General features: G+C 38.1%; 2 protein-coding genes and 1 long non-coding RNA gene across 16 annotated transcripts in view; 1 reads left to right on the top strand and 2 right to left on the bottom strand.

The window, feature by feature from the left end:
• Window positions 1–20,642, bottom strand: part of LOC113527436 (urotensin-2 receptor) — a 24,392-nt gene extending 3,750 nt beyond the window's left edge. The window contains exons 1-3 of one of the 2 annotated variants that reach the window (XM_026915250.3): window positions 18,343–20,642; window positions 16,891–17,993; window positions 1–16,374 (exon numbers count right to left, since the gene is read on the bottom strand). The exon at window positions 1–16,374 is cut by the window's left edge and continues 3,750 nt beyond it. In XM_026915250.3, the coding sequence (XP_026771051.1) occupies window positions 16,892–17,980 (1,089 nt within the window). In that variant the 5' untranslated portion in view covers window positions 17,981–17,993; window positions 18,343–20,642 and the 3' untranslated portion in view covers window positions 1–16,374; window position 16,891. The remainder of the gene's footprint in view (window positions 16,375–16,890; window positions 17,994–18,342) is intronic. The other variant, XM_026915249.3, reaches the window with a different exon arrangement.
• Window positions 20,643–48,249: 27,607 nt separating this feature from the next.
• Window positions 48,250–225,790, bottom strand: cacna1g (calcium channel, voltage-dependent, T type, alpha 1G subunit). Of its 13 annotated transcripts, XM_053238670.1 has the most exons (40): window positions 225,651–225,790; window positions 223,998–224,314; window positions 154,279–154,391; window positions 149,262–149,395; window positions 136,935–137,032; window positions 130,576–130,735; window positions 129,184–129,469; window positions 128,070–128,162; window positions 126,065–126,890; window positions 125,508–125,887; window positions 111,754–111,905; window positions 111,222–111,407; window positions 110,741–110,855; window positions 110,467–110,622; window positions 108,514–108,579; window positions 105,719–105,812; window positions 105,203–105,384; window positions 103,369–103,839; window positions 103,108–103,208; window positions 101,064–101,187; window positions 93,503–93,571; window positions 90,805–90,989; window positions 85,479–85,605; window positions 84,557–84,682; window positions 84,342–84,431; window positions 83,770–83,962; window positions 82,463–82,513; window positions 71,778–71,929; window positions 69,763–69,872; window positions 67,615–67,748; window positions 66,658–66,728; window positions 65,586–65,664; window positions 64,938–65,059; window positions 63,507–63,908; window positions 59,929–60,072; window positions 58,958–59,080; window positions 55,861–56,053; window positions 51,888–52,057; window positions 51,472–51,550; window positions 49,648–49,775 (listed from the first exon to the last, which is right to left on the bottom strand). In XM_053238670.1, exons 2-39 carry the CDS (start codon window positions 224,305–224,307, stop codon window positions 51,485–51,487), a joined length of 6,654 nt encoding a protein of 2,217 aa, XP_053094645.1. In that variant the 5' UTR covers window positions 224,308–224,314; window positions 225,651–225,790; the 3' UTR covers window positions 49,648–49,775; window positions 51,472–51,484. The 13 variants fall into 13 exon arrangements, with proteins under 13 accessions (XP_053094633.1, XP_053094634.1, XP_053094635.1 ...); XM_053238658.1 differs by lacking the exon at window positions 51,472–51,550 and having other exon boundaries at window positions 48,250–49,775; XM_053238659.1 differs by lacking the exon at window positions 51,472–51,550 and having other exon boundaries at window positions 48,250–49,775; window positions 105,203–105,381.
• On the top strand, window positions 53,171–79,770 carry LOC128319502 (uncharacterized). Its single transcript, XR_008302958.1, has 3 exons — window positions 53,171–54,124; window positions 78,829–78,908; window positions 79,587–79,770. It is a non-coding gene; the product is annotated as an uncharacterized LOC128319502 (long non-coding RNA).
• Window positions 225,791–227,589: the final 1,799 nt, after the last annotated feature.

Genomic DNA, 227,589 nt, shown 5'->3' with positions numbered 1-227,589 from the left:
TTTGTCTGTTTTTAAAATGAAGTTTAAATTGAGTTTTGAGGGTTTAATTATCTAAATGCACATGATGTCCACAGAATTATTTGAGGTTTGTCAGCATTTGCCAGAATTCCAGCTGTCTTCAGAAACTGCCAAGTGTTCGTTAAAATGTTGAACAACTGTTTTGTTCTTTGTGGTTTTCTTTTCTCTAAATTTTCTTCTGCTCATCCAATTTTGTCCCATCCGCTTCTATCCACACAGATTGAAAACTAGCAGTGTCCAAAATAGCAATTTGTGCATTAAGATATTCATAAAATGGTAATTTAGGGACCTTAATGTTGCCTGTAGTCATTTGAAATGAAGTCCAAGCAAATCAGATGGCAGGGGTGTGTTATCAGCAGGGTGTTGATGCAGCTACCAACATAGTGAAAGGGCAAAAGGACCAGGAGCAGTGAGCCAGAGCTACAATCTTCTTACTATGATTAACCAGAAATAGAGCACAAATGTCATCACTTGGAGGTAAAAAGGAGAAAATCCACAAAATTAGATTTATAGCAAAGCACTAAAGCCAGTTGCCCGGCCCATTAACATCCTCTGCTTCACTATACATAGGAGCATCACTGAATCTTAAATAGGCTCCAGTCAGAATAGGTTCCAGTGCTCATTTACTTTGATGAGAAACTTTATAAGCATTTTTACAATCCATGTAGTATGTATAATAATAATGATTTCCAATTTCACACCTGATTCCCAGAACACACTGTATTATTTATTTGATTATTATAATTGGATTAAGGCTTTGGCACCTATGACTGAACTTTTGAGAGCATGCCCCAGACAAACTATTTTTTTTTACACTTTTGATGAAGCTGTTGTAATTGCAGACTGAGAGTGAGGTTGAATCAGAGTGCACTTTGTGTTCATTATGCATTGCAGGGTTACTCTCTATTCTCCTGTAGCTTGTTATACTACCCTCTTGATATCCTGGTGGTTTCTTTTTTTCTATTTGTTGACATGGCTTTGGGGGAATTATTGTAGAGTGCAAAGTACTATGAGTAGTACATGGCTTTGTGCTTAGAGCTAAATGGAAGGAGACAAAGAAAGAAAGAGGTCCTGCTGACTTTCAGCTGTTCAGAGTAAGTACTTTATGACTGGTTGCCCTCTGCTCAGTTTCACTTTCTGCCCCTGTTTACCCCCGGCCCGCTCCAGTCATTTCATGGCATGCTGCTCCTACTGACACTTCACCATTAGTGTGCTTTGAAATGTGTGCTCTTGCAGGTTAATTAAGATTTACTGAGGGGAATATTGACATTATTAAGATGATTATGATAAAGGATAGTCTAACACATTGGTCTAAACATAGCTATCTTTGGAAACAGCTGCCATTCATACTTCAGTGCTCACTTCAGTGCATCCTACTCACTTTCTCGTTGTGTGTTTCCTGGGTTTTCTTATCTGCATCGTACAGAATGCATCAGTTTATAACCATCCAGTGGTTTATTGCTATGAGACTGTACAGCACGTGAGCCCTAATAGGTAACATTGTGAATTCCTGAAATTCTTCCGGGGTTACCAACAATGATTATTTTGGATAATACCTATTATTATCCTCACATTATGCTCTGCAATACAGAATGTATGTGATTAACTGCTTAGATAATGTGTACTAATTTTGTAGTACAGAAAAACCCCTAAACATACACCTATCTCTTTCCATTCACACCAAACAACACCATGCCACAGTTAGAAAGTATACAGCAAAACTTTACTTTAAGGTTTTGTTCATAGGGTTACACGACACCTACATAAGCCATCCATGACAATTGACATACATCTACATAAACATGTGTAAATACTTATTCCAAAAGGTGTCAGGTCTCATATATGAGACAAGTTATGATCTTTGTTGTGTTATGATACTCTCCAGGCTGACTTACATTAGACAGTCATGACAACTGACTAAGTAGCTAAGTCAGTACTGACTAACTAACAACTGACTAAGTAGCTAAGTAGCTAGTTCATATAATGGTGATGGTGTAACTTAGCCAAGTGATGTCAGTTGGAAAATGTGAGAAGGTGAGAACTTCCAAAAGATGCTCTACAGTGTCTTCTGAACTTGGTGATAACACTGACATGAAAAGCTGCTTTATATCACTACGAAAAACTTCATTATATGTTACATACTGAAGTTTTAACAGTGACACATCATTACACTGTAAAAATATAGTTATGCATGGTATGTTTCCTCCGGCCCGGCAACAAGGCGTGTTTTTATTGCTGCTTAAAGAGTGTTATGAATATACTTATGACCATATCATGATCCTGTGGTGACTGTTTTGTACAATTTCTCTGACCCTTAATTTTACTATTCATAAGATTTTTTCTGAAAATCTTCACTCTTTAGATATTTACCCTAATTTGAGTGGGTTTTGACATTTGACATTATTAATATTTATGTAGGTTTATTAGCTCTATGAACCCTAAAGTGTTCCCATATAGAATGATTTACCTAGAGTAACTAGCAGTCTGCCTGCTCAGTAGTCTCCTATGGGATGAACACTGAAGGATAAGGATTGAAATAATGTCAGTAAGCAGCCTTCCGCTTCACCTGTGGACTGTAGAAAATGGACCTCTGCTGAGAAATGTGACAGATAATAAAAAGCATGTATTTAGTTCATGATTGGCTGTTCCTCAGCCCAGCCATGGCCAGATCAGCATTTGAAATGATGAAGATGGTGCTGATGAAAAGGCAAGATGAGAGAACAGGAAAAATGTGTGTTACCACTGCTTGACTAAAATACAAGTTTCTGTTCCTGAGATCAGAAGAAGCCTTTCTTTTTTCCTATTCTATGTTTAATGATAACAGCAAGGACAGAACTTTATTCTTAAAGTAAAATATTATTAAAATAAAATATTCTTTAAAGGAGATGGCAAAATATCCCATAAAATTATTCATTGTAAAAAAAAAAAAAAAAACAAAATTGACATTTTGACATTGTAAATGGACATTGTCAAATGCAGAAGGGTCTTCTGATGCATGGTTAAGGCTGGAGGCTTCAATGTCTGATCCCAGTTCCTTTTCATCAATAGTTCATTCTTTCAGTTAGCTCCAGCGGCACAGTTGTACTATTAAACAAGTCATATACACATATTGTTGTGGAGCACCATTCATTTCATAAACTGGATGTGCATTTTGTGTCTGGCAGCTTCAATTAAAATGTTTTCCATGCTTTCAATACCATCATTATGCAGCTAATGATGGAAAACAATCTTAATGCACATTTTAAAATAATCATCCCTTTGAATATTCAGAAGCATAGTTAAATCCTTGATACATGTTTGCTGTTTGTAAACAACATCTGCTATGCGGGGATGGAGTACAGTCACTTGGAGCATGATGGATGTAGATGATCTATTTGTAAAGACTATGATCATAAGCAGTGGACACGGGTGCTTGAGTCTATAGGTTACAGACATGGGGATGGGTTTGAGGGTCAGACGCTGCTGGTTTCTATGCTGCTATGCATTTAACGAGAGCCAGTGAAGCAGACTGTTACATGCATATTGATCTGTGCCTGTTAGCACAGGATTTAGCAGGTAATTGACCATGGCTCTGCAGATGGCACTCTGGAAGATTCCCAGCTATAGACATGCAGATAGCCAAGATTTCATTTGATGTAGGCTTAAAGGGGATTAAATCAGCTCTAGAGTCTTCTCTGGCTGTCTGATCAGCCTCCACTCACCTCACACCTCAACACACTTTCAACATAATCATGACTTTGCAAATCTAATCCTCGCTTTCTCACAGGAAAAAAGTACTATATTTACATCAAATGTCAGCTCAGTAATATGACATAGCAGTGGGTGTAGTTATTATATACATAATAGTGTGCTATTCTATCAATACCATTGTGTATTCATCTTGGTAGAGGTAACAAAATGACGTGTATATTTATAAAAGTCTTCTTGCCCAAGGGGCATGTTTGTCAAGAAATATTTCTCAGGCTATTTGTATCCAAACGATTCTTCTGGCTAATTTCCCTGGTATTATTTTTGCTTACAGCCACTTGAGCATCTAATTAGGCTGAGATTAGACTCTCCTATGTCCCTTCTGATGAGAACACTCATGGGCATTTGAGTATACAGCAACAGAGAAACTGATTTTGAATTGGAACTAAAAATACTAACCCACATTTAGTTCCTGGTTAATGTAATGTTAAAGCTGTTTTCCAAAACTCAAAAAAGTGGAAAATAGTCCACAATAATAAACCAGGAGGGATTCTCATATTACTCTAAAATGTCTGTCTGGCATTGGCTTTTTTCCCTGGTTCAGTCAGTTCTCTGTTTCATTCATCTCTGTTTCATCACGTTGCTTCAAGACAGGCATGTAAGAGAGGAAAATATGTGTAGTCTGGCATGCTTCCGTGACAAAACAGAGATGTACTTTTGAATTCCATCCAGACAATAATAACATTAAGGATGATAAGTAGCTTTTTAATTTTAATGGAGTTGCAAGTCACAAGAGCTTAACACTGGATAAATACTTAAAAAGTTTTATCCTTTTTTTAAACTCTGAGACAGGGCAAGTATGTAATGCCCTGGTACTCCACTAGCACAACTCAATCATGAAGGCATCTGAGTTCAAGGCAGCTAGCGTGCCATGCATGCATTTGCTTTTATATGTACTACAGGCAACACAGGAAGCAGTAGCCCTGGAAAGAATGTGGTGTTCATTAATTACCTACGAGATGTCATCTTATAAAAAAGACCGCTACACATTAAAAGACCTGACAAAACAAAGATAGGATCCAGAAATGCAAGAGAAAAGAAAAAAAAAATGACTGAATGAAAGAGCCAGGGTTAATACTTGGGGGTAAGTAGTAAAGTCTTTATTAGGAGAAGAAAAAAAAGAGTGAATCGTGTAATTAAGTACTATTTGTCTTTTGTCCAGGCCCTTAGTGGTTATGTTGGAACTAGAGGGCAAATAGTTATAATCTTGCATCAACCTTACGAGTGTCCTTCTAATTAATCCCAGTTGTTTTATTCCACAGTTGTCCATATAATATGATGAAGGGCAATTAATGTTACCCTTGCTCATTCAAAATAAATAGCAGTGCTGTTACCTGCTTGGAATGTGCATGGCATGCACTGCACTAATACTATCCATGAATTGAAAAGCCTCTCAACAGAATTCATCCACAATCTTTTGCATATTCCTAAAGCTCAGAGTTATAGAACAGATGATATTATTAAGACCTGCTCATGTATATCTCTGAATTTGTGATATCCTCGTCTTATAAAGATAATAAATAGACTTCACTGTTGCACAGCTGCACAGCTCAGATGGAGAACTGATCATGAACTTCTTTCTGTTATTTCAGTTATTATTTCAGTTATTTTTGTCATTAAACGAGCAGAGATTTTCCACTGCATTGAATTAGAAATGTTCTCCGTTACATTTTTTTGCATCTCCATTTGCCTTTATGTACTTTTTTGTAGTTTTGTACTTACATTTTTACTATGCATTCACTGGATGTGGATGAATTTCAAAGCCTCATTTATGAGCTGTTTTAGGTGACAAGTTGTGCTAGAAATAATAATAATAATAATAATAATAATAATAATAATAATATTAGTAGTAGTAGTAGTGGTAGTAGTAGTAAATAGTTTGTGTATGTGTCTGTGTGTGTCTGTGTGTGTGAGAGAGACAAAAGGGTATTTCTGTACTGGGTGCCCAGACTGTTTACACAAAGAAGTGCCTCACTGTTGATAGAACATTATCTAATAACGACATGGTGGGAAGAAAAGACACTCTATGTGCTTTATGTGGCTGGTAATGAACCTCTTTTGATAATGACATATTTACACTCCAAAATAAATGAATTGATTGATTCAAGGACACAGTATAAGGCTCAAGATTAGCTGCTGAGATGATGGAAACACATCTTCTACTCATTTGAGAGATTTTGAAGTAGTAAAATACTTTAAAGCACTATTGCATGGTTTAACTACTATAGAGATTGAAAATAACTGATGAACTGATGAGCACATGGTAAAGTCTATTATATTATATTATGCAAAGACATACCTTTGTACCTCTGTATTTTATTTTGCGTTTTTGTATTTTAAATTCATAGCTTATGTTTCCCTTACCTCTGTTTATTCTTGTTTAACTGTCTTGCTGTTGGAGCTCTGTAGTCTAATTATTTCACTGTCTATCTATCTATCTATCTATCTATCTATCTGTCTATCTAGATGTTTTTCAGTTTTTTCTTCTACTGGAGGTACATTGGCTGATTGCTCTCTCGGCAGGAATTCTTCAGAAGATCTAATTAGACATTTTTGGCTCTAGTTGAACTTTCATCTCCAGAGAACACCAATGAGTTATTTCAATAAACACTTCAGCTGTCAGTCAGACAGTGATAACATCACACTGGGATGTTACATTGTTTTTCTCACAAAAGCTCTCTTGTGGTTTTATGTCAGTGTTTATTTGTAAAAAAAATATATATATATTTTCAGTGCTTAAAATTCTGGTGTTAAAATGTACATTTCTTACATTCTGGCTTCTTGGATGGATCTTGTATTAATAATGTCTGAGACAGTCAACTTGCCCTAGATCAATGGAAAAAGATTGGACCCTTGATAATTTCTTGGTGACTTTAGTGTTTTACCCAAATCCAGATGTTTTTAAAAGCTCCATGCTGCTCCCAAATAAAAGCTGGTTACACACAAATATATTCGTATTTCAATATTATTTGTATATCAATAGGTTTTTAATAAATTACTTTTATCAGTATTGTAAGGATTTAGTGAGGTTAATGGGTTTCAAGATTGTGAAATTATATACATTACAAGGTGGAGCAAGAAATGAGGTCCAGGTGTTTTCCTTTGCAATAAAACCACAAGCCAAGAATAGTGAGTGCAAGCCCAAAGACAGATATAATTTAGCACCCAACTAAAAGTTTTGCATGGTGAACCTAGCAGAAAAAAGCTATAAACAGGGAACTTTAATAAAATGTAATTACTTTCCACTCACAATAGTAAACGTAATAAATAAGTTACCGATAGTTGTCCAATTCACTGCTTCCATAACAACAAATATGATATTAAGTGTATTCATGAGATTTTGCATGAAAATAATCAGCACAGATGTGACCAAGTCTGCAGGTGTTCAGCCAGGCTGTGGGGCTTTTGTGATACCCTTTATTCAGGAGAAGTAATTATTGCAGTACTCTGGTTACGTGCCAGAGGAAGGAAACAGCCCTTTGTGAAGTGTTCACATATGTGCCTGGAACAAGGCACAGACTTACAACATGTTGAGCTAGAAGACTGGAAAAGTGTACTGTGTTATAGAGCTATTTAATACCTCTCATTAAGTCACTTTGAAACTGATTGAAGGTTATGAGTATAGAAGGTCTTCTGTACAGTATGTCTAATATTATTTGCAGTGCAAAAAACATGCACTGGTAGTAAAGTGTCACAACTCATTAAAAGCTTGACAGATCAAGTTACTAACCCTGGCACTTACACAGCCTCCTGGGAAAATGTCATGTACCCAACACTAAATCACATTATCAACATTTCCTGTACTAATGCACAGGACATAAACACTCCTACAAGGATAACACAGTATAGAGAACATTTATAGAAACACAGAGACGAAGTTCATGAAATATTATATTCTAAAATTGCAACAATTATCTCATACAACCTGTGAAAATGGGCTCCATTTCTGACACAGTATACATTTCAGACTTTTCAATGTCATCGTAAATTACAGTCTCTTTATCTAAAAGTGCACTGTAGAAGCGGTGTAACTGACATTTCATTTTTTAAGTATAAAAATGGGTTACATTTCCTGTTTCACTTCCAGGGATGATGTTGATAAATGTACACTCATTCACCCATAATGTATTCTCATTCACCCACTCACCCTTTCATCACTGACACGGAACCAACAGGGGAATAATGATGAATAATTGATTGTAGCTTCACTCCTCACATTAGTTTGAAATAAATACCTGAATGTTGAACAAGACATTGAACCATCAGTATGAGACAAGTCATTTGCACCCAACTGAGATTAATAATGATGAATGTCCTAATGGACCTAAGTGAGATGTCTAGAACGATTAAATGAGTGATTTGTTCTGAACTGTAATTTTATAAGGGGAGAATCGGTACATTAGCTAACAGGAACACAATTACAACTATCTGATTTTACCCACCATTGAACTGGTTGAACTCTGACCCAGTCATAGTCTCTGGTAATGTCAAGAAAGGCTGAAGGCAACTACTGCCACCATAGACATTATTTAGGTTACATGCTCCATTGATTTAAACATCTATCACTCTTCATTTGCCGTAATGGCTATAACACCTGAAACTGAGTGATCTCCCACCTTTCCCCTCAGTTACATAAACACGGCAGTAAACGTGGTGTCTGGAGCACAGCACCTGGAACTGGCATGGAATTCTGTCTCTCCTTAGAGAGCCTTGTCTCACGCGGAGCTATCTGCACTACACTCAGTGCTGCCATATTGTCTCTGTTCAGAATTTCCTTCCTTCCACTTCCTGCACACTCCACAGAGCTCTAATTACACTGTTGATCTGCTGAACTGAGCTCCAACACCTTCAAGGGCTTGCCCTTCAGCCAAAACAGGCTAAGACTAGCTAGTTGATGATGGCAGAAATGAAAAAAAAAACAAAACGTGTATGTAGATAGAATTAGATCACTATTATAAATCTGATTTTAGTAACTTTCAGACAAACATTACCAAGGGGAAATACTTTTTGATGCAGTCTGCGCTGACTTTAGCCTCCAGTCAGGTGAAATTTTGTGTGAAAATGATATTTTGAATATGTGTCTTTATTTGTCAGATTAGTTACCTATTTCTGCGCACCTCTACTGGGAAAAGGAAATGTCACAACAGAACAATCTCAAAGTTTGCATACACCTCAGATAAAGTTTTAAGGAAACAGATTTATCTGTCTGGGCAGAAGGGTAGCAAAATTAAAACCATGCATTGACGTTATGAAGTGTCAGTGTCACTGTGTGTTATTATACAGGATAGCTGGAATTAAGTGATGCCTGAGATTAAAACAAGAAATGTGCACTGAGAGTTCAGAAAAAATGCAGACATAAATATAAAGACGACTATACCACAGTCGGTTCTGGTCCACTAATTTGAGTGGAAGAGTGTTATTCTAAGAGTGCTTATATTTAGTACAACCACACTGCGACATTTCACTGTGTGTATCACGCATCTCGTCTTGTGTTTGCCACGTAAAATTCCACTTCTTAGTTTGAAATGGTTACTACAGTAGTGTTAGGAACATCATCAGCGGATATGACAAATGGTAATTTTCAGGAATGTAATTTTTACATAAAATATGAAAGCTCATCAGATGAAGATGAAGAGGAAGCAACTCTAACGGGAATATATAAATCACTGTGAACTAGCTAGCCAGCTAGCCGGCATCCTGTAAATGCTGCTTCTTCCGGATCTATTTCCACCAGCCGGGCAAAATAAATAAAGAAATAAAAATGAGAGAATATTTGGCCAGGTTGTGTCCGAAATGTCAGTTACTTGATATTAATTTCTTCTTTATAGAACTGTAGTATAAAAGCAATTTCACACATGCAGTCAGGCAGTTATACAGAATATTGGCACGGCTGTGATTCACAACTGATATTTAGTATAACCCCACTCTTGCTCATGCAATATTGCTTAAATATAAAGGAGGAAAAGGGGGGGGTCACCAAAATTTATCCCTCTGATATATGTACACTTGCACCACTCTAAAATGTGTGCTATGTGCAGCGCCAGTCCATCCATTAGGCCATATATATATATATATATATATATATACTGCCTAGGACTGTATTATGTTACATATTAAATCACATTGTGTTTTAATCCTCACATATTGTAGGAAGCCGAAATGATTATAAAACCAGTGCTATAAATTTATTCTAGGTATCTTAATTTTAATAATGTATTGAGTGACTGAATATGTCACATAGCTGAGTTCAAGCTAGCTAAAGACAGACATTCATACTGGCAGAGTGGCTGTTTGTGAACATGAGCATCATTGACATGTTGAATAACTGCTACCATTTTTGGTCCAAGCTATCTCTATGAAAGCTTGCTAGCTAGGGAAAGGTTAAAGCAGTCACTGGGGTAGAAATAGTGAGCCTGCTAACTCTTGAGAAGGCAAGACGTCCCATGCGTTATCAAGTTTCTGAAACAGATTTATTACCAGTGTTATGGTAATGTTTGTCATATTTACTTGTTGGTTAGAGAGTTAACATTCTAACTAACTCATTTGTTTACATGGTGTCTGTTGCAGTAAAAAAAAAGATGTCAAAATATAGGTGCAATACATATGTGTAGTTTAAAAAATGTGTTTTCTGTGAAACACTTGCTCTAACAAAAGAAAGAATTCAGTTGTTTAGTATGCACTGGTTCAGTGTATGTTTGTGTGTTGGGGGCCTATGTTCCTGATCTCACAAACACATGGGCCAGCACTGGCTACTTGTAGTAATGCAAAATTGAGTGATTAGATTTGCATTCATTGGAATAAAATCGAAGCTTGTTATTACAGTGTTTCATTGAGGGGTCAATGTAAATACTGTCACACAAACAAACTTGTCAGCTAGCAAATATACCAAGACACAGACACTAAACCATTCTAAAGTCTAGGTTGAGCTAGAAGCTTTAAAAAAGATATTGTGTAATCTGAGGCATTTGGCAACTCAAATAAAATCTTGAGTACCTGTTGTAGTCTGTGCTCTTCATATTCAGAGTTTATTGATAATCTCACCACATCAGTATGCAGCCATATGCTAGTGATTAATTACGGATAGTGTTTACCTGTCTTACTCAATAAACACACATCTGTACAGGCAAAACTGTTGGGAACATTGTGTAGCCAAAGGTCTGAATTGTTTTCCTGTGAGTCTTGTTCACTTTTCTGAATTCATACTTTTTACCAAATTCAGAGGTCCAAAACCTGATAGTCTCCATTTAATGGTTTTCCTGACTCAGTTCTAATTTTAAAAAAATGTGCTATTTAAAAAAAATATATAAAATAAATAAGAAAATACACTCACAAATTCCACTACTCAACAACTCATCACCCTCAACTCTCTAATTAAACATAATGATGGTGTGTAGTTCTTTGCGTGCCAAAGGTGCATATTTGTCTTTCTGCAAAATGTTTTGCTATTTTGTAATGTGATGTCTTATGTGTCCTTGTTTTCAGTATTTTACATTCATTTAAATCAGTACAAATGCTCTAATGTGTATTGAAGCGTGTGGTTCTGTGATGTGTTCTTTTACATCGCGTGTGAAATCAGGAGGCAAACATCTTGCGTTGATTTGTAGACACTGATCGATATCCTGATGCTCCTCAAGCACCATCAGTGTCCCTTTCAGTTACTCTTTCTTTCTCACTTTTAAAATTTAGTTATGGTCTGAAACACATTTTTGAGGTAAGAAGTATGCAAAGCTCCGTTAGCACAATCAATTGAAAGCATGTCAACACTTCTCCTTATGGAACATTATTTTCATTCAGTAGTTAATTTTGATGCATCGTTTTCCTTGATTTATCCTCTAATTTGAGATGTTGTGATCTATAGTGTCTCCTCTGTGGGTGTGTCAAGCCGTCGTTTTGTGACAAAATACTTTGAAAAACAAATGGTGGATCCTATTTGTCATTGTGACTGAGTACAGCTTATAATGATATATTGTTCTTGCTTAGGATTTGAATCTAGAGAATGTTTTAAGAAAAGAAACAAATGTTTGAAAGTTAGAGTTCTCCAGATTCATTCATTCCTCTTCTGCTGAACCGTGATTGTGGTGGATCCAGGGCCGATCCCAGGAACAGCGGGAGTAAGATAGGGATTTGTCCAGGGATACAAGTCCATTGCAGAATTCTCCAGATGCATAATTAAACTATTCCAGCAACTGAACCATGTCTAACTTCATGCTTGATGAGATAATGCTTGTTATTTTGACCAAGGAGCATTTATTGAATACACTGAGGAGTAGCTGTGCTTTAACGATTAGTTTATAGTGCCATTAGGTCATGTGAGATGTGCATTAAACTGGGTGTTATATGAGTGATGAGTGTGTCAGCTCCCTGTAATAGCCTGACCTTGAGTGGCTGCAGTGTTTCTCTGCACGGAGGAATGCAATAAGAGCATGCTGAGTGTGCGTAAGGGTCACGTTCTCACTTACTGCCGTGAAAAGAAAGTACATTTACCAGTTCTTCTTGAAGGACAAAAAATACTTAAGAATAACTTAGGCATAACATATTTGGATACAAATAGGCAAGATAAGGGGACTGGACACATCTGTCCAAGTTCACTGGAAAACTATTTACAAGTGTTCACAGGTGAGAACAGGGACCCATAAACACAGACAGCTGTCCTGGGTCAGTCAGGGGGCTTCTCCTGTTAACAAAGCCTTAACCCACTAGCAGACAGCACACAGTACTTTATGTACTTTATGTAACAACTACAAAGCCCCAAAATAATTTTCAATCATTTTCCCTGTAAAAAATATTATTTAGCTTTAATCAACATTCTTCATGCAGATATATACACTGTGTTGTATGCGTAATGCATAATGCCTTTGGGAATCAGTAATGAACCAGCAGGCGTATTTACAATATCAGCTTTTGAATCTCACATGTTTCCACATCCTCTATACGGTGTTGTCTGACTGCTGACTCTCATTATTCACTCTGTGTTGATCCCTGCTCTCAATTTCCATTTCACAATACAACCTGCTTTTCCAGATACACGATAATTGTGTTATTTCATTAATATTTCATAATGTTTTAGATAAATTTGTCTCGGTTATCCATTATCATTCTAAATTAGAAATATAGTGCAACCTTCCAGCAAGTATTAATTACCAAGGTTGTTATATTGCACCCATTCATCTGGAAATGTGATGGAAATATGCACCAAATGACCTTATCATACTTTAGGATAGCAAAAAAAAAATCGCAACAGTAAGTCATCTGGTGTTCGCACTCGCAAAGGTTTCACAAATTGGGCTAAAGGCCAACTGGGATAGAACATGGAGGCTATATGTCTTATTGATCTAGATCGTAAAAGAATCCACGGCACTGTATGAAAGACACTGATCTGGGTGATCAGTGACAAATACTCTGAGAAATGACTGACTATTATTTGATAAAAGTAGTCTGTGATCAATAAGGATTTTATGGCAGGTAAAGGGAAGAGCTTTCCTAACTAATAAAAAAGAAATTAGTATTTCCATTTAATTTACATGTTCAGTGATATCTCCTGGTGAGTGAATTGCCCTTAGAGCATTAGAGCCTAACTTGGCTTATTAAGGGCCATCGTGCTGCACAGTGTGATGCTCTAACAGATGCCTAAAGCTGGGAATTAACTAAGGAGGGGAATCAGGTGTGCTAAAGCACCATCAGTGTTGGACTCCGACCAGCAAATGGGCTGCCCTAAGACTCACCTTAAAATATTATTTATGCAAAACGTCTGAAAGTAAAATAACTAACAGGAACTGTTGCAGGTTCAGATGTAAATGAAATGGAAAGTTCAGAGAACAATATATTAAGCCTTTTTCTGGCACAGAGCAATTTGCAGGCAAATACTGTAACAAGGAAACAAGGATGTTTTACCAAAGATAAGGGATAATATCTGTGCAATTTATGTTATCAGTAATGAGCATGAGATTTTGCAACCATTACAAATCATATGTTAATCTTGACCTTTTATCAGTTATGTTGTTTATCTGAAGGAATAATTTAAACATTAAGATCGGCAGCAGCTTGTGACCATAGGTTTTGGTGAGGCAGGTCGACATTAATAACAAACCAAATAAAGTCGAAAAGTTATCACACTTGGTCTATGCAATAGGCAACCACCTAGTGAATTTTAGAATAACTCCTTAATAAGCAGGTGAGAGTCGACTAAATGCAGTCATCCAGCATACAGTCTAGCAGCTTGCTGTGAGCAGTTTTAGATGTGCCTTAGTTCAGCTGTGTTTAATATAGCAGGTGAGTTCTGTCGCATTAACCACAGTTGTCATGTTTCAGCAAAATTTACAGCCCCACCACATCTCAAACACCATGCAAAAAACCTGAAACTACCCCAAAAAAATTGGAATTAGAAAAGGGACATATATGTTTTTTCTTTTTCTTAGCTTTTGCTTGGGAGAAAGGTCACTGTCATGCACAAACCTTTCTGATGTACAGATATTATCCATGCCATTATCTCCCTTTCCCTCTCCAATCTTTGCAATATATCTCACAGTAGAAATGGTTCTCTACATTATACACACACTGTCTGCACTTACACTTTGCCTTTGTTTGTGAAAACATTTCAGCCCAATTGGGCAACCCCGTCAATAACTGTCCTGTCCTCGCCTCCTCCGCAGAGCATGGGGCAGCCGGATTCCTGCCCCAATGGGACTCTATTAGCGCTTGTTGCAGTTACCATCATTGACTACTGAGTGCAACTCTATGGTGCTAAAAGGGACAGGGAGCACACTGCCTCATGATTGCACAACATCTAGAAGGAGGAGCAAATCAGTGGAACATCAGCTTTTATCTGGCAAATGGTCACTCAAAAGACGTAATTAATATTTCAATGGAATTTAAAATGTATGGAGTTGTGAACGAGGACTTTATGGAGATTAACATTTGTAAGTGGCTGGCCAAGCCACCACTGATTAAGTAAGTAATAATATAGTGGAAGAAGTTTTTCATAGTGGAAGAAGTGAATACACACTAATCACACTTATGAGTACAGATAACATAATAATCCTCATCATGATATCTGTGCTCACAAGTGTGATTAGGCTCCAATCCAGAAATGATAAATCACATGCTTTTTAAGGGCTTAATGATTTTTTTGATGTACTTCCCATAAAACGGATTTAAATAGTCCAAAGTACATGTAGGAATGCCTGTTATATTTAGATTAGCAGAGACAGAGGTCTCTTGGTATCCTCACTTTCCCTAAATGATGGTTATGTGGCTTGGCCTGTGCAGCTATGTGAGTATACAGTACTGCACAATTTTATCAGTTAAACTGCTGACTGATTTCCTTTCCTAGCTCTACAGGAAGGAACAGAATTTATTTAGTGCGTTTAATTTTACAGTGCTTTGTAGGCTAAAGTACTTTCAGGTTGAATTGTTTGAGCGTGATATGAAATTTTTATATTAACTTTGATTTGGGGGAATGTTTGAAAGCTGAAATTTAAATGTAATATAAAAAGAAAAAATATGATATTTTAAATAAGACAAAAACATTAAAAATGGATTGACAAAATTGTGAAATAAATTTTTGTTCAAGTTCTAAATTATATGTTTATCTAAACTACAGTATATGAGGAAAATATTAAAGGTAAATGATGCCTGCAGTGAGCCTTGCTCTATCAAGAATGTTCTTGTTGGAAATAAGTCTGTTTATTAATCAATTCACTGTTACAATTAATTATTTGCTAGCAAATGGAATAATGACGTAAACCAAAAAAATGGAAAATTATATATTTGTAAGGTATGGTAATAGTCTTGCTGTTATTTAACTCTAATAAAAGAATATTAATATTAATATTATTAATAAAAAGAATTCATAATACGAAATTCTTAATATTTATTTTTTATTAAAATTAGTGAACTCCAATTTTCTGATCACATGACAGCTTGGTAGGTGAGGACTAAATTATGAAGCCAGCTGAACACACATGTGCTCATGAGCTAAAAGACATCCATGATCGGTTAGTGGCACTCTGTCTGACAAGGGAGAATAATGCCTTCCATCCAGTTATGTTTCCTTCTATCAGATCAGCTTTTTGTTGATTTATCTACAGGCCAAATAGTTAAAATAGAATGTATTTTTACAAAGTTAGTGAACTTTAGTGGCATTTTCTCTTCATGCACACACATTAATAACACTGTATTCTCTTCTTAGCACAGTCCTTCAATTTGCAACCATATTAGAGGAAATTTTATTTCTATGACAGAAACATGTTCCAACATCTGGCGTATCCAGAAAACGTAAATGGACAAATGCAAACTATAATTAAAAAAAAGGTGATATTTTGATAATTTCTTCTTTCTCAAAAATGCACTACTAAATAGCCTGTGTTTCCCATATTTACATATTGTTATAAATTATCAAATATCTCACATCGTGTATAGATTTGGTGAGGTTTATTTGAGGCATTGAAGCAATAGTAATTTAGTCCCTCTGAGACTGAAGCTGAAATTAGTTTTTTTTTTTTCAGGAAAGAAAAAAGGTGCTTCAGCCAGGAGATTCAGCCAGCTCTAACAAGATTGTTAGATCTCAGCTGCAACTCATTCTTGCAGTAAGTAAACATTGGACAGAAAATCCTAACAGGAAAAGAGAAAAATGGAATTTTACCACAAAAATTCTAGCTTCTGTCAGTGGAATAGCATAAATGAAAAACCATGTATAAAAAACACTGATATTTAACAGCATCAATTCTGCAGAAATATATTATTATTATTATTATTAATATTATTATTATTAATAATAATAATAATAATAATAATATAACGATAATAATAATATTAATAATAATAATCAATATTATTATTATTATTAATAATAATAATAATAATAGTAACAAAGACTTCACAGTCACCTGCTGTATTCTGTTGGTTGATAAGACAGAGGTAAATTAATTCACAGGTCATACATTGCCTAGATAAATTGAAGTGAAAGTAACAGCTAACCAAATCCTGTCCTCTTTAGTGAATGGGATTTTCTGCTTTTTATTTGCATTTTGTCTAAAAAGCAGAAAAGCATTTAGAGACAGAACAAACTGTTTTGCAGAAATTACTTCAGTGATAGTAATGTTCACACAGAATAAGAAAGGGACCTACCTCACAGACTGCTGTTGTTGGTACGTGATATGTGTGTGAGCACAAAACTCTCTGTACACTGCTGGCTGCTGGATGACAGGGAGCGGCGAGGGGACCGCTGGAAGCGGCTTCTCCTGTTGAAATAGCTCCCAGACGTCCAGGTTCTTTGCCTCTTACGAAGATACTCCTTGTAGTTCTTGGTCAGAAGAGTGTAGAGGAAAGGATTGATGCAGCTGTTGCTGTAGGTCAGGCAGGTGGTAAGATAGTTGATGTTTCGCCTGGCCTTGGTCGAAAGAACCATTTCTGGCTTGAACTGGCCCAGTAGCTGCCAGATCCAGAAAGGAAGGAAGCAGGCCCAAAAGAGAAGCACAATTGTAAAAATAAGATATAGCACTTTGTGGTTTGGCAGCTTTTGAGTCTGCTTAAAGTTCTCTGTCTGTGAGATCCAGTAAGTACGGGCCAGGCAGATGTAGAGGTAGCCGATTATGACACCCGGTGCCACAATGCTGGTGCAGAAAAGGGAGGTGATATAGATCTTGTAAGAAAGAGGACTTAGTGTGGTCTGACACATTGATTTGGAATTTTCTGTCTTTAGCTCTACATCAATGATCATGGGAAGGGTTAGAATCAGTGAAGCTGTCCACACCAGAATAGCAATAGCCTTACGGTAGCTCTTAGAGCGTTTGACTGTATCCAGAGGCTTAAGAACAGCAAAATAGCGCTCTGTACTCATGACAGTCAGTGTGAAAATGCTTGCATGCATGGTGAGGAAGTCCATACTGATGAGAGTCCGGCATCCTACATCACCAAAGTACCAACCCTTTAAAAAGTGGGTGCACACCACAAAGGGAATAGTGAGCAGATAGAGGAGATCAGCCATTGCCAAGTTGACAATGTATATATACATAGAGGCAGCAGAGCGCATTGAGTGGCACATGACCACCAGGGTGTAGATGTTTCCTGACACGCCAACAAGGCACATGAGGGAGAGGATGGTGCCAATGGTGAAGGTTGCAGCCACATCTTCAGCAGACGATGCCACTGGAGTCTCAGTTCCATTAGGCACTTTATCGACCATCACCACCAGTGACTCCACTGATACAGTGGTCATGTCTACATAACAACTAGATAAACAGACACAGACAGTGAAGAAGCTGTGAAAATAGAAAATTAACTGAAAACATTTAATTTGTTAAGCAGGACTGAAATCTGCAGGTTTCCCTATTTGGAAGGATTATTTAAAGTACCTGTGAAAGAGCAGGACACCTTTCTATCTAGTCATAATAATAATAATCCTGCTCTAAAAGCACTGAACTATTTTACTCAGAATTATATCATTAGCATGACAGAATGCATGTGCCACACTCTTAGCCCTTTAATTAAAAAAATGTCTTATCAGCCAGCACAGCACCGAGAGTTGTAACCCAAAACGTAAGAAAGAGATGTCTTTTTAATAAGATGATAATAGCTTACCTTGTTTAAATCCCACAGACTGTTTGCCTCCCAGCAGAGAGTAGTTTAGCATTTGTAATGAGCATAGCACACAATTGTCTAACTCATGATATCTCCAACGAGTTTACTCAGAGACCATGTATGCTGCAAATCCTGTCACTCCATTTGACATATCTCCAGAATATTGGATTCGAATTTATGCTCACGCATAAAAACTACAGTGATGTTGTCATCATGGTATAATGCATAGTCTGAATGCCTACATTCAAATGAGTCATAGGCAGGTGCTTCATCTCTGTGGAAGAACTTCTGCTCTTCTTCATCACTTCACATACTTTCTCAGACGTCTTGATGGCAGAGCTCACGAAGCATTATGAGGTTCAAAAGAAATAATAAAGATGAAGGAAATGAAAAATAGGGTATTAATCTTGAGCATTCCAAGGGAAGCGAACACTTTGAGCTACAGCTGGATTTTCCGCTGTCAGAATGCGTGTCTGTGTGGAGTAGAGAGAGAGAAGGCGGGAGAGAAAGAGAGAGAGAGAGAGAGAGAGAGCCATTCACACACTAACGCAGAGTGGGAGGGGTTGGGGAATCAAAGGTTGGAGGAGCAGAGGGAGGGAAAAAACATGACAGGATCAGGGGGAAGAGGGCAAGAGCTGTGAGCAGGTATTCGGGAAGTGAAGCTGCTTCTTAATGCTTGCTTTAATTGATTGACAGATTGACAGATATGTCCACCCAAAATGTTCAAATTGCATATTCTCTTTCATTCTGTCAAATTAACTTATCAAGCACCCATACACAGTGCAGACCAAGCCAGAAATAAGACGACATGTTGGGATTCATTCTGTGTCATACTTGTTGTAGTATCTGCAAAATTCATACATCATGTTAGGATGATGCTCCAGAAATGTTTTTCTATTCTCTACAGTATGCATCATACATCAGTCATTCATAAATTAATTTATTCATCTTTGGTAACCACTTTATCCAAGTCAGGGTTGTGGTGGATCTGGAGGCTATTCCAAAAACATTGAGCGGAAGTTCAGGAACACTACTTAGACAGGACACCAGTTCATTGCAGGGTAATATACACAAAGGAGAATTTAGGATTGAACCGTGGACTCTGGAGCTGGGAGGAACCAATGCTGCACCACAGTGCCACCTTACTGACCATCCGTTAACATGCTTCTAGAAATTGCACTAGATCTCCACTGATTTTTAGGAAACACGGGTATAACGCGCAACCTGACAGTAGTCAAGCAACAAGTATATGCTTGAGGATTTATTCACAAAACAGGTGTACTCTTCTGTTTGTCAGAATATTGTGTTTAACTCCATCATTTCCTCCTTCCAGGGAGCAAATGTTTACACCAAAACCAACAGAAATTTAGATAAGGAAGCCATTTGGTCCATTTATATGCCTATGCTTGGGCCCCAGATTTTCAGAGACTAATGGAGTCTCTCCTCAGATAGTCCATGAGATAGATATTACATACTGTTCAGTCCAAAAATAACAAGATGGTAGAGAAAGTTTCAGTAGAGGGAAGCAGAAAGAGAAAATCAGACAGAATAAGGTATTCTATCATTGTTTTTGTTAAAAAAAAATCTGCTGGTGAGACATATGAATACCAGCTGAAAAAGTGCTGCCAAGAAATTCTAGTAACACATACTGAACAATCTGATCAAAAGAGAAATGTGAGTGTTAGATTAGGTTCTGATAAGCGCATTTATCAAAGTCTTAAAAGCAGTAAAGACATAGAAAGCCCAAGTTGGCACACATGCAGGTTGTGTTGCACCAAAATGTGAGCTCATTGCTCAATAAGCTGACGCTCATTCAAGCACTTATGCCTATAATGTGATGATGTCAATGCCGCTGTGAGACCAAGTGAATTTTGATATCCTTATTAAAGATCAATTACATTCATTTTTTTCCCTCTATCTCTCTCTCTCTCTCTCTCTCTCTCTATCTATCTTTATCTTTCTCTCTCTCTCACACACACACACACACAGGCTGGAACACATACACACTCTATTAATTAAAGCTGACAAGCCAACTAAAACCAGTTATATTTGCAGAAAGGAAAAACAGATTTTGTAGCTAGAAACCTGAACCACATATGTAAACAAAACCAGCCTTTTCCATTTGGATCAAAGACAAAACATTCTTTTCAAAGATCACTTCTGAGTAGGCCCTACACCACCATCCAACATTCATCCTTGTGGAGAATCATCTGATAGCGTCTAGACTCCAGTCAGGATGAATGAAAGCCAGGATGTTGACTGACAACAGGGATATGCCTCCTGAACACAATGTTCTGATGTGCATGGAATGTCAAGGAGAGTCACATGCAGTTTTGACTTTGAGTCCAGCTTTCCACCTATAATCCTCTCCAGGTCAGCTACACTGATATTTAATTACTGTGGACTAGTACCAATTAGCTAACAGAGTTTGGTTATGGCACGACATTCCACAAGGTTCTTCCCCTTGTGCTGTATTTATGCTAATTGCTTTGAGCCATGGTGTCGTATTCCTGCACCCTCTGCTGATGTGCTATTTATGACTGGCACTTCAGTGTCAAAATTTCCCAGAATGGTCTCCCAGATGGTCTATATACCTGTTGATACTGACTGCTGTTTGGTTACTTTTTTTGTAATGCACCTCAATATTTCTGTTTTTTTTTTTTTTTTAATTCCATGACATGCTAAACATTTTTTATAATGAAGAAGGATACTATGGCTTTGTCTGTGGTAGGATGATAAAAGGGGAAAAATAGATACCCTCATTTTGGTGTTAATGGAGTATGTGGTATGCACGATATAACACCATGCTGCCCTCTAGCATTTGGCACAAGAGCGGTGCAGGTGAGCAGTGCAGGTGACTCATCTCTCTCCTTAAAATAGCTTTAAAAATATACACAGTCTCACCCCAGTGCATGAATCAGTGGTCAACAGTGTGCAACGTCTGCCTAAAAGCATAATACAGTCCCTAGAAATCAAATCAGCAACACATACACCACCAAAAAACAAAAAAGAGTAATGATCACCGTGTCCTATTTTCCAAAAGCAAAATACATTACTGAACCAAGTGAAGTGTTCTGAGAGAGGAGAGGATAGCACTGGGTATTCTAGGTCTGTACAAAGTCCAAACAAATGTCCAGAACAAAATAGTCCCTTTTCTCAAAACCATTAACAAAATAACTCACTCAGCATGACACTACAGATCCCAGAGAGAAGCTACTCTATGTGCACTGTCTCTCAGTGTACAAGGTATCTATTTCAGGGTTTTTATAAAGGGGTCATACAGATATACAACAGCAGCCTTGGCAACAGCTTCTCTAAATGCTGGTCAAAGCTACCCAGCACTCCATGTGCCAGGCCCTGGGCCAGCTCGCAGATACTAGTACAACAGTCAAAACCCACATGCAAACACTCCTGTGAGGTGACCCAGAGTACAACTGAGTGTTTGATTTGGCACACAGTGAGCATTCACAAGAGGATTTCACCAAGCTGAGAGAGTCCTGCAGAACAATAATAAATATTAGTTTTGGAGGGGAACACATGGTCATGACCCTAAAGGCCAGAAGAGACCCATTACAGCCCAGGACATGAGACAGCTGATTATTTGCTACACTGAATATTTTTAAATGAACAGGTCCAGAGAGATAACAAGACAGAACACATCATCTCTGCCTAATTAGTGATGAACACAAGCTGAGACAGCAAAACCTCATCTTATTATAAGCAGTATACTATGCAGGATATTGCCCTTAGAATTAAAGTAAAATGGCATTTCAATCTACTCTTGTGCAATATAATGATTACATCATCTACAAACAAATTTACATTATCACAATATACAGTGAAGTTTATTACCAGACCTGCCAACTTTTACACATTTTGTGTAGGAGCATTTAACATGTTAACAATTTAACATTGCAGTACTAGTACAAGCCATCACTCAAAATGTGCCAAAAAGGCTGTCTTCTTCTCCTCAATAAAACTGTAGCTGGCCAATCGACGCATTAATCTGGAATGATTTGAGTAGACCATTACCATTACCACCTGGAAGTCATGCCCACTTGCCCCCCATTTTACATGCTCTTCATTTTTGTCACAGCAAATTGAGAATATTCTGAGTTCATGAATGTGAAATAAAATCTATCAGGGTATGCTTCATTTGCTAACATTAGGCAAGTGTATAGCTATCATAAGAAAGAATGACAATTTTTGACCTAAAAAGTCAAAATATAGTCCTACAACAAAGTGTCTAAATCTAACACTTTACAAATAATGATAATGGTGATGATAACTAGAAAGTTATAAACTATGCTGATTCTTCATGTGTTAGTCAGCGCTTAGACACGTTCAAACACTTGCAGCAGAATAACAGAGAAAATGTCAGTCATTTGTTAAAGCACAATTTGCACATTACTTTGTAATCACCTAAAAACCCACCATCCAGCGGAGCTTTCAAAATCGCCACTGCCAGCAAGCAGTTCCAGACTGCACAGCTGATAATATTATTATGCACTCACATACTCTCCTTAAACCTAAAATGTTGGAAATAGTCAATTTATTTAGACTATTGTCCTAAAACTACCTGGACCATTAAATCATAATTCATGACAAGAAGTAGATCAAAGCTTTGGACAAATACTCAGTAAGTGTTATACCTAGTGAGTGAGGTTTAATCTGACCCTTCTTTGTTTTAAAGAACTGTAGAGTCTTGTTCAAATAATTGCCTGAGAATGACACTGAAATTGTTTAACTGAAATTTATTCTGGCATGATGAAGCAAGACAGATCTATGTGTCATTTTTTGCATTAAATGTAGATTTTATTCTCCCTTCTTTGGACCCTTCCCAAGTGACTAAAAGCTCAGATTTTAGTGACTGACAGCTGATGATAATTAGATGAAAATCTATTCAAAATACAGATGTGGAAGATAAAGTGTTTATTTACCAGCCAGAGGCTAATGTTAGAAATAACATACCTTCTCACCTTGTAATACTGACATGGCTTGATAAATTAGAGAAATCAAAATAAAAAGCAATCAACTTCTTGTCAATTTTGAAAAATTTGCACATTTAGAAATAATGACCAGCAAAATATCAGATTTGGCCCAAAAATGTATGAGTGTCTCCAAAACAGCTCCAAGATATTTCTTCCCCTGCAAATTCAAGAAGGATTATGATTTTTTTTTTTTCTGCAGGGGGATAATTCAAACAGAAAGAAAGGGGACTGTTTTAAGGATAACTAAAACTTTACACTTGGATTGTAACACTGTTACACTAAAACACACATCATTCAGCTCACTGACTCGAGCACTTAGTGAGACCTTGTTGCTGTAAGTCTTGTGGGCTTTCTGTGAAGTCTGAACACAGTAATTTGCTATTGAGCTTTAAAACACCGAGGATTAACTGATCAATAAAAAGTGAGAGCAATGGTACTAGTGGACACAAAGTTTTTGAGGATCTGCCAAGATAATGATGTAGCATTAATTCTATTATTCACTAAATACTATTAAAAATATTTTCATTCAATTGCATTCAACATTAATATCTTGACTGCTATAACTATAAGAACTCAGCTATTAATATAATAACTTTATAATAATGGTGTGTTGAGATTTCCACCACTGTATTAAAAAAAAAAAAAATCACAGACCCCCTGGCTACACTTCAAGGCCTCTTGGGCTTCCTGAACCCCACTTTAAGTCCAAAAATATTGTCTGGTTTGTAAGCCTACTGTTAAAGTAGGAGTTTTATAACTAGTAAGCTGTAGTGCATACATTTGGGGATAATAGTGTACTGTATGTAAATTACAATCAGCAGCCAAGTCTCAAACTAAGAATTTCCATTCATTACTGTGACTGTAGGTCACACTGAAATTTGTTAGGCAAAACATTTTCAAAATATCTGATAAAACATTCGTGACTATTTTCTACTCAAGCAATGTCTGAGGTCCTCTCTCGGCATTGCTGAATCAAAAAATATCAAATCACTGATGACCTGATTTCTTCAGCAAAGTGCTAGGTAGGATCAGGTCTGGTGGAAATTTTGAAATTGCTTTCTCCATCAGCTATTAATTATTCCTGGTGTCGTTTGGTCTGAAGAATTGTGTGTGTATTTTCAGTACCTGCCAAAATGTGGATCGTTTCAGTAGGGACAAACTGTGACTTTTATGTGCTGTCTGTATGCCAGGAGACAGCTGTTAAAGTTCAGTATAAATGAAGCTTTTCATACAGTTTCATTCAACATTAATATCTTGATTGTTTGTGTTTATTGTTAAGTGATGTTTTGCAGCCAGTATCCCTTTTAGCTGTAAAAAAAAAAAAAAAAAAATTATTCACGGACCCCTTCAGCACAGATTGAGTTTAAGAAATATTCACATATTAGGCTCATCTATTCAAATGTCTACAATAATATTCAGGCTATTTAATGGAGCTTTTTTCCCCTGAACTTTCTACCGACAGAAGAGGTCAGAGTTATTATTTATAACCCTAGTTGTTTTCCAGTAACTAAGGTTTGGATTAAATCCATTTAATTCAGGTGAACAACCAAATAGGCTAATAACTATATAAACTCAACTATAAATATAATAACTTTAATAATGGTGTGTTGCGATTTTCACTACTGTATAAAAAAGTGGAAGTCAGTGTGTAACTGTCCAGAGTATTTGCTGGATATGTGTTAACTGAGTTAATGAGAGGGTGTATATTAGTAAGCTGTAGGGGATAGTTGTGCAGACCATGTGGAATAAGCATTCGAATGAAACAATCCCTGAAAGCAGGGGCGGCTAAATGGGCCAGCAGGGCTAAGTCTTTCAAAGATTAAAAAAAAAAAAAAAAAATCAGTATAAGGTTTCGTTTCTGACATCCACATCAGATTATGTGCTGTTAATAAATGTCTTAAGAAGGATCATTTTGTAATTATGTGAAAGCAAAGACAACAGCACCACCAAAGGTTATAAGAAATTCTTTTTTTTCACTGAACGCCTTAGGAGGAAAAGTAGTACTTTTGTGTCGTCTGTCAGTCAGAGTGACACTAGCCAGTCACAGTCATCTGTGAGCTCATGCATACACAATTGGACAGATAGCACTTTCCTCCATGTCTCAGAAGAAGCACATGCTTGCCCACCATCCCTGGTCTGTAGATGTGCTGTGATAGGAGAACAAATTGTGGAGAAAAACAAAACAAAACAAAATAAATGTAGATTGACTAAGCACACAATGTCCAAGTACAAATTACACAAAAGCACAGGGTTATGGGTAATGGATTATGCAATCGATGAGACCTTGTGGTACATTGTGTTGTAAATCTTTCTGGATGACCATGAAAATACTGCAGTTTCACTAGAAGTAAGATAACTGAAATATCAGGAGACTAAGAGCCAGATTATAATAAAAGAGACAGTTTATTGCATGTACAAAGACAGCCTGGGTGCTCTATAGTCCATCTCTTTTATTATAACCTGGTTCTTAGTCTATGGATTCTTCAGTCTTCTTACTTCGGGTGAAACTGCAGTATTTTCATGGTCATCCAGAAAGATTTACAGAAATTGTGGCGACTCTGGTGGGATGCTGGTGTTCTCTGTCTGTGTGCTGTGACGATCCAGATAACAGACATCATCACCTCCTGTCTGATCTGATCCGGCGAGCCTGTTCCTGTGGTCCTGTGACAAACATATACTAGCATGGGCGAGTGAGTCGTCCTGTCAAAGAACTTGCTAGATTACAGAATCAGTTTGATGCTAGATAAAATAAGAGTTTGATTGATAGGTGTTCAGCTGATGTTTCTCGGTACTGAATGAGTTGTGTTGTTTTATACAGTATGGCAATGAGTAATCAGGATCTTAAGGGTGTTGGGGAGTCTTTCTCACCAGTTAGTGAGTTATCCTTGCCTTTTGCTGATTGCATTGCTTTCACTGTCAAGCTGGTGATAGGTATTTTATTTTAGCCTTCCTTTATTTGATATTATTACCAACTGACTGTCAGTGCTCAAATGTATTCCTCAATAATGGACTGATACAAAGCTCCACTTTCACAAAGCTCCACTCAGTGGAGGAAATTTAAGTCCTCCCAAATTATTTCATGTTTTTTGTTGTTCTCCTTACTCAAAGCTGCAAATCAATAGTGAGCATCTATAAAATGCCACTCAGTTGCTGCATTGGACACCTCAAAGAAGCAGGACTTGGTAAGCTCTTCACGATTAGGCTAAAACAACAGGAAATGTTTAATTCATGAAATCAAAGGGTGGCAGGTAGTGCCATGTGAATTATTGAAGTAAGTCAGTGACATGGTGCTACAGTGCTACCTAGAGAGAAGTCTTACAGTATCTTTTTGAGTGCAGAACACACACTGACTGAAAAGTCTGAAACTGGGATTTCTTTGGCTCCAAGCCTGAATAAAGGATTATTGACTCCATTATTTTCTGATCCCACCTTGAACAGAACAAACTCTGCTAGGATCAGGACTGCTGACTGAACATTGATTGGCCCCTGGGAACATACCAGTTGCATGAAATCAAATAGTCCTTCCAGCATCCATGAACAATGGTTGGAAATACCCCTAGTGAAAGGAGCAGGTGCAAGATAAGAAAGGCGTGTTTACCCAAAATATAATTCAGTCCACAATTTTCACTTTGAAATGAATGTGCTTGGGAAGCTACCACGTGCTTGTCCCATTGTTTAGATGCACAAACTATTTTAGTCATCTCATTGTCTGTTTGTTGAAACGAATATTTAATTATGTAAATCACAATCAGCAGCCAAGTCTCAAACTAAGAATTTCCATTCATTACTGTGACTGTAGGTCACACTGAAATTATTGTCAGTCAAAACATTTTCAAAATATCTGATAAGACATTCATGACTATTTTCTACTCAAGCAATGTCTGAGGTCCTCTCTCGGCATTGCTGAATCAAAAAATATCAAATCACTGATGACATGATTTCCTCAGCAAAGTGCTAGGTAGGATCAGGTCTGGTGGAAATTTTGCAATTGCTTTCTCCATCAGCTATTAATTATTCCTGGTGTCGTTTGGTCTGAAGAATTGTGTGTGTATTTTCAGTACCTGCCAAAATGTGGATCGTTTCAGTAGGGAAAACTGCGACTTTTACTGAATGCCAAGAGCCAGCTCAGTATAAATGAAGCTTTTCATCTTCTGTTATACGAGACTGGAGAATAGGATGGGAAGCTTTAATATATGCAAGTATATATTATTTATATATCCAAGTTACTATACAGTAACCAGGGTGACTAAGAGCATGTGTAAATTATCTGATAACAGGATTAAAGACATATTTTTTAGAAGTCTTCCTCCTAAAATGTAGAATGCAAAACATAAGTTTGCTGAGTAATTTGTACTATTTCACAGATATTGCTAGTTTAAAGCTAAAAGTGACAGTAAGATTTTTGATTTCATGCTCTCACCCTCTTTGCAACCTACTCGTGGAAGAAAATGTTGTGCTCTTCTGCCACTGTGCACATGAATGTCACATTTAGACTCAAAGTCATGTCCCAAACCACAAAATGCATACTAAGTGCATTGACAAGACCTTGTTTATTTTTACTTAAGGTCAGACAGTTAGCTCTTACTGTGACAGCCTGATCAAGCAGCAGTGCCCATGCAACCTGCTGCGGTGTAACACAACCTGATGCTGAGCTCAAAATATTTGACCATTTCTGATAAATGAGTCCAAAGAAAGGGACGTGGAGAATAACATAGAATGGACTGTAATAACAGGATGTGTTGTAGAGATATCATCAGCAGCTGTTCAATCACTGGCTTCCCCACAGCTCATGAAACTATGCCACACACAGTGTCACTGTGTAGATGGATATACTAAAGCAGGAAATGGCTAGGCAAGCACAATAACAGAAATGAGTAAATAATGGCAGTGGACTGATTTGTTATGTTAATCTTGGTAAGCCCATTGAAATAGTCACGTTTTTTTGCAGAAAGACATTTGGCATGCAATAATATGCCACGTTATTGTGCCAACCATTTTGTGGCAGTACTTGTAATATTGGTCATGTGTAAATAATTGCATAAATGGTATTTTCTGACACACATAATTACGCATATCTGACATCATCCATGGGCAGTATGAAGGATTTCCTTACAGCTGTAGGTTATTATTGTTGGCAGATAAACCATGTGTTTGGACTAGGTGGTACAGCAAGCACTCTTTTAAAAAAAAAGGTTCCTTAAGTGTTCCTTGGATGGTTAATAGTTCTAGCTTTCTTAAAGTTTTCTTTGTGGATCCTTGTTTGGTAACCTCTTTTGTAGGGTTCTAAATAAATTCTTTCAAGGGTTACCCCAGAGTAACAAATTCCTTAAGATTTTATTGATTTTTTTTCAAGGTCATGTGTAAAGATTTTGGAGAAAGAAGATAGACTTACTTGTAATTGACTGTCATCTGCATTATTCTCATAGCTCTAGTGCAATACCTGCAAAGAAGCCAGTGTTGGACCCCAACCAGGTGTTGCCTGATCAACTGCATTTCTTTACATGTTTGGCAGTTGTAGATTTCAAAAGGACTTCTACTTGTTTCTTCAAACTATAGCAGAACATCTTGCATACTGCATGGCTATCACTGGAAAATATTCAGTTGTATTTCACCCCTGCTGGTTCCCTGGTGGACTAGTGGCTAGCAAGTGGCGCTCTCATCGCTGTGGCCTGGGTTCAACCCCTGGTCAAGGAACCAACCCCAGTCACTGGGGGGTTGCACGAGGCAGTGCGCTCTCAGTGCTGGTCCCAAGCCTGGAAAATGGGGAGGGTTGCGTGAGGAAGGGCATCCGGCATAAAACTTGTGCCAGAATCAATATGCGGACGGGAGAACCACTGGGGCGACCCTGAAATGGGAGCAACTGAAAGTCTCACCCCTCCTGACCTCTAGAGGCACTGAGAATCACCTGAATACCTTTTTATGTATATCTGCATGCACGCCTTCCAACAAAGTCATGGAGTGACATAATATTTGCAATAATTACCACTGTCATGCAGCCATTTACCAGTTTTTTCTTTTCGTCTTATACATGTGTTGGACCATATGCACACCATTTGGAGCTATCCATGTAGCAGCTTGTGATTACTTCAATGCATTCAATAGCCTCCTCTAATCTCGCCTGCCTCCTAAGTTAGCTGGATTTCTGTAAATATGCAGGTCTGGGGCAGCATTGAGGATCCCTCTTTCACAAAACACTTTCTTTACTGATTCTTGCTATAAGGATTTTGCTCATGCAGTCAGGATCTGAAACCTCTGGAACCCAAAGTCAGGCACCAGCTATGCACTCACTGCCTCGCCATTGACCATCTTAAGGAAGCAGTGCAGGTTTGGATATCCCCTGCACTGACTGCACAACGATGTCAGTGCCCATAGTGTATACTTGCCTGGCGGATTTAGACCCTGATTCAGAGTTAAATCTTACCCAAACACTGCAGCCTAAACAGCTTGCTAACTGTAAACAGGGTTCTAGTTTACTGTTAGGTGCAAATGAAAAATAAAAAAGTAGTGAAAATAAGTTCAACAAATTTGAAGAGAGAAGTTGAAGTAGTTATGTACCTTAGCAGTACCCTACGACTTCATAATTTAAGAAGAAGAAGAAGAAGGCTTTATAAAGTGTCTAGTTTTAATGGTTGTTCAGTTTCCTTCTTACTTTAATCAGTAGATCATAGAACATGCTTACGACATATAGTCATAAATTTGTATTCCTAGAATCTTGTGCATATATGTCAAAACATTTTGCACAAGCAGCCCAAAATCAGATTACAGGGTTTGTGCTCAAATACAGTAAATCATCATCCAGCATCCAGCAGTGGATGTGGCACACATTTGAATCAGAATCAGAATCAGAATGAGCTTTTATTGCCAAGTGTGCTCACACACACACACAAAGAACCTGACTTGGTATGAAGCTTCCAGAACACACATACCAATAAGATGGCAAGACATATAATAATAAAATTTACAAATAATAATAATATGAGAGAATATCTAACACTGTACAGTAGACACAATTTAAATTCATAATTCTTAATTCATAATTTGTCTGGTGTAGGTGAAAATAGACTGGGATCATCTTAGCATTTACCTCAAAGAACTGAGAGATGTGTTCAAGAGCAATACTCTTCCCTTAATATACACCAGATTTTATCACTCATGGAAGATTTGAACTGAACTCCATCAGCTTTTCTTAGGTCTTGAGTGACATCCAGACATAGACTCTCAGACACTCTGGGTGTTTCAAGGATCATAAGAAAGCAATTGTTCCTTTGCTTCTAACACCGTGCATCAGTCTTCAAATAACAACAGTGATAACTTTTGAGTTTGAAGTGAAACAGTGATTATGGTGTTAAACTGCAATGATTATGGTATTCATTCATATTGAATGAACCTGTACAAAATGTATATAAAATTGGCTGGTGAGTTCTGGGAATTTTATACACATATGAGATTAGGTTTACTGATGGGAAAAGGAAATTGTTTGTCCAAAACATACAAGCTCATCTGTGAAAGACAATATTGTAAATGGATTGGCAATGGATCTATGAGATGTGCAGAATAATGTCACCTATAGGTTATTTATCTAGTAAGTCATTCATTTATTCTTTCATCTACAGTAACTGCTTTATCTTGGACAGGATCACAGTGGATCCAGAGTCAATCTCAGTAACACTGGGCGCAAGGTTGGGGAATTCACCCAAGATGGAATTGCAGGGCACCATGCACACACACACACACACACACACATTGGGAATTAAGCATAGCAAATTCACCTATGTGTATGCTTTTGAACAGTTAGATGAAACTGGAAACCTCCATGACGGTCAGATTTCTACATCAATTGCTACTGTGGTCTCCTATATCACATTATAATTATGGATCATGAATGGGGGCTAACTTCCTTCTTCTGTCTTCTATAGAGGAAATCACTGCATCTTTTCAAATGTGTATGCATTAATAAATATTACCATGATTGGACACCATGGCTCAGGGAGAGAAGAAATAACATCCTTTCCACTCAATGCACAGGCAAATTGTGTTCCTGTAGACACCCCTCCCAGACAGCTGTGGCATCACTGTGAATCAAAATTCAAAACTCTAGAAATAGGAAGCAACCTTCATAAGATGAGACAAGAAATGCATGTTATTGAGACAGCGCAGACAGCAGAAGCAGATAATGCCATTCAGAAAGATAGGATTAAGAAATTGAAAAATTCTAAAGCTATTATATTTATAGAAATAGTCCCACCCACAGAATTATTACAGAACCTAAAAAAGAAACCCATGGGAAAAAAAAGACTTGAAAACCATTTAGTTCTGAGTGAGGTCACATATGTGCTCTTAAAAACATGGACAACCCAGACCTTCCAAACAAAACAGTGTGGGTGAAGATGAATATCGGGTTTTTTAGTTCCACCCATGCCCTACATGTAAATCTGTGATCTCTGTCTTTGATAGTGTGTGCTGCCTGAAAGAGAACACAACACACAAAAAAAAAAATCTGAGAAGAGAGTACGTCACCAGCCCACTTCTTTTCAGTAACAGTAAATAAGTTACTTCTCGGACTAATTCATCAGTTAAGGATATTTTTATAACCAAAACATGTTCAATCTTTTCCCAGAACTTTGTCCCAGAATTGTTTTCATAGCTCCTTTGTTTTCCTGATCCTGTTTTTTAGGTATGTTCTCTAACAAACTCTGACGCCTTACAGGAACTGGTATTTATATTGAGATCATGTGACACTTTAATTGCATGCAGGTGAATGCTATACAACTAATTGTGTGAACTTTGATAGCAAACGATTGCACCAGTACTAATTTAATGGTAGCTTTTATGATCTTGTTTTATGAATGATTTTGCATTACATATAATCAAAATGAAGTCACAGGTTGTAACACTACAAAATGTGGAAAAGTTTACTGGTAGTGAATACTTACGTGAGGCGCTGTAGTGAATATGTGGGAAATTAGCAAACAAGCAAAACAGAGACCCGGTACTTTAGGAGGCGAGTCACACTGGCACTTGATTCGGCTGAAGAGGAACAAGACTGCAATTTTCTGCAGTTTCCTGAGCTGATTTTTTTGTATATAACATTTCCCTGTTATTTATTCATAGGTATATGAATGCTAAAATGCAAGTTAGATTGAAACAACAACAACATCAACAATAACAAAAGTTAATCTGATCAAGCTCATGACCACAAACAGATTACTTCCATTTCAATGTTGATATAATATAAGCTTGATCTGTTGATAATTGTCCCAATTTTGAGCATTTACATCTATTATATTTTATTAGATATATAGTAGATATAATACGTATAATAGATTATATTTATTATCTGCCAATAGAATAAGACAGTTTAAAGCTTGAAATAAAAAAAAAGTGAAGAAATAGGTTTAATAATATTATATTTGGTTTTATAAAAACTTATCATAGGAAATACTTTTGACTAAATTCAAAATGCTGATGTTCCAGTTTTTAAATGTGAAAGAGAGTAATATGATCATGCTCTCCATCTCTGTGTCCCAAGTGTCTTTTCAGTCTGTCCTCTAACTCCCTACTGGAATACTGTTTACTCTGTGTAATAATGAAGTTCCGGTCTCCTCCCAGTCCCGGTCCTGTTACCACAAGTGTGAAAGTGATGCCAGAAGTATTGACTTTTCTTTGTAGCTATGTGATCACTGAACCATTTAGTGTCATACCTTATCCAGCCTACCGGAGTGGACATGACACCAGAGGTGTACACCTTTCAAGTACCACATTACACCAGCTTGAACCCACTTTTCAGGCAGACACTATAATTTGCTACAGACTCGTCTTTTTTGCCACAAAGCATCTCATCTGAGGCCAGTGGTGGCGTGTTCTCCTGTTCAGGTTGCTCCCTATTTGTCATTACATGTAATTGGATTGAACACCTCATCACACACTGGTTCAGGAGAGTGCTATCTCATCTGACAGAGCTGTGTGAACATAATAGTGGAGGTATCTGCTGCTTCCTGCTGGGTGTGTGGTCTCTGTGAAGGGGAATTGTTGTGCTATGTCTTCCAGGGTGGCTGGATATCTTGCAGAGATCTCACTGAAATATGTTCGGGGTTTCTGTTTGTGGTTCCGTAGTTTCAGGTTCACATTGTAGATCTCTTTGTCATCAGGTATCTTCCTTATTTGGAAATTTGCACCAATTTAACACACCTTTTAGTCCTCTCCACAGCTGACTAGTCTTATCCCAAGAAGTGGGATAAGAAAAGAAAAGCATTATGATGCTTGTGTCTGATAGGAAACATAAAAAAGAAACTTTTGCCTCTTTTTTCCCCTCAATGAAAATTCACACATATAGTGTCAAACACAACCTTTTGACAGTTCATAAAACATTTTCTGTACATCATAAACATTCTGGCTAATATAACAAACAATGCCTCCAATGCAGTTAGGTGCTTGTGATTGATTTGCCATTGTGTTTCTCAAGCAGTGTTGTGTCCCGTAAGGCGTGAGTGGACTGCTATCATTTCAAAGAATTTGGATCACTTTCTTAAGCAAGTCTCGACATTTCATCACTTCTGTGTGATGAGTACCAGTCTAGCTTTGAATTCAAAAAAAAAAACCTCTCAGATATGGTCTTCTATTGGCTGAACATTGTTTTGCAATGTGTGACCTCTTTTTGCCACTGAATTGCCTGCTGTGATTTCCTGTGATGAAAATTACAGGATGATTTATTATGCCTTGTCTGCTTCCAGAATCAGTAACTGGATTTTTTTTTTTTTTTTTTTTTTTTTTTTTAGATTTCATAACTTTCTTTTGAGAAATCAAATTGCAGTGCTATTATTTCTTTGTATGGCATGTATTCCTTCTAAAAAACAGCAAACTACAGGTCAGAGGTCATTCAATTTCAGTGAAAAGTCATTTTTCAATGAACAAAGTCTCTTTGTTCAGAGATAATTTTTTGTTTGTTTGTTTCTGTTAAGTGGCATTTATATTTCATTAAGAGCTTTTTTTTTCACATATAGGTTTTGTTTTGCAAGTTTGTTGCGAGTTCTTGTCCTAACCAATGGCATATTGTGTTTCAGGTTGCCAGTTCCATCTCAATCACCATGATAAGGGAATACAGTAGTGTAGTGACAGGTTAGAGGTCCTTGTTAAAGACTTTACTTTTTAATTCCATGAATATATTTTGGCCTAATGAACAAACAAACAATACCTTCCCTTCAAATATATATAGCTTTTAGCAACTGACGTTTTTTTTCTGTTCAGCTTAAAATTTCAGGGTTTTCCTGATATTTTCCCAGGGAATGTGAATGCTTACATTTTGTGAATATTACTTTGTTTTTTGAACATTGCCAACCTATATGTTTACGTATTATAGTAGTCAACCTTATTACTCAGTTTAAATGTACTTAAAGTTTATGTTAATGAGTTGCATACACAAAGTTCTACTAAACGTTGTAACAACTACTTAACTTGTTAAGACAATCAGTTAACTGAAGTCAATATCAAGTCAATGTATTACCTATCCTACCTAACCCTAATCTAAATGATTTCAATGATTTATCATGGGATATTTCACTTACAGCACAATAAGCGTGCTGGAGCCTCCTTCACATCCTGTCTGCACCCTTGCTGCAAAGGTTTTAGCTTTGATCTGTTCTAAATGGCAGAAACATCTCTACTTAGATCCACAATTCAAAGTGTAACATGATTTACTGTGAAATCTATTGAATGCCAGTCTAGCACTTCCCAGAAGTGAAATCTGAATGCCAAAATTTTCAAACTGGAATCTCCAACTTCCTAAAAAGGTAATGATCCCTACTCCAGGGGCTGTGAATTTATAACCTCATGTAGGTACAATGAGTCACAGCACATAACTTATATCTTCCTTCTTCTTGGGTTGCTCCGCTGCTTTGGGTTATCAGATCATCAGAAAATCCTGTGCTTCCCTTGGTACCACAATGAAGCCATGTCAGCTTTGTTTCTGTTTATTACTGTAGAAAATAGTTAAAGCCTTCACAAGTTTATCATTTGCATGATTCCTTCCATCATTTATACTTTACAGCGTTTTGCTATCTGCCTTTTTGCTATTTGCTAGCTGAAAGGAGATCTATTGAGGTTATATTTGCATTTACATTTACATCTTGTCATTTAACAGAAGCCCTTATTCAATGATTTTGAATTGGGAAAAAAAACAACAAAGTGTTTAAGATGATACAAAGTACTTTGAGAATATTTGTGAACCAATATCAATTTGAGTCAAAGCACCAGGTGGCCTAGTCTGTAACTAAAAATGACAACTTCAAAGCCTCAGAAAGTGTCAGTGTATGGAAACACAAAGGTGTTTTATCCTAGATATTGTCTGCAGATTCAGCTCTTCAGCCCTTTGTAAAAGCAATGGAAAAACTGAGCCATTTGGACTGTAGGGGGGAATTTATTCCACCACCAAGAAATCAGGACATAGGAGCAGCAAGAACTCATCTTACAAGTATGCTTAGATCTCAAGCTCCCTAGCTTTAGTCCTGAGTTTGTGTGAGGGTGTGTACCTCTGAACAAAGTACATAGTATAAAGTGTGGTGCAAAGACCTTGAAGGCAGAGGCATGAAATGAAAGGACAAGAGTTTTGAATGATTCTTACTACAACGGTGAAAAGGAGTGGAGTCATCTGCCATTAAGGGCAGTACAGATTAACAATAATGGTTTAAATGTCTAGCAAAGTATAGCAGGATCTCTATCAGGATATATTTAAATGTAAATTACGAAATCATTCTAGTTAAAGAGTATGTCCACCTTTAAATTCTGCTAGCCCCGTCCTTTGTACGTAATTTTTAAAATGCATTTTAGGGAACGTGTGTAATCGTGACAGAGTAAATCTCCCACTAAATGAATCCTGACACAGGTGGTGATTATCTGAAAAGCGGCTTTATTGCCTGTACATTTCACTGGGGAAAGTCAGACACAGGTGCACCTGTAATAGCGATGTGTCAGTGGTTTTCTGACAGTCAAATTGTTTATGAGGTGACATGACAAAGCATGACATCCATGCAACCAAAGGCTAAATCCCAAACAGCTTCCTTTAGTATACTATATGCTATGGAAGTCATTAGACTAAAAGAAGAGATTTGTGGAAGCCATAAAAACCAAAAGTAGAGATCCAGTTTTGATTTAGTTAATTTAATTTGCTCCCATATTAATCGTGCATACGGCAAAAGTAACATTGCATCTTGCAAAATTTATAGAAGCAACTCACTGTTAAAATTGAGAAATGTTTGACATGATGTCTAATAAAGTTTAAGCCCTCTGCATAAATGCTCAGGCTGACAGTGTTAGTGTGTCCTCCTGCTTTCCTGCGAGTCTGTATTGGATCAGTGTAGAGAGACGGCAGGGTTATTCAACCGTTACATCCCTGAACAGCACAGGGCTTAACCACTGTAATGTAGTTATAAACTAAACAAATCTAATACAACTAAAGGGTATTACAAACACTCACATTTTGAATATAGCTTGAAGTAGAGAGAAAAATAATTATTATACAACCCCTGGCAATAAATATGGAATCACCACACTTAGAGGATGTTCACCCAGCTTTTTTACTTTATAGCAAACAAACAAATCACAGATATGACACAAAAAATATTTTGTTCAATAGCTTAACATTCTGGTTTGTGAAATATACATAAAAAAATTCAAGGACATTTTTTTTATTAATGGCATGTCTTTTTCCAAATCAAGTAGAGGAAAAAATTATGGAATCACTCAATGTTGAGGAAAAAATTATGGAATCAATTTTTCCATTTCCATTCCATTTCCATTTCTAAAACAAATACTGGGACAAGTCTAAAAATGCTAATAAGTCAGCAGTTAAAAGGGAGTGCTTACACACTTTAATGGGCTGTTGGACTTGGCTAATTGAAAGGAAACATGGCTCCAATGAGAGAGTTGTCAGTTGAAACAATGGAAAGGATTATAAAACTCCTTCAACAAGGAATTTCAACATGGAGTGTGGCCAAAGAGGTTGGTTGCTCCCAGTCAGCTGTGTCTAAAATTTGTTGCAAGTATAAACTTAATGGGAAGGTTATGAAAGGTAGATATACAGGCAGACTAAGGAAGATGTCAAAGCATCAGGATAGAAAACTCAAAGCACTATGCCTTGAAAATAGAAAATGCACAACAAAACAAATGAAAAACAAATGGGCGGAAACAAGAGTCAATGTTTGTGACAGAACTGTAAGAAACCGGCTGAATGAAATGAGATTTATATATAGAAAAGCCAAAAGAAAACCAGCACTAACACCAAAACAGAGGAAAACAAGGTTACAGTGGGCTGAGGAGAAGCAATCATGGAGTGTGGATGATTGGATGAAAGTGAAATTCAGTGATGAATCATGAATCTGCATTGGCCAAGGAGATGATGCTGGAACTTTTGTCTGGTGCCGTTCTAACAAAACATATAAAGATGACTGCCTGAATCAATCAAATTTCCCAACTCATTTATGATATTGGGTTGCATGTCAGGTAAAGGACCAGGGGAGATGGCAGTCATTACCTCAGCAGTCAATGCACAGTTGTACAGTGAAATTTTGGACATTTTCTCATTCCATCCATAGAAAATAGGTTTGGTGATGATGAAATAATTTTTCAGGATGACAATGCATCTTGCCACAGAGCAAACAGTTTAAAAGCTTTTTTTCAGGAAAGGCATATCAACTCAATGACATGGCCAGCAAACAGTCCGGATCTCAATCCAATTGAAAATTTATGGTGCAAAGTAAAAAAAACTGGTCCATGTTAAGGCTCCACCCTGCAAAGCTGATCTGTCAACTGCTATTCGAGAAAGTTGGAACCAGATTGATGGGGAATATTGTTTTTCATTAGTGAGGTCTATGCCTCAAAGAATAAAAGCCAGAGGAGGAGCAACAAAGTATTAATTGTGTTTTTTTTGTTGATGATTCCATAATTTTTTTCCTCAACATTGAGAGATTCCATAATTTTTTCCTCTACTTGATTTGGAAAAAGACATGCCATTAATTAAAAAATAATGTCCTTGAATTTTTTTTATGTATATTTCACAAACCAGAATGTTAAGCTATTGAACAAAACCTTTTTTGTGTCATATCTGTGATTTGTTTGTTTGCTATAAAGTAAAAAAGCTGGGTGAACATCCTCTAAGTGTGGTGATTCCATATTTATTGCCAGGGGTTGTATTAACTAACTACCTAACACTATGATAACATTAAATCAAATTTTCAAAAAGGCCAATATAGTGAACACTATCATAAACTATTTTTATGTAATTGAGGAGATACAATGTGGGTAGAAACAGTGTTAGTGTACCAGTGTTATAAATAGTAAATAGCAGCTAAACAAAATGTTTGTGCAATGCACTGAGCCATTGCTGAATTATATTTTTGAATTAACCACTTGGCAGAATGCAGCAGTAATCCTTTGTATTGATGTGTTTATATTTAAAAAAAAAAAAAAAAAAAAAAGAATAATCCTTGGTTTATACAGTGGATATAAAAAGTCTACACACCCCTGTTAAAAGCACAAAATAGTTTTTTGTGAAGTAAAAAAAAAAAAAGAAACCAGGATAAATCATACCAGACCTTTTTCCACCTTTAATTTGATATAGCAACCAACAAAGTTCAAGTGAAACCAAATAGAACTGTTGTAGGGAAAAAAGAAAACAATAACTGGGCTGCACAAGCATGCATACTTCTCAACGAATACTTTGTTAAATCACCTTTTGCTTGTGATACAGCACTCAGTCTTTGGGGAAGAGTCTACTAACTTAGAACATCTTGATTTGGCAATGTTATTCCATTGGGGTCGGGTTGAAGGGATGAAGCCCTCTTCAAGTCATTTCACAGTTTTTTCAATAGGATTTAGATCTGGGCTCTGACTGGCTCATTCCAAAACATTGATCTTCTTCTTCTTCTGAAGCCATTCCTTTGTTGACCTGGATTTGTGCTTTGGATCATTATTTTGCTGGAAGGTGAAATTTTTCTTCATCTTCAGCTGTCTAGTAGAGAACTGCAGGTTTCATGACAAAATAGATTGGTATTTGGAGCTATCCAGCTGAAAAGAAGCAGCGCTATAGCATGATGCTGCCATCATCATGCTTCACCGTGGGTATGGTGTTCTTTGGGTGATAAGCTGTCTTATTTATTTGCACCAAAGCTATATTTTAGAATTATGCCCAAAAAGCTCTACCTTGCAGGGGGTGACCAGTACTGGCCTTGTAGCAGTACTGTTGCAAATCTGTCACAACATATAGAAAACTTGGTATTAAGATCTAAACAGTCAAACCTTGGTTGTGCTCCTTTCAGAATATCTATGCGAGAAAACATAATCTACATATCTCCTGTTTATGACAGGGTCAATTGTCATGGAAGAGACTGGCAGTTACCATACCACTGAGAAGATGAGCAGACCTACAAACTCAACCTGCTGTCCTTCACTAGGTCCTATTGATTATACCAACAACAGGTTAAAGGTTTCTAATTGCCATGGATTTTTTGTCTGAGCTGTAAAGCATGCAATTATTCTACACCATCAGGCTCATTTGCCTTTGAAGCCTCAGATCCTTTCCCATGTCTTAAAACTATCGGTTTATTGCAAGAGACAGCTGGAGGCAATCAAAATTGTTCATTTAATCCACAACATGACATACAACTTTAGACAAATATATCTTGCGTGCAGTATTTTTATTGGCTTCAGTGTCACTTTTCCTCCCAACGCTAAAGAAACCAGTCTGACAGTGAATGATATACTGACCAGACAAGAGACTGGTCTAATATTGAAAAACTGACCATGCTGATATCTGTGTTCCTGTAACTATGTTGTAATGGACAAATTACACTGTTATTTATATATGACTAGGTTGGGGAATATAACTAAAATGCAAAGTATGAAACTACAAACAGCACTGATTTATTGGTACAAAGTATTCATAACCCAAAGGACTAGATATTAATGCTAGTTTGTGGTAGTGCTAGAATCGCATTGTCTGGAACTAAAAAAGTTCCAATTTAAAACCTTTTAAAGTGAGGACATACAGCACAGGAAATACACAGATGCACTGTCAAAGATACTGTCTGACACTTTAGATCTATGCTTATATTAATTCATTGAGTGCGAATCTACAGTAAATTAAAACGTATGAAAGCATGAGACACTTGGCATTTTGGCATTTTTAATTATTGTTAACTAGTCATAAATGATCGATTCCAACATATGCATACGTAGACTAGAATTTAATTGCATACTTAACAGAGAAGGCAATGGCAAGTCATGACACTTGACTTAATTAATATTAATTAATTAATAAGCATTCATGTGTAATTAATAATACACATGAATACACCCTTCTATCAGGCTATAGACTTAAACATGTGAGATATGTCAATTATAGATACTAAAAAATAGGTTAAAAAGCTAAAAACACTACGAATACTGTGCATCAAATCTGTATATTACATCTGTATATTCAATTTTTAGGTCAGTCGAAAAGCAAAGTGAAAAAAAAATCATTGATAGGTTTTGAAGAATGATAGAATGAAGAATGAAGAAAGGGAGGAACAAACATGGAGAAGGTGACTAAAAAAATGGTCATGGGCTAAATTTAATATAAAAAACAAAACAAGTATTTTATACTGTACCCAGAAATCAACCCGCTTTGTGTCACAGTACCCATGGCAACACGCACCATATACTCATATTTGTTTTTGTTTGTGTTTTGGTCCTGTCTCCACCCCTTTTCCATCATATGCTTGTTACCTGATTGTATCCAGATGTTTTGTATTAGTTGTTTATCAGTTTGCCCATTAGATACTGGCATGTCTAAGGCTTTTGGCAGGGTCTCACTGATGTTATCGTGTGTTCCTTAGCCTTGTTTTCCTGCTTTTCCCAGTTCCTCAGGTTCGTAATTCTAGTTAGACCTTCTGGTTTTGAGCCATGCTTCTTTTCTTGTTTATGACTATGTATTACCCTCGGATTGTTATCTGCTTGTTCTCTGGCTAATTAACAGCATGGTGGTTTCACACACTTGTGTCCTGGCTCTACACGCACGCTAGAGCCAGTGTAGGTGTTTGTGTGAGGTTGATGTGTGTCAGTTTTGTGTGTGTAGAAGAAATCTAGCAGCGAGGTCTTGCATTTACTGCAGGAGCCCACAATGAAGAATATGATAGTCTGTAGGTAACAAATAACTAAGTGTCTCAGCTACAAAGTGGTAAAGTGGGAGATAATGTTCTTACGATAAAAATGACAGTGAGGAGTCTAAAAAGATGCCAGGATTTCTAATCTGGAGGAGAATGTACTAAAAGTCAGGAATATTAAGTGAGAGATATTTGGTTTTCTTTAGCGGGGCTAAGGATGCAATCATTGGCCCCTCATTTGCCATTTTGAACTTCTCAGCCAGCAGTAAGGCAATCAACCAGAGGTTGAGAGGAGATACTTTGTGAGACATGTCAGTATGTATGTATGCCTTTCTGTATTAAGAGCATAGTAGTGGATATTATATCCATGCTTTGCCAAGGGAAAGCAAGGATATAATAAATAGCAACAGGCTGACAGCTGAACCTCAGGGAACACTATTGTAAGAGTTACTAAACCGACCAGTACTGTCTGTGAGATAAGATCTAAACCAGAAAACTGGTTTGTGGCATAAAGCCAATCTTTTTTTTTATTTGGTGTCATGGGATCCTGTGTAAAAAGCACAGTTAGGTCCAGCAGGACATATGCGTTTATTGTCCCACAATCAACCAACAAAGTAATTGATAACACTAACCGGTGCGGCATAAAAACTCTACTGAGACCTAAAGCCAGACCAAACTTTCTGATAGATCACTGGGAAATATATTCTCTGATCTAAGCTGCTACCACATACTCAAGTACTTTGCCCAGGAAAGCGAGGCTAAGTTTAGGTCTTTAGTTACTGACTGTGGTCAAAAGTGATTGATTTCAGTTTCATGTTGAGAGGAAAGCCAGAATAAAGAAAGACACTCGTAATTGTGGTTTTAAGTGGGCATAGAAACAGAAGCCATGTTTTAAGCAGAGGAGTAGGCAGAGAGTCCAAGTGGCAAGTTCTAGCTCTGGATGCATTAATTATCCTTGCAGAACTTTCTTCTGTTGACCATGGAAGAAGGCGTAACAGGCAGGGGTGAAAGATTGCTGAAATTATAGTTTTTTGTAAAAAAATAAATCATGGAACGATATAACAGAAACTTTGACATCTAGTCCTATTCGAAATCTCCTTTCAGGATTATTTCCTAGGAAACATTGCACATTTGTGAGTTAAATTACAAGTATGCAAATTACATTTTATATAAGCACCATTCTTTTTTTTTTTAACTTACACCTATTAGACAAGAGATACTGTGATTTTCAGGCACAGAAATAGTAAATTAAGAATGAAAATAAAAATTTAAAGAAGAAACATTTTTCTTTGTTCTGCAACAAATAGCATTTTTCAATTTAGCAAATGCTTGCGTTAATACACTAGCACAATATCACCTTTGCTGTTTTCTTTATTTGAGTTTCCTTAGGACTGCACTTTGGACTGCTCCGTTTCAGTTCTGGATCCATCCCTTCATCACCGCATGTGCATCAATAACATGTCTTGGTTATAGTGTTTTCTTTTTCTTACTTTTTTACTTTTTTTGTTTTTGTTTGTGTTTTAACTGCAGTAAACACAAGTTCATATAGACCTACTAACACTTCTACCAAAACTTACCACCTCTGGCTTTGGATGTAGATTTGGATTTAATTTTATGTTTAGCCTTTTGATGAAAGTACAGTTTTAGTCATATTTTAGTCATTTGGTTATTGTTAGTTTAAAAAAAATAAAAAATTACAGCAGTTTCAGTCTAAACAGTGTTGCTCCTCAATGAAGACTAAATTAATTTTTTTTTTACTGTCAATTTTCCCAATGTTATTTTAAAACAAAAATGCAAATGCAATAATTTCCTAAGTTTTAATTCCTGTGTTAGATGCATCATTTTAGAAATGCACATTACCATTACAAGCTTACAAAGCCTTTCTCCATCTCTGCTGTGCTTTGACTAAATGGAAATTCTTGACACAGCAGCTCCTTCATTGGAAATTTACTCTAGTGTAATGCATAGTGGTTTGTCATCAGTTATGCTAGCTCTAGCTAGCATAGCTGATATATTAGCCTAATAAAACTATATATTAACATCATAAAACATACCACAACAAAGCATTTGTTACCTAGAGGATAAACACCTTTTTTCCCCACAAAATAACATAACTATAGTCAGAAAGTTTGCTAATGTCACCAGTATGGAGTTAGCATACACACTCAGCTCAGAAAAGACAGGTCTCAGGTTTACCTAACACTGTATACCATGTCTTAATTAATCCTCTTATGAGATAAGGGGAGAAGAGGGGAGGTTTCTTATTTGTCCAGTCTCCCAGTTATGAAGAGATTGTTAATTTTTATTTGTTCAGTTATTATTATTATTATTATTATTATTATTATTATTATTATTTAGTTTTTGTCAGTGGAACATGTTTGTTGACAAGTATTTTTCATCGTTATTTTTGTCAACAAAATAAATACTGCTTGAAGGAAGATTATTTCTTATTTATGGCATTGATGCCTGCCAAACAGTTTATTATTCAGCCTGCAGAATCCTGAGAGTTTGTAACGTTTTTATCCTCTGTGTCTTTGCTTTTCAGTACTTTAATTATATGATGCTTTGGGGCGTGCAGTTCCACTTATCAGTCTACTATGGAGAGAGATAATCTGTCACAGTGTCTTGTGGTGTACTACTACTACATCTCTGATGAAAACACTGTGTCTTCTGTGAGCTGGCCAAAAAGCGTAGACCTCCTAAAGAGTCCGGATCCAGGTAAATAACTCCCTGGAAAGAAAGTAAACAATGGCTTTTGGTTTCCTCCTTTGGAAGCTTTCTCTTTTGTTGTTGTCCCTCTTCACAAACCTCAAAGACAACAATGCCATATCTAAATGCTGCTTCCATCCTTTGTTTTTGTTTAGATTCAAAAGGTTATTGTGAGCCAACTGCTAAAACTTATTGATATTCTGCAACCTAGAGTAGAAAGCTGTGAAAAGTGAAAAGACTGTGCACTTAAAGTTACCTGCTGTCACAAAAACAAAGCTAGTCCTAGGAGGCCAAAGGCCATTTACTTTTGAGGATGTTTACCAATAAAATAGACTTTTAGGTAGAAATATACCTTTTTATCAAGCCGATTTCCCGGATTGGAGGAGGGTACCTTTAGTGTCATCTTTACTGTTTCCAACTGTTTCCAAGCACATTTATCAAAGGTGTCAAACATTCTTCATATTTATAAAAGAAAGCAAAGTGAACACTGCACACAAAAATGTTTTAATAGACGTCTTATTGACTCTCTCAGGCTGAATGGGTTTTAAATGGTCCACAAAAATCCATGCTGAAGAAATCAATTAATAGTTTGTGAATGAATACTACAGTACATGAGGATAATTTCAGATTCACTGAAATGTCATTGCAGTTTATGGCACATAATAGTCATGTATTCAGAAGACAATTATGCAACTCTATTCTTCTAAACCAATTTTTATGCTAAGTCAATAAACTCACTGCTCACTCATGTAATGTGCTTTAAAACAGTGTCTTACTGAAGTCCTGCTGAAGTTCTAGCATTTTCTATTTGAAAACAGTCTTGAATAAGCCTGTCTTAATATCGACTATTGCACACTTGTGTAATGACTTAATGATATAAATCAGACCTTAGAAATAACTGAGAGTTGATACAATTCAGAGAATAGAATGGTGATTATGATAACAATATTTGTAGTTTTTCCGTAGCATTTTTATGAAACCCAGGTTCTCTTTGGAAAACAGAGAAAGACATTTTTTTTATATTTGAAGCTAAAAACTTCTGTAATCATAGAAGTTAAATATTTGAAGCCAAAACTTCTTCTGTAGTCATTAAAAATTGTCATCCAACACACTGAGTACTCTTTGACTTTGTAGTGCGCAGCTGTGGAGGAGTAATGATTCATAATCACACTGTAATAATCTGGTGTCACTCAGAAGAGGATGGGATCCCTTTTGAGTTTCAAGGATTCTTTTTCATGTCATCTCAGAGAGTTGTTCCTCGCCACCATCATCCCTGGTTGCTCATTACAGACCTAAATCCACATGCAGATTTCTGTACAGCTGCTTTGTGACAATGTCCATTATTGAAAGCGCTATTATGGCGACGGGGGCGTGGTCGAGCGCAGGTTTGTGAGTGGGGCGGAGTCATGGGAATGACTGGTAGGGATGAGCATGCACCTGTGGGTAGTTTACTAACAGGTGTCTTGCATTTCAGTGAAAAGTGGCAAGATAAATGGAAGGAGTCGCAAGGAAGTGAGCCGGCGAGAGCTGAGCTGTGTGTGTTTGTGTTTGTGTGTGTCTCTGTATGAGACCGCAAGTCAGAAATCACTGAAAAGCACTCATGGAAAAAAGGGAAAATAAAGAGCCCTTTTGAGTTGTCCCAAGCCTGCCTCCCATTTCCTCACTGTCCTCCCAACCCAAGAGTGTGTGACAGCTATATAAATAAAATTGAACTGAATTGATCTGAATTTAATATCCTCTATGATGTATTTATTTTATACAGGAATCTAGTTGATAGCTAATTCCAAGAGGCTTTGAATGAGTAGCATGTTGTAGAAATTTAGTGTTGCACCATTTATTGAATGAGTAGAGCATCATTGAAGAGTGACTATGCCTCTGCCTTTATCAGAACACAGTGGTCTGCTGTCTGCTGGGATAATAAACCAGAAAATCTGTATGAAATTTAGGTTCCATTCACACAAGAAATGACATGTAATGTCAAATTTTCCAAGCCTTTAAAGAAAATGTTTTGAAATAGTCAATTCCCCTAATCTGAATGCAAGATTGCATGACCAAAATCTAATAAATTCCACAAGAGATTCTCATCTAAATTTTATAAAGATTTCCTCATGCATGGTTATAAAGATCTCATAGCAGAAGAACATTTCTCTAAACACAGAAAATATTTCCTTTCCTTCCTTTCTAATGTTTTAAGCAATCATTGCAACTATGCAGTAAATATGGCATGTCTCTGATTAAACAAATTAAAGCAAATCATGTGAAATCCACTTGGTGTGTCTAACTGTTAAGAATGTGGATGTAATGCAAGAAATACTCAACTATGTTTATGTAAATTATCTTATTATTAGCAGGGAAATTATCTTGAAATGACTCCAATTACAAAGTCATATCTTACACTAGACTATGGAGTACTACAAAAATAGGGTTTTGGAAAAGCTTACTGTAGTGTTCATAGAAATGATCTGCAACAACAGTGCCTGGCCTCACTAATGCTCTTGTGCAAATAAATGAGCAAATTCACATAGCCACACTCCAAAATCTAATGGAAAGTCTTCCGAGAAGACTGGAGACTGTTAGATTAGCAAATAGGGACGAAATCTGTACTGGGATGTTCAACAAGCACACATGGGTGTGATTGGTCAGGTGTCCACAAACTTTTTGCTGTATAGTGTACATTTATGGCTTCCCATTAAAACAAAAAACAAAACAAAAAAAAAACAATTCCGGTCAAAATCTGTTTTCTGGCTGTTTGCCAGAATTCAGGCACAAAGACGTCTGGGTTTTCCCGGACCACCACATACATACAATATACAGTATTCTGTGCTACAATTAAGCAGTTGAGATTCCAGCTTGATCCAGCTTGATAAAACAAACTCAATGTAAATTTAAGATGTTGACACAAAAAGCTGTTCAGAAACAACTTCATATTTCACTATACTAAATCAGAATCACATTTTTTCAAAGGCCAAAGATGCAGGAGATAAATTACTATTTATGTTTTTTTTTGGCAAAGTAAAAATATCATGAATGGAGCTGGGATGTCCTGTCAAAGCTACTGAATCATAATGTTTTAGTGTCTCTGATGTCAGCCACTTGGCCAAGACACTTAGAAGCACAAAGAAAAATGTTTATCATGTGAAAAAAAAAAAAAAATCTGGTTAAATTAGCTTATTGCAAATGCCTCACACACACACACACACATATCAAGACAAATTTTGATTACAGGGTTATTGGTAGGTTAGCCTAAGTTTAGGAAAAACACAGTCCAGCATTGTCTCCACTGATACTATATACTAAAATACTGATAGAGTACTTACCACTAATCATCAGTACTCACTCAACAGACCATGAAATGCAGTTGTTAGTAGGTAACAAACTGCCTGCCTTTGAAATTGAAATCGCAGCTATTTTTGAAATTGCAGCTATTTTTTTAAGGGTGTGCAACTTCCCCAGGGCTTAAAGGAGATGAACATAAGAAGAAAACATTATTAAAAGAAAGGGTGAAGATCCTGAGAAGAAACTGAGAAAAAAGAAATAGGAAGATTAATTTCAACCTGTAAGGTGGAAGGATATGCTGTAAACAGGTTTAACACACAATGTATTTTGATCATGTTACACTGAAAATCAGCTGAACTTTCTGAAGACTGGTGGAAAAACAAAACAGTGGGTTTGGATATTATTTTGATACTGAAATGTATTTTGCCTAATAAAGGCATTCATTTCTTTTAAAAAGTGACTACAGAACTAAATGCATGTATGTCAATATCACAGGTCAGTGTCACAGGATTCATACATGTAAAGAAACAAATGGCCACACGTAGTGTTTGCTTTTTTATGAATAGGCCAGTAATGAGGCTGTGCCGTGTTGTTGACAGTATGCATTTCAGGGCATCAAACACAAATAAGGCTGATTATTCAACTGATCAAGATCATTTGCTTGTGTTTAAAAATCAAAGAACAGTTTAATGAGTTACTTTATATATATATATATATATATATATATATATATATATATATATATATATATATATATTATAAAATTATTATTAACATTATTACTACAAATACATGGATCTTGGAATTTGAATGAAAAAATGTTTCCTTTTCTTTTTTTTTAATACTCCCTAAAGCTAAAAATATCCTATGGTGAAAAAATAAAGCAAAACAACAAACAATTTAAACATTGAAAAGTCACAAAGGGACACAAATAAAAATATATTGAAATTAAAAAAATCTACATCCTGTACAAATACTATGGCCCAATAATTTAAGAAAATAGTGTCTCTAAAACGTTCATATTGCTTTGTACCTTCACCACTGCCCTTCGGGAAGAAGGGCTGTGCTAAAAAGTCTCCAAAACACCCAACAGAAGGAGCCCTGTGTGGACCCCAAGAGCAACGTTCAATAGGAGGTCATAGGATTGCCAGCAAATGCCTGCTGGCATGATGGAAGAGAGACAGTTCTGTTATTAGCTTGGTTTGTCCTCATTACAGTGTCGTTTTGTTTTCTTTTTTGGCAGTACAGGACAAAGACAAGAAATGGTCACTATTCATCATGATCATTGGTTATTCACCATTGTTGTGTTTAACACTATTACTCTCTATGCTATTATTACTATTATCACTGTCATGGACACACAGAGTGCATCGTCTTTTTTATACATGTGCATATATGCATTTGTATGCACTTTAGTGCATTTGTGTGTACATGTTCAGTGCTCAGAGCTTGTCTTCTCAAAGGAGAAGTTGGGCAGAGTTAATAGCTTGGGGTTAGAAACCCCCTCTTGGGGCAACCCATCTCCTCCTCCACCCAAATCGAATGAGTCCTTGGATTCACTGGAGGGGGCTCTCCTTCTCAGGCAGGTGTCCCTGCTGGGCAGAGAGGGTGGCACTGTACCCATCCCAGTGTCCAACACTAGCTGGAAGTCCCTTGGAAGCACCAGCCCCTCTGGAGGGTCCACAGAGATGCAAGGAGGGCTCATCTTCTTCTTCTTGCGGGTCCGGGGCGAGGGCTGTTGTAAGCTGTCTGCGCGTGACACAAAACCAGAGGACACTGAGCTCCGCTGGGGGCTGCTCTCCACCGACGGACACACCTCGATGGAGTGGCGCCGTGGGTCATCAAGCCAGGAAGAGGGCCGAGGCAGTAGTAGTGGTGCCCGCCTACACTGCACGTCTGCACTGTGGTACTTCTTCAACTGCCTCAGAGATGGACCACGGCCTTCACACAGCCCTCCCCCAATTCCACCTCCTCTAATGCAGTCCTGACCTCTATGATCTTCAAATCCTGATCGGATTATTTGAGACACCTCCTGATCCACCGAGTCATCCTCAGCAGGTTTATCCTGGGCAGGGGGAGAGCACCGATGCCTGGAGCAGATGTTGTATTGATCATGGGGGTTGTGCTGCGTGTGCACACTGCTGCGCATTGGTTTGGGAGAGGCGCCTGGTGTTGCAGGAACGAGGAAGAGTGATGGTTGGGGAAACTGCTGCAGTGCTGGGAATGTAGTGGGAGGAGTGGAGAGTTCACCAAGCCCCTTGGGGCCCTCATTCTCCCCTCCTTTTGTGTACAAGGCCTCCTGAGAGTCAGTGCTCACTGCCACCTGAGGAAAGCAGGGGTGGGAGAGGTGGAAGTGAGAAGGAAGGGAACGGGGGAGTGTTTAAGGCATGATAAAATGAGAAAGAGAGATTGTTAAAATGAGACTGTGAGGGATTACGAGAACTGGGAAAGATGAGCAGTGGGTTTAGAGTAGAGTTCACCATTTGTAAGTCAAGCATAAATTCTGTGCTCCAGCAAGTATAGGAGAAGTTAGAAAATATTTAACATATTTGTAATTTTTGAGTCTTCTTTCTGTGTTTCTGTTTTTGTAATTTTTGAGTCTTCTTTCTGTGTTTCTGTGTTTCAATGCTTTGAATTGGTATGTGCACTTTCAACTACATCAAAATGTTGTTCAGTGCAAGGCAGAGATTGCAACATCAATTTCTGCCCTTTCCTCTTATTTCTCCTTTCTCTGTCTCAATTCATTACACTTATGGTGATTTGTTTCTTTAGAGGAAATTGAAATGCATAGGCTTTAGCTGTCATTAAAGGCAAAAAGTGAATAATATGAATAGCACTTCTGGACTAGGGCAGAGGACCTCATACCCTAAGCAAATCCTATTTGTCCTGTTTGGCAGACTGCACTCTGAGCCACTGGGCTATACTGTAAGAGACAACAAAACAACCTCCTTTCTCCAGAAAGGGCTGTGTGCCAGAGGTCACACTCTGAATCAATTGACTATAAGGTTACCTCCTGCTCACAAGCCCAGTAGAAGAAATGTGGTGGTAGTATACTACAAAGAAGTGCTAAAGATCAGGTAGATTCATGTAATAATTTGGAGAGTTGAAGGACAGAAATGATAGAAATGAACTAAATGGTGTGTGTACTGCCACCATCATGTGTACCAAAGCAAGTCAGCATAATATAGACATCACTGCCATCTAGTGGTCACTAGATATTTCTGCTATTCATTTCTGTAGGCACTTGCTGAAGGTTAAGTGCACTTACTTAAGTACACTTCCTGAGTGAAATGGCAAGTGCACAAAAATGTTAAATGACAATACAAATCAAATGAGTAATTTGAACTGCAATCCATAATAAAAATGTGAACTTGTCAAAGTTCACTCATTCATTTAACTTCAGGAATTGCTTTGTCCTGGCCTCTGTTACAGAGGATCTGGAGCCTATCCCAGGAACACTGGGTGTGTGGCAGGAATACACTCTGGATGGGATGCCAGTCCATCGCAGGGCAACATGCACATCCACATTCACAAACACGTTCACGTTGGGCAATTTTACACAGCCAATCCACCTACAGCCAATCCACCTGTTTCTGGGAGGTGAGAGGAAACTGAAGAACCTGGAGGAAACCCACATGGACACAAGGAGAACATGTGAAACTCCAGACAGACAGTAACCAGAGCACAGGATTGAACTGGGGAATCTGGAGCTGAGAGACTGCAATGACTTGTCAATGTTGAACACCAATAATTGGTACAAAATGGACACTAGACCATGGGACACCCTATTTCTGGATGGACAGAAAAATGTTTTAAATAAAGCTACCTCTCTGTCGTCTGCTCACTACAATCGAAATTGTACCTGATCTTAACCCTTCTAATTTTGTCCCTTAGAGTAGTACTAGTGAAATGCATTGGGGCATGGAGATTATGGTAAGATTTTGGGAAGGGAAAAGGAGTTAGGGAAGGAGTCAGGATAGAGGGGTCTGGAAACGAATGTGAAAGATGCTGGAGGCTACCACTCCAGCTCTCTCAGCAGCAGGAGTATCTGTGTCTCAGGAGCAGGGTGGGGTCCGGTGTGTACTGTACCATGCTGATCTGATCAGGATTAGTCACATTAGTGGATACACAGGGCACAAGAAGAAAAGGAGAAAAAAAGAAGAGGAAGAAGAGAATTCAGGAAGAATTATGAGTGGCAATGGACTAGACCACAGGAAAGGTCTGTCATGCAGAGGTGTCAGCCTTAATCAAGTCTCCAAATACACTACATAAAACAGACAGAAGATACATAAAATACAAAGAAAGACAAGCAACGACTAAGTAGCAGGTATGGAGAAGAAATTCACAAAGGCGCTGATGTAGCACAGTCAGTGTCACTGAGTCTTTTGAGAGAAGGCTGTAAATGTGTGACGTGAAGTGTGTGGGTAGAGCTCACCTGTCGGCGTAGGGTGCGGGACAGTGTGTGTCCCCGGCGAGGGGGAGGAATTCGGGGAATACACTCTGAGTCAGACAGGCTGTGGGGGCTAATGGGACGGAAAAGGTCTGTGGGTACAGTGAGGTGCTGTGCGGGCTCCTCTGTCTGAGACTGCACAGAACCAATGGAGCCTGTGAATGGAGATAAAACAGTCATTTAATGTGACAAATATTAAGTAACTCCCATAACTTTTAGCATGAAATAATTTAAGGCACATGGTATATATTATAACATACTGAATATATCTGCATAATACCAAACATAAGTGTTATTGTTATAGTAACATATAGGGACCAAAGTTCTGACAAAAACCATACAGGAATGGGGACCCATATTAGAGACGTGTGTACTGGAGCTTTTTTTTTCTTTCTATTCTAATCTTTCTAATATTTAATTATTAAGTCTTATTATGTAAATATTATATATGTCTGTATTGTGGTCACACATTGATGATATGAAAATAATATATTGTAAGTCATCATCAATAGCTAGATAGCACTGTTTAGATTTTGATTTACATTACTGCTATCATGTGGTTGACAAGACAGAAGTACTAGGACCACAGGCAGCTAGAAGTAAGATTTCTGATTATATAGTATCTCTGGATGACTTTTCTATCGCATCATATGCAGCAGTAAAGGACCTTGGTGTGATTCTTGACTCCAGTCTTTCATTTAAAGCTCATGCAGATAATATTACTAGGATAGCCTTCTTTCATCTCATATATATTGCTAAGATAAGAAATATAATGTCACTACACGATGCAGAAACTCTAGTTCATGCTTTTGTTACCTCTAGGTTGGATTATTGTTATGCCTCCTTGTCTGGATGTTCCAGTTTGTGCTTAAATACCTTGAATAGTGATGGCTACAGCAGGGGGCAGAGCTTTCTCTTATAAAGCCCCACAGTTATGGAACAGCCTTCCAATTAGTGTTCGGGACTCACAGTCTCAGTGTTTAAGTCTAGGCTGAAAACATGTTTGTTTAGTCAAGCCTTTTGTGAGTATTTTTTGCTTAGTTTTTCCTAGATCTAGAGGGTTCACGGGCATAGAGTGTTGTGGTGAACTGGGACGTTTCGATGCTGTCGGCCCCCCTTTTAGTTATGCTGTCATAGCTAGTTTTGCTGGAGATCCTGCTTGCACTCTGCACGCAATGTACAATGTCCTTAATCATTACATGACAATAAGCATACCTAATAATCTGTGTTTCTCTCTCTCCCTTCTCTCTCTCTCTCTCTCTCTCTCAAGCTACACATGCTACCCCTGAGATACCAGTGATCCTGCCCCCTGCCTGATCCATCCTGATGCCCTACTTCTGGTTGGAGTTCTCATCACTTGGAAACCACTCGCTGCTGCTGAGGATAACCCCATATAGACAGCCTAAAGATACATGAGATTACTGTGGATGGTACCACTTAGAAACCATGAAGATGGCTTTGGACTGCAATTGATACAAACAGTTTTGCTATTGTAGGGTACTGCTGAAAGTGAATATAGCAAATTTGCTATTTTCAGTGTTTTTTCTAATAATTGTGTTTTTATAGTTTTATATAAATGAGAATTAATATTATTGTGTTCTTTTTGTAAAATGGTTATTGTTTAAAATATTGTAATTAATAATTAATGGCTTTATTTTGTTTTGCTACGCTATTGGACAAAAAAAGGAGAGATTATGGGAACTGATTGGGTTTTCCCATGGGGGAGTATTCAATAAGGAACTGATTGACAGGTCTTATGACAAATCGAAATTTTGGAAGGAAGAGCAAGGAGAGCGCGGGAATACGGGAAAAAAAGAGAGAAGACGGTGAGCAAGCGCCATGTTGGACCCAGTTTAGCGCGCTTTGATAAACTTTGGTGGAGACTAACTACGTAAGTACTGGCCCACAAAGTTTAGAGCCGTTAACCCAGCAGGAGTGTGTGTACGGTATTCTAAAACAACAACAACAACAACAACAAAAAAAAACAGCAGAGTAATGTGAAGGAAAAAAGAGGCGAACACCGAGTAAAGAGCAGAGCTGTGGACAATTGCCGCTCCAGACGCCATTTTCATGCTCGTCGGCTGTTAGGTCTACGGACACCTGTTGATTCACCACCGGATGGATGCTGAGTGGACAACTGAACGGCGCGGGGGAAGAGAAGAGCCAAAGCAGGTTTCTTCTCAAAGTTCCAACAGTGACTACATATTGGAGTACGGGGCCGAGTGAGTACTTGGTTATATTTTTATTGCCGTATTTCCAAGGATTTACCTGTCATATGTGCCCCAACGAGGTTACCAGCGCTGGTACAGGTTAAGAACTATTTTACATTAGAGTTTGGTTGAATTTGTCTTCTCAATATTTCCAACTTAACCACTGAGGTTAAACTGTGAACATTTCCAGACATACTCATACCTGACTGGGGTTTGAACTTTTCCTCTCCATTCCTGCATTGTCCACAGGGGTTGAGAATTACTACTGAAACTTGAAGGTTGTTTTGGTGTTAAAAATAAGTGGTTGTGTATTTATTTTTTAGGAGTATTTTTATAGTGGGTAAAGTATGCAGCATAATTGGGAATAGAAGAATAAACATAACTGAAGGGGGGAATTTATAGTTTATTTGTGCTGTATTAATAAAGTAGGAGGATTATGTTAAGTTAACTGATTCCTTTATTTTATTTATTTCTTTCCTTTTCATTGTTTAGCTACTGATTGATTGTTTATTTGGACGTTTGCCTAGATTTAAATAAATTGGGTATCTTATTACTTTTCTATGGGTAGTGTCATTTTAGCCCTATATAGGCTTAAACTTTAAACTTATTCTTTAACATCCAGCACATTTCACCCTCACAAGCTGGGGACCCAGAGATTTCCTTGTAGGAAGCTATATATGTAAATGTAACACTTTGTTAGACTTCACCCATTGGTACTGTACCAGAGGTTTCCGGGAGGGGCCAAAAAGGGGTTACACTATAGGGCCTTTCGCACCGCTTTAGTTCCAGAACTAAATTTACAGTACTAAAGTACTGGGCGATTTTGCGCGAACTATTTCCCAGTACCGTTTAAAGGGTTGCATTCGCAGTGGGCACTAGGAAGTGACGTAACCCGGTCGACAGCGACGCCATTAGTGCGCGGCGTTCAACAACAGAAGAACAACAACGTAAACAACTGGAGGATGGAAGAAGCTGTGATCGGAGCTGTGTTTTTGTCGTGTTTCGCGGGTTTCACAATAATAGACATGGAATGTCGACGTATACGTAAAGCGAAACAAGTTGACACTACAGTATGTTTACACGGCGTTTTAAATCATGGCAGGTGAGGGCGTTTTCGTACACGTTTGGCCAATCAGCGTCTACTTACGTCTCGGATAGTACCAGTTGTGCTGGTTAGACCCTGCTCCGGAGTAGGAGCTAATTTGGTTCTCGAAAAAGGCAGTAAGCTACTAAAATCGCACCCAGTTCCGGAGGTGCGAAAACGCCAAAAAGTGGGTAGTTCCACAATTAGTTCAGGTACTATGAAAAGGTTCCCGCGGTGGGAAAGGCCCTCATGATAGCTTTAGGACTGCAATTTGCCACAAACAGTTTTGCGCTCAAGTCTCCGTCAGTTAGAAGCTGATTACATCAACATAAGAGACTTCATGTGAAAACTATAATGAATTTCCTGGTTACACAATTGCACTTTTTGATTATATACTATACAGTTATAGAAGGGAAGTATTTATAGTTGCACTATCTGTTGTCACCCAGATGAGGATGGATTCCCTTTCGAAGGTTTCTTCCTCATATCGTCGCCTCTGGCTTGCTCATTAGGGATGAATTTATATCCTGAATTTATATATTTGTGTAAAGCTGCTTTGTGAATGTCCATTGTTGAAAGCGCTATACAAATAAAACTGAATTGAATTGAATGTGGTAGTGTTCTATGCTGAGTAGTTGCTGGGTTAGCTGTGTTTGTGCTGCACCTGACTGAGTCTGCTGAGCTGAGGTCATGAGGGTTGTTGAGGATGGGATGGGCTGGTGGGGTAGGAACATGTAGCTGTCATTGGGTAAGGAGTGTGCACGCCCCACTGAAGTCTTCTTCACACATAGTAGGTGCTCTTCCAGACGTTCATGTGGCCGCACGGACTCTGCTGAGGGTTCAGGAGGATCTGCATTCTGAGGGACAGAGAAAAGCATCGTAAGCAGAGCTGTAAGGTGAGCTCGAGCCAGGGATATGAGAACCGGTGCACCTCCCTTACAAACATATACACAGTACCTACAGGACAGGTTAGCACACTGAAATGAAAGGCACACTGGCTATAGGGAGGAGACTGAGCTTAATGAGCTGTTGTGGTCAACATTAGCGTTATGCTGTTTAATATTGAGTGATTGTCGTCTCTGTGGATGGCAATGTGTAGTTTTGTTTTGTTTTGTTTTTTCCACAAAAAAATCTGAAATTCATTATTTTGTAATAACTCCCACCAGGCTCCTCCCTTCCAAAGCCACATCTACAGCCTTTACTACTGTAGCTAACAGACACAAGAAGCCAACCCGTATGCTTTTAAAAAGACATTGGGGACATGGTGTTGTGGGGAAACATGATTACAAAGTCAAGACAGAGACAAAGCTGATAAAATCATGAAGCTTGAACATAACCATACACATATACTGACACATAAAAATGATGAGGACGGAACCACCCAGAGTAAGACAGGGTAGAAATGTCCACATGTGGGAAAAGACGGGGACAGAGGTGGGTGAAAAACCCAGACAGGAAAGTAGCAGGGAGCAGGACTACTCTACTGGATTGGACACAGACCGGGCTGGTGGGACATGAAATAAAAAAGAGAGAGAGCTGAGTGGGTGCTTAGGAACCCTGAGAGCTTCCAGTCAAACTTGTCCTCTAAACCAATCCATGGCAAAATTTATCACTTATATTCAAGACTAATTCATTGGCAATGACTACTAACGTCCTATTGTGTTACTACAGTGTTTCACCCTGAAATAAATATGCTCATAAAGTTATGAAATATCATTCAAGGGTGATATTAAAAATAGTAGATATGAACTAATTCTTAATTTAATTATTCTTAATTTAATTCCTCCATATTTTTTTGTTTTGTTTTGTATTTGTTATTATTTAGTGGGTGTGGGAGGTCAGAATGACTCTTAATCAGAGATGATTACTTATCTAAACAACCTAATTTTATTTGGTACATTGATTTGTACAATATTATAAATATAATAATAATGGGTTGTGATTTACATCACTGTAACAAAATCTAAACATCACAGAGCACCACCTGTTTCACAGAACCCTAGGCATCCCCAGACCCCACTCTGAGAACCACTTTCAGACTATTATTAGATATTTATTAGATTGTTATTTGAATCTTTGCCTTGTTTTCATTTATTTATTATCCTATTAGTCTAAACTGTTTTTTTTTTAACTTTTTTTTTCTGTCTCCAGTTATTTCCAGGATTAAGCTTGTCTTTAACAGCAGTGGTCTAGACACAACTGAAAACCTCCCCTTTCGAGCCATCTACACATGTGGAATTTTAATGATCTGAGTAGAAATTAAACACCTGCATAAAGAAGTCTGAATGTGGAAACTGTCCCTGTCACCATGTATATACTGGCATATCTTTTGAAATTAATTTTCCTGACTGAGCTCACCAAATCTCAATATGTTCCATGGAAAGTATATACAGTGAGGAGGAAATAAGTATTCAAACACTAACACTGTTTTTGTTATTTAATATATTTCCAGTGCATATATCCACTTCAAATACACACCCATAATGTTTTTTTGAGTTTGTACTTATATATATGAACAAAAAGGTATGTATTCATATGCATAAACAATGATACATTTAAAAAACTGATTAGGAAAAAGTATTCGGGTACTACATATACAGTATAAATGACGCAGCAATTGGTTGGGAAGATTTCACACATGTAGCAATCACAGTGAAGGTGAAAGAAGTTTTCAGAGACAACATTATTAAACAACACTCAAATGGGGAAAGCTTTAGAACCATAGCATGCACCTTAAACATCCCTGTCATATAATTGGTTTGATAATACAGTATGCAGGTGGAAAGTTCATGGAACTGCAATGAATCATCCCTGGACAGGTGCGCCATGCAAGATTTTACAACCCATTCTCAGATCAATGACAAGGAAAGGAAGAGAGAAGCCAGCAGTTGCTTGGAAAGAGTTGCAGGATGACCTGAAATCAGCAGGAACAACAGTTACATTGAGATTAACAAACAATGAATTATCTCCTTCCTATACCCCACACAAATCTCTGCTAAAAAAAAAAAAAAAAAAAGCACAGAATTGCACATTTTTCAGTTGCATTTAGCATTTAGCTCATCATGTTTGGAGAAAGAAGGGTTGCACATATGTTCCCAAGAACACCATAACCACAGTGAAGTACAGAGGTGGGAGCATTATGATATAGGGCTGCTTCTCTGCGAACAATACTGCAGCATTGAACGGAACGTGAATGGAGCGACGTACTGGGGCACATTAGCAGAGAATTTAATTTTTTCAGCTAAGAAACTGAATCTGGGGAGAAGATGGGTTTTTCAACAAGACAACAACCCCAAACATACAGCCAAAACCCAGGAGGAATGGGTTAAATTGAACCACCATGCACAATAAAAAGCGAATTACTTCTTACCGCAGATGTCTCGAAGCTGTAATTACCAACAACAGCTTTGCAGCAAAGTAGTAATGTTGTTAATTTGTGCTGTCTGAAAGCCTATTCCCCCATCAGTTACGTTTTTAAACATATCTTTTTTATGATTATGAATACATACTTTTTTGTTCATATTTATAAATACAAATTCACAAGACATTGTGTGTGAAAATATAGGAAAGGAATATATGCACTGGAAGTATATTTAATAACAAAAACAATAGTGTCCGAATACTTATTTCCCCTCACTGTATAATGCTACAGGAGCATAAGCACAAAACATTTATGATAGAGGAGCCAAATTACTGGAAGCTCTATAAGGAAAGGCCTAGAACCCACAAAGATGAATGAACATTGCTCTACTGATAAGTACATTGCACTCCAGACTGGTTAGTAAGAGGGGATTAAAATCATCAGGGACAGAGTCATCCGTCAGAGCTAAGGACCAGGATTTCTCCGATGCCAGAGACAGAGCTTCCATCTCAGCTAGGGGGATCTAAAGAGGAAGAGATGAGGCCAGGGTGAGAACAGAGCCCATCTGGCCACATGCAATTAGAGATACACATCGTCACAAACTCACACAGGAATGTCTTGTGCCAGAATAAAGAATCCTTTTCTAATGATCCATTTTCAGTTGTTCAACATTTGCTATTTATGCACATGCAGTATAGAGCACGTGTGCAGACGCTGGCAGAGCTCTGATTGCACTCACAGAAGTTGAACAATTAATACAATTTCAAAGTATTATAATTAAATACAACAAAAAATAATTATAATATAATAAAAGGCAATACTTCACATGTCTATATATGTGAAGCAGGATTTCTGTTATTGGCATTTTCACCCATCTCAGGTTTCCAGAATGCTGAAATGCTGTGTCAGGCAGATTCAGTGCTTGACTGGCACAGATAGTTTTAGCTGAGTTACTGAAACAAATTGCAGAAGATGCAATCTAAAGACATTAAATAATCTGCAATTACATCAAAAAGCTTTTAAGATCACACATTTTGCAAACTTAACAAAATTTTCTGCAAAGCTAACAGAGCGTTCTGCAAAAAAGTGCATTTTCTACAGCAATCCAGTTGAACCTCATTTTATGACATTCAAGCCCAGGCAGTAAAGTTTTAGCTAAACAAACTTAAACTAAACTAAAATTCTCAAAGTCAGTATTTTGATATTGTATTCATTGTATTCGTGGGCAAGAAACTGGGTTATCTTAGAGCAGATTATTTTAATTACTTAGTGAGCACAAACCCAAGTGTTTCACAGAGAAGGACAGAAAGAGCAAAGACAGAGAGAGAAAGCATGGTGTTAGGCAGCAGGGTGCACAGGGGAGCCATTGACCTGTTTCTCATTGCAGTGCTTGCTGGGGAGAGGGGGCAGAGCGTAGTAGTGGCAGATGGAGCCAGAAAGGTTGTCCATTAGGCTGAGCTCTCCTTCCAGTGAGCCCTGGATCACTAGGGATACCGAGTCAAACATGGGCCTCCGCTACAGACCCAGCCATTTGCAGACAGAAAAAAGCAGAGAAAGAGAAAGAAAGAGCAGACAGAGACACAGACACAGGCAGAGGAGAGGAGAGGAGAGGTACAGTAGTGTGAAAGCAACAGTGCACAGACAGTAGAAGCAAGGAAGGAGAGAAGTTCATAGACAACAGGTCAAGAGGCCACATGGAGGTTAGACATATATGTAAAGAGAACCAAGAAAGCAGAATACAGTAATTAAGACCTTCAATATACTATAATGATGAGCAAAGACCATCTACTTACCTTATTTTGTGTGTTTAGATACTTAATATCTATAGGTTTCAGTACAGTGTAATTATTATTTACACACAAATTGTTAATTGTAAGACCTGCATCCATTTATAAGTCCTTTGCTTAAAGTCTCACATTCACACTAACAAAGCAAATTATGCATAATATAGTACTATGGTAAAGTATACACTGATAATGTGCAAAACTTCCCATAAACATTTACAGTATAGCAAACAGAGTATTCAGTTCACTGGTGTTACAAACCATACTCCATCTATACTTCACTGTACCCCAAGCCTTGACCACCCTCCATTTTTTTTTATTCCAGATTTATAATGTATGACTACTGTAACATTTGAACATTTTATTATGCCATTAATATACATTGCCGGGGTATGTGTGATTCGGCCTGACACTATGATTTTGCATGGGCGTGCAGAAGCAGCGGCAACCTGAGTGGCATTACTCACACACTCACTGTGTATCTTATGTACATTAAAGATTAAAAGCAACATCCACAAGATGGCACGTCAAAGCCAAAACATCCCAGTCTGTCTGGTTTCCAAGTTGAACTTAAAATTTTTTTTTTTTAAATGATTTTACGCACAGCGATATTAAACGGACTGACTCTATCTATCTAGCTCTATCTCTCTTAAAAGTTTTCTGCTGTCACCTTGATTGTTGCTGGGCTGCGTCTCAAAAAAATAAATAAATAAATAATTCTGACCTTACATTCAAAAGTACTAAGTACTTTACTTTCTTTGTAGGTAACATGATAGGTTTTTAAAATTCAAAAGCTATCTGTAAGAGAAAAACCGATTAGTGTTAATACTTAGTAACGGACTAGAATAGTACATAAGTATGTGATCTGAGACACAATGCAAGTTTGTTTAGCAGAGGTAGGTGGATGGGGATTTGTCCATTTTTTGCTGGATAGACTACTCTGGTAGCATGTTAGGATAACGAAGAAGACTAAAATAGCACATATTAATTTAAACATGGTTTATCTGAATGTGACTCCCAGTGACATTTCAAATATTAGCCCACAAAATCCATCTTTGATATTTCTATAAATTTGTAAAAGATGAATGAAACAAAACAGGAGATTCTGAGTTTCTCAATAAGTGTCACTATACACAAATCCCCTGTGCTGTGAACACATTTGATAATTACGGTTGATTGGCATTTTTCAACACACGTGTGAGTATGAAGAAAATGCATGTTACAGAAACTTTTTTTGGGGATCTGGATGGAATTTTCAGTTTGGTTTTGCATACAAAACATTTACAACTTTGTTACAAGACTGATAAATGAGGCCTATTGTGCACTATTGGTATATATTAGGTAAAACTTTTACTGTATTAGGATCATTCTTGACTATGTAGGCAACCACTAATGATGCCTAATTCATATTATTAAATAACTCATTAATTTTATAGATAAACTCTAAGTGTAGTGTCCAGTAAGAACTGGACAGTTTATGAAATTATGAATTATGAAATTATGATTTTTTTTCAACAAGGTGAAAAAATCCACCACACTAATATTTATAGGTAATTTAATAATATCAAGGCCTAGAGAATATATTATAAAGACTTAGAACATGCCCTAAAGATCCATATTAACGCTGTAATAAAGTTTTTATGAATACTTGAAACTGATGATATAAAAATTACATTAAATATTTTATGTGATTTTGAGTGATATTTTAGTGAATATGAGCATGTGTAATTACACATGTAATCACCAACCTACTGTTTCTTGATAACTACATAAATCTAATGCTGAAATTTAATGTGTAATAATTTGCACATACATACAAATCACACTGTACATAAACCCTTAATTAAAACGCACATAGTACTTGAAAACACTTTATATAAAGTGGGCCCTTACCTCACGTGTATTAATTAATTCGAGCAATAAAGACAGATTGTTTCTTGTGTTCAACATACCTGAGCCTAGATATTTCCATTTATTCTGTACTACCAAAGATCTCCACTGGGGAGCACAATAACTCTACTGAGACTGTCCACGGCAGCATGCAAACCAGACAGACCTCAGCAGTAGACTGCTACACTGATTTAACTTAACATGAGATGAAGGATAGAAAAATGATGATATGAAGGTCATCATTTACTAAAAAAAATGGCATTCTAGAAATAGCCAGGCACAACAAAAACAAGCTGATGTATCAGTGCTTTCCCATGGCACCAGAATGACCTCTGGCTGCTTTGCATTTAAAAAGGGAAACAGCACGGCCATCTCTAAATGACAGCAAGAAACCAAGAACTGCAACTGAGCGGCGAATTCAAAAAGAACAAAAGAGAGGCAGGATATCATGCAACATAAAAATTAAGTGTGAAATGCTGTATTAGGAGCAATTAATGATTTTGCAGTTATGAAATGATAAAAGAAGTACTACATCACAATGCTGACATTTTCCAATAAATTATCTAACTCAAACTTGGTTAAATGTCTTCCTAAACAAATTTTATGGCTTATTCATTTGGCTTATACCATTCCATACTCTATAATCCTTTTATTTTTAAACAGTGGCACAAATCCTACTGAAAAGTTTGTTTCAAAGACGAGTTCATTCATAGTAACATTTACTCATGTCCATGCATAAAAATGAATGAGCTAAGGTAGCTCCAACATCCTGTTATGTGCTTTTAAATGGTTTCTGTAATTTCAACCAATCTGATTACACACTGGCATACAATCTCATATACACTGTCATTAACGCTACTAATAAAGGACAATGAGTTTATGCCTCTTAAGCAGGACTTAGCACATGGGGAGAGAGCTGCTGTCTCCCTCTCTTCAGCTGGCAATGTGGTGTACACCAGACAGATGATGAGAGTCAATGGTCAGCTTGCTCATTCTCTATAGCTGTCACATCTCACATGGTGCCCTGCTTGATGCTCAGCTCAGTATTCAAAACCTGGCCAAGGTTTTTCAGCATACTGGACTCTGCTCTATGTGCCATGTGATTCACAGGTTGGGTCTGACTGGGTAATGGCCCTGTGCAAACATGCACAGCTGCTAGCCCATACTGAGCAAGCAAAGCTCCCTTAGTATCTGCCAAATCACATTAATATCAGTGTGCTGCCTACAGAGTGATACAAATCCACCAACACATAATATAGTACTAGTTTCACTCACCTGTAACGGAGGCTCCAGACCTTGAGGTTGGTCTGTGTTGTGTGCTGTTGAGTCTCTGCGTATGGCAGCTGATGGGCTATCTGGGGGATAACCTCTGTCCTGTGAGTCTCTGGAGATCCAGCGAGACCCTGCAGGCCCACCTATGTCTCGCAGGGCCAGAGGGGAAATGTGTCCCCCAGTCATCCCCCCATCTCCCCCTACTGCCTCCAGCTCCATTTCCGCCTCTAGCTCCGCCTCCTCCTTAGCCTCTTTGTTGCTCTCTTCCAGGTGCTTCATGAGGACGGCGATTACAACGTTGACCAACACAAACTGAGCCGTCAGCACAAAGGACACAAAGTAGATGGGAGACACCACTGTGTTGTAGCATGTTCCATTGTCATGAGCGCAGTCTCTCAGTGTGTCCTAGAATGTACACATAGATACATAGGTTTGCATGCAAACTTGGCTACACCAGTATAATTAAATCCAAGCTCATTTACTAAGAGGCTTCTGTCTTTTAAATGTGTACAATAGCACATCTTCTTCCTTTTGCCAATTTGCCTTAATAAACATGAGATTGAACCTAAAAATTCAAAAAGCGCTGTCTCTGCAAATAGATTAATTTCATACATGAAGTGTGATTTATCAGCCTGAAAGAGATGCAGAGTACAGTGATTGCATGTGCAAATTAACATAAGGGCAGGTAAATTTGTGCAAGCCCATTTCAAGGAAATTTAAAACCATTTAAGTCTCAATAATGAGAAAGGGTCTCGAAGTTATGACTCAGTATTTCAAAATAATGGGAAAGCTCCCCAAAAGTAGGACTAGCACTTCTGGCATAAAGTTGGTTTTACATTTAATATTCTCTACACAGTCACAACTCTGATGACAACGGCATTCAAAAAAAACCTGAAAATTTTTAATTTACATATATGTTATACATTATATAAGAGAATACACACTTATTCAATTGCATTCAACATTGCAGACATGCAGAATGTCTGTAAGTTTTTATATTGCACTCATTGTATTTTGAACACTTTTTGATGTTTCACCATCTCTAATTCACTATTATACTTGATGTGTAATTTTGCATTTATGTGTCAAGATTTACTCTTCTGGGAAATCGCTCTTGGCCATCAAGAAGAATCGTCACACACAAAAAACATATTTAAATATTGTTTTCTTCAACAATCTTCAACTGAATGTGACATCATTTACATAGTCATTATTTTCTTAAATCACCCACTGACTCTATGTGCAATTTATCAGAACACTCCAGTGGGATAAACCTTCTTTACAGGGGATCTTAGTAAATCAGGGCCTCAGTGAAGACAACAGTGACTTTTATGGCTCCCCAATGAGACACATAAAGAGCATGTGAAAATGACTGTGAACCTCAACTAAAGTTCAGATTATGTACAAATGGTGAAACAGATATAATAAATGTACCTTCATAATGCCGTTCCAGTTGTCCCCAGTGGACACACGGAACAGCAGGAGAAAGGCCATGCCAAAGTTCTTGAATGTGGCGTAGCGTCCAAGGCCCTCACAGGGGTGCAAATCATCACATACTACAATTCAAAGAGCATGGATCACAAATATATTTACATTCAGTTCCATGAATAAGTGCACACCATCTTCAAAAAATTTAATCTAGTACCCTAAATGGTTCTTTGGAGTGTCTTATAGGTTTTACATATGTAGAACTAAAACTAAGGATTTTCCTATCAGAGACAGTTCAAAGTAGAATGTCTTTAGGAATATGAGAACTCTTAAGGATTATTTTTTCTTTAAGACTATACACTTTATATTGACTAAATCTGAATGGGACATTTCTCATTTATACAGTATGTACACACAATTTGTAAAAGCTTTTGAAAACAGGCCTGTACACATTCCAACATAATCTACTTAAGTGAGTTGTGAGAAAACCATCTATCTAACTAATCGTTACCACTGACAAATTAAATGAATTCAATTAAATGATTCAAGCAATCCATTTAGATCTTTGAAGGAATAAAAACGCAGATGATGCATCATAAGGTCTCTATCATAAGTGCTAGACTCTATTAATGTCTACTGATGTTTTGTGCTTACTCAGATCACCGAACAGCTCTACTCCCAGTGCTGCGAAGATAAAGAAGAGAAGCATGAAGAGAAGACCCAGATTCCCCACCTGTAGAGAGAGAGAGAGAGGAAAGCAAAAGCAGACTGAGACAGAGAGCCAGATCAGTGTTTCTGAAGCATAAAAGGACAGAAAGAACAGATCCAGAAATACCACCTCCAGAGAGCCAAGTAACAAGAGAGCTATGAAGTGAGAGAACTCCAGACCCATTCCCCGTAATTAGAGCTGAAAGTTCAAAAGTCCACAAGGTTCTTTGAATGGGCTACTTGGGCTAAACATACAAAGCAGTATCCATGCACAACCACATGGACAACATCAGGTTGGCTTTTAAAGAAAATGAACAGGGTGAATAAACTGGAAAATGCTTCATTCTAGTCCAAGAGTTATAAAAAAGAAGATATATTTTCATTGTCTATGGCTGGGCTTTTTCCAACTTTAATGAAGCACATGATTCCCATGTACAGTGCATTTCAGAGGATGACATCGTTATGGATCACTGAACACTTGTATTTATGTCCCTATCTAGGCAGAGAGAATGTTAAACCAGTGGCTTCCAGACACACAGAGAGGGACTGACAGATCTTAAGAAAGATGGCATGTAAGGTAGTGATAAATCATCGACAAAGCTCAGTTCTACCAGGTTAAGTTCTATTTTTGCAACATGAAGTAACCCAAAAAGGAACATAGAGTACGTGCAATTATTTATGCACATTACTCATTCAGAATTGCTACATTATTTATTGAAATTATGACAGCATCCTGTGGTGCAGCATGTACCCAAATCAAAAGGCCTTCGTCGGGGAGCCACAGAGCCCGACAGCATTAGAGAGAGCATGCTGAGTGCTGAGTTTTTTTTGTTTTTTTTTTGCCTCCTGCTGTATTTGCTATCTTGCCATCGGTCCATATGTAGTGTCGCTACTTCACTGGCTATGGAAATGAGGCCAGTGGGGGGAGAAAACAGGGCCTGCAGAAGCTGGGCTTGGAGAAAATGAATGATCTAACATGGGCTCGGATGAAGAACAGACAACAGAGCGGTTGTATTACCTGAGGCAGGGCCTGGATCACTGTGTCCAGCAGAGCTCGCATTCCCACAGCCATCTTCAAGAGCTTTAACACTAAAAAGAAAGAGAGCAGTTTGATGAGGACAGGCTTTATCACATCTTAAATAAAATGTGTGTCTGTGTGTAAAAAGAAGTTATAAAATAGTGGTAGTGAGTAGTGTCGAGAGTAGAAGTCTGTGCTTTAATAGCTCCTTCACGGGCTACTCTGTGATGCTGAGGTGAGAGGTGAGAATATTAATGTGCTGATTAAGAGAAAGAATGGATTAGAGGGCTATAAAAAGAAGACACCCTAGACACATTGCTTCCTTAGGCCAGCACTTGGAATTTAATTTCCCTGTCATTTTGGGGTACTTAAATTGTATGTAAATAGGTAGAAGGCTTGTATTAATATTAGGGCTGTGATAATGATAGTTTGTAAGTGGGTTGCAGAAGGCCAGATGCCCCTGTTGCTTCATGCGTTGAGGACGGCTGGTGCTTTAATTAAGAGAGCATCTCTAGGAATTTGAATAGAGAGGCAGAGTGCACGTGTACACAGACACACACACACAGAGTTTGCATGTTTGCTTGGTTGTCTGTGTTGATGGTATAATCTATGAAAACTCCCAAAGTGCATCATTCATTAGGAGCAGAACAACTGGCCAAAACAGATGAGTGCCCCAGATTCTCACTGTTTGTGTGTGTGTGTGTGTGTGTGTACGTATGTGTGTGTGTGTCAGAGATTCAGACAGGCTATGTGGACTGAATATCTCATTTCAGCCATCTGTTCTCGATCTACACAATGTGCAACTGCTAAACAGTAGCCATACAGATGCTGAAACACTCAAAACAGAGTAGCAGTAAAAGAACTCAGCTCTTTCCCAGCAGATTAAAAAAACAGCAGCGTGGTAGAGTTGATTGAAAGCAAAGTGGAGATGACAAAAGGACTGGGAAGAGTAATCACCACGGGCAATGCGTAGCACCCTCATGATTCGTATGATGGTAGGGTTGATGGGGAGTGAGGCATTGACCTCGATCTCCTCCAGAGTTATCCCCATAATGGACAGCAGCACGATAGCTAGATCCAACTGGTTCCACCTGCGGAACACAGGCACATATTATTCAGCACAGTGCATCAAATGAGGATTTCAAAAAGACGACGAGAATCCAATTTTCATAATTTAATAAAGCATTATTCAAGATTATTCAACCACAGCATGATGTCAAACTTCTCATTTGAACTCAAATTTACCCTAATATTTCAGCAGTTTGGAAGTATTTGGTGTATCTCAGTGAGACTTAAAACTACTTGCCAAAGTATAAATCACTTCCTCTGAGGTCATGAATTTCATCACATTCACAGGTGAAGTGTTGCCTAGAGTCTGTTTTAAGACAAGCCAATTCACAGAGGCCTGTAGCCATGCGAAGGGGTCTTATCAGATATAAGAAATAACTGGAGCAAAATTGATAACACAAATCCTCTCTTGATATCTGGCTTGATTACCAGGAGTGCTCTCATCAAAGTGATGTTACAGTCTTTGTGCATAAACAGAACATTTTGTAAGAATAACCTGACTAGAGTAGTTCCCAATAAATTATGACCTTTGGCCAATCGCACCCATATATTTTTTTAAAGTTATCATCCTTAATACTGCACTTATAGACTAGTACACAGATGCAGCATGCAGAATTTTTAACCAATCAATTGGTTACTGAGAAACAGTTGTTTAAATGCTACAGTGCTCCTAGTTGTAAAAAAAAAAAAAATGAAATCTAGGATGTTTCTTCGATCTATATGCCAAGGTTGGTGAAAATCAGGTATGACAAATTAATCATTTTGTCAAAATTGGCTCCATCAATATTCCTTCAACAACTTTTTTTCTGCACCTGTGCCAATTTTATGGAGTCTACTGGTGCCTGGACCTCTGAAACGAATGAAGGTGTTACAGTAGTTAAATATAGATGTAATGCATTGTAGAGGTTAATTATAAAGTAAATACTGAGTATTTAGAAATGTCACTACTTGCTACATTCCTGGTAGCTCAAATGGAGAAAAATATCAAGTGGTATGTAGGTCTCCAAGGACTGAACCAGGAAATGCTATATACAGAACGTCTTTAAGTCAGTGGAAGTGTCATTATACAGTTATACAGCTGATAGTAGCATGATACAATCTGTGAATGTGCCATGAGAAATGCTGATTTGGTTAAAATAATTAAATTATTAAAACTTCAGGTCACATGGAAGTATCTGCAATGTGATGGCTGTTAGAGATGTTGGTACAGTGCAAAGAGACCATACGCTTTGGGGTAATGTCTCCCTGAGCCTAATATGTGCAGATATTCAGCTAATTAAATCATTAAAATTGCAGTTAAGAATTACTGTGAATCATTACACTTATCCATGTTCACTGAATTAGAGTGTCACACATGCTTACCCGACCTCTGTTTGACTGCTCAAGTAAAGTGGATGGATTACAACAGAAAATTGCTTCTCTTACCAATAATTTGCTTCATAATAGTATGACTTGTCTTTTACCTGTAATTGGACACTGATTAAGGATGACAACCACAAATATTTCTTAGTTGCCCCCAGTTAGTTAAGGCTGTGATTATGATGGTGTCAGGATTTCCAGTCAGGGATCTTTTAGCAATTGAAAATTCCACGAACCCCCTCAGTACAGATTCATGTTATAAACTTTTTGAATATTAGGTTAATTATTCAAATGCGTACAGTAATATTCGGTTATTTATTGAAGCCGTAGAACTATTTTTTAAATTACTTTTATTCCTTATTTCCACTGACAGAACACATTAGGTCCAAGTTGACTTTATTTATAGGCCTACATGTTTTTCAAGGTTGTATTAAACATAATTAATTAAAAGCACAAGTCAATCAGGCAAATGAGTATAAAACCTCAATAATAAATGCAATAATTATAAAAAGACCCCAATTTGAGAACCACTGGAGTAGGATATAACTTTAAAACAGCTAAGAGGCTATTAACATCAGTAAGATATTAATTATTTCACTGTTAGGATATAGCTTTTTTTTCTGAGACATTGTGGTGCATTCTGTGATTTATTCATAAACCTCACTCTGTATCTCATACCTGTCTTTGAAGAAACGTCTGAATCCAAACGCCACAAGTTTGAATACAGACTCCAGCACAAAGATAATGGTGAAAATATAGTTGCAGATTTTCAGTGCTTCATCAAGCACCTGCAAAACATTGAGATTTCAAATGTGTATGAGATTATGATTGTTTGTTGAAAGGTAAGAGACAATATTCTTTTATTTGAAAAGTGGAAAGATTTTCTTTTAGCTGCTGAAATAATTTATTTTTAATAACACGTTATAATATGTCCCACTAACTATCACTAAGACAAATGCTGTAAGAGGAAAAAAAATACAGAAAAAAACACTGTTCTGAGCTCTGTTATCAGCACAGAAAAATTTTCAACCGAGCCCGGCTGCATTAATCAATCACAATACAATACAAAACTACAAAACTGCCTAAGAAAATATAAGGAGACCTAGGAGATTGAAAAGGCTTCATTCAATGAGAGCTTGCTTTGCTTCTACTGTAACATTATATTGTACAAGACATATCTATATAAAACATAATACTCAGATATCTGCTTGCATGGATTTTGATTCAACGTAGCAGTTGGACACACTTTACAAGATGCAGTCTGGAATCAGCTGCATAACTACCTGTAGTGGCAGCACAGTGGTTAAGACTTTGGGCTACTAAGCAAAAAGGTTGTAGGTTCAAATCCCTGCACTAGCAAGCTGCCGCTGAAGGTCCTTGAATAAGAACCTTCATCTGCTCTGCTCAAGGTTGCTTTCTGTCAAATATGTAAATGTGGAAAATTTTGCACCCACACTGGCTCTTTCTTGTAGAGAATATTTTGCACAGATGTTTGGATGGAGCGGGTGGTCCTGAAGGAAGAACATCTACTGAGGTTAAATTTGAAAGTAATTACTTAGATCACCCCATTACTTAGATTATATTAAAATAAAATTATACAGAGTCCCTAAAATATCACTTATTGTATGCATAATTTATTTTATATGCATAATTTATTTATGCATTTTTGTTCATTTTCATGAAGGGTGCTAGTGTTCTGGAGTTGACACTACAGCCAGAGACAAGATATATGTATACTGCCTGGCACTGAAAGCAGGAAATGTTCCATATCAAGCCCTAGCAGATTACCACACACTAATTATACCCAAAACAAAAATGAACTCTTCCTTTCCCCTTCCCACACTTACCCACTGCTAACAAAAACAGCCATCTATTTATACCCATAGGTCAGCATGGATGAACTCTATTACCAACAGGGTTAAAGCCTGGGAAACCCTCTGGCAGTGATGAGCACTAACGGGGGAGGTAAATACCAGCTCGCTTGGTAAAACTCCCAGACAGACTCTACAGCTTTGCCACTGCATTAGTGGCTCAGTCATCTGGATAACCAGTAAGCTAGCATTCAGTTTCTGCTAAAGGACAATAAATATCTGTGATGAGAATGTATGATAAGCCTGTGAATGTCAGAGGACTGTCTTTGCTGCTGTCTGATTACAAGCTGATTAACTCTTGATTTTTATCTTTCCCACCTTTCTCACACTTTTCATCTTTGCATCACTGTTCATTCCTTGAAAGATTTGTAAAACTAGGATCATTTATAACCATCATGTAAAAAGTGACCTTCAGTGAAATATATCTGAAGAACATGTTGCAAAACGTAAGATTTTTTGTAAAATCACTCTCAAGGTTCTCAGGGTTGCTAGCTCATTGGATTTTATATCCTTATTCTGTATTCACAACCGGTTCTGTTATATTACTGTGTAGGGCTAACTGAATATTCATAAATTTCATGAGTAACATGTCATCCTAGAGGTCAATAAAAGAGCACCTAAGCATAATGATACAATGTAAAATGTAAAGGTAACTTGCCTTCCAACAAAACAGCAAGAAAAAGATGTAATTCTGTATGTACATTACTATGATGGCTATAAAAGGACAAAATAGTATTATATTGTTCTGATACATAATTGGCCATTACCAATTAGGAAATGAGATGGCACTTTTTCAAATCATCTTGACGCCAATGGGCCTACCTTGGGCTGCTGGTAGTGCTCCATGGACATAGTGATGACGTTGAGGCCTATGACGATGGTGATGAAAAGATCCAGGTAGTGGCTAGTGCACATCTTGTGGATGAGGCGACGAGTGGGAGAGTAGTCCGAGTAGTAAGGCTTACACTGAGCCTCTGTCATGAGGAACCATCAGGACCGGGGGGCAAGCATGAGATTAGGTTATTTACAGAGGCACTTGTGAAGAAGACACACATACCCATGAGAGAAAGGAGAAAGGAGGAAAAGACCAGAAAGAGAAGCTCAAAGACTAAAGAAATAAACAGAAGAAAAGGTCCTTCTGCAATCCTCATGATCAGAGTCCAGGATGGAAGAGCGGTCCATGTGAACATGATCATTCATAGCCTCACCATCTCAAGAACACACACACCCTTTCAGATCTTAATTATTTTAATTGGCTTGCCTGAAATGCATGTGCTTCTTTTGTCTGAAAGGTTTTCAAATGTGACCATATTCTGATTTGGATGTGGAGTCATTAAATGGTGCTTCTATTCTGTGGTTTTAGAACAAAGACTTTTTCTTTTTAGTACAATCCTATACTATTCCACATGAACCAGGCTCCACTTTTTTTTTGGATCTTTAATGTGAGGATGGCATAGGACAAAACAAGGGAGAGGTGGAAGGGCATGGAGGGCTTGCAAAGCAGCAGGGGTCAGGAGGCTTATTACTCCAGCACACAGGCAGGGCTCCTGGCAGCAGCTGTGCTCCCCATTCTCTTGTCAGCCCACTACGCAGACTGTCCCTAAAGCCCTGGCACCATGTGCCCAATTGCAAGAACAGGTGCTGCCTGGCTCTGCTTTTTTAAATAGTGCAACATCAACACTATTCATTTAGTTGTATGGCTGCTCCCCGCTGGATTTAGTGCTTTCTGAGTGAGGGTAATTTGGAGCAAATTTAGTCTGAGAAGATAATGGTCCTTGCTGGGACAGTCATACACATGCATGCACAGACAAACACTTTTTTTTAATATACACATATATCAATGTCTGGGGATTAATGCCCCGTGGGGATTTATGGGACTGACAATGCATCCTGCTGTGGTTCCCAGGACTGGAGCCACCTCTGTAGAGTCTGCATGAGAGCTTATTGGCAGCAGAGTACAGACAAAAGGAATCAGCCTCCATGTCACTAAAAAAAGTGTTAATGGCTTTCTGTGTGTTGACTAAAGAGCTTTAACTGTCTGCCATTATGCATGAATTTGAAGATCGCACATTCCCTGTGGCATGAGGGCTTGAAACAGGATACCATCTAGACCCGTGCTGTGCATAATTAACACAGGGTCACAATATGGGCTCTGGCTTATATACTGCCTAACTGGAGCCATGTTTGTTGTGCTCTCAAATGTGCTGACTTAAGAATTTCACAATTCCAAACTAAATGGCCCAGCATGGGCAAAACTTTTACCTCTTTTTCATAGAATGGAACAGACCTCACAACATAGCATGCCTTTGTGATCACTGCACTATAAAATCCAGGGGGACAAGCAAAGCAGGGCAGACTGCTCCAATTCTAGGGTGCTCGATTACTCAGACAGTTCAGAAGCAGGGCATGGCGTCTCTGGGCGGGGATGGTCTTCTGCTTACAGGTGCACCTGGCTGCTTTTGAAGAGGTCAGCTCCCATATGACCTCACTGTTGCTCTGCTCTCCCTCTCTTATTTCATTCGGACAAAACATGCTTACATATTTGCCTCCATATGCTCTCTTATATAGGGAGATCACTAGTAAGTAGATGAGAGAGAGATTTCATCACAAACAAATTTCTTCCGGCTAATGAGTACTGCACCAAGAACATATGATTCTTCTGTATTGGTTTGTGTATTACATGGCCATTTTGTGGCCTGCAAACAAGGACTAAAGAAGGGAAACAGAGGTGCGAAGAGCCAAATTAGCCTCGGAAACCCCAACCTCTCACTCCCACTCCCCGGAGAGGGTGAGAAGCTTGGCATGCCACATACGGAAAATGGATTAAATTTGGGTTCTTTTGGCAGAGGTGCCACTCTGATGTCAGCCTATTGAAATGCTTCAAAGCAAATGGCCATATAAGTATCAGCCAAGTCAGCTTTAAGGAGATTTAAAGTAGAGAGGGGAAATTGTCTGAAACTATTTTTAACCAATGCAAGAGAATGAAATAGTGGTATGGACCACAGCTCTCGGTTCACTCCATCTCCGTCGCTATTTTTGTGGCACAGTCTAATGATACCATGACTGTGACTTAATGAGGCATTTTTTTTGCTTAGATAGCAATTTTATTCAATTTACACCAATGAAAGGGTTTTTTCTGAATAGATGAATAAATGAATGAATGTTGAACAACAATGTCTTACACTCAAGAGTCACAAGACATCGGTCAACTTTTAAGTAATTCGGTGCAATACCCATAAAGCCTGTGGAGAGGAGCTTTGATGCATTTCGATGCCTCTGGTGTATTCAGTGCATTTAGAGAACATTGACCCCATTTAAACCCAGGGCTCTGGACCTCTATTGGATCAGTGTAAAAAGTAAACTGTGTTGCCAGACCAATAAATTGTACTTCCAGTGGAAAAAAAAATTAACACTGATGTTGATTTAGTTTATGAGGGAAAAACTAGGCACATATCCAACATTCTTTTCAAAATGAAAATCAGGCCACTGTACACAGAAGCAATGCGTCCACAGAGATGTTGAACATCAACTTCTACCTCAAGAGCTTGGACAGTTGGGAAATACAGACACAGTGTGATGTATTGTTATGAATATCATACACTAAACACCACACAATAATAAAAAAAGACAGTCATCAGGTTATAATGGTTGCATGAATGATTGTTGTTACAAATAGTCCAACGTAGAATTAGATTTAAAATAAACTAAATTAAAGACCAGTGTATTTTTATTCCCCTAAGCAGAAGTGTATTATTGTGATGACTATGTCTACCAAAGCCTGCTTAATATGCAGTGCACATGGATTCATAATGTTCTAATGCAGATGTTGAGTTTAGAATAGAAATATTTTTTATAATTGTTAGACCATGGTTTGAAGCTGAGCCTAAGCTGTTGAGAAGCCATCCGTGGCAAAGAAGACATGCGGAGGCTCATCACACAGCACACTGAGGTCACTTCGTTTAAAACGAGAAGCGGAAGTGAGTGTTGTGGGTGAGATCTGACTGGCCAGCCCAGCTTATATATATATATATATATATATATATAGGGTTAGGGTTAGGGTTATAGTAATTCGGTGCAATACCCATAAAGCCCGTGGAGAGGAGCTTTGATGCATATATATATATATATATATATATATATATATATTGGTCATAAATGATTACTGGAATTTAGAGGGTTTTTTTTAGCTGTGTAGTCAAATTTATTGTATTTTTTTCTTTGTGTGTTTTTATGAAAGTGCCAAGATTTAGACCTGTACCTGTATAGAAACACCAAATGAAATGTAACTTATGTAACATGTAATATGTAATCACTACAAAATAAAAAGTGCCTTTCTTTACTTTATTGGTGTGAATGACAGTTGCCAATTTAATGTAATATTTGCTACATCATATCATCTATTTTTTCTAAGTCTCATTCTTGTTTAAGAGTTAGTATCTTCATTATTTAAATATAGTGGGTAGAGACCCCTAACCCCTAACTGTTTGTGAGTCTGCGTGATGTGGGATGTACGTGGAAGTGAACTGATGCAGATTTTTCATGGGCAGGCTAACACAGCTTGTTGGAGTTAGTCCTGATAAAACAGGAGAGTGAGAGTGCTGAGTGCACTTTAAAGTTCAAATGAGGTGAAATGATTGAGGAGACTGAATAACTCTATGGAGGCAAGAAAAACACATAAGCCTGGATGTCTATGAAAGATAAAAAAAAATATGTGGGGTGGAGTGCAGCCATATAACTTAATGATACATCCAGATGAACCTTTCATGCTTGTTTCATTTGTTAGAGATGATTTTGCAACACTAAAACAAGTAATCAATAGTTTGTTCGCAGAATGAGTCATTGTCTGTTGGTCGCTGGTTCAGTGTGATAAGAGGCATTCTTGCTGAGATGTATTAAAATACCAGTGTGTGATTTCATATATATGATTCCCTATATTGTATTACACTACACGCCAGCACACACTGAGTCAGAAGCCAACTGAAAACAAGGCAAATTAACTTAATCATCAAACATGTTTCTGCTGGATGTCCCAAATTCTGCCCTGTTAATACAGATAAATCAGAGAAAGAAGAGAGGATAGTGCGGCAAATGAAGGAGTCCAGACAAAGTAATAGTAAAGAAAAAGAAATCATATGCCATATATGTCAATGACAGTAATGACAGAGCATAATATAATAGAATCAAGACAGAATCAAACACACACATACGCACAGAGAAACTAGACAATACACACAGAAACACATAAACATCATGCTGGTAGATATGGTAGACAAACCACACTTTCTTTCTGAGTCTGACTTGAGTGAGATGGCCGTTTAAGATGAAGGATGTACGGTGAAACATACACAGGGAGTGGAGGATGGGATGCAAAATGAAAGTGATGATCTGCACAGAGCAGTGACATTCTTCACCATTCAACACAAGCGTTATACTAATTTCATCCGCAAAAACCTCTACGATTCATCAGCCTAACCTAGATATTCATCCCTCACTAATAATCGCATACTGTACTATCAGTTTCACTGCACTTACAAAACAACGTGCTTTAAAAGGAATACTGAATAATAAGCTGGGAGCTTGGGGGGTTAATCAAGCAACAAAATAATAAAATAGTTTACTGGTCATATTATGTGGAAATAAATGTTCCAGAAAAGATAAGTGTCTGCATGAACACCCATCAGATAACAGACTACAAAACATATCTCTAACAGTTCACTTGTAGCTACAGCAATCAATCACAAGTCATGAAGTATCCAAGAAGATTTATTTCTGTCTTGTTCCAGAAGAAAATCTACTGCTCTGAATCAAACATGTACTAAAACTGTCATAGATTACAAACTCGTTTTCTCACTGGACTGTCTCGTTTATTCTTCAGTATGTTGCGTTGTCATCGGGAGAGTGGTACGTGTGTCTCACTGCTGCGAGCAGACTTGTGATCACTGAGACAGAAGAACTACCAGTCACACATGACATACATTTGTCCAGTGGTGTATAATAGGATTGTAACAATGGAGAAATACTTTATTACTCTAGAAACAGGTAATAGTGTCCAGGTACATAGAGCAATAACCATTCTGTGAATATCTCTACTTGAGCATAAATCTTTCTGTTAATCTGAACTTTTACTTTAATTTCCAAAAGCATATGGCTACTTTTAAATTTTCTCTGAAACATGTTATTGGCTGCAATATAAACTTATTCCTGTGGGCTCATTCTAACATGAAAAAAAGAATTAAACCTGCATTGCAAAGATAACAAAATAAGGTTCAATTATAACTCGATGTCTCAGTCTCAGAGAAGAGATGAGAATAACGAAGGGAATGAACAACAGTAAGAAAGTCCTTAATTGGTTAAAACTATATTTAATGTAGAACTGACACAGTGCTGACTGGTGCAGTTTAGTATACCTATGTATTCCTGTTTCTGATATAACTGTAGTGTTAGCTATTTAGATTAAAAAAAAAAAAAAATCTTGGACAACTTTTATTTGGGTGGGAGGAGTGCAAGTATAAATATATATATTAAAAAAATCAATATTTAATAGATTGTATCAGACCTGCCAGCCTTCACGCATTTTCATAGGAGTTCTGCATTTTAACATTGTATTTTGTCGTATGCTGGAACAAAATATCCCCAAAAAGCAGAGTGTTTTCAGAATCTAATTGGTAGATGAGCAAATTCTTAAAAGAAAAAAAAAAAAAACTGGGAAATGGTGGGCGTTGTGGTGGAAAAGACTAAATACTTCTGCTATTTAGCATACTTAATAAATTATTTTGTCCTGTACATAAATTGTCATTGTCTACATATTTTATGGCTTAATACCATCTCAAAATGCATGAAACTGATGTTGGTGCTTCCTTCAAAGAATCTAAAGCTAAATGAAGCTGCTACTATACCTGTCTTCACAAAATTAGACTAGCATTGAGTTCATGCTTCACTACATCATTTCAGCCCTTTAAAGCTAAAAGAGTTGGAGCAGTTTTGTCTGTATTTAAGTGACCGTAATAGTCCAAGGAGTTTATTCACCACATTAAATCAACCACCAGCATCTGTTCTGATACAGACAACAACAGAGAAATGAATTTCCATCATAGGTTTTGCTTTTGTAGATGTTATAGATGTCTTTTTTATATATAGTTTCACTACTCAAACTGGACATTTATTTGTAATTTAGCATTTTGACCAAATATAGATCATATAAAAAATATATAGAAAGAACCCTTTTTTCACCTTTTTATGGCACTGTCTCCATATGCATGGTTTCAGATCTGCTGACGAACTATCAGAAGGCTAACACTATGATTTTATAATAAAGGATTATTACAGTGAAGTAGTTCTACTGAAAATATGTGGCACCAGAATTGGAAATGATCAGTGTTCTCCAGTGTTATTTCTTAGCTGCTTTGTCTTTAAAAGGCCAGGTGAAGTGTTACATATAAACACTGCAATGGAATGTAATTACAGTAAAACTAGATGGCACTGAAGTTGTAATACGTAGACTTTTTTCCATCGTGCTTCTCTGTTTTAGCATTGCACATGCATCACATCATCGTCTTGTGGCAATAAGAGAGAGTTACTCTATTACAAATCACAACACTTGTAGAGATTTTCTCCTGAAAATCTAAATGAGAACTTGTTTAATATTACTAAATACTATGCAGTACTTGTGACTGAAATCTAGGTTAATTAATGTTAAATCACACCAAAAATAATGCTAGTTCAGAGAATCTTAATGTAACAGAAAAAATATATACCTTTAAGAATATCTACAGAGGAATACAAACGTAAAAAACACACTGAATTGCCAGAAATGTCATTCTGATAACTGAGAACTTCTTCCTTTTTTTAGCTTTTACCATCTGTTCATTCACAGAAGCAGTCAGTTATGTAACATAAAGAACACAAATGTCTTGGGTTCCTTTGAAGAATGCAGCTGATGCTGAAAGCTGAAAGGTAACATGACACTATTCTGCCAAGAATATTTGCCCGGTCATGTCATTATGTCTTAGCTGACAAGACAACATTATTATTAAATACCAGATGTGGTTAATAACAGTAAAGAATATAACTAATTAAAGCATTATAATCATCCAGTATTGTTCTTTTACATGTTTGCCTACCTACAGGCAAGTGTTGTTACTCAGGGATAGATGAGGTAATACGCTGAGGAAAAAGGTTATGAACGAATAAAGCTAAGCACACACCTCAATATTAAGAGAATCCATCAAAAGCCCCATCATAACCGAGCTCGATTTGCCACAACAGTAGATCGGGTTACATATTATTTCTCTCATAGAATGAACTTCAATTATTCAGTTTCCCAGGCAAAATCCTCTTGCAGAAATCAAAGCTACAGTAAAGAATAAGAATTCATTCCTACAGGTTTTACAATTCAGACTACATACATTATACAGCATTAACCTGAAGCCTAAATATATTTACTGATGTAAATTAATATTATTAACATTATGGATGTTAATAGGCACACCATGTAAGACTGTGCCATCTAAGGCTGTGTTCTCACAGGCCTATGGTGAGCCGCGTTAACGTGTAACCAACATTGAGAAAAGAAGAACATGGCTTCACCCTCAGGGAGTCTTGATTAATCAACACATTTGATGTGTCCACTAGCACACAGCAGCTGCAGCAGGCAAAGCAGAGAGGAACAGGAGCTAATAGACAGAGACAGATTGGGGTCGGGAAGTCTCTTCTACAGAACCCATGCAGAATTCTCAAACATGCTGAAGGTAAGGGGAGGCCAAGCTAATTAACACATTGTTTGCTCATTAGGAACAAAAGAGAGCTTGCCAGATGTCCATTCAGAGAGCAAAGATGTTATTCATATATAATGTGTATACAGCATGCACATACACTATAAGCCACCTACAGAATCATGTAGATGTACACAATATGCGTTTGTGTTGGTTATACTAAACACTAAAGGAATAAAAGTATATTTAATGAACTGTTAAAAGAATAAGACAAATTTAGAGAAACACAGCGAGTGGCTGAAGGGAAGTGAGAAAAGGGCAAAGTAATTCAGAGAAGTGCAGTGGAGGGTGAGTTTATGGGAAATTGCTGCAGCTGAAAAAGTGGAGTTCCTCAGGCACTGACAATGAGAGACGGAGCAGAGGTCTCTCAGTTTGACTACAAACAATGCCAGTACATACACTCTACACATATAAACACCCTTCTAGTGGAGTTGCTAGATTTAAAAACATGAGCCATCCAGAATGGTGTCGCTAGAATCGACAATTGATTATTGTAATATACTAAGAGACCTCAATTGAAATGCCCACAAATATTTTAGTTGATCTTCACTAGCATCACTCTACAAGCTTAGTTTTGGCAGCATGTGTTTTACTTGACTTGCATTTGGAGCTTGGATACACACTTGTGTATTCAAAATGTGTATTTTGTAAAGATGTGTGGGCTGCTCATCATAGAACTGGTTTGAAAGCAGCACTCACAAGAGGACAAAGAGTTTTTTGATAAAAAAAAAAAAAACTTTCTAAAGTTGCTAAATTATTATTATTATTACTTTTTTTGTACTTTTAGTTGCAACTGAAGAAGTAGAAGGTGAGCTAGCTAGTGGATTTTCAGCACCTTCAGAGATCCTTTCTTTCAGGTGGTGCAGAATTTGTGAAGCTGCAAAAATATTAGCACACTGTTGCTCTTTCATAGTCATTAAATCGATATAAATCAACATCACAAGCAACATTCTATACAAATCTCTGATAGGTCTATTCCCAACAATGCATAAATCACTACATGTAAAAATCAGGTCAGTCCATAAAGGTTTTTTTTTTTTTTTTTAAATGACTTAGCTGGGATTTCTGAAACACTTCCGAAACACTTAACAAATACACAACAGTGACGAGTTGGTAACTATATCCTCTAGAACATACTTTGAATATTAGGTTGTAAGAGTGACTTATGTGAAAACTGAGTCAGTACTTTTACATCAGTTCTCGGTGAAACAAAGCAGTAATTATATAACAACAATCAAACACCTGTATAGGTATAAAGGAATATTTGAAAATGTAGTAATACTTACAAGTAACACATTTTGCATACGTTGCAAGTTGAATATGTAAGTACAACTAATGTCAAAAATAACAGGTACTTATTGCTAAGAAGTAATTTCATGGAGGTAAGTAGTACCAAACTGGTATAAGAGTGAACAGAGTAGGTTGGAGCACGTAGCACCAGATGTGTAATAATAATTGCAACATTACATAATTTTCAACATTATGTTAGGAAATCATGTCCAGATATGCATCTTAGCATCACACAGTGCTGTTTTTCTGGTATTTTTTCACATTTGTTATCATGTACTTACATTATCAACCATTAAGGTCTGATATTATAAGGTCAATATTGCATTGTAGCACCAACCACGTATATGTACCTATAACTGGTAATTGAGATATTTAAATATTAAATAGTACATAGTTAAAACACTGTAAAATAAAGTGCTACTAAGTAATTTGTATGAAGAGCCTTACTAAGGTAGTGCCAATTGCCTTAACTTTATGTTAATTATTCACAATAAGTTCTCACTTTATATATGCAACCACTTTAAATTGAAAGGGAGTGGAGAAGGTCGCATTCTCAGCCAGCAATATAAAAAGTCAAATACTGCTTGTTCTAATTGACGAGTCAGTATAGCAAACTACTGCTTTCTTCTAGAATTGATGCAGTGATGGTTGAGCAGCACATCATAAGTTGTTACCATTGACATTACTGATTGAAGCACGTACATCACATAAATAGATGATTTGTCACACAATCATGCAATCTCTGTACAACCGAACAACAATGAGTGGTGTGGTGTGTGTTGTTAGAACAACTCACTGTGTCACTAGAATCGTGAAAATAGTGATAACTGGTGGAAACGGGTTACATCACAATACAAAGCGAGCACTAAGCAATGACACCCAAAACAGATATATCAGAGGCAGACAAATTACATAATGCTGGACGTTTACGGTGTAACTCTTCCCCTCACAGTCAGACACAATGCTTCACAATGGGGGCAAAAGCAAGAGCATAGTCTAACATTTCATTTATATCTAGCACTTACTGCAGACTGATGCGTGATTATTACCGTCAAGCCATTATGGTTATAGTCTGAGATAATTCCTGTATTCAGTTACACATACGTAGATAAAAGCTACATTATAGTGTGTATTAGTTCACAGAGTGCTATTGATATTAGGTAGAGATTCTCCTTTGTTTTCTCACCTCTGTCTGTCTCTCTCACTCTATCTGTCTGTCTCCCCAGTGTGAGCGTGAGGTTTAGCTGCTAGGAGCCGGTGATGCTGGTGGACAGTTGATGAGTTGTGGATAAATTACACACACACATGTCCACAGACGATTCTCACAGGCTTAGATGAGGTGAGGCCTTGAACTAGTGAAGGTGCCCTCCCTCATACAGCCCTATAGCCAAAGCCCCTTAAACACCACCACGGTGAACACACAGACATGCCAGAAATACTCTGTACCTGTCACTCCGCTCTCAGGACTGGACCAACTGACACCCGTCAGCATTATATCTAAAAGAATGAGACCATGTTAATCAGGCGAGGCCTGGGAAGCCTGCTGAAGGAGCTGATGTATAAGTAGAAAAAAGGAGAGTGGATGTTCAGTGAGAATGTGCTGGTGAAACAGCCTTGTTTGTAGCTATTTCCAATTATTCTGAGTCCAACTCTAGTTATCAGTAGCTTGACTGTTTTTGCTTCTTTAAAGTTATTACAATAGAGGGGTCTTTTTAGTTTTCATCTTTTGATGTCTACACAAATGAAGTTTTCAGTCAATGTTCACTGTAGTCAAACTACAGCATCAATTTTGGAACACTATACTGTACAACTATAAAAAATTCCAATCAAAAAACAAGCTAAACCACCAGAAAAACACCAACAGACTGATTGAGTAAGACAAAAGCTCACTTTGTAGTTCACATTAAGCTAATGCTTGAAATGAAAAAGGATGTTCGCAGCAAAAAGAGAAAAAAGAAATTGAAGCTCTCAAGGAGGAGTGAAAATGAGGTAATAACCCTTATTTAAGCAACATGAATAAACCACTAAACCACTTAAATAAAGAAACACATAAATCAAATTGAGATATTTATGAATTTAAGCAGATCCTGCAGTAGTCATGAAGAAGAAACAGAACAAGACTGGCAGCAGCTAGTCCTGAACTAATATTTCTCTGTGCTTGTGTGTGTTTGTGTGACTTGTGTAGTGGTTCCACTACTTTTCAGTTACTCGTCACCTGCCACTGGGTATATTTTCATCTGTATTTCTCAAGGGTACAAACTGTCTGCTATCATTTTGTCGAACAATATGCTGCCAAACCTCCATCATCACGCTCAGGGGGTCTTAGTGCTGAAAATAGTAGGCAGTTGACTAAAAAAACATAAACACAGAAATTGTGAACTTGTGATGTAGGACCTAGCCAACTGTTTCGCCAAACATTGCAAAACTAAAGAATGTTGTTTACCACTGCCCTGCATGCATGGGAAGAGCAGACTTGGCAGACCCCTGGGACAGGAATATACCACACACCCTGCTCTCTGTCAGGATTCAGGCTGGCATGCAGGCCATGGGACATGCTTGAGCTACGTTCCCAGGCAGAGGGGATCAGGCTGCAAGGGGGATTGTCCTAGCTACGCGCCGACCCGGGCATTTCATTCATTGCACGCCGGTCATTCTGATTAGCACTAGCGTGGAATTTAGCGTCGAATCTAACGGCCAAGCAGGACTCAGAAAGATGTGGAAAGACTACCGACCAGCCAGCTCCTTCTCCTTACTCCTTCTCTTTTTCTCCATCCTTTTCAGGCGTTTCTCCTCGCGCCGCTTGGCCTCTTCAGCTTCCTGGTGCCGCCGACACTTGTGGAAGTTCTCCACCACCACACCCACAAACATATTGAGCACAAAAAAAGCCACGATCAACAGGAAAGAGATGAAATAGAGCAGCATCCAGGGGTTGTGATTCATCATAGGCTGAAACACACAGATTAATAAAAGGAATTAACACAGTAATGATACATAACAACACAATAGGAAGAAGGAGTATGAAAGCATGAACTTGAGTGAGATATTAATGTGTCTGCCTGTAATCACAGTAATCATGCATTTACAAAGGTAACTGTTACTGAAGTACAATATTCATATTAAAAAATCCCAATTCCTATACAGTACATGGATGCTTTGGCTCCTGCTATACCAGCAATAAGTCAGCTGTCATTTTATCAGACAAGAGAAAAAAACAAATTTAGAGAACTGAGAGTACTAATGAAAAAAAAATAAAAGACAGTTTCAGAATTCTCAAATGGAAAATGTGACATCATTAGATGAAAGTGTTTGTGTGCTTGGCAGGTACCTGCTGATCAACCCCTACAGCATCCAGTCCATCATACATAATGTCCACCCAGCCATCCTTAGAGGCCAGTACAAAAAGAGACATCAGAGCCTGGAAAAAAAACACAAAGCAAAGAGAGTGCAGTTATCGCACTTGTCTAAAAAAGCACAACACAAAATGTTCGTTGAAAACAGGGTGAATTACTAAGCTTAAAGAGGGCTTGGCTAAGTGCTTACCTGTCCCAGGTTGTCGAAATTGTACTTGTGCCTAACCCACTTGTATTTAGCAAGAAGGCAGTCAGATTTATTTGTTATATTCCTTGTATCCTCCCCCTGGCACACGTAGAACTTTCCCTTGAACAGCTGTTCAGAGAGAAAGAACGAGTCTACACATTCAAGAGTCATTTACATCTTAAGACGCTTTACACTGAGGACCAATCTCATTAGCAGGAAATTACACATTACACATTGCACCATGGCTTTCCCATGAGTCATTATTAAAAATGTGTTACAGATCACTATAGGAGCACATTGATGCCTATTTAAAGGACATGTCATTGGTTCAACATGGCTAACATGTCAACTAGAAGAACAAGACTGACTTTTAATAAAGGTGAATCTGGTCATTGACTGGTTTACCCTCCATTATATTAGAGAAAAAACAAAAGAAAACAGAAAAGTCATATACCTCTAATATTACATGCAGGAGTACATACAGAGAGTCATGGAAAAATAGCTGTAGGACTTCGCCATTAGCTTGGAAAGTTGTGGAATGATAAAATATTTCATAAAAGTCAATACTAGCATAGAGAGGGCTGGATTCTGGGTCCCAGGTACCTCTGGGCATGGCCCTAGCCATATGTTCTTCTCATATACCTCTTTTGTCAGTATAATGATCCTTCAGACAGGATCTTGTAGAGTAACCCCACCGGGGCCTTGGAATTTATGACTCTAGGCCTTTATGATACAGGCATAATTTACTCCAGTGATGTATGGCATGGTACCCAAGCCAGCCTTGTGGCTCAAAAGCTGTTGGCTTACACAATATACAATATACAGCATTTGATGTTGATAGGCATGCACATATGACAATGATCACACCATATATTGTATGTTGTACATAATATAAAAACATTATAGTACAAGAACTTTAATTCACCTGAACCCCCAAGATGCCGAAAATGATGAAGAAGGCGCAGCAGATGACCACAATGTTTCCAATTGGTTTAAGGGATGACATCAGAGTTTCAACCACCAGCTTGAGCCCTGGAGCTCTGCTGATCACCCTAAAGTGGAGACATGCCACAAAACTGATTATAATCCTCAGTAACAAGGCAGAAGATATTGGCTTTGTCAATGGAAAAGTGAAGAGATGAAGAGTATTAAGAGAAAAGGCGGGTAAATTAGGGTACATAAGCAGATGTATTGGAAAAAAACACAATCATTAGGTAAGTTATAGAATGATCATGCCAAGGGAAGTGTGTGTGCAGATGGCAGGAGGATGCTCACTGTCCAGAACTGATCTGTGCCCACTCTCCATCAGTAGCCCTGTTTCAGCCAGCAGAATGAAAGAAAGAGGAGCTCTGTATTCCCACTACTACTATAAAGAGAGTGGTACTCCTTATAGTACACCTACTATAAGGAGAACAGGAGTTTGGCAATTAACACAAAAAATATGACTCCTTAACTTACACTTTCAGCTTGCTAACAACATACCATGCCTTTTCAGAGAATCTGTCACCTCCAACAAAGAAAACAGACAGTTGTCAGTGTAGCAATGTGAAATAATTCTTAACAGCAAGACAGCTAGAGCAACAGCAGAGCTGTCATCCCCCCTTGTGGTGGGCCAGCATGCACAGCAGCACACAAACACCCACACAAAATAACACACATGTAAAGACATAACTGTGTGTGTGTGTGTCCTTTTTCATGACATATAACTCAGGGGCTTTAAACTGCTTCTGCCAGCAGTTGGATAGGCAATTAACAAAGTTTAAAAGAGTACTGCAAGATCCTTAGGCTGTATACTATAGCAGAATCAGAAACATGGCAGTACCTCTCGTTAATCTGAAGAATAAAGGCTGCATTACTCTTCATCTAGCAACAGGGATTTCCTGGTAGAGCTCTAAGCTAAAGCAGCAGCATCCTGATTTGATCCTGGGCTTTGATCTCCTTAAAATGTGCCCTGTGATTATATCAGTGTCAGAAGATGGGAAGAAAGACCATGATAAAGAGACAAATCTGATTTAGTCAAAGCAATCAGTTGGAAAAACCCTGAGAGAGTTCCAATAACAGATTATTTCCTCTTTCCTCGGTTTACACTGTGTCTTTCCAGAAAGGCTGGGAGTTTATATTAGATCAGACAATCAGAAGCTGTTATATTTGATGTGATAATGCTAGATAAATCATGGAATTGACCAATGATGAAAAAGATCAAAAGGCCGAGACCTTTACTGATCCGTGACACTTCCATGCTCAGGCATATGCGCCATATGAGATTTTACCCTTGACCTGTAGAGGGCACTGTTGCCTGAGATGTCGAGATTTCTGTGTTTATAAGCGGCCATGCAATAAATGATGATAAGATAGGGTAAGCACATCAATGAAGAGGTCTTAAAGAGCGCAGTGGGCATGAAGCAGACACTGTAAGGGATTTGGATGTTGAGCAAAAACTCAAGAGAAGTTGAATCCCTTCTAGTGAAGACTAATGTGCTGCCCCAGCTTGGGGAGAACCATAAATATGGAGCAGACAGGAATTTAGAGTAAGCACTTGTTTGCAAACCCCAGTGGGAAGCAAGAGGATAACTCGGTCAAGCCTAAAGGGACCGGCAGAAACACAGAGGCTCCTGAATTTAACTCTGTTCACACAGTTCACTGCAGAACAGCACGGCTTCTGCTGTCACTTGTGAAACATAATGAGTATTCACTGTATTCAGATTTAGTCTCCCATACACAAGTCGTCAATTTTCTCTGTAGGAAAAGAGTCTGAGAGAACAACAAGTACTGTACGGAGGATCCACTTGTTCCCAGGGCACAAGCTTTCATTAATTAAAGGATGCTGGAGTCAGGCTGTGCTGAATGGAGAGAGAGAAACAGAGAGAGAGAGAGATAAAGAGAGAAGAGAATGCCACGGCTGTCCTTCACACATACATACACCAACACACTGCAGATCTACACAGCACAACTAAAAGTAGAATGTGAACACAAAGAAAGTATTTGGATTTAAACCCAAAGTGCCCAAGGCCTAAACCAGTAATTATTATTATTATTTTTTTTATACAAAAAAAACCCTACAACTTTACCTCCAGAAACACTGGAAAGCTCTGAATTAGTCTCAACTAATGATGTGGTTTTAATCAGTTATTATTTTGTTTTTACCTGCCTGCTATATTTTTTAACAAAGTGAGTCAGTTCTATTTTCCAAAATATAAACAAACTAGCAACCTAATTTAAAGCACTGAGACACTGACCAGGAAGTTACTAAGGATGAATGAATAAAGCTTGTAAATGCATCACACTATGACCTACATTCAGGTTAATAAACATTATCTTTATTTGTCCCACAAGCCACACATCTGACCACTCAGCCGCATGACAGTAAAAACTTCCTGCTCACATAACCTTTTTGTTGCATCCTTAGTCCCTCGTTGCACATTTCTAGTCTGGATGCTCTGTCAAGATTTTTTTTTGTCAAGACAAAAACTCTATACAGAGTAGAGATACAAATCCTCTTCTGTCTTGTTCTCTTGCTTCCCAACACACTCAATTAATCTTGAGAAATTACAATTTTAGAGGCAAAAACAATTACACAAGCAATTACCTAGAAACAATAATGGATTAAAGGCATCTCCAGAGAACCTGAGAATGCAACTAATCAGACCACAATACAAAACCAATTGAACCCATCTGTGTGCCATCCCTTTTGTTGCTCTTCCTCTTCTTAATTACAGCGAATATGCAACACAGGACAGCTAACTCGTTTCAGTGCATCAGTGGTGACGTTAGCTTAACAAATGAATCCGAGACAGGGTGAGCACCCCGAACATTCATAATTAAGGAGGGTTAACGAGAACAAATGTTAATAAAGCAGAGTGTGGCTACAGGATCTATACATCATACTGTATGTTGGAGGTCAAATTGAACTTATCCTAGAGAAAGGACATATTAAAAGAGCCAACGCTCTAAGAGGAATGAATGTGAGCACACAGATTATCATGTCGTGTTAAGGTTGATTTAGACACACTGGTGGCATTTTGTGTAACATCTAGCAACCTGCGGGTCAAAGGGTTGAGGAGAGAACATGGGAGAGTATGTGGCTCAGCTGCACACATATCAGATAAATCATTCTACTACACTGTACTAACACTATTAATATCTCTGATGAGACATGATCACAAACATAAACACACACAAAGTCACAAAATAACACATTTCCCCACTAAACCCTAACACACTGATAAATAATCCTACCTTGAATCTGCAACACCAAGCAGCCCACATATGGTGTAGATTACCCAGCCCTCCCTGCACCAGGCACATCTTTACTGGGGCAGCTGAGCTTGTGCTGCAGAGACTTTTTATGACTTTGTCTTTCTTTTGATTTCAACTTGGACTCCATAGCTGAGTGTATTAACATAAAACCCAGAGACTGAAGAAAGGTTTAAAAGTCAAGTAAAACTTTGAAAGGTGTCCAGTGATGCTGAAGCCCGCATGCAAGCAGTAAAATGCTCCGAAGCGGAGCGTTTTGGCGGCTGGCTCGGCTGTGAGCGAGAATAACACACCTTTGTAATGTAAACTCTGCAGAGCTGAAGAAGGCAACACACAGCATGACATGTTTTATTCACATGGCTTTTGCTACTTCAGGGAATCTGCTGTGTACAACAGAGAACTGTGTCCTTACACATAATGGGGAACACACACACACACACACACACACACTCCACTCAAACAGTATTCTGAATCAGTATTCGTGCTAAAAACTGCAGTGTCATAATGTGAAGAAAGCCAGTGACATAGCAGGCATAGGGAAATAGCAATGGAATGGAATGTGTGTGCATGTGTGTCTGTGAGTGTGTGTGTGTGTGTGTGTGTGTGTGTGTATAGTGCAGGTCTTATAAATATAGCTTAAAATTATAATCAGTAATTTTGAAAATATGGGTTTTAAAACTAAAGTTGAACTTGGTGTTCCTCATAAATCCACAAAGCCTAAACACAGCTGAACTGCACACACTCCCTAGGGTAGAACATCTGAATGCTAGTGCAAGAGGTAATGCTTTCTCAACTAAAAGGCAGCGTTATTGACAGGCATATAGAGGCGCCTCCTTGTCATGAGTGGTTAGACGTTGGTGGTCAGTTTGTTTTTATTACATTTCCAGCACCTGTGTCATCACAGAGACCAGAGTCTGCCCTTTCAACAGATAATTTATTGACAGCTGCCAGAATCTGAGAAGACCTTCACTGCATATTAGAGTAAAAAAAATCACTGACTCACCTTTTATTAAAACAGTGCTAGTAATTAGATCAGCTATAACTCGCGGTAAGATGCACTCAGCATTTTTACCTCCATTTCTGGCCTCACATCACCACAAGTGAAATTTCCTCTGATGGACAACATCATAAAAATGAATTAAGACACATTCAAATTTTCCTCTGTGGTGTCTCTCTGAAAGCATGATCATCCACAACCTTCACACATGGAACACAGGCACTACCTAATCAACAACAAACATGGAATGCAATTCTCCTCTGGAATGCGGTCCCTGAAAACACACAATGTCTCAAGTGGAATTCTCTTCATTTCTTTTCCTGTGTTTCCTCAGGAATACAACAATGATGATCCAAATCCACCCTTCATCATTATCATTTTAAATCCAATCAAGAAAGACCAATACAATGTATTTGATTAGATATTTCTGTAATGGCCAATTGAGAAACCATATACAGGAGAAATAAGATCACTGCAGGAAAAGGATGAATGAATGAGAGCTTAGATCCAGTAGAAGCATTTTGCAGGCAAATTGGATGAATATTAGATTTTGTGCTCCACTTGAATATTTGATCAATCTTTCAGCTGGCTTCAAGAGGTTCTCTTTACAAGAAGTGAGGCATGAGGCATACTGCAAGATAAGGCATCTCATAGGAGAAAATATCAACTTTCTGACTAAACCCTGTAGACTGGAATTTCAGATAGAGCTTTTTCTGCATAATCCCATAGATTACTGAATGTTGAACATCTGTTTTGAATTCGCTGAAATAAAGTAAATGCAAAAAGAAACTTTTTGCTTTTTTTTTTTTTTTTTACACTTAGGTTAAGACTTACTGATACTCAGACTGCCAGCTTGTTGTTCACTGTGTATTATTATATATAAGTTTTTATTTCAATTTAAAATTCAGTGTGATTCATTTATACATTCCAGAACATAGAGATGAGAAAACATGAGAGTTAGAGCAGAGCAAATTAGCAGAACAGCAGTATAAATACATACCGGAGGGGGCGTAGAGTTCTCAGCAGCCTCAGCACACGCAGCATGCCCAAGATCTTAGTGCCACTGTTTGAGATCATAGACACCAGGATGTCAATGACTGAGATGAGCACCAGCATCCCATCCAAAACATTCCAGCTGCTCTTCAGGTATGACTTCTCCCCAAAACACCAGCCCAGGGCCACCACCTTCAGCACACACACACACACACACACACACACACACACACAGATGAGCAATCACTAACTGAACTAACTTTGCTCAGGATATATTACATATATATAAAAAATACATTATATTATATTATATTATATCACATTATATTATATTATATTATATTATATTATATTATATTATATTATGTAAGGAATAAAACATTACGGGGCATGCTGTAATTTTGGGAAAATAATCCACACCAGGGTGGTATGATACAGTCCCTAAACAAATAACAGGCCCACTGCAACCCCAACGTTGATTACTGATTATTCTATAACAGCACACCCTAAAGCATTTAATTATTACATTTAATATTACGAAATGTTTGCAAAAAAAGTGATTTTCTGTTATTACTTGTCACAGCTATAAACAGTCATTTCCTCCTCAGTCTCTCTTTTTCCTTTCTCCTGAAGTTAATAAAACAGTAAAATGTCATGCTTGTCATGTTATCGAGAAACTGGAAAGAGCAAAGTCACCAGTCCTGAAGACTCTCCCATGGGGGAAAACCTGCTGACCATTACAATGAACTGAAACTGGAGATTCCTTCCTTAAATGTTAAATAAATGTTTTTTTACATAAATGCTCAACCTACAACAGTGATTATAGGTTTTTCTATACTAAACAACACGTTTTCTTAATCACTTTTTGTTTAAATTTTATTTTATGTGGAGTTCTGCCAATAAAAGCCCTTGTGAATGAGCTGTTACAATAGAAATAATAATAATAATTCAAACAAGTGCATTAATATAAACATATCATTGTATGTTACAACCAGAACTACTATCAGAGTCATGCTCTTATAGAAAATTAATCCATACCTTCTGATTTGAGAATTCAAACACACTGTTGGATGTTGAATTATATTGTATTGTATTGTATGGTTTTGTATTGCATTATATTATATTATATTATATTACATTATATTACATTACATTATATTATATTATATTATATTATATTATATTATATTATATTATATTATATTATATTATATTATATTATATTATATTATATTATATTATATCATATTATAGTATATTATGTATGTTATCATATATTAACTCTTTTTTAAAAATCAAACTCAAAACTCTCACATCAATGCCGGAAACTGTGTTGCTTCCTACTCCAAGTAACACAGAGTGACCTAAAAGCATGACCGCCAACTACAACTCCCAGAACAGAGCAGCCTACAAACATAGCCGCTGAAGACTACAGCACCCATCACACAGCCAATGACATAATCACTGCCACACTACTTAAGGACACTTAGTTTTCATTGTGAAGTATACGCTCAGTGTCTCGTACTTGTGATACCAAGCCCTTTGTTATTCTGCGCTAGTGTTCTTGGTCATGACTACGTTGCTGGTTATTTGGTTTATGCCTTTGTCTTTTGCCCAGTTAACTCTGTTTGCACATCACCTGACTTCTGCCTCTACTCCGACTTTGGTTCTGCCTCACGGGTTGGATTCATTTGCCTGTTTAAAAATAAAGATTCTAAAACTGCAACTGTCACCATCTCTGCCACCTGAAAAAAAAACTAATGTGTATTCTGGCAGAAACTTTACCATAATCTCCTGTTTTAAGTGCGTATTTAAAAGATATGTTTCCTAGATTCTCATAGGATCTTTGCTGTACTACAATAGCAGTTATGAGCTGAGCCTGTGCAGTAACTTAGTGGCACAGTATGATCTAAGATGAGCTCACAGCAGCAGAGGTAAACAAATCAGACAAAAAATAGGATCAACTCCCCAAAAAAGACTTCCCCAGGAGAAATGCGAATGCTCCTAATGCACTGCACATGAATATATCAAATGACGACATGATCAAACCCTCACCTGAACAAAGGCACGTCAGGCAGAGAGAGCCGCACCCCTGCAGCACCCCTCCCGTCTCCCTCACTCTTTGCCCTAGACACTTTTTGTAAGGCGTTGTTAATTAACCTCCGGTGAGTAAGATTATTCTCTAGCATGATTTTCATTTGAAATCTCTTGAGTGGGCGTGACCTGGCATATAGCAGCTCTCAAAATAGAAAGCCTAGACCTCACTGAATGACACCTGTGAACTTTTCTGGCTTCTCTTGAGAGGTCTCGGCATGTTCATCCATTTCAATGCTAGTGATTTGAATATCTGGCAGACAATCCTTTCTGTGTAGTACTAACAAACGTAGCACTGAAAGTTGAAGGCACATCTTAAAGGTGGACTTAATGGCTGCCTTTTCTTCAGTTTGCATTTCGTATGTTGGAATTTTTAAATTTAGCTATTTGAGGGAAGTTGAAGCCGTCAGAGAGAGAACACTGTTTCAGCCTTTGTCCAAGTATCTATGAATGTGATGAGTGGGACTGCTCTGGCCATGCTGATCTAAAGCAGAAATGCATTGAGCATTAATTTACAAACACTTACATGAGGCAGGGTTCACCGCCCCAACCCCCCCATCGGAGATGACCAATGAGCCCACACCCAAGCAAATGCCAGTGTTACCTCCTACCTTTATTGTCATTTCAGTCACGAAGATGGCTGTGAAGATGTAGTTGGACACCGTCAGGAATATACGCTCCTGTGGAGAGAGCAAGACGAGGAAAGAAAGAGACGTCTTAGTCATTGCAGTATCACACATAATGCAGTCCTCACTGTTTATGTGTGTGAGCATGTGAGCCATATCACACATTAGAGGTGCCTCCTGTGAAGTTAGCTATGGAGCTGTGACTCTGCCCACGCATAGAGTACTCCAAATGCATTAACATCTCACAGACACACACAAATACACACACAAACATACAGAAACTGTTCATGAGAAACTGTTTATCAGACTCAATGGGTAATGTTATTTACCTCAGCAGGTAATGAGCACTGTAGTAATCCTACCCCAAAGAAGTCAGTTCCCATTTGTAACTTTGCAGGAAATTAATCAAACAGGTTAAAATGGAAATGTACAGTGTAGTTATACGCAAATGTGTGAAAAGATGAAAAGAGTAGAAAGGAAACAGGTAAGTCTTAAAAAAAAAATCTGAGCCAGTTCTGTAAACTTTTCTTTCTACAGCTGACAAGCCCCTCTGATGCCAAGTCCACACTACAGCGCCCTCAGATCTACCAAGCATAGTTAAAATCCTCTACCACTGTATAAGAAAAAAGAATAAACATGACAGACCATGATGTTATAGAAAAATAATCAATGATGGGATGGTGTGATGCCGTTCCCATCCCAAAGCTAATTTTGATTTTGCAACAACAGCATGTCAAAAAGTATTTTATTCCTCCACAGCAATTTACCAATGCTAATTTTTTTTATTCCACATATTTATATTTGTACACTAAATATTGTGCAATATCCACAAGACAAGTTAGTTGCTGTTATCATTTATGTTACAGCAGCTATAAACAGTCATTCCCTCACAAGGCTCTTTTTTTCTCTTGAAGTTAAGACAAAAACTGCAGCTTGTCATGTTACTGAGAAACTCTAAATTGCTAATTCCTCTGTCCTGAAGACTCTTCTGAGGCAAAAAAGTTACTGACTGTTCATACTCCAGACGCTTTCCATAAATGTTAAATAAATGTCTGCTTACAGAAATCTTCAACATATCAACGATTTGTTAAATAACCTTTTTTTTTTAAACTCCTTTTATTATTATATGGAGAAATGATAGAGTGAATGCATTAATATAAACCTATGATTTGAATTACAGGTGATACTACAGTCCAAGCTGCTATAATAGAATATTAATCAACACCTTCTGAGCAATCAGATTTGAGAATTCACCAGTGCTGTGATATATTATTGATATTGTGTTTATCATAAATAATCACTGATTTATTCATCTGTAGTAGATGCTTTATCCTGGCCAAGCAGGTCAGTTTTGGTGGCGGATGTGATACCCCAGTCTATTGCGGCGTATCACACACACTCAGACCTAGGGCCAATTTAAAGTAGCCAAACAGCCTACCAGCATGTTTTTTGGACACCAGGACGACACCAGAGTACAGTCGGAGAGAATCCACAAACACACAGAGGTAAACACAGCACAGACAGTAACCTGAGCACAGGATTACACACTGAACCCTGAAGCTGCTAGATTCAGTTATAAAATGGGTTATTTTATAATAAAGTAATTTATTATAAGTAGTAGTTATTTCTTAATTTGTTGGGATTATTTTTGCTTAATCCCAACAAATTAATTCAATTCAATTCAATTTTATTTGTATAGCGCTTTTAACAATGGACATTGTCACAAAGCAGCTTTACAGAAATAAATGGATTCACAAAAATATATTGTAAATATTTGAATTTATCACTGTGAATTTATCCCTAATTAAGTAATTAAGAAATTACTACTTGAAAATGCACTTAAACAAATTTGATAAATTCATATAAACCCTTCTAGAATATGCAGAACATTGCTGTTTATTACACCTTCATCATTTTAAGGTGGTGCGATCGATTGCACGCAACAGACGTCATACAACTTTTAATTAGTTTTCATTTTTAATTAATAGGTTTTAATTAGTAACTTTTAACTTTTAATTACAAGTCTGTTATTTTCCGCTAGTTGAGAGGAACCCTGTGTGTATAAATTCTTTCTCTCCTCAGCCATGCTTCCTCTATGCTCTCAGGTGGAAAATGCATAAAGCAGTCTTGTCAAATACATTTGAACTCATTGCTGACTTGGGACCGTTTGCAGCACAGCCTGAAAGATCTACCCATCTACTGTGGTAAAAAGTGTACAGGCAAATCTCACACTAATTTCTCTCGTGTCAGGTATAAACTGTTTCTTCTCTTTGCCCTTCACCAGCCCAGCTTTGTCCTGGATAAAGGCGTTGATGATTAGCTCCATGCTCATAGTGCTGGCTGATGATCAGACACTGGCTGTACCCTGCACTACTTCAGGTAGCATTAACACTTGTTACTTGGCGTACAATAATGCCTCAAACGCACATTTATGATTCAGGCTATGCAAAAAGTTGATGGTAAAGCGGAAGGAGTCAGCTGATTTTTTTTTTTTTCATTTATCATAGCTGTCACAAACTTGGCTCAGGACCTGAGGCCCATACTAAAGGAAACCATATGCAAAGGGATGAGAGACTGCCTTACTATTTAAACATGGTTCAGGGAAAGAAAAACAGCATTTCGGCAGGAATGTGGCCATCACCATCTCTCCTCCTTATTTATTCTGCTCGTCCTTTTGCGTGAAGCACCAGACCCCATGACTGCGTCTTACAGTATCTACAGACTGCCTCAGCTCCGTACTGTTAGAGATGGTCTCACACTGACATCATATCTGCAGCATTTATCTGTCTTGGTTCTGCTGTGAGCATGTTTTCATTCATTACTGGCACACAATATGTGCATTTGTGAGTTTATGAATGAGGAAGACCATGCCAGAGCGCTTAACGTCTGGATCCCATAGGGTCTCGGTCAGTCACCTCCAGCCTTCGTCTATCTGTCAGAGCTTCTAACTGTTGAAATTCTGCTCTCTCCAATACACACAAGCGCAGAGTGCTTACTAAATAAATCTTACTACAATTCCACTTGCTCCATCCCTCCACCCCAATCTATTGCTTATTACATTAAGTTCTGAAATGGCACACTTGCTGAAAAGCATACACTTGTTACAGGAGGCTCAGGTGTGGAGTCTGATGGCATTTGTTAATATCTAAATGAAAAAAAGTCCTCATGAAGTATTAATGTCACACATCTAAGCTCAGCGAGCTACCCATTACTATAAAGAGACTTCATCGTGGGACTGTGACTGGCGTAAGGGCATGAAGAGCAATGTATCCAATTAAAGTTAAAAAGTTCTGAAAATTAAATTGAACATGTGAGGTGAGACAGGCAGGGAGAGAGCTAGTCTGTGAATACATGTTAATTAGGCATGTCAGTTAAATTTTATTGTCACAATGTTAACAATGATGAACAGTAATATTATTTTTGACATGAAACATATTTGACTCTTAATTGAGTATGCGAGTAAGTGTAAGAGTAGATGAAATTCGCCTGTGTGCAATCGAGACATTGGCTTGAGCAACTAGTCATGATTTATTCATCTTCAGCAACCATTTTATTCTGGTCAGGATCACGGTGGATTCGGAGCCTATCTTGGGAAAACTGGGCATGAAGTGGGAAAACACTCAGGATTTAATACCTAGGGTCATGATCTGGTTGCTAAAAAGAAAACTATTGCAAGTATTTGGCAATTGTATGCTTTTAAGCGTAACAACAAGAACGAGCTGGAAAATTTCAATAAAAACTCTAAAATCTGGATCTACTGTATCTGCAGAAAACCACATATGAAAACCACACATCTTTAAATTTATCATCCTGTTACATGCTCCAAGATTATCACAGCTAATCAGTTTCCCAACTGATATTTCAGGTGAGCCATCCACAAGTCACATAAAGTCAATCAAAATGCACAAGCTACAAACATGAGAAAGAAGGGATACACAACCAAAATCAGAAAATTCTTTGTCAAGGAATTGGCTCATTTGGCAGAGATTCTTTCAAAGATACAGTATGCTCAACCCGTTTGACCATTAGTGCAAATTCCCAAGCAGCAAGTACTTGGAGAGAACCACCATCCTGTGTAACTACAGTAAAGTTCATTCTGAGATGGAAGAGGCTATAAGCATGACAGACAGGTGTTAAGCAGAGGGCACTGGGGAAAACTACTGCCTCTTTGTGGCCATACTATAAAATGCAGGTTTGAAGGAGTCATATTTGAATGATGGCATTGTCCATTATAATATTTAAAGAAACACATATTAGCAATTTTGAAAAAAGAATGTTATCAAGGTCTAATGTAGATACACACTAAGAAAAGGGAAAAAAGGATACTATCATCTTCAGCAACCATTTTATTCTGGTCAGGATCACGGTGGATTCTATCTTGGGAAAACTGGGCATGAAGTGGGAAAACTGGGCATGAAGTGGGAAAACTGGGCATGAAGTGGGAAAACACTCAGGAAAAGGATACCTTTCCTTGTTGCTAGGGTGGGAGCTTTAATATGAACTTTATACCTGGGCAGGCGCCACACTGTAAAATCTAATTAAACATACAGCAGGGGGGCAAGGTCCAATTATGGACCCTAAATCATAAAGGTATATACATAAATGCACTAAAACTGCATAGAAATTGTACAAAAGATGTACCCGTCATGGTACTACAAGCAAAGATATAGATTTGTACACTTTTCCTTTCTTTTTTTCTATACACTTACACATTAACCTAAAAAAGAGTAACCATTGCAAGTACACACACGTGATAGCTTTACTATGCAGGTTCAGAGAGAGGTGATCAAACCATAAAGTCTCAGAGAAAAAAAGTTACAAAAAGTTAAAATCAGATTACATATGCTAGACTTGGGGGAAAAAAAAAAGGATGGAAAACAGAAAGGAAAACTAGCTTTCCCAGGCTTCACAATGTGTCTAAAAAACAATAACTTACAAAAAAAAAGAAAAAACATCAGAATAGCTTTTGGATCATTTTTGCCAATAGCTTCAGAAGCCTCCACCATTTTGTGTGTGACACAGAAGGAAAATAAATACCATTGCACAATGACTGAACACAGTCCATTTGCATTAATTTCTATTTCAAGCCTTTTCACTTGTCCTTCCCATCCAAATCATAAGCCTGTGACCTCTAAATGCCTTCAGCTCTGTAAAAAAAAAAGAAGCATTTCAGTACTGCATGACTTGCCACCTACCCTGGGCTTTCTTTGGGAAAAAAATGGAGTAAAATCTATTCAGGAAACAGATAAATTTATCATAATGGCCCCCTGTGATCTATGCTTACTCACACTAGTACCTTCTCCTTCAGCTGTCTATTAGAGACCTGCTGCTTATGTGCCGAGCAGATCTCCCTCGAGTCAAACCCACACACTTCACTCACAGACAGACAGCAATGCATGCAAATCTGTATTCTCTGTATATTATCCACATATGCCATCACCAATCATGTACTGTATGTTAATACTATACAGTAATGTGATTACTTGAAAGCAAGAGATATTCCACTTTAGATGATATAACACAAGTCCAGCCCTACAGACACACACACACACACTCATTCACACACAGGTTGATTTTCAAATATTGTAATATTAAATCATCCCTTCTGGAAACAGTATATGAGGAAGAATTTTATGTTTCTGTTAATGATGGCACTTCTTGATTTTCTATATTCCCCTGACATAACCAAAACTTATTTCTGCATACATTGATCTGATTTTTAGCATGTTTTATGAAAACACAAAATACAAAACACAATAAGGGTCCAGAGTACACATCTTCAACAGAGAATAGTTTACTTGTACTCATATTTAGATGATGAATATTTCATTTCTAGACTTTGTGTGATGAAACAAGCAGAGAGTCAATATTTTATTAAAAAAAAAAATTATGGAAAAAAAAAATCCTATTTTAATGTTTACCAAGTAAAACAAATAAAATAAAAAGCAGTTTCCTTGTTTTCCCATTCTCATTTTTAAACAAAATAAACAAATGAACGCAGCATATACAGACCTTACCCCTTTGAGAAATCATTTGTTAATATTTTCACATTATTTATGTGAATATTGAAGCATGTTCTCTGAAATATCTTTTACATTACATTGTCATACGCATCAATGGCTTTTTAGTTCCAAGGCACTATTATAGAAATTACCAGGCAGCATTACAACTGGGTTGACATTTAAAAATATGTATAATTGCAGTGGTTTGTTAGATTGGTTCACACTTGTAACTTCACTGACCATCACTAAATGTAATAATAAAAAAGATTTAATTTTAATTTCCCTACCATACCAGGATTGAAAAAGCCCCTGAGCCATCTCAGTGCTATTTTGGCAGATTAATTTGGCTGTGCATGTTTTTAACGCAAATATATATTGTGTCTGTAAGTTCTGTGCATGCTTTTTATTATCATAATGCCTAAACTAATCATTTGGTCATTATTTATAGTGAGCACGTATAGGCCCTCTGGTAACATCACCAGCTGGGGTTATTCCCTGCTGAAATAACACTTGAATGAAAAGAATATTAAAAATATCAAAGCTGTCTTTTCTGAAGATGCCATGCTTACTGTGAGATGGGGCCATGTATGCAAAAGCAAAGCCAAATCTTGGCAAAGATATTTTCATCAAAGGCTAAAACGGGCTCCACAAATAACTGCATTGTAAATGAGCCAATTAAATCTAAATCTTTCATAGTGTCACAAACCTGAAGGGGATTAAAAAGAACTAATGAACTAATTACATAACAATTTTACATAACTACCTAAAACAAAGAGTCACAACCTCCAGTGCCTCTGTAACTGCTGTATATACTGATGTGAAGGAGATCTGAGAAGATCATTTTTCATGCAATATTTTGGCATCTCCTCTTGACATCCTGACAGTGAGTTGAGTGTGATGCGCCATTACGATAACACACTCTATAGAAACCCCTTCTTGCTGGCAATTTCAGAGACCTTTACCTTCATCTGTATTATTTTGCTGCTGACTATGTGGGCAACTGTCAAACTCATAATGAGAATAAACTCTTAAACTCTGCTAATCTTTCATGTGGGACTGAAAAGAGGCAAGAAGAAGAAATAGAATCCTTTTACACTCTCGTCCTCTAAATCCTGCATAATCATTCATTTACCAAATGTGTTCATTCTAATGAGGCTGAACCACAGCAAACGGTGCACCTATTAAATACGAAATTCAATTCATGTGCAATTTAATGCTTCCGATTGCTGAAATATAGTGAAATGTGTTTTTAATTTGTGGGTGTGATTTGGTGTGTAGCTTCTTCATTTGTCTTTCAAACATTAGGCAAATTATGTGTTGATTTCCAGATCATCTACCTATCTATTAACATATTCTGGTACATTCTTACCAATTAGCCAAAGAGAGTCCTTGCAGATAACTGAATCTATTATCATTACAGTGACTGAGCTTTGCCTTAGAAACAAGCTGCACTAGCTATGCCTATGAGATCACTAAATACCGGCCTTACCGATCTTCTGATCCTCTAATCAAATGTGACTATGTTTGTGTTGATGTGCACTCACAGGACTCTTTGCCTCAATCTTGGGCCTCTCCATGGCAATGGTGATGCAGTTGAGGAAGATAATAACAAGCACCACATGGTCAAACATCTTGTGCGTGATGATTTTATTGCAGCTCACACGAATCCTGTAAGATATGATGAAGTCAGGCACTTAGAATACAGATACAGCATGAAAGAATTAATGCAGATTATCCAGTAATTATATAATTTTAGGGCAAGTATAGACTGCATGATATTAGCCTCACTTGTGCCATTCTCAATGCTTAAGAGCCATTAGAAAATCATTGCAAGAGGCGTTGTGTTTATGTTTGCAAGTATGATTGCTTATTGGGTTGCATGAACATAAAAAGAAAAAATTTAGATTCTGAAATTACGGCAGAAGAATGAGCTACAATGCATAACTCATGTTTTAGCAGACTAGTAGATAGTGTGCTACTACTTTACTCCAATCCATATACTTCCATAATACACTATACAGCCAAAAGTTTGTGGAAACGTGACCATCACAGCCATATGTGGGACTTCCCCAAACTGTTGCGACAAAATTGGAAGCACACAATTGTCTAGAATGTCTTCATATGCTGTTGCATTAAGATTTCCCTTCACTGGAATTAAGGGGCCCAAACCTGTTCCAGCATGACAATGCCCCTGGGCACAAAGTGAGGTCCATGGACACGTGGTTTGCCAAGTTCGGTGTGGAAGAACTCGAGTGACCTGCACAGAGTCCTAACATCAACCCCACCGAACACCTTTGGGATGAACTGGAATGCTGACTACATGCCAGGCTTCCTCATCCAACATTAGAGCCTGACCTCACAAATGCTTCTGTGGCTGAATGGACAAATCCCCATAGCCACATAATCTAGCGGAAAGCCTTCCCCGAAGAGTGGAGGCTACTATAACAGTAAAGGGGGACTAAATCTATAATGAGATGTTAGGGGGACTAAATCTATAATGATGTGGGTGTGATGGTCAGGTGTCCACAAACTTTTGGCTATATAAAGTTCATATCATCATATCGCTCATCCCTAGTGACAACTCCGACGAGTAGTCATGCCAACATCCTTTCCCCAGCTCTAATCTCTCACTCTGTAAGGACAGATATAGTGGGCTGAATAGTGAGATGCGAGACATTCTCAACCTACATCTAAAATACAGTATAGGCAACATCTGATCTTTCTGTCAAATAATAACGAAATAAATGCTAACTAAAGGACATAAATGGAAATGACATTTAATAAAAACAATAATAATAATAATTGCAGCAGCTGACTTCTGCTACGTAAAACACACTGCAAATGATGAGTGCAAATGTCTCCAATGGTCCATGCTTCATTTTTCTGTGACATTACATAATTCGGGTATTAACAGCACACTATATCTCATGTATGCGTGAACCCACTAGCACTAATCATATGCAAAATACAGCATTTGAGACAGAGCTCCAGACTCCTAACAGGAAATTTCCTAAACAAGAAGGTACAGTGCAGCTTAGACTTCCACTGTAATTTAATGTATATACGACAGACGATGTGACTGTCTTGCCAAACAGGTAACAAAGATAAATCCTAGCCTCATTTTAAGCAAGAATTCACATTCTAACCTTAACTGTGGTTACAGACATAAGCACTTGCATCTAAGCGGTGCTGCTCTGCACAGAGGATAATGAGATCAGCATCTGAATGTGCAGCGTGGTGAGAATCTGCATCCTTTTGGGCACACTTCAGGAGGAGGAGGATGTGTGACTGATGTTTAATTAGTAAAGTGCTGGCAGAATGCACTGTGCAAAGCTGGGTTTTCTCCCCTCTTTTTTATCTCTAATAAGTACTCTATAAAGCTTAGTGTGAGGATGGGAAGAGACAGGGCCAAAACAGTGGTCTGTGCATGTGTGCGTTGAGGCTGAAAGCTCTGGGAGGTTCCCCAGGCTCGTTCTTACTCCAAAGCACATGAGAATAGGGCAAAACCGACTAAACGGACAGTTTGAGTGTGCCTTTAGTGCAAAATGGCAGACACTGCATATACGGCAGGAGAATAAGCAGGATCACCTGGACTCAGGAGGAAAGAGATAGAGAGACCAGGTGGTTCTCTGCCTGCACCATTCAGGCTGCTTACGCTCCAGCCAGCGGTACAGACGAGCTCTTCGACTCTGCAAAAAAAAATAAATAAATAACAAGAAGAAAAAGTAAGGATGTACATTCCATGTGAGTTATGCTTAAAGAGAAAAAACTCTTTTCCTCCTGTAGAGTCAGCAATTCCTCTATATCAACTCTTAATATGCAGCAAATAAGTGCTGCAGCTGTTCTTACCAGGTTTCCCTCCTCGTCAGCATTGTCATCCTCACTGTGATGATCATCTAATGAGAGCTGCGTGGTGGCTCCCGTGGGCGAGCTCTTGCCATTGCTGATCAGATTTGGTGGCCGTGTGCTGTGGATGCTAGCCGATCTGTGCAGGTACGGCACCTGCAGTGTGTCCGGAGGCAGGTCAAACGAGCTGCGTGTCTCCAGAGACTCCATGCGTCTGTGCCGTGGCCTTTGGCCAAAAGAATCTGTCCTGCTGAGGGAAACGTTATCACCTTCCAACATCCTTCCTCCCCCTCCAGCACCATCCTCATCAGAGCTGGAGTGGCTGTCTCCGGAGAGCAAGGAGCGCCGCTCGCCCGACTGCCGCTTCTGCCTCTTCAAGCTCGGGGCTCGGCCCAGACTGTTCCAACTGGAGCGTCGACTGTTCCAGCTGCTGCTGGAACTCCAGGGGGCATGCGGGGAGCTCCGCACACTCGACTGCAAGAGGAACAGCAGGAGGAACTTACAATATTCTCAGATCAGATTGTTTATGGTCAGATTTTTACAAAACCTTGTATTCTGCAACCAGAGAGACTTGCATGTTTACTTTCACAGCGCATATTGCTGTTGAGTCATCAAATCATATTCAAACTGACTGAAGTCTGGTATATTCTTCCTTCAAAAAACCTTTGGAAAGTAAGAAGAGCACTTCAGAGAAGGAGAGGTGAGGCAGGAAGTTGAGAAAAAGTCATTCCCTGAAATAGAAAAGTCTCAATGTGCCACCCACCTCCGCAGCAACTGGCCAGCAATGACGTATAAAGGGCATATGGGCAATTGGCAGGAACTTTGAATATTCCTCTGACAAAATGTACTAACTAACTAACTATATTCCCCAGCAGAGAGGGAGTATGGTTGTTCCTTTTTAAATAAAGTAGTTTGTAGATCAACTTTTTTTTGACTGAATACTAGCAGAGCACTGATAAATAAAACATCTTTACATGTGTATTCTTTTCATTTGCACTAAAAAGATTCTTTTCATTTGTATTCTAATGTGTGTGTATGTATATATATAACGCAATAGAGCTTCTTATGCAGTCAGTGCGTAGGGACTTAGGGACTTTTTTCTTAACTGTGCATTTAGAAATAAAAACAACAAATCACATTAACAAATTTGTTTGTCAGTCAGTTTCTTTTGATTACTATTTGTATATTACAACTGAGAGAATCACAACCCGTTTAGAGGATGCAAGAGTAATTAGAGAATACTTCTCTGAATACATTCAGAAAGATATTTAATTTAGTTTTTTCTTTCATAGTCATCTTAAAATACACCATTTGACCATTTTTGCTGTTTATTATAAGTAAGGCACATCTGAGACCTAATGCAATCAGTGCTTCTAAATTGCTTCTAAATTTTGCATCCTCATATCCTAAGGGTATACAAATCTTTAGACTCAACTGTAGCTTTAATGTAGTTTGGTTACGTACTTTTTTCATGTGGCTTGTATTATAGCAAAAATTCTCCAAAGAACAGCAAGCTAAACTACATGTCTTTTAGCTTACCTCACTGCAAGTATTTTGCCCAAGACAGACAAAACCTGTAATATCTACAACTTTATGTAAGTGTCCCAAATTTTGTTTGACTACACAACAAATAAATGTTTGCTTTTGCTTGTAGATCAGTTTAACACAATGCTCCATTGTTTGGTTGACAGCCTACAAAGTTAAGAACCACCTACTGTTATTAAAAAATAAATAAATAAATAAAAAGCCAGGAACAGCCCAGGCTTTAAGAAATTCAGTTTGGCCTGTCCTCATAAGCATTTCTGATTGAGCTTAAATCAGGCTTCACGATACTGACCGGAGTCTTGTCATGGCAGCCAGGCTCCATGGAAACATTGCTGCCCCTGCGTGACTCGTAGCCCAAAGCAAGGTCTTCTCCTCCTGAGATCTTGGGCACAGGCATAGGCGTAGCAGCCGTGTGGGTGATAAGTGGAGGTGTAAGGCTGGCCTTCAGATCCACATGGCCATTGATGGGCACTACTATAATCAAGAGTGACAGGAAGAGGTAGGACACACATTGAACATCAGGTTCCTCTAGAAGACATGGCAGATAGCTGAAAAATACATGAGGTACATTTTCTAACATTAATGTTTCAGCATGCCCTTAGCCCCTAGTAAAGGGAGGGTGCAAAGAACAGAAAATCACAAGAGAGGAAATAAGGTCAGATATCTAAACTCACACAGTGTTTGACAGCAATACAGCACAGTAAAATAATAATGTAATGTTTCATAAAAATATTTTTTCAATGATAATACTAATAGTAAAACAATAATTACAGAGAACATGAATGTTTGCACAAGGGAAAGATCTCACCAGATGAAGCCGACACATCTTTTTTGCTTCTGCGCACATCATCAATGCTTCGTGTATAGAAATCTGCTTCTGAGCCCGACTTGGAGCCATCCCCCTTAGGTGGAAAGAGAAAAGGTGTTAGTGCAGGACAAGAGGGTGACTCATGGCAGTGTGGAAATAGATACCATAGACAGGAAGTTCAGTGCAGGTCTGGCCTTCCAATCCCAGCAGCCCTCACACCTAAAGGTCAGAGAGCGACTGTGATCCATGGGAGAGTCATGCATGGACAGTCTCAGTCTGCAGTGCAGCACCACTCTGAAACCACTGTCATCACTGAATTAGCTGTTTGCTTATACAAGGTCTAAATATTTTTCAAATGTATCACTCACATGTATTTCTCAGAAGATGATCTCATGATTAGACCATCTGCTTTATTTGTGTAAATACGAATCCACATGGTGTTGAATATGTGCGGGATTTTTTTTCCCCCAGCCCACTGGAAGAACAGCATTAGTAGAACAGACACATTCAATAATTGCACTGTAGAAATAAACTCTGCTATTTTTATCAGAGGCTTGTGTCTCTTTATTTTTGCTTGTATCCCCCCCTCCCTCTACAGTCTCCATAAACCCAGTGTTTCAGTGTGGTCTAGTGCAAAACTTCAGCCTTGGGTGGTTTGTCAGAACAGCAGCACCAGTTAAGATTCATTCTCTCTCTCTCTCTTGCGCTCTCTCACTCTATTTCTCTCTCCTTCAACACCATTCCATTTCATTCCTTCTGTCATTCCTTCTGTAAACACAATGAAATTGCAACCTTATTCTATCAAGGTAACATGACAAAATGAAGAGTATACAAAAAAAATGTACAGGAAAAGTTATTTAAAAAAATAAATAAATAAAGATAAAGTGTATAATCTAGCCAATAAAAAACTTTATCACAGGTAAGACTGAAGCTATGAACCTGGAATTTTAATCTGTGTATATTAATAAAATCAGATATCTTATAATATTTCTATTGTAAAGTTTAAAATAACTTTCTGAGGTGACCATCTGGTGATTTCTGACATGAAAAGCAGGAGCAAATTGGACTGGGAAAAAGGCATCCAAATGAATAAGGCAATTAACAGTGGAGTTCTTGGTCATGAAATTGATGCCAAACTAATTAATTTTGCATTCCCTTTTGGTATATGACTTTCATACTTACAGCACTATGATGTTCAAACTGGGAGATGAGAAGGATTAAAAGAGAAAGAGAAAGAGTAAAATCTATTCTGACAAACCTTTCTAACTAATGTCAGTGCCTCCCACTGGTTTCACTTTAAAACAATCCAGTCCAAACTCCAAGTTTTTGAGCAATTGTTTTTGCAACAAAAGGTGACAACTGACTGATGGATGTGTGAAAGAGCCTGAAACCAGTGGGATTATTGGACAATAAAACAATAATTATTTCCTACCATGGCTAAAACAAAGAATAGTGAACACTGAACAGGACTTGTCAAGATGGGAGGGCACAACATCAAGTACAATGTGAGCAAAAACAAAAGAACTTCAAAAGATTTCTGAATGTGAAAAATCAAGAATGGAAAAGAGATCTTGCCTTATATGCGGTGAAGAACAAAACACAATAAGCACAGCTGTGATAGGTTTGTAGGTGGCAGTACAAACCATTTTCCACACTTTTTGCTTGCCCGTGTGTGCTTTCACTCTTTACGTTAGCATCATCACCCTGTGTAGTTCTTCACCTGGAGCCAGCCATGTGGAGTTAGTAGGGCAGATGTCTGTGTGACTGTGATTTGGCAATCTAAATCTTCAGTACCATGTGGTCTTTCTCAGTGGAGACAGACCAGAAGGACTGGTGAGATATGTTTCAGAGCTCATTGGTTTTTGGGGCTTTAACTGACCTTCTCAATCACCTCAACTGGCTTCATCCTTCCTTATAAATGCCTAAACAGCTAAAAGCCTCTCTGGTGTCATCGCAGGTCAGTGAAAGTAGCAATAATTTTAGTAGGTAATATCATCAGCTTCATTCTATGCTGGGTGTGTATGGGGTTGTTCACAAGACGAGTTTTTCTTTTTGAGGAGACTAGGCTTGCTCAACTGATTAAAATCGTTCACATGAACTGCAATATGTTAATGACTACTGTTTCACAGAAAGGTGACTTTGCATTTGATATGACGTTGAGAGACAGTCGTGTGAATCTGACGCTAACCTCTCATTATGACCTCTGACTGCATGTGTCACCTAGCACAGCTGCATAGATGGTAAAGGAAAAAAATAAAAGAGATGATGCCCAGAATAATGAACAAAGAGTCTCCTCAACAGGATCAAGAGCTTGTTTTCCATAATTACCAAACCTCCAATCTCAGTGTCCTGTTATTCCAAAAGAATAACTGGTAGTATTACCAATGATGGCATGGAGTGAAAGCTATGATAACAAACAAAATGAACAATAACACAGGGTAAATCACTCTTGGATGTGGGATAGTACTTTAAGCTATCTCGTGCAGAGTGATTTTCAAGTCTATTTAAAGTGAGTTCCCATTCCTTTTATTTGCTTTTGTTTGGTAGTCTGGCTGGCTTTGCCTGATTTCACTGTGGCTTTCCATAAGCCCCAAAAACATCCTCTCCAAGCCAGATAAAATAAAGAGGCTTTGCAAGGTTTGGATTTTGCCTGCAGGCATCAAGCAAGTGAACCTGAAGAGGGACTTTAAAGACAAATCTGCCTCTATGCAAACAACCACAAGTGACACCGTGCACAAACTCTGGGGACCTCCTGATTAGTCGCAGTGGGTTATGTCAAGAGGAGTGCTACATACCCCTGAGTCTACTGGCAGCTGAATACAGCTCAGCTGACCATGCAAGTCTTCCCTCTTGGCCAGTTCCTAAAGTGGAGATGTGTTAGATATTCTTTCTAACGCAGATATGAAAGTAGTTACAGAGACAGAAAAGCAGCATAGTATTAAGGAGAAATATTTTTAAATCAGAAACAGATACACAATTTGCTATAGCAGATAGATAGAAAGACAGACAGGAAGATTGATATTCGTACACTTGCTGTTAACATAAATTCTCACAACTCGGCAATTCAACATTATATTCCCTGCAGTAAGTAATATTTCTCACAGCAGCAAATGAAACTGCAATGGAAGCGTTCAACAAAAAGTACTGGCTTACTTAGACTGAATGATTGAATGAGTCAGGAAATTGACATTACACGCTAGTGTAACTGAGATCACACCCATTTCCATGAACTGATTGCGTGGAGGCATTTGCTTGAAGCAGTGGCCGAGGCAGTGCGGTGCTGCCAGGGCTTAGGTCCAGGACCTGCATCTCTCTCCTTAACATATCTCATTCATCTGATGGTCTCCCTGGCAACCTCGACACACAGCAAAGTTTAGCCAGCGAAAAATAAATGCTGTGTTTGAAGGAAAAGATGTGGGTTAAAAAAAATTAAGTAAACCCCTTTGGGATGTGTTAGGCAAAAGGAAAGAAGTGCTTTGGCAGTGGAGTAACTAAAGTTGAAAATGGAGGTATTTTGGAATGTACTTATTTTGTGAAGGCAAAAAAAAAAAAAGCATCAGGCTAATTTTCTGGAAAATCTTTTATTATAATAGATCATTTATTTTTGATATCTTTAAAGTGGCTAAAATAATTTCCTCTGTCATTATGCAATAAAAAAGCAGACAAGACAACCAGGCATGTTCACCTTAATGACTGGTGATACTTTGAGCTCCAGCCACCACATTCTGGCCATTTAACAATGTTTAGTAAAGCAAATTCAATGGCACAGTTAAGTGTTTAGAAAAGAATAATGTTCCATCTGGTAACTAAAGTTGTTATCCATTAGCCTCAACAAGACCTTTCTGCAATTAGTAAATGTTTTAGAATCACTTGGCCTGGATCTATCAATCTTGTAGTAAAGTTGTTTGTAAATGTTTTTCGTAAATGGTTTCCAAACTGAACTAAAAATCCCCACCAGATTCACAAGTTTCTGACAGAAATGTGTATATTAATTCAAACTATTAGACTATGTCTAGAACAGCTGCTGAGAATGGTAAAAATGTCTGACAGACTGACTTTTCCACTTTGAGATTCCATTTTCACTGTAGTGTTAAATGTGAAAAATGCACCCTTCATCATTGGCTGTCTAAAGCGAGAAGATCAAAGTGGTTGTTTTTACAGCTTGCGGTGAGAGAGATGGTGTTTAATTAAAATGGGGTAGAAGCCAGTCTGCACCTCTTTTCAAAGAAAACCCCCTCCACCTAAAAATGATACATGGGTATAGCCTTCATGTCTGATTTATCCAGGGGTTATCCTTTTCTTCCCTTTGTTTTCTTTCTGTCTGTATACCTGCCACAGAGGAATAGCTGCTATGTGTTGGGTGATAAGTGCTTGCATAAGACCAGAGAAAAAAACCAAAGGAGAAACCGAAGGGAGGAATGCGAGACAAAGTGCTCTGAGGTGAGCAAGAGCACGGAGCTGGCATGAGATTGATGCTCCCACAGTGAAAACGCAACGAGGAACTCATCAATGCCTGCTGAAAAAATGAAAACCATTAGAGAAAAAGGAGAGCGAAGAGAGAAAGAAGAGGAGTACAGAGAATAGCTGAGGGGAAAAAGACAGACTTGGAATATGATCAGCAGGAGAGGAATGGAAAGAATGAGAAAGACAGGCAGGGGTAGGGAAGGAGGAGAGCAGAAAAGGAAGACAGAGAGCCAACAAAAAGTAAATGATGGAGGGAGAGAGTGATCATTTGAGGATTGCCCTACCTCAGTCTGGAAGCCCTCCACTAAGATAGCCACCAGCAAGTTGAACAGCACATAATTCCCAAAGGTCATCAGGGCGATGAAGTAGAGAGCCGCCACAGGTGAGGTGGAGGCCATGCCATTATAGAGAACCTTATTCCAGTCCTCCTGGGTGAGGATCTAATGATGGCAGTCAAAGATTCAACACTCAGCGCTCTTCTATTTTTACAAATATACTGAAATCAAAGCTGAGTTGTCAAAGACAATAATGCTTTCATGTTATATTGGGCACAATTACCTGAAACACTGTGACAATGGCCCAGAGCAAAGAGTCAAAGTTCTTGCGGTCGGGCATTGTGTCACCATCTCTCTCTGAGCCAAACTTACACCCAAACAGGTGCATTCCCAAAATACTGTTTCAAACAGAGTGAAAGTTTTCAGCTTGTTAGAAATTCATAGAAACTTCATACAGTTTTATCCAGTGGTACATTTTATGTAATTATGGAATTATTGTGGAATTATTAGGTTGTGTCTGACTTTTGGGAAAAATATTAATATATGTGAGAAGGTTTACACCAAAATATTAACAAATAAATATATAGATACCACAAAATATGTCAGAAATATTGAGAGTCACAATTTTGTGGCTCAATATCTTAAAATCACAGAATTGTCAGCATCTTATAAGTTTCAATATACAGACTGGCATTTCTGGGGGTGTGAATTAGAGCTAACAGTGGGTTTTATACATAACTGGCCTCCTTCTCACTCGTTCAGACCTGAAGATGAAGATAAAGAGCATCAGCAGCATGCAGAAAGTGGCCACATTGTCCATAGTCTTCATCAGAACCACAAGCTGTCTCTGTAGCGCCGGCATGAAGCGCACCAGCTTCAGCACCCGCATCAACCTGAAGGTCCTCAGCACTGACAAACCCCCACCCTGCTGGCCCACGATCTCCCACACACTGCACCACACACAAACACACAGACATCTTGTAACTTACAATATACATGCAATAATCTTAACTCCTCTGAGATTTCAAGTATCTTCATATAAAAGAGGCAAATTCATAAATATCAGTGCATGAATATGAAATCAAAATCATCATCCTGACAGCTGACAGTTACCAGACTGAACAGCTACCAGCTGTCACAGGCTCAGTAATGGCTGCAATTTGTCAAGGTGCCACTATTTTGAAGTAACTGCCAGAAAGAATTCTAATAACGATGATGAACATGACAAAATATTACAGCTGCAGTGATGCTGACAGCGTGCTTCTAAACTCCTGCATTGCTGACACACACACATACCTTATTACGACAATAATGCCATCAAAAATGTTGTAAGGGTTCTTGATGTAGCCGAAAGGGCCATACACCAGCAGCTTCAGGAGCATCTCCAGGGAAAACAGACTGGTGAACACAATATTACTGATCTCCAGCGCATTGGTTAACTCATCAGGCTGAGGCACATGGAAAACAAGAGAACAAGAAGGAAAGGAAGTCAGAAATACAGCAGTTTTAGAACAAACAAAATGCTTTAACAGATCCAGAGAGAGAATATCATTAAAAACTGTAGAGGCAGAGATGGGAACGTTTTATTACAAATGATTAATTACAGGCTGCACGCTGAAAATACCATACTGGCAAAACAGATTAAGAGATCAATATTTTTTCCCCACTGGGTTGCTTTAAAAGTCATTATTCTATCATTTTAGCTTATGGCACAGGTTTCTGTGGTTTATAGCTTATATAAGAGTATATAAACAAACAAATAAATAAATAAATCCACAAGCAGTGATCTGTGGGGTCCAAACAACCTTCTGAAACATTGCCCCAATGCCCAGTTCTTGCCAAGTTATATAAACCAATATAAAGTCCATAGATAAACAATAAGAATCAATAATCAATAATAATCAATGCTAATCTGTACTCAATGCTAATACTTAGTGTAAGATTGTGATGGTGATGGTGTCCAAGCTTTTGAAGTAAACCAGTCACCATTAAAAATCCACTTAGCACAACGATGCAGCTGATACATTTCAGTTCAATCAGACTTACAGTTTCTGAGAAACACCTATTTCAGCTTAGCCCCCTGTTGATGACCATGCCTCAGACTTTGCTGACCTGCTCAGAACCTTGGCCTAAACATGCCTTTCAGGTTTCATGTGAATCCATCCAACTAGTCTTGAGTTACAGCTGTTTGAGTAAACCAAGCTCTCCCTACTAGGATTAATTGGAATGTGGGAGCCATATTATTTACAAATCTCAACATGTTTTTGATAATTATTAAGATTCAGACTCTGCTGAGTAATATGACACAAATACTGTAAAGATAGGGCAAAAATCCTAGGACTATTCTACAAAAATAAATTTATGTATTCAGCAAAAGAATTAGCAGAAAATATAAAATTTTTATTGCACACCTGTTTTACAAGACATATGGGTGTTTTTTGTGTGCAAAAACATGAATTGTGCTCCCAGTGCTCAATCTGATAGAGATCAGTTAAAAGTGGAACCTACTATTCAAATGTAATGACGATAGCTCAGTGTTAACCCTGTCAAATGCCTGCTTAAACCTGATTACTCAATGGTGGTCATGTTTTTTAAGTACTCAGGTCATCATCATCAAAAATCCAGTTACAGATTAGCATCGTCATGTATGACCACGCCCCATAATTTACAAATGATGTCAGAATCTTGTCCTGTATATGACTTTTGTGCAAATCCATACAACCAACTTTTGGTGCTTGGACCCCTAATAACAATATTAACCATGTTGTTCATGACAGCAGCAGCACTTACATTATCTATGTAATAAGTTATCTAAAGACACACACACACACACACACACACACACACACACACACACCAGGCCCACAGCATTCTTTTTTAAATATAGGGGTATTTAATGAATGTCTAATGCTCTAATGCAGGAGTGAGGAGGACAGTATGATAGTGGTACTGATATTGCAATGCATTACATCATGATAAGCTTGTCTGAGAGTGTTGCAGGATTCAGTGTGTGTCAGTTATGTTAGGACACTGACCAACTCCATTGTTACTCACAAGAACTTCTTTCCTGCTTTAACCTGGTTTTGTTAGAAATGATATAAAATAAATCCAAAATATATAAAAGTTGATATAATCTACATCATTTTGGATTATTAAATATAATTATATTCACTTTTCACAATTAATCCATAATAATATTATTATACTATTCCATATATATATATATATATATATATATATATATATATGATGGAAGCAGTCTGCTGCTGCTCAGGGCGTGTAAGGAAAATGAATGTTGTATTTAGTGATCTTAACAGAATTAGCACTGCAGGATTAATAACATCAGTGTAACACATTAAACGCATTCCCTCACTGTTTAACACAGCACCTCAGTTTACAACCCTGCTGCATTGAGCAATCAACATCATGCTAATCAAATCTCTCCAGAACAAGTCAACTGTAAAGAAGAATTACTGAAGATATAATGGTTTAAACGATGCTAGTCTCACAGGGCCAGACATAATTTCTAACAAGAGTACATGTTTGGAAACAGTTTTCAGAAAATGAGTTCAAACATTGCTATGCTCCCAGACTTTTCCTTTAAAACTCAGTCTGTGCACTTTGAACATCCGGAGGAGTAAATTTGTTGTTTGACTGAACTATCTTTGGCTTGCACAGCTGATTTGCATTAACTGATGTCAAAACATTATATATATATATATATATATATATATATATATATATATATATATATATATATATATATATATATATATGAAAAAAATTATACATATAGGCAAAGCTCACAGAGCTGAAAGTGATAAAATAATGACTAAATAGTGAAAGAGCACCTCCTAAGGCAGCAGTGTGCTAAATCCTCCAATAAAGCAGCTCAGTCAATGCAGCTCATTGGATAACACAGGCACACGCTAACTCTTCCTCCTGTTATATGCAGGAATTTGTTTCATCCTGAAAGAATAGAGTCTTATTTGTCTTAACTGATGGATTTCTTTTAGTCATTAATATGAAACTAAAGAGTTTCACTAAATTTTCATTAAATTCATGGGTGCATTTGAAATAAGCTATTATAATAATAAAAATAATAAATATTAATCTGTATATAAAATTGCAAACAAATATAAAACATATATAAAGTTGTGATTATACTATAGATTGTAGCCAGTCAGTTGAGGTTCACATTATAAAGTCCTCATATCCTATGCATGTTCATATACCACATTTCTGTTTCAGCTGTAAAAAGGCCCAACCAGATATACCATTTTGTTCATCATTATAGTTACTTTCTAAAACAAGTCTTAAATGCTGGAAAACTAAATTTTCATAATACAAAAAAATTATGTCTTGTACATAATTTGAAAATTGTTGTGCCACATTGTAGCTCTAACATGATAAAAATTGTTGGCTCTTAAAATGAATCATTGTTAAAATCATTAAAATCATTGTTTTTCATGCCATACATTGCCTGAAATGTTTTACATTTTTGTTTTCATGAAGTAATAGGAATGAATATAATTATATTTTGTTCATATGAACAACAAAAATGGCTAATTGAGTTTAGCGTAATCTAATTGAGCTGAGTTCTGGGAACAAGGTTTTACGATGGAGTGTGGCATTACACTCAGTAAGTCATGACACTTTATTTGTTGTAGTTTTGGTTCTGTACTTCAGAACACTGGATTGGGAGTAAAATGTGTGCTACATAAACAAAGGGCTGATCACCTGGTAATTTCTTACTAGGTAATTTCTTAGCCAGCTGAGTATCATCACACCTTTAATCAATACACAAGATTGTATAAAAAAAAAAGATCTAGTACATATTGATTCTAGAGGTGACATTCTGAATCTAATACTGAAGTCTTTCAATATGAGGACAAACAAAGTGATAACGTCAGTAAGACAAGTCATTATGAAAGTAAAACATCAGCCACAGCCATAGGTAAAAATGCTAGGAGTGTCCAAATTAACTGTTACAGGCCAGATCTTAGCATTAGCAAACATTAAAGCATTTGGTGAAAATTTATATTATTGCATTTTCCTCTTTTCCTCATCACAAAACTGCCTCAAAAGACAGGAACCACATCAGCAAGTCTAGTGATAATAGCTATAAACCTCTGTTACTTGTTAGATATATTACCCTTGTAAGTGGAGTACCAAAACAAAAGGAAGAAAAGTTGGACAGCAAATATGTATTGGCTGATTGACTGCATTCTGGGTAAGAAAAAAAGTTAGATCCATTTTTTTTGGGTTAAATTATTCCTTTATATAAATCAAAAACCCAGTCCAGGATGTAATCATAACTGTATCAAAGACCACCATAAAAACAAGAACACATCAGCATGATCTCAGAGGGTTTACCACAAACATCAAACCACTGGTAATCCTCCAGAACAGAACAGCCAGGTCACACAAAAAAGTGCATGATAAAAGGACATTTAAAATCCTGGTATCACTTTGAGTCCCTAGAGATGATACGGTGTGTATAAAAATGGCTGTGACTCACCCAACATTCATCCAGTAAATACTCAGAATTCAAAATGTTCTGCACTTTAACCTCATATTAGATATTATCATTTCATTTTGAATCCACAGCCAAAACAGCAACAATTGCGTCAAGGGCTAATAACTCACAGACTGCGGTGTTTGTGGGTCCTGTAGTGTTTGACATGTTGGGCACACAGTCTACCCAGCAGGAAGCCCTTCACTTCAAATCAAGACCACTTATGGGAAGAAATCAGCACATAAAACATTCAAGCCTGCAGGGAGCTGAGGAAAACTTCCAAGAAGAATAAAAGCATGACCTCTGCATTTATTTCTGTTCTACAGACTTGTTTAATGTAAAATGAAAATAAAAGATTTGTGAGTCCTATGTCACAGTTTCAAGAATATCTGGAAATACAGAGATCGCTTTACTTTTTCTGTATTTAAGGGTCATATCTCACCACCTATTATCTGCCACAGTTCCATCATTCATTCATTCGTCTTCAGTAACTACTTTATCCCGGTTGCAGTGGATCTGGAGCCTATCCCAGGAACACTGGGAGTGAGGCAGGAATAGGAATGCCAACCCATTGCAGGACACCATACATACATATTCACAAACAAATTCGCATCTACAGGTAATTTAGCAAAGCCAGTCCACCTACAGGCATGTTTTTGGGAAGTGGGAGGACACTGGGGAACCGGGAGAAAACCCACATGGACACGAGGAGAACATGTGAAGCTGCACACAGACAGCAACCCGAGCTCAGGATGGAGCCAACTGCCCTGGAGCTTTAAACCTCTAATTGGGCAGTCAGAGAAGGAACGGGACCACAGAGGTTGTTATGGTGAAGATTTGCTACTCTTTCAGTGTTTATCGGAATTTATGAAGGTAACACACACAGCACTGGGTTTGCGTAAATAAACGGTGGGAAACACGGTATTCTCCAGCAGTGGGTAAGTTGGGATTTACTAGTGTTTAGTACACTTCACAAACCCCACTATTCACAGAGAGGAGAACATTCTCACAGGGTGAGCATGGGACCACAAGAAGAAATAAAGGATGAACAGACGAGCCTTAGACCACTGATGGGCTGTTACTTTTCTGCTGCCAAACACACAGAGACAATACGGAGACTTTGTAGTTATATTACTTATTTTTTGGAAGGAGAAACCTCTAGATTATACTGCTCTAAAGGCATTAGGCAATGAACACAACTGTGGCCTTGAGGTTTGAGATGTAAATAAATAACTGTGGATTCTGATAACAAATGAGCTCATATGATTACGCTGTGTAAAGGCATGAGAGCCCAGGTTCTGAAAACAGTGAGCAAAAGTCAGCACGCCCAAGATATAAACCTCTTGAAAAACACTGGCCATCCTTATCACAGTCAAAGCAGCTGATCTAATGATTAGAGCCTGATACTGTATTGGGTACAGTATTAATCATCCTCAGCGTGCTCCAGCACGAGCTTGTCCCTGCCAGCACGCCAGCACTTGATGCAAACCAGACGCCGCCATCAGCCGGCTCCGCCAGAGCAGCAATAACAATGACAGCCCCATCCTGAAGAGCAGTAAGCGGGAAATGGAGAGAACAAGTAAAGCGGTTATTGAAGACAAACCCTCTAATGACAATGTTAAAACTGAACTTTCAAGCATTTACAAGTACTGTGGAGCCAAAAGTCATGTGCCACATTTTTGGCACAAGGACAAGCATTCCATCAGGAGACCGTAAAAGGAAAAGCTGTTAACAGGAAGGAGAATACAGACGACCAGGATTAGATCTGTTCACAATAACCAAACCCTGCCCACTTAAAGGCCTACATCCAGCTCTCTATTTCAGGAGAATGTACACAGATGCCTGTGTACATTCTTATCAGAGGTATTTGAAGTAAAAGGTGAGGATTTGGAAGATTTTTGCTTTTTCAATACATGATATATTTTACATGCTTTTTTTTTTTTTTTTTTTTTTTTAAACTTTAATTGATTTTTGATAGACACTAATCAAATTAATTATGCAATTTTCTGAAATTGCACATAATTGCAAACAGCCTTGGCAGATCTGATTGGGAAAACCATTCATGTAATTAGGCATTATGTTAAGAGTGCCAGTGGAGTGGGATAGTCTGAATACATTACTGATATTAAACCCTTATACATATCCATTCATGCTGTTACTTCCACTGTATAATAAATCAGTGTTTTCTGCTGCTGATGCACACCTGATGCTTTCTCAAACATTTGTTACTGAATACCAGGAGTCAGGAAATTAGTTTGTCAAAGTAAAGGGAAAAACTGCTATGCTGTGTGGCATTTTGCCGGTTCAGCACCACTTGACAGAAAAGTGTCATTGCAAATCAATACAAAGTTATTCAGATTGATTCCTTTTATCCTATGATGAAAGGAATGTCCTTTTTCTGAGATCCCCATCTACAGAGAAAGGGGGCTCAATGAATTGTTTGATGAGTATGAAAATGATGTAAATCATATGCCATGGCCTCCACAGTCACCAAATCTCAACCCAACTGAACAGCTGTGGGAGAATTTGGACTATTGTGTTTGAAGGAATATTCAGTATTTCAGAAGAATGGTGTTCATCCCTCCAGTATAGTTCTAGAGACTTGTAAAATCTGTGACAATGAGCAACAAAGCTGGTCTGGCAGCTTGTGGTGGCCCACCACCTTCTCATACACTTTGAGCCTGATCTGCTAAGCTGTTTGCACCCATGTTCAGGTGTAATTAGTTTGCATTCTGAGGGGAAAATCTTGCGTAATATTATGTACAAAACTGAGACAGGAGCCTAAACATGCAATTTAAGTACCATGTAATGTGAAACACAAAGTGCCCTTCTCACCTGCATCTGCATCTGAGGGAGGATTGCGGAAACAGGGAAGTCAGCGCAAAGAAAGGGTGGAGAAATAGGGAACTTCAGCGGCTGCCAGTTTTGCCAAAACCAGGTGTAAATCAGTGCCTTACTCACTTGCTCTGAGATGTATAGACAGTGATGCCATATGCGTTGATTTGCCTCAGTACTAGGCTACTTTTGAACTTCTGAACAGCATGGGTTGTTTATATTCATTCTATATTTACATTTTCTCATTTGGCTGATGCTTTTATCCACACCTTAACCACTGACCCAACACTCCCCATTCCATATATACATATACATTAAATAAAAAAAAATTTAAAAATAAACTTTTGTGACATTGCCAATTTCAGTGACACAAATGTTATGTTGAAGCTAAACTCAATAACAAGAAAAATGTAATACATTTTTTTAATATGAAGTAGATTATTCATTACATATCTGTCTTTTCTTTAAAATCACTTATTAGTCAAAAGGCATATTAGCTGGATTAATGCCCTTCACACAGCTTAGGGTACTTGTGCTGACAGGAGAGTCTTTATTTAATAAGAAATTCATTAACACAATATTTTCGTTTCATTACAGCATTTCCTTTTTTTGTCCTGAGCTTTGTGGCAGCTCTATGGCTGATCTTTTCCACCACTTCACAGCAGCTTTTAAACCGAGGGAATTACAAGCAAAACTGGTTGTCACTAGTTGTCCAAACTTTAGTACATCAAACAAATCCAATTTCTTCTTTCTTCTTTTTTTTTTTTTGCTCTGCACATTTTGTACAATCCTCCTTTAAATGCAAATGCATTAGGGAGAGAAAACTTGCCATTTACACAACACATACTATACTGCGTGTTTAGGCTCATATGCAGGGCCAAATGCAGCCTAACTACACCTAAAATCATATACATATGACTCTTACTGTGTTGTGTACAGATGAATTTATTATTATCATTAAACTAAAGATGTGAGCAGTTATTATAGATGAGACTTGAGAAATGCTTATAGTGAAAGTCTGTTAGTTTTATGCAGGCTTCAGTCTCGATGGAGCACCTGGAAGCATCTTATTGCACCACTGCAAAACATGATACCAGATCTCCATATTCCTCATGAGGCTTATTTGAGCTAAAACTTTATGCTCCCAATAAAACAGTCAGAAGTTTCTGCAACATTGCGTAGTTAAACTTATTCCACAAGCATAAAAAAATGCCAATGCTACACTCAGTAAAATATTTCTGATACAAAACACTTGCTAGGGAGCAGTTTTAGAAATAAACAAAAATCTTATTTTCATTCAATTTTAAGACTCTACCCAGATGACCTAAAATCCATAAACATGGGCACAATCCGAGAACATTTTATTTCATGTTTTTCAGCATTCAAATCAATAAACGAGTTGTCCACAAAAAATGCTGGCAAGACCTGAAATGTCTTAAAATGCTCTTAATATTATAAAAGCAAAAGCGGAGTAAATATTTGGAGGGAATATAGGAGAAAATCCTTACAAGGAAGTAGAGAGAAGAAACAGAATTGAATTGAAAACCGTAGCGTATGCTGGTGGAGGAGGCGACTTCAGGCTAACATCATATTAAACCATGTAGTAGTTGTATTGAGATATATATATATATATATATATATATATATATATATATATATATATATATATATATATATATATGCACACACACACATATTATATGCAGTATTGTTTGGATTTATAAATGATCAGCTAAGCTTACTTTATACAACTATTACTAAATTCAGTGCATGTCTGGTCTGCAGTCCGGCCCTTGTTAGATACAATAAATACAAATGTTTACACTTATAATAATAATAATAATAATAATAATAATAATAATTATTATTATTATTATTATTATTATTATTATTATTATTATTATTATTATTTTATACCATGTTCTGATTCTTGTTTGGCTGAAATGTGTGCGTTCAGTTCATTGAATGCACAGGCAGTTCCAGTCAGTTTAATCACTGTTCTAAATTAATGCACTGCCTATAAACAGTGGTAACAATAACCTATAGTTACAGTTGCATACAGTAGTTAAACTCACAGCTTCATTGTTAGTAGAGACGCGGCACAGACGCAGGTAATTCACACATGCACAATTTCTCTCTCTCTCTCTCTCTCTCTCTCTCTCTCTCATTCTCTCTAATAACTATTTATTAAAATTCATTCAAATAAATGTAATCTTATCGCACTACTTTATCTCCGTGTATGATTTAGAGCGAGAATTCTAGATCTAATGACCTGCATATAAAACAACTAATGAAAATTAACCGTTATTTTTATCCTTTCGGTCAAATTTTGCTCTGCAAACATCAGTGACAGCTTTAACTTGTCAGTGCTGGCAAGTGACCATGGTATAAGCGGGCTAGATGCGCAAAACAATGCACTCCTCGGAGGCCTCCACTTCACACTGTGCGGTTCTTTGCCTCCATGTTGTTGTGCATTAAAATTGTGTAATGCACAACTAGCCACGAATTATCCGTGACATATACTACTTTAAAATCCCTAATATATGCTAGACAGCATATGCATGATTTGATTCTAAGGATATAAACATGAAATAATTAAAGTTTAGGCCAGAAAACCTGTTCAACTTTGGTGTCAAACATTTAAGCACAATTTTTTATCAATAAAGCCAATAAAATCGCTCGTCAGGGAGCTGAAGTGCAGGGGTTTACACTGATAATAATAGGATTACAGAGTGTATCAGAAAGTGAAGTCAGAGGCACCCTCTTGTCTGTAGTGACACTAAAGGCTTCCACTCATGCATCAGTATTTGACCTGTTAAGAATGAGAATGAGAAGGAAAGTGGCCTCATAAATTGCTGCTATAATCAGTACCATTAAGAGGCATCCAACAAATATTGAGCCTTGTTCTGCACCACATGTGAGAGAACATGTAACAGTCCGTACTATAGGCAGGGCACAAGTGCTGAAATCCACGGCTAATAAAATTACAACAGTGTAAGAACAATAAAAGCACTTCATATAAATTAAAAGATATTGTATATTCATCATCACTGAATGGTGGAGGAAACAGTCTATTACTCTTTGAATGGGTAATATTATATGGGGAAACTAGATACCCATGTCCCAGAGTTCATCTGCAGGCTTCGGTTGGGGTTAGAAATAAAGTGCTGGGCACTTAGCATATAATAGTGAAGAGTTCTTTAAGACTCTAGATGTATTTATTTTTTTCAGTTTGGCAGTTTGGAATGATATATTTTTTCAGATTATAGTCATAGCACTAGCTATGACTTTAATCACCACCACCCCCCCACCGCCCTTCTCCCCAGTCTCCCCAGTCTCCCCAGTCACCTGCCAATTCCCACCTGAACCTACCAGCCAGGGAGGGTGAAGACTAACACATGGTTCCTTCAAGACATGTGAAGCCAGCCAACCCGCATCTTTTCAAACTGTGTAAGTGCCATCTGCCCTCTTCCACATGCATGACCTCATAGACTACTGACAAAGAAGTATCAATCAAAAGTATCAGTCAATTTTATTCTTAAAAAGTATCAATCAATTTTTATTCTTAAAAAAAGAAATAATACGAAGATAGTACGCAGAAAATGTTGTTCAAACAAAAAGGCTTATTTCAAGAACTTCCAGCAGTGGCCACCCTGGTAGCAACTCAATGAATAGTCTGCATCCCAAATGTGACTTCCAACCTCTGCTGTAAGCAAAGTGAAGAAACCAGTGTTCTTAGAGAAGTGATGCATAATGTCAAAAGATGAAAGAGCAAAGCTCTTGAGTCACTGTGAAGCAATTGTCTGCTTAACAGAGGTTTAAAGAGTCCTCCACAGGAGAACACAGGGCCATATCCCAATCCAAGCCAATAAGCATAACAAGAAAAGGTGGTGATAAGAAGACTGGGCCAGTAAAAAAGAGAGCAATAAAACCTCCAGGACAGTAAAAGAGAACAGATGCAATTAGGCAGGTTGGCATCAAGTTTTATTTGCTCAGGGACTAGGTCAAAGAACCCGAGTAACCTTGTAAATCCACATTCCTTCTTTAGGCCGTCTCCCGTTTTCCAGATGGGCCACAAGATAAAGGCAGCTTTCTCTGCCAGAATTCTCCAGCAGTCAACACTAGAGGAGATACAGAGAAGGGAAACACCATCCATGTGTGTGTGTGCTGCCTTCCCTCAGGCTATCGCTAGCGCCACAGGAGCGAAGCAAAGCCAATGAAGAGCATGAGCTCACATTGCCTTTCTTTCAGGTCCAGCACATTCACTCAATAACAAGTCACATGCTCTCGCACACCAGTCCAGTTCAGTTAACCCACCAGCTCTCATGCAAGGTTCAAAAGTTCACATGCTTGATGCAGTGACTTCTGGGATTAAACAAAGAGCAGTTGTTAAATATGATCCATATTAGAATAAGTCAAGAGAATGATGGATGTTTTCTTGTTCAAGAATTAACAATTTTCAGACTAAGGGAAAAAAAACACTGTCACATTTATCAGAATGTCAAACTTCTGTGAAAGGCAGATAATTTTCCTCTCTGTTTGCATCCAAGCACTGGGCAGCAACTTCAAGCAGCAAGTGGGCATGAACGAACCATGGTGCGTGCCCCCCGGATGATGTGGAAGACTGCAAGGCATGCGAGCACACTGTGTAAACACGGGACGATGAGTTTCAGATGTGGCTCGGCTGCCCTCTCATCAATTCAGCCTTCACACTTGTGCTCCTCTGCCTGCATGGACCAAATTACTCCACTACAGTAAACAACATGAGCATAAGATGCGTGAAAAGCCTGGAATTCCACAAGCCTCAGGAAAAGTTATACAAAGGGCAGGGAGAAAGAAACCGCTGATAGCGTGCAGATCAGAACTCCATCTGCGCACAAACATCTATCAACCGTCACCTACAGTACCAGTACTGAAGTCTGAAGCCTTTGCTAGTTGAATAATCAGAGCATTGCATCTCTCTGGTGAGTGAGAAAGTTATTGAACTGCTGCCACAGTCAGCTGGGGTGTGAATCATGTTCCTGAGAGGACCTTTGAAAGTGTGAGGTGTTGTGTTGTCTAAACTTTTAAATGTAGGCGATACATTACAGACACCAACTCTGTTATTCCACAATGAAAAGATTAATACGTAACTCTCATCCTTTTTTCTTGTGCTTCTTTTCGTAACAAAGGAAGACCTTTCATTTCTCAGCAGTGTCATCCTACAAGCCATTAAGCAGAGGAGAGATGTGCTACCTGCTGCTATTCATCTCACACAGACACCTTAAGCAGGACACAGTGGAACATGGACAGGTTTTAATCCATTGAAGGATGGCGTTTTGTGACACAGGAAATATTTAAAATTTATTTAGTACTCTATTTTGTAGTTTGTCAAGTTGTCAGGTTTTTGTCAAGTTTGTTCATCCTAGGGGTGTTACGGCTTTTCACAGTATGATAACCTAGTCTAAAATATCACAGTTTCACAGTATCATGCTATTAATCAGCCATTTTAAACACACAAACTGGTGGTGAAATTATGATCAAGTTGCATGAGATAAGCAATCTCTGTTTAAATCACAGAAATGGGAGTGTGTTCATGCATATTTGTCACACTAAAATTCCATGCCTGATACGTACACCTCATATTATTATAATATTTGTTCCTTATTATAAGTGCTTGCTATAGGGCTCATGGCCATGCAAGTTGCACTTAATCATTAGCAGGTCACGTGACAATAAAATTTCAGTTGGCTTTACCTGTGCTAAGATCTCAGAAACTTACCTAAAACCCCTGGAAGCGTTGCTTCTCTGAAGAGTCCTATTAAACCTTGTCTATATTTTATTGTTCTGCTCTTTAAATTCAGTCAATATGTGTCTTCATTTGGGTTTCTCAGGAGACAATAGAAAAGATCGAGTGCTTCCTGAAGTGTCTTTATACTGAAGAAGAAGCAACGGGATCTTTACCAACATGCCATTTTGGACAAGAGATATATTGCCTAGGGTTATTTCTACTGGTTAAATTTAATGAAGGTAAAATGCAGAATAATCTTTCTAGACACATGTATTTGCTGCCGATAAAAAAATTACTGACGTGACGGATTTGGACAGGACTAAAATCCCAGAGATATTCCAATAAAAATTACATTATCCCACCTCCCCATGCACACATATTCCAACCCAAAAAGTACTTTAGAAAGATCATTTTAATTATAACACTTCCATAAAATCTCTTACATTGTCAGTATTTATCACGTTGGCATTATAAGATGAAAGAGAGAGTGGCTGCAAGGAAAAGCACACCTTTTGCTGAGCCAAAAAAAATAAAGATGGAAGTGCATTTTAATCTGTATTTGAAGTAACCGTCTAATCATAGGACTGTGACGCCGTGTCAACAACCCTAGCATGGAGTTTTCCAAGTGACTCAAGAAGCACCATTGGTCAGCCAATCAACTATCACTATCTATCACTCCATCATACCCTTAAATACATGGTTGTTTTTTAACTGTCCATACATACAGTCTTAAAGCAATCACCTGTTTTAGTCATTATAGCACTTTTACCTTCACAATATTCCATGAAACTATATGAAAAGGTTAAACGTGTATGACTTCAGATGCATCTTTCTGTTTTTAACACATCTTCAGCAAACAAGTCAACCACCTAGGATAAGTAGTACAGTTAAACATGATAGATTTATCTTAGTTTGACAAGCACTAACCTGCTCATGGTACTCGATTCCCATGCTGAGGGTATTGATGAGGATGGCGATCATGATGCCTCGTCCAAAATACTTGCTGTCTACAATCTTGCGGAATGTGTCACACACCAGTCTCCAGAAGTGCACTACCTTTGCTGCCCGAGCACCTAATTTAAACTTCTTTTTCCTATTGGGGTCCCTGCCATCCCGATAGTGTGCGTCTTGCGTGAATTCATACACTCCCTCGCTGTCTGAGTCTGCAGTCTCGTTTGCTTCAGTTCCCTCTGAATCATTACCCATTGATTTGATACAGTAGGGGCAGGTCTCAGGGTCAAACATCAGCATAGCATCCAAATTTGTACCACTGCAGTTGGTATTGGAGAGCTTGCGTGAGGAATTCCCTGGAATGTATTTGGTAAATGATTAGGCTTTAGACATATAAAAGCAAGTTTAATTTTTCCAAGCATTCCACAAGACTTGACGGAAGTACCTCCAAAAGGCATCTATCAACTCATCAACTGACATTAACAGAATGGAAAGAAACCCATCATAGAAATAACTCTGGTTTGTTCATTTACCTGCAGGCCCTTGTGTTTCCAGCAGGCACTGGGATGTGTTGATAGGGTTTGGAGGTATGTTGAGGTTGCTGAGGATGTTGGCAGTGCAACAGGCTCCTCCAGGATCCAGCGCCCTCTGCCTGAGCTGTTCCAGGGCTACACGAGGCTGTAGAGTTGGATAGTTCTTATGCACTGGTGCGGCAAATGGCACTGAGTTCCTCTTGTAAGCGTGCAGCACTGGATGGCCTAATGTGGAGGCACGATGTGGCTCCAAGTGGCAGGTCATGTGGTAGGTGCTGTGTATAGATTCAGCACTGCTGGAGCCCAGAGCTGCAGAGCAAGAAGGGGACGGGTCCTGCAGAGGCACAATGGTGGGGAGAGTAAGACGTCCCGTTCCTGCTCCATTCCTGTTGTTGTTCCTCGAGGACACTTCGATCTCCTGGGCACCGTCACTCCGGATATTCCCATTGCCAAGATGGTAGTGATGGTGGTGGTGATGGTGATGGTGAACAAGGTGATGAATGGAGCCCTGCCGCTTCCTGTGCCTTCGTCTCTTGGCATTCGGAGGCTCGGGGGTGGGTGAGGCGCATATCCTGATGCCTGCCCGGCGAGCAGCTGCCCGGGTTAGGTGGCCTAACTGCCTGGTGGCTTTCCGAACAATGTAAACCAGATATTTGAGGAGCTCGTCATAGCAGCTACCTGGTTCTGAGAAGCTGGCTAGGGTGCTGGCGTTTGACATGAATCGCACTCTCTGCTCCTTCATCAGCTGACTTTCACGCTGTTTTGTTTCAGAGAACTGGGTGGCTATGACAACTAGGCATAGGTTGATCATGAAGAATGAGCCCACCTAGAGAAAGAGAGAGAGAGCAGGCAACTGACAAAAACTTAATAGCAGTTTCAGCACAATTTAGTTTTGCTTAGTTCAATTTTTTCCCAGGAATATGTTCTAGTATGAACATAACATTATGCAGTTACTAGGCATTACAGAGCAATCAAAAGCTCATAATACTGGAGAAGTGTAAGTGATTGCTGCTACTTATTCTTGACTCTCCTGGAATGGAATAGCTAAAAGGCTTCGGGTAGGGAGTAGACTGAGTGTTTAGCATTAAATACATTACAGCTAATACTGTTTCCCCATGGACAAATAACACTTTTACCCACTCCAGCACATGTGTCCCTGTACAAATGTAACACTCATTTCTTCTGACATAAAATGTTCAACATTTAAGAATGTAACCCTGAAGAAATTCTCCTGCAGATTCTCCTGAGGTCTTCAAGTCTAACCCATATGAAAATATTATTTATACCTAATATATTACTGAATATTAGTCAATATATACCTACTAGGGGTGTAACACAATGCCACTATCTGGTGAAATCTGTGTTTGTTTTATACTGACGGCTTTACAGAATAGCTCCCCGGTATGGGATAGTTGACAACAATAGCCATATAATAATATTTTATCTGACTTGATTTTGGGTTTGTTACGTTCCAGAAAAATCAGAAAGGTTCACTGAACATGCTGTCAGAATCTACTACGAAGCTGGGATGCAGTGCTCCTGCAAGTCAACTGGGGGCTTTTCTGCTGTATTCTGTTACAATAATCATATGATTTTCTGGGAAGGTTTTCTTTTAATAACAATGGCGAACAATCCAATATTTTTTTTTAATTAATTACATAATTGTTTATGAACACCCAAGCAGAGATATGCTGCCATGTGCACAGTGCATGGTCTGTGTGGTAGAGCAGTAATTCTGTAAATTAATCGGAAAAAAAAATCTCCCTTGCCAATGCCTGAAATTTTTGGGCTAGTTTCAAGTCTCTTTGTGAGTTTTTTGAGTGGTAATTAGGGTGGGAATTAATACTATTAATATAATCTGTATAATATATTTGCATTCACTCACATCCCTAATAACTAAGTATACATAGAATATATTGCTACTCATGTAGTACATTGTGTGTAAGACGGGCATAGCACTAGATCTTGCCCAAAAAAGCTGTGTGATGGGTTGAAAGCCACTTACTATAATCAGGAAAATGAAGTAGATAAAATTGTAGAAGGAGTGTGCATCCATTACAAAGTACATAATGTCCACCCAACCCTCCAGAGTGATGACCTAAAGCAAGACAAGAAAAAGAATTCAGCTTTCAAGCAATTACACATTCAGCACATTACATGTCTCTTATCCGGTAAGAAAAAAAAGATAATTAAATATTCTGTGCAGTAGTAATGCATGCTACTAATGACCATCACTACTATATGACAAAAATGTTTATTAGATACTCTGGTCAGCTTTAGCACAACATACAAATGGCACAGTGCAGCTGTTGTCTCTGAATTCAAAAATGCATCATTAGGCAGTGATGAGATCCCCGAGCATGACCTGGAAGACCAGCAGACTCAGGGGAACATCCTAGTGCAGATATGCTCTCTGATACTTTAATCCCATCTGTTATTCCTCAAACAATCAGATGGAAAAGAGAAACAAATCTCCTGTAATCTTTAGAGCAATAGTACAAGGTGCTGTCGGACAACTAATTCATTTTAGAGCCATTAGACTTTGAGGCTACAGTATTGGCAGCTCGCACAGCAACAATTAAGCCTTCAAACCCTCTCAGTCCTCAGTATGTGGCAGTATCCTAAATATTTAATAGATTTCTATTTTAATTTTTCTTCCTAAATGTGACAAGCATCCCTACTGAGACTTCCGTGGCACATAACCAGCAGTTTAATACCATAATGCATCGAAGAATTAAGACTTTAGCATTGATTTGTGATAAAAGGTTATCCAATGTTAATGGGGACAGCTGAACACCGTCATCGTATTCCATCCAGTAAATGAAAGAGCTATTTCAAAACGGCAGATTTTTTCAAAACCCCCAAGTGGCAGCATGTTATGGCTGAATTCAAGTTATTTCTGAAATCAGAATGAAGTGTCAAATTAAAACTGCAATGGCATTTTGATGTCAGTGAGATAAAGGACAGAAGCCATGTTTTAGTATGCAACCTTCTTGTTTTATTACTGAGACAGAGTGAGTTCACCCTCATTCCAGCCTGGTCCTGCTCAGTTTGAAAATCTTTTTGCAGTATTTGGCAATGGTGTCTACCTCAATACAAAATTCATAGTGAAAACTCACCTGAAAAATGGCAATCCAGGCATAGCCTATGTTATCAAAGTTGATGGCACCCTTAAAAGGGTTGACATCCCCAGCAGAGCAGTTGGTGTAGTACTGGTTCCAATCAACACATGTGGTGTTATCCGTGCTGTTGTAGGCTCCCATATCCAGCTGACATTGCAGACCGTCCTCATGCAACTTAGGTATGGAGTTGCAGTGGCGCATCCCATTATCCCCCATCTGAGAGCAGATGAACGGGCTCTCATCGTCAACGTGGTAGTAATTGGGCAGGTCTACACTTTGGGGACTGATATACATAGAAATGGCATATCGATTTTAAACATGGCAGTTCAATTCAACTTTAACAGCATATTCATAATATACCTGAAGCATTAGGTAATTCTAGGAATTTTAATAACAGTTCATCCAGGACTGTAAGGCTGAAACTTGTTCTTCTGTGGTGCAGTAAGTTCTACAGAACATTCTGATGCTGAAACTCATACATCAACTATATGACAAGATACGAGCCAGAAGATGATGCAACTAGAAGAGACACTGAGAGAAAATACATTTCTCTGACCAATGTTTCAGAAAAATCTCACCCAACTTGCCACAGCATGTGACTCTGTCTATCGTAGGCGTGCACATGCAGCTACAATTATCAAGCATGTATGTACATAACCTTTAAAATGTGTCTTGGGAATGCTGTGACCTACAGAAGTGTGAGAGGATTGGCTTATCAAAATTGCTGTTTTATGAATGAACACTGCAGCCTTTTGGTTACTCTGTCATGTAGCAGCAATTGTGTACATCATTACCAGTGGCTGATCAAATTTGGACCTCAGCATCTCTTATGCTGACCAAGATCTAACTAGCTCCACAGGGTGATGGGCTCAATAAGGACTAGCTCTAATGGAGCTTTGCTCTGACAGAGCATAATTGGGCTGTCTGTTGAAACATATTCACCTCTGAGTGAAAGGGACACAGCAAATTAGCAGCGCAAATAGCTTCAATTACCTGTTGGGACAAATGTGGCGCATGTGGATACCTGAAATATTTATTTCTTAACAGTGATTTACAACTTTAGGACATATTTGCTGTTAGGTAATCACCACTGCAAGACAATTTGGGATTCAGTTAAGCTAAGACATTATTCTCTGCTTTTGCTGCTTAAGTCACTATAGCCTTCTATTACAGAATGTAGCCAAAGATTACAGTACTAGAGTTCTCACAGCATCCAATAAGCGAAATTCATTCATGGGGGAATTTCATTTTCAAAGAGTAGATAGTGTTGGTTATGCACTACTTTGATGATGTGATATGTAGCACTGTAGTATATGGGCATAATAATACAAAAGATTTCATTACAATTTCAGGATTTTTAGTCTTTTAACTAAATCACTGGACACTTACACAGAGAAGTTCACAGGCAGGAAGCAGCGGTTACGGAGAAGCCCCGCCCACAGCTGGACCCCAACAATCCCAAAGATGAAAAAGACAAAGAAGCAGAGCAGCAACACATTGCCCAGCATAGGGAGAGTGTCCAGCAGGAGAGTCACCAAGATTCTCATACCTGCACAACAAGAAGAGTATACTTGCTGCTTACTTGTCTGTAAAAACAAGAACCATAATGCACACAAAGGAACAGCTTCAGCTGAACACATGCCCTGTAAAAGCTCAATAAATGCACAATGCTCTGTATTCTAACACATCCTTGTTTATGAGGGATTATTGTAGACCACATGTTTATGCTAGGTCATAAAATTCTTAGCAGAGCAAATATATCCACTGAGCTGAGTCTGCATAATGTCTTCTGGTAGCCTTGTGTGTGCGCTCTGGGTGGATTTGTGAAGCCAGGTGAGTAGAGAATAAACCATGACAATCAATGGAAGCGTAATCCGACATGAGCCCCTGGCAGCCTCCTCTAAGCAAGGGGACATCTGCAGCCTGCTGAAACATACATTTTTAGATTGGTATAAGCAGCCAAAATAAATTTTAATAATGACCATAATGGATTCAGGTGGGTTTATAGAACCCATTCTCGTGCTACCATGCCATTGTTTTTAATCATCTCAGAGACATGTTCTGTGGAATACTTGCCTGTCCATGTATTTACTAGTAAAAATGTATTTAAAGTAGAAAAAAGTACAGTTGTAAATGTTTGAGAAAATAACCTCCCAAACATCAGTGGTACTATAATCACCGCTAACCTACCGTACTGAGATGGAAGATTTATGCACTCTGCTCATTAGTGACACCAAAACATCTAAGGCATTCACCCAAATACAGCAATTCACTGAGTATCTAAGAAGCACTGAATCATCACCATTAATTATTTCCTCTGAAGAGCATTTTTCTCTACAAGAAAAAAGACTATTAAAAAAAATTCTATATGTTCTCTCTGAATTTTTATAACAATAACAATATAAATATCAGGGGGAATAGTATTCAATGAATGAAATGCCAAATAAGGGGAAGTAATTTCTAAAAAAAAATAAAGGATCAATATTTAATTCCCAAACAAAGAAACAAATTCAAGTATTAAATTATTAATCAATAAAATATGTTTATAAGAAAAAAATTAACAAGATGAAGAGCTTAAACAATTAAATTCAGGATTATTGGCACTCATAATGAAAACACCAAAAATAAACTTGATTTCAACTATAGTTCCAGTAAAGCTTAGTGAAGTTCAGACACCGTAGCCTGTTATTATGGAGGCATCTAATAGTTGATTTGGAAATTTTAAAATTTCTCCATCATCTACTTTTTTATGACCCTGGTTGTGCTGAATAACATTTTAACTGTATATATATATATTTCTGAGAAATTAAAAATATTATTTAAAAATGTATGCATGCAGTTGATTTTACATATATAAGTAGTACTGTTCAGGTTTGGAGAATCCTGAACATGCACCACTATCCCAGAAAAGTTCACATAAGTTTACATAAGAATGATTCAGGTACAGAAAGGTTTTAATCATTAATCTTGTCTATTTATTGACCTTCTAAGATGCCAGGGGCAGAACTGTTAACTGAAAGATGTTATCTCAGAGATTATCTATCACATTAAGAGCACTCTGAATACAAGTCTATAGGCATGAAAAGGTTACTCCTGCTTTCATTTGTCTAAACGTCTTCTCTGAAGACCCCCTTTTAAAAACATATTGAGAAATACACTAAAAGGACCTTTAAATATCTCCGCTAGCTTATACATTCCCTTATAAAGCCATTCCAGGAGACAGGCCTGTGGAGGTCCCAGAGCAGCAGTGGAAATATACCCATGGGAGAATCTGCACTTTTGAGTCATTCGCATATGCCAAACAGTCTAATATCAAAAGCACACAGGGAGGAGGAACGATAAGCAATTTTTTTAGGGTCATGGCCATTCTAATCACCCATGACATGCATACAGTATATATCGTCTGCTGGCCTATGGATTAAGAAAGAAATGCTTAACATTAAATTAATACTTTCAAATCATTAAAACTTTCCTATGAATGCATCACTTAATCAGATAAAGGAGTCTATGTACAATAGAAGATCCAACTAGCAAAATGAAAGAGTTCAATCTTTCTAACACTAATTCAATGTGGTTTGGAAAAGAACAAATCTTACTCCAATTTCTCTCTAAACAACATTCATTGAGATGGTGAAAATGGATCTGCTCATGATTCACAACCTGTATACCAACAGTAATCATGTATTGATTCATATATTCACATTCCCAGCCTTCTATAAATCACTCTTTCCTTAGATCAGTTATCTTTGTTGAAACATCACTTGCGCAATTTACGACTTCTCACAGGTCTTTTCTTTTTACTTCTAGCTTTAGTTTCTTCACCACAACTATGCGCACTAAACACACACACACACACACACACAGGGTCCCATTGTGTGTTTTAACTAAAAATGGATACATTATTCAGAATGAACAGATAATGTGTTCTAAACAGATATAAATAAGAGAAACGCTATTCTTTTTTTTTTTTTTTTTTTAATCTTGCCAGACAGCAACGTTCTCAGAGCATCTGGTTGAGACTAGAGCATGAGGGATGGTATCCCATGGGAAGCAACAAAAAAGTGGGGAGCTTTTGGTTACATGCAAGCAAGCAGTCAGCTATGAAACTTGCGGGACATAAAAAAAGATTAAGTACATTAATTAATTAATTAATATGAACGTAAGGTGCTGCACGATGTATTTACAGTGTTAATTCATTATGCTGGGAGTTTGTTTATATTTTGGGAAATAAACCAACTAAATTCATTAAAAAGTATCACAAGAAGGTGCAAACAAATAATAACAGCATAAAAAAACAGTCCTGCACACATCTATTGACCAGTGTAGCTGATGGAACTGTCAGAACCAGTATTAATAGACCATGCTAAATCTGTTTTTTTTTCAGTGTTTTAGGTGTTTCTAGAGGCATAGTGGAAGAATTAATATTTTCATTCATAAATCAAGATTCATAAATATTTTTAAAATATATTTAAAAAAACAACCTTCAGGTTTAGGCCATGCCCAGGTTTTAACCTGAATACATTCTGTTGGTCTGTTAATTCTAGCTTTGGTATCATTACCTCCCACTGAAACACCTAGTTACTGTCCAACTGTCAGTAGCTAGTAATTGGGCTTTTATAATCCCATTATGAAACACCCCTTTCATTCATCATAGGTGGTGCAAAACGTAATGTGCAAAGATATTATATCTATATCACTGCCTGTGTTTCCCTGAGTGTCAGGTTCTTTTATTACTGCTATACCCTCATCCCCATAATCCTAAAGACTGATCACCTCATGGCTCAGCTGCTTTCTCTCTCTCTCTCTGTCTCTCTCTGTATATAATGCTCTTATTTCCTGCATAAATCTGCATGTCCACTGCCCCAATTACTGTCAGGCTTCCTGAGATTCCATAACTCCTGCCATATGCTGACTGGGGCACTTTTCTTCACTCCAAATAATAATGGGTCACTAGTGGATGACCAGAGAAATTTCCAATCAACCTCCAACTGCCCACTGAGTATACACACATAGCTATATCCAGTGTGGGTGTTATTGTAGTGAAGTCCAATGTTTACAGACAGGCGAATCCACACTTTATGCAGATTAAGCCAGACAACTCCCCTGACAGGCATTTGCAGACCAGGCAAATATGTTAAAGCTTTCTCTGGTATGCCCACAAATAAGAGCTTGCTCTGCTCTCGTTGCTTGCATTGCACAGCGGTATTTTGATTTGTGACTGGCAGGTTGTTTTTCACCTTCATCAATCAAGCCACAGAAATGGAGAACAACAGCAGAAGAGAGAACAGGAGGAATATAAAGGTGAAGGTAAAGGCACAGAGAGAGAGGGAGTCAGAAAAGCACTTAGGAGCATCTTAGGATGGGGAACAGAGGAGTTTTTCAGTTTTTTGTAGTGTGAAACCCTATGGGTAGTGTAATATAGATTGACCATTTAGCTTTCTATTTTCATGCCAAGGAATTTAAAGTTATTCGAGCACTGCCTCTGTTTTGAGTTGGACAACCAAATGATGGATGGTGTGACTTTGCTTCCTATTACGTTGCCTCATGTTTTGATTAGAGATCTTAAAATAAGTAGAAAAATGACAAATGGGACTCATGGGTATCCCTACAACTCCCATTTTTCAAATAACATTTCACAGCAGGTGACATACAAATTATTTCCAAATTAATTCCATCATTAAGCCTTTAATTAACCTAAGTGATTCTTGAACAGCAAATAAGGTTGCCTGCTCCCACTTGGCTGGCCCCCACACCTTTGACTGACACCAGTATTAATTATGCAGTAGTACAGAGAGAAGTGGCTATGCTGTGCTCACTCTTTTAAACTCTTCACTCATCACACTTATGTGTGCTACGTCAGGACCGCTGGGTTTAAAGTGACACTGATTGTCTCTTTGCTTGAGTAGGACACGGTAGTGCCTCATGCTGTGCTAGACAGATAGCAGGATTGAGACAGGCACAAAGTTTATGAGCAATTTACTTTATATTGATGGAGCACTGGTGAAAAAACACTTGGCTGGATCAGAACCCAGTGAGCCAGACAGATGCAAAATCAGATCAAGGACCTTAGTCAAAATCCTAGCTGGGTCACTCACAGCATTTTAAATGAGCTTTACCATTATTTAATCTGAGCGTTACCACTCATATTTAGAGTCCTCAGGAGGAATTGGAGACATGAAACTCGTTAGAAACATGACATTCCTGAGATGCTGTGAGACACCCTGAAAATCCTACAACTATTTACAGTCAGAGCTGCTTGTGTTGGATTTGGCATGACTTTTGGGATGCATGTGTCATCACGATGTACTATGTCATCATGCTCCAACATTAGGCAGAAAGAAGGTGTGGATACTATCTGTGCTAGTACATTTTAAGTACATTTATGTAAAATGATTTTAAGTAAAGTTAGTGATTTTAAATGAAAACAATTATATAAGGAGGTGTAAGCTCTAACCGAATAGATAAGATAGCTGATACCTAGCACTGTATATTTGGTGTATTTTTGTACTTCACACTTGGTTAGATCAAGTGAGAGGAAGTGCCTGCTTGCCTTCAATCTGTGTAACTAGGTTATCCTTTACTCTGTGTTTCAGCTAGCGAGTAAACATTGCCTGGCTAGGTCGCTAACAGTATGTCATAATGCTGTATAAATACAACTTATAATTACTTATTTTCACACATCCCCCTAGCAACTATTCTTAGACACATTCAAGTGCCACCTTCCTAAGATTTTGTCTTCATAACACTACTATAATAATGAGACTACTTGTGAGCAATGTTCCCTCTAAATTTATTTCTTGCTGAGCAAATCCTGTTTCTATTGGGCAGATACTTCTGCCATTGGAGCAAAAAATATGAGCCACACAGACTGCAGCTGCTCTGCCCCTAAATGGTTACCGTTAGTTGGCTAACCTGGGAAGACAACTCTCTGCAGCGCCACTATAGTAACAAGATTAAACAGGTGATTTAATAGCTAATGTAGCTACCTAGAATTATTTGTGGCTGGGAATAAATTTGGGTGGCAGTGGGATTGTGTCACTTTTGACATCAGTTCCTGTTTGGGCTTTCATAAAATAAGAAAAATTGAAATGCTGTTATGAGAGTCAAGTGTACCTGTGGCTGTACTGTTCCGCAAGCGTCTATCAGTTACTCCAGTTTATTAAATTTTTTATTCACATTTGTGTGTCAATGTTGTGCACAGATTAAAAAAAATTTCTGCATGGGAGCATCATCAGAAGTGAGTGATCACATATGCACGCAGTTCAGTAGGAACAGTGCTGATGAGTTGTAGTTATGCATCCTAAACTGCAAATTACCATAATAAATACCATTTCAGTATTCCAAATCACTATTTAGACATAATATATAGTATGTAGTATGTGGGAGTTAGTAAACAAAGCTGATATGAAAAATCTTTCTACCACCTTAGATTTTGTATATAAAGGGCAAACACTGAATTGAATTGAAGATATAATCTATTAATCTCTAGATCCTATATTCTGGATAGCAGGAAGTTCTGGAGAGCAGTGAACAGAAATAGCTGCTGTACCTCTGGCTGGGAGAAAAAAACTTGCTGGTTGGCTAGTTAGCTGGCTAGCTGTACGGGAGGCATGTAACTACTACTGTATGTCTCTGAGCAGATTCAGTGTCATTCAGATCCTATTCAGTTCCCACAGAGCTGACATTGTGCAGATATACTATGAAACACTGACTACAGGGTAAGAGAGGTTAGTAGTATCAGTACTCACTGGGCACACGGTTGATCGCTCGTAGAGGCCTCAGCACTCTGACAGTACGAACAGCAGAGAAACTGACATTCTGCAGGTTGAGCGAATATTCCAGCATCCTGCAAATACACAAAAACATAAAAGTAACAAACTGTCATTGACACAAAGCTGTGGCAGACTTAAAAAGACTTCAAAATTCTAGTGCTTTATATGCGAATTACCAATTGGATGACTTTCAAAAAGTAAAATCCTAAGGAATAACAGTGTCAGCTTCTGTTAGGGATCTAATTCAACATTATTACATATAATGTTACACATACTCAGTAGAGAAAAAAGCAGCAAAGAAGATGGTCATAGTGCAATATCCTGTCTCCAAAAATGGCTAGTTCCAAGTAATACATATAATTTTTTTAAATTAGCAAATGAAAATCCATTTGATGCGAGCAGCTACAGAGAGCAAGTGGATTGAGGTGAAGAGGGGTGTAATGGGTTTGCATTTGGTGTCTGGAAAAACCAGACCTGCTGCAGCATTTGGGTAATCTGCAGTGGTCTAATAGTGCTATCTGTTAGGCTGGCCAGTGTTTCTATAAGGGGCTGTGCTGTGTATTCTGGTACTCTCTGATTTACTGGATGTAATACAGACCAAACCAACAAAATCAAGAGATTGCTGCAACTTGTGAGATTGCAGCAATTGCTGGCCTGTGAAGGCAAGCTGGTCATTGATTTCTAACCCAGACAACTGAGCACAGAGTCTTCACCTCTTCAAAACACTTTGTAGAATCTTCCCTGGAGTTAGGTCTTGCACCGTCCAAGTGCAGTTCTTGAGTTCCTGTGATACCACGGTTGGAAAGAGTGCCCAACAAATCAACAGTTCCCATTAGCAGAGCTGGTGCTATTTGCACTAGGCCATTGCATAGGGCCTCAGTATTTCCTGGGGCCTCCACATACTGTATTTGCGCCACACTGATGGAGTAAATGAGCATTAATACTGGGGTTGAGGACAGGGCTCTGTGCAGGCTACTCATTTTCACATCAGCTTTGGCAATCCATGTCTTTATGGAGGGCACTTTGTGTACAGGGGCAGTGTCATGCTAGAACAGGTTTAGGCTCCTTAGTTCCAGTGAAAGGAAACCAGAATGATGCAGCATACAAAGACAAAGACATTCTAGACAATTTTGTGCTTCCAACTTTGTGGCAACAGTTTGTGGAAGGCTCATGTATCAGTGTGATGGTCAGTTGTCCACATACTTTTGGCCATATAGTGTATGTAATGATGGCAGCTCCAAAGCCTATTGCCTGTTTTCATATTTTCTTTCTGCAGAAACCATATTACTCTGCATCCTGAAAAATCAACTGCGATGAACTGATAGAGTGCAGAGTAAAAGCAGTAAGAGAAAAAACAGGTACTGAATAAATGCTAGAAACATTATAATAAGCATTAAATGAAAGAGGCGGCACAATGTTGCAGTGGGTAGCACTGCCACTTCACAGCTCCAGCATCCCCCTGGCTGTATAGACTTCTCCCTGTGTCTGTGTGGGATTCCTCTAGGATCTCTGGTTTCTTCCCATCTCCCAAAAACATGCCAGTAAGTGGACTGGCTATTGGCTAAGACAAATTGCCTCTATTGTCTGAGGGAGTATGTGAGTGTGTGTGTTCCTGGGATAGACTCTGGATCCACCACGACCCTGACCAGAAAAGGTTACTGAAAGTGAGTGTGTGTGAGTGAATATATTAAACTCACAATTTTTCAGCATATTCATGCAGTGAAACAGATGTGTATTCGCTCACTATACCACAGTTATGTGTTTTCGTAATATTGCTGATGTTACTGTATAATTAATGATTCATTTTTGTATGGTTTTCATTGAGTTTGGTGATTTACGGTAAAACAATGAGAAAACAAAAACAGAATGTGACTAATAAGGTTAAATATTATTATCATCACATGAAGACGTCACATGTGTGTGTGTGTGTGTGCGTGTGTGTGTGGTAATGTTCCAAAGTAAAATCCTGACTAGGGGCACCAATAGTCTAGATTTAGCCTTGCACATGTGCTATAAATTCAATTGGATTTTTTAAAATTTAGTCAAAGAAGAGCATCCAGTGGGGGTCAATGTAATGTGATCTTCAACAATACACACATGCTAGCATACACGCACATACACACGTAAGCACACACACACACAGCTGCCTCACACATGTGAACTTTGGATGGAGATGCATGAAAAAATTCCCTGCCTTCGTACCCATCAAACAGGGTATGCGGCCTCCGTGTGTGTGTGTGTGTGTGTGTGTGTGCGCGTGTGCTAACAGCTATAATTATAGATTTCAGTCAATTCAACATGTCTGACAATACTAATTGGCTATGTGAGAGCTATGTATTCAAAAAAAAAGTTAACACAAACTCAACAACATGGACTGCAGCTCAATAATGGAAGCTGTTAAATGATGGAAAATGATATGCACTAATGCTATCTGTGTGCCGCACAGACCTCAGATTGAAGGTATTTTAAATACCCAAGATTATCTGTGGATTCAGTGATGATGGTGATGTGCAAACAGTATGAGCTCCATTAAGCAAGCAGAGCTCAGAGGAAATGTGTTCCGCTTTTGTTGCTCCTGAAATCTGCAGAGCAGCTTTCGAGAGCACTGATTGGGTCTGATGGAAACCAGCTGGTAGCTGGAATAGAAAAATAATAACAGTGGTGACTAGGGCTAAAAACGGAAGGATAGGGAAGGACTAAACATAAAAAATATCAAAAGAGGGGGAAAATGCATGACGTTTTTGATGTCAAAAGATCTGCCAGAGTGGCTGGAAAGTACAAACTGAACTAAAACAGAGAGAGAATTTGGAGGACTGTGGTTGGGATAGAGAGGAATAAAGGAGAGTACATGTTTGGCATCGGGGTGGGGGGGGTGGGGGGCAGAACTTGCGTGAGGACACTTCACAAACGCTCCTGCAGCCAAGTCAGGCGAACACGAGGCAGCCAGAGCAGAGCTAAACAATGTGAACATGTGTCTATATGATTGTTCACATCATCAACATGCCTTTACATCCAACAAGTTCCACATATACACCATAAGAGTGCAAATAAACACTGAACTCATGAATGATGATGCACAGGCACGTAATGAAACACACACAGGTAAACGTAAACAGCTAGTGAAGTGTCTGGTCTGGGCTGGGGGCCAGTAAACACCTGGCTTGCTCAACTCTTATCTTTGTATATGGCATAGATCTAGTGAAGGATGGCACACTTTGCCATAATCACACCCCTTTCCTGACAACTGTGGACACACAGTCAATAACGGCTGCTCTCAGCATACACAGTGCTAGCAGGGAGGGCACTATAATAGGAAAAGTATGAAGGAGGAAAGCGACCGGCATCCAAAACAGGTCTGACCTTCAGAAATCAGTTTGATTCAGTAACCAAGTGGGAGCAGCAGAGTCCCTGTTCTGTCCTGCCCTGTTTGAACATGAATCATGAAGGAGGAATGAAAGAAAACATATAAATGTCTGTTGGATTGAGCTAGAAATCATACACTGTGTAGTGGTGGTCATGCCACAGCACTTTAAGTGACATGAAGAGGCAGAATAACTTTTGAGTTAATGTCTTCCTGTCTGTAACTCCGAGTTGTGTTGTCTTCAAAGCAGCACCCCTGGCTGCAGTTCAAACAGGGCTGGGTGCCTTCTACCACCTGGCAGGTTAATGAAGCGAGTTTCAGAGGAGGTTCGCTTTCTCACAGCCACATTCATATGGAGGCGGAGATAAAACACACACTCTCTCTCTCTCTCTCTCTCTCTCATCACATTTTTCTCTTACTCTTCCTTCAATCGACATCTTTCTCAACTGCTTCACAGATGGTTTTATAGCATATCTTAGTCCCTAACTGATCATGACAGTAATAGACACATAGATGATCTGTCTTGTTCATAATCCAAATGGCAAATGACTGGATCTTTTGTGACTATCTCCATCATATCTTAAAGATATACAAGGGCTAAGCCTTTAATCTTTTACCAATTTCTTCCAGTCAACACATCCATATGCAGAATTTTATATTCCATCTGGTATTTTTCCTATCATCCATAACTACCTTGCTCTTTGTTTAAGGAAGTATGAATGATTGATTGATTATAATCAAATGTAGATGAGCTGCACAGAGATGATCACACATTGGACTGAAATCCTACTCTTTCCTATTTCACATAAATGTGATTTCTAATCTGAAGACATGTGGAGACCAAAGAGGAAACTCAGCTCTGCAAGATATTTCACACTATTATTTCACATATACAAAATTTAGTCCATTTGAATCAAAGCCTGGTGTGTTTTCTCCATTGGTGTGGTTCGTTTGTGTGGGTGTGAACACAACAATCACACTCGTGTGCAGACAGAAACAACCGCTCTGAGAGTGTCTGAGCAAGGTGGTGTTGATCCGGTTCCAATCAAACTCTAGTGCGTTTTGATTGCAGTGAGAAAGCGATTCAATTCTGAATCGACCCAATTTGAGGAAGTAAACTAAACATACTGTGTATTTTGGGATGAGGACAACATTTTTCTGCAGATTTATGCTGCTAAACTGAAGGGTAGCACTGCAGAAATGCCATGTGTTCTGGATATTTGGACCAACAAACAAAAATGAGAACATAAACAGTGTGATGCATGACATAATTTTAACCTAGTTATTTATATAATTAGTAGTTTATTGAGTGCCAGCTGCATGTTCTTTGTGCTTGGGTGATTTTCGTGATTTCAGTATGCAGTTGGCAAGGCCTTGTTTACCTTTTTCCATTGTTGTATTTCTGACCAATAAATGAATGATTTTTACGGTACTTTTTCAGTCCTAAACACCCCCTAGCTATTTTTTTTTTTTTTATGACATGCAGTGCGAACTAAAACAAAACCAAACTGAACCAAACCATAAGCTCTAATTTGGACTCAGCAAATCTACTAATAGGTGTGAAAGCTCCCTTACACAACAATAGCCTCACACTTTCATGTATTTTCCCCCATATTCCTCTCAGTGTTACTTAATCACTCTGATATAAGTCTTTTTTGACACATTGGTAAAGGAAATGCATGTTTTGAATGAAGGAAATGAAGGAAACTAATACAAGGCAAGGTGTGTGACAAGAAAGGAAACCAGCTCTGCTCTGTGTGCTTTGGTCAAACAGTACTTGACCACAGGGCAGAAAATAAATAAACGAGTAGGACCTTTTACGGGTATTTTTCTTGAGAAAATATTTGATGGCATTTGTTCATGATACCTTAGTCCTTGTCTCATTCTCCTGAAGAAGCATTTTTCAGCACATAGCATGAGCCTGGAAACATTAATAAATCAGAGAGAGCAGAGAGTATTTTAGTGTGGACATGACTGCTTAAGTTGTGACTGAATATCATAGTGATACAACATTTAATTTAGAGATGAGCAGGTGAAGTGGACTAATCAATTACTTGTTATATATAAAAAAAAAACTAAAGCATGATACTACCCGCAATTTGCAAATTGAGTTTCTTTAGCCTGACAAGGATATAAAAAAAGCTTTTAGCTAATTTTACATTAAATTGTGAAGCCACTGTGGGGCGCTGTCATTTATATGTGATAGGACTTCAACAGATCAAGAAACAGCAAGTTTGGCCATATGGGGTGAGCGACGGAAATGAAGCCAAGTGTGCCGATACTTTAATGTTAGTGAAAATGACTTGAGTACAAACCTTGCCAGATCAAGTTAATATACAACAAAACTACAAATTCACACTACAAGAGACTTTCCCTTAGTGAGGTGATATTGCTGAGTGCCATGTCCATACCAGAGCATGTTCCCTCCATAGAAGCTGGATAGCTGCGATAGCTGCAAAAAAACTGCTCTAACACTATTCAAATATTTATAATATTTGCACATTGAAAGGCAAATTTGTTGTTTATTGGTTAATTGAAAACACAGTGTAAATATTAGGTAATCAGTTATTTGTTGTTTGATGCATTCACACACTCAAAAACCTAAACAAATGTCCATCACTAATTTTATTGCTAGATGCTGTCCTATATAGAATATTATATTTTTGTGAACTGACTATTTAAAAAAAACATATTTGACATTTAACGATGCATGAAAACAACCAGGCCAATAAAGCAACACAAATTACTTCCCATCTTTAACTAAGAAGGTGAATGGCTCATATACACACACCAAGAGAACAGCAGTCTGACTGATGTGGGGGGAGCTCCTAACCATCTGTAAGTACCTGTGAAAAGCTCTGATATTGATTTTCAGACACCTCCCAATACAAATATGAGATGAAGGAGCCATCAGATGAAAGTGCTGGACACAGTCCAATGTCATCACTTCCTCTGGCCAAATGGAATTCCTGAAGCCTCTATTACCTGACCAGGAGCTCAAGAGGTTATTTTACGACTTCTTATGTGCTTTCCACTGGAGCATAAGTTGATCATCATTTGCCAGCATAAATGACCAGGAATAGTTTACTCCACAGCAGCAAAGATCTAGATATAGCAAATAATCAGATTTAAATCTAACAAATTCCTGCAAATAAGGGCAAAGTGTAAGTGCAGACAGTGTGTCGATGATGTACAGAACCATTTCTATTGTAAGATCCTATTGTAGATCCAAAGATTGGGAAAGGGAAAGGGGAATAATGTTTGGACATCAGAAATGTGTGTGCACCACAGTACTCTTTTTCCCAAGGTTGAGGCGAAAAAAAAAGATAAAAATGTGTATTGAGTTAAGTTTCAGGTATTTCGTGTGGTTTTTGAGATGTAGTTGGGCTGGAAATTTTTGCTGAGCCCTTGTTAATGATATTAGCTCATCTGTGTACATCTTGCACACTGTGACAATAGCAATGGGAAACACACCTGCTATATCCAACACAGTTCAACAAAGGTATGTCTGAATCCACTCAAAATGAGCTGCTAGACTGTATACTGGATCAGTGTATGTTGTCAAACCTCAACTCCCTATTACAGGAATACTCTAAAAATTCACTAGATTCACTAGAAGCCTATAAAAGTCTCTCGACTTAATTTTGTTTGTTATTAAATGTCATCCTGCCCCACCAAAACCTACGGTCATGAGCTGCTGCTGAAGTGAAAGACACAGACATTTGCTTAAAGTAAATGAATGTGCCTTTAAAATCTTGACATCTTTTGGAAAGGACATGAAAATAGCATACAAATAAATCAGACAGTAGCTCATCTAGCCAACAGAGAATACTCCACATGAACCACTATTTATTTTCCATCTTTATTAATGAAAACAAAATGAAAACTATAAATTCTAGAAGCTGAAAGAGCAACTACAATCAAGCATTGCCATGAGCACATGAGATAAAGACAGTGAGAGATCCACGTAGCCATATCCTGACATCAGTCACAGGGGGAATATTGGTTATGTGTGTTTTCTGATTGAGTGATGTCCATTAAGCACAGAGGACATACTGCAGTCATTGCTGTTGCCATCACATGCCAAAAATGTCGGTCTATAAACTCTCAACCTCCCTGTGTGTGAGAATCTCAAGAGAGAGCATTATATATTGATAATTCAATGTTCAATCATTGCACTGTGCCATAAAAAAAGTTCAACAGAGTGGAAATCTGATTTACTGAAACTAGTTAGTTCCACAAAGTCTCACTATAGTGTTCCTGAGAAGCAGAGTCATATAACAGCCTCAACATGGATTGATAGACTCAAGTCTGCAATAAATGGTGAGTATGTGCCAGAAGATAATGCTGAGATGAGTCTCTGTCTTGCTGAGAGATTCCGATGCTTAGAGACAGCCTGTCAGAGCCCTCACTCCCTTCTGTCAGCCTGTTAATGTGAGACATGAACAACCACACTGCAGAGTGCACCATACCTGCACAGACAGAGGAAGTCCATCTGAATGTGGCTGTGGGAAAGTAAAGAGTTGAAGAAACAGAACTGGGTCTGGCTTTGACTCTCAAGCTCTTTCTCTCTACCTCATACCTAAATCATACCAAATCTAATGGCTGCACTGATATTGTGTTATCAGTGTGCAGAAATATTTAAACATTAATAGCAACCTGTCTGTATTGTGTTTAGGTAACATGGCTACACACTAGGTAACCAGATGTAATCAAATACAAACACATTGTTTGAATTAAACATATAATGTGTTCTAAATGGATGCAGATATTAATAAATGGTGCACTATGTTTTTTTTTTTTTTTGCCAGAAAAGTTCACAGAGCATCTGATTAACACTAGATGTGTGCATCGGGACTGGGATCCCACAGGACACAGCAAAAAAGTCACACAAGTGGGAAGATTTACTTTCATGCGGGTCCAAGCAAGCAGTTAGATATGAAGTTCATGGGGCAAACAATGACTAATATGAACATGTGGCGGTCCTTAGTAACTTCCTGGTCATAGTGATTTAAACTGGCTACTAATTGGTTTATATTTTGTGAAATAGAACCAAGTAAATTCATGTCAAACATCCCAGGCAGGTACAAACATTATTATCAAAGTATGAACTCGAGTCATGTAGCTGAGGATATGTAGCTGTCAGAGGAAGAATTCACAGACCAGGCTGACAGTGCTGGCATTTCTACATCTGGGTTTTTCCACTGTTTCCAGGGGCATAGTTGTCAGTTTTCAGTCAAAATGAATAAACTCCAACCATTTTTGTTTCTTAACCAAGGGTGGGAAAATGATTTTTAAAAAAGTGTACAACAATGGGCATAGACAAAAAAGAAACCAAAAACCATGTTTACTGCTAATGACCTACTGCTGCTACTAACACGCTGCTACTAAAGAGCAAGACACGGCTCCATGGGTGGGACATACACGTGTATTGTTCAAGAGAGCATTTAATTGGATGATCGCAACGTCGCCTAGGTATGAATCACCAAAAATTTGATTGTTTTCCTAAAAGTGATGAACTATAAAATTAAAAGAAGAATATCTCCAAAACTATTTTTTCAGATATACTAGTGTTCAAAAAAAAAGAAAAACCTCCTGTTTAAGCCAGGGATTCTGTTAGCCAGTAAATATTAGTATTGACTGGTAAAAACTCTGACTGGCAAATTAAAAGACATACAAATTTCAATGTAAATAAAGTATATATATATTTTTTAAAGTAAAGATAGTTTCTATGCCTCCTTTCATGCAATAATGCATGTCTCTTTAAATAAATATAGACAATATGCCAAGGGGGAAAAAGTCACTGTTTAAGAGCGCTGCCGCTGGTGACTGCCACAGCTATCATTATATTAGTGGTCATGTTAAAAAAAAACAAGACAGGAATTAAAATGGGATTTGTGTAGTTTGCTAAATGGTTCCCAATTCTCTTTAATATCCAAAATTAGGCAGCTAGCAAAGTACACATATTAGCTACCTAATGTTAACGCCAGCAAATAGTCACTGTACAATCACACGGTTAAACAGACAACGGCGACTCAGCCAACTCTTAGAAGTTTCTTACTAAAAGCAAGAGATCCTGATCAGCCTATAGGGGCTGGGAGACAAATGTTCTAGAGAGCATTTGACGCAATTTAGGCAAGTCAAACTTTTGCACCATTTTCAGGAAATGATAAATTGTGCAATTAAAATAAGAATATCTGAAAACACTTTTTTTGCCATTGTTTACGAACAGACCCATGGATGCAAGCACAGTTTTTAAATTAAAACCCACATGGAACACAACCCAAAGGGCTAGGCAAAAATGTGAGGCAGGCTAAAGGTCAAGTGATTGTTAAACAGGCATAAACAAGACAAGGCTGAATCAGTAAACATGAAACAGTCCTTAATCAAACACTAATCAAGTCAGGCAGATGATAAATGCTTAGAATCGTCACAGGCACAACACTGGAGCAAGACTTCACAAAACACACTTACCAGTCTGGGGTTATTTAAAGGGAGTAGTGTGATTGCAAACAGGTGAGTGTCATTAGTAATCAGGGGGACTCTGAACAGAGGCCATGTGATGAGGTCATGGACTGAGGATCATGGGAGGTGTAGTTTGCAACTGGAGGAGTTGTAGATATGAGTGTGACTGATTAAAAAAAATTTTTTAAATGTATATGATATTTATATGAAATGACTTTTTCCTCAACAATTGCTATAGTTATTAACAATAAACAATGACTAAAATATGCCTGAAACTATTATGCATTTTTGACAAATGACTAAGACTAAAACGAAATCAAAATTAGTTCCAAAATGTTTAATTCTCAGGCATGTTCTGCATGAAAATAGCAGTTTTGCATTAAAGTGTTATTGCTAAGTAAACAATAAAAATACACATCTGCAATCCACTAATTGTTGCAACTATCCAGGATACTATGAAAAAACTGTATCTCCTTCCCAATGGTGACAGTCTTTTCTGCCATAAACAGTTAAAAACTCTTTTAACAGCACTAATTAAAATGGCAGAGTATTTATTGTTATAATAACAAATTCATATCTGTAGTCAAGCCATAGCTTTGTAGTTTTGTATGATATATTTTGACTCATAAAGTATGACGAGGAGTTTCCGAGCTCAATCAAATCAACTTGAGCACCTACGTGTGCATAAATGCATTGTGAAGGAGTGAAAGGGCTGATGGGTTTTGCTTGAACGTCAAATGATTCCGCACTCGTTGCCAAGCAGCTGGGGGTGTCTGAGGCTGATAGCTTGGCTGGTTAGTGCTGAATTCTCAGATGGTCTTTAAAAAATGATGACAAGCTCATGCTAACGTGAATGTCTTTCCAATTAAAGCACACACAGACATTAGATACTAAGCAGGGATGCCAAACCATAAGTGCACTCTGAGCAACCTGGTACAGTAGGAGTAAAACCTATTCAGATACAACAGGATTGGGCTAAATGGTAAGTTCTCTCAACAGAACTATAAAATCATGGCTACACATTTGTAGCCAGTTTCAGTCTGCTCTCTAAGCTGGATATCAATTTATCTCTATTACCAAAGTATGGATCTTGAGCAAAGATTTGCATTTCATAAAACCTGAGCATTGAAGATGTTTCATATACTCCAAATAATCCACAACTACTTCAGATACTTTTAAGATGCTCCAGATTTAAAGTCTCCATGAAATGGATTCCTTGCTGTTATTTGATTCTATATGTTGACATATTTCCTTCTGAAAATGAAAGTCAGAGTTGTGTCGTGTTGAAGTGCTTGATTGATTTACACCACAGCCAATAGCATTCGAGATACACCATACCCCCACCAAATCTATACAAACCTGCCAGTAGCTTTATTATTGAGAGTCTTTTACTTACTCTTACTGATGGAGAATCCCTGGTAGTGTATAAAGGCAGAATAGTGTTCTTACTCAGTCTGAGGAAGCGACATATTCCAGCTCTGAAGAGCTCCAAGTTCCTGTCACATAGCCATGACCTTGTCTTCGAAATGAATAAACTCTTAACCAGGCAAGCGTGGAAAAGTGATTTTAAAAAAGTATGCAAGAAGATACATAGCCAAAAAAGACCTTGTTTACTGCTAACAACCTCCTACAGCTGCTACCACACTGCTACTAAAGAGCAAGACCCAGCTCCATGGGTGGGACATACACGTACAGTATATTGTTCTAGAGAGCATTTAATTGGATGATCACAATGTCACCTTTAGTTTTTGATTGTTTTCCCAAAAGTGATGAAGTATATAATTAAAAGAAGAATATCCCCAACCTATTTTTTTTCAGATACTGTCCCAAACTATAGAGTCCCAGATATAAGGGACAGGTACAAAAAGCTTTCAACACCAATTTTGAAGTCAGAGGCACTTTAAGTATCACAAGAAGAGTGTGAAACATCTTTCACTGATTCTATTACTGATGATCCACTAATGAAATCTAAAAAAAAAAAAGATAATACAATCTATCATTGGTCACCGAAAGCTGTGTTGATAGTAAGTAACCATCTGGAGTGCTATTAATCAGCATTGATAAACCGATTTAGCCAACATGGCAGGAGCCTGTACTTCCTGTGTGGTTTAGAAGAACATGCCAGCAGCTTGTCATTGCTGCTTGCTTCTCTTGTGTACAGACTTTGGCTGATTTCTCCCGGGAATGTCCTTTCTCACGTGCTCCATATGCTGGTGTAATTTTCATCTCAACACATAATCCTGTGCATCTCTCAACAAGGCACGTGATTAACGCAAATTAGCCCTTTACCAGCAAAAACTGGCAGAAAAGAACACAAGCTCTCTATGTGAGAATGGTTGAAGAATAAAAACTAATTTAAAAGAACAAATAAAGAAGTACTAAGTAGTAATGCATGCAAATAAACAATCAGACACTTAAAAAGGAGATGTCAGAGAGTTAATGGCGTTTTTAGAAAGTTGTAGTCAGGAAGAACTCACCCAGCCAGCACAATGAAGAAGTCTAGCCGATTCCAGGTATCCCCAAGGTAACACTTTTTGCCAAAGATGCCCAGTGCTACCATCTTAATCACCATCTCTACAGCAAAAAATGCAAAAATGAAGTCGTCGAAATCCTAGAAAAAAGAAGAAATGCATCTAGTGTTAGCATCAAATCAATTTTATGAACATGTAGATAACTAAATAAATAAATCACTAATTCCCACTGCCATATTCAGCAGACTGAAGCTGGGGGATTGTTTGTACGTGTGTGTGTGTGTGTGTGTGTGTGTGCATCTTTAGCTAATTCAAGTTAGCATAGCTGTCTGAGAACCCAAACAGCAAACTTGTGCTTTTTATCCACAGATCCTCAACTATTTATTGTCCTTTTTTATTTATTAATGATAAACACGGGTTTTCAAGGAACAAAGAGAATAAGCTCTGCACTGAACACGGGATTGATTAATGCAAAGCCACATGAAAAAGTAAGTTAATAGCCGAAATCATTAAGTTTATCAATAAACTTTACGATCTCCTCTGCAACATTTGCTCCTGCTGCAAAAAGTTTAAGAAACAGGTCTCAATTTTCTCATGTGATTAATATTAATATTGTACTTTTTATTAATATTAATCATCAAATTGACCAAGTATGAACATAATGCATGATTATGTATAATTATTTGTATGCGTATTTTGATTATATGTGCATGCTTCTATTTTTTTGGCTTGGTTTTACTGAAGAGAGCTAACTGAGCTGTGCTGAGGCCTAAAGACACATCTTACACATCTAACACTGAATGAGACACCATAAGATAAGTAAGGTTCAGTCTGCACAGGGATTATGGCCAAATGTCATAGAAAAGTATAATAGGATTAAAAATTCAGAAGAGATAGGTCAGGGGAGGTGCAGGTTCACATTTCATTATTATTTCCATCAATTTTTTTTTCTTCAATTTAACTTTTTTTCTTTTCCCCTAAACTTAACCTCTTTTGTGTGAATCTTTGTATTATAAAACTGTTCTTGCCAGGCCAGCTGAATAAATCTGACATGGACAATTTTCTCATTGTGGACCTGGTTAATTTTGGCATTACTCAAGGATTCTCACACTAACTTTGTTTTGTGCACCATATAATGATGAGAGATGAAGTTGGCGCGTTCTCTTGACATTTGGCAATGTTCATTCACTTATTTTCATCAATCCAGTTTTTTCTTTCTGATTGCAGATTTGTTAGTCAGCAAAATTGTGCAAATGCACATGTGCAGAACATACGGAAAGATTCTGAGATTTACGTGCCAATTATTCTTCTATTTAACAAATTATTCAACAGATTATCCACCTCATTCATTAAGATGGAAAATTTTACTCAGATTTGCCTCAGCCCTTTTCCTTATGTCTGACTGAGGTGTAGAAATGAAGACTTTTTTATTCAATTTGGGAATATTTATGGATTATTAGGATGCATATAAATGTAGGTCCTGTGGAAAAAGAATTATTATTATTCACAAAACACAACAAAGCATGACTAAACACAATACAATGCACATAACAGCAGTGGTAACACTACAGTGGAGTGAAAAAGAAAGAAAAAAAGAAAGGGTGAACTGTATCATAATTGGTAATTGTTATTGCATGGGAAATTCACCTGGGTTTTCAGTGCTAGCTTGAGCAATAGTGATGACTCTTAAACAAGGGAATCCCTCCAGCTAAGACACTTTCGCAACACATGGAATGTTAATTAAGCTGCAGTGGGTATGTATGCTCTGAAGCTCTGCATCATTTCAAGCCAAGCTGTAAGATCTTGGCCACATTTCTGATTTCACTCATAGTGAACTACTGCTCTTATCATTCACCATTAATTGTAGTACATAATGAACATCAGCAATATGAGATCGCGACAGTTAGTGGCTCATCCTTTTATGTGCATGATTTTTGTGAACACCACTGTGGGTCAGATGGCTGCCCACATGACGTTAAATAAATGTAAATGTAAGCTTAACCATATAATTTGACCCAACCACTGTAAAACAGGGGAAAAAATGTTTCTTGCCCATGAACCACAATGAACTGTCACTGCTTATAATCATGTAATATCCCAAAGCTCCCATCTCAAATAATATGACATAACAAATTTTTGTCAATCTTGTCAGCTTCGACTGATGAGCTATTTATTGTCCCTTAAAATGTGAATATAAAATACTGAACATCAAAGTTTTTTTTGAAGATGCATCTGAAGATAATCATTCACAGATAATCACAGATCAATGTGGAGAAAAAAAAAGAAAAAAAAAAAACCTGGAACTCTCAAACAGCTTCTTCTTAAAAGGCACATTTTCTAAGAAGAACCAGGTTCTCTTAGCCTTGCATTGCTTCGGGCCTACGAAGCGTTTTGTGTGTGTGTGTGTGTGTCTGTGTCTGTGGCCTCTCCATGGTTCAGCAGCTCTCTAAAGAAAAACAGCGCAGACGGGGGAAACCCCACCACAGCGCAGTCCTAGACTGTCCACATAGCCTGCCAGCACTATTTAATGGTTTCGTATTCACCCATGCAGCTTTTTTATTTGCTTCTCGTAGCAACACTCACTAGCAATTCACCTTTTTCAGTATACATCTTTTTTTCGTTTCTCTCCCCTAGCTCATCCTACCATTTCTACCTTCTAATCCATGCCATATCTCTTCAGTGTGTTTGAAGATGAGAAGAAACTCATGTATGACTGAAACAGCTCATCTGTGCGCCGTGGTCTTCTGCTATAATAAATATTGTATAATGAATTGAATATATATTCGCATGATGTGCCCTTCATTGTCCAAGCTGGTGATTGGTATATAGGTTTTTGCTTTGCTGGAAGAGATGGTTATTCTAGTGCAACTGATGCCCTGCTTCTCATGCACATCCAAACCCACTTCCCCACCACGCACATACACTGCTATGAAAATGTATCTTCCACTTCCTGAGTTCTTCTACTATTGCAAACCTTTGGCACTACTAAAAGCGAAGGCCTAAATCCAAAAATGATGTGGTCGCAGAACCTGAAACAAAATTCAAAAACATCTAAATTCAAGCCGTTCTTAGAGGAGAAAGTGGGATAAAATGTATCCACAGTAATGTGAAAGACTGATATTGTTTTATTTAAATTACAAGAACCACCGGTTACAGTCATTACAGCTAGAGGTGACATAACCACTTATATTTTACACACAGGAGATATGAGTATTGGGTATCTATGCTTATTAAATAACTAAAATGATAATTAAATTTTGGATTTGTTCACTCAGATTGCCAATCCAATATCTGTCTGAAGATGAGAAAAATATGCATAAACAGAGGGAGTCAGGAAGGAGGCAAATAGATTTACAGCCACATGCGCATTCATGAGGCATTAGTGTGTGTATGGATACGCTCTTGTGGGAAGGAAAAAAAAAAAACATTTTCCTGATTTCATGCAAACACACTAAAATGGAGAAACATATGGTCACCACCTCCCTTCTGATCTGTTTCTACTGACAATGTCTTTCATCCCGTGTTTGTATTGAGTTGGTATGCAGATTACGTCATTACTGCGTACAGAGGAAGTTAACTTACATCGCATGAGAGTAAATGATAGCCCTTCTGTTTCATTCTCTTCTCGTTTCTCATTCCTCTTCTCGTATAGTCTACCTGGTGTTTTGATCAATGTTTGTGTTATCTGTTTATGATTATGAATTACCCTCTGATAATGATGCCTGCCTGTGTGTTGACCCATGCCTTGAATTTCCATGATATTTGGATGTGCCCTAATAAACACACTGAGTTTATGGACTTGTGCCCTGCCCCTCTATCATACATGTTAGAGCAAATATATAAAATGTTGAAGACTCTTGGAATCTCTCTGGAAAAAATAACATTCTACCTGGAAAAAGCAAGAAGCAGGAGTGTTTGCTTCAATGCCCATAGAGGCCATGAAAGATCAAACTTTCAGGCATATATCCTGCTCAGACACTGCAGCCAAAAAACTGCAAGAAAGAGAAAGCTTAATACACATTAAAAGCTATATGTCTGTCTTCCCTTGATGGTGTTGATGGCTTGTTACTGTTTTGATGGATGATCATGCCTCTTTTCTTAGTTAGTATGTTCTGATTAAGAGCCTCTCTCTGATGCTTTCTTTCTCAAATAGCCTTGACTGAAATATCACTGGCTCTCTGTCTAAAGGTGTGTGTATCTGCAGTTTCTGATCCAACAACTATCTCCTGCTTAAACACATTTCACAAACATATTCAGTGGAATGTGTTATGTGCTCCATCAAAGCTGCTCGCATTCATTCACCAATACTGAAAAAGGAAAACTCTTTTACATGTAAACAGATGGATTCCTCTGGTATTTAGAGCAGCATTAGTTCTGTATTTAGACTATTAGGTGTACATAAGAGAGGGATTGTCAGCAGAGGGAAAGAGTGTGTGAGAGAGAGGAGCAGCAGATGAGTACATGGGGATGTGTTATTCTGCAGGCAAAGAAATGGGGGTTGGGGGGGGGGTGGGGGGCAGCATTATTATATCATTATATCTCATTGGTTTCCATTATTCCACCAAAGGCATTCCTTTGCATCTTGGGCAGAGGTTAATCTGAATCACATTGGCCTGGGAGACCCTGTATATCTTCATAACAGAGACAGGAAGTAAGTGGCTGCTTTTTTTTGTCTTATGTATGTCGTATTTCCATAAGAAGAACAAGCTAATAGTCCTGATAGTGGCTATATAGTAAGAAGAGCTACAGACTCTTAAGTGTAGATTGAGAGCTTAACTGAGGGCTTGATCTGAAATTCTTTAAGATTTTAGCTTAACCCAAAACCAAAAAGTGCCTAATTCATCCTGCCACTGCCAGCATTAACATGGATGCTCATCACTATCCAATCAAAAATCAGCTAGAAAAAGAAACTCCTTTTGTTCTAGTTCTAATGTACAACCCATTATGTTTACACTGCTTGTAGCCCTTATAGTGGCCCTCAGTCGATGTGCTATAGCCAGTACTGCTGTGTGGCAATACTCACCTCCAGGATCTTGCAGCGTTCTGAGTCACAGTCACTGTCCTCACACGGGTGGAACATGCCCAAAGTCACACAGTTCAGCAGGATCACTAGCATACTGGCCCGTTCAAACCACGTATGGAAGAGCAGTTAAGGAACAACACTCAGAGTAGTGAAACAACACACAATAAATACACTTCATCACACAATCATATTTGTATTATTAGAAATTTCAGCTCTCAGAATTTCATAACAATGCTGTCATGAGACTACATAGCATGGCAAACCAATGGCTGATTAAAAACAATAATACAACAAAGACAGAGGCTTTTATTAGCACTTGGGTGAAAAAAAGTATCTTTTATATATTGGTATATTTAATTTGTATATATTATAAATATATATCTAGTGTATTTTAGTCATCATTACTTCTCACTCAGAAGTTTCACTCTATCAAACAATAGCCACCAGTGAGGAGCGTGAGGTCAAACACTTGCTAGCAATACTGGTTTTAATGTTAGCTGGCTTGTTGGAAAAGTTGAATAATATTTTTTCTAATAACAAAATATAAAAGATGGCCTAACGTTACACAATATAATATTTGGCCTAACATTTGCTAGCTTGTTAGTGAACCTGGCTGGCTATTAGTCCAAAAACTTTTGGAGAGATACTAGCTACTTAGCAGACACAACTTCTTCACACAACAGATTTCTTCAACAACCATTTTATATAAAATGATTACAAATATTTTAACTTATATGGATAACAACTGGCTCTGTGTGCAAAAAGTAATAGCACGGGTAAAATCGGATGAAAAGCATTGTGTATGCTGACTAAATGTAACCAGGCTTAATTTCAGCCAGACTTCATCAGTTTAAATGTCACCAAGATTGCTCCTTACCATCAAAGTCAATTTTGCCAGCATAAAATTTCAGCAAGCACATTATAAGAGATCATATACAATGACATTATCTACCAATCTGGAAAAGATTGTAAAACCATTTTAAGACTCCCAGACTCCACCAGACCACAGTAAGAGCTATCATCTACAAATGGGGAACATTTGGTGTATTGAAGCATTGAATCTTCCCAGAAGTTGTCAGGCTACCAAAACTTCTACAAAGACCAAGCCAGAAATCACTGAGGAGAGCTGAGAGCAATGTTACTGTGATTTTCCACCAGAATGTGGTACAACGTGGTAACAAATCCATGATCCCACATGATCCCACAGAGACCTTTCAGAGACCTTCTACATTTACAGGTAATGTTATGTGCACAGTTGTCCAGGGTACGGATAGATACAGATTAATAATGATCTCAGGTTTTATCAACTGTCTGGTGGAAAAGTACTATTAGTATTTACTATTACTACTAAAATACTAACAGAAAAACACTGTGAAGACATGGACTTCATGGGAGAGTAGCAACCAAGTAGAAAATGAATGTTCATCTCACATCCAATAAGCATGAGGATTATTCCCAAGTAATTTGGGAGAATGTTTGACAGATCAGTCAAAAACCTGGTGTAAAGTAATCACAGAATTCCACACTAAAATGATTTCAACAGTCGTAGTGGTACTGAGATGTGAAGATGCTTTCAGACCTACTAATCTTCAAATGTGAAGTGAAAACAAACAAACAAACAAACAAAAAACCACTAAATTCTGCTCTCAGATATTAAAATATTTTTAAATATTAAATATTTGATTAAATTTTAAACAAATCAGTGAAACTGGGTCATGCAGCAAATTAAGTCTCCAAACGCAAAAGCAAATCCACGTCAGATTAAAAGAAAAATACTGATTAAAAGGAAAAAAAAAATCTCCTATTCAAAGAGTAGACCTACAGCCAATAGTGACACATGGGCACAATGTGGGGAAAAAACAGTATTCTGAAAAGCAGTTCAGCAAGGAAGACTAGAATAAAATACCTCCATCTGGCTGATATCATTATAGCTAACAGTAGTGCATTATTCAGTGTAAATAACCTGGGTGTTGAATAAGTTTATTATTAGATAAAAGCAAAAAAAACCACAGTACCTTTATCCATTATTAGATTTTGTCTAAAGATAGAGTTGAAAACATCAAGTGTGACAAATGCAACAGAGGATCAGGAAGGGAGCACATACTTTTTCACAGCACATCATAAAATGATATTACCTGATTAAAATAACAACAAAAACACATATAATCAAATTGAGACAGCAGCTAGAAACAGATTGCTCTGTCAAGATTGCAGCAGGGTCACTCTGGTTAAATAGGTTAAAAGAAAATAATGATTCCTTAAGTCATTATTTAGGTCATTATTTCTCTCAATTTTCTTGTGGTAGATGAACAATGATCACAACTGGTAATTGATCACTTGGTAGGCAAGTGTCACTGGAACACAGCCCAATGCCCAGCCAGGGGTCGTGCACACGCATTTACATCTAAATTAAATACAGGAATGCTAATATCCAGGCAGGGTGCTGTCTGAATACTGTGGCACCAGGCAAAGATCATCTCGTTTTTCTCAATTACTGACAAAAGACAACACCAAAGGGACACAATTAAAACAGCAAAGTTGACAAATCAGAGAATGCAGCAGGAAACTTTTAAAAGGAAGGTTTCTGGCACCAACAACAGTGGTCTAGAACAAAGCCATGGGCTATGTTGTGTTATAGGTATAATAATTGACAAAGGGACCTTGCAAGGACTTTGAAAGGTTGTGATAAGTTTATGAACTCCCAGAAAGACACCATCTACAGTGGTAGAGGTGGAAATGTTTACAGTAGACAGTGAGGACAGTCGTGGGCCTGTGCTTTTTGTCCCAGAGGACTGTCCAGCTCTACCAGGGAGAACCACACTCAACAATGGGTCAATTTAGCATCAGCGATGAAGTCTGTGTCTTGCAAAACCGTTCCCAGAACTGAGACACCACTTCTGGGTGCAGAGGCCACCCTTCCAGATGTACGTGCTGCCTACACCAGTTTTCTCTCAATGAGGCTAACTGTTGGTGGGGCCGTACACCTAAAGAGACTAAGATAGTTTTATCAGCTTCTTACTTTGCTTATCCGTCCTCATCACACTTTTGGTCAAATTCAAATTAGGGTCTTAATCTGCCAGAAACTGCTTCCTTAAGGTGGTCAGTGCCAAGGCAGTGGACACATAGTTGATACTTGCCTTCCAGACAACTCACAAACTGGCTGCATGAGTATGGGTCTTCCAGTATGGCTCATTAATTGGCTAGACGGCAAGGTGTGTTGTAAGGTCTGAGCCAAAACACCAGTGGAGAACCCTGTGTGGCAGGGAAAATGAGGGCATGAAGAGAGAGACCCTACTCCAGCCCCAGTGTTGCGCGTTAGTGATCCGAATAACAAAGCAGGCTCAACAGAGAGCTGCAGGTGGTATAGTGAGGCAGACACACTCAACCGTGGTAGCTGCGCTTAGCCACAGGCCTGTTAGTTAGGAGAATGATCCTAAGTGCAGAGGAAGACCCCACTAGGCAGATATATAAGGGGAAACAGAGGGAAATCAAACTCTAGCTCCTGTATTTGTGTTTGCGGTGTACATATAACTTTGAAAGCTCAGTGGTGATGCATGCAGTATGGTGAGGGAAAACCACTCAACCATGCAACCATCAAGTCAAGTCAAGTGGCTTTATTGTCATTTCGACCATATACAGCTAGTTAGTACACAGCGAAATGAAACGACGTTCCTCCAGGACCAAGGTGCTACATAAAACAAAACACAGAACTACAGTAGTCATTACATATATTTACATAAAGTGCACAGTGCAAACATATGCAGACGGCACAAGACCGTACAAAAACTACCAAAACAAGACAGGACACTCACTAAATCACTAAACAGTGGCAAAGTAGGAAACTCAGAAAGAGACAGAGAGGCCGTACCGAGCAACAAGAACAGCTCACAGTTCACTCAACAGTGCAATGAGTGGTAGCTAAAAAGGCTAGCAAGATAACAATGGAACCAAACTCAAACTAGTAGCCTTAGAGTTTCCTATGGGCTCCCAAAAAAGATGAAGATGATGAAAATTACATTCGCAAGAAAAGGAAAGGTGGCTGTATGGAAGGTCTCCTAATGCATGTGCATGAGCACAAGAAGGTATCTAGGGAATAGTCACTGCCCCTGGTGGTTAGGAGGGCTTTAAAAGAACTAACGTTTACAGAACCAATCTTTTGAATATTTCTAAGAATTCCGGTGACTCCCTGAGGTTTTCTGTTACCCAAGTATAAGTTTTTGTCAGGAAATGCCTCTAGCCTTTTCGAAACTTAGATAAATAGAGGAAGAAGTAAATATTAAGCCTTACCTGAGGCTAGTTTTACTCTCATTGAAAAAACATGATGGTGTCAATATGTTGCAGTTACACAAATTGAACACCCTTGCTTGCAGAGAGCAGGTGAAGCTGTAATGTATTCTTCATGAATAATGTAACAAGACAGAGTGTTTCTCACTCCAGAAGTCAGGGGAGGAACTAATTACAACCTGCTAACTGCTGATGGGCCTCACTGATCTTGACACTGTATTGCAGTCTCAGCGAGATGAGTGTTAGTGGAGACTGATAACGCCATAGATTTGGAGGCTATAATTCAGCATGGGCAGAAGTGTCTTTGAAAGCAAGCCTCAACAAAAAAAAAAAAAATCAATATTCGAACAGTGTGCACCACTAATCAGAAGCAGACTAGAGCACCTTATAATTGAGTCTGTATGATGCATACAATTCCACTGAACCCAAACCATGCTTAAAAAAGAGATACCAGAGAACCCCTGTACACAAATCTGTACGCCTGTTTACATAATGTTTTTCATTTGCATATTTTTTTACAGTACGAATGGACTTTCTTAAAAATGAACCCAGCACACAAAAACCAAGACAGAAAAAAATAGCCTAGAATATTTTCTATAATGTACTGAGCCATCAAGGGTACACACAGATGTGCTCTGTCAGAAGGTTGACTGAATCCCTACCTCCTTTGAGCACATCCAAACAATGGCAGGCTCCCTCACATGGCTGCCCCTCACTGCTCCTCCATCACTAACAGAGTGTAGGTGGAATTTGATCACAGACGACAGCAGCCTCAAAACCTCATCAGCACCCCACGCTGTATAACCAAATTCTCTGATGGAGGTCTTTCCTTTTTTTCCTTTCTCACTCTCTAACAAGGCTAAAATAGCAGAGGATCAGCAGGCCTGTGTCTACTGCCATCTGAAACAACCTCTTCACTCTGCAGAATATAGGGCTGTCAGAACAAATTTCACTCTTCAAATACTACTGAATGTTTATATTTAAATATTTGAAGGCATGAAATCCACATCTGAATGTCAAAGATACCAAATTATACCTTCAATCACCTAATATAAGTCAATTCCTGAACTGGTTCCTTTTAGGTATATTACAAGAGTTTATATAATGAATATAGAGTTATTGGGGATTCAGCCTGCAACTGAGTAGTAGAAGCTTATCCTGCAAAAATATGTATTGACTGCAAGTTTTTACTCTAGCCTAAAAAATGTAAAACCTAAATATTAAAGATGTGCAGTGCTACTGTAATATCTACTCTGTTCTGCCTTGCTTTTGGCTTACCATCATTTACTGTGTGTGTGTGTGTGTGTGTGTTGGGTGTATGCACAGTCTTAGTGACGCTGTGTTCTTGGAGTGCAGTGCTTGGGCTGGCTAATGGCAATCTCTTCATTTGGTTGCTCTTTAATTGCAGGTCCTTGGCATTTTCAGTGTTTTGCCTGGGGCTCCAGTTCTCATATGCAGATTGTCACACTTCCTGTCATGGTTTCAGAGCCAGACCCTCATCATGCAGCCCAGCAGGCCTGTGCCACACAGCCTGGCCTTGGAACAAGCAAGCCTGACCCAGCTGAGTCTCCATCAGTCCTCCACTGCTGCCATATAATTGAAACAACAATGGTGCAATTATTAGCTGTAGATTTTACAGTGTAGATTTCACTATTTGTGTGAATTAATCAGTAGGTGTGGAAAATGTTTTTTATGAAACTGCCTTGTGAGGAATGTCTTAATGTAGGAAAATAGTTCATTAAGTGTACATTAAGAAAACTAGGCTAAAACACATGCGCATGTCAGCTAGGCTTAATAATGCAATGCAAATAACTCAACTGTAAATACCTCAATACTTGAAACACATCTACCGAGATTTAGACATTTGTCTGCACCATCTCCAAAGTAGTAGAGATGGATAAACATAAGAAAAGGCTCACACTAGTGAATATTTAATGATATAGTTTACTCCCCGTCTGCTCTCCCTGACATATTCTCACATTCCCCTTCTTAAATGATTGTCTGTCAATCTCAGAGATCGAAAGACGTAAAAACCTTTAAAGCTTAAAAACTGCCATAGCAAACTTTTTTTTTAACATCATGTCATAGGAGGACATTCTGTTCCCTTGCCCTTTGTAAAAAAAACGTTAAATATATAGACAGGTGAAAAAAAAGCGTTTGTTGTGTTGTAGGGCATTTGCTGGTATGGTTTAGGTCCACTTGTTCCCTTAGAAAGAAGAGTCAGTACAAATCTATAAAAAGTTATTCTGACTGATTGCCGTTATTCTATCAGAAAACATTCATATCCTGATAGGAGTGGTTTCTTCCAGGATGACCTCATCTTTCACTGTCACCAGCTCTCAACCCAATTGAACACCTATGGGAGATTTTGGACAGACGTGTTATACAGTGCTCTCCACCACCATCGTCCGAACACCAATTATGAAAATATCTTTTGAAAGAATAGTGTTCATCCTTCCAGTAGAGTTCCAGAGACTTGTAGAATCTGTGCCAAGGCACACTGAAGCTCTTCTGGCAGCTCATGGTGGCCCAGCACCAAGACACGTTATGTTGTTTTTTCTTTTAATTTGTCACGCATCTGTAACTCATAGTAACGAAACAGAAAGAAGGCAAGGAAAGTCCAGTTGTTGTTGAACAAGTTTTTCACATCACTGTGCCAATGGCAGCAACAAAGTGTATGGCTTTGAAATAGTGTATTAAATTGACAGTGCAATGACCTGCATCAATATGCAAGAATGTTTCTGTTTGCATGCCTGATAGTTGACTTAAGCTGACTTCAGCATAAAATAATGGAAACTACTGCTTCTTTATTAGAACATGTCTTGCTGCCAGCTTTGGTTATCACAATGCTAGAATTTTGATTTTGATGCCAGTACCACATGTATCGTGATTTTCAATACCAAAATGATACTAAACCTAAATTCTAAGTTCCACCTTTTAATAAATACAAAGCTTTTTATATATTAAAGTTACAGAGCATTGAAACAGCACCATAATGGGATGTTCCTGGGCTGAGGTGAATCAGTCCTGACAATCCTGACAATCCGGTAATAGTAATCATGTCAGTCATAGCTGTATCATCACTGTCAGGTTGGAAGTGGCAGGAAATTTGTACACAAACATCCTGTGCTAGCTACATCAAACATCATTACTTTAGGCACAAAAGAAGTCTGACTACACAATGACAGACAGAAGCTGCCAGCTAATCAGGGAGCGAGAGTGAGAGAGCATGGGCGTGTAAATAAACTAAACAGGACTGGAGGAGTCTGATATTACACTACAAGAAGAAAAAAGAATGCTTTTTTAATTAATTTAATTGGAAGCTAGTAAATAACTGCAAGCTGAATTATCCTCATTGTGGAATCTGCAGGAGGCAGGAATAGCAGGAGGCGGGAATAATCTTGGCATGAGAGGCAGAAATTGTCAGTATATGAGTGCTAATATAATTATGTGGTAGTGAGTTCCTTGAGGAGTTGATTGATGGATTTTTCATCCACGTTTTAGGTGTGTACTGCCACCTAGTGTAGAGACGTCCTGAGCGACTCCCACATATGTGCATTTCAGTCAGTCAGTCAGTCAGTGAGGGCAAATGTCTCTCAAGCTGATCTGCTTGGAGGTCTGGCAAAAAAAAGCAGGATAAAGACTTTATACTGTTGCAAAATTTACTACCACGGACTAAAAGGTAAGCATCTAGAGACAACATAACATTTAAAGATATATGGTAAATGTGCGATTTAGCCTTCAGGCAGTAAAAGGAAATTATATTGCATTCAATGCATATTACACTGGAGAGCAAATACAGAATCTAACATTAATAAACATAAACAAAACATTAATCTAGACAATATTTTAGTGCCACAGTGCTTTTGATTAAAGTGGAGAGTGGAAAAACTTCACAATCAGAATGCTCATTTTGTTTTTTTCAGCCTGTAAGAAGGAGAGCTGTTCTGACCTGAGTCATGTCTCTGTGCTGCAGGGATGGAAGGAGTTCACAGAGCTGCTCTCTGCTCAACACCAGGGAGCTCTGCTCTCACAGCCACTGGAAAAGGCTAATGCATTACACTTCACCAGTGGGAAAGCCCAGGCTCCTCTCAAAGCTATGACTCAACTCCCCAACTGAGGCTTCAAAACTGGAAAGTCATTCTTTTAAAACACACAGGCACATGTAGGCAGAGAGGTGTTTTATGTGACACTGTGTGACCAAGCATCTGGTGATTTATTTTATTTATTTATTTCTATTTTTATTTGCCTGTGGCCATCTCCACAACCTGGCTGAGGTATCTGAATATTGTGGTAACTGATCTACATATTTCTACATTGGAATTTGGTTAACGAGTACAGGAAATCATTGCTGTCACTCAAGTTACCTAAAGCAATACAGACCCAGCATACCATATAAAGCAGCTAGGCATGTGCAATTGTCAGGATACTCTGAATAAAGAAATTTCGCCAATGTCAGTAAAAACATTGTCAAACTGCGACGGCAACAGCACTGAATGCAGACTGCGCTCACACAAAGGTATGTTTCAGGTCTTTTAATTCACAAAAACACCATTTTTAAGCGCAAGCATTTGTGAATTCAGGTCTTCCAGTTACTGGTTCATGCCTCTTTTTTTAACAATGAACCACATAAAAGCTACCTGAGTAATAACTCCCCCTTGTGGAAAACCTTCATTGTGAGTGAATGAGTGAATGAGTCAGTGAGTGAGTGAATGAGTGTGTGAGTGAGTCAGTGAGTGAGTGAGTAAGTGAATGAGTGTGTGAGTGAGTGAGTCAGTGACTGAATGAGTTTGTGAGTGAGTGAGTCAGTGAGTGAGTCAGTGAGTGAGTCAGTGAGTGAGTGAGTGAGTGAGTCAGTGAATGAATGAGAGAGTCAGTGAGTAAGTGAGTGAGTGAGTGAGTGAGTCAGTGAATGAATGAGAGAGTCAGTGAGTAAGTGAGTGAGTGAGTGAGTGAGTCAGTGAATGAAAGAGAGAGTCAGTGAGTGAGTCAGTGAATGAGTGAGTGAGTCGGTGAGTGAGTGAATGAGTGTGTGAGTGAGTCAGTGAGTGAGTGAATGAGTGTGTGAGTGAGTCAGTGAGTGAGTGAGTAAGTGAATGAGTGTGTGAGTGAGTGAGTCAGTGACTGAATGAGTTTGTGAGTGAGTGAGTAAGTCAGGGGGTGAATGAGTGTGTGAGTGAGTCAGTGAGTGAGTCAGTGAGTGAGTGAGTCAGTGAATGAATGAGAGAGTCAGTGAGTGAGTGAGTCAGTGAATGAATAGCCAGAAGTATGACTTAATAGACAGGTACATGAGGTGCTTTACATCTGAATACATCTAAATCACTACATGGCCAAATGTACATGGTCACCTGACCATAACACTCACGTGCGCTTTTTGAACAGCCCATTCCAGATATAGTCCCCTTTTGCTGTTATAATAACCTCCACTCCCAGGCTGTGGGAATTTGCCCATTCAGCCACACGAGCATTAGTGAGGTCAGGCATTGATGTTGGGTGAGGAGGCCTAGGGCGCAGTCGGCATTTCAATTCATCCCAAAGGTGTTCAGTGGGGTTGAGGTCAGGACTCTGAGCAGGACACTCGAGCTCTTCCACTTCAACCTTGCCAAACCATGTCTTCATGGACCTCACTTTGTGCACAGGGTCACTACATGCGTCATGCTACAGCATCCAAAGACATTCCAGGCAATTCGGTATTTCCAACTTTGTGGCAACAGTTTGGGGAAGAACCACATATGGGTATGACGTCCACAACTGTTGGCCATATAGTGTTGCACTTCAACACCAATACATTTTACATTTTAGCATAAACCCTAGGGGGAAAAACAAACCAGGTCTTATAATATTAAGATAGCCACGACTAAATATATTTTTAGATTTGCATTCATATCCGTAGATAGTTAGATGGGGAGAACATGTGAAACTGCACAGGAATCTACACTGTGACACTTTTACCCTCATGAAGAATGCAGGGATCTATGAATATGCATGAATATGCAAATTGGAAATGTCCCCATGTCTTCCTGCCATCCTAACCCCACTCCTCGCCCCCACAAGCCTGGGTACGCTGTGCTATTATCTACACTATTACAAAAATACAAGAGGAGAATGACTCAGAGTCTGAAGAGAAAAAAACATGTTTCCCAAAATCAACTGTTAACTTATCAGGACGATAAATTCTGCCTTTACTACATTGTTTACTGAAAACGTCCACTGCTCGTGAGGGAGTGTACTGTATAACATTAGCACATAACTAGCTGGCTAGTTAAACTGACCGGCGTTTGTCACAGTATCCGTGTCTCATTTTACCTCGTCATATTCTCGATGATTTTCTTAACATTAGCCAATCCTGTCAAAATATACCATAACAACAAATTTGTTTAAGTCTAACATTAGCTGCGTTAACTAGCTAAGTAGACTAACATACATGATCTATAGCTGAAAGTTTGTTACAAAGTGATCTGCTAATTATTTATATTCAGGTTTGTTTGAGTTTTGTGAGATCACAACTGAGCTCATATGTACAAAAGTCCTGAAAATCTCATTTAAAAAAAAATGTCAGCATATTTTATCCATAAACAACTCAAGAGGAGTTCCCAACTATTTCATGCAAACACTGGGTACTAAATTCACAAGAATTACATTTCAAAAAGAAACTTCTCTTAAAAATAAAAAAAGGCAAAACTGAGGCAGATAAAAAATGTGTTATCTTTAACAATGGCATTGTGTTCATTCCAAGTACAATCAGTACCAATCAGTGCTGGTCGTACCATTCAGATGACTGTCATCTGAATATAGTAATTGAGACATTATTTTGCTGAACTGCAAGTCTTTCTCCATGAAAGCTCCATGTTGCCTAGCAACAGCCATTTCAGAGCGCACAGGAGCAGAGGTGTTTCCTGGCTCCAGCAAGTCCAGTGCAAGAGTTTTCCTCCACTGAGCATCTCAGTATGCAATACATACGCTAAATGTGTGCAAATTGTAGAACCTATGCCAGTTCTAAAAGTAGGAAGTGTGTCCTTTGGTTTTAATGGATTTTAAATACAGTTAGCAACCCTTGCTTCCAGCATTTTCACACTTTCTATCAAATATGAATGTGTTGGTAAAACTATTTAGTACATAGCTTTGGTCAAGCTTATTATGATTGTAGCAAGTCTCAGGCCAGTGGGATTTTGGAAAATCAGGTTCCCTCACTCTTCTTCCCATCACACTCCTCTGAGTATAACTCTGGGTATGAGTCTCTGGCAGTGTATCTTGGACATGGATGCTGACTAAGAAGGTATTCAGCTTATCACTTGGCCACACCATAGCACAGGGGCTAAGGTATGAATAAAAAAAAAAACACTGTCCTTGAAAGCAGGTGGATGCATTTATGTAATTTTACTTATATAAGATTACTGTGTGCATGCCTACAATAATTGTGAGAGAATTCTCCCTGTGTGGAACATTGCCATGCTTTATTAATACCATGCAGCTACAGATCCTTTCCCTGACCAAACTTGTACAAGAATAAGATGCTGCCCTCTAGCTTGAATTCATACTCTTTCCATTGCTAATCTGAATCTCAGTGGAGGCAGCTGTTTTGGTAGAAGGAATGGTAATAAAAAGCAGCATAGAGGTATGTGAACACAGTGGATGATATTTCCAATTGCTTCCCTGCAGCTGACAGCACTTCTGTCATCTCCCGTGGACTGCCGGTGCTCCCGGATGCTTGAAATGCAAAACTACTTTTCTCCATTTTCGCAGGTATGAGCTGAGCTCACACACTTAAAATCCAGAAATATTCCCAGTCTCTATCTTACAACACAGGTAAAACATATTCTGACATATTAAAACAGAAAACTGTCTACCTTTTCTATCCATTTTTCTCCATTTTTTTAACATACTTATGATATTGTTCTATTGTCTCTGGGGTGTGTGTTTTCGAAACGTTGTCATGGATGTGAAGGGAGAAAGAGTGAGTCAGAGTAGCTGGCACAGGCTGGCTTAGGCGTTCATGCTGCAGGGAGGAGAATTAGAGTCACACTCATCAGCATTTCCTGTCAGCACAACTATTACAATGCACTAAAACCCCACTTCAATTACAGTCAAATAACCGCTACAATTAGAGGAACCACACGTTCAACCACACAACCCTCCCTCTGTACCACAGAGCTTAAACTACCGTTCTGCCAGATAAACACGGGGTGTAGAATGACTTTCCAAAATGTTTGGTGAACAACAGAAACATAATGCAACAATTCATCCATTAATTCAGATTTAATTTAACCCATCCAATTTAATTAATCTTAAAGTCACAGCTTCCATGATAATATCAATGTGCACTTTATGTTACTGTATAGAATCAGTTATTTACTAGTATGAATTAGTATCAATATTCTTCAGCTACACTTTGGCTTTTTAATACTTAACCTCAAACCTCAAACAGGAAATGCAAAGTAACATAAAACCAGCAAATCATAATCATCATTATTAACTGATGCATAAAGTCGGGAGTTCTTCTAAAAATCATAGCCACTCCACTAAAATCTCCATAATGCAAATAGTGGCATACAAATATGCACAAATGCATGCTGTACTGCACTTTGCACTTAGTAATTGGTATTAAGTTAAATTTAGTTTAGTTTACATAGGCTTTTAAAATATTAAGTATTCTTTCAAATCATACTTTATGCCAGGCAGGTCAAGCTCGGGTCTTAGAAAGCCACAGCCATAAAGAGTGTTGTGTTTCTCTCTTCTAACTAGTGTTGTATAAAGAATACAATAGGCATGCAGAAGTAAAAACATTTTTATCTGAATGGACACAAGTAAAAATGAAACTAAATAATGAGAAAACCCATTAAAAAGTTTTAAGTGTCTGATTAACTTATTTTTATACATAGGTTACTTTTCATGTGCACATACAGTCAGGTCCATAAGTATTTAGACAGTGATACAGTTCTCGTAATTTTGCCTCTGTATACCATTACAATGGATTTAAGTGGAAGCAATCAAGATGTGAATCAAGATGTTGAAGTGTAGACTTTCTGCTTTAGTTCAAGAGGTTTAACAAAAATATCCCATTAACCATTAAGGAATTACAGCCTTTTTTTTTACAGAGTCCCTCCATTTTCACTGGCTCAAAAGTAATTGGATGATTGACTGATAATCAGTTTCATGGCCAGGTGTAGCCTGTTTTCTCTTTATTTCACGACAAATTAAGGAGATAAAAGCTCTGGAGTTGATTCTAAGTGTTCACAGGAACTATCAATATCAGATCCAAAGAGGTGTCAGTGCAAGTGAAGAAGGCCATCATTAGACAGAAAGAAAAACAGATCTACAATCAACTCAACAATCAACTCAATCAAATCAACAATTTGGTACATTCTTAAAAAGAAGGAATGCACTAGTAAGCTCAGCAACACCAAAAGGCCTGGAAGACCACAGAAGACAACTAAAGTGGATAATTGCAGAATTCTTTCCTTGGTGAAGAAAAACCCCTTCACAACATCTAGCCAAGTCAAGAACACTCTCAAGGAGGTAGGCATATCATTGTCAAAGTCTACAATCAAGAGGCGCCTTCATGAATGTAACACTGAAGAACAAAAAAGGGCAGAAAACATCTAAAAAATCTTGCCCAGTTCTAGAACAAGATTCTTTGGACAGATAAAACCAAGATTAACTTGTATCAGAATATTGAGAAGAGTATGGAGAAGGAAAGGAAGGGCTCATGATCCAAAGCATACCACAGCATCTGTCAAACATGTGGAGGCAGTGTTATGGCATGGGCATGTGTGGCTGCCAATGGAACTGGGTCACTGGTATTTACTGATGATGTGAATGCTGATTGAAGTAGCAGGATGAATTCTGAAGTGTATAGAGATGCTCAGATTCAGTCAAATGCTGCTAAACTGATTGGACGGCACTTCACAGTACAGATGGATAATGACCCAAAACACACTGCGAAAGCAACCAAAGAGCTTCTTAAGGCAAAGAAATGGAATGCTCGTAAATGGCTGAGTCAGTCACCTGACCTCAACCCAGCATGCTTTTCATTTACTGAAGACAAAATTAAAACAGAAAGACCCACATACAAGCCGCAACTTTTGGTTTTCATCTTAGCCATGCAGCTCTAAAAAATTAAATCAGTAATTGATCAATAATTCAGCTCAGGAAGAAAAAGCTAGTACATCAGGTGTGTTAAATGAGGTATATGCTAAACTCTGCGGTCTAGCACTCCTGCTTTATGCAATCAACACCCTGGTAACACTATGTTCAGATAAACTTCAATTTTTTACCAGTGACACTTTCACTTCACACTACATTAACAACTTGCTATTGGTGTCCTAAATTCACTGACTTGTAAAGGCAAGATAGAAACCCTTCATAATCAATATAAACAATCAATACTACAATACCACAGATCTACATACTTACCCAACAGCCACAGTCTTCTGTAAAATCATTACCAAATGGTTAGAAATAAGTTCAACAAAGAGAAGAAGAAAAAAGCTCATTTTTCATTTGGTATGTGTTTGAATGTAATACACTTCATTTCCTTAATGCTGTAACTGTGTGTGTTTTTGAACCCCACCATTCGGATTAAACACTGCAAACATGCATCATGAGCTATAGAGTTTAAAAACTTATGAAACAGCAGTCATCTTAAGCGCAATGTCGTGGAACAACAGATGCCGAAAATTACACCAATATGCCATTATACACTACATTTTAGCTAACCTACAACTGTCAGAGTTTTACAATAACCAGTGATAAAAGCAAAGCTAATATTTGCAAAGCTCAAAGACAGCCAGAGTGACTAAAACTCACATAAGAGAGAATGGAGAAGATCCTATTGCCTTTCCATGAGTCCATGAGTGAATGGAATTAGATTTGAACTTTCTGTTGGATAGAGTGTGGCTGGCACGTCTGTTCTTCCTGATAAAAAGACCAATGAGTGCACATACAAGGTAAATGCACCTAACAAATGGCCACTCAGTGTATATCAGCATGTTAATGAGTTAATGAGCAGATGATAATGAAGAGTCAATGCCAAGATGGACTCCAAAGAGATTAGGACTACTCAGGAACAGAGGAGCCAATGTGTGAATATTCTGCTAGCAACCCCATCACTAGAAGATTTCATATGCCATTTCACGTCGCATGATCTACGCCAGAACACCGTCAACAAAACGTACTAACATCAGAAAGCAATCCCCTCCCTAAGACGTCCATCTTAGATGGTCAGAACTGCAACCCTGGCTTCCTCCACCCACTCACATCAAAACCATCTATGGATTTCACTATAAATAAAAAAAATCCCATCTGAGTGGGCTGCTATTTTTGAGTGCAATCCTAGGTCTCATCCTCTAAGCATATTCACGACTCCCTCACTCACACCAGAAGTTGGCACACAAAAAAATCAGTAAAATTCAGTAACTCAAGGTTACAACAAAGAAGATGAGAAGGAAACAAATTAGAGATTCTTCCTGAGCTGGAGATGAATAAAACATTTGAAGCCAAAATATAGAGAAGCTCATTTGGAACAGTGTGCCAACATGTGAAGGGAGCACACAGCTATTTTTACCTCACAGTGCAGACAGTAGAAGGCGTGGAGGATCCTGAGAGCAAGCAGACTGGTCCCAGTTCAGCGAGCAGCTGCTTCTGCTACTGCTCTCCTGTGTATAGAATCTCCTCTGCAGCAAACACATATGCTCAAATTAAACAGAGCGACATAAGATAAGATTTAAGATAAAACTATGGTAGGCTAGGGAAATCTTCCTTTGTAAGATTGGACAGAGACTGTTGAACTGAAAGTAAAATGCAGAGGAACTACAGACCTAAGAGCCATAATCAATAAAATCACAACAGCCAGTGTGCACAACCTAATAGCGTATATATTGTATATAAGAAATAAAACATGACTTGCGCTTTGTGTCAGGTCGCATCACACCACCCTATCAAGGATTATTTTCCAGTAACAGTACATCCCAATGTGCTTTATTCCTCTAACACCACAGCAATTTCCCAATAACTACAATTTTTAGTTTATTAATGAATGAAATGTTGGCCTTTTTAACTTCTTATAGATACATTTAATGTCTATGAATGTCTTGGAGTTAATAAGACAAAAAAAATGCAGCTTGTCACGTTACTGTGAAAGCAGAACAAACAAAGGCCTCTGTCTCGAAGACTCTTCGGTCTGCTTACAGAAAGCTTCAGCATATCAACAATGATATGCTTTTCTTTGTTAAACAAAACATTTTTTAAATCTGTTTATTATAAACCTTAGATTTTATGATTGAGTTGTTACTATAGAAATGATAACCTATTAGAACAAGCACATTAATATAAACCTATTATTTAAATTACAGCTGGAAGTATTGTCCGAGCTGCTGTCAGTCAACACCTTCTGACTAATCAGATTCAAGAATTCTACACTGAAGTAATGTAAAACCTCTTAATGACCTTATATCTACCAGGAAAACAGAACAAACTCATTAAGCTAATATTATGTTACAAGTGAAGTGGGCTAAGAAATGGAAGTGTGGAACCATCCACGGTTTAGTGGAGTTTAGGAGGTTTAAATCCAGCCGCAAGGACAACCTGCATATTTCATAAGGAGTCATTTTCACCGTCTCCTCACACTCCAGTGCAACACCAAACCTGGTAAACTGGACACGGATACAAAATTCATTTTAAATTCATGCCACTCTTTAATATTTCAGCGTTCATTGTTTAGCCTATGTCACAAAAGTGAAAGACAGGCTTCTTGGGTTACATTACCTACTTAAAGGAAAAATCAACCCTGAACAACTTGCTTATTGATATTTATAATTAACATTATATTGAATCTTCACTGGCATCAAAAATCTATTTTGTAATGAAATTCTGAGTTGACTTTGTTGGATTAAATTTATTTCATCAATATTTTGTTCTATTTTCTTTGGTTTCCTATCCATCTTGTAGATCACTAACTAGCCTTAACTCAGCACAACTACATCGTATAGCTGCACTGCATTCTGGAACTTTGAAGCTCCACTACTGAAAAAAACATCACTGCAAAAAAGAAGTTTTACTTTAAGAAGTTTTCCTGATTATTGTCCCTTATGTGTGAGTTTACATTTTTTCTCCTAAACACCATTGTAACTGCACTAGCAATATCACCCTGTGATGTCATATTTCAAGAAAATCTATGGAAGAAAATCTATGGCGTTAAATGTTATTTAACAAAGACAATGTTTACCTTCACAAAAATGTCTTTGGAATAATGACATCAGCTATATACAAAAAAAAAGTTGCTGAGACAAAGTATAGTTTTCATAGAGAAAAGTGGGAAATCATACTGTTAAGGATTGAATGAAAAAAATGCTGCTAAAAGCAACCTTTGGAATTTTATTAATTTACCATAAACCTTTCTGTCCTGATGAGTTTACCAGACTGGCTGACCTGGCCAGAGTAGGCTTTAATAGATTGAAAGGAAATCATGTCTTCTCCAAGCTGAGACAGCCAGGTGAATGGAGCATTCAAAACACACACACACACACACACATACACACAATTGCTCCTGGCACTGGTATGTAATAGCAGATGATCAGATCAAAAGCAATCAAATGTGATGATGCTGTGAATTTTGCCCTCAGGACACTTTGTGAAAAATACTGTCTCAAACAAAATATTCAACACTAACAAATAACGCAAAACTAATAATACAAGAGCACAGTGCACAGAAGAGAGGTGATGCTCTCTGTGCCAACTCAGTCACTGGAAAGCTTCAGACATGCTTGAGTGAAGATTTTCATTACAATAAGGCTGCATTATCATCTAAGCTGATAGCCAGTATCCACTGCCTTATTAACATTTAGCAATCACACTGTTGTGTCTAATCTTTTCATGCAAAACTCTAAACGAGAACTGATAAAAGTGGCTTGTGGGTATTTAACAGAATGAGCCAAAAAGGAATTGTCACTTGAGACACTAATTGTGTTCCTGAAAAAAAAAAGGTCTGATTGGAATAGTTTTATATTTAAAAGGATATTTAAAAGATGAAAATGGCAAATCAACATAATGAAGAACCTTTTGATAATGTTCTAAAATAATTAATATGTATTCAAACCAAGGGACAAAAGTGCTTTGGAACAAAAGGACACACATTTCTTTACTTTGGGCAGTAAAACAGTTGTCTATGTTTTATTCTTAAAGTGCATTTGAGGCTTAAGGAGGAAAATAGTTTATATGCAGTATGACCTAATAATATTCTTTACAGTATATCTGTCATACATATGCAATTTTATGTTTATTAGCTAAGTAAAAAAACAATGAAGGTTTTCAAGCAATAACCTGAAAAAAAAACAAATGTGACAGTCAAAGTCTCCAGAAGAACTGTGGATTCTTACAAAAAAAAAAAAAAAAATGACCAGCCAAAGTTCTGATAAAACTGTATGAAGTGTACCTGAAACTACTAATGCATTTTAAAGACAAAGGATTGCCACACTTTCATGCGTTTAGTGCTGCTTACTGGTTATTCTTTATAGTAGATTTTTGTGTGTAGAAAACATTTAATTTCATTATTTTTGAAGGTATCTTTGCTGTACAGCATAAGGCTTTTGCACAGTACTGTATATGTAAATCTTTCCCCCAAAGGGACAAAAACAAAAAATCATGCTAAGAGGTGTACATCCAATATACACTGTGTATAAAAGTACAAAAGGAAAAAGGGGGGAAAAAAAACTATAAGTGAACACAACAAATATTGGTTGAGTTTTAGATTACAGCAGCAGTCACACTAAAAAGGCCATTTCCTGCACTCTTAACCCATTTCACTCTTACCATTTCACTTGAATGGTATAAGAGCACAGGGAAATGAAAAAGGAATTCATTTCCTGAATAAACTGATTCTCACTACACACTTGAGAGTAAAATAAAATGGTGAAAGTCCGGTGTGACCACTGCTTAAGAGTGTGTAATAGCTAAAATGCACACAACGACTGGCCTTGCGTACAAGTGCTAAAGCCGTGCAAAGCACACAAAAACACAGGGAACGGACATACAGAAGAGACTCCAGGAAGAAAATATCAGCCAGTACAAATGCTTTTCAATAGACACAAAGGAATACTACACGGGATCAACAAACTTATCGTCCTAGGTTGATAGATTCTGTTTTGACTAGGTTGATAGATTCTGTTTTAGCATGTCGGCTTTGCTTCCTCTTGTTTATTAGCATTCTTATAAAACCTCAGCTTCTGGAGAATATATATCCCATATCTTTCCTATAAGGCCAAACTGTGAGGCATTATCATGCCAGTGCTCGTTTTGTTGTTAGTATAAATAGCAACGGTTCATATGTTAATATGCTAACAGCACTGCTAATTCCTCTGGCACTTGGTTAGGAAAGGCAGCAGAGGAATTCTGGCACTGGAGCCATCTGCTTGACATGAAGCTTAATTTCAGTGGCTTCATACCATTAAGAGTAAAGAGGAGGTGGGGTGCATGATGATGAACTGGACAGGCTGGGTGGTCTTTTACATTGGAGACTGCTCTGTAGGCCTGTGAAAACCACAGATGACTACTGCATCATTGTCTAGAGACATGGCTGAGTTTTCATTATCAGAAAAAAAAAAAAAAAAAAAGAAATGTTCATCCCATCCATCTGATCTGGAAAGAGTTGTTTGAAAATCCCCAACCTGTGCTCCTGTAAAAAGAGACTCCAGGTAGCTCAGAATAGCTCAGCCAATCTCCTGGCCCCTCATAGCCTATTATAGTGAGTAAATAAAGCAGAACGATAGCTTGTTCACTAAAGAACCCTAAATAAGCCACAGGGGGGGAAAAAGCCCCTGGATACACACTGAGGCCAGATAGCTGAATCACTAGGTTGTGTGCACAGATAGAAGACTGATATGATACCACCGAATTCAGCAATCCGAATGATTGAGATTGAGATTAAACTAATCGTAACAGCAAATGAAGGATTTACAGTCTTTGATTAAAAAGTCATCTTCAGGAACACTCATATATTTAACAGCATTAACCTCTTAAACTCCCAGATCCCATCTATGAGTACAAACTTATATTCCTTACTGCCATACCTACATAGCTTTTCTTGTTATTTGCTGTAGTTAGGGAATACTTTATAGTAGTTAGCAATAATGTGTTTTATAACACAGCACTTTTGAATTCTCCATTCAGAAGATGTGGATTAATTTTCTATAAGAGGTCAAACACAGGGACTGACTTGTATGGCAGATGCTCTGCATAATCTAACCAAGTGGGAAAACTGTATTTAATTAAAAAATAATAATAATAAAATGGTAGTGCTTTCTGTTAGGAATGTTTATTTAACATTTACGGAAGGAGTCTCAAGTGTCAGTTCTTTGTATGTTTTCCTCAGGATTGGGGACTTTGTGCTTTCTCAGTCACATGACAAGCTGTTTTTTATTAGAGAAAAAAGAGAAGCTGGTGAGGGGATGTTCATAGCTGCTATCAGGTAAATGATAACAGGAATGAACTTTTTATGGACGTCATATGGACGTTTCACAACATTAAATTATAGCTAACTATAAACAGTTAAAAACCTGAATGTGTTGTGCATTAATAAATTAAAAATCGTATTCATTGGCAAACTGCTGAAGTATAAGAGGAAAAAAACAATCATGGACATGCTGGTATAGGAAAATAATCCACTTTGGGGCAGTAACATTAAATAACACCACCAGGGTTGTTTTCCTGTAAGCACGCCACATTGTGTTTTCTTTCTTACTTAATCCTGTTCGGTGGTAATCCCTTTGCTGGAATGAGATCACCACTGTCTTCAGAGCATCACTGCTCCTCTGTTCTTTCAGTGAGAGAGACACATTTTTATTCATAAAACCCGAGACATTGATCTATGTACCAAACATAATTTTATCACATTTTTATTATGAGCCATTATATAGAAAGCTTTTTATAGATCAGTTTTGTCTGCCATCTGTGTTCCTGATGTAAAGAATGATTATATATATATATATATATATATATATATATATATATATATATATATATATATATATATATATATACACATATACACACATTTCTGGGTCTTTTGTGTCTTATTTATAAGCACATGAACCATGAGCATTTTTTTTCTTTTAGTTCTAATGGGGAAAAGTTAATGAGGGTGTTTTATTACTAAAAGGAGAAACTTGGTTTAGTTGGTTCTATGATGATGTAGTCTCTATAACTGGCACACTAAGTACAATCTGTAATAGATTAAGGGGTTAAAATGAATAGCCAAAAAAGTATAATTTGGTAATCTACTTTCCCGAAACCTTCTGCAGATGCATGAGACTTTCTCAGAAATCAGCAGTTTTACAATCATTATAATGCATAAGGGGCATTCCAGAAGTTGTAAATAGCACCAATTGATACTAGGCCATCCTCAATGCTGAGGATTGTTTGAGGAATATTAAAACAGCTCAAATTCTCTTAGTTTATGCCTCTCCTTCTTGATCTCCCCCACACACACACACTCACATTCAGACACACTAATATTGAATCCAATTTTAGTGAATAGGAAATGCGTGTAAACGTACAGTGACTTGCCATGGCAACACAGTCGAGTTCGACAGTATGTTTACACTCTGAGAACTTGGTCATTTTTCATTATCCTTGTTGTTAGGAGATCCAGTTTCTATGGTAATTGTTGCGCTTATAACGACACCCCTTATTTTAGGAATGGAGGTAGTCACGTTGTAGCTATGCAGACATACTGAAAGCATTAACTTCTGCATTTCACTTGTATAGACAAATAGGTTACCCCCTTTTTGGATGGATGGAGATTTTTTCCTTAAAAATGTTAATGTTTCATACACTCATTTTTTACCACTTTCTCTATGAACAAGTGTCTAGAAACGTTTGTCATGTTTGTGGATATATTAGATCGATTGCACCTATGCGTGAAGTACACTCATACAAACTCTCTACTAAAGAAGAAACCATGTAAAAATGAACCTGATAATCTACATCATAATGTAAGCAGTAAAGGATTTAGAAATCATCCACTACATTAGTCATGGAACAAGCAAAAGCAATGCTAAGCAACAGAGAGAGCAAAGCTCAATAAAGAGGATAATTTGGAGAAAACCAAGGAAGATGGACAGACAGAAGACCACAGAGATAGAAGGAAAGATGGGCTGATAGCGGAAACTAAGCAAGGTAATGCAGACAGAATATGCAATCTGACTAAACAATCTTGAGAGATTCAGGGCACAGGAGCTGCGTGGGTGAGGACAGCAGGAAGATTGAGCAGAAGGGAAGCGAAAGCAGACAACACAGTGAACACAGGCAAAAAGCAAAACACTTCCTGTGCATGAAACAGAAATAGAATGGATTCATCAAGGTACACAATGTAACCAATGTAGATGTCTAATAGATGAACAAAAGGATAAAATGAAAACGAAAATTATAAACAGTTATAGAGATTTGCCATGATAATTCCCTCCAGGACCAAGTTATAAAGTTTCTTACTGCGGTTTCTAAGTCTGTCTCTCTCATCATAACATCACCTCCTATAGGCAACCTATAGGCAAACAGTCAGAGAAATAAAAATGCAGGGATGAGGTAGAACATGAGGAGTGACACAGAGAAAGGGAAGAATTCTGAGTGGGAGTGCAGCGGCCATTATTTGTGACAATGCTTAGTGTCCTCATAAAGTTCTAAGCTTATTAAACGGATAAGGGGATGCCACTCTGTTTAACCACAGATGCAGTATCAGAGGTTAAAAAAGTTAAAATGTAAATATAGGAAGTGCCAAATATAGCACTTCCTAGTTGAAGAGATATGTCACCTTGCACAATAGCTATTTGCTGAGCACACTGGAGCAGATCATCACCGGAAGACGTACAACTACAGAGCACACAGCAGATCATCACTGGAAGATGGACTATTATAGAAGGAAGGACAGAGTTAATTAACAATAAATGCTTAGCTATTTGAGTTAAAAACCTCAATCATAAACAGTATGTTATGGCGAAACTGGTGTTTTACAGGCAGAGCATTATATGTAGTATACCAGATTACTAAGCTTTTATAAGCTTTTGAGTCTTTATAGCCGGCAGAAGTAGTAACAAACTAACTCCAGACAGTCAGAGTTCAAGTTTGACCATATGAGAGCACAGCTGCTGTCCACAGCCAGGAAACTCAGCAGGGATGATCATGTGTGAGAGATGGATCTGGTAGAAAAATATAGTCATAACTTCTCTGATATGTACACCAGGGTTTAAAATGAACACCCACCACCTGCCAAATAAGGGCATAATATTGCACTGGAGAATAATTCATTAAACTGAACTCTGTAAAGATATTTTGGCTGGCAAACTTACAGTGCTACTCATCAAAAAAACAAAGCTTTGGATTATGTAGTCTTTATGTAGTCTCTCTTTGAAGTGCAACTCCTTGTGCATTTTTTTAGCTTAAATTTCTCAACACTATCACGTAACTAGTCATGTTAACTGTGAATTATATAAGGTTTATCTATTCTTAGCTTGAGGAGGCTCAGCTAGTTCAAATATCTAGCTGATTTGCTGTATTTTGTTCGAGCAATTTTAATAAATAAATGATTATTATTTATTTGATAATTATTTATTTAATTTTGATCTAATGATTGATTCATTTGTATTTAAAATTTTGAAATTCAGTTAAATTTGGGGTGGTGATGTTTTGGCTATGATGACTCTCTCACTCACTTTTATAACCTCTTTATCTTGACCAGGGTTGCAGTGAATCCAGAGCTGATCCCTGGAATACTGAGCATGAGGCAGGAATACAGTCTGGATGAGACACCAGTCCATCGCAGGGCACATACACATTCACACACTTATTCAGGGCAATTTATCTTAGCCAGTCCACCTACTGCCACCTACTGGTTTTTTGGGAGGTGGGAGGAAACCTAAGATCCCAGAGGAAATGGGGAAAACAAGCACAGAATCACACACACAGTGACGCGAGTTCAGGCTTGAACCGAGGACCCTGGAGCTGCGAGGCAGCAACGCTATCCGCTACTACCATGCTACCTGAAATCCTGGCTGGTTAACTTGGAAAACAACTAGTTATGGTGGCTGGCGAGCTTCAAATTTTCTTAAATACTGACACTTATATATATTGAATATTGATTACTATTTAATATTAATACTGATATTATTAAAAGAACCATACAGTATGTGTCTGTGTTTTTTGGTCTTATAAATAATCAATACCTCTGGTGGAACTGCACAGTACTGAGTTACCCAAACACTGCAGTATAACAACTGACCATGTTTGATTGGTAAAATGAAACATCCGTAAATTTATGTGGTACACAGACATTTTTACTCTTTATACCTGCATAAATACTTCCTTTAAGTACATTAACTCCATTACTGTACTAATTGCCTTCCATATTTGAATAGATTATTATGTCGGTATATAAAGTCTATATTTAGAAGGTGGCGGTAAGCATCAGGTTCTTGACAAATATTTATTCATACGTTAGAATTGATGTGATCAATGTTGTTCGAACACTTTGTCTAAATGTCACTCTCAGTCCCACAGGACGTATGCATCGGCTCTCAACACGACCACTGGGTGGATCCCATACCTCTAGATACACAAGGTAAAAGGTAATGTATGCACCACAGCTTTAATAAATCACACGCAGGTACAAGCGCGTTGTCTTGTAAGTATTTTGATGCGCAGACACACACACGCACACACAAACAAATAACTATGAACTACACAGTCAAGTAGTCAAACACAAAACATGGTAAGCAGAGCATGCATGACCATCAAGGCAGTAGCAGTCAATTCCTCTTTATATCTGGGTCTGTGCTCTCATTAAGCTGCACATTCAGACCACTCTCCACAGGGATGTTCTTCTTCTCTTGTTAAGAATCAAACCACTTAATCCCTCTTTCACTCACTTGTGGTCGCTTTCAGCCAAAAACCAATAAACAGAAGACCAGGGGATGTGTGAAAAACCTTCAATTGCCATTCGACAGAAAAGAAAAACAAAAAGAAAAAAAGAGGAGAGTAAAGTAAATGAGTCAACTACTCCAGGGCAGAGAGCTGTCAATTTCCTGACAGTGTGAAGACAACTCTTTAATGGACTATTAGAAAAATGAATACAAACAGTCCAGATATTCAATTTCCTGATCTGGCCATTTTCGTTATACTAATATTAAGTTACACCCCAAACAAAACACAACAATAAGATTAAACCACAGATGTGACACACTGATAATACTGTTTAATACATGACATTATTGATTCCATAAAACTAAGCAAGCCTAGTTTTGCAAGACTAAGATCAACTGCACAGCATTTTGTACCTCATACTTAATGAAATCTTCGATGTGATGGAAGAATTTGATTGGTCTTCTGTAATTTGGGCTCTGTTTATACCTTGCACTCATTTAGTGTCTGGATATTGATATCTGGATAATGAATTATTCAATTCTTCTGTTCAATTTGGAAGCTAGCTAGGTAGAGTGTGCAACCAGCCAGCTGTCAACGTAGAGGGAGTGAGAACACCACTATTGTTTTATTGTGCAGCCTGCAAAAGGCATCCATTTCTTTCTTGGGGTTTTCTTTCTTTTTTCCAATGCAAGAAAGACAACTTACAAATGTGTTCTATCTGTTTTAATAAAGCAGTCCAACTCTAGGTCTAAAAGTCTAAAGGGTTAGACTGGGAACCTTACACTGGAGAACACGTAATTCATTTATTCATAATCACTTCATCCTGCTGAGGGTCATGGTGACTCTGGCAACACTGGGCGACCCGGTGCAACACTGGGACACTAGTCCATTGCAGGGCACCACACGTGCATGTATACACACACACACACACACACACACACAAAAGGGTCATTTAGTATGTACTTTCTACTACGTGTGCTTAATATATCTCAGCTGTATCTACCTTAGAATGTTACATTTAGGAATTTGCTCTGAAGGCAGAACTGAAGCTCTATAAGAATAATGTTAGGAGTCTAGGTCTGGCAAAAGGCCTGGAGAAAGTGTCCATTTTACAGGCAGTCCATTACGACGACTACAGAAACTTTCAGCTATAATTACCATATCTCTATATCTCTTTCTCTGTCTAGGCATTTCCCACAACTCTGTCTGCTTTTGTTTAATCTAGCAAATCTGCTGTCATTAGGTGATAAATTAGCAAGGTTTGGTGTGTATGTGTTCCTTTGTGTTAGCTGAGAACTGGGAGAGTGTGCTAGATCCAGTGTAACATGATCATAATATACTATATATACTTACATACTATATACTATAATATACTATATATTGCATCATTTGTATATTGTATATATACTACCAAGGCCAATACTAAAACTTATTCTAAAGTACTGCAGTAACTAATTCCACCTAATAGTTAATAAGCTAACATAATTTATAAACTTATAGTTATTATAAATAGATAACTTCATCTTCATCATTCGCATCAGCAGATATATTTAAACTTTGCTGTAAATATTAGTGTATGCTAACAGAAATAAAAAGTATGTTTGGATAGGGACTATATTTGTGCTCATCATGAATACCTCCTGATATTTTTTCCCTCCTCTACAAAAGCTCCTAATCAGGATCTTCCAGGACTATTTAGATTGGAAAAATATATACATAAAGGAGGAGACAAAGCTTGCAAACTCCTTGCCTGGCAGTTAAAACAGAGCACATGGAATATTACTTCAGTTATAAAGAAAATGGCTCCTTTGGTTTCATCATCCACAGAAATAAATTAGGTTATACAATACTTTAATGCACATCTGTACACATAATCACCCAGCCCTGAACAATTTCTTTCTGACATAAATTTCACAGCCAGCTGACTCCTTGGACAACCCAGTCACACAGGAAGCTGTTAAGGTCACCATATCTTCTATGAAAATAGCGGAAAAAACCTGGAAGGGTTAGATGGATTGCCAATTAAATACTATAAAAATTACATATAAAATTAAAAGAGGGCTACCTACAGGCTCTTGAATCTGGATCCTTTCCTTATACATATAATGAAGATTTGATATCACTGATATCACTGACTCCTACAAAATAAAAAATATAGGGATGTGATATATTCTTCCAATTTTACACCAATGTGCCTCATTAATGCTGGTTGTAAAATATTAACTAATAAAAATATTAAATAATAATTAGCTTCAGTTTAGTTTAGAGAATGTAAAGCCTACTATATAGCATAGTATATAAATCATAATGATCAAGTATGCTTTATTCAAGGTAAGAATTTCCTGGTGTGCCCTAACATGCTTTTAGTGTGGCCCTGGGTATAAGTCGTGGATTAGGATACTACAGTATATAAAAGCCCAATACAGTGCTTATGAACATACCAATGATGTCTCATCTTATTTACAATTGTTTTGAAAGCAGTTTCTGCTATAATTAGAACAGACCCAAAAATTATGGGAGTGAAAGGAGGGGGAGGGAACATAAACAAATGTTATATGCTGATGATATAATTTTACTAACTATTGACTGTCTTACCTCCATAATTTGATGAGTAAATTCTCGATGTTTAAAAAAAAAATCTATGGTATGCCACTTACATTGTGTTACTAAGTTTGGTTTTAAGTGGGTTCCATTTGGGATGAACTATCCGTGTAAAATAAATAAATTAATGAATTACATTTGGATAAATGTTTTTAAAATGGTGGCTGCTCCTCAGTTTAACTACATTTCAGTAATACTAGTAATTCATTCATTAATAATAAATTTTCCATATTTGATTTTTTTAAGCAATATTATCATAAAATCACTAAAGAAGTTGTCTGAGAAGGAAAGATGCAGAGAATTAAAATGAGTACAATAAGGGAGAGGGGAGGTCTTGCAGGTATTGTCATAGCTGTACAACATATCTTCTGAAATAGCCAAACTGGCTAAACATTGGTGTGGAAGCAACTGTGTAAATTTACAGTAGAGTTTGTTGTTTCCACATGCCACATAGATATTCTCTAACAACAGTTAGGAAACCAGTTGTGTGTAAACCTTATATTATCTCACTCTAGGAATGTTTGGAGCGCAATTTATAAAGCATATAAAATATCACGTATCAAACAACCATATTTTTCATTTTGGCACAAAATCTAAATACAAATGGTTAAAAAGGTGGTATATTGGAAACAATGACATGGGGTGAACCCAGTTTGTGATTTATATGAGAAGACAGTATTTATGTCATATTCAGATTTTATGAAGAAATATAACTGGAGACAATAGGAAATTATGGAAATAATTGCCAATAGGACATAGTATCTATGGCCACTTTAATGTGACTAACAGTAAACCTCTGAAACCCAAAAATGTGTGTTTGTAGAACATCTAATCAAGTATTTAGTGATGCATGCAGCAATCGCAAAACATTATGGCAGAAAGGTTTGGGATGTAATATTGATGATGACACGCGGTTGAGGATGTGGGTAAAAACTGAGAAGCCAAAAGAAAATTCATTCAATATAACGTTTTACTCAGGCATTGATCACAATTTGTGCCAAAAATGCCATGAAGGGACAGGCACATTTTCATATCTTTTGGAAATGCTCTTTAACTTGCTCACTCAGGTGTAAAATTCTGGGATTGCTAGGGAAATGACTAGGATTCACACTTCCCTTACAGCTCCGGATGCGCCTTCTCAGAAATAGAGAAGAAATACCAAACGAAGCAAATAATGAGTTTACTTTTCATAAAAGCTAGCATAACTACAGCTGCCAGGATAATACCCCACAAATGGAACCTGATTGAAAGCGTGGAAGAAAGTAAAACAAACACAATACGGGATAATTCCTGGTGTCACATAAAATTCAGTTGAGTATGTAAGCTGCACAATGAAATTGGATATTCATGTTTAAATATAAAGGGTTTTTTATTATTATTATTTATTGTTTTTTGTACAAGTCTATACAATTCTACATCTGTGCTGTACTGTACCTGTTTTGTATCACCAGTTAAAAATGAATTATAAAAAAGGAACAATTATATAATCTTGCAAATATATACAGTTTTTGACTGTTTGTGGAGTGTCTACAATGGACTATACAAATCACATGTTCCCCAGATATCCTTCTCTATTGACATAATTTGTATTATTTGCCAATACTTTTTCCTTCGTCACTGTTGGGTTAAACACTCTTGGCCTCTCTCCCTGCATCTTGAGGAAATGGCCGTTGCTTGCCTCCATCCGAAAGTGATCAAATTGGCTCTAATAATGCCACTGATGCAGTTTGCTGGGCTTCTTCTTATTTGATTAGGATCCACAGGAAAATGTGAGAATAGAGAAGTGATTTTAATGTACTTGAAAGCTGGACTGTGAACCAGAGTTCTTAAGAGGTTTTCTAGCCTCCTTATGGCAGTGTTCCATCCCTTCTGTAATTATTAAAGCAGCCACTTGGTGGGTTAGATTTAAGGTTCAAGTTGGAAATTCATCTGCTCAATGCATGCACAATCACATGTATTGATTGGACTTTGGCTTTAGTTCTGCAGAAGAATTACTATTATATAGTGTGGGCTGATGGGGAAAGATGAAGCGGTGCAGATGAATATTGGTGCTTTGATCACGTACAGGAGATCCTGAGGGCTGGGAAGCTACTGAGATGTGCAAGCCATAATGAGTGGGACAGTGCTGGAAACAAGGGAGAGACAGTATCCAGCTGCCTCCAGGGCACGGATCTCCCATTTTGGGGGATACAGTTATTGTTTCTCTGTGATGAATGTACTGCAGCACATGGGAATCTGCTTTGATAAAGCCGACTAATTTTTTTCCCCCATTTAACCTGTACATAGTTTTTCATGTGAAAATTGCTTCTATTCTTTCCACACTGCTTTAAATTTAAATTGTGATTGTGAGTTTACATTTTTTGGGGTTGAGGTTTAACATTAGTGGGAGGCAAGGAATTTCATAGAATATCCAGAACAGAGACTTGGTCTGGACCATTTTAATGATTTCTTCATGATATATATATATATATATATATATATATATATATATATATATATATATATATATATGTAGTGCAAAGTTCACAGTAGATAAGCAGTTCTCTGCTTTTTTGTTATTAAGGTTTGAAATTAGACATTTCTGTATCAGTTGAAAAACAGTTCAAAAATCTCTTCAGTGATATATATATATATATATATATATATATATATATATATATATCATTGTTAAAAGATAGGCATACACCACAAAGGGCTTGAGTGTTTTTTTTGGTGCTTTATATAAAAAAATGTGTTTAAATAATGTCACTGAAGAGATTTTTGAACTGTTTTTCAACTGATACAAAAATGTCTAATTTCAAACCTTAATGACAAAAAAGCAGTGAACTGTTTATCTACTGTGAACTTTGCACTGTCTTAATGCGAACAATGAACTTGAAATGAGATATCAATATGCAACATCCCTTTACATTCCACGGAGTAGAAAATACCGATACAATAATACACTGTGATGAATAAAAACTGTAATTAGCCAGCACTTGATTCTCTTCTGAGTGTTGCTCATTAAGCGACTTATAGCCACATCCTTGGCTGGCTTTGAGAAAGGCTGAATGTCTGATTAAAGCCTCAGACACTGAAGACATCGCCTTGATTAATATTTCAACCACACAGGAACAGTGCGGTTTTAAAGGAATGCTCAACTCTGCGGAGGATCCTCTACTCTTTACAAAATTGCAAAGCCTGCTCTTTTTAAGGCCTGCGTTCACAAAGCGTCATTAACGCAGCACATGCTGGCTTCATCTGGTTTGCATTACCCCAGGATCCACAGGGAAGTGCAGAGATTCTCAACACTTATTGGCCGAGAGCAAGCTGTGCCTCTCTCTCTTATTGGTCTCCCAGTAATAGACCCCCTCTCGAGCTGTGAGAGCAAATTCTGGAACATCAGAATGGCGGCCAAAATTTCAAAGTTCAGCTAACTCTGGGGGATTAGTCATTTCACAAATAAAGTTCACTCAACATATGATCCGCAATTAGCCAAACTAGTAACAGCATCAGGTAGAGAGAAAAGAAGGCTCAGCTTTCTGTAGCCTGAGGAAGGTGCAGTGAGCTAAAGTGTTTCACAGGGTTATTACAGGGCAGACGAGCACACAAACACTAGCAGACTGAGACTCCAGCAGCTGGAGTCCACGTGTAGACTGTGTACGGCTGAACGGAGGTCAGGTGGAAACTGCTGCAGATTGAGAGCTTGGGATCCTTCTAGAGCAGGACATCCCTTATGAGTGAGTTTACATTTGCACAATGTTCCCTGACGCATGGACACTAGAAGACGCTTCCCCTAGAGGAGAACTGGCCAAAAAAAAAGGCACACACGAAATGGTCTTTATGAAACAATGACATGTGATTTGTTTTCACAGAATGGAATTATTTGCCAATAAACTATATTTCTGAAAGTAATATTTTTCTATTACACTCCATTCAATATCAGAATTTTTCCATATTTATATAAATCTGTATTTTATTTGTTTATCTAACACACATAATGTGTTTTCTTATTGTCTCCATTGATACACATCTCTAAGCCAATGAAAAGCCAGAACCATAAATGTAAAAGTGGGTACACTCTGTCAGCTCACATGATTTTGTGTGTGTGTGTGTGTGTGCGTGTGTGTGGCAGCTCTTTGAAGTAGAGGCTGAGGCAGAGCAGTCGACTCTGTGGTATACTCTAATGAGGATGAGGAGAAGGCACTTCGATGTAAACTGGGTTGACGGTGGGGTTTTGGTGGCGTTTGACTTTCCATTAAGTTCAGTGTGCCTGAGGCCCCTATAACGAGACTACAACCGGCTCCAAATGCTAAAACAAACGTTACATTCAACACGTCTTCATCACAGAAAAACTATGCTGCATAAATTATCTTTCCATAAATAATGAGGTGAGGAAAGATCAGAGGTGGTGGTGCCAGTAAAGTACAGTTTACTACTATGAAGGAATTACACAAGTTCAGTACACACTTTACTGTTTAAGTGAGTCATTCATCAGCCATGGAGGGCATCAGAACATCAAAATGTAAGAGACAGCACATTAAAACACTGCTAAGCCAAAATATATTTTAAAAAATTCTGTAGTTTTCTGTATATTTACAGTTTTTACTGTTAAACACCATGCACTGTGGACAAATTCTGTATGTAATGGTGAGAGTGTTTATAATAAATTACTAAAAACTAAAATATTAAGCTGCAAGGAAGTCATCCACACCTAACATCTAGTGTTTCATTTCAGTCAAGGTTAAACAATGACTTTCCTTGGACCTTCAGCATTTCATTACTAAGTTAGGTGTCTGAAGTATGCATTCAGAGAGAAGTCAACTATTTTCAATGTTTTCCATCTGAAGTTAACAACCAAATCATTTAGCCAACTTCATCAGCCAGTTTCTTTCTCTCTCATAATAGATTTGGCTCATTCACACAGAGAGAGTTCACATGTTGACAAGTAATGTGCATATATAATAGCTAGCTCAGCAGATAAGTTGTTTCTTTTGCATTAATGTTAGCCAGCTAGGAAACTAAAAAGATTTGGCACTCCTACTACATTTTCCCATTTAAAAACCTAACTAACGCTAGGGCTCAGCACCACTGCGTGTCCTCTCATTTGCCTGAATAATGAGCTCCAGCCTCATCAAATCCTGACTTCAGCTTCATGTTCCAAGTGTCAGTAAATTGCCATTATGATTTATTGAGAAAAAAGGAGACTCACTTTTTTGTCACCTTGTTCTTCTCCATGTTTCACCATAAATTAAAATGAAATGCAATGTAAAGTTGACATTAAATTACAGTAAATTCTAAGCATATAGAATTTTGCTGTCATGTCAGTATGTTACTGTAAAATCTACCACAGATACATTTACAATAAAAAAATTCTCACATGAAAACATGTTTAAGCCTATGGTGAGGGGTGGAGTTAGCGACTGTAGCTTTTCCTGCGATTCATTAAAGCAAAATCACTTCTGCTCATTAAAATAACTATAAATTTCGCATGAGATCTGGTTAGATAAGCAGTAATGCAGAGCTGGAAAGCATGAACTTGTCCACTGTGCCTTTATCAGCGGACCAATTATCACTCAGCATCCCGAGCCTTGTTTAAGCTACACGACCAGCATCGACAGCTTCCCATAGGCTCATAACTATCCTGTGATTGAGTCTAAAAGGCTGCATGTGCACTATACTGATGTGATAATAGCCCACTCATATAAAAAACACACATAATCAACAGTTAAGTGATGCATAATGGATCAAGCAGTGAGGAAAAGGGAGAATATATTCACTATCTCTCTGAGGGGCTCTGGATGCACCCAGACCACTGTGTTAATTATTTCCTCAGGTCTAAAGAAACTAACAGTGTTGAGCTGCTAACCAGGACCTCCTCATCCCTCTCCATTCTTCCTCATCAGAGTCTTCTGATTGCATATGAATGTAGGCTTTGTCAGTATGTTGCTAAAATATATGCAGGCACACTGCCATGAACCGACCAATCAGTCAATCCTGTGAAATTTCACCTGCTTTCAGATTTGTGTGAGACATCTAAATATTAAATGAGCATGTTCTTTGTTCTGTTGTGTATGCCTAGGCACAGAAATAACATAACAGCCACTCGAGTAGCTCACAAGAAGTATGCAGACAGCCCACCATTTCATTTCAGCCTTTGGGAGGCTCTACTAAATTAGTCTTTTCATTAATCCAGACACTGCTTGGGTTTTTTTTTTTTTTTTTTTGGATTTTCCTCAGTTAGCCTAATAATAGAGGAACTGCTGCAATGCTTGTGAAATTGCTATGCCCTCTATGTTGAATAGGTTTTGCTGTGAATGTATTTGAAGGCACCAAAATTGCCATTTCCTAAGCTGGAACACTAAATATAATAAAGATATCTCACTATGCATATAAAATGAGCGTATTCAATCTGTCAGGCACATTGTCTGAGGTATCAGCATGCTCTGTAAAATGGTACTTAAAACAACACACACACAAGGCAAGCGTCCCAGACATCTCTGGAAGCAAATCAGCCAAGTTTACATAGCATTAATATCTTTGCATGAGAAAACACCCACACAGTGTAGCCTATAAAACATGGCTCATCATTTATAGCCAACTAAGCAAAAAAAGCTTCACTACAGCTTCCTACCACAATGCAGACACATTAAATGCAAGATGGCTATCGAAAATGATCATAGGTTATTGTCAGTGTGATAAGGAAATGCTTAGTGATGTAGCCTTTTGAAAGAAAAAGAAGAAGAAGAAGAAAACACTCATTTTAAACTACAGTGTACTTTCATTATTCCAGTACATTATAATATCTGAACAATGTTTCACAAGATATCTATCAATTTCACTGGTGCTCCCTGTCTTCTGCCATTTCCTATAAAAGTGAAACCATGTGACCATACTGATTACTAGTAAACTGTAATGTTAATCCACTAGGATGAACATGGTCTTTGCTACGAGCTGTGCTCCTCACAGCAGTCTGCATGATGAAGGCACACTCAGGATGTCTACAATAATAGCAGCGCGAGGCATGTGAAGTGTTGCCATCCACGCACCCCTCTAATAAGCACCCGTTTCTCCCTTCATCATTACTTTAGGCTTTTCTAACTCTCTCCTCTCTGCCCTACTTTCATCGTCAGTTCTATTCTCTCCCTCCTCCTCTTCTCCGTCCAAGTTTTAGACTTTTTTTTTTTGCAATATTTATGAGCAGTGGTCTAGGGACAAGAGGAATATCTCTCGATCTCTAATTTATCTCTACTCTGAATGAAAAATAGCTATTTCCAGTAGCTATAGGGAGGCGACAGACTGTGCGTGCATCCAGCCCTGTCTCTTGACCTTTAAGCATTATTCTGTCCCTTCATTCATAAGCGTGGCCGCTTGAAGATTCCGGGGGAGTCAGACAAGCAAACTTCAAGTAGAGAGAAGAGAATAAACATTGATGGCTGGAAAGTCACTAATGAATGATCTAATACAATGGAGGATGTGAAATACAGTGCTGCCTTTTCGCTTTGTTTTGTTACGTACAGCTTAGCCTTTGGTGACACCATGACAAAGATTTGTCTGTTTCACTGAAACTTATGAGGTATGAATCTCTGACATCACATCTGTCCCAGTTGTGCTATTCAGTGACTATTTTTGGTCCGACAGAGAATTGTCTTTTAAAGCATTTGAGTGGGAACTGTTTTGCTCAGTTATATTTCCATGGATACACAAACACAATCACAACACAGACGATCATAACACACTAATTTACTGTACTTACAGCCAAAGTAGTTGTTTGTGTAGCAGCCATATGGCAGAGCAACAATTTGTGTCGTGACTCAATCATTCGAGATTGACTACAGATTTTCTCTGCTGAAATAGATTTTTTTTTTTTCTTGGCTGCTTACGTAATAGTTCTCTCGCTTGCTCCTTTGGACAAGAATGATTTCAAAACAAAACCATTTACCCCCTGAAAATGATTTCAGAGCCCTAATCAAAGCAAGCACGAACACAAGACAGAGATAGCAACTTCAGTAAGATTGCAAAAACGATGTGCATTGCAAATGAAATCAAAGGCAACTTCAAGCATGCTCGCTCAGCACGTTAAATGTGAAAATGTAAAATTCTGTTCTCATTATGCGATTTGTCCTCAAAAATTGAGTCCTCTCAGAATCAAATTACTCATTCACTGATTGTACACTGACAACATCCAACTTCTCCCTAGATATTTATCTCTATCTGGGCATCCATTGTCACACAGGCATGTGGGATTGTTGAGCTAGGGTACCTCCTAAAGCACTCAGCATGCTCCACAGAGACAATTAGAGCGCCCAAACAGGCTAGTAGAAATAAGACGTACAACAGTAAGGCTCTGTTCTGTGTCTACGAATTCCACTTACCCTCTTCATACAACACAAACAAGTACTGACACACCATGAGCAGAGCACACACACACACACACACACACACACACACACACACACACACACACTGGTTATATTTTTTGAAGATGTCCATGCAACTTAGGTGTATGAAAGCAAGATGGCTTCCAATATATACCAAATCTACCAGCATCTAGCTCACCAGCAGAGTCAGATGAAAATGTAGGTGGCTTTTTTTTTTTCTTTCTTTTTTTTTTTACAGCAGCACTTTGTGTCGTCCTAATATAGTGCTCTGTAGTGCTTCCATATTCTTAGATAGAAAAAAAAAAACTGTCATCTCACAGACACTGAGACTTAGCAATTATTCATTCTATGGTAGCACATTATCTTCCTGGTGTAAGAGGATTCAGCAGGCGCCATGCTTAAACATCATTCATGAAGGTGGCCATATTGTTGCCAAGGCACCACTGCAGGATTTCATATATCATGAGGTAAGATGTAAAAGAATGTCTTAACCCCTTAAACTCTCAGAACTCATCAGTGGCTTCAGACTTAAATTTCTCATGACATAAGTACATAGCTTTTGCTCATTAGTTTCACTGTAGTTGCTGAATAATTCATAGTTACTGAGTAATATTCTTTAAGATGGAGAACTGAATATAGAAACAGACAGATTCATTAGCTAGCCCACTGAACAGGTGAAAGCTCCAAAGTGCTGCCAGGTTTCATGTTTTGGTTGCCTGAAAACCTAAAGGCTAACATAATTTAATCCCAAACAATGACAGTATACAGTAGTTATCTAGTTCAATTCATTAATACAGATTAATGGAAATAAGTGAATACTCAAATTCCTGGCTAGGTGAAGATTCTATATATCCACAGTCTTCATCCTCATCTGATCATGTCTTTGATGAACACATCTTTAATTATGTCCAACATGGTATTAGTAGAGCTGACATATGCTGATTTATAAAAAAAAGCCTGTCTGTCATTTATACAAGTTATTGAACTAGTAAAAATGGTTCCTACCAATGATGGTTTATTGTGTGTAGTGCAGCAGGCGGTGAGTAGCGCATGGTAGGAGTGTGTCGCTCTACTATGAAACATATGAAGAACATGCTACATATAAACAATCATATCAAGTAAAAGTGGTTTGTGAAAGTCAATAAGATGATTTTTTTCTGGGCAGTGGATATGAGAAAAGGACTACTAACAAGGCTACTAACCTCTTTCTTAAAAGCGTACTTTATAAACATATATTACAACTACTTAACCATCTTGACCATCAAGCAACTATGCAAAAAACTAATATCCTGAACAGGCAGTCTGCTTGTTGTAGTTGCAACTACTGATTTGTCAACCGCTGTGAGTAATACCTCAAGAATTACCTTAAAAGGTAAATTATATTCAGTATTACATACTGAGGTCATTATAATAGAATTTATTTAAAAAAAAAATATTAGCAGACCACCATAAACACCCCCCCCCCCACACACACACACACCACACACACACACACAAACCCCAATCAATTAACCAAGTACGGAATCAATTTTCTCCAAGTGGCGATTTAGCATACTCGTCTTAGAAATGTTCCTTCAGTAAAGCAAAAAAAAAAATTAAAAATCCATGCTTCAGATAAGTGAAGCTGTCCTCACAGACACATTCTGCTCCAGTGAAAAGTACTAATCAAGCCCTCCGTGCATGATTTTAAACACTTCCTCACCCACGCAGTCTCTCACAGTCTTCTTATGTCTGTTTGCTTCATCTACCTACTGCAAAAGTCTTGCCTAAAAAAACTCAAGATCAACCATTGCCCTGTAATGAATAATCAAAAAGGCAGGTCATTTTATTGCAGTGTTATTTATTCAAAATACTCTAGATATAATGAATCAAAATAATAAAAAACCCTCACTATGAAACACTGACAGCATGAATATTCCACTGAGGGTTGAGTCGGTTGGCTCTTTCAGTTGTTTTGTATGTAAGTGTGGATAGAGTGAGTGCATTGGGTGAAAATCCAATATTAGTGTTCCAAACAAGCTCAAGTCCAGAAGATGATGTAAAAGCTTGCACAGAGACAGATTTAGCATAACAGAGTTACAGTAAGGATAAACCAGACCACACAATTTGAAGGAGACCCGTTATGTTACTTGCTATGTTGTAAGCATATGAAATGTGGGAACCACATCATAAAAGGTTGTATGGATACAATAAAAGCCGAGTGTGAGCATTATCAGAGCAACATATGACGAACAAAACTTCAAACCAGAACACAGAGCTTCAACATGAGGCTTAGGTGGTTTAGTCTTTAAAAAGCTTGCTCTTTAATCATCTCTTTGGGGCTCAATCTAGAGCCACAAGGATTTTAAAAGAAACCAAAAGAACAAGGGAGATGTGAAAAAAGATGGGGTACAGGAAGTGAGCCTGGCTGGAACAGACTTGCAGTTCAGTTAATGTCCCTGAGAGAATGCATATTAACTGTTTATAACATAACAGTCAACAGTCTATTACATTAATCTCTCAGCAGCTTTAATAGCTATTGCAAACATCTTCCCATCCAAAGGTAACAACCAAGAGCTCTATCTATGACTGTAACCTTTCAGAACCTTTCTGTCGTGTGAATATGATTATGGCCCACAATGCACTGCCTGCATCCAAGGCTCTTTTAGAGGGAAAATGAGACAACCACAGTGATAGCTTGCCAGAAAAATGCCCAACAACAATAAAGACAATAGCAAGTAGCCTAGTCGGGTGGGGATGGCAGAGAGGAAGTGTGGGCGGTCCTCACTGCACCCGGACCAGAGGCCATAAACAGCCACAGCTCACATTATCACCATGTAATGATGCACCAGCAAAGCCATGATGAGGTCCTCATTTGCAATTCATAACACAGCTAAATTAGCCGACACTGATTTATTTATTTTTGTTTAGCGAGGGGCTAAGCCCCTCGCCGAGGATTAAAGCGTGATCCAATCTGATGAGCTGTCCCTATTAAAGCCATTAAAAGACATCACATTTGGATGGGTGCAGAAATAAGCAGGCATGTGCTCGCGCGAAGTGGGGCTGAGGTGAAACACAAGAGGTATGCTGAACCTCTAACCACTACTGAAACACTCGAGGACTAGAAGACTTTGCTGTTCAAAGACTAGTTTTCAGTGCCCAATTCGATAGCTGGGCGTGTGGCAGCTAAAGTTTGAAAAACAGACACAGCAATTAGAAAGGTCTGTGACTCAGACATGAACACACACGATCACGCACATAAGCAAACATGTACTTTACAGTAACGGTCTGCCTTTTAAAAAAAGTAATCACGAGTGCTCCAAAGAGAACTAAAGGAATTCAAAATGTCACTATTGATTTACAGAGGCTCTTATTAGCAAGCCTCGAGAACATACACAACATTCTCAAGAGCTACAAGCACATTTCAAAGAGGATAAAAAAGAGATCTGAAGCAAATATGCACCAGAACTGTCAATATTCAACAGTTAAGCCCTTTTTTCTTACCCCACTTGGCATTTTGTGCAAGCTTTATTTATCACACAACTTTTTAGAGATGCTTCCTGATAAAAAGTAGGATGTATAAATAATACAATGTTTCAACAACACACAAATATAACTGGTCATAGGAATTCACACTCAGAAAATGATTCTGCATACTGGTATCAAGGCTTGGATCGGAACTGATTTCACGTATTTTCATGTGAAACAAACCATAAATTGTTACAGCCACCATGTCTGTGATGTTTTGCTTGCAGAAAGTAGGCTTGGTTACCTTCTTTCATTTTTACACTTTTTTCCAAACCTGAGGCTGTTTGCACTGAGAGTTTGGTACGTTTGGTCGAGTGTGAAGCTGATTTAGACCCATTCAGCACCATGTGTGAATGCAATTCCAGTCCCAGGGCTGATAAAAACCATCAATCTATGTACTCATTATCTCTTATTTTGTACAATTTGTACAAATAGATGAAGTGACATATAATAGAACTGCATTTCATATGGAATTCTGCTGTGTGAAAAACAAACCTTGGATGATGACGTCCTGAACTCAAGTATTCAGGTTTCTTATAAGCACAAATATAAGAAGATAATAGTGTCAGATCAGTGTAGGGTACCTGATATCAAACTGATTAAAAAATAAGATCAGCGCATCCCTAACTGCTTATCATCTTTTCGCATAGACTTTTTTAGAGGAACATTTTTGACATGAATGGCAAAAATACTAAGCATACATGAAGCACAGTGAATGTTGAGAGTCTGCAGCTGAACAATCAAGCATGTCTGCAGCCCAACCATTCAAAACTACACTGATTAAAAACCTTGACATAAACAATGAAGTGAAGTGAAGATCGAACATCTCAAACATAGAGGCACATGAGTGGTGCCAAGGCAAGCTTGCCTGAGAATGGTGAAATATATTGCAGGGCAACTATTCATCTGAAGTAACACAGATTACTCTGAACATCAGAATAACACCGATAACTTCACTCAGATATCACCACCACAAACTGAGATGGGCCAACAGAGTGCTGATCAAAAGCGTAAGCCTCTTTTTGTTTACTCAACAGCTTTAAAGATATGAAAGACAAACAAAACATGAGAGATTAAAGAGATATCTGAGACAAAGACAGGCTCGTACTGATATTTATAAGGTTGCCAGGTCTGCATGGCAAAACCAGAGAGAATGGGCAATCAAAACTAGCATGACAGTGAATAATACCAGCCTAATTTACAATCTCACTTTCCCAAACCTCGTAGTACACTTTAATTTCCTAAACATTTTTCAACAAGGCCTTAGTGTAGTCATGTATTCTTCCATATATTGTCCTAACTAAAGAATACAATATTTATGAGAATGAAAAAGCTAACTTTCTGATGCATAAGCACATTCATCAGTAGAATTAAGCTACTATTTACTTTATATACATTTACAAAAGTTATATCTATTTTATCTATATCTATAAAAGCAAAATTGGCCGAGCTCTCTGGGTGGGAGGGATGACATGCTCTCTCTCTCTCCTGTTAATCAGAGCGACACTAGCCAATCTCAGGTGTGTGGAAGAGGACAGATAGCTCTTTCCTCTGAGTGTGTTACGTTGCCCTGTGATGCTGCATGAGCAGTAGTTTGATTCACTGGCCTCAGATATCCTGGAGCAAGCATGTGTTAGCCTCCATCCTCCCCAGTCAGTAGCAGTTGTATGAAAGGGCTGGCTGGTGGGTGAGAATTGGCCAAAATCAAATTAGGTAGAAAAGTAGCTACCTAAAAAACCCTGACAGGTTACTAGACTATGATAACTTTTGCTTCAAGAGGTATAAAACGTTTAGAGGCTGTATAACATACAGTATATTACAGGATAAAATTCTTGGCAGAGGGCAAAGGATCTGGGAAGAAGCTGTGCTAATCCATATAGTGTAGCTAAACAAGATAATAAATGCACTGAGATGAGAGAGAGAGGAGGAGTAAGGAGGAAGTGAAAAACAGAGGGGAGATCCAGAGGTGCCCTGCCCATGCTTTTAGAGTGGGGAGTTGATTGGAAAGAGGATGGCTGTCTGGCTCTAATTTCTTTATGGTTATTTCAGTGCAGTGTTCATTCATCTTGACTCTGATGAGCGTATATGAGATGCCATTACAGAAGTGGCTTGGTGAGAGCACAGATGCTTGAGCCGCGATTATAGTGGAAGCACTACATGAACATGGAATTAGATTCAAACAATTGGGTAGGTAATACACCATCTGGGTATTTAAATAATATTCACACAAAAACCCATCACCCATCTTCACAACATGGACATCTCCATAGACTACCTTTCATTAGGATGTTCAAGATAATCCTAAACATACTGTATATATATGATAGAGATGTGGTTAATGATCTCACCAATTTTTTCCCTCATAGCTGCTTTTCAGAGCCTTCTGTAGATGTCTTGCCCTTTAGAGGGTCCCTACAATTCCAACTATGATATCATGCTGGCCACAGAGATGCTCTGCTAATGCAAATGGCTGCAGGCCAAGCATCATTAACATAGCTGTGATATTAACAAGCAGGCAACAGCATGACATGAAAAACATAGTGAAAGTGCTCTCTGAGAGTTTTGCAACACTCATGTCTCAAAACGCTGGCTCTAAATTGACAGTTTATTAGAAAAACTTTATTTATGATGGGGAAAACCAATATTCAAAGCATGAGACGAAGAAATCAAGCTTGCCATTATGATTCGAATCTGATAGACAATGCAGGTCTTAAAGGTATAAAGCTATGGTGTTAAAAGAGAAAGGCTGCAGGGTGCCCCTGGGGCTTGTTTTTGGCATTGATAGAAGTCCAAGGACCACCTTTAGTGTCTGACACTAAAGAATTCATTAAGCTCTAAATCAGAAGTAGAAAACCATCACGTCTGCAGAAATTTCCCAGCTTTCTATAAAAATGGAAGAACAAAAAAGGAGCTTCCTAAAACATCCTGAAAACTTATTTTAATTCTGTCCTTTACAATAACAGATTTCTTATGTCCTTTTATGCAACAGCATTCAATTAAATCAGAGTTAGTTGATTCACTTTCTATAATGGTACCTCTGACAGTAGTTCCGGCTCTAACATAAATGATTAAAACTATCTTTGTCGTTTCTATAGCAACAGCTCATTCACTAGGACTTGTATGGCATACACTCCAGATAATCTAAGGCTAATACTAAACAGTTTAAGAAAATGGGTTCTTATTTAACAAAGAAAAAGATATAATCATAGATTATGGTGAAGTTTTCTCTAAGTATACGTTTATTTAACATTTATGGAAGCAGTCTCGAGTGTCAGCGCTTCAATAAGATGGCAGCAATCAGTAAGTTTTCTGACATGGTTAAGTGTTCAGGACAGAGGAGTTTGTGTTTCCCAGTTTCTTGGTAAAATGACGAGCTGATAACAGGAAGTCATAACGTGTTTCACAGACATTCCATAAGATCAGAACAAAAAAGTTGAAAAATGTGACGTGTCATTCATTAATAAATAAATAATTGTACTCGCCGGCAAATCGCTGTGATATAAGCGGAATAACACACTCTGGGCCATGCTGAAATAGTAAAATAATCCACCTTGTGTGGATGGCATGGTTTGATTTCCTGTAAAAGCACAGCACCTGTTGTGTTATTTCTTACTTATTATAAACTCTGTCCTTCACACATTAAGAATGTTCATCATCTGACACATCTGTGAAGTATCACTCCAGCATTGTCTGGGACATTTCCAAGTGTTTAGTATCTGGTTGTCTTGATTAATGTTTTGATTATAGCCTGCTATATTTTTTATTGATTTAGTCTTGTCTATTTTATGTCTAGTTGCTGATCGCCTGACCTATAGATTGCCTCACGTTTGGAGTAGCTCTTTGGTTTGTCTGCCACATGGACATATGTCACATGGCAAAATCTGGACTTGTGTCTGTCTGTCTGCACCATGACACTTAATATAAAGAACATTAAGAACCCCAGCTTTGATTCTCAGACCCCCTTCTTCAATGCTGTAAGTTAAAGTCTTCCATAACATGCTGTTAAGAAGCAGATAGACTTGTAAGCTGAAACGTGTGTGTTGGTCGTGTGCAAATCAGGCTGCTACAGCCAATTATTGTGATTCCCAACACCACGTATTATTACATTATTTTGTGCAGCTCTGATAATTTCATACTGTCTGAAATATCTGCAATATAACTTAATGTAAAAAATGCTAGGCAACTAACTTTTTTTTTTTTTTTTTACACAAAGTGAGGTGTTTAAAGCTACTGTATGCATTTTCTATGAAGCACATTCATTTTGGACTGTCCTGTCTGCCTTAGATATAATGATTCCCTATTATTTTTTCTACAGACCAGATTTCAGGGGATAAATTTACCTTATTTATATAAACTAAAGGCAACTAACATTGAAGCTGCACAAAAGGTTCTTTGAATAATGTGAAATTTAGCTCTGACCCCACCAGACAACTGTTTCTCAGTACAGTCATTATCACACATCATATCAGCGAGCTGTCCAAATCCTCCCATTTCTAACCGGTGTTTGGGAGAAAGTGTGATAACGAGCAGCATTACACAAGATGGTTTCTGATGGGGAAAGAAATTATTCATGGTGAGAGAAAGAGAAAACAAAGACAAAAGCCTGTGTAAGGTGGCTACATATGTAAGAGAGATGGGGAGAGAAAGAAAGAAGGGCTTGGCTAAAGCGGAAGGAAGAAATCTCTCCCTCAGGACATTCACATGTTTATGCCCATTACCTTTATCTATCAGATCCCTAACTCCATCCCAGCTCACTTGCTTTCCTCCCTGCCTGTCTTGCTCACTCTCCATGTCATGTAACCGTGGCATTTAAAAGAGGTACCAGGGAAATTTCCTAATCCAAATTCACCAGTGAGGTGTTGAGTGCCCGGTGGAAGTACGGTGCCCAGTCAGTGATCATTCAGAGGGTACTGGAGAACGCCAGTGACATTCAGAACACAGCAGTGGCCTTCAGCTTCCTCCCCAGTAGAATATCATCCCCTGACCAGTGACAGAGCCCCTCTCTGAGAAAGAGTGCTAGAGTCTGGTGGTGGCACACACAGAACTGATGAACTGGCACACTGATGAAAAGGCTTGGAGACAGGCACGAGTGCTGTGGCAGCTAAATGCTTAAGAAGCAGAGCGGGATTTGACTTTAACCCTGCTTAGCTCTAACTATTTACACTTGTGCTGGGCTTATGATATGACAATCCCACAGAGAATGCTGCACATGCTGCAGTGCATATTGGGAAATGCCAAGCTCCATCCAGGCAGGCTGGGGGTGGCCAAGTGTGCTGATGCAGAACAGAGAGTCTGTATAGACGCTGACTGCTGATGTGACTCAGCCTCACAACACATATATTCCCTCGTCACAAGATCAACAATGTTATGCAACAGAGAAACAGAAATTAGATTTGAGCCATTCACCAAAGCGACTGGAATCACTATGGCTATATGTACACATGTACAAATAAGCACAGTGGCAATCCAAGAGGTGAACAGAATGGTGCCCTATACACTGAGTGCTTGTAACACCTGTGTTGTAACACAGAAACAACACATTCAACTATAATGTAACTAATGAGGATGTGCACTAGTACATACAGCTAGTAGTAACATGCTAACAGCAACTTCATTTCTGGCTTTTTTAAGTACACAAGTGTAATTTGTAACAGGATTTTCTCTGTCTCAGGTAATTGCACATGTGTAACACACATGTGAGGGTAAGTGCATTCGTATAACCTGGTTAACCTGTATAATCTTGTTTTCCAACATGTCTTTTCTTCCTGATTGGTTGTAACAGGATGTGTGGAATTACCTACACTATTGGGGTTATTAAACTGCAGCTGCCCAAGAAATGTCAAATTAGCTAACATTCGGCTAGCTGGACTGCTTATGTAACCTAATCAAAATGTCAGGTTTTAAACCAGTCTGTAGTTTTATGCTACCTTCCCACTAACGACACACTGTGTAACTTGTGTGAGTTTATGTAATTACTGTATAGTGTTGTGTAAGTCAATACAATTAGCTGGATTAGCAAAAGTCACACCTGTGCTGTGGTAGTGGCAAATCGCAACATTCTGTTCAATCCACACCACACACATCAAGAAAACGAACACCTAAATGTATGACCATGTCAATGAAATATGGGAGATGGGGACAGCCAAAGTATGCCAGCTATGATTATAACAGTTGACTAAAAAACCTGGCACGACATAGTAGGTCAGTAAATTAACAGCCTGGTCATTTTTTTCTGGTTATCAATCAATCATTACTGTTCAAAAAAAAAAACTGAGCGAGTGAAAAAAAAAATAGAATAGAGAGGAAACATAAAAGAAGCACAGCACTATGTGCAGACTCGCCTCTAAAGCAGCTGGATGGATTGAAATGACTGCTAAAGTGCACAGAAACTTGTCCGTTGTGACATGTAAAGCAAAAATGCTTTCAAAGAAAATCAAATTAAAAGTTTTTAACTATCAATAATTTAATATAAAGAGCAGTGAACATTTAAAAAAAAAAACATTTATTCTCAGACTTATTCTGACTTGCTTCTGTCTCTGCAGGTCCCAGATGAGGTTTTGTAAGGTGACTTGCTTTATTTAACAAGATAAAAAAATCTACCATTTCAGTTTTTGGAAAATAAATGTTTGAAAATCTGTTTCAATTTAATGTTTGTAAATTTGTTCTTTTTCTATTAACACAAGTTTTATGTAATTTCTGTGCAATATTTGCTGTAATATTATAACCTGCAGAAAATTCTGCAATGTATTTTATCAGTAATTACAATGCATTGGCACAGGAAGTGGACATTTCCTATACTTTTGCTGTGTATGGTTTGTTAAATTACAGACTGATTTAAAAGCTGACATTTTTGTTGGGTTCTATGTTACACAGGTAGCACAACGACTTGGGCGACTGCAGTGTAATTACCCTAATAATGTAGGTAATTATGCACATCCTGATACTAAAAATCCGGAAGAAAAGTTTTAACAGCGGTTTATACAAATGTAATTACCATCACCCTGTTACACGTCTAATTTGCTGAAAAGGAACGTCCTGTTACAACTGGCAAGTTACACTTACTGTATGTATTTTACATTATTCAAGTTGCCCCGCTTTCAGTGTATAAAGTAGTGTTTGTGTTGGAAATACAATAAGCAGTCTACTACACACATAAGAGCAGCTGGCCATCGACATTCCAGCCTACTTGACTTATCTGAATTGTCCCACTGGTCAACAGTAACAACCTGTGCAATGTACAGCTCATGAAGCGATATCTGAAAGCCATTCTGATAAGGCCAGACAGATAAATCTGTGTGGCATAAAGCAAAACAGACACATCATGCCAAGAGAGAAATAAAAAGTTATGAATAAAAGCGAAAGCTTGGGTAATATAGCGTCTTGGGATAGTAAAGTGCCTCTGTAGCTTCATGCAGAGAGGCTAGATTGTGTGGAAAAGACTTAATGCTTATGCTAGAATCCCCCAGACAGCCCTGAATGCGTGACCTCTGACCCCTTGAGGACACTCCAATACCAGACGAGCGGAATGACGTCAGTCTGAGAAAGACTGGTTCTTCAGCTGAGTGGTCAGGGCAAGGGGCAAGGAAACACTCCCAGACACAAACAGAGGAAAGACGGCGTATGAGAAATGAAGAATGAGCATGAAAGATCCAAGAAAATGTCTGTTGCTTGGAGAAGATACACTGCTACACTGGTGGGCAAGATGGCCAAATAAATCACAATGTGAGACCTTTTCATACAATACACACTACATATATACATACTATATATATATATATATATATATATATATATATATATATATATATATATATATATATATATATATATATATATATACAGTATATCTCATAATATTTAGGTCTGCTAACAAATAATAAGGAGTAGTGCCACGTTTTAAAAATGTGTTTAATGATATATCTTCTGATACTACTTAATTAGTTTAATGATATATCTTCTGATACTCATGATACTTAACATGGAATAGGTGGGAAAATGAAACCTTCTGTACCAAAATGTACATAACTTCAAATCAACTACTTTTAATAGAATCAGTCAGTGTTACAATAGTTTAAAAAATTATACCTTGTGTAAAAATAAAGACATCGCAATATGTATATCATCATATCGCCCTCTTCTACAGTACCACACTTGAATTTTTCATTATTTTGCTTATGTATTAGTGGACATAGCACTTACTGTATCTCTAATTGGCTAGTTAGTTCCATAGTCATTCCCTGATCAAGGGTGAAGAATTTACAAAACATGCTGGCTTAAAAAGAAAGAAAGAAAGAAATCATATAGTAGTCCATTTATACTAATTAACTAATAGTGTGTTGCAACTTCTTAATGATGCATCAAACAATTTTGACAATATATTAGCTATGTCTCTGGTTACAAAGACTATTATTGGTGATACAAGGCTGACATTCTGATATGATTCCCCCAATATAGATACTCTACCCTTAAATCAAGAAAATCAGATTACAGTCTTATTTTTAACATCTAAGTCACTAGTTTTCTTAAAATGTGATGGGCTTAAAAGCTAATAGAATAAAACAAAACAAAAAAAACTCAATGAAACAAAATAAAATCAAACAAAATAAAATAAAATGAAAAGTCTAGAGTACTCAACCAGGTATATGTAAAAACACTCTAAATCTGCTGAATTAGTTTTGTCAGTGAATAAGCCATCATCATAATACTATTTCTCAGGCTGACCATTTGTCTTTTTCTTGTGTTTGTCCCGCAAAAGAAACAGAAGTGCATAAATAGATTCATAAAAGAGAAAACAGACGAAATCCCACAGCATGGGGAGAGATAGCAGTTCGGGCCGCATACAGGGCAAGCCCCCTGGGGTAAAGAGACAGGAGCAATACACAGACCTCTCCAGAGAGCCCATGCTAGAGCCATTCTCATGACTTCATCACTGGCCTGCAGTGAACAACACCATGCAGATTAGTAAGGATTTAACAGTAAAGCTTTGACATACTGTATATAGATATAACTAACAGCTGACACCTTGCACCACTCTATAAGAGCAGGAGCAGGGCACAAGGCTTCAGTTTTGTGTGTTGTTGGGAGGAGATGATGAGTGGGCTAAACCAGTAATGCTATTTTGAATCCAGCAATGTGCCACTGTACAGGATCCCTCTTCCTTGAAATTGCGCAACTGCTGAGGTATTTACTATCTATACCACCATAGTCAAACAAATAATAACTCACTATCCAATGCTCCTGGTTCCCATGCCTCTGCAGTGCACAGCAGCAGGGGAGGAACAGAGTGGAGTTGGAGAGGAAAGAGGGGGTTGAAGGAGGGGGCTGAAGAAAGCACAGATGAAGAAATAATAATAAAAAAAAAAAAGCAAACCAAGTCAGGAGCTCCCAGTGAGGTGGGAGATGGCACATCAATCTTCAGCAGTGTTAAAGTGGGGCACATCAATAGGAGATTGTAAGCAGGAAGTATGAGCTTCACTGTGCTGCTAGCTCACCGTCCCTCATGACTGACTGCTGGTGGAATCGATTAGAAGGAAAGCTGGGTGAAATTCCAGCCAGCACACCACACACAGTGGGTTCACTCCATAGTCAGAGAGAAAAAACCCACTGCACAACTTCCTATGACCTCGGGATCCCACACTCACTGACGTTTCAAAATATTTGTGATGTGCTTAGTGATTTGGTGCCAGTTTGTTTGTTGGTGCTGTAGGTTCGTTTTTCCTGTGAGAAGTTAGCAGTTGCTGTCACAGGGGAACATTGCTAGCGCAGTTACAATGAAGTTAAATAGGGGAAAAAAATTCAATGACCTCAAACATACAGGATAACGGTCAGGTTACACCATTAGCTCCTAAATACAAAAGAGCACGAACTTCTTTTCTCACTCACTATTTTCCAGTAATGGCATACTAATGAGAAATCCAATGTATAAGTAGTACAGCAAACACTGGACTCAACTTTCCAGAATGCAATGCAGCAGTTAGTGATCTAAAAGATGACAGCACAATGGCTTTGATGAGGGATGGTGGATGTTGAAGCTTTGGAGACCCATGTATTTGAGCAAAACTATGCAGCTGAGATGATGAAAGAGCTGGACAGACTCAAAGACTAAAGCTCTGCTGCATCACTCTCTTTAGGTAGGGATGAAGCAAGGACCAATTCCCACTGGAACGATTATCAGCAGGTAGCCAAATGGCAGCATGGGTAATAAAAGAAACCATTAGCCAAGGTGAAAATAGAGCAACATGTCAATGAAAGAAGTTTAAGTTACAAAAGTCAACTCAGAATTTCATTCCAATATAAATTTTGGACAATGCAAGTGGTCCAGAATATGCAAATGGTCCAGGGTTGATTTTTTTTCTTTAACTATGCAGAGAACTGATCAGTGAGGGTTACACAACCATACTGTTCAATACAGAATGCCTAACAGTGTTGGTTAATGACGATTTCACTCCTTCAATCTATGTGGTATTAATTAAGAGCTGAAACGACACATACATATGTAAAAGATAAAATACATAAATAAAATTACACAAATTAAATTATACAAAACATAGAACTTAGAGAAATATATAGCTTAGTTAGATATTATATCAGAATAAATAAAAAAAATTACTACACACTAATATGGGTGTTAATTACACAATAGAAAGCAAATTTGGATGAACAAAATAAGTGAATTTGTGTCAAAATCCTGACTTTAAATAGAGAAGATTCTTCTAGAGCTCTGGGAATGCACTACATTATAGTCCTTGATATTCTGGAGAAAATATCTTGATCTTCAGTTAAAATCTTAAAGCCAGAGGTACATACAGACCACAAGCTGTTGTTTCTCCCACTGCTCAGGAAGGAGCTAACATGAACAGAACTGAAATGCAGTGATTAGATGCTCTTACTTTCACCCTCTGGCCAAGAAAACACCAAAATAAGTTATTCTTGCACTCAAACCAAACTCAAACTGTTCATTGTTACTAATATGAACAATCTTAGTACCACAATTAATACAATTGCTCTCTTGATCACTCCTCTCATTGGTTTTATCACAAAAATGTTGGCCAAAGGTATTTCCTCATATCACAACCTGATCTCAGAGTCTAAGCCGTGGCCAAGACTCAAAAGGGCCGAAAGTGCATAAGCTGGACCAAAGAACATTTAACTTGATCTAAAAGCTAGTTATAATAACATTTGCATTCAGGCCAAAGCACACACAAATTTTTTTATACCCTAAATACCATCCTGTACCCAGCTTAAAGCCAACATAAATGTACACTGATAAGGCATGATGAGATAATGTGATGCCCAAACCAAGTGTGACATCAAGCTACAATATATATAAGAAATAATACAGAGCAGAAAATGCATGCAGTCGAAAGAAAGCTCCAAAACAGTTATTACGAATCTTAATCCAGCATCAAAAGAGGATGCATCTGCTGAAAAACTCTGTAACTATCATTAAATCAGTATTAGTTCTGTTCATTTCACTATTCATGTAAGCATATTTCATTGGCTTACATGAAAAAGGGGGTGTAACTATTTGCAGAATTGTATTGTTCGATACAAGGCTGTTAATTCACGACATCTGTGTATCAAACAATACATTCAAAGGAGGAATTTGTAGGCTATTAATTATAAAATAATGCTTATGTTATGTGAGTTGTTAACATTTAAACATAATCAGTTTCACACTCCCTCTTCTTAAATAGTAGCTTCTGCTTTACTCAAATCAGGATAGGCTACAAAAAAAACACAATTCTCCTAAGCACACTGTTTTTCACAAGCTAATACGCTAGCATATTAGCGTACTAGCATACTAGGGTCATTGTTTTTAAGCCAAATTGGGATAGCTTTGAAGCAAGGCTGTGGGTGAAAAAAATTAAGTCAGTCAAGATAAAAATGTGTCTCCCTTTTCTAATGCCCAAATTTTCTGGGCTAGTTTTAGGTCTTTTATTGTATTTTGGGAGAAGTAGTTGGAGTTGAAATTTTGCTGCGACCTGGCAACCCTGCACACCAACAAAGTTTTTGTTTCAGTATATACTGCTAAGAATCTGAATGAATCACACAAACGCTGTGCCATTATTAAGTTTCAATTATTGTACTTTCAGTTGTGTGCTTTGCGTAATGTTGAATGTTTTCACCATATTCAGGCAATATTTATTTTTGCTGTATCGAAATTGTATCACACTGAGACACCACCTTATTGTATCAAATTTTAATTTCATGTATTGCTGTACCTCTAAAGGAAAAGGTAATATGTGAACTGAAAAAAGTTAAATAAGGAGAGAAAAAAGAAGGCACAGATAAAAAAAACATCTCAGTTTTCAAACAAGACTCCGTTGCCATGAAATCTGCTATGAAATGTCATGATCACTGTTATTCTTTGAGGCAACTCTAAAGCTACTGATCATTTTCTAATGCCGGAGATGACATTATCTAGCCTTTATCTTTCTGCTTCTTCATCACATTGCCTGTACCATAAAAGCTCCCAATGCCACACAAACTTTTTATGTGTCATGTCTCGATATAACGGTTTCGCAGAGCACACCAAGATTCTGTTACTTTACTGCACGTCAGCTGTAAGTATGTGGTTGCTGTCTGGCATGGCAACTGACGCATGGGATTGTCCAGAACTGAATAAACTGACTGAGCACTTAGGTACTACTCTTTCTGCCTCTTGATATTGAGACACCTCTGCAAAAGCAAAAGATCAGAGAAGAAATCCGTATTATGGTATATGTCCATTCCCATCATATCCAGAAAATGCAGCATAGATTAGAGAAAATACATCTGCAGGGATTTTGAAGTTCATGGAACAAATCCATTATGGAGTGCCACAAGGCTCTGTCTTAGGTCTCTTGTGCTTTTTTATGCTACCATACTATCTCATACCATATTTGAGATATTATTTGGAAGCATGCCATTAATTATAAATTGAGAAAATGAAACTTGGTTGTGGCAGAAACAAACGAATGAACGAACAAATAAATAAAAGCTAATCAGGTATTCAGGAAAAATCAGCAAAGGAAGCCTTGGACCAACTTGGGGAATAAAGATCACTAGATCATTGGAACTCATTCCTAAGTTATTGATGGTAGAGAGCTGCCTTTAGTTTCAGGACAACTGTGCGGCCCACTGGCACTTCTTTTACTTAAAAACTAGAATATAAACCAGAATTTGTACACAATTTTATTTGATTCTCAGTGCCAATGAATGATGGGCTCCAAATTTGGTTCATCTCAAGGTTTCTCCCTACATAGGTCAATCAGAGGAAGTATTTTTCTTTACTTCCACCCTCTTTGCTTATTCTATTATATTCATTCAACAAAAAGTGAAGATAAAATCTGGATTGAACTCGCTTTACAAGGCCTAATACGCCTTTCAACAGGATCTAAATATCCGATTTTGCCCTGTGAGCCTCCAGTAAGAGGCCACACCTCTTCCTTCAGCACTATATCTCTCTATATAATGGCTAACAGACACATAAGAGTCACTGTAAAGAGCAATGCAATAAACATAGCACAGACAATACAGTGTGCTCACACTCAATCTAGCCTAGGAAGCCTTGGGTTTAATTCAATATGACCAAGACACCATGAGAGGTTCTGAGACATACAGCGAGAGTGTGCAGGGCGTACAGGAGTGGGAACACTGTCCCACTTTCATAAACCCGTGATGGATAGCACCGTCTCGACACTTCTGCTGAATCCAGAGATTGTCAACATCTGCGGGCGGTTGAGGAACACAGGTTAGCCTGGCGTGCTGGCCCTTGCATCCATCTTCCAAAACTGCGGTGGGCCGTCAGGACTGATAAAAAAAATGGGCCGAGATCTTTCATTCCCAGTGGTGTACTTTGTAAAGCAAACTGCTTCTGCATCCGCACTTCATTATGCTGGACAGAAATGGCTCACCCTGGACAGGAAGCATATTTCTTCATTATTCGCAAAATAATTACACTATCAAGGGAGGGTCTTGCACTGCAACGTGCCTAGGAACACTGGCATAATAAATTAGTATCTAATTACAACTAAAATTACAAAGGGTTATAGTTGTAATATTTTTAACACGTATAAGTAAGAAGAAGGAAGACGCCTGTTGAGAAACTCTGGTGAGACAGACCGTGTAAACACAGACCTTTTCAAGCTTTCAGGGGACAACCGATGTAGAGTTGTTATAAACACAAAACATAAAAGTAAAACACACTGTCAGTGTTCCCTGTGTATTGCTTGCTCTTACAAAGAGTAACATAGGCACACTTCTCTGTTAGATAAGAGTGATAGAGCCTTAGCTTGGGACTTAAAAACCCTCATGGTTCCCAAAAAAGAAATTTAAAATAAATGCAGACAAGGCATGTTTTGTTAGAGAGGAACAGCTCAAGCCTCCCATTGGAGTAGTGATTGCTGCCTTATGAAGGAAGACACTCAGTTCCAAATAAAGTTTGTCATATTAAACAAAATCTTATTTCACGTCTCTACCAACTTGCACTGTTTTCAAGCATTGAAAACATTTCAGTATGAATGAATTAAGTTACTGTATGACAGTTTCATACCTTCAAGGGCTTATAATATGAATATGTTGAGTAAAAATGAATTAAAATATTGACAACATTTCCAGAGTCACTGCACAAAAGGATAAAAGGAAGCAAATTGCTCTAGTACTATATATACCTCTGTGTCTTTGAATATTTTATCTTATCCTGCTTGAGGTCTAATTTATGCTCAAGCATCTGCTACTATGTCTGTTGTTGCAGTTTCCAATCTGTCAGTGAGACAGAGTAGAAGGCAATCAGCACACGTAATTTAGCACATCTACAACTTCAACATGTATGGTTCATACACGTTCATGTGCAAGCACATGCATGCAATATCACCCAGGTGTTACTGAGAACGCTTCTCCAGGCTCAGAGCTATAGATTTGCTGATGGTGTTACTTTACCATTTTGCTTTTATACAATCTAAACTGCTAAGAGTGCACATGTATGCATATCTTAATGAGTGTTTCTTTAAATCATCTCTTTGTTGATATAATTTTGACAGAAGCACAAATCTTGTGATACGCAAAAGTGCTGCTGCCTTCATAGAGACTAATGAATGAAAGACTGGGCAAAATACTTTGAACATGATGGTTAAATTTCAGATTGGTTTACATTATTGTTTTGTTTTCACGCACAGGCATGGCTTAGTTCATCAATATATGGTTCAATATATTCTCCATATCCACATCCTAGACGACTAGTCGTCTGTGCTAAATTAGTGGCTCAAAAGGATGTGTGGGAGAAATAAAAACACTCCCCCATACAGTATGCACACACGTATGCACACACTTCCGATAACTGTCATTACAGATAATAGTGGTTTGAGGTGTGTGTGGTGGTATTGTCTTCCTCTGACATCCTCCCATGGTCCCATAGGTCACATTTGCACCTCTCACTTCTCTGCTATTCCATCTACCCTTTAGATTTGAATTAATGCCTGATGAGACCAAAGGGAGTCAATGTGATATGGCCTGGTTGAAAAAGAGCAATTCCTTTATACAAATTCTACCAAACACCCTGCTAAAAAAAGAAAGAAATAGTGCCTGTCAGTAATATGTTGCGTATTGATATACACTTCAATACACTTCAGTGAGACGCACTAGACCACAGTAAGATCTGACGTAGAGAGGAAATAAGTAAATGAATACTCACACAGTCTATTCAGACAAAATAGGAGCAACAGTAATGAAAGCTTTGAGGGATACTATTAATATGATCACATATAGGAAAAAGACTACAAAAGTTCAGTGAAAAGCACAATTTAGCCCTAATGTGCAGTCTGAGAACAATGTGTATTCCCAGTGGTCATTTAGCGTAAACTAGCAGTTTTGGCCACAAGCTGGCCAGCAGAGAAGCCATGTGGGGTCTCTAATTAGGTGATTTACAGAGAAGTGGTCAGCACCAAAAAACCACAATGGCACAATACACAAAAAAGCTGAATAATCTGAAAAGAGTGAGAATGTGTTGGTCCGTTGATTTGTTAAAGCCCCGAGTGTAAAATGGAGTAGATCTGTGTGTGCACATGCTTTGTGAACCCTGCCAAGCGAGTGCTTTCCCTGGTGTGTTGTCAAACTGAGATGGTCAATGGAGATGTCAGGCTGACGGGCAGCACAAAGCTCAACATATGGGAGGACTGTCACACCTTAACTACTCTGCACGAAACCATAGCAACAAAGACATGGAGAGGTAAAAAGGGAGAAGAAAAGAACGAGACAGAAAATAAAACTGAAGAGAAAAGCAGGAGGAGCATGTTTTTTTTTTCATAAAGGAGAACTGATTTCCATGACAACCCTGGCTAGGGAAGGGTGAGTAGTGAGAATAGCAGAAGGAAAAATACTCAATGTACAGTATTATATGTCTACTCATTCCAAAGGCTGCCAGACTTGGAACTCTCTGGAGGGGAAAAACTGATTAAAAAAGAGAGCCAGCTGAGGGAAGAGAGAGAGAGAGAACGAGACAGCGAGAGAGAGAGAGTGGTCTGGGCGACCCATGGATGCATGTTGGCCGCTGTTCAGCCTTGAAAGCAGGGATCTTTTGTGAGTGCTTATCATCATAGCAGATTAGATCAGAGGTTGCATGAAATAGAGATGTAGAGGAGAAGGTTAAACTAATAGTTAAAGGATTTAAAAACTTAAAAAAATCACAAGCCCATTAGCCACAAAAGGGGAAAAAGCCCACCATATTGCAGTGCCATTGGCCACTGCCAAAAGCTCGCTCAGCTGTCCTTCTCTCCGTGTGTTCAGATTTCCTGGAGGGGAGAGACCAGCTAAATAATTCACATTCATGCTTGATTTAAGACAGCTCTTGTTTTTCAAAGTGCTTTTGTCATTAAAACCAAGACCTCGGTTAGATGCCCATTATCTTCACTCGGTGCTGCTTTCAAGGTGGAAGGTGAGGTGATTAGTCTGAGTTGCTACACAGACTCAATTTGTGTGCTATCATATTAGCATAGAGCTAAGATGCAATTACAGTCATAGTTCAAGGCAGTTTTAGATTAAACACACCTTCAAAGCATCTGTATAGTGGTAGTGGTTAACCAGCATTAGTCTAGGAAGTCATTTAAAAAGGTGCTCTGCCACAGTGCTCTTTCTGAATTTCTTTGAGTCTATTGTATTACTAATTGGAAAATACTATGTGGGATAAAAAGTAGGAAAATCAAAGGCATATGGAATTTTTGTCTTTGTTTTCTATTGGTTTGTTAAGTAAGTATAAATAATAATAATAATAATAATAATAATAATAATAATAAAAGATAGGGCGTGCTGTTATAGGAAAATAATCAATGATATGGGGTAATGCCATTACCACCTGAAGTTAATTATTTGCCTGTAATACACGTATTGAAGTGTTTTATTCTGCTCATACCACAGCAATTTGCTAACAATTACAATTTTTATTTATTAATGAATGAGACATCACACTTTTGAGTCATTTAATTCAATTTACATGTTATGGAACTGCCTTTAGACAAGTTAGTTCCTGTTATTTCTTACATTATAGCAGCTATAAACGCTGATCCCTGACCAGCTTCTTTTTTCTCTCTGTTTAAAGTTAATAAGACAAAAAAAAAAAAATGCAGATATTCATGTTACCAAGATACCGCATGTCACATGGTAACATGGGTATTTTCAAAATGCAGATAGCTTTCACCCTGTAAATTGTTTAGGATACTAAGAATACAGAGACTTTCCATGTTTTGAACAATGCTTGGCAATGCTCAGTATGTAAAAAAAAGAGGTTAAATTATTACATTTATTACATATTGATCTTATTAAAATAGCGTAGTAGTTGAGGTGGGCTTGGTTAAATTATGTTGGTACAGAACGTTTCATGCAGTGCGAATGTTTGACACATTGCTATGCAACATATGCTCGTGCCAGAACGTTGATTTTCAACGTATAGAAGGTGCTGCAAATAAGTTGCTTGTGAATGTTTTTTTCTGTGAAACTGGGCTGGGTTGGGGTGATGTTATAGAAATTTAATCGACACCTTCTGACCAACTGGATTTGAGATTTCAACAGTGCTGCAGTATAATAGTTTTAAAGCAAATTTAGTTGCTAAGATTTGCAAAAGTCAAGCTATTGAGGTATAGGGATTAACTTTTGTTTTATCTGTGTGTGTGTGTGTGTGTGTGTGTTTGAACTTGACCACCTATCCCGTTCCATGTCTCCAGCTCTACAGGCAGTGAGGTCCAGCTTGAAGCAGGAGCCCTCTGGGGTGTTTCCCAATTCACTGCACACCACTCTGATGATTACATTCCACAAGACAAGATAAATGGTGTGGTATGACAGACTCTCTAGCCAAGCCTCTCATTTACTTCCCATGGGACAGTGTGTGTACCACAACAAGTCTGTGGCTTTTTTCAGTCCCTCCTCTGACAGGCTGTTTGCTTGTTTTATGATTAGAGAGAAAAAATTATCTAAGAATATTTTAGTCACATCATATGTTGGAACAAATCTCTAGGCTACTGTCAGCTTATTGATCATTCACAAATAGCATGTTTATGCTTTATAAATGGCATGATGGTGTGACATAAGTTGTAACATCAAGTTCCGCCTAGTGGTACTCGTTTCAGTAGTCATATGTCTACAAACATACACCAGGAAAAAAACAGTCTTGCTACCGCATAACTGCATTTCAAAAAAGTATTGCTTTGCGCAATAAAATCTTCTCAATTATTAATGCCATTATGATATTAAGTCAAGGGTAACTACAGCTATTCAGTTAATGGACTGCTCAGCTTCAGTTAAAGATATACAGTAGTATAGCCTTAACACCTAACACAATTTTGATAATAATTAAAAAACACACATAAGAGTCATTGGGATCTCAGAAGATAACCCAGTGGGATAAAATCTTCTTCCAAGATCATGAACACTATGCACATTGCACAAATCAAAAACAAGTCAGCCAAAGACTAATCTCAGTAAGTGCAAGGCTGGACAAATGATAAATTCATTAGCAAGCCCACTGGGCAAATGACAGCTCCAATGCACTTACCCAGTCTCATGTTTTGGTTACACTAAAACCCAAATTAACTAGGCTAAAATAACTGAACACAATTTAACTCAAAATCATGATGGTCTAGTTAGCTAGTTAAATGCATTAATACACATAAATGCTGTCCATAGGAACATACTTGCCAGAGAAAATAAATTAATAATCAATTTCCCTAGGATGAGAAACTCTGTGTATCCATATTCTTTACCCTCCCCTCATAATGCCTCTAAGTAGCATATCCAATTTGTAGTGGTTAAAAGTTAAATTGTGCAGTGACTGCATGGTGTACAAGCATTACAATTATATTATATTACAATATGCTGCACTGTAGACAGTAGGAAGTCTTTTTTTCTGGTCCTTGGATGACTAGTGACCAGTATATCAGCAACCTTCTGAGCCTACTTGTCTGCCGGGCAACTACAAATTAAACTCTCATAGCCTGGACACATACTGTGCTTCTCTTGTGCACCTAGGTTATGAGTTTTTGAAGTATAAATTGTAAATAATACCGCCAATACATCTAAACCTAAAGCAAACCTTCAACCCTCGTCTCGTCACAACCGCCTTGTCAACTGACAGATTTAGCATCCATGTCTGCTTATGCATTTTGATTATATCACACATTTATCAGTGATTTTTATCTCATTAGCATCGTTCGGTTTCTACAATCACTCGAAGAAAAAAAATTACCCAATAAAATTTCATGTATGGTTGATTTTGTAAAAACGATTCTCACAAATTGTCTCTTGCTATAGACTGAAGTATCAGGGCAAAACTCCAAAGATCATCACGTCCTACATCATCCTTTCAGCTATATCCATATCCAGGTCTTCACTGCATAACAGATGGGCATATAAATGGGGTGATTTTAAAAATGACATCAGAGGGAAAATAATAAATCAGTTTCTCTCTCCTCTGCAAAGTGATTTTTTTTAATAAACATAAGAACCAGTATTCCAGATTGAAATTGAGATTTAAAAGAACATACTGTGCCACCGTATGACCAGAAAGTAAGGGCTGATATATTTCTTTAGCACACAGTGTTTTCCACTATGTAAAACATTTATTTAATTACTTTCATCTGTTCACTTCCTTCCAAGTATCTTATCTGATGCTACTCTCCGAAGAAACCAAAATACAAACATTTTAATCGTGCAGCTAGACAACAAGCCCAGAATAGTACATGACGCTCAATGCATTACCTTACACACACTGGGACTGAAATCAGACCCCATGAAGAGGTACACAATAAAAACTCTCACAACAATAGACTCCTGCCAAAGGCCCTGGATTCATTTCTCTGTTCATTTTTTCCCTCAATAACTTTGAGGGTCTGCTCTGCCAAACGGCGGGGGGAGTTAGGACCTGGTGGACTCACTCCAGTATGGTGCTGCTCTCCTGAAAATTAAAAGCAGACGCCCAGTTTTTTTTTCTTCTTTCTCTCTTTTTTGTCTTCTGACAAAGGGAGGGGGCAAGTAGGCGAGGTGGAGGGGGTCTGGAACTGGTTTTGTAGCCACATCTTGTAGGAAATCCTGAACAGAAAATGTTAACGAGAGACACGAAAAACCACCAGAACTGTGTCTGCCCCCCTCCTCATACTCAGTGTGACAGCAGCACATAGAGGCAAGAAGGCTAGCCCCAGTAAACCCTCTCTTCTCTCTCTCTCTCTCTCTCAATACACACACACACACACACACACACATATCCCACACACAAATTGTCTCACATAGAGCACTAGAACATTGCAACTCCCTCTCCAAGGCACACACACAACTCCTCCAACTAAATTACAGCCCCACAATGGATTCCAATAAAGCATAGGGGGTTGGGGTTTAGAAAACTGAAACCGTATAAAAATTAAGACGTGTTCTGGGGAAGCCTGACTGCAACACTTAATCTAACCCAGATCACAAAGACTGATTTGTACACTTGTTGCATGCAAGGCTCCAAATTACCAAGTACTCTTGATATCCTTGAACCAAAAAGCAAAAAGTTCAAAAAAACAATAAGGCAATAATGATGAGTTCAAACGGCGGACGATGAAAAAAATATCATGAGAAGATTGCACATTCACAATGGACTTTCCGTATTGTCCAAGTGGTGCTCTTTCTGCCACATTTGCTCTTTTTGTCATAATCATGTCAGTCATAATCAGTCTCATATAGCATGCAATAACAGAAGAGTAAAGAACAATTCAGGTGAGGCCATAACATTCAGGTGTCTCCAGAATCCTTCATGCTTATTCAGTGCCGGTGGCATCACCTTCCGTCTTCAGCAATAATGGTTTGGAAACTGTAAATGTCACCATCATTTCTTGTCAACATACCGCAGTAACAGCAACACACAAAGCTTCGGCTTATTGTTTGCCACTGCAAGAGCAAAACACATCCCAGTAAAAAGCAATGAAGCGCTACATTGTAATTAGTGTACAGTGGAGGAATTCTGGGAAGATTTTGCCACATACCCTCCCCCCTCAACTACTTTTCAGGTCGGCAAAGCTGTGACTGCATAAAATATTCGAGATGTGCCTCCAGGAAGGCATTATGTAAGGGATAATGGATAACCAATCAGTTATTATTACAAAATCAACCCACCAAGGTGAGCAGGACACCAACAAAAAATGAAAAAGTAAGAAATATAGTCCATCACGGCAACACAAAAAGGTGGGTAGAACTGGAGCTACAGCAGAGCTAAAAGAGTTTGTCCACGCTAATTAGCTAGCTAGCTAAGCCGCAATCTTTTTGCTAGCTGTCATTTATACATCCTGTAAAATCTGCATTCACATAACCCCATCCCAACAAAGCTATAAAACATGATGAAAAACACAACCTTAACTGAGAAATTCATGAATCAACTATATCCTTTTTTTTTTAGCTTTTATTTGGATAGCTTAGTCAGTTAGCTCACATAGGCCTTCCTTAGCTTTGTTACTAGAGTTAGTTGCTCTAACTAGGCAGCTTATAAACACTATAAACACATTTTTTCACCACTGCAGAACCACTTTAGCATTCCGTGGAACTGTTTAAACAGCTAAGAAGCAAACAAGGCTGCTTTCAGTACACTTCTGTGTTAATAGATGTAGCCCTTTACATCAAACATGCATGGCAAGTGGTGCTGATGTGGTCATGTTAGCTTACTTTATGTTTCTAGCCTATATTTTGCCATTTGAGAAAGTACCTTGCTAGCATTTTCTAGCTGAATACACATAATACAATATTCATACTGTGGAGTCTAGAAAAGCATGTATTTTTATTTTTTTATTTTGTTTTTTTGCCCACAGCAAAAGTATCTGGTGGCACGGGGATTTAGCCCTGGATTCTACAATGCTTTTCTGAGTACAAGAACAGAATGGAGTTAAAGGCCCTTGGAGAAGTGTCTATAAAAAGAATAACATTAGGGACACATAAACACAACCAAAGAGTCATCGATCTCTGTTTTCAAATAGACTGTCTCAGGCATTTAATACACTTGCTTTGATCACATTATGTCAAGACTTACATTATCATACATCTTACATTATCTGTAATAGCCAATGAAACGTGCAGTAAAATGAGACACTGTATATGGGACATCTTTGACAATGCTGATATTGATGTTCCCATAGGACAATTGCTAAAGCTACTATGTAGTATGGAATGTAGCCCCAACAGTAATAACAGCAGTCATTTCATTTCTGAAAGTCTGTACGACGAAGTGCATTTTTTTTTCCAATTCTGTTGAGAACAGTTGCCATGGAGAAATTTCCACTTTTAGGGCTAATTATAAGTATATATTATTTTCTGGTGGCTTTCCTCATTCACACAGGCTGAGAATTCTGATTGGGAATGTGAAAACATGGGGCCATGAAAACATGGAGCTGTGTTTGGGAGGTGGTCTGAAAATAAGTCAGCTGGTCAGTCCTGGGGTCTATCACTGCCACCTGAAACCCTTTGGCAGCTGAGCATGTCCAAGAAAGGAGATAAAAAAGGATATACAGACAGGTCAGACAAGATAGACATGCCAGCAAAGATTGATAAACAATCAGGAATTCCTCACCTCTTGAGCAGTGACAATCCCTCCTCACACTCACACTCACACACTCACACAAACACACACACACACCACATTCATACACATTCATGATGCTGTACTAACAAAGGAACACAAACAAGTTAGATGGAGGAAACGTAAAAGTCAGATGGTAAAATATGTGTACATCCAGTAAAGAGAAAACGCAAGCTCAGTTCTACAGCCTGAGGAGACCAGGACACTCTGAGGCACATGGGACAGTGTGAGAGTGACTGGACAATATAGGAGGTTGTTACGTTTATCCTAGAAAAGTGTATTAGAGGATAGTTGAGGCTCAGTCTCACTGGTCATAAGACAAAGAGAAAGCAAATAGAAATGGTAGAGGTAACAAGCTTCAGAGGCCATATGGGAATTTGGTTAAGCTGGCCAACATACATCCCACACCTTCCAATTCGTGCTCTCTCTTTCTCTCTCTCTCTCTCTTTCTCTCTCTCTCTCTCTCTCTCATGCCATTCCACTCAGCCCAAGTCTCCTCCAATTCTCTAATGAGAAAAAGCTGGTAAGAAAATCCTGGCCTGATTCCTACATAAACTTACAGACATCTCACGGAAAAGCCCAGAGAGAAAGCGCGAAGAAAAAAGTAGGAAGGAGTGAAACAGAGAGGTGGGAGATCAAACAAAGTAAAGAAAGACCCAAAAATTAAGAAAACAGGATGAGCACATTACTTCCCTCATAATATGGGTGTTTCCATGATGATACATACAGTATTTGTTTTTTAATGCTGCTTTCTAAACAGCAGTGATTATAGGCTAGTGGCAAGATCTAATTTATCATATGGAGCAGCTATCACAAGTAAACTGAATGGATGTATTGATTTTGAACAGATGCACTGCACTGTTTTAACACACACACACACACACACACACACCATTTTGAACACTTCTACACCAATCAATCCTGTCAGTCCTGTTTTTTATGTAACGAATAAAAATGACAGGGCATGCTGTTATAGGAAAATAATGTGTTTTTTTTAATTAGTTGTTTTATTCCTCTAATACCACAGTAATTTAAAAACCTATTACGCTATTTTTATTTATTAACGAACGACATGTGACACTTTTAATCCATTTATAGTTGCATTTAATGTTGTGGAAAGTCCACAAAACAAGTTAGTTTCCGTTTTACTTATAACAGCTATAAACAGTCGTTCTCTTACCAGCCTCTCTTTTTTTTCTCTCTCTCTGTCTTGAAGTTAAGATGAAAAAATGCAGCTTGTCATGTTACTGAAAAACCACAAAGTGCAAAGTCATCTGTCCTGCAGACTTTCCCGCAGTGTAAAATACTCAAAGCGTTGATGTGGAGACTCCTTCCGTAAATGTGACACAAACATTCTCTAGAACAAACAGAAAGCTTAACCATAGTAACTGTTATACATCCTAACTTTCGAAAAATGTGTTTATTGGTAGATTTGAATTCAACTTAAGACATATTAACTTAATCGGTACTATAGAAACCGTAACACATTTGAACAAGCGCATTAATATAAGCCTGTTATTTGCCTTGCAGCCTGTCACAACAGAAAATGAATAAACACCTTCTGACCAATCAGAATTAAGAAGTCTACCTGATTTATTAATAAGGAAACCAGAGAAGACTGCAAAGAGACATAACAACACATCCAGACACACACACACACACAGACACGTGTACTTTCAATCACAGCACTAAAAGAGCCACAAAAAATATGAAATTATTCTCAAATTTAGGAAAAAAAAAAAGAAATGCATATCTTATATTTGAAACGCTTGTGACAATTGGCATGTGCTATACACTCATCGGCCATTTTAATAGGAACATCTGTCCAAATATACAATCAGCCAATCATGTGGCAGCAGTGCATTGCATAAAATAATGCAGATACAGGTGAAGAGCTTCAGTTTATGTCCACATTAAACATCAGAATGGGAGAAAACAAGATATGAAGAGGAATCTGAGGCTACAGTAGGCACAGGCTCACCGAACCTGCACAGTTGAAGATTTCAAAAAAGACCTGTTTTTCCAATCATCAACTGTTCTGCTTGCAGAACTGCCACTCACTGGATGTTTTTATTTGTTGCTGTTGTTTTTCGCACTATTCCATCTATCACCCACAAACATGCCATGCTCAAAGATCACAATTTCTCCATTCTGATGTTTGATATGAACATTATCTAAAGCTCTTACCCTGTATCTGCATGATTATATGCTTTGCACTGCTGTCACAGTTTGTCTGTTTGAATATTTGCATGAACGAGAAGATGTTCCTATTAAAGTGGCCAGTCAGTCTATATGCAGACAAAAGCACACACAAACACTCATTCCTAAATGCTTCTTAATCCTAAATAAAATGGTTGAGGGCACTTATTATACATCAAATACACACATACAAAGATAACTGCTCATAGAAATAAAATAATGCAGATGTGACTAAAATGCAAAATTCATGCTGAAATGCACTCTGGTGTTTTCTCCAAAAAAGATTTCATACAGCACCATGCTTCAGACAGAAGCTCGTCTGCAGAGAATTTAGTAAGACATGAAACAGAGCAGTAATTTAAAGTACAGATTAGCTGATGTGTAATTATATCTACCCTCCCTCTTCAAACTGCTGCCTTATAGATGACTGGCTTTGACAGGGCCTCATAATGAGCCTCTGTACATTAATTCAAGGCCTTGGCATATATGATATCCTGCCTGAAATGTGTTATAGGGAAAAAAGGAAAAGAAAAAAAAAGAAATGATAGAATTATGAAATATTAAACAGAAAGTAATGGCAATTTTTCTGCACAGCAAGGATGATTTCGAAAACCTTTTAGACTTTTTAGACTAAAGGTGGAATTGGCTGCTTGATTGTGATTAATTGACAATAATTAAGGCCATGAATGCTACAGGAGTCAAAATCGTCTCTCATAAATCAACAATATGATAGCATTTGGCAATGAGGTACCAATTAGACCAGGAGTAACAATGCATAAGAAGTAGAAAGCTGCCAAGCTGAATGTGCTGGTGATATTATGAGAGCGCAGAGACAGTAGCAGGAGGTGCCAACAGCTGAAGCACTTTCAAAAAGAATGAAAATCTAGCACTCATGATGGGAATGTTTCCTAATGAACAGAGCTCTTTACAAGCTCCATTCCACATCCTGAAAAATCTACCAGCTCTAAATCATGTCCCTGGCACAAAAAGGCATTTGCTTGAATTGTGCGACCAGACAAGAACTTTTAATGAGCGTAGAAGAAAAGCAATAGGCATTTCCTGAGATTTAGTACAGTTCTGCTAGGCTCTGTTAAATGCAAATGAATAAACACAGAGGAAAGAAAAAGAGCTTCTCTGTGTTTGTCAGATTGAGAGGCAATGGTATTCAACATTTTCAAACACTAAATGTGGAGAAGTACAACAACCTGATGGTATCAGGAAGATGCCCTGCTGTCAGCACCAAACACACACAGGAGAACACACATGCATACACAACTCAGGTTTAGGGAGCTTCCAGAATGCTCTGGCAAAGCGAATGAGAAATCATTTAAGCTCAGCAGCTTTATGGCTGTACTGTATATAGCTTAATTCCATGATCTGATCACTCATTATATGTTTGTTTCTGCAGCTATGAGTGGGAATTACTACATATAACTGCTTATGCATATACAGGAATAACTTTTTACTGTGATCTCCTTAAGTAAAAATTAATTTCCAGTAAAAATAAGAACAGCCATAAAGCACTTCATACTTCTAAAAATGTGTTCTAATACTCTTTGTGAAGTTTGGATATGGTAAATGCTGCAGACTCATAAGCCAGAAGGCCAGACATTTTCTGCTGGTTAAGTAAGTGTTCACTTCATGTTCTATTTTACAGACAGATTAGATAAGCCAACAACTATTTATTCCTTGAGATAGAAACAAAACAAAAGAAATTGACAGAAAGAAAGAAAAAATAATATGAAGCTATTTTCCAAACTTTTCAAAAATCCTTTGTACTGTAGTAGTTTTAGTCTGAATAAAACTGGCAGAGGTGCTATGAGAATTACTCTTTCACTAGCCAGGCACTAACCAGAATAATAGGCGACACCTAAAGGAATCCTCTGCGCCTGCCCCTCACTCGGTTCCCAGTCATTTGTAGAACCATTAGTGAAGATTTTCCAGACATCAAACTGCAAATCATTCACTAAGTACTCAATCTCTCTCACACAGTTGCGCACAGGCTGCCCCGCAAGCGCCAAGTGTTCGGCGGAACCAGAATACATCAGACTGTCAGACAACCGCTAGAGCTATAACATGCCATAAGGAACTGAGCTATAGGAGTGAATAAATGAAGCGTGGACACAAGCACAATGAATCACAAGGCCTGGGTTATCATGAATGCATGCAACAATGATGCAGGATTACTTGGATTATATGATGTTGAAATGCATAAATCTCTTTTCAGGTTTCTAAAAACATTACCAACAGCATTTGAACCCTGGGAATCATCAAGAATATAAGGCAGCGAGACTCTTCTCCAAAGAGTCCAGAGAATTTTTCCATGTTTCCTATGATCTGAGTGTCTAATCAATCACAGCTACATTATAAAAGTATTTTAAAACAGTGACCTTTATGTAATAGCCATAGGGATTAAACGGAGGTTTTACACTGTACATCTCAATAAAAGCTTTCAGTACTGAGCCTTCGGGACTTACGCCACAATCAAGTCAACACACTGATGTCAAGCATCAAAATGTCCATGTAAACTAATGATTAATGTGAACACAGAATGCAGCAGTAGTGAAGCTGTATCTGGAGTTATAGGGAAGGGGCACTCATCACCCACAGCATTCTACATGGTATGCATGTCTACAATAATACTTACTGCTTCTTTTTTTTTTTTTCAGTCAGTACTGGTCAATGCCAACAATGACTGTATGTACAAAATCTAATCTCTGACAATCTAGTACCAGCCACAGTGCTGAATTAAAATCTACAGTGTTGAATTAAACCTTAATGTTCATTCGAGTACATCTATAGATGTTAATTCAATGTTGGAGATGTTGCACTGTTGGGATACACAACACGTTCACAGTCCTTTTCTGTCAAACACCATTTCATATGAGCAAACAGACTGCCTATGTATCTGTGTAGGAGGATGAATCTGGGACAATGAATTTCCTATAGCTCAGTTAATGAGGTCCCTTTTGGGTCCTTTTGTACACAGACAAATATATGGGACCTCATAAGCAAGGGAGATGCAGGACAAATAGTGGTCTTTTAATGATATGGATATGTGGAAAGGCAAACAGGCCCTTTTACTGGTGAGGAATCCCAGACGTCCAATACCTCTGTAATAGCTCAGGCCAAAAGAACCACACGTTTTTCCTGAAGCCAGTGGCGGCCTTTGACAGCCATTTTGCATGGATGTAGGCTTCTGTGGTGAAGGAGAGAGCGTGAGGACGACTGAGAAACAAGCAAAGAGTAAGACAAGTGTGTTTGATTGGGCAGCCTTTCAGAACCCGCAAGAGCGATCATATTTCCCTGCGAAGAAAAACAAAGCATCTGCACCCAGACATCACAATCAGGTCCAGCCCGCTTGCCTGTCCAAAAAAGCATTCTTTCCTTCGGAGAAACTGCTGTGAGTCCATCTCAAACCAAACAGAGCACCTACACTAAGAAGCATCCCCCACTGCCTGCATGCCCCCTGACTCTCATATGTGAACCACAAAGATTTCTGCGTCAGCAGCAGCCTCACAAAGTATACCATCTTTTCTGCCACCAGTAGGCAACTTTTTAAATCAGAAAATGGAGACTCTGAACATCTATCCACTGAAACGGCAATTACTTAAAGATGTATCGCAATAAAAACAGAATTACCTTCTATGTTGAACCTTCTCAAATCAAGAGCTTTGCAAAAAAATGTTGGATTATTGTCTCATCATCTGTTGTTTTTAATATATACCTATTGCAGATAATGCTGAATTCAGTCTGACTGGTGTATTATGTAAATAATGTAACAGGCAATGTTCCTCATTTTCCTGTACTGAGTAGAAGCCGTGGTGCCAGACAGCAGGTGTCTCATTGAAAGGCCTCTATGGAAACCTGTGAGACAGTCACACTACAGCAAAGCAGCTGTGATTCAGACACAGCCTGACTAATGCTCTCAACCAAGCAGGTACAGTACGGATGCTGAAAGGTGGCGGCTGGGTGCGTGACCTAGATGATTCTACAGATACACAGGGGCCCTGGAAAATGTGTTTTAAGACAGAGACTATTGGGACTGGAATGGGGACCCACCAATGGAAGTAAACTCTTACAGCATTCAGAGATCAGGCATAAGTAGCCAATTTCGCAGGGGGAAAAATGGCACGGATTTATCCAAAGTGTCCACTGTAATCCCTTGTTCAAGGCAATGAAAACACCCAGTCAGCAACAGAGCTCATCAGTGTGACACTGACAAATGAGGAGATTTCATGAACAGTCACAGACAGACAGCGAGTTTGCTAGCTAATGAGGTACAATGACCTCCCTCGGCTTGTCTGTCAGACTTACGCTTGAATGCCGCATTATCCAAGCAGTCACAAACTACTGTGATCATCCAGACAAAATTCATAAAATCTGATATCTCATCTCTATCTTTACGCCTTGCAGAGACAGACACGCCTGAAGCTTAAAAAGGAAAACTCATTATAAGCAATCACTAAAGCCATAAATGACCAATATCTATTCATATTACTAGTCTACAGTATTAGTGATCTAATATGATGAAATTAAACAGCATAGCAGAATTCCGAATATGCAAATGCATCTCATTTAAATGAGAGCACAAAAAAACAGAACTTCATTTCCATAATGTTTTAGCTTTTAGGCCAGTTGGGACAATTTTCACACTTAAATTCTCAACAAAATGAGTCACATCTGTTATACTCCAGTCATGCACCGTACCTGCACAGGTGTGTGTACAGTCTGGCACACACTTTCCCTCCCAGCCATGTGAGGCAAACAGACTCATGCTTTGAGAATGAAAGGATATGGATTGCAGACCATTTTCAGACACCAACTCCTAGGACGTGTGGTTTGCTTCAGGTAGAAGAAGACAACAGGTGCCAGTGAGGGATAGGGCAAAGCCTCTCCACCTCCTTCAGCCGAAGCTGCTTCCTCAGCCACTGGGCCTCCCGTGCTCTCCCTCCTCTCTGCTCCATCATGAGCTTCATCATCAGCTCCTCGCTCTCCTCCAGCAGACAGATCATTCAGTCGGATGAAGGTCCTGGGAAGAGAGGATGTAGCATCTCCCTCCGTCGCTGTGTGTTCCTCAGAAATACTTCCTCCATCCTCAGCCATCATTCACCTCCTTGAAAGATGGTGGTGTGAATTAAAAAATAAATAAACACAAATAATCAGGCACATGACTTGTCAAATTGGTGCACATCATTATGCAACTTGTGTAAAAGTCTTTCCTTGTGGAAAAAAAACTTGACAATAGATGAACTTTTTTAACTAAATGGGAAACATTTTTTGTTGTTGTTGTCCTGTCTTAACATGTGAAGTGTTAATATAATCTGTAACTACAACATTTCTATGACTTGCAAACATAAGTGGGAGTATTCTTTAAGCCTGTATGTAACCTGTTATTATAACAGGAGGGTTTTCAGTGTGAGAAGCAGACAATTCAGTCATTATTTTATAATAAGCGCTGCCAGTAAGTTAATGGAACCTCACTGAGAAAAATGCTGTTAAACAAAGACGTTTGTGTACACTCAATGCAAGTCGACAGTTGGTCGATTAAAAAGTGCAGCAATAAGGAATCGTTAAAAAAAAAATCCAACAGTGTTACACTGAAGCAAAGCTCAGATCTTAACACTGGGTATTTTATACACATAAATATATACCACTGATCATATATATATATATATATATATATATATATATATATATATATATATATCAGTGCTCATATACACCAGTGATCATATATACATATATATATATATACCTGTGATCATATATATACCAGTGCTCATATACACCACTGATCATATATACATATATACACTAGTGCTCATATATACCACTGATCATATATACATATATACACTAGTGCTCATATACACCACTGATCATATATACATATATACACCAGTGCTCATATACACCACTGATCATATATATACCAGTGCTCATATACACCACTGATCATATATACATATATACACCAGTGCTCATATATACCACTGATCATATATACATATATACACCAGTGCTCATATACACCACTGATCATATATACATATATACACCAGTGCTCATATACACCACTGATCATATATACATATATACACCAGTGCTCATATACACCACTGATCATATATACATATATACACCAGTGCTCATATATACCACTGATCATATATACATATATACACCAGTGCTCATATATACCACTGATCATATATACATATATACACCAGTGCTCATATACACCACTGATCATATATACATATATACACCAGTGCTCATATATACCACTGATCATATATACATATATACACCAGTGCTCATATATACCACTGATCATATATACATATATACACCAGTGCTCATACTAATGATACTAATGATGAATGAACAAGACGGGCACCGCGCGCCTCACACATAGCCGGGTGTCAGATGGCGCAGTGTTTTCTTACCTGTAAGCTAATTGCTCCTGGTATTAACCCCAGACGAAACTCACTCATCGCATGATCGTTTCCGATGACAGAAAAAAGTAGCCCGAAGACAGAAAGCTGGCGAAAAGTCAGGCTCGCGCGCGGAGCTTCCAGGTGATGCTTGGAGCGCAGGCGCGTTTCCGGGCGTCGCGCGAGAGCCACATGCCCTCTAAAGTGCGCAGAGCTCAGCGATGCCTCAACGCGAGAAGCTTCTCTTCGGCACAACGCTCAGAAGCCGACAAGAAAGACAGCAACTCCTCGGAAAATAGTGAGAAAACGATGAGGAAAGCAACTGTCCGAAAACTGCTGGTTCCTCCAGTGCGAGCTCCACTGTTTCTCCGCCGAGCGCGCGCGCCTTCATGGAACATCAGGTAAAACAGTCACTAAGTTTTTAATTTCTAGTTATTTTTTTTAAATTATTAGTTCTCCTGAAACATCGACGTCCTACAATCCAAAGTATCCACTATGTTTGCAGATACATGCATCTTTATGTGCGGATATCAGTTTGAGGAGGAAAGTGCGGCGACGCAAACAGGGAAAAACTGCTTGTTTTCTAGACAAAATCGCGGTCCATTATTGCGAAAATACGCACCAAACAAAACCACACCGTTCTCTCCGAGTCGGCAACAACGGTCTAGAGCTCGAAAGCGCCCATCCAAGCGCATTCACAGCTGGATTTGGGTTCAGTTTTCAGTCCCCTCCCTTTCAGTAGCGCATCAACCAAGCAAAAGCAGCCAAAAGTCAGCGTGCGCTTTAATAGGCTGCAGTAAGTGTCAATCAAAATTCGACTCGCAGAGCGAAGGAGCCACATCTGGAATTGTATTGTTTACCGTTAGCCAATAAAAAGCGGGGAATTCTAATTGGACTAGAGCACACTTTTATGATTGGACAACGCTTATTATATGCAAAGGAGTCTCTGTAGATACACAAAGGGAAATTAAATAGGTGTGACTGGAAGAGTGAAATGTTGTGCCTTCACTCTCTGGGGTGAAAGGCTCAGTTAAACGCTATGAGAAGTTATTATGTATAACTGCTGTATAATTTACAGCTAATTTGTGTACTAATTCAATTAATAAATTGCATACAGATGCACTTGATGTACTTACATGTGCAATATATGTTGGTCAAAAGCAAAAGGACTTGACTTGGTCCTCCTTTGGGCCTTCTAAATAATAGCCTAAAGTTGATTGTTCATATTTCATATATGCCGTAAGTGGTATACATATACTGTAATGTCCTAACAGAGAACAAACAAACAAACAAAACCTGAATAGTAAGAACTCACTGCTTGGAATGTTATTGATACAGTCAAACAGTCTACTGTCTTTGGGCATCTGGTGAAAATATGTCGTGACAGCACACACACCATAATAACACAAGGGGAAAGAGAGGTAATCCCAACAAACAAGTCTGATGGAGATGGAATAAACAGAATATTCCAAACATACCAAAACATCCCCTGAAACCTGAATGAACGGAAACAGTTTTATGATTCACTTCACACCAGCACTGAAACTTTCAAGTTGATGGAGCATGACACTGTACTTCCCAGTAAAGCAGGACCACCACACTGAGGTTTTACCACACTGCCACCTATGGTGAAAAACATATATGCAAGTATAATAGGGAAAGAAAGGATTGAAAAAAAGAATCATATTGATTGAAGAAAGAGAAAGAGGTGAGCTGTGGTTGGAAAGTTTGTCTTTTGCTACAGAATAAAACATCACAGTACTTCAGACTGCAGAAGCAAATCTAGCAAAACAGTGAAATATAGCCTGTGGAAATTATTTCCCTTGACTGAATTGAAAAGGGCTTTGAAAAAAAATGAATGTTCATTATAATTATCTACAATTTAATATGACTTCAAAGACACATTCTAGTTTGGCTCTTAATCTCCTATAGTACTTTCAACAAAAAAGAC

The sequence above is a fragment of the Pangasianodon hypophthalmus genome, chromosome 12 (genome assembly GCF_027358585.1).
Source record: "Pangasianodon hypophthalmus isolate fPanHyp1 chromosome 12, fPanHyp1.pri, whole genome shotgun sequence".
NCBI classification, from domain to species: Eukaryota; Metazoa; Chordata; class Actinopteri; order Siluriformes; family Pangasiidae; genus Pangasianodon; species Pangasianodon hypophthalmus.
Note: the sequence above shows the minus strand (reverse complement) of the source record. Positions and strands in the feature narration are given on the sequence as shown.

Excerpts from the sequence above, each read along its gene's own strand:
- cacna1g (XM_053238658.1), bottom strand. The coding sequence starts at position 224,307 with ATGATGGCTGAGGATGGAGGAAGTATTTCTGAGGAACACACAGCGACG. Across the intron at positions 125,888-126,064 it reads GGAAACACAAGGGCCTGCAG|GGAATTCCTCACGCAAGCTC; the intron begins GTAAATGAACAA and ends AATACATTCCAG. Across the intron at positions 108,580-110,466 it reads TGGAGGGCTTCCAGACTGAG|GAACTGGCCAAGAGGGAAGA; the intron begins GTAGGGCAATCC and ends TCTCCACTTTAG.